Source organism: Gymnoscopelus braueri, assembly GCF_963280865.1.
Source record: "Gymnoscopelus braueri genome assembly, chromosome: 14".
NCBI lineage: Eukaryota > Metazoa > Chordata > Actinopteri > Myctophiformes > Myctophidae > Gymnoscopelus > Gymnoscopelus braueri.
The window spans coordinates 45,172,303-45,439,802 of NC_137619.1; the positions used below are offsets into that span (position 1 = coordinate 45,172,303).

Sequence of the window (267,500 nt, forward strand, 5' to 3'; positions counted from 1 at the left end):
TGGGTCATTTTATCGTCTACTCAGGCTTTTCTGAGCCTCCCAGACGGTTTTTAAGTTGCTTGATTCAGTATTTAGATATTTGATATTCATTTTAACAGACACGCCCCCTTCATAAACAAACAACTTAACAACTCAACTCAAATAACTTCAAACTCAATTTTTTAAATGTTATATTCATCAAAAACTACGGAGCCTCTAAAGTGCCATAGTGCAGATTTTCTTTATGTCGTTCTAACGTCATATATGTCGTTCTAACGTCTTATTAACTTGAGCGCTAGAGATCCTAAGAGTTCCCACATCATAATTAAAGTGAGAGAACGAGATCCTTATGTCGTTCAAACGTCTTAATAAGACGTGCAATCGAGTCGTACACATACACACACGCACACGCAAAGGCGCACATACAAATGCGCACTCACACACACACACACACACACACAGACACACACACACACACACACACACACACACACACACACACACACACACACACACACACACACACATACACACACGTGTGCATGCATGCGTGAACGCAAGCGCATGCGCACATAGGGGCAGGCTTAAGGGGACCGTTTCAACAGATAATGTTCCTCTATGAATGGAATTATAGAGGATGTTTGACAGCTCTACTGGGTAACCACCCGAGAACTTACCGTCATTCTTCTCAACTTCTTTCTTCTTGTCTTCTCCGGGTGTTAAAACCAGGACAAAACAAAGACAGAGAGAAGGAATTGATACAATTAAACAGCTGTAACACAGTGCTTCTCAACCTTTCGACCCCTAAAGAATATTGTCCAAGTTTTTTGACCTCCACCAGTTCTAACATACACAAACTGAACAAACGCGCAACAGGTGTTTTCGTCTTGGAGGTGGACTCAGAGATCATCCTTAAAGGGATATTTCACTTTAAAAACAAGAATTGGGTCATTTTATCGTCTACTCAGGCTTTTCTGAGCCTCCCAGACGGTTTTTAAGTTGCTTGATTCAGTATTTAGATATTTGATATTCATTTTAACAGACACGCCTACGCCTACGAGATCCTAAGACATTCCCACATCATAATTAAAGTGAGAGAACGAGATCCTTATGTCGTTCAAACGTCTTAATAAGACGTGCGATTGAGATCCTTATGTCTTTCAAACGTCTTAATAAGACGTGCGCTCGAGATCCTTATGTCGTTCAAACATCTTAATAAGACGTGCGCTCGAAATCCTTATGTCGTTCAAACGTCTTAATAAAGCGTTCCCACAATGAGATCCTTATGAGAGCCTAGACTCACCTTTACGCACGGTGGACTTACTTGGATTATGCAATACAATAGCCTGTGCATTCATCCTATTCTTTATTATGGTGGAGAAATTGATGCTATTCAAGGATTATTATTAATGTAATAATATTATCATTATTCGTTGTGCACTGGTTGGTCCAATACAATACAAACCAATGCGTTGTTGCGCATAACTAAACACACCCACAGCCTGGCACACAACATTCTATCTTCCAATTCTCCAGGAATGTGTGTGATTATAATGTTCCTATTATCAGCAGATGTGAAAGTGTCAATTCCTTGTGTCAATTGTGTTTATATAAGATGATAGTCTATTCAAAAAAGACAATTTGTGTTGCGCGATGGCATTCGCTCCAAATGACACACTTCAGTTTTATTCATGGATTACACAGGAAATAATGAACTGATTACAATAATATAAAATTATCTCAAATAAGTAACAGGTAGGTGATACATATGTCCATCAAATATGGTTTTATTGAAAGGCAATCCAAGGTTAGAGCTTGGAAACCAACCTTCGGGGAATGTCAGACGGCTTGGCCGCAGAGTTCATCTTGGAATTTGTCATTACAATTTTACTGTAATCCACAAAAGTGTGACTATTAATTCCTTGTGTCAATTCATTGTGTTTTTATCACCGGTGCCAGTATTATTGTTATTATTGTTAATAGACAGGCTACTTTGCAACGTATATGTTAGAGCAACTTAAGTGCTTGCAAAACTTTATAATATAAGCACACTTATTATTATTATTATTATTATTATTATTATTATTATTATTATTATTATTATTATTATTATTATTATTATTATTATTATTATTATTATTATTATTATATACCTTAGCCTACTATTGCAATAATAGACCTTATTATTATTACTGGAGTATTTCCATTTTTCTATACTTTTACTTACTCCACTACATCTCAGAGGCAAATATTGTACTTTTAATCTGCGACAATTATTTGAAAACGTTAATTATGATGTAGATTTAGATTGATATTATAACATCCCCAACCACTTCAGCCCTATTTAAACGTTGGCTATTTGAAAATAGCCGATCTACAAGAACACAACGTTCAATGTAACTCAGACCTTGTATCTGCTATTTTCAAATGATTTTTATACATTTTATTATGATAACGGTAACATGGCAGTGGTTCGACCTCCCGTTAGTCCCGTTAGTCTGTGAGCCTATACCCCATAGCTTCTGACTCACCGAACCCCACATGAGAGTGTCCGTGCATTATTTCGGGAAGATATCAGAACCATTCCCACCAGCAGCTTTTTCACAGCGCATTTGTCACACGCAGAAAGCAGCCCAATAGACAGTGCTTGGGTGAGCTTTATTTCAACACATCCTAGGCCATAGCACCCCCAATTAATATACAGTAGGCTACATGTAGGCTACAGTATGGTGTGTATTGTATGTAATGTTAGCCTACAGCTTGCACTTGAAATCCACTAATGTATCTGTGCGTCATTACGCGCGCTGAGTGGAAACGGATCGCCGGTCATGATATGACAGTCATGTTTCAGGGCTACCGATCATGTATGAGTTTATAGCCCTGAAACATATATACATATACATATATATACATACATATATACATATACATATATATATATATATATATATATATATATATATATATATATATATATATATATATACATATATATATATATATACATATATATATATATATACAGTACATACAAGCTGTCAACGCACTGCGACATGCCCTGTCGATAGCTTATAGATCTGTTCTATTGGGTAGCGTGAGCGGCTGCGCTGCTTCGTCCTCTATGCATGAACCCGAAGTTTACAAATTGTATTGTACTCTCACGGATGATCTCTGATCCGATCATCTGATAAAAATATTAAGCATATGCCATTGCCAAGTTAACTAAAGGTATATAAATGATGCTGAGCTAAACAAGTTTCTTTCATTTCGAAGTTTTAGAGTTAAACGTTATGATGAAAGTCCCCAGTTTCTCTCACAAAGTGACAGCTGTTGCGCTCGCCATGTTTATGAATGGTTAAAACATCTTTTGAAAATAGCAGATCTACAACGCCTCACAAGCTTGTAGATCTGCTATTTGCAAAATATTTGTATACATAGTAGACAAGGTAAATGGGACATACTGCATACTTTTACTTTTGGTATTTTAAGTATATTTAATTGACTTGCACAATGGGGACACTTTAGTGTTTTATTTACCTGGCAGATGTCACCTCACCGCTGTAATTTAATACATAAATGTATTATTCAAACCACATCTGATAGTTGGCTCTATCACGACAGTATTTTTATCAGATGATCGGATTATCCGTGTGAAAGTAGGCTACAATTTATAAACGCCGGGTTCATGCATAGGTAGTGGAAGCAGTGAGCTGGGATTGAACCCGAAATTCCCACTCGCCAGTCCGACGTGTTACCAGTCATGACATTAAGCCTGAGACCGATAGCCAGGTCATTTGCACGCCACTTCTGGCTAATTTGACTGTGGGGGCTACACATAGAACCAGCGCAGCAGTTCCTCCTAACAGCCGCTCGCCCTACCCAAAAGAACAGATCTGCAAGCTATCAACACGGCATGTCGCAGTGTGTTGATAGCTTGTATGTCTATTTTTTTGGATAGGCTCGCACGTTACGCGCCGGCCCGACCGTAATTATATATATATATATATATATATATATATATATATATAGGTGTGTGTGTGGTATTTTTATGATCCATTTCACTGTATATATTCTCAAAGGGTGTTTAAACTGCTGTGTAGCGTAGGACAGCACTACGTAGTTTACGTAGGCTTTACGTAGGCTTTGTCCAGGAGGTCTTTACGTGCATGCTGTTTCCCGAATTTAGTTTAGCACACACATAACGCTGTGCACTTGAGAATTTACGACGATGGTGTCTCCCGAAGCCAGTTTAGATAGCACGTAGGGCACAAACAGCTGCTACTAATGAGGATAGTGCGTAGCGGGGTTGCTACTGCGCAGCTGCGTGGAGGCTCTTACGCAGCTTCTAAGCTACGCACGAGCTGAAATTCGTTTGGGAAACCCGGCCATTCTTTTAATTATGTTGATGGACTGGCGTTATTATCTTAGTAGTTTGATTAAAACACTGGTTGAAACATCACCCCTGCAATTTCAAAGTACCCAAGCTGTGCTCCAGTATTTTATTTATTGTGGGTAATCTATTTGAGAACAGCAAAACCGATCATGAGTGAGTTTATAGCCCTAAAACATGACTGTCATATCGTGACCGGCGATCGGTTTCCAGCGCACGTATTGACGCACAGATACATTAATGGATTTCAAGTGCAAGCTGTAGGCTAACATTACATACAATACACACCATACTGTAGCCTACATGTAGCCTACTGTATATTAATTGGGGGTGCTATGGCCTAGGGTGTGTTGAAATAAAGCTCACCCAAGCACTGTCTATTGGGCCGCTTTCTGTGTGTGACAAATGTGCTGTGAAAAAGCTGCTGGTGGGAATGGTTCTGATATCTCCCCGAAATAATGCACGGACACTCTCATGTGGGGTTCGGTGAGTCAGAAGCTATGGGGTATAGGCTCACAGACTAACGGGACTAACGGGAGGTCGAACCACTGCCATGTTACCGTTATCATAATGTATAAAATGTATAAAAATCATTTGAAAATAGCAGATCTACAAGGTCTGAGTCACATTGGGCGTTGTGTTCTTGTAGATCGGCTAGTTTCAAATAGCCAACGTCTAAATAGGGCTGAAGTGGTTGAGGATGTAATAGTATCAATCTATATCTAAATCATAAGTAACGTTTTCAAATAATTGTCGCAGATTAAAAGTACAATATTTGCCTCTGAGATGTAGTGGAGTAAGTAAAAGTATAGAAAAATGGAAATACTCCAGTAATAATAATAAGGTCTATTACTGCAATAGTAGGCTAAGGTATATAATAGGTGTAATAATAATAATAAGGGTAATAATAATAATAATAATAATAATAATAATAATAATAAGGGTAATAATAATATTAATAATAATAATAAGTGTGCTTATATTATTACGTTCTGCAAGCACTTAAGTTGCTCTAACATTATACGTTGCAAAGTAACCTGTCTATTAACAATAATAATAATACTGGGACCGGTGATAAAAACACAATGTATTGACATAAGGAATTAACAGTCACACTTTTCTGGATTTATTAAGACGTTTGAACGACATAAGGATCTCGAGCGCACGTCTTATTAAGACGTTTGAACGACATAAGGATCTCGATCGCACGACTTATTAAGATGTTTGAACAACATAAGGATCTCGTTCTCTCACTTTAATTATGATGTGGGAACGTTTTAGGATCTCGAGCGCTCAAGTTAATAAGACGTTAGAACGACATATATGACGTTAGCACGACATAAAAAAATAATCCGCACTATGGCACTTTAGGGGCTCCATAAAAAACACCCGTCCTTGGTTCTGGTGACTCAACCTGCCCTCCTAATACGTGAGGGGGCCATGTTTTTTCGATTGCTCTTTATTTTTTTAAATTTTGTATAAGAAGGGGGCATTTCTGATAAAATGAATATCAAATATCTAAACACTGAATCAAAGCAACGTAAAAACTGTCCGGGGTGCTCCCAAAAGCCTGAGTAGACGATAAAATGACTAAAAATTGTTTTGAAAGTGAAATATCCCTTTAACTAATAGCTGTTATCTGTATTTGTTTTTGATAAATGTCAGTGAAGACAAAGTAGAGAGGAAATTGCAAGTAAGTAGCGTAGCAAGTTGGCCCTGCAGGTCCGCCTATTTACAGCAACTCGGAGTGACTATTAGCTCACAGTCACGCAGGTTAGGGACTGAACCTAACAGATGCTGAACCAGTGCAACAGGGCCTGTTGCAATACAATCACCTAATATACTGCACTTGGTCGTTTACATCCTGCCTAACTTTGTAAAATACGTGATATGACAGTTCTCCATGCAGGGACAATCGTTCACACACACACGCGTGTGCACACACACACGCACAGGCGCACGCACGCACGCACACACACACACACACACACACACACACACACACACACACACACACACACCCACACCCACACCCACACCCACACCCACCCACACACACACACACACACACACACACACACACACACACACACACACATACACATACACACACACACACACACACACACACACACACACACACACACACACACACACACACGTGTGCATGCGTGTGTGAACGCAAGCGCATGCGCACATAGGGGCAGGCTTAAGGGGACCGTTTCAACAGCTAATGTTCCTCTATGAATGGAATTATAGAGGAAGTTTTACAGCTCTACTGGGTAACCACCCGAGAACCTACCGTCTTTCTTCTTAACTTCTTTCTTCTTGTCTTCTCCGGGTACTAAAACCAGGACATGGAGATGGCGACAAAACAAAGAGAGAGAGAAGGAATTGATACAATTAAACAGCTGTAACGCAGTGCTTCTCAACCTTTCGACCCCTAAAGAATATTGTCCAAGTCTTGTGACCTCCACCAGTTCTAACATACACGAACTGAACAAACGCGCAAGAGGTGTTTTCTTCTTGTAGTCCATGAGCCAGACAAGATTTCATTATCGAAAGAGTGGGCAAAACCATACCTATATTAAATTGTTCATAGGGTCAATACGAGTAAATAAATATATGATAACCTTTCCACAGGAGCAGCTTTTTCATGGTTATCACACATTTTGTTATTTTCCCCATACGTACATGACAGGTGAAAAAAAATCAAAATTTAAAAAAGAGTTATCATAATGAAACTTCCCCAGTTGATTACTTACATGAAGACAATGATTTATCGTATTACAAGTTTGCTGAAATTGTATATTTAAATATGCAAATTAGGCATTAGGAAAATATGCCCGAACTTTCCAGAATCAACATTGGAACATTGGACAACGCCAGAGTGAACATTCATATTTAATTTTATTAAGATGTTGGAGTCAAAGGTTTTTAACGAGGGAATATTCAATATCTGGCTCAATTTTGGTGCTCTGGCTCATGGACTAAATGCCTAATTTGCATATTTAAATATACAATTTCAGAAAACTTGTAATACGATAAATCATTGTCTTCATGCAAGTAATCAACTCAGGAAGTTTCATTATGATAACTCTTTTTTAAATTTTGTAATTTTTTCACCTGTCATGTACGTATGGGGAAAATAACAAAATGTGTGATAACTATGAAAAAGCTGCTCCTGTGGAAAGGTTATCATATATCTATTTACTCGTATTGACCCTATGAACAATTTAATATAGGTTTGGTTTTGCCCACTCTTTCGATAATCATTGCTCAATTTTGGGGCTCTGGCTCATGGACTATTGGAGGTGGACTCAGAAATCATCCTTAAAGGGATATTTCACTTTTAAAAAAAGAATCGGCTCATTTTATCGTCTACTCAGGCTTCTGAGCCCCCCAGACGGTTTTAAAGTTGCTTGATTCAGTATATAGATATTTGATATTAATTTTAAATGACATGCCCCCTTCCTAAACAAACCCATTATAACTTCAAACTAAATTTTTTAAATGTTATATTCATCAAAAACACCCGTCCTTGGTTCTGGTGACTCATCCTGCCCTCCCAATACGTGTTTTTTCGATTACTCTTTAATGTTTTTGTTTTGTATAAGAAGGGGGCATTTCTGATAAATGAATATCAAATATCTAAATACTGAATCAAAGCGTAAAAACTGTCCTGGGTGCTCCCAAAAGCCTGAGTAGACGATAAAATGACCCAAATTTTTTTTGAAAGTGAAATAGCCCTTTAACTAATAGCTGTGATCTGTATTTGTTTTTGATAAATGTCAGTGAAGAAAAAGTAGAAAGGAAAATGCAAGTAAGTAGCTAGTTGGCCCTGCAGGTCCGCCTCTTTACAGCAACTCGGAGTGAATATTAGCTCACAGTCACGCAGGTTATGGACTGAACCTAACAGATGCTGAACCAGTGCAACAGGGCCTGTTGCAATACAATCACCTAATATACTGCACTTGGTCGTTTACATCCTGCCTAACTTTGTAAAATACGTGATATATGACAGTTCTCCAGGGACAATCATTCACACACACACACACACACACACACACACACACACACACACACACACACACACACACACACACACACACACACACACACACACACACACACACACACACACACACACACACATGCGCACTGCGGCTGGGGGGTATCCCCCTGGGTTGAGATAGAAACAACGATCATTTTGGCAGGCCAACATAGGTAATTGTGTACAATTAGTTTTATATATTGTCTGCTGGTTACTGTATGGGCCTGTACTGTTTGCAAAGTAGAATAGAACAAACCAAAATAGAAATATTAGATACCAGGGGGTAAAAAACAATAATTAGTTTTTTGCCTTTTTTTCTTTTCATTTTTAAAGGGGCCCCTCCAGCAAACTTTGGAAACCAATTGTATCAGAATGGAATATGAAAACTGAAGGATACTTATTCATCAGATGACTCCAGAGATATAGTGTACCGATTTGTGTGAATTTTGGACAAAATCGGTAGGAGTAGGCTAGTAGTAGCAAAAAGTGTGTTTCGAAGAAACCGCAAAATGACAGAAAGTCTAGTTACGTAGAAATGTGCACGGCCTATATGGGGAGTTGGATTATGATCCAAGGAATCCAAGGAAACCATTTTTTATTGTATGACCTACGTTCAAAGTGTAAAGCGGCCTGTTATAGCACCACCATGAGCAGATTTTTCCTGCTTATTGAGAGTGGGGATGCAAACCTTCACACCGATCGGTGCAGCAATGTCCTTAATTTATAGAAGGAACAGTAACGGTATGTATTGCCAAACATCACTTGTGCTGTTTTCTGGTTGTTCTGAACACAAATTAAGCCAAATTGCAGTAGGTGAAAATGTAAAGAGGAAGTGTAATCATTTGACTTTTGTCCAGGACATTGGCTATACATTGTCACTGTATTTGGCAAGTTAACACCCACAAACATTGTGAGTGAGGAAAGCTGAGAGCAGCACTGTGAATAAGGCAGAGCTGCTACATGTGGCCTGGGCAACAGTGTGAACTGTGTGTGTGTGTGTGTGTGTGTGTGTCTGTGTGTGTGTGTGCGTGTGTGTGCGTGCGTGTGCGTGTGCGTGTGTGTGAGAGCGTGCACACATAGGGGCAGGCTTAAAAGGTTAGTTCAGATTTTTTGAGTATTTTCTGTAGGAAATACTTAGCATTAATACAGTGGTTGCAAAGGTATTAATTGATTGCCCGAGTCCTGTGGTCAGAGTGTTTTGTTTTTTGTGTCATATATTTTGTGCGTGAGTATGGCTGCCGCGGCGCAGTGATTCTGGACACAAACATTAGTACCATGTGACAGAGGGGTCAAAATTGAACGAAACCTGCTCTATATGGTAGAAATAGGTCAACAATACAAATGACGCTAGTTTTTTTAATTAATTTATTTTTAATGAGTAGCCCCCACCAAATCTACTAATCTACCGGAACTACTTCATATTTATCAGAAACGGACCATAACTCTGACCACGGGACTCAGGCAATCAATTAATACCTTTGCAACCACTACATTAATGGTAAGTATTTCCTACAGAAAATACTCAAAAAATCTGAACTAACCCTTTAAGGGGACCATTTCAACAGCTAATGTTCCTCTATGAATGGGATTATAGAGGAAGTTTAACAGCTCTACTGGGTATCCACCCAAGAAAGAAGGAAATAACTTTCTTCTATCCTTCTTTCTTCTTGCCTTCTTGCTTCTTTCGTTCAGGGTTCACGTCAGGCTGGGGAGTTTTACCTTGCTTCTTTTCAATCAGCCCTCCAACCAGCCCTCCAACCAGCCCTCCGGGTGCTAAAACCAGGACATGGAGATGACGACAAAAGAGAAGAGAGAAGGAATTGATACAATTAAACAGCTGTAACGCAGTGCTTCTTAACCTTTCGACCCCTAAAGAATATTGTCCAAGTCTTGTGACCTCCACCAGTTCTAACATACACAAACCGAACAAACGCGCAACAGGTGTTTTCATCTTGGAGGTGGACTTAGAGATCATCCTTAAAGGGATATTTCACTTTAAAAAAAGAATTGGGTCATTTTTATCGTCTACTCAGGCTTTTCTGAGCCCCCCCAGATGGTTTTAAAGTTGCTTGATTCAGTATTTGGATATTTGATATTCATTTTATCAGACACGCCCCCTTCCTAAACAAACCCATTATAACTTCAAACTCCATTTTTAACATTGGATTCATCAAAAACACCCGTCCTTGGTTCTGGTGACTCATCCTGCCCTCCTAATACGTGAGGGGCCGTGTTTTTCCGATTAATTTTTTCATTTATTTAATAGATTTTTTTTGTTTGTATAGGAAGGGGTCGTTTCTGATAAAAATTAATATCAAATATCTAAATACTGAATCAAGCAACTTAAAAACTGTCCGGGGTGCTCCCAAAAGCCTGAGTAGACGATAAAATGACAAAACATTTTTAGAAAGTGAAATGTCCCTTTAACTAATAGCTGTGATCTGTATTTGTTTTTGATAAATGTCAGTGAAGTAAAAGTACAGAGGAAAATGCAAGTAGCTAGTTGGCCCTGCAGGTCCGCCTCTTTACAGCAACTCGGAGTGAATATTAGTTCACAGTCACGCAGGTTAGGGACTGAACCTAACAGATGCTGAACCAGTGCAACAGGGCCTGTTGCAATACAATCACCTAATATACTGCACTTGGTCGTTTACATCCTGCCTAACTTTGTAAAATACGTGATATGACAGTTCTCCAGGGACAATCGTTCACACGCACACACACACACACGCACACACACACACACACACACACACACACACACACACACACACACACACACACACACACACACACACACACACACACACACACACACACACACACACACACACACACACACACAGGGTTCACGTCAGGCTGGGGAGTTTTACCTTGCTTCAGCCCACCAACCAGCCCACCAACCAGCCCACCAACCAGCCCTCCAACCAGCCCTCCAACCAGCTCTGCACCAAGTTCATCCAGCTGTTCCTCTCCGGGTGCTAAAACCAGGACATAGAGATGGCGACAAAACAAAGAGAGAGAGAAGGAATTGATACAATTAAACAGCTGTAACGCAGTGCTTCTCAACCTTTCGACCCCTAAAGAATATTGTCCAAGTCTTGTGACCTCCACCAGTTCTAACATACACAAACCGAACAAACGCACAACAGGTGTTTTCGTCTTGGAGGTTGACTTAGAGATCATCCTTACAGGGATATTTCACTTAAAAAAAAATGTGGGTCATTTTATCGTCTATTCAGGCTTTTCTGTAGCCTGGTTCCAGACCATAGACCCGCCCACTCTTTGAGTGGACTGCTCCTCTTGGTCTGGTGTCATAATGTGAGCCTATGGCTTTTCACGGTCGAAGAAAAACCTGTCAAATCAGAGTCGGAGGTGGGAGTGGTCTAACGACAAGCCAATCAGCGAATATCTGCTAAAACAAGCTGTGCGATGACGTCAGATGTAGGCGGATCCGTGGATCTCTTGTAATTGGTTTAGGGAAATTTGAATCCCCTCCCCCTGGTAATCGCGGACACTGCAGCCAATGTCAGACTGAAGCTCCACGCAGCTTCAGGCTGATAATCAGGCTAGCTTTTCTGAGCCCCCCAGACGGTTTTTAAGTTGCTTGATTCAGTATTTAGATATTCGATATTCATTTTATCAGACACGCCCCCTTCCTAAACAAACCCAAACTTAAAACTACATTTTTAACATGTTAGATTCATCAAAAACACCCGTCCTTGGTTCTGGTGACTCATCCTGCCCTCCTAATACATGAGGGGGCCGTGTTTTTTCGATTACTTTTTTCATTTATAAAAAAAAAAAAAGGTTTCTGATTAAATGAATATCAAATATCTAAATACTGAATCAAGCAACTTAAAAACTGTCCGGGGTGCTCCCAAAAGCCTGAGTAGATGATGAAATGACCCAAACATTTTTAGAAAGTGGAATAGCCCTTTAAGTAATAGCTGTGATCTGTATTTGTTTTTGATAAATGTCAGTGAAGAAAAAGTAGAGAGGAAAATGCAAGTAACTAGCCACGTTGGCCCTGCAGGTCAAACGCATGGGCATGCACGCACGCATAGAGGCAGGCTTAAGGGGACCGTTTCAACAGCTAATGTTCCTCTATAAATGGAATTATAGAGGAAGTTTGACAGCTCCACTGGGTATCCACCCGAGAACTTACCTTCTTTTTTCTTTCCTTCTTTCTTCTTCCCTTCTTGCTTCTTCTCGTCTTGCTTCTTCCCTTCTTGCTTCTTCCCTTCTTGCTTCTTTCCTTCTTGCTTCTTTTGTCCAGGGTTCACGCCAGGCTTGGGAGTTTGTTTTTGTGGAGGTTCTTTCTTCTCTCCTTCTTTCTTCTTCCCTTCTTGCTTCTTCCCTTCTTGCTTCTTCCCTTCTTGCTTCTTCCCTTCTTGCTTCTTTCCTTCTTGCTTCTTTTGTCCAGGGTTCACGCCAGGCTTGGGAGTTTGTTTTTGTGGAGGTTCTTTCTTCTTTTCGTCTTTCTTCTTCCCTTCTTGCTTCTTTTGTCCAGGGTTCACGCCAGGCTTGGGAGTTATTTTTGGTGGCATGGTTTTACACCTATTAAAGTATTGCCAAACAGACCATCAGCTATTATAGCAGTTTGTAACATATGTAGAATGGGTTACAGCCATGGGGCCCTATCTCTTTTACTTGATTTTACTATTTGAATTAGGAATAAGACCCAGACTGGATGCACAGATCCAGAGATCTAGATCTTCAAATACTAAAATAAGGAACATTTAAAAACAAATACAAAATTAAAACAAATTCCAAATTCCATTGTGATGTCATACAATGGCAGAAACAGCTTTGTTGGCAGTCATTTATGTGCTAAAAGACTTTGTGAGCTGTTTCGCCGCACAATGTAAGTCAACGAGGAGATGTTTTGAATATTAATTTCTAATCAACTGAACAACTATTGAAGATATCTTGCCAATATTTGGAGTCACACATTAAGAATATCTGCCGGTCCTACATTCAGGCTAGCCTACTGAAACAAATAGCTGTAAGGCGACACTAACTGCATTTTTGACAACTCAACATTTAGCAATTTCTCAAGACAAGGGAACAGGGAAGTTTCTAGTAAAACTTTCATAGCCATGAACGAAACAACCCACATAATATAACATAACATTAGTAGAGTAAAAATATATTACTTGCAGCTCTGTCACTCACTATATGAATAAATGTAAATCATTAATTTAGTTTAGTCACTTACTGTATAGTACTTTTGTCTGTAAAAGGTCTCTTCTTGAAGAACGTATCACTTCTACCAGTGTCAGTGTGTCAATGCACAGTATTTAAATTAGCTGGGTGGGACTCATATTTTTCATGTGCAGGATCCACCCATTAATAAGGGCTAGGGTTAACTACTATGTGGTACAGAAGTCAGATTATGACATGATCATAATCTGACAATATGTGCACAAAGGTTTGTGTACATATATCAGCTTGAGCAGACTGCTGATCAAATAATCACCACCTGTCCCCTGCATAGACCACCATCGGAGGCTGGCCTTTGATATGGGACCTGAGACGAGTTGCCTAAGCTCGATCACCCCAGGTGATGAGGCAACAACCAAGAGAGCCCATATATGAGCATCTACGCTGTGGCTGGACTATGGGATAATCATATCTATGCCTGGCCTCGCAGGGCTTTAAAAGTCATCAGTAAAATTAAAATAATCTGCTGCAATTGTAAATCTCAAGGTCAATGTCAAGGTGGGTATTGTTAAGTCTTAGTCTGTGCATAAAAGTACATTGTCTTTTTATTGGGCTCCTCAGAGGGCAGAGCAGCATTGGTGATAGTAATTTTAAAAAGCAAACGTGGTCTACAGTATATGCACACAACAAGAAGAAGAAATCTTATTACAAAGAGAACAGACCATTGTGGTGCTTGAAGGTGTGCATGTGTGAAGTTCTTACTCCTATTTATCAACAGCTAATGTTCATGAGTGATTAGAAATGGATTTTAAAATGTGAAACGTTAACGTGGAATACATTTTAGTTTCCCAATCGATCATTTAGGCTACTGCACTCTATGCCGACTCTACCGCACTAGGCAGCTCCACAGCTTTTGAAATATAGGCTACCTACCATACTAAAATATGTCCTGTTCAGGTAGTTGCACATAATGTTCCAGAACACATTTTACCAGAGCATTTCAAAATGAAGGCCATTTGTAAATATTAGGTCTCCATAAGAATATATTTCAAGTTGCCCAACTGTTACTTTATCATCCACTTGCTGCTAGCAAACTTTGTTTTACTCTAGGGAACAATTCTCAGTGTATTAATTTCACCCCATTATGAATCATAATTGTGAATGCATGTAGTCATGAATGGGCCATTTCAGTTCAAAACAAAGAGACTGTAACAAAAGATTATTCCTACATCAATTTATGTGAAATCCAGGGACGCACGCCCTCTGCGTCCTTGGTGAAATCAATCAATCCCCCAAAGTGCAAAGTACCAGCTCTCATTCTGAGAGATGATTCCCTATATGAACAAGTCACCACAAGGCCCAATAGGTATCCCAAAGCGTCACGGTGCGATGCGTTGTGAGCTAGTAGAGCTAGTAGCAGCCTGCCCTGCATAAAAGTATCATCATTACTCCTGGCCAGTGGTGGAAAAAGTACTCAAATGTTTTACTTAAGTAAAAGTATCAATACTGCAATGTAGAAGTACTCTGTTACAAGTAAAAGTCCGGAATTCAAAATTGACTTAAGTAATAGTACAAAAGTATTGGTATCAAAATGTACTTAAAGTACCAAAAGTAAAAGTGCTAAAATGTTTGAAAATAGCAGATCTACAAGCTCACAACGCATCGCAATGCGATGCGTTGTGAGCTTGTAGATCGTCCTAGGTAAATCATCCTTGCGTGCACCTAGATTTTTGTAGAACGCTTGGATGAGCTTCACACCATATAGCCCAGAATGAGAGGGCAGCATGTTAACCGTGTGGTGGCTATGGTTGTAAAGAAGTTGTTAAAGTGATTAGCCACATCCAGCTTTTCTGTGATGAGCGTGCCATCCGAATTAATGTTGATGTTTGTAGATCTGGTTTTTGGTTTCTTACTGTAGCCCAACTGTTTAAATACCTTCCAGAGCTCTCGCGGTTTGTTTATGTTTTCATACATTTTGTCATTGACATAATTGCCTCTGGCAGTGTCAATCATGCTTGTTACCTTATTGTGTAGCTTGTTGCTCTGTTCACGAAGCTCAGGAGTAGGGTTTTTATGATTGATTGATTGATTGATTGATTGATTGATGTACTTTATTTAGTGAGACATGAGAAACAGTACATGGAAGTACAATTCACAATACAAGGTCTACTAAACTGGAAAACTCATAAAGCACTAAGCTTGTTTAAAATGAGATCCCCATTACGATACTCATAATACTCATAATATATACATAATATATACTAGATAACATATAACTTAAAAAAATATATAACATGTACTGTTTCTATGTGAAACATAGAAACAGAATTGACAGATAATGATTTGACAACAAATTCCCACTAGGCCGAGGAATAAATGCCACTTGAAAATGTTCAAATCAGCCTCATGGTGGAGCTATAACAGGCCGTTTTGCGTTTTTACCTATAACTCACCGATCTGTGTGAAACTTTGCACACACACTTCCTAGAGGCCAAGGAAAAACCTTTGCCCTGCATTTTTCAGATTTGCCTTTTAGAGCGCCACCAGGGGGCCAATTTGTGCAAAACCCATGTTTTGATATTACTCCTACAGATTCTGTTCAAACATCACACAAATCAGTACACAGTATCTCTATAGTCATGTGATCAACACAGATTTGTCCGATGTTTCATATTCCATCCTAATTGGCTAACATTGGCTTCCAAAATTTGCAGGAGATGTCCGTTTTGAACAAAATGCCTCAAATCATGAACGCTGCGTGCAATTTCCATGAAATTTTGCATGCACATTCCCACTAGGCCGACGAAGAAATGCCACCCTTTTCATATTGGCCTGTTATAGCGCCACCAGCAGGTATCATTTTGCAAAACACATTTTTGGAACAAAATGCCTCAAATCATGAATGCAGTGTCCGATTGCCGTGACAGGCCTAAGAAGAAATGGCACCCTTTTCACATTGGCCTATTATAGCGCCACCAGGAGGCCACAATAACCTACCTGACCTGGCGGAGGAGACCTGTGCTCCAAGGAGCACTTTTTCTAGTCTATACATCAGGTCCACTGGTCATACTTTGACGGGTATTCTGATGCTTCAGTATACCCAGCAAACAGATTTAGCTATTTTTACAATAATGTAAAGTAAGAATTGTCGAGGTCTCAGGCAGTGCTCTCTTTGACTTGGTATCTCTGACCGTGTTCAAAAGTATTGGCATTCAAAAGTATTGGCATCAAAATATATTTGAGTACCAAGTAAATGTACTCAAATATTCCAGAAATTGTCAAGCTTTTAAAAAATGTCAGATCTACAAGCTCATAACTTGTCACATTGAAGATCGGCTTTTTTTTAATAGCCAAAGTATGACATTGGACTTGAGTGGCTTAATCCGCAAAGTACCAAGTAACTAAAGGGAAAGTGCTAACACGGGCAACTACCAGAGGGGACTGCAATGTACCGTTTAAACGTAGTGTGAAAACTGACATGTTGATTAATGTGCACTGTCTGTCCCTGATAGATAAATAAATAAAGCTGTCATTTTACAGTAATTGCAAATTGCTAGAAAGAAAAAAAGAAAGCTTTAGAAGTCATGAAACACAGTGTCACCAGTGCACCAAGCAACAATGAGGTTTCAGTGCCCTCTAGAGACCATATGAATCAACTGGCACAAGTGGCCGTAGTTGACTATGTGATAATCTACCGACAGTAAACATATTGTTATTTATGTACAGCTTTTAAAGCACTGGCTAATACATTGTATGTACTGAGAGAGGTTACAATCCAGAATGTATGTTTATATATTTCTTTATCATTTTTTTATGTCAGGATTATTACAGGGTGGCTTGGCAATGGTGCAGGAGGTAGAGCGGTTGACTGGAAATCATATGGTTCCCAGTCCAATCCTCGTTCCTCCTGGTTTCATGTCTAAGTGTCCCGGAGCAAGACAGTGAAGTTCCAGGGGTGGACTGGGCATCTGGCATACCGGGCATATGGCTTTGGTGGAAGGTATAACTCGCCCCTAGGGCCCACTGCTGCCTACGAAACCTTACCTGTTCACCTGGAGTCTCTAGACTCTAGTTTGCTGCCACGAGGAGGCAAGGTGAGAGGTCTTGGTGAAGGAAAGGGCAACAGAGGCCAACAGAGGCCGTAGGGTGAAAACATGACCAAAGACAAAAAACTCTCATATTGTACCTACTCTGGACCTCTGACATAGACCTACTGCATATATAAACGCTCCGTTTATACTAATACATTTGAAATCTGAGGCTTTTTGTAATCTTAAATAGTTTTGGGCTTTGGCCTTGTCCAAAAAGTGACTGAAAAATCCTGAATGTTTTCTGCTATTTGCTTCAAAAAGCTTTATACCAACCAAGTATGTAACCTTGCCAACATGTATATATATAACTTTCACAGCAAATGAACATTAGTGGTTTTGTAAGCCAGTTTTTCCAAGTTGCAATGTGATATAGCTCTGTTTACACAATGCTGTACCTCATCGAACTGTACATACGTTCCCCATTTTTACAGCTTGGCAAAGCTGTCAATAAACAGACTCTGCAACCAGTCGTCACTTTCTCGTTACTTTCTCCCTTTTCTCCCTATTGGCTAAAGGCCAGCCAATGAGGGGTCGCCAGTGGCTTCCCATACTCTGAACCAAGCCCCCAGAACCGTGGTAGAACAGTGAAGCTGGCTTAGCCTGGTGGTCAAATCTGGGATTGCAAGACTTTGGTAGCCGAGCTGCAAATGATGTCTTGTTTTTTTTCTTCTGAAATTGTATTATGCTTTTGACATTTGCTTTGGCAATAAACATGTTTCCTCATGCCAATAAAGCTCCAGTGAATTGAATTGTGACACACACACACAGCACACTCTCACTCTCAAAGGCGCGCGCGCACGCGCGCACACACACACACACACACACACACACACACACACACACACACACACACACACACACACACACACACACACACACACACACACACACACACACACACACACACACACACACCTCATTCACAGTGCTGCACTCAGCTCTTTTTGCTCCATTTGAAAACAGCTGTCACAGAGTTATAATTTGCGGTTGTTAACTTGCAACAAAATGATGAGTGTGCACAGTTTATGTGAAATGGTTTTGAGTGACAAATATGAGGTGCTTGGTCAAAAATAATTGCACTTCCTCTTTCCATCTCTGACAAATACAAATTAACGAGTTAAGTAAAAAAAACTAAAATTAAGGTTGTATGGAGTAATGTGGGTTGTATATGGAGTACAGGTTTTATTGGAAAAATATCACAAAAAGGTTTGACAACAATAACAACAGCTCAAAATAAAAACGTAGGATTAATTCAAATGTAAAAAAAAATGCTTGAACTCGCTGAAAAATCAATGATCATACATACAGTACATTACTGTACTAACATAAGAAACGCTTAAAACAATGTAATACATTATGACTGTCAAATGCCGAATGTTTCATACATGTATATTTACCTTCTTTTTCAAAAACGTATACGTTTCTGACAAAAAATATATCTAAAACCCACCTGATTTTACATGTGAAAAATAGAAACAGAGTTGGCATATATTGGTTAAAGGCAAAAATTCTGTAACTTACTGATCCTGAAATGGGGTGCTTGGTGGCCCAGCCAGTTAAAGCACAGAAGAAAGAAAACAGCAGAAGATTCAATTAACGTGGACAACAAACTGCAAAATCTTCATCAAATTAAAAACCAGAACAGGTAATTAAGCGCTGGTCATCAGAGAGATGGAGGAAATGGACAAATATAAGTGAACAACATAAGGTAAAGGTACAGACTGTTCAAGTACATACACTACACAAGCATGGATAGACTGTTTATGCAAATTCACTACATATAATCATGACAACTCAGGACAAAAGTTATTTATCTCAGGTTGAAGTTCTTGATCAACTGATAAGGTTAGATGAACGTGAAAAAATGGGTTTGAAAACATTTGAATATACTGAACACAAACTACAAGACATTGAAAAATGTACCCTGAAAATAATTTCTTAAACAATATCAACAACAACTGCTGGCTGCTACTATTCAGATGATCAGTTTAATACAACGGTTAAGGTTAAGCTATAGCACAACCTTTCAATATCCGCTTTAATAGCAGAAACCTTTACGCCAATTTCAAAAGCATTCAAAAATACCTAGAGCAATTCAAGAAACCTTTGAACATAATAGCAATATCAGAGACCTGGATCAAACCTGAAAAGGGGGTTGATGATTTTGAGTTGAATAGCTATGAGTTGAACTATAGTATATGAGCAGGAAAAATAAGACAGGAGGTGGGGTGGCATTATAGGTGGATAATAGACTCAAATATAAAGTGGTGGAATGTATGACAGTAGCCGTTGATGATATGAATGTATTACAGTAGAAATATGTATGGACATTTTTTTAAATATAATTGTTAGTTGTATATACAAAACACCTGGATCAAGCATTGACATATTTAGTGAGTGGATGGAAAAAGTCAAATCAAAAGGTCACAAGACCAAGCAGAATTACTGCACACAGTGCCACGCTAATAGACAATATTGTTTAGTCGATACACTTATTTGTTTTAGCTCATGCTCATTTGATTTAGCTATTTTTGTCTCATCTGTTTAAGGAAATAGGTGGCTGATATATTGCACTTTTACCTTAGCGCTAGGTATACTCTTGGTTGCTTGTTTTTGCAGAAAATGCACTAAAGACTTCTGGTGATTAATAGTTTTCGTTCCCTACCTATGTTGAATACACTTATTGTAAGTCGCTTTGGATAAAAGCGTCTGCTAAATGACTGTAATGTAATGTAATGTAATATACTGACTTATGTGTTGGATGACAATATAGTGAGTGGGCTCCTAGTAAATGACATCAGTGACCACTTGCCAGTATTTGTAGTCTATGACTGCAATTATAGGGAGGACAAGGATGCCAATACATTCATCTATAAACGAGTTGGAAATGAGGAATCCATGACTTTATTTAGAAATGAATTATTAAAACAAAATTGGGATATGGATTATAAAGTAGAAGATATAGATCTAGCATATGAATCATTTCTAAAGATATTCCAATTATTTTATGATCAATATTGTCCTATTTTTTTAAAATAGAAAACAGAAATACAATGATAGTCTGTGGTTAACTAAAGGATTACAAAATGCTTGCAAAAATAAATATACACTATACAGAGATTTCATAGAAATATAGAGAATAAGTTAAAGGGATACTTCACTTCCGGGCCGCCGACACATTTAAAAAAAATATTAAAAATAAATGAAAAAAGTTATGGAAAATTCATGGCCCCCTCACGCATTAGAGTGTCCTACTAATGTGTGAGGGGGCCATGAATTTTCCATAACTTTTTTCATTTATTTTTAATATTTTTTTTAAATGTGTCCCCGGCCCGAAAGTGAAGTATCCCTTTAACTAATATTATGAGAACATGTAAGAAAGATTATTATAATAATTTATTGGATAAATTAATTACATTTCTTGGGGTGATACTAGAACACAAAATCAGTTGGAAACCCCATATTTCATGTATAAGAGCTAAGCTAGCAAGAAGCGTTTCTACTGGGAAAAACGAGATTCATTCTAAATCAAAGGGGATTGTACATTCTGTATTGTTCACTGATTTTGCCGTATCTTAATTATTGTGTGGAGATCTGGGGTAATACCTACAAAAGTAACTTACAACCATTGGTCATACAGCAAAAGAGGGCAATAAGGATTGTGAACAATGTAGGATATCAGGAACACACAAACTCTCTTTTTTTTTTTTTACAGTTAAATGCATTGAATTTCATGGACATGATAAACAGCTCAAATGATGTTTAAAGCAAGAAATAACGTACTACCGACAGAGAGGGGGTTATAATTTAAGAGGGGAGCTTAACCCAAAGCAACTTCTTGTAAACAGTTACTAGCCACTAGGAAGAGTCAGTGTATCAGAATCTTTGGGGTGGAATGGTCTGGATTTGGAACTCAAACAAAGCACTAATATTGTACAGTTTAAGAGGATGTATAAAAAGCACATCCTTAGCTGTTATAGAGTGGAGGAAGGGGTGGGTTGATTGTATTAATTAATTAACTTATTTTTTTTTAGAAATGTTGTGGTCAGATTGGGAGTTTACTGTGACGCTACATTATTTCACAGCAAGCGGGTATATATATATGGGTTATGTATAGAGTTATGTGTATTACAGTAGATATATATTATATAGAGATAAGATATATATATAGATAGAGTATAGGAGTATATGTATACATATATCATAGGATTTATATGATAAATATGTTACATTTGCAATTGTTTATATGGATTATAAATGTTAAATAAGAGGGGGATAGGAGTAAGGAGGAGGAGGAGGAGAGGAAAAAAAAGGAGTTTGCTTCTTCCTACTCCTTTTTGAATATGTTGGGGATTTTTTGTTTACTTAATTTCTATTACGTTTTTATATTGTGGCTTAAAAAAAATAAAGATACATTTTCTTTTCATATATTTACTTAATTACATTAAAAAATATTCTATAAAAAGTTATTTGCATTTTTTATTTATACATTTGCTTATAAGTTAAATGTTTTCAAATAGAAACTTCAATCAAATAAAATACATTTTTGAAGGTGTGACGTGGTGTGAGCTATTCACAATTTTTTTCATGTTTGTAAAATGTTTAGATGTCTGAATATTAATACAGCAATGCATTGATATCCAAAACAAAATTTACTTTGCAATTTTTTTGAATACCTGAGTATTTTCAAAAGCAAAATTTGTCAAAGCAATTTTTAAAAGTACAAATTTGACTTATAGCTGAATCACATTAACCAAGAGTAGCTATACTTTCACTCTCAAGTGCTGGGGTTGAGTACTTTGTCCGTCACTGCCCTATATCGATCAAGCATCATCGTCATCATTACCTACGGGGGCAACTGCAGTGACCACAGAGGTGGTAATTTGCTCAACGGTGGCGGGACTCTCCCTCTTCTCCGCGTCTTCACTCTTCTTCTTCTCCACTTCCCTAGACATCTGGCACCAGGCACACGGGCAACAGAAGAACGTAGTGAAAAGGTCTTCACAGTATGAACCCTGGATGATGGAGAGACGCAGAACGGGAGGGAGGGAAATGGTGCATGCTTTAAATCACCACCATACAAAACCAATACCTAGCCCAAGCACTCCCATTGCATATGAAGTTGAAAGGCAGGAAGGTAGGATCTTGTCTCTCCACATTTAATCCCTGTTCTCTAACTGTCTAAAACATTGCCATGCTTAACTCTCACCATTACAACAAATTTCAGTGTGTGAACAGAAAGGTAGAGGGTACTACCTTGATGTCATAGCGCTCTCTCATGGAAGAACGGAAGCAGCAGGACACCAAGGGGCATCCAATAAACAAACACGAGCAAAAATCCAGTACTGGCATGAGAGGGCACCATTCCAAGGCTTGGACCGTCTTGCACTGCATGCAGGGAAAACAACAGCAGCTATAACAATCTGGAGGGAGGGGAGAACAGCGAGAGAGCAAGGTGGCCAGATTAGATCTCTTTACAGGGTTAGTTAAAACCATAATTACACAGTCTTCTCCAGGTCAACAGCACACATGAATTTGTACATTCATGTGTCATTCATCTGTATGATGATGTCACTGAATGGTTTATGTTTTGTTGTTAACATGGACTGATGACCCAGAAAGGTGTTGTCATGTGACTAATGTAAAAGTAGACGCAGCTGCAGTCTCCAGTTTCCATGCCAATCTAACCTGTTGAACTGACTGATTACATGAACGAGTGATTCTAACTAAAAGACTGATTATACTGATTCTAACACACTGTTTCTCAACTTCAGGTCTGGGGACCACCAGTGGTCCAAATGGACCCTTTGTGGTCTGTAACTCCAAGAGTGTACAACGGGTTATCGTATGGGACCTCAAATCAATCCATCAATGGATCGATCAATCAATCTAGACTGGACAATTTGTATTTATTTGTATATGTATTTTATTTGGAAGAAGCTGAGGGTGTAATGCTAGCCACACAGCCTCCACTTGATGTTTCCTTGAAATGTAGTGAAATCAAGATACCCAACTAGGATACTAGTGCTGGTACACTAGTACACTGCTTCCTACTGAAACATTCGTAAGCTGTGATGTATCTGTTTCCGAGTTCTCTGAAAGGATTTCTAGGCCTTGTTGAAGAAAGGTTGAAGGCACCCTCCTCCCGGGCAGCCTTTCAGCCCCTGGGGAAGTACCGTACCAAGTCACATTTCAGTTTGCTTCTTATACTGTAGCTTCATTCAAAGAGAAAGAGAGGCAGGTCCAGGTGTGTGGGTGTCACCCTGGAAGGTGATCGGATCAACTCTTTGATCAGCTTGCTTATCTACAATTGGGTGGGCCAGGAAGGAAGGCATGGAGACAGTGGCCCTCATTTATCAATGGAGTGTAAAAAACGACTTATATTTTTGCCTATATTTCGCCATACACCAAAATCCAAGTGACATTTATCAAGCGATCTTATACAGCCAATCCTAGCGTACATTTGGTCGGAGCATTGACAAATCTGACGGCTGAAACCTAGTGTCATTTAAATAACACGCCCTTAAATATCCTCGAAACGCCCCGATTTTACAACATGAAGAACCAGAATACGACCAAACAAAGCATTGGAAAGCCAACTAGAAAAAGTGCTCCTCGGAGCACAGGTCTCCGCCAGGTCAGGTAGGTTATTGTGGGCCAACAATGTTCGGAATTTGCCAATCAGGATGGAATATGAAAAATCGGACAGAACCATCTTGATCACTTGACTATAGAGATAATGGGTACCGATTTGCATGATGATTGGACAACATTTGTAGGAGTAATACAACAAAGAAAAGTTTTGAAAAAATCGTCCTCCTGGTGGCGCTATAATAGGGCAATGTTAAAGGGTGGCATTTGTTCTTCAACTTAGTGCGAATGTGCTTGTAAAGTGTCACCTCAATCGGACGCTGCGTTCATGATTTGTGGCATTTTGTTCAAAACGGGCCACTTCTGCAAACTTTAGATGTCATTGTTAGCCAATCAGGATGAAATATGAAAAATCAAACAGTTCCATCTTGGTCACATGACTATAGAGATCATGTGTACCGATTTGTGTGAAATTTGGATAAAATGTGAAGGCTTAATATCCAAAAATGTGTTTTACATAAGTCGGCCTCTTGGTGGCGCTATAAAAGGCAAATGTGAAAAATGCAGGGCGGATGTTTTTCCTTGGCCTCTAGGGAGTGTGCGTGAAAAGTTTCACGCAGATCGGTGCAGTTATAGTTAAAAACACAAATCAGCCTTTTATTGCGCCACCATGAGGCTGATGTGAAAAATGGCAGGTGGCATTTCTTCCTCGGCCTAGTGGAAATGTGTTTGTGAAATTTCACGGAAATCACAAGCTGCGTTCATGATTTGAGGCATTTTGTTCAAAACGGACCAATCCTGCAAATTTTGGAAGGCAACCTTAGCCAATGAGGATGGAATATGGGGAATGGGACAGATCCGTGTTGATCACATGACTATAGAGATACTGTGTACCGATTTGCATGACGTTTGGATAAAATCTGTAGGAGTAATGTAAAAAAATGGGTTTTGAACAAATCGGCCTCCAGGTGGCGCTATAACGGACCCATGTGAGAAATTTGAGGCAGAGGTTCTGAATTGGCATCCAGGGAGTGTGTGTGCACAGTTTCGGAGCGACCAGGCCAACGGTGCCGGAGATTTGGTGCTAACACACAGACAGGACACACGGACGGACACACGGACGGACACACGGACGGACGGACACACGGACGGACGGACGGACGGACGGACGGACGGACAGACAGGGGCGAAAACATACTCTGCCTTTCGGCCTGGCGGAGACAATAAGAAAGGGTTTCCCCCACCCGCCTCGCTGCCTGTCAAGTCACACACACACACGCACCTAACTACTTGCAAGCCGAACTGTCTTTCATGTATTCCATAACGGTACAATCTTTGTCAAGTAGGCTAGTAGCCTACATGAATGACAGATTATGATACCAATCACATCGCCATGAATGGAATACGTTTGTATATTAATTTATTGAACCCATACCGAGCAGTGCGCGTTCGAGTTGCACTAAAATGAAGCAGTCATGTAGGCTTTTCCCCGTGAGACTCGGGCGGGCTGCAGTCAGTCCCGTGGAGCGTCGGGTTTATATACTCAATCCAGATTGTACATAACTACACGCTACTGTATATAGGTTTTGGAGACCTCGCTGTCCATGAAAAGATAACAGCGGCGCCGCCGCACCGGTCAATATATATATATAACGCCTGGCGATGCGACGCATTGTGAGTTTGTAGATCTATGAAGTATCTCTCAGACAGTCATATATGGAAACTAGGATATAAACATTACAGGCCTGTTAAATTCTGCTATGTCCCCCAATTTGGACATGGTAGGAGAGAGCGGGGCCTTTTGGTCTGGAAGGTTGGCAACAGTGACACAGTGGGTGTTCGGGAACTCACAGGACAACTATCTCTTGATTTGATTAAAAGGATTCTAGGCAACTTGAATCCTACATTTTAAAAATATTTATATATATATATTTAGCATTTTTTCCCCTCTATCAGCCACTATATAATGATGCTGGGGTGTTTTCCTGCATTGAAACACAGTCCTCTTTCTGAAATCCGTATTTTCCCTACTATTTATGTTTTGACATCCGGGTATCCGGCTCTGTCCGGGACGTAAATGAAACGCACGCATGTGCGCGTCCGTGCACGTCCGTGTGGCGAGTTCGAGTGAAACCGAATGGAGCCGAGTGCAGCCGACAAAAACGGAACGATCCGCCATCTTGTCTCTCTCTCATCTTTCGGTTTTAAAACTTTAAAACGCTCTCAAACTTGTTTTTGAGGCACGGAATTTACTTTTAAGTTAGCGTTTGGATAGAATTTAGTTGTTTAAATTCATATATGTGGTCAGCTGTGCAGAGATTTAATGTTAGTCGCAGACGTTACTATAGGCCACAAAACGTATCTAATCATTAGGCTTGGACATAGAGGTACTTTCTTATATAGTATCATTTTCTGGTAAAGATGTTTACAGTAGTTACAATAAAACAGGTTTTTAGGGATTAGGTCTTGGGATCCTTTGATTAAGGAGAAAGCCACCACGGATAAAGAACATCCAGATGGAAATTAGTCCTTTGTCCCTTTAAACTATCTTCTGCTAACTTTTGTCTATATATATATATAAATGTATGCATTATTTACACTCCTTTTAAAGCTCAGGACATGCTGAATACGAATTATCAAAGGATATTTCCTTTTAGATTATAGTTTGGCCATAGGAACAAATATTGTATTGTCAGAGTTATTTCCATGCAAATGTATATTCTAAATCGGACAGGACACGCTGACTCCGCTCGGCCACGACGGATCAGCATGTGATTGGTTGAAATTAGGAGTAGGAGGGAAGCTGGGAGCGCTTTTTGAATCTGCAGTATATATGTGTGCACCCTTGTGAATGCAGTGTGGACCCTTGCAGTAACCATTTTTGATGTTCCTGGTCGGCAAATAAATACTCACCTTTGGAGTCTCTTTTTGGCTGTTCCACTCTCACTAAGCCTAGCGTCCTCCACATCCACGGTGTGTCCACGCAGAAAATACTTCATCTGCAATTTTCAAATAACCAATGCGTAGGCTGAAGTCAACGTCAGGATATATTGATAAATGCCGAAAGTTGCGGTGATCTCTCCGTACGCACATTATTTGGTCTACACCGCATTGATAAATGAGGGCCAGTGTCTGTGGCTTTGTTGGACCTTGTGTCTTCTAAATTAAACAATGGACATGTTAATAATAATTCACACCCCTGAGCTCTCGGCTATAGCAGCCACATGATCTTTAGACAACAAATGGTTCTTCATGATTGTAGGCAAATTCAGCTTAATATATGGTTTAGATCTGTATGTAATGTTCATAAAATATAAGCATAATATAAAACAGCTGCATTCGTAAAAAAGCTGGAGGGCTGGATTTTTTTTAGATCACGTGATTTCCGGGTGTATTCTTCTTCGGGAGTCCTAGGATCACTCACAGGTTGCGGAAGATCACTGAAAACACCTAATGAAGTCTATAGACGTCAATGGCACTGAAGCGTTGTATTTTAAATGACGTCACATGACGTCAATGGCACTCAATGAGTTAGGGCAAATACAAGATGTTTCAGACACAACTTACCACAGCCACACTCCCACAGGTCAGAGCCCCAAGAGACTGTACCCTGTTCGGTCATACCGTGTTCAAACAGGTGTTCCGCCACCTTTTTAACCACCTCATCTGCCACCTCATCCGCCACCTTTACCAGCCCTTGAAGTACTAAAACCAGGACATGGAGATGACGACAAAACAAAGAGAGAGAGAGAGAGAAGGAATTGATACAGGTTTTTTTTTTTTGATAACTTTTTTAATTTAATTTTCTTTATTGTATTAATTTTTTTTCATTTTTATATTTCAATTTCATATCAAAATAAATGAAACAAGTAATTGAAAAAACACGGCCTCCTCACATATTAGAAGGACAATATCAGTCACCAGAACCAATGACGGGCGTTTCCGATTAATCTAACATGGTTAAAATGGAGTTTGAAGTTACTATGGGTTTGTATAGGAAAGGGGCGTGTCTGATAACATGAATATCAAATATCTACATACTGAATCAAGCAACTTAAAAACTGTCCGGGGTGCTCCCAAAAGCCTGAGTAGACGATAAAATGACCCAAAAATGGTTTGAAAGTGAAATATCCCTTTAACTAATAGCTGTGATCTGTATTTGTTTTTGATAAATGTCAGTGAAGAAAAAGTAGAGAGGAAAATGCAAGTAACTAGCCACGTTGGCCCTGCAGGTCCGCCTCTTTACTGCAACCCGAAGTGAATATTAGCTCACAGTCACGCAGGTTAGGGACTGAACCTAACAGATGCTGAGTTGCAATACAATCGTCAGGTACCTGATGAAGGCCACATAGGCTGAAACGTTGCTATTTATTGACCGCTCTATTTATTATATTATGTTGGGAGCATTAAGATGGTGTGCGGACCTTCTCCTAACCCTGTCTTCTACCCTGAGCCATCCTAGGCTAGCAAAATGTGTGGGACAAAAGAGGGTCATGGGCCCCAGGCCGAGAAGTAGTCGAATCAGTTTATTTGTTTTGGGAGGTTTGAAGCTTAGTCTTTAGTGACATTAAGATGTTGGAGTACCAGGAGGTGCAAGCATAGTCAAAGTGGCATTGAATGAGAGCTCCGGCAAGAGCCCTGAGAGCACTTTTGTTGACAAAAGAGGAAATTCTGCCCAAAAATCAAAAAAAAAATTTTGATCACCGTTGTTGCCATGCTTTCACCTGTCAGGTTTTTGTCAAGACTACCGTGTCATCAACTCTGATCTTGAAATCATTTACGTTTATGTTACTCAGGGAATGTTTGGACCCAAAAATAATGGATTCTGTTTTACTAAGGTGTAGTGACAGTTTGTTATCGGTAAGCCAAGTACGGATTTTGGTGAGTTCAGAGCTGAGAGCTTCCTCAATCTGCAAAATTGTCCTTGCCCGAGATCAGGAGTGCTGAGTCATCAGCTAACAGGAACAATTTGCAGTTACAGGCAGAATTCATGTCTTTAATTTATAGAAGGAACAGTAACGGTATGTATTGCCAAACATCACTTGTGCTGTTTTCTGGTTGTTCTGAACACAAATTAAGCCAAATTGCAGTAGGTGAAAATTTAAAGAGTAACAGTAAATCATTTGACTTTTGTCCTTCTTCTATAAATGGGATTATAGAGGAAGTTTGACAGCTCTACTGGGTATCCACCTCACACCTGAGAACTTACCTTGCTGTTCAGGGTTCACGTCAGGCTGAGTGGTTTCACTCATGGTTTTACACCTATAAAAGTATTGCCAAACAGACCATCAGCTATTATAGCAGTTATGTAGAATGGGTTACAGCCATCTCTTTAACTTGATTTTACTATTTGATTATAGGAATAAGACCCAGGCTGGATGCATGGATCCAATATTTGGAGTCACACCACAAATTAAGAATATCTGCCGGTCCTAAATTCAGGCTAGCCTACTGAATCAAATAGCTATGTAAGGCGACACTAACTGCATTTTCATTTTTGACAACTCAACATTTTGTAATTTCTCAAGACAAGTGAGAACAGGGAAGTTTCTAGTAAAACGTTCATAGCCATGAACGAAACAACCCACACAATGTAACATAACATTAGTAGAGTAAAAATGTATTACTTGCAGCTCTGTCACTCTGTATGTTAAATGTAAATCATTAATTTAGTTTAGTCACTTACTGTATAGTACTTTTGTCTGTAGAAGGTCTCTTCTTGAAGAACGTATCACTTCTACCAGTGTCAGTGTGTCAATGCACAGTATTTAAATTAGCTGGGTGGGACTCATATTTTTTATGTGCAGGATCCACCCATTAACCCATTTAGACCTGAGGCCGATTCTAAAAACGCCTTCTAAATCCCACACAATTTTCTGATCATTTAGGCTACTGCACTCTATGCCGACTCTACCGCACTTGAAATATAGGCTACCTACCATACTAAAAGGTGTCCTGTTCAGGTAGTTGCACATAATGTTCCAGAACACATTTTACCAGAGCATTTCAAAATGAAGGCCATTTGTAAGAATATATTTCAAGTTGCCCAACTGTTACTTTATCATCCACTTGCTGCTAACAAACTTTGTTTTACTCTAACGAACAATTCTCAGTGTATTAATTTCACCCCATTATGAATCATAATTGTGAATGCATGTAGTCATGAATGGGCCATTTCAGTTCAAAACAAAGAGACTGTAACAAAAGATTATTCCTACATCAATTTATGTGAAATCCAGGGACGCAGAGGGGGGGGGGGGGCAATAGGTATCCCAAAGCGTCACGGTGCGATGCGTTGTGAGCTAGTAGATCTACTGTGCAGGGCAGCCTGCCCTGCATAAAAGTATCATCATTACTCCTGGTCAGTGGTGGAAAAAGTACTCAAATGTTTTACTTAAGTAAAAGTATCAATACTGCAATGAAGAAGTACTCTGTTACAAGTAAAAGTCCGGAATTCAAAATTGACTTAAGTAAAAGTACAAAAGTATTGGTATCAAAATGTACTTAAAGTACCAAAAGTAAAAGTGCTAAAATGTTTGAAAATAGCAGATCTACAAGCTCACAACGCGTTGCAATGCGTTGTGAGCTTGTAGATCGTCCTAGGTAAATCATCCGTGCGTACACCTAGATTTTCGTAGAATGCTTGGATGAGCTTCACACGATATGGTGATTAGCCACATCCAGCTTTTCTGTGATGAGTGTGCCATCTCTTCAGACTCCAACCCGTAGCACTTGACCTTGTTACGACGACCATGCAGACTTGCCTTAGTCATTTGTTCTCACGTTTTTGTTACTTAGGCTTGTTTTTCTTATAATTTAGATAGCAGACTATTTAGACAAATGCTAGGTTCATTGTTTACCTTCTATGTTATAGTTTCAATGTACAGATTATTTTGATGGTAATTGTTTAGACTGACTTGTTATCCTGGTTTACTGAAGCACTATACTGTCTCTCTGATGTGTTTACCTGCCTATTGTAAGTCGCTCTGGTTAAGAGCATCTGCTCAATGCCTAAATTGTACATTGTACCAAGAAATAACTTTGTGATTTTGGTATAATGTACAAAGTTACACACATCGGCATTGCGTTTAGCAACAAAAATAAAACAATATGCATTTTTCCACACTCTCCAGACACACACACACACACACACACACACACACACACACACACACACACACACACACACACACACACACACACACACACACACACACACACACACACACACACACACACACACACACACACACACACGTAAAGGCTCCACCGCATTCACAGTTCCACTTGAAAATAGCTGTCACAGTGCTATAGTTTGCGGGTGTTACAGTATGTGTTAACTTGCTAAAAATTATGAGTGCAGGTTTTGAGCGACAAATATGAGATGCTCTGGACAAAAGTCAAATGTTTGCACTTCCTCTTTCTCTGCCTAATGTGAATTAACAAGTTAAGACGATAATGAAATGGAGGTTCTTTATGGAGTACAGTTTTTATTGGAAAAATATCACAAAAAGGTACATAAGATTGACAGCAATAACAAAACAGCTCAAACTTTGAATACCAAAAAACTATTGGCGACGCCTTAAGGATTATGCATTACTGTACTGTAACATTCGAAAGGTTTAGATCAATAGAATACATTTTGAGTGCCAAATGTCAAATGTTTCAGTACATGTTTACAACATGAACATTGTGTTTGGAATATCAATATTGTTATCTGATCTTTCAGAAACTTGAGTTTTTCCGCTAATTAGTAATTACATATGGTCGCTGTTGGGTGGAAACCTCATTATGTCCAAAACCGTTCCTCTTTATTATAAAAAAAAACCTTTTGTATGATGAAGTAGGGCATTAAGATAAAAAAAAATGAAATATGGAGATACCTGTGATGTGACAATAAAGCTCATTCTGATTCTGTGGTTTCCCCTGTGGATATCTGACGTGATAAATTATGATGTCATATTGATGATCAGACTTGCCCTATAAGTAGTAAGGGTTGGGGGTCATTACTTAGGCAATAAGGGGACAACTTGTGTGGTGTCCACTAAGGTGGTTATTTTCTCATTGTCCCCAGAGCTGTCCGCTTGCTCGCCTCCGCCTCCGTGTTCTTCCTGATCTCTAGCTCCTTGATCATCTGGCACCACAACAATGTTAATAATGAAAGAGTGAGCACCAGCTTAAAAGGATCACTTTTAGTGGCTCAGCTTGTGGGCCGTATGTGACTGGATAGGATATGGACATGTGACCAAACATCTACCTGAACTATTGCAATGCTTCATGTGAGCCTGATTATTACTCTGTTCAAATATAGCCGATCTATATAGATCTTTTTGGAGCTTATAGATATTTCCAGTGCGTGACACCATTCCACCACGGAGCATAGATTAGGCATTCAGGAGCTTTGCTTGCAGTACCTGCAGCTGCATTTCGGAGCAAATATACAGTGAACTCAACTTTTACGATATGTATCTGTGTAGCTGTGGTATCTTTTAAAAGCAGGCTTTTGTGTCTGTCTGTCTGTCTGTCTGTCTGTCTGTCTGTCTGTCTGTCTGTCTGTCTGTCTGTCTGTCTGTCTGTCTGTGTGTGTGTGTGTGTGTGTGTGTGTGTGTGTGTGTGTGTGTGTGTGTGTGTGTGTGTGTGTGTGTGTGTGTGTGTGACAGACTTATTTGCATTATAACTGGCCTTGTGTTTTATGCCTTTAGATCTTGATTTTGTGTGCATGCATGATTTTCTTTATTTAATTTTCAGTTGCAGTGCCTTGGAAGCCAGTCAGTTGTTCAGCATTGATGACTCCCAATTGGGCAAGTGAGTTGAGCTGGTGCAGGCCATGAGCTAACGACTCTGTTGCAGGCTGCATTTGATGCTGGGCTGGAAGGCTCTCCATATTTAAGGGCCACTGCTGGAGAGTTAGGGGAGTTTTTTCCCGGACGCAGAGATGCACAGACCTCCAGCAAGGGCAGAAGAGAAAGGCCTTGGACCCAGTCAGGAACCAATCGGTCCCCCATAGGAAAGGGAAGTAAAACCCCATGCACAAGACACGAGTGAACTTTGCTTTTATCTGGATTTTAAATGCTGGGATCTATGGCATAAATGACTCTGCCTCTTACAGTGCTTTTAATGGCTTTTAACCCTGGACAGCTCTGAAAGGTAACCCCCCCCCCAACCAAAAGAGACATTGGACTGATACATTCCCCTCCTACGCCCCTGCCCCATATTCCACTGCTCTGCTTTTATTTTATTTAGTTAAATAAAAGAACATTGACTTTGGATTACTCTGCCTGATGGTTTTTGTGTGGTGTCTCTGAACTGTGGTCACGTTACTAGAACAGAAGCCTTTGGCTTATTTGGTTATTCACACTACTGTGTAACACGTGCATTCTTGTGGATGTCCTCGCTGTATCTTGTGTGGGTGGGTGTGAATTGTGGGAGGGGTGATGTTTGGTGTCATAAAGGCTAAATTGCATGAACGCTTTAATTTGTGCATGCGTGCGTATTATTGTACTTTGTCAGCTTTTTTGTATTCTCTTAAAGTGAAATTCTTCATTTCAGAAAGTACAATTCTTAACGATATCCTATGCAAACTCTTTTAAGAGTTATCACATGTTTGCAATGCGTACTATGGTGTCAGCTGTATTTCGATAGTTTGACATTGATCTACCAACTGTACAACCACACATCAGCTGTCATTCCTCCGGAACATGCAGTATATAAATCATCCAATTAACCACCAGACCATCGTGTGCACGCTCAATTTACAGGAGAGCAAAAAATGGACTCTGCAAAAACAAATTGGTAAAAGATGACAGATTCATACACTAAAAAGTAATCTCTCATTTTATATATGAGATGTTCTATTTTCACGTGAAATGGTGTTTGTTTAATAATTGTTCCCCATCCTGAAGACAACACCTATGGTCTGCACATACATGTGAGTGCATGAACATGTATGTGCATGGTCATGCGTTCATTTAAGGGTCTCAGTTTGGGGTTTGAAAATATGGCCGACCTACCAAAGTACCCTCACAGCAGGGTGAGGTTATCCCATTCTCTGTGAACGGCAGCTGTGTAAATATAGTAACATGCATGTCTGTCCCTAAATCTCCACCATACAAAACCAATACCTAGCCCACTCCAATTGCATATGAATGCCAGTTGAAAGGCAGAGGTAGGATCTTGGCTTTGCCGTACTTTCTATACCTGTGAGCCTCTCTGTCCACATGTATTCCCTGTTCTCTGTCTAACCTTGCCATGCTTAACGCTCACCAATATAACCTAATTCAGTGTGTAATCAAAGAGGCAGAGAGGGTCTCACAGGGATGCCGTAGCACTGTCTCATTTGATAACGGAAGCAGCAGGACGCCGCACGGCATGTTATGCAATCCAGTACTGGCACGGGACAGCACCAACCGAATTCACGGGCTGTGTCACACTGCAGGAAGGGGAAACAGAAGTAGATGTAACAACCTGGAGGGAGGCGAGAAGAGGGAGAGCAAGGTGGTCAGATGACATCACTGAATATTTTTTTGTTGTTCTTGTTCAAAAGGTAACATGAATTGAGATGATGACTCAGAAAGTTCACGTGACTAACGTAAAACTGGATGCAGCTGTGTCCAGTTTCCATGGCAATCAAACCTGTTGAACTGACTGATCACATGAACTGAGTGATTCTAACAGACATTTATCAATGGACAAGCCGAATGAGCTGCATCAGTTTGTTTGATCGCCGTTGCACCCATTGTCAGTGCACTAAAGTATCATTCATAGTCGGACGTAAGGATACGTAACCAGCGCCAGCGCTCCTTGCGTTGTCGTTTTTGTCTCCCCCTCCGTCACTTACGGCTCCAGGATTTCCGTCCGTGCGATCAACATTCACCGTCAGGCCGACGTACGTTCGTTTGTACGTTGCCTGTAGTACCAGTGGAAACCGTTGGCAGTATATCAGGGAAAAAAAGTTTTCCTTGGGCACTCTTTCTCCACAAAAAGACCCACGTTGGTGGTGGAAGTACTTGAGTAAATGTACTTAATTACTGTGACAAAATGAACCCAGCCAGCCATTCCCTAAACACACACACACACAAATAATATAGCACAGTGCAGTATGGGTCGAAACTCACGTTTTGTAGACAACCATTGTATTTCTCTAGTTTGTGGACTAGTTTGTGTCTTTTATTGCGTTGTTTTGGCGTCCATTTTAGCGCTGTTGCCAGGTTTTGTGAGAGAAATAAGCAACCAGGTCTATGAAAACAAGCCCAAAATAATCGACTAGGCCACATCACATGAAAATAGCAGATCTACAATATCTATTTGAGAATCACTGGTTTAAATAATAATTGGCCCAAATAAGCAACTACACTTTAGAAACAAGCCCAAATAAAACCGCAACCACCAATGTTTGTTTACAAGCAACTTTACAAAAAAATAAGCCCAAAGTCGCTTATAATAAGCGGACATGGCAACACTTTTCACAACATTTAAAACCTCGCAGCTGCCATCTAGTGGATTAATAGGTGTACGACGCCCAACGTTATAATTCCTACGGATTTAACGTCAGCGACTATGCATGCGTCTGTAAAGAACGGACGGAATCCCTCACCCCCTGACGCACGTTTTAGACCCATCTAGGGACTATGAACGGGCCTTTAGAGGCTACTCTATGACATCTACCACATCAGTGCTATGACGTCTATATGACATCGGTATGATGTCAGCACTGCATGTGTGTGTCTGGCCATATACGGTATATCGATACCCAGTGTTGGCCAGGTTATTGTACGATAGTTCAAAGCCAGTTTATCCTTCTATTAATTTACCAAATCTCTGTCTGTCTGTCTGTCTGTTGGAAAGTATCAAACCTGATGTATGTCTCATATGACCCCAAGGTGTGTCCCGTCGAATGGTTTTCCGAGAACTGAAAAACCACATATCTGTATCTGTCTGACTGCGGGTCTGAGGAGGACGCACACATTCTCAATATGTTCGGGAGATTGTATCGGCTTGTCTGATTGGCCAATCTGACCCCCTTATAGACCAATCTGACCTGTTGGCTTAACGTATTGGCCAAACTTATTGTAATGTTTGTGCCACATAACCAATACAACAGAAAATAGGCAGTAGGAGTGATGATGATGTAGTTGATGAAGTCAGATGAAGATATTAGATGATGAAGATGATACAGCGTCCGAGTGTCTCCAATAACACTTTGGCCCTGGCTCTGACCTGAAGCGTTGAAGTGACCCAGTGCTGGAAAGTTCTTTAACAATCCAAGATTGCCTACTTATTGTTATTAACTTCCAGGGACCGACATTTCAAAACAATGTTAGTCAGAGAAATGAAACAGCCAGTTTGACCTTGCATACATACATTTGCAGGATAGAGGAGCACATTTAAACAGCGGGCACAGCAAGGCCCTGACCTCTGGGTGAAACGTGTGACTAGGCTTGACATGGATACATTTCCCAAGAGACCCACAGGGAGGAGAAAATATGTTCTCAAGTTCAAGTTAGACCAAGATGACACTAGACAAAATGATTATTACAAAAACACATCCATCAGAGACATTCAAGAATTCTTCTTTGTACCAGCCGAATCATTTTCAAAGCATGTTTATTTTAATGTTCAATCAATCGATTGTGTTCCGGCTTGAATCAATGGAACTAACCTAGTGTAGTTTAATTTACTTTATCGGTATCGCAATGAAACATTTTTTTTCAAGGTTTTAAAGGTCTGGTGAAATGAAAAATATGTTTTTCACACTTTTAGTGACCTAAAAAGCCAATCTTAATGACTTCCTGTGAACGAAAACGTGCTGCGGGATGATATAGATACACTTTCATGAATATAAATGAATCTTCATTTCGTTCACCTGTGTGATTCCCATAGCTGCATGTTCTTCCAAACACAGCTGATTTACTACTGAGGCTGAGCTACTTTTAATCTCATTCAAGATGACGTCCAGACGGTGTATTACTCATGTTATACTTAATCAGCACACTAATCTCAAAACATTTTAGGTTAGAAATAAACAACTTGGTAACAAACATTCTGCACAGCGGTCGTCTCTCTCTCCCTTGGCCAGCGTGCACCTGCAGGCTACATCAAACAATAACACTGCGCGCACCACGTGAGTGAGATTCTACCCAGCGTGATCTAGTATGAGAGTGACGATACTAGCATAGACTCCCATAGTAAGAATGGAATGCGGAAATGCTCTGTCTATAGGGCATAGCAGTGGCGGCCATTTTCTGGTTCCACTCCAAAATAGTCAATGCATGTTTCCCATTGACATTTCCAAAATTATTTATATCAATTCATTTAAGCCTTGAATCAAGCCATCCAGGGTCCTGGTGAATCATGACCATAAAACATTTTTTTCTGTGATTTTATTTTATATTATATTTAATTATATGATATACTATATTTAATAAATACCCTTTGTTTTGCCGTTTTCAAAAACGTGTTTTCACAGAATCAAACGTTTTATGGTCATGATTCACCAGGACCCTGGATGGCTTGATTCTAGGCTTAAAATAATTGATATAAATATTATTGGAAATGTCAATGGGAAAAATGCATTGATTATTTTGGAGTTGAACCAGAAAATGGCCGCCACTGCTATGCCCTATCTCAATGAGGAAGTTCCAATGTTTGGAACTATACAGTCCATAGCAGCCCGCTTTGCGGCGAGATCAAAGCGTGACGGAACTCTCTCTCTCTCTATAGAGACACACGGCCGGAAGCGGAAGGCCTACAAATCCACGCCCACTTTTGACACTCGGGGTCCGTTAGAACGATGAACTGCAGCTCTCAATGCAATCTCTATGAGAGGCATTGTAAAATACCGTCATTTCACTGGTTAACTACTGAGGCTGTAGCGATTTTTTTTTGTGTTCTAATAATCTGTCCCATTTGTTTAATTTGTCCTTTTTAATGTCCCATATCTTTCATCTCGATATACTACCCACAATATACTATAATATACTCCATCAGTATGTCAAAACCGCTAGCATCGGAGATCCAGAGTTTAAGTGGTCGCAAGGTATACGTCACGGAAGCATCCCTTGAGGTTTTCAATACCCAGAAAACTGGCGAAAGTGGCCGTTTTCAATAGGTTTTGGTCATTATCTCTGGAACAGAAGGTCCAATCTGCTCAGTTCAAAGCTTGTTGGATGCGTGACTTTGAGGACATTAAGCACGCAATGACACATTTTCGGGTTTTTTTTTTTTTTTAGGGGAGGCGAGATCTTAGTTGGGCAGGCGACCGCCTCTCCTGCCTCTACAGTGGGTACGCCACTGGTCGGCGCTCGGCGCTCGGCGCTCGTAAAGACAGTGATGTCACTGAAATGCCCTCTGCTGTGTTAACATTATGGGTAACTCGTTAAAGTGGCAAATTAAATGTGAAACACATCAACTATTAAGAAAACAAGAAGATATGTTGACAAAGACACTCCATACATTTGGAAACATATTTTTATTTAAATCAATATCGTCTTCAGTTAATGCAGGATAATTTTAAAAGTAGGCTAACTTTCATATCCTCTCATAGGGAATGCATTGGCAGCTGCAGTTCATCGTTCTAACGGACCTCGAATAGCGGCGCTGTCTCAAAAGTGGGCGTGAAATTTGTAGTCCCCGTGTGTCTCTATGGGTCTCATTCCACCGTGCCATAGCCTGAAGGGATGGAACCTTCTGATTGGTTGCTAGGCCAAAAAAATGTCATTTCACTGGACCTTTAAAGAAAAAATACAGTCATACAGCTTTTTTAACATTATTTATTTTTATTATGATGTTATATTGTGAATAAGATCTTAAGTGCTCTGGAAAGTTTTTGAGGGGCCCACTTGCAATATACCCACGGCCTACAGGTCCTTACACACCGGCGAATGTGGCGAATATACGCAAAATTCGGACTCGTTCCGAATAATTAAAAGACGCTTTTTCGCTTCGCTTTTCCGCTTTTTCGCGCCATGTACGCTTGCATTGACTTTATAAGGTTTTAAAAAAAAGCGTATTATTCGCACGAAAAAATCGCCCCGGTGTGTAAGGACCTTTCCAGTTGGCCCCAGCCCACAGGTTGAGAATCGCTGTATTAAAGCAAAAAAGGGATTATAAAAATCTAATGATTTACGCCAGACATGACATCAGCACTGTGTATACCTACACAGGTTATATTTTTTAATAAAAATGCCTCATGGGCCCCCGAAAAATAAGCGAAACATGCAGAGTTTCAGAGCAATGATACTAGTAATTAGTTTAGTTGTATTTTAATGATAGAAGGTTCATTATGCTGTACCCGTGTTGTTTCTTGCTATTTAGATACTGTCTAGTATACGTTGGAAATTGTATGAATGTATTTATTATTAATACGATTTTCTGTAGTATGTCTCTCCTACCCCCAACACGTGGCACTCGGTTTACACACAAAGACATTTACAATAGAAATACCACAAAGGAAACTAGAAAAAGTGCGCTTCTCTGAGGGTATTGTGTTTTGTGATACTGTATTGATTATGAAAAAACGCAATTTATTATTTTATTAATAAAACAAATATCTTACTGATAAGGGCAAATGTTAATTCCGTTGCTCAGATTGCACACAAAGGCACTATGATGGACATTATAGGGCTGTGAAAAATACAAATGTACCGTATTGCAATATTTTGCAATACATTAAACTCCAGTATCATTATACTGTAGGCCTATATATTGTATCGGCAGATTTTTGCCAATACACAGCACTGCTATTTTACTTAATGTATAACCAGTCAACTGTAAATAATACCAATACAACATCCCAGTCCTCCGTCCATAGCTAGCCTATTTTAACAATTAAGTATGTTAGACAGAACATAACTGCATTTTCATATTTGAGAAATCAACATTTTATAATCGTGTGAGAGTGAACAGGGAAGTCTCTACTAAAACGTTCATAGCCATGCATTTAACTGCAATATTGGGAACACAGGCCCATGAAGCAACCAACACAATGTAATAGTAGTAATGTGACATCCTGCTTTTATTGCATTCTATTGACTATTATTCCCAAACTGCATTTTATATCATGTTTTCAAGTGTCCACCACTTAAGGTTTGAACTTGGGTGCAAAAAAAAACAAGCTTTTTTTTGCTGCTGGGGGCAGGTTGGCTTTAACCTCTGGTCATAATTGCTCCTGTGTAGTTGAGTGAAGTAGTCCAACCCAGCCTCCCCTCTTAGTCTGGGCTCAGGTTGGTGGCCATACACGTGGTCCTCTGGTCCACAGCTCTTGACCAAACATATGCATCGATTCCTCGACTGCAGCCTGGTATGCCCACAGGACCTGGGGCAAGTGGTGGTATGAGTCCCTCTGCTGGCAGTCAGAGAGAACAGCAAGCTGGGTAGCCAGGGTGATTCTGAGCCTCCGACAGAGCTCCAGTAGCCATGAGCCTCAGAGTTGGAGAGAGCTACTGTACTGTACTACCCTGGGTGCAGCCCTCTATTCTTCCAGACATAGGTTTGTCAACACTTGGTGCCAGCATCATCATGGAGACTGCTGCTGGACCACCATGGCGTGGTCTATCTGGCGCAGTAGCCGTTGGCCGTATGCCCAGGTAGTAAAAGAAAAATGAGGACCGGTTCTCAGGTTACCTTTCTGAGCCATACAGCAAACCTTTTAATTCCTGCAAGTTGATAGTACATTTGTAACAAAGATCTAAGGTGCGTTCTTCAGCCCAAATTGCAATAGTCATGGTATTTTCAAACTGTTTCATCAAACTGTCTACTGTCAAGACCTTGCTGTTCATCACTAAAGGTCAAAGGTTCCTGTATTTGGAACAATGACCACCTAATTTGAGCTCAATGCATTTGATAGGGGCAGAACTGGTTCACACATTAGCGATTTCTTACTGCTGCTACCATGGACAGGGCTCCTTTCATCCCACATTGTATCTCAATGTGGTATTTTACCTGCATAAATAAAGATTTTACCTGCATACTGTAAATAAAGGTAAAATAAAAATGAAGAAATAGTTATTCACTTATACCTACTACTAGACCAAAGTATAACTCACAGGGGAGCCTGTGAGTTCAAAATACAAGTGAGCATAGATAGTTGAACTCCTCCTCCTTGGTAGCATCCTCTGCCCCCCACCCCTCCTTCCTCTGTCAATTGACAGAGTATACCTGTTGATGCTACTGTGTTTTCTACCAATACTGTATTGTATTGTATTGTATTGTATTTTATGTATTGTAACGTTTCACGTCCCAAGCTGGAGACACACCCCAGTCTCCAGATCGGCAGACCGGCAGGTAACAGGCAACGCCAAGAGAGCTAGCTCGCTTGGAGGAGCAAATTACGGCTGGGTCTTTTTGGGGGGTCGCTACAGTATTATGTATTGATGATGAATTGAGTACAAACCCCTGGGGCTTTTTGTGTCATCCTTTTGGCAAAACCTTTGACCATACTACCTGATTGTACTGAATAGTTGTAGAAAATCCCCTCCTGCCCAGTCCTAGGTGGGAGGAGCTCTGGACTGTTAATTTACCCTGACAGCATTTGTTTTGCACCAAAACCACTCCTTGGGCTAAAAACGGCCATAGACAACTTTTTCCAGGTAATTTTTTGTGTAAAAAGCCCATTGAGATTGGGGCGTTTTTAGCCCAAGGAGTGGTTTTGGTGCAACAAAAATGATTGCAATTGATTCAGAATCATAAAAACACCCTAGTTTGACCCCTCACATGCTACTTAAAACAGAATTAAAATTTGATTTTTTTCCCCCGCATTAGGTTATGGTGGGTACCCCAGCTTTCAGCAGCTGTCAAAAATTCCCCTAGGGAAACTGCATTTCAGTCTTTGTGAGATGTGTTACTAGACACCTTTACAAACACATTGGTGAAGACATTTCTTGGTAAGGAATTTATTCCAAGATTTGACATTATTCTGATAATATTCCCTGACTATAAAACAACAGGCACATTATGCAAAAAAAATAGATTTATTTGTATTTATTTATTTTAATTTTTCATACTTTATTTTCAGGGGGTGCTGCAGCCCCCTCAGCACCCCTACTTCCCACGGCTATGCAGAGGAGAGACGGGTGACCAACAAATAATGTAACTTCAGTGTCAATAAATAAACATATAAACATATTTAAAACTTTAAAATGTCATGATGGAAATATGCAACACAATTGAACAGTCACTACCAATCCAACTGGTGTTGTCAATTGATCCTTTTGACGTGTGTGTGTGTGTGTGTGTGTGTGTGTGTGTGTGTGTGTGTGTGTGTGTGTGTGTGTGTGTGTGTGTGTGTGTGTGTGTGTGTGTGTGTGTGTGTGTGTGTGTGTGTGTGTGTGTGTGTGTGTGTGTGTGTGTCAATCACCATCAACTGTTTCATCGTTTCCATCACCTCCATCATGCCATTTACTTGTAACATTTTGCCATAATAAATATCGAAAGACTTTTATCTATACATCTGGTCCACTGGTCATACTTTGACGGGTATTCTGATGCTTCAGTATATTAATACCCAGCAAACAGATATAGCTATCTTTACAATAATGTTAAGTAAGAATTGCCGAGGTCCCAGGCAGTGCTCTCTTTGAGCACTGCACAGTATCTCCAACCGTGTTGTACAGTATGTATGTGTAGACTTGGCTGTGGTTGATCAGATGTTTCCATTCTCCTAATTGTCATCAGTTACATACCTGATTGGTAGGCCGACTTGGTGTATGGGGGGGGGTGTGGGGGGGCATGACATGTTCAAAAGTATTGGCATCAAAATATACTTGAGTACCAAGTAAATGTACTCAAATATTCCAGAAATTGTCAAGCTTTAAAAAAAAATGCAGATCTACAAGCACTTAAGACTTCTGGTGATTAGTAGTTTTGTTCCCTACCTATGTTGAATGCACTTATTGTAAGTCGCTTTGGATAAAAGTGTCTGTTAAATGACTGTAATATGTAATGTAATGTAAAAATGTGTTTGGTGAAACAGTCTTCTGTTAGAGCCTCCCATCACTGGAATAGTCTCCCTACTGAAGTAAGAGAGACCACCGACTATTTTACCTTCAAATTCAACCTTAAGAGATGGCTTAAAGCAACTAAATTTGTAATCATGGGTAATTAGCAGCTCCATTTGTCACTGGTGTCATTTTTCATATTTTACTGTAATTGTCTCTTGTACTATGTCTATTTGTCTTGTATGTATTGATGTCTGTTTTTGTATGGATAGCTATACTACCACTTTTTAACATTCTGCTCAGGTGGAAATTTGCTTTTGGCTAACTCTGGCTCATTTAAATGGATGTGAAATCTGACATGTTGATTAATGTGCACTGTCCCTGATAGATAAATAAATAAAGCTGTCATTTTACAGTAATTACAAATGGCTAGAAAGAAAAAAAAAGAAAGCTTTAGAAGTCATGACACAGTGTCACTAAGCAACAATAAGGTTTCACTGCCCTCTAGAGACCATATGAATCACATATTCAAAGTGGCCGCAGTATCACTAATGTGATAATCTACCGACACTGTCGCTATCACCGACATAATCGGTGTCGGTTATGTCAGTCCAACAGTAAACATTGCCTTTTATGTACAGCTTTTAAAGCACTGGCCAATACATGTCCCAGCAAGCACAGTCAGGACCTGGACGAATCAGTGACGTCTCGATTGGGGCTAGATCCAGTCAAACCAAGACTAGTCAGATCTGGCCCAGAATATCACCTGATTTCAACCAAAATAATTCCTGACCACGAAAATGGACGTCCTGGATGAATCAGAGAGAGTCCGATCGAGGCCAGATCAAGTCAAATAACTAGTCAGATCTGGCCCAGAATATAACTTTATTTCAACTAACATAAATCCCACAGACAGAATACTTTGCCACTGAAAACTACTCATAATGAAATAGTTGTAATTGGTCAAATCACATATTTTTCAATCCTGGTCTGTTATTATTGAAAATCTGATAATTTGACAGTCTTACTAGCCTTACTATCAACTAATTGTGTTGATTTACAAGTTGTTGTCATAGGCATAAAACAACTTTCTGAAATCGCGAGGACAACAATGCATCTGGTGCAGTGGCATAGCCTACCTTCACTTTTCCAGTGGGTTATTTTCGTATCAAAAGGGGCCCGTTTATTATTAAAATATTTAATGTATCTGAATGTGTAACTACCCTAACCAGGGGTCATCAAAATAAATACAAATTATAGTCTATATATTATTTTTTCATGACAATGTAAAAACATACTAAATATTCACAATCTAATCTTTGAATTCAAATTGGTTTGAATAATGATGACATGCTCATTAATATGTTGCAGGAGATTTGTGGTATTGTACAAGGTACTGTACATGATTGCATCAGGTGAGGACAAGACAGTCTAGCTGTCTTACTGTAGTAGTAGTAGTATTTTATTTTGATCTTAGCAGGATACATTCAATATATTCAACATATCATCATATCATATCATGTATGATTAAGACCAAAAAGGAGTAGGCTGAAGCCAATGGCTTATTTTGCCTATCCTTTTTCACACAAAACAAATTGACGTAAAGGAAAAAAGAAAAACTACGAAAACAAGAAAAAAACAAACAAACAAACAAACGAGAAAACAGACAAAAGAGAAGATTAACACAACAGAGAAAAAAAAACAAGACAAACGTGATCACAACAACCAAAAGACAAGACTTACAGAATTCTTGAATTATCATATTACAATATCCGTATATAATACTATAGTAATCAATTTGAATAATACTTTATAATACATACTTAGTATGTAATTACGATATAATTTATAAGATAATCTAGCAAAGCTAACATTCCTTCAAGTATTTATAATTTACATTAATGTTCTATATTTATCTATTATTTTAGATTTATACATTCTTTTAAATGTATTTATGGAACTACATTTTTTTTATTCATCGTCCAGACCATTCCAAAGATTTACCCCTCTGACACTTATGCATCTACCTTTTTTATTGGTTCTTGCCTTAGTCCTCTTAAAGATACCAAATCCCCTTAGGTTATACCTACTCTCTCTTGGCTCAAACAGCTCCTGGATACATCGCGGAAGCAGATGGTTATGTGCTTTGAACATTATGGCTGCAGTATTAAGGTCAACAAGATCATGTAGTTTTAGGGTGTTTGAATGAATAAAAAGTGAATTTGTAGGTGTGTAGTAATCTGCATGATTGACAATTCTGATGGCTTTTTTTTGGAGTAGAAATATTGGATTGATATTTGATTTATAGTTGCTCCCCCATACTTCCACACAATAACTGATGTGTGGAAGTATGAGAGAGCAATACAGCAAGTAGAGTGAGTTCTGGTCCAAGATTGATTTCATTTTATACAGTATAGCAATTGTTTTCGATAATTTAGTTCTTAAGGAGTTTATGTGTGATTTCCAATTTAGTTTGCTGTCAATTGTGATTCCCAGAAATGTATTCTCAACAACTTGATCAATTTCAACATCATCAAATTTGATTTTGATCTGTTTATCTATTTTCCTATTTCCAAAAATGATAAATTTTGTTTTGCTTACGTTTAGTGACAATTTATTGATATCAAACCATTTTTTAAATATACTTAGCTCACTTTCTACTGTATCCAGGAGCTGCTCTAGGTGTTTTCCTGAGCAATACAGGCTAGTGTCATCCGCGAACAGTACACAATTTAGATGTTTCAATACTTCACATATATCATTTATATACATTATGAACAGTTTGGGTCCCAGTACAGAGCCTTGTGGGACTCCGTATGTGATGTTAAGTTTGTCCGAGTCAACACTGTTCATGTGTACATACTGGTTTCTGTTGCTAAGATAACTATTTAACCATGCATTGGCGGTTCCTCTAATACCATATCTTTCCATTTTTTTTAATAGCAAACCATGGTCGATAGTGTCAAATGCTTTTTGTAAATCAATAAAAAAAAAACACTGTATATTCATTATTATCAATTGCTGTCGATATTGATTCTACCAGTTCTGTAACTGCCATCGAGGTGGACCTGTTTGACCTGAACCCATACTGATGATTACTTAGTAAATTGTGTTTTTCTATGAAACTGTCAAGCCTAGTCACAAACAGTTTTTCTAATATTTTTGAGAATTGTGAGAGCAGAGAGATTGGTCTGTAATTAGTGAAGTTATATTTATCCCCGCTCTTGAAGATAGGAACCACTTTGGCGGTCTTCATTTTGCTCGGAAAAATGCCGGTTAAAAAAGATTGGTTACAGATGTATGTATATGGTGTTACTATACAATCTATAATATCCTTGACCAGCATCATATCTATATTAGTGCAGTCCGTTGACTTCTTATTTTTAAAGTGTTGGACAATTTCCAGGATTTCACTTTCGTGAACACTCCTGATGAAAATTTAGTTTTGATTATTTTTTTGATTATCTTTCATTTAGACCATCACAGTCTCTCTGCTCTACAATATCCTTTGCAAGAGTAGGCCCAACATTTACAAAGAAATTATTAAATTCATCAGCTATTTCCTTAGTCTCTTTACACGCATTTTCTAGGCCTTTGGTTATCCATGGCCTATTCTGCCTGGCTTTGTTCTTGAATGTAGACTTTCTCAACGGACAATGTTTATCATAAAGCTTGAGTATAATGGACTGGAAGGCCTCATAGGCCTGTTCAGGGTCATTTGTGGCATAGACCTCATCCCAGGTTTGTATGCTCAGGTCCACCCTAAGGGCAACAACAGATTCAGGTGTTCTACATCTAATCATCTTATGGTTGTGCATTTGGATATTTTTTTCCTTTTTTAGTAGGTGGTGGAAAATACCAAAAACAGGTAGATGGTCACTTATGTCATTTATAAGTAATCCAGCAGTGGCTTGGCATTCTATTGTATTTGTATATTATCAATCAATGTGGCTGTATTTATTGTAATTCTACTGGGTTTAGTGATTAATGGGAACTGACTTCTACTATACATTGTATTGATAAAATCTGCTATTTTTGAATTCCCATGAGGGTTTAGAAGGTCCACATTGAAGTCCCCACATATTATACTGTCTTGTCAGTAATGTTTGATAATAGCTAATAGCAACCTGAAAATAGCAAAATGTGTGTTTAATCCTTTTAAGACAATGGATTAATTCATATGTGGTGTGGTCAGACAATTAAACTATGAAAAGATCAAAAATAGATCTGTTCAGAAGGATCCATTTGCACAAAAGCAAAGGAGGGCAGAACTGGACAAGTAAAGCTTCTTGAAAAAGATTTTCACCATTGAGAGAAAGTGTTTCAAAGTGTCCAAAAATAACAATATTTAACTATAATAACACTCCACAATCATAAGCAGTGGAAACCCTTGATCCACAGCCTCCAGCTTATACATTTGCTCACCTCTGATCAAAGTAAGGAGCCCTTGCATGAACCTAGTTGTGACACTGCATTCTTTAAATCCTGTCATGCCCTTTATCCTTATCTAATCACTCATCATGTACGTACAGTATGATGGTTTTGACTCTGACCTTTCTTTTTCCATTGTTCCACATATCTTACATCACAACTATGCAAGGTCTAAGACTTCCTCATCATGATAGAAGATTTCTCATCAAGATATCACCGTAATGGAAAGAAACCACAACTATCGAAGCTACAGTACCATTGGTATGGTAGAACTGGTAGAACTTGATCTGCAGCTGACCTCAAGTAACACTGTCCTCCGATAATAACCATATGACCCGCACCCAAATGGCCCTTTGCTCATGTAATGTGTGATGGAAGCACTAACTGTACTGATAAGAACCAATTATTGAAATCCCAAATACGGAATAGACCACACTCATTGAGTGCCAGAATTATGTTATCCCAGTGCCAGAGATTTTTCAATTTATCTTAGATTTTCAAGTAGTCACAGAATTTTTATCTCCAGTATAATCGATCCACTGATGGGTGCTAATCACTGAGGGTTGCACTGTGTGGTTTCACAAATGTCAACAAGGTCATCGCGACCTTGTTGACATTAATTGTCTGATGTTGAAAATAGCATGTCTGGGCCAAAAATTCATAGTAAAAAAAATGTGCTTAGGAGCCGAGATACAGCCTTTTTCAGTAATAAGTTAAACAAGGAGTGAATGGAGCAGCAAATCTTCAGATAATGATATCTTGGGTTCTGAACATAAAAAACAAAAATGAATATATATATATATATATATATATATATATATACTGTATATATTTTTTTTTTTAAACACGTCAAACGTCATTGGCACTTTGCGCCATTGCGGTAAAACATGTGAAACACGTCAATGGCACTCAATGAGTTAATACTTGTCTTAGCCTCTTGGCAGTCTTAAGGTTTTCTTCAGAATAGGTAACCTCTTTAACGCTGGCATCCACATTTTGGGTTTTGTGTTGTGAGCTTGTAGATTGGCTTTTAAAACAATGGCTTATATTTCTTTGTTATTCAGTGGTTAATGCAGATATACTATCATTGTAAAATGTCTAGCACATTGGCATAGACAACATGGCACATAGGAGTTCATTATGTATTTCTGGTAAAAAAACAAAACAATATTGATCACTTATTTTGTATGTCTGTGGCAAAAATAGAATATCGATGAAAATGTCCATCACAAGCTTGCATGGTGATGACCCCTGACCCTAACATATTGCTGGCTTACTAACAACATACATGCATGCACACTGATCAACGTGTTTGTGTACTGCACACGTGTGTGCTGCTATAATAATAAATACAATAGCGAAACCAAATAATATTAGTTTTAATTAAGAACGTGTACCATTAAAGCCAGGATTATGTTCTTAATCGGGGTTGATAGCAGGAGTAAAATTACAACTCGCGGACCTTGAGTCCGGGAGGAAAATGCGATCCTCTGTTCTATTCCCACAGCTTGGTCAGTGGCCACCAAGGCTACGTTAAATCACTGCAGTTCAGTCACTTTTACTTTGAAGGGGAAAGAAATCTACTGCTGGTAGCGACAGAGTAACCTAAAAAAGTGTGCTCCTCGGAGCGCAGATCCCAGCCAGGCCGGGTTGCCTAGCCTAGGGTTCTCAAAATTTGGATGACAGTCATAGCCAATTGGAATGAAATCTGCTAACTGAGTGATACATTTTCCTCACATGAATTCAGTGACACGATAGTTCATGTAGACACGGAAGGCAGAATGTTTATGTACTTCATTCACACTCCCCGGACCCCCGCCCCATTCGCTATCAGTTATACAGTCGTACTCCTTTAAGTCAGTACGTTCAACCTCTTGTCATTCTCATTCGCTTCAAGCTAATTACTCACGCCCTCATACCCACAGTGCAACTCGGGCGGTTCTTTTAAGCAGCCTCTGTTCTCTGTTCAGTCTACGTACTTCGCTGTCTAAGCGGTGTGTTCAGCTGCTTGTTTTCAAATTCCCTCCACCTCCCCGGCCTCCTCCCCGTGGCATCTAGTTATTATTGTTATAGGTTGATTCTGTGTTGTACTGTGGTTCTATGATTCTGTGTATTGTACTGTGTTTTTGGATTGTACTATGATTGTGGTTGTTTAATTATGCATTGAAGGTTCAATGTTATGTTAAACTGTATTTTATGTTTCATGCTTTCTGTCTCTCCCTCTCTCTTTTCCCCCGACACGGTCGAGGCAGAAGGCCGCCACCCTAGAGCCTAGGGTCTGCCTGACGTTTTCTCCCAGTTAAGAGGGAGTTTTTCGTTGCCACTGTCGCAAATTGCTTGCTCAGGGTGGGATTGTCGGGTCTCTTCTCTACATGTAAAGTGTTGAGACAACTTGTTGTGATTTGACACTTTAATTGAATTGAATTGAATTGAATGCTCTGCTCTGGGGGTTTGTGATTGAATGATCTGTGACATGTTTGCACAGGAATCTGTAATATCACATGAGCAGAGTCACACCGCCAAACTTGAATGCAATATCATTGCATATATGGGTTATGGTTAATATGGTAATGGTTAATAAATGGTAAATGGTTCATTAACTGTCTGGTTATTTCTGAGCTGAAGTGTCTAAATGAACTGCGATCCATAGATACTATGTATCAATTTGTGTGACTTTTGAACAATATTTGAAAGGAGGACTAGCAAAAAGTGTATTTGGAAGAAAACGTGAAATGGGGAAAATCTAGCCTGGCACAAATGGCCAGGGCCTATATTTGGAGTTGCATCATGATCCAAGGCATCCAGAGATTTTGATTGTATGACCTACGGTTCAAGAGTTATTGATGCCTTTGTGTGTTTTTAAACTTAAAACTTATTAGTTGTGTCCTGGTGGAGGGGGGGGGGGGGTCTCTTAGCATTTCTTTGAATTTGATCATTGTTACCTTTTTCTTGACTTTTTATGCCATGTAGCTCAAGATTTGAAAGAACTGGTGCAGAGTTTCTTCCTTGGCCTACTGAGAGTGTGCATACAGTTTCATGCCGATCAGTCCATCGGTGCCGGAGATTAGCTGTTTACAGACAGACATAACAATGTGTCCTTGCATAGATTGACTTTTCAAAGTTAAGGGGGCAAAATGGAATGAGTCTTTCCCAACAATACATGGACGAACCTGGACCTGTGAGCCAATGAATGGGGTTTGATCAAGTCCTATCATGTCTAGTTAGATCTGGTCCAGAATATCACCTTATTTCAACTAACATACGTAAATCCTATAGAGAAAATATATGTTTCCACTGAAATGTCCTAGACAGAGAACTAAATCGTTGTAATGGTCAAATCACGTATTTTAAAATCCTGGCCTGTTTTTATTCAAAGTCGGATTATGTGTGACATGTGTGACACAATAAAATAATTTGCACAGATGTAGGCAACCAGCTGATTTCATTGGAAGATTTTGTGGACATTCAGGACTAAGATATCACAGCAGATATGGATATGGGGATGACCTTTTTACGGCAGTTTGGGTGATCAAAATGTTGTTTACAATGTCTTTCAGTGATGTTCAGAATTAGGCCAAATCATGGCCGATATGGGGATGATCTTGACGTCATCACTAGGACATAGTATGGACGGCTTTTTAGTGACCTAAAACAGCCTGATATACGGCCAGTTTGGGTGATTAAAGTTGTTTAGATGACGTCTTGGAAATGACGTCAAAATCAAGACGTCATGATGACGCCATGATGACTCAATGATGACTCAATGATGACGCCCTCCGGTGACGTTCAGTACTAGGCCAGATCACAGCCGATATGGGGATGATCTTGAAGTCATCACCAGGACATCATATGGACGGCTTGTCAGTGACCTATAATGGTGGCTAGAGGAAGTCCATTTCCCAGCATGCACTGGGGCACCAAGGACTGTATTGTTCTTATTTGTGTAATTATTTGAATATGGGAATGAGTATTTGGGTTATGTTATGGGTCAAGTGTTTTGTTGTGGTGTTATTTGGTGATTTATGTTTTTATATGTAAATGTGTTAGTAAAACCATGAGTTTAAATGTCTGTTCGTTTAGTCAGTCCCTCTCCCCTTTTCGCATTTATGTATAGTATGTGTTGGTATGGGAATGTTGAAGTTGGTATATCCAATGGAGAGTTGTCATAGCTCTTATAGGGAACCCTACTTCAGGCCTAAACAATACATTGCTCTTCGACACTATGCTGCATGCAATCAAATCAATATCAGCCAGTGTCTTGTGTAAATTAATCTGAGTTCCCAGAAGTTTTTCGCCTCGCATACAAACGGGAGCGGCGAGGAACTTCTGGGCCAAAGCCCTGGTATTTCTGGGCGGGATGTAACTTACGCTCAGAATCTGAGCGGACACGCCTCTTACCGGTCTACTCGTCTAAAAAGTCCGACGAGAGGCAAACAGCAGTACACAACAATGGCGGCCGCAATTTCTCAAGGGGAAATTGCTTCCCGTCGCTCCTATTTACATGTAAGACCCACTGCATGTGGATCCCGCCCCCTTTTCTTCATTGGCTGTTGATTTGAATCAGAAATCAGTGGCCGCGCCCCTGCTGTCCAGGCTTTGAGCCGAAGCCTCCCAGACTATGTGTAAATGAACATGACGACTTGACTCAAAGCCAGGTAACGTTGTGGTGACGTAGAAATAGGCCAGTCACAACCGATATGGTGTTGCTTAAATAACGTAATTTACAGGAAGTAATTTAAGCGACTTTTTAATCACCCAAACTGGATGTCTGTTTTAGGTCACTAAAAAGCTGTCCATACGATGTCCTGATGATAAAGTTCAAATCATTCCCATATCGGTCATGATCTGGCCTTGTCCTGAACGTCACCGAACAACGTCATGACGTTCAGGACAAGGCCAGATCACAGCCGATATCGGATGATTTTGACGTAATTTCTAGGACGTCATCTAAGTGGCTTTTTCATCACCCACACGGGCTGTAATAGCGGCTGTTTGAGGTCACAACAAAGCCGTCCATAAGATGTCCTGGTGATGACGTCCAAATCATCCCTACATGGGACGTGATCTGGCCTAGTTGTGAACGTCACTGAAAGACGTCATGATTACGTGTTGAGCGGGACGTCATCTAAACGGCTTTTTCATCACCCACACTGGCCGTAAGCTAATAAGCGGCTGTTTGAGGTCACAACAAAGCCGTCCATAAGATGTCTTGGTGATGACGTCCAAATCATCCCCACATGGGCCGTGATCTGGCCTAGTTGTGAACGTCACTGAAAGACGTCATGATTACGTGTTGAGCGGGACGTCATCTAAACGGCTTTTTCATCACCCACACTGGCCGTAGGCTAATAAGCGGCTGTTTGAGGTCACAACAAAGCCGTCCATAAGATGTCCTGGTGATGACGTCCAAATCATCCCTGCATGGGCCGTGATCTGACCTAGTCGTGAACTAGGCCAGATCACAGCCCATATGGGGATGATTTTGACGTGTTGAGCGGGACGACATCTAAACGGCTTTTTCATCACCCACACTGGCCGCAAAAGATGAAAGTCGTCAGTGAAAGACGTCATGATGGCGTGTTGAGCGGAACATCATCTAAACGGCTTTCTCATCACCCAAAATGACTGTCAAACAAAAAAAGGCCATATGATGTCCTGGTGATGACGTCCTGGAAATGACGTAAAGATCATCCCCATATGGGCTGTGATCTGGCCTAGTCCTGAACGTCACCGGGGGACGTCATCATAACGTCATTATGCTTGCTGGGGTACTGAGAGAGGTTGCCATCCAGAATGTTTATATATTTCTTTATCATTTTTTAATGTCAGGATTATTACAGGGTGGCTTGGTAATGGTGCAGGAGGTAGAGAGGTTGACTGGAAATCATATGGTTCCCACTCCAATCCTCGTTCCTCCTGGTTTCATGTCTAAGTGTCCCGGAGCAAGACAGTGAAGTTCCAGGGGTGGACTGGGCATCTGGCATACCGGGCATATGCCTGGTGGGTCGACCATTAATGGTTAAATCATTTGCAGTGGTCTGCAAATGATTTTTTAGCATGTGACAGTTTAGCATGTGAAGAAGGTGATGTGGTGACTGGTGAGCACAGGGGTGTGCTGTGTATTTTTGAGCTAGTGGAGCTCTATTGTAATAGCGTCACATGCACACGCACATGCACCCGCACGCATGTGCACAGCCGCTCAGTTCAGTGCTAGTTGAAATACTGTATGCAACATAATATGTGATAGAAAACCAGTCTTTTTGTAATGTATTAATATTTGTTATTATGTAGTTGCATTGTGAATTTGTTGTTTTTATTTTTGTTTCAATTAAGTATTTTCCTTTTAGTTTTATATAAAAGCCCTTTACATAGACTCACCCACACATAAGTAGGCTATAGGCCTACTTAAAATAATCAGACAACTTGTCTTTACTTGAATGACAGGGATAACCTTGTTAGAGTGTCTGTTGCAGCTCTCGTTCTTGGGTCCTCAGCTAAGCGATAGGATCTCAGCCAAGTTATGACGATAATCTGTAGGGTCCCATAGGTGGTCGCCCGCTGCAGTGCAGAGACCAATTGTCTCTCATTGTGAGAGGAATTTAAACACATTAAATTCCATTGCTTTTCTCGAGTTATGCAAAGCAGCCAGATAGAGGGCTATTGTTCTAGGTGTTGACGGCTCTCTCGCGGGCACGCATTTGCACCTTCAAAGCTAGTGGAGCTGCAACTTATTTGCATACACACAGTACGCAAATTCAAAAGTAAAAAGTCTACTGATAATACCAACATTGACATGATAGTCAAAGAAATAATTGACACCATTGTAAAACCATTCAAATGAAAACAGCTAAAGTTATACCTATCTTCAAAAGTGGGGACAAACAACAACTTACCCACTACAGACCAATCTCTCTTCTATCTCAATTCTCCAAAATAATAGAAAAACCTTTTGTGGAATGGCTTGACAGCTTCATTGATAAACATCACCTTAAAGGTGTCATGACATTCATTTTAACTTTTTTTATTTTCAATGTTTTATTTGGGGTTTTATGACCTCAATTACACCCAAAAAAACTGAATTTAAAACATTCAGTGGATTTTCTGTGGTCTGGGGTTTTCTGAATAATTAGGCTGAAAAGTAATCTGAGCTTGGCCCTTCGACAGTGAGGTCACAGTCGATTAATCCCGCCCACTCTCCTCCTCGCCCCTCCCCTCCCCTATCCTTTCCTTTGGGGGGGGGGCGGAGCAGAGGCGATGATTGACAGGCAAAATCCCTCACCAGCGACACCCGCAGGCAAAGATTTCTTTTTTCATTGCAGTTGAAAAGGCTTTAGAAATGTGAGAGAAAAACACCTGCCATTGATCACTGGAATGGAATTTTCACTTAAAACTTTTTGTACACTTTTGAAGGACCAGGACAAAGACTTTGAATGTGGTGTAAAAGTGAATGTCATTAAACCTTTAAAGTAAACATCGGTACGGTTTCAGAACTAATATAGATCCACCTCAATGGCAGTAGTTGAACTGGTTGAGAACATTTCAACATCAATATAAAACAGGGAATACATGGTGGAGGTCTTCATAGACTTACAGAAGGCTTTTGACACCATTAATCATGACATACTGCTTAAGAAACTATACAAATATGGAATCAGAAGTATTGCCCTCACATGGCTCCAAAGCTACCATGCGAAAAGAAAGCCATTTGTTCATTTAAATGGAGTAGAATCTGATAACAGTAACATTTGGAGTTCCTCATTTGGAGTTTCCTGCATGAGCCGTGTGGCTCATGAAAAACGAAAATAGGGAGTGTCAGAAGTGGCAGTGACATGAGTTTCTCAACTCATGTCACTGCCTCCAGTTCCAGAAGCTTGAGTGGAGCTACTGTAATAACCTTTGCCTGCACCACTGGATGCAAGACAGCCTTGTAAGTGCAGAAACTACAATTAACATTGAACATTTTGTATTTTGCTGTTTTCCACTTTGTGTAGCATGTTCTTTTTTATGTGTATAGAAAACAAACACATATGCCTGTGAATGCAGAGTTTTATTTTAATTGGCTCAGTAGCACTTTTTTGTTCTTGATTTTTGTGTACATTTTTTATAAATGTATCAAAACTGTTTAACTGGCTATTATTATTATCATTATCATTATTATTATTATTCATATTATTATTAACAACATTTTTACTCCTCATTATAAAACAGAAATTGATTCAGCACCTAAATATCATACAGAACACTTTTAGTACCCATCACATTTTGTGGAGATATGTCAATTATTGTTTTATTTCCTTCTAAACCATTTATTACAAATTCATGCAAATTAAAAGAAGAAAATATTTGCTTATGACAGAATAATGCCTTAATTTTATAACTTAGACTTACACTATATAAGATCACCTTTATAGTTGTCTAAAAGAAAGAAATGTAGCCATTTCCTGGTTTTACCACACAATTTATGCTAATTATGCTAATAACGAAAGGTGGCATAACTGCACCATGGAATTAGATTATTTCATGGATATCACAAACTTGCTCATTGACACTTACTGTAGATCACCTTCATAAGTTAACTAGAATCAGAATTATAGCCATTTCCAGTTTTTGGCGATTCATTATGCAAATTTTTCAATTTATGACGAAACGGTGACTCGTAGCTCTCGGCATATGGCAGAAATGGATTCAGCACATAACAATCATATAGAAACAACACATTAACTCTTTGACTGCGGACGACGCGATAACGCGTCAAGTGCTACTTTGTCCAGTTGGCCGTCGACGCGTTCGACGCGCTGGACGCGCGTTCATTGTTTAATCTCTGATTGCGCTATGCTGCTTAATATTCAATGTTATTCTCGAGTTCCACTTACTTCACGGACATCTGCATCCGGTTTCATGACCTGGATTCCGTTTCCGGTTTTTGATTCTTTTCCCCAGTCATTTTCGTCTAAAATAGGTAAATAAACGGTCTTTCACACGGTATGACGGACAAACGGACAGTTTCTCTTCTATAATCTATGGTCTGGGTGACGATCAGTCATCGCCGTCGTGTATCACATCGTAATTTTGGCGATCAAAACAATCTGGGAGGACGTCACATCCGTTTTCATGTTTTTCCCTGTCTAATCTATCAAGAAGGACGAGAGAGACCCAACGACCTGATCAAGCAGTCATGTGCTGCACTCTAGTGGCGGATTTGTGCTGGGTCTTTATATTATGTGCCCTTAAATTATTTTCATGAGAAAAATTCAAAATATAAAAATAAAAAAACACGAAAATTGCTGGCACTGGGGGAGTACTTTATGAAAATACTCTGGCAGTCAAAGAGTTAAGTACCTTTCCTCAAAAATGCCTACCATGTCCTTTTCTAAGGTTTTTTTTTCAACGATGTTATGCTTTGGGAAGTGTTGGGTCTTTGACGAAACAATCGAACGTAGCAAGAATAAGAGAGCCTTATTTTCTTCTGGTTCGTGGCCATCTCCATTTTTCACATATTGAAAAAAAAACTGTGGTGGACAAAGTACTCAACCCCAGTACTTGAGTCAAGACATAGATACTAGATATTGTTCCACTTCAAGTGAAAGTTGGACTTGAGTTAAAGTTCTGGAGTAGGCCTACTTCCATTTTAAAATAGCCATAGGGTAAATATGGTTTAAAATATATGATTTAAACTTTATATTTAAACTTCTTATTACACTCCTAGCCACATTTTCAAGATGATTTCCTTTGATGATAGTTATGACAAGGTTGAATTTGAGTGGCAAGGTCTGAATGGAACTTATCAGATAAAATGACCGCAAACAAATCAGCAGCAAGTGCGTAACACTTGCTCATAAGGTACCAGGCCGTAATTAATGCTTAAATTATTAATACTTAATACATTATTTAAGCGTTAATTAAGCGTTAATTAAGCATTAATTAAGCATTAATTAAGCATTAATTAAGCAGGAATTCCTTGTAATTCATGTATTAAGTAACTTTGCTTAACTAATGATTAAATAATGAGGTTAATTAATGATGAATTACTAGGAATTCATGATAAATTAATGCTTAATTCATGCTTAAATAACGCTTAAATCATGTATTAAGTACTTTGCTTAACTAATGATTAACTAATGATGTTAGAATTACGAGGAATGAATGCTTAATTAATGCTTAATTAACGCTTAAATAATGTATTAAGTAATCATAAATTAAGTGTTAATTACGGGTACCTTATGAGCAAGTGTTACCAGTAAGGGCTATATGTATGTTACATTACTTAACATGTTGATCTGAAGAACATATGAAATTTTCTTAGATCATGAGAATAACAGTTATAATATATACATGCACCATTAATTACTTACTGTAGTCTTACCTAATCTATTGCAACATACTACTATATGGACAGATTTTATTTAACTTGTGTGATTTTTGCTATATGTTGGCAAACTGTATTAAAGGGATAGTTCAGTTTTTAATTTTTGGGTTTGATTACACTTACCAAGGAACTGGTCAAAAACATGAAAACCCTTTTAAAATCTGCCCTTCTGTTACTGATATACAGAATGACCACTCTAGATTTGCTAGCATGTTTTAGCAATGCTAATGAAATGAATGGTATCAGCTAGCCAGTATCTGCTTTTGATCAGGCTACTATTTGATACTCATTAGGAGTGCAACAACTTGCTAACAAGCTTCCTGTGGACATTTCTCATTAACCGTAGCACTGATTTTAAAAATATTTTACCTTATGCAGATGAGAGTGAATCAGTATAGATACAGGTCAAACCTACGGTCAAACAGATACAGGTCAAGCCAAAGATATTCATGAATATGAGTCTATCAAGTAGCCTATTCAAAAGTGCATGGCATGCTTTTAAAAATACTCAAGTAGCCTAAGTCAAATGTATTAATTACATTTTGTTTTGAATATCAATGCATATTTTCGAAAATAATTCAAAGATTTTCCAGAAATGTTCAACAAAATATAAATATTAGTGAAATTAGCAGATCTACAAGCTCATAACGCGTCGCAATGTGACACATCATGAGCTTGCAGATCAGCTATTTTCATTTCATTTCAATTCTTTGAAAATTACTTAAGTGCAGTACTCAAGTAAGTGTGCTTGGTTACTTGGTTTCCACCACTGGAAACAATGTACACAAACTTGTCAGCACAATCCTCAAGTTACTTACTAACAATTTGAGTTTGTTGTCTAATTTTAACATGTTCAAAATAAAGCTTTTCATTCATAAATACTTTTTTCTCTATGTTTCATATTCCGATCACTGTGTCCAGGACAACTCAGTAGAACAAAGAGATTGCATAAGTTCAATTTGAGGCAATGGCGTCGTAAGCTGATCCTGGCGGCGTTCCTGGCTTGCACTCTTGTAATCCTGACTTGGATTCTGCTTTTCCCGGCTGCATCTGAACCGGAACTGCACCATGTATACAAGCCGGAACTGCACCATGTATACAAGCCGGAACTGCACCATGTATACAAGCCGGAACTGCACCATGTATACAAGGGCGTCCGCAGGCCTGCCCAGAGCCCAAAGGAGCTACTGTGTGAACTGAAGACCCAGGCAAGGCTGAGGACAGTGGACGGATTGGAGCAGCCCTTCTCCTTGCTTGGCTGGTCCCATCTGGTACCCTCCATTCCTCTGGAGCAGCTCCACAGATGGCAGGAGAACCAAAGCAGCATCAAGACCTGCGCTATGGTGGCCTCCGCTGGGGCGATGCTGCACTCAGGACTAGGCAAGGAGATTGATTCCCATGAAGCGATTATACGGTTCAATAATGCACCAACAGAGGGTTACGAGAAAGATGTGGGAACCAGAACAACTATTCGCCTCTTGAACGAACAGATTCTGTATAAATCTCAATTTCAATTTGACAACAGCTCTCTCTACAAGAATGTCACCCTGGTGACCTGGGAAAGAGCCCCTTATGACCTCAACTTGACACAGTGGTATGCCCATGGAAAACTGTTCAGTCCGTATGTAGAGCGGCGCAGGCTGGACCCTGGTCAGCCCTTCTACGTTCTTCACCCCAGCTACGTCAATCAACTCTGGCAGGTAATTCAGGGAAACACGCAGGTGGACATCAAATCCAACCCGCCTACCTCTGGCTTTATTGGCATTACACTGATGATGGAGCTGTGCGACGAAGTGCACGTGTACGAGTACATTCCCTCTGTGAGGCAGACAGCCCTGTGCCACTACTACGAAGATTACTACGGCTGCGGGCCACAGGACTACAGCTGGCACCCCCTCGAATTTGAGAAGAGGTTTATCCGGCGAATAAATACAGGCCCTGAGACTGACCTCAGAAGAGGCAGGGTGACACTTCCTGGATTCAGCACTGTCAACTGCAGTGACATCTGAGATATCCATACATGTGTATGTATATGTTTTTATAAAGTGCTGACCCTGTAGCCACGGATGTTAACTCGACATTCGGAACCTGTGTGCACCGTATTAGTCCTTATTTTTATGTTTTAATCCCGTCTGTGTTGGATTCTGTCGGAAATCCCCTGCATTATACTAGGGTCAGTCCACTCTAGGTGGACACGCACTGACCTTTTGCACCTTAATCCCTTGTATAACGCACTGACTTTTTTTGGGTCTTTTTATTGTGCTCCTTAAGCACCTTAACGTCCTTGTCTATCATGCACAGTATAAGTATAACATGCACAGTACAATACATTGCTGCTATGCTCAGGCACCTTAGTTTAGTTTTTTTTTTAGTTTTATTTATTATCTCAGGTAATTTGTAAATATGTAGATAACTTGTCTGGCCTTCTGTTGCTCTCTTGTTTTTGATCTCCTTCCCACCTGCCCCCCACCCTCTTCTTCTCCCCCCCCCCTCTTCTTTCTATGGAAACTAACGTTGCGATGGGAACGATGTACAAAAAAGAATTTCACCCACTTTTTTACCTTGTAAACCTGTGATGTGACAATAAAACTGATTCTGATTCTGATTCTGATTCTGATTCATTCCTCAATGGGTAGTGGTGGGGCATCAGGTGAAAGCTGGCATTACCTTGATGGAAACAGGATATAAACGAGAAAATAATACGGCGTTCAGGCACAGACTGGATTAAAACACATATCTATTGAAAAATACGGACTAATACATTGCACACAGGTTCCTAATGTCGAATTAACATCCGTGGCTACAGGGTCAGCACTTGATATGTATGTACATTTATGTAAGTTTCCAGTGACTATAGGGCGATAGAGACCAACACCATCATAGATGTGAAACAAACAAATTATTTCAAAGTAAAAATATCAAGCATGCATGTCTACAGCAAGCAGAATTTGTGTTAAATTGTGAATGCAGTGGTGAAAGTATGAAGTTGTGAGATGTAATATTTCCCCATTGACTTCCATTATACTTTTAAAACTGTTAAAGTGAAATATTTCAAAAACATTTCAAAGTAAAAAATACAAGCATGCTGTCCACAGTAAGCTGATTTTTCTTTTTAAGTCTGAATGGAGTTTCTAGGACTTTAGTGTGCCAAAGTTTTGGGAAGATACTGATTGATTGATTGATTGATTGATTGAATACTTTATTAACAGTTTGCAAATAGTTACGATTATACAATGGTGCTAAAAGGATAACACAAAAAACCCTACGGGCTTGAATCCATTGTGTATTCTGTATCCTGTATATTAAGTTATGGTTAGTTAGCCATTTTCTTTACACAAAGTGTTCATAAAGTTGTCTACTAACACCTCTCAATTTGCTCCACCCCAACTTAGGGAGCCAATCGAAGTTGAGGTACCCGGAGGGCCTGGGCAAAAAACTTAAAAAGTTAAAATTGGCCAATATGAACTTGTGGGATGTTAAATTATGGGTTTTAGGGGGTTCTGAATCCATTCCAACCATTCATTTTTAGTAAAAAATTACTCCTGGCCATAAAATCGATCAAGGCTACTTTATCCATCAAATTGTGGTGGCCGTAATTGTCTCCGCCAGGCCGAAAGGCATGGCGAGAGAGTATTTTTTCCACCCTGTCCGTCCGTCCGTGTGTCCGTCCGTGTGTGTGTCCGTCCGTCCGTCCGTCCGTCCGTCTGTGAGCAGCTAATCTCCGGCACCGTTGGCTTGATCACAGTGACACTGTGCACACACACTCCCTGGATGCCAATTCAGAACCTCTGCCCCACATTTTTCACATGGGCCTGTTATAGCGCCACCAGGAGGCCGCTTTTTGCAAAACACATTTTTTGAGAGTTCTCCTACAGATTTTGTCCAAACGTCACGCAAATCGGTACACAGTATCTCTATAGTCATTACACGAAATGGGTCTTTCAGATTCTTCACATTCCATCCTGATTGGCTAAGAATAGCTTCCAAAGTTTGCAGGAGTGCTCTGTTTTGAACAAAATGCCTCAAATCATGAACACAGCATGCAATTTCCGTGAAATTATGCACGCACATTCCAATTAGGCCAAGGAAGAAATACCATTTGAAATGTTTTAAATCAGCCTCATGGTGGCGCTATAACAGGCCGATTCGTGTTTTTACCTATAACTGCACCGATCTGTGTAAAACTTGCACAAACTGCACACTCCCTAAAGGTCAAGGAAAAACCTTTGCCTTGCATTTTTCACATCTGCCTTTTATAGCGCCACCAGGTGGCCGACTTATGTAAAACACATTATTTTATACTACTCCTTCCAATTTTATCCAAATTTCACGCAAATCGGTACACATGATCTCTATAGTCATGTGATCAAGACGGATGTGTTTGATTTTTAATATTCCATCCTGATTGGCTAAAATTGACATCTAAAGTTTGCATTATTGGCTTGTTTTGAACAACATTCCGCAAATCATGAACGCACCATCTGATTGCGGTCAAACTTTGCACGCACATTCACACTATGTTGAGGAACAAATGCCACCCTTTTAACATTGGCCTGTTATAGCGCCACCAGCAGGTCTAATTTAGCAAAACAAATGTTTTTAACAAAATGCCTCAAATCATGAATACAGTCGGTGTCCGATTGTCATGCAAGGCCCAAGAAGACATGGCACCCTTTTCACATTGGCCTATTATAGCGCCACCAGGAGGCCACAATAGCCTACCTGACCTGGCGGAGACCTGTGCTCCGAGGAGCACTTTTTCTAGTTGTCACTTATTTATCTTTGTTGAGTGGTATGTTTTGATTCTTGGAGTTCTTAGAAAGTCAAATAAAGATATCTCAATTTTCTACTGTTGTGTTTAGTTTGCGTAATTTGCATAATTGGCTAATTATTGGACTTGTGCTTCTAATTAACTTTGAAAGGTGTTGTGAATATTATACAATGTATGCGTGTTGCCCTTTCCTTTACCTAACTTTTCTCATCACATCACTGACATAATGAAAAAGTAATTGGCTTTCTTTATGTTAGGGGTGCAACCTGTCCTGGATGCGAACGGCCTTCTACCATGCGGTTGAAGGCACAAGGGGGCGGGGCTGGCGGGCTAAGTTAGTGCAGTGAGTGGCAGTTGGGGCAAACGCAGTCCCCACAACATCATTTACGATTAGAATGTGACGTCCTAACTCTTCTATTGTAGAGGAAAGAAGTCCCCGCCTGCGCGCCCGCCCAATAGGGGAAGCCTCGCCCCTTCGGGGCGAGCCTCCCCTTGTGCCTTCAACCGCATGGTAGAAGGCTGTTCGTGTCCTGGATGGAAGTGTCGAGGTGCAGTGCCTCTTAACCTATTTCCTGTTCCCTTGTCACTCTGACGTTTCGTGGTTACAGCTAGTCTAGAAAGTCCCCGCCTGCTTTGTTATTTCTTTCCTATACCTCTGGTTACCTACGGTATTCAATGGGCAGCCGTTTGAAGATCGCGCAAGAATTAATAGCTAACCACTGTAGATAGATAGATAGATAGATAGATAGATAGATAGATAGATAGATAGATAGATAGATAGATAGATAGATAGATAGATAGATAGATAGATTGATTGATTGAGGGATTTTAATATAATTTATTATTTCTTAAACTATTATTTATTCACCTTTTCTGAGGAGAACTTTAGCCAAAAATATTTTGGCAATTTTTTGGCAAAGAGCTATCGTTGTAGAGGGAAAAAAGAGCAGACCACGTAAACAAAAAAAGTTGCATCTGAAACACAATTTTTTTTTAAGAAAAAAAATAAAGCTTTAGAAGTCATGAAACACAGTGTCACCAGTGCACCAAGCAACAATGAGGTTTCAGTGCCCTCTAGAGACCATATGAATCAACTGGCACAAGTGGCCGTAGTTGACTAATGTGATAATCTACCGACAGTAAACATATATTGTTATTTATGTACAGCTTTTAAAGCACTGGCCAATACATTATATGTACTGAGAGAGGTTACCATCCAGAATGTATGTTTATATAATATTTCTTTATAATTTTTTTATGTCAGGATAACACTTAAAATGTCCTGATCTCTCCTTTAATGGTTAAATCATTTGCAGTGGTCTGCAAATGATTTTTTTAAATGTGATGGGGCGGCTAGCTGACACTTGTAGAAGGTGATGTGGTGACTGGTGAGCACAGGGGTGTGCTGTGGATTTTTGAGCTAGTGGAGCTCTATTGTAATAGCGTAACGTGCACACGCAAATGCACCCGCACGCATGTGCACAGCCGCTCAGCTCAGTGCTAGTTGAAATACTGTATGCAACATATGTGATAGAAAACCATTTTTTTGTATGTATAAATTTTTCTTATTACGTAGTTTCATTGTGAATTTGTTGTTTTTATTTTTGTAGACTCATCCACACATAAGTAGGCTAAAGGCTCTGAACGTCGTGGTAGATGCGAGTGCTACCGCTTTGGCCTACAGTGCACACAGCTGAGTGCCTGCAAATGTGACGATTACAACAATTTGTGATCCAGACATGGGGGGGGGGGTAAAAACTCATATGTTGATACCAAAATAATCAAAATCCAATCACAATCCAGGTCAAAATACACATACAATTTCTTCCCCAGCAGCAGCCATTTTGGAAAGTGGCAGCCATATTGTTTTTTTTTTTGCGTGGCTAATGGGGGGAGGGGGCGTGGGAAGTCAAAACTATATTCTGATGTCAAAATAAAAAAAAATGGATAATCCAATCACAATCCAGGTCAAAATACACATAAAATGCCTTTTGCCTGAAGCCATTTTGGAAAATGGCAGCCATATTGTTTTTTTTTCCGCGTAGCTAACGGGGGGAGGGGGCGGGGGGAGTCAAAACTATATGTTGATACCAAAATAATCAAAATCCAATCACAATCCAGGTCAAAATACACATAAAATGTCTTTCGCCAGCAGCCATTTTGGAAAATGGCAGCCATATTGGGTTTTTTTGCGTGGCTAATGGGCTTTTCTGCAAAAGTAGGTCCTAGGCATTGTTCATGCCAAATTTGGCGCTTGTATCACAAAGTGAACTATTGTAACATAAACATGGACTGCACTAAGTGGCAGCATCGGATATCAAGGATTTCCACCACAGCTGAGTAGACGGAGATTCATCTCCAACCCACTTTGTCATTATTGATTTCCTAGCTAACATTAGAAGGCAGTTAGAAAGCAATTTGTTCATTTAAATGTAAGTAGAATCTGATACCCTAACAGTAACATTTGGAGTTCCTCATTTGGAGTTTCCTGCATGAGCCACACAGCTCATGAAAAACGAAAATAGGGAGTGTCAGAATTAATATGACACCGAGTTTCTCAACTCATGTCACTGCCTCCAGTTCCAGAAGCTTGTGTGGAGCTACTGTAATAACCTGTGCCTGCACCACTGGATGCAAGACAGCCATGTAAGTGCAGAAACTACAATTAACATTGAACATTTTGTATTTAGCTGTTTTCCACTTTGTGTAGCATGTTCTTTTTTTTATGTGTATAGAAAACAAACACATATGCCTGTGAATGCACAGTTTTGTTTTAATTGGCTCAGTAGCACTTTTTTGTTCTTGATTTTTGTGTACATTTTTAAAAGATGTATCAAAACTTTTTAACTGGCCATTATTATTATCATTATCATTATTATTATTAACTAAACTTTTACTCCTCATTATAAAACAGAAATTGATTCAGCACCTAAATATCATACAGAAACAACACATTTAGTACCCATCACATTTTGTGGAGATATGTCAATTATTGTTATATTTCCTTCTAAACCATTTATTACAAATACATGCAAATTATGCCAAAGAAGAAAATATTTGCTTATGACAGAATAATGCCTTAATTTTATAACCTAGACTTACACTATATAAGATCACCTTTATAGTTGTCTAAAAGAAAGAAATGTAGCCATTTCCTGGTTTTACCACACAATTTATGCTAATTATGCTAATAATGAAAGGTGGCATAACTGCACCATGGAAATAGATGATTTCATGGATATCACAAACTTGCTCATTGACACTTAGATCACCTTCATAAGTTAACTAGAATCAGAATTATAGCCATTTCCAGTTTTCATTAGGCGATTCATTATGCAAATTTTTCAATTTATGACGAAACGGTGACTCGTAGCTCTCGGCATATGGCAGAAATGGATACAGCACATAACAATCATATAGAAACAACACATTAAGTAACTTTCCTCAAAAATGCCTACCATGTCCTTTTCTAAGGTTTTTTTTTCAACAATGTTAAAAACAGTGGTGGACAAAGTACTCAATCCCAGTACTTGAGTCAAGACATAGATACTCCTGGTCAGATATTGCTCCACTTCAAGTGAAAGTTGGACTTGAGTTAAAGTTCTGGAGTAGGCCTACTTAGGGTAAATATGGTTAAGCATATAAACTTCTTATTACACTCCTAGCCTTTTCAAGATGATTTCCTTTGATGAAAGTTGTGACAATGTTTTTACAGTGAATTTGAGAAAGGTCTGAATGGAACTTATCAGATAAAATGACCGCAAACAAATCAGCAGCAAGTGCGTAACACTTGCTCATAAGGTACCCGTAATCAGAGGTGGACAACGTACTCGACCCCAGTACTTGAGTAAGAGTACAGATACTCCTGGTCAAATTTACTCCACTATAAGTAAAAGTAGCTCAGTCAAAATGTTACTCAAGTAAGAGTAAAAAGTCATTGCTTTTAAATATACTTAAGTATTCCAAAGTACATGCTTTGAAAAATACTTAAAGTACAAGTAAAAGTAAAAGTAGAAGTACATTTCTTAATTTTTATATCAATGAATTGCTGTAATGTTTTCACAATGAATTTACAGGACCTTGTAACTCTTGTTTCAGAGAAGTAACTCTCTGAAACCACCTGCACTGTATGCACTGTTGTGCTTGTAGAACCACTACGTTATACAAAGCCTGCAGAAACGCCTATAAAAACTAAAAACTATAAATACTTTTACTCCTATACACCCATACAAGATGTAACAAAGAGGCGAGCGGAGGGGGAATCCAGAAACACGGCTAGTGTGAGAGCAGACGTGTGGCCAATTGCATTTTAGGGAAGAAAACAAATCGCAACTCCTTGCAACAAAACCGTTTTAAGGTCAACCACACCAATGCAACTCCTTGCAACTGATTGATTGATTGATTGAAAATTTTATTAGGCAAAAGAATGTAAAACAACACAGTTACATTTATAATACTTTTGTCTAAAAGGTATGACCAAAAAAGTCCTTGCGGACTTGTTTCCGTTGGGGTCCTTGAATTAATTTCATAGACATATATAGTAGTGTAACCAAATGGACTATTTAGGGGTTACTAAAAAACTACTGACTACGCCAGTTGGAATTGCACCAACAACCATTTAAGGCTTTAACTTTAAAAACACAGGTTCGTAAAACAGAGCTTAAAAAAAACTACTGACTACGCCAGTTGGAATTGCACCAACAACCATTTAAGGCATTAACTTTAAAAACACAGGTTCGTAAAACAAAGCTTAAAAACTGGTTTGGGAGGCTTAGTGAAGACACATTATTGACTAAATATAACATTTATTTCACATTAAATATATATATATATATATATATATATATATATATATATATATATATATATATATATATATATATATATATATATATATATATATATATATATATATATATATATATATATATATGTATATATATGTATATATATACAAATTAGGCCACTGCCAATATGAAACTGGTCCTTTAACACAATCACATTTTTGCCTCCATACGGTGCATCATTAAGAGCAGGTAGAACACACCACACCAAGTCATCAGGTTAATAGTTTCACTGCAAAATAAACACACAATTAGTAGGCTATACTGCACTCAACAATGCCCTGACATGGCATTCAAGGTGAACAGTTCAAGGGACCAATACATCAATACAGTGGGTAACAATAAAATAATTCAATACATACTACATTACGTGCACGTAATAAAATAAAACAGTCTTACCCGGGTGAGCAGAGTGAAGTGCACCTTAATGCCGAAAACTGCCTCACACATGTATGTGCACTGCACACAGGAGTTACACTCCTGTGTGCAGTGCACATACATGTGCAACATCATTACGCAGTGACTTAAAAACATATTGGTGACACTGGAGCACACTCTACTCACCCATTACAAAATCTGTTCTCCACCTGCACTCAATGACACAATAAACCACAATCAAGTGTCAAAGACATACACTAAAACTCCACACGGTTACATCCACCCCAACTTTTCCAGAGCCATGTCCTCATGGCTCACATAAAAAATAAAACAAAGTTACAGGATGGTCCTGCTCTCTGGACGGGCCTCCATTGCTTCTGGTCAGTGACAGTCACATCACACCGACCTACCAGCAATTTACACTCCCACCAGACCACACAACATTTAATTCCTGCCCATATCATTTATATTGCCCAACACCATCCCCTCAGTCATACCACTCACACCATCCGTGGGGAAGCTCCACGCCATCTGGACTCCTACCATGCGTCCCCCCTTTATGGGGTGGCTGCTCCTCATCAGTGGTGGACAGTAACGGAGTAAATGTACTTGAGTACTATTTTTTTATACTTATTACTCTTACTTGAGTACATTTCCGAGACAAATATTTTGCTTTTACTCGAGTACATTTCTAGGAAGGCTGTAAAGTACTGAGTACTTTTAGGTTGGCTGTTTCTTTTTTCCACACTTCTGCTCTCACACTAGCGTGTTTCTGTCTTCCCTCTCCGCTTGCCTCTTTGTTACATCTGTATCGGTGGGTAGGAGTAAAAGTATTTAGTTCTGGTTCCTCAGTCATTTCTATTTTCGTTTTTATATGTGTTTCTGCCGGCTTTGTAGAACTTACAGTGCATGCAGTGCAGGTGGTTTCAGAGAGTTACTTCTCTGAAACAAGAGTTTGTCATTTTGTCCAATCTGTATGGAGAGCATGTTAATACAATATAACTTATACAATTGGGGCGGTTATATTTTGTCTCCCTGCTCTTCTATTGAGACATTTAGATCGTGTCAAAGTTCATGTCTCAACTAGACACAGGATCTGACATGAATTTTGACCAGATGTGTTAGTATAGGAAATCAAAGGTTGTTTGTGTGGAGACATCTTGTTTTGACAAGGTGAAGTTAACGGTTGTGCGTCTGGGTAGATATGAAACATCCTCTGCTCTCATGAGAGCAGAGGATGTGGTCACAAAGAGCAATATGCTTTGCAAACAACACCTGCCTCTCTGCAACCGCCATCTCTGCAGGCATGGATGCCAATTGATGTTGGGTGGGTAGGTTACTCAACAACACACATCAACCAAGTTTTAACCCCTTAATCAGAAATACCTGATGAATGTCATTTGGAAACATTGTACTCGCAATAAAATGCTTTTTTGCTGTAAGTGAAGACAGTGTGCGCGATCACCATTCTTTCCTGTCTCATGCACTGGCTGCCTGCTCCTACGCACCTGTCCCAGTAGGTGTGCAAAAGGACCTTTTTGTTACTACATTTCAAGTCATACAATTTTATTATTGGCTGATGATGAAACCATAACTGGCATAAGGACTTTGCAGATTTCAGGGAGAGAGTTTGAATGACAGAAATCTGTTAACAATAACACACGGTATCAGAGCGGGTACATCATGCATCCTGTGCACGTTACAAAGCATCACACAATAGTCATCTGACCGACACATTCCCTGTGGGTGCTCGGCTTTCTCCTTGGGTGCTCGGGCTCCCCGGCACCCACAGGATTGGTGCCATTGTCTGCAGGTCTCTGCACAAACATACACTGAACAGAGAGAATGTTCTGTTTGTCAACTGTATGCATGCAGCATGAGCATGCAAGGTATTGTGTCATATCACCAGATGTTACTTATAATCTGATGAAATGTGTAATCACGGTAATCAAAATGCCCTTCATGACAGTTACTCTATGCATTTTTTTATATTTTTTTTAGAACAGATGGCCTCAGTTTAAAGTTAGCTCCATGTCCTAATCTTTGAAGCTGAATATTATTGTATCTTGACAAAAAGGTCACAGTTGATGGCCCTGGATCTGAAAATTTGTACCAAATAGATTTTCTTTATCACCAAAGTACATTAAGAACTGGAATATAATTAATGTGATCTGAGTGCAGCTTTGTCAGCGATGTGTCACTCATGTGACTCTTGTTATTTCCTCATGAGAAAATAATAATCTTTTGAGGCACTGGGCAGAGGCGTCCCTAGGTCTCTACTAGGTCGGGGGCTTAGCCCCCCAGGCAACGGACACATGCACGCGCGCGCAGCGTGGATTTCGGCGGATTTGGGTACTTTTCCCCCCGTTTTTTGTTACTTTATTTTGGATTTAGGGTTAGGGGTAGGGTTAGGTTAGGGTTATAGATATATAATTTAAAAAAAATGTATTGGTGGCTTTGGATAAAACATTGGTGGCTATAGCCACCGAAGCCCCCGCGTAACGACGGCACTGGGGTTCACGCTGGTCCCAAGGAAGACTAAGCTGACCTCGCTTTTGTGGTGACGGCCGCAGAGCTGCATGTGGAACAATCTCCCCCCACATCAGATCTGCTAAGTCCATCGAGATGTTTAAGTACTTACAAAAAACTTTTCTCTCTGGCTTTTAACAACATCCATTCCTAAATATTCCTATTTTAACTCCTATCTAACGTTTCCTACCTTCTGTGTACATACTGTAGGTGTAAATGAACAATCTCGCTCTGTGTCTCCTATGCATACATGTTATGTGTTTTATACATGTTGTGTGTTTTTGTTCTTTGATTTGATGTATGCTTTGCTTTTACCTGTGCAGCACTTTGGTCAACTAAGGTTGTGTGAAAATGTGCTCTATAAATACAGTTTGATTGATTGATTGATTGATTGATTGATTGATTAGCTAGTAACTCCCATCATGATTACTGACATCGACTATGCAGATGACATTGCCCGAGTCTCGGACACAGCAGAGAATGTAAGGGAACTATTACTGGCAGTAGAAATGGAGTGCAGGAGGATCTGCCTCAAGCTCTATGCCAAAAAAACAAAAGTATCGGTATTTAACACAGAGGACATCATTGCCACTGTGGACGGGACAGTGCTCGAGGTAGTCGAGGACTTCAAAGGACTTTTACTTTTACTTGCACTTTAAGTATTTTTAAAAGCATGTACTTTTGAATACTTAAGGTAGGGTAAGTGATTTTCTTTGGTTAAAATAAGTGTTAAATAGCTCTATATTCTGATAGTACTCATTGCTATAGAGTGTTTGTTCAGTAAAAGGAGTCTCATTGTCTCTCCACCTCTTTATTAAACAGAAAATGCATTTTTGTTTCAGTTTCATTTCCAATTTTATCCAATCAGAACAGAGAACTCAATCAGGATATAGATTAAACAAGTGAAATTGGAAGTGATGACACTAAGAAATGAGCATGCAAAATTGGAACTGGAACACTACAAATTAAGCTTAAAAATGGGTACTTTCTCCTGATTGGCTGAGATTTTGACACCTACCGGAAAATGTATTTTCTGTTTATTAAAGAGCTGGAGAGACAGGGAGACTCCTGTTACTGAACAAACACTCTATCAATGATTACTATCAGAATATAGTGCTTTAACCTTTTAACAAAATACTTTTTGTTTTAACCAAAAAATATCACTTACCCTACCTTTAAGTATATTTAAAAGCAATACATGTTTTACTCTTACTTGAGTAACAATTTGACTGAGCTTCTTCTACTTGTAGTGGAGTAAATTTGACCAGGAGTATCTGTACTCTTACTCAAGTACTGGGGTTGAGTACTTTGTCCACCTCTGCTCCTCATGGGCGTTTCGACTCAACTTGGGCAGGGACAGGTCCACCGGCCAATTATTTTTTAATAATAAAAAATAAATAAAAAATGTAAACTTTTATTTATTTATTTTTTGGGGGGGGTGCATATGGGGGCCCCATATGCACCCCCCCCGCACATTTTTTTTTTAGATAGATAGGATTTATTTTCGGAATGGCAGGGTTTACTCCAAGTTTTCAAAACCCCCCCACTACACCCCCCCACTCCGAAAAAAAAATCGGAGTGGGGGGGTGTAGAAGTGGGGGGGGGGGGATTTTTCGGAATGGGGGGGTGTAGGAGTGGGGGGGTTTAGGAATGGGGGGGTGCACCCCTGGCAACCAACCCGATCAAGCCTCTTAACGCCCAGTCCCTTGACGGGAAAGCCTGGACCCGCACTGGAGCTGCAGAGGCCAACCGCCTCAATGGCTCTCTCTCCCCCTAGATTACACATCTCACACACACAGGGGTAATGGGGCAAACAATTAATACACAATACTTTGATAAACCAATTAAAACATTGCTGGTCTGGCAAAAGAGCAAATTCCACCTTCAGTCTCACCATGATGTTCCTCACCTAGCTCCCACCCAGTGCTCTAGCTGTCCTGCCGACTTACGCCAAATGTAACCAAATGGACTATTTAGGGGTTACTAAAAAACTACTGACTACGCCAGTTGGAATTGCACCAACAACCATTTAAGGCTTTAACTTTAAAAACACAGGTTCGTAAAACAGAGCTTAAAAACTGGTTTGGGAGGCTTAGTGAAGACACATTATTGACAAAATATAACATTTATTCCACATTAAATATATATATATACAAATTAGGCCACTGCCAATATGAAACTGGTCCTTTAACACAATCACATTTTTGCCTCCATACGGTGCATCATTAAGAGCAGGTAGAACACACCACACCAAGTCATCAGGTTAATAGTTTCACTGCAAAATAAACACTCAATTAGTACTGCACTCAACAATGCCCTGACATGGCATTCAAGGTGAACAGTTCAGGGGACCAATACATCCAGTGGGTAACAATAAAATAATTCAATACATACTACATTACGTGTACGTAATAAAATAAAACAGTCTTACCCGGGTGAGCAGAGTGAAGTGCACCTTAATGCAGAAATCTGCCTCACACAGGAAGTGCACATACATGTGCAACATCATTACGCAGTGACACTCAAATCAGTTAGCCTTACTTCACTTCCGAATTACGATAAGTATTAAAAACATATTGGTGACACTGGAGCACACTCTACTCACCCATTACAAAATCTGTTTCCTACTTGCAAACTTCCTGCTTTTAAAAGCAGGCCCAGATCATGATTGGTTGGCATCATCAGATTGGCTCACAAATCCTGATTCACCAAATCTCCACACATCTCCACCTGCACTCAATGACACAATAAACCACAATCAAGTGTCAAAGACATACACTAAAACTCCACACGGTTACAGTAGCTCAGTCAAAATGTTACTCAAGTAAGAGTAAAAAGTCATTGCTTTTAAATATACTTAAGTATTCCAAAGTACATGCTTTGAAAAATAGTTAAAGTACAATTAAAAGTAAAAGTAGAAGTACATTTCTTAATTTTTATATCAATGAATTGCTGTAATGTTTTCACAATGAATTTACAGGACCTTGTAACTCTTGTTTCAGAGAAGTAACTCTCCGAAACCACCTGCACTGCATGCACTAATGTGCTTGTAGAACCACTACGTTATACAAAGCCTGCAGAAACACCTATAAAAACATAGAAATGACTGTGGAACCAAAACTAAATACTTTTACTCCTATACACCCATACAAGATGTAACAAAGAGGCGAGCGGAGGGTAAATCCAGAAACACGGCTAGTGTGAGAGCAGACGTGTGGCCAATTGCATTTTAGGGAAGAAAACAAATCGCAACTCCTTGCAACAAAACCGTTTAAAAAAATATATATATATATATATATTAAAAAAAAGGGGAGGGGGTCGTCTGTCTACAGGGAAACTGGTACTAGCTCCTCTTTTGACCTCCAGAAAGATGAGTTTTTAGGGCTGTTTTGAATGAGCCCAAAGAACTGAATTTTTTGAGGGATGGGGTTAGACTATTCCAAACCTTGGTGGCTGTGCTGTAGAAGGAGAATTTGCCCATGTTTGTTTTATGGGTGGGTGGTACCAGATTGTTATTTACGCTCCCTCTAGTTTCGTGACTGTGGGTGTCACTCACTTTTTCGAGGTATATACAGTATACAGATATATAGGGGGTATAGGGGGCATTTCGGGCAAATCGGCATTTACAATTTTGAAGACCACTCCCATTTTTTGTTGTTTAACCCTGTCTTCCACCCTGAGCCAGCCTAGGCTGGCAAAGTGAGTGGGAGAGAGGTGGGTCATGGGCCCCAGTCCGAGAAGTATAGTCGAATCAGTTTGTTTTGGGAGGTTTGAAGCTTAGTCTTCAGTGACACTGAGGTGTTGGAGTACCAAGAGGAGCAAGCATAGTCAAAAAGGGGCTGCCAGGTAGTTGCAAGTAGTTCCATGTTCCAAGGAGTTGCATGGCGAATCATTGGTGTGGATGTGGAGTGGGCTCCCTAGAAATGTACTAGAGTAAAAGTAAAATATTTGTCTTGGAAATGTACTCAAGTAATAGTAATAAGTATCAAAAAAATCTAATACTCAAGTAAAGTACAGATCCTCAGAATCTGTACTCAAGTACAGTACTCAAGTACATTTACTCCGTTACTGTCCACCACTGTCCGTAATAAATTCCTTGTAATTCATGTATTAAGTAACTTTGCTTAACTAATGATTAAAAAATTAGGTTAATAAATGATGAATTACAAGGAATTCATGATGAGTTAATGCTTAATTCATGCTTAATTAGCGCTTAAATCATGTATTAAGTAACTTTGCTTAACTAATGATTAACTAATGTTAGAATTACGAGGAATGAATGCTTAATTAATGCTTAATTAACGCTTAAATAATGTATTAAGTAATCATAAATTAAGCGTTAATTACGGGTACCTTATGAGCACGTGTTACCAGTAAGGGCTACATACTGTAAGCATGTTACATTACTTAACATGTTGATCTGAAGAACATATGAAATTGTCTTAGATCATGAAAATAACAGTTATAATATATACATGCACCATTAATTACTTACTGTAGTCTTACCTAATCTATTGCAACATACTACTACTGTATATGGACAGATTTTATTTAACTTGTGTGATTTTTGCTATTTGTTGGCAAACTGTATTAAAGGGATAGTTCAGTTTTTCATTTTTGGGTTTGATTACACTTACCAAGGAACTGGTCAAAAACGTGAAAAGAAAAATCTGACCTTCTGTTACTGATATACAGTATGTCCACTCTAGACTTGTTAGCATGTTTTAGCAATGCTAATGGAATGATTGGTATCAGCTAGCCAGTAGCTTTTGATCAGGCTACTATTTGATACTCATTAGGAGTGCAACAACTTGCTAACAAGCTTCCTGTGGACATTTCTCATTAACCGTAGCACTGATTTTAAAAATATTTTACTGTATGCAGATGAGAGTGAATCAGCACAGATACAGGTCAAACCTACGGTCAAACAGATACAGGTCAAGCCAAAGATATTCATGAATATGAGTCTATTATGTAGCCTATTCAAAAGTGCATGGCATGCTTTTAAAAATACTCAAGTAGCCTAAGTCAAACGTATTAATTAAATTTTGTTTTTAATATCAATGCATTAATGTATTGAAATTAAGATATTTTCGAAGATTTTCCAGACAATTTGAGTTTGTTGTCTAATTTTAACATGTTCAAAATAAAGCTTTTCATTCATAAATACTTTTTTTCTCTATGTTTCCTCTTCCGATCACTGTGTCCAGGACAACTCAGTAGAACAAAAAGATTGCATAAGTTCAATATGAGGCAATGGCGTCGTAAGCTGATCCTGGCGGCGTTCCTGGCTTGCACTCTTGTAATCCTGACTTGGATTCTCCTTTTCCCGGCTGCATCTGAACCGGAACTGCACCATGTATACAAGCCGGAACTGCACCATGTATACAAGGGCGCCCGCAGGCCCGCCCAGAGCCCAAAGGAGCTACTGTGTGAACTGAAGACCCAGGCAAGGCTGAGGACAGTGGACGGATCGGAGCAGCCCTTCTCCTTGCTTGGCTGGTCCCGTCTGGTACCCTCCATTCCTCTGGAGCAGCTCCACAGATGGCAGGAGAGCCAAAGCAGCATCAAGACCTGCGCTATGGTGGCCTCCGCTGGGGCGATGCTGCACTCAGGACTAGGCAAGGAGATTGATTCCCATGAAGCGGTTATAAGGTTCAATCATGCACCAACAGAGGGTTACGAGAAAGACGTGGGAACCAGAACAACTATTCGCCTCTTGAACGAACAGATTCTGTATAAATCTCGATTTCAATTCGACACCAACTCTCTCTACAAGAATGTCACCCTGGTGACCTGGGAAAAAGCCCCTCATGACCTCAACTTGACACAGTGGTATGCCCATGGAAAACTGTTCAGTCCGTATGTAGAGCGCCGCAGGCTGAACCCTGGTCAGCCCTTCTACGTTCTTCACCCCAGCTACGTCGATCAACTCTGGCAGGTGATTCAGGGAAGCACGCAGGTGGACATCCAGCCCAACCCGCCTACCTCTGGCTTTATGGGCATTACACTGATGATGGAGCTGTGCGACGAAGTGCACGTGTACGAGTACATTCCCTCCATGAGGCAGACAGCCCTGTGCCATTACTACGAAGATTACTACGGCTGTGGGGCACAGGGCACATGGTACTCAAGTAATAGTAATAAGTGGCACCCCCTCGAATTTGAGAAGAGGTTTATCCGGCGAATAAATACAGGCCCTGAGACTGACCTCAGAAGAGGCAGGGTGACACTTCCTGGATTCAGCACTGTCAACTGCAGTGACATCTGAGATATCCATACATGTATATGTATATGTTTTTATAAAGTGCTGACCCTGTAGCCACGGATGTTAACTCGACATTCGGAACCTGTGTGCGCACCGTATTAGTCCGTATTTTTAAATAGATATGTTTTAATCCCGTCTGTGTTGGATTCTGTCGGAAATCCCCATGTATTCCTCAATGGGTGGTAGTGGTGGGGCGCATCAGGTGAAAGCTGGCATTACCCTCGATGTAAACAGGATGTAAACGAGGAAATAATATGGCGTTCAGGCACAGACTGGATTAAAACACATATCTATTGAAAACAAGACCAGGAGACCTGGTTCTGCCAGACCCCTAGTGGTTGAAATCTGAATGGCTGGGTAGGAAAAGAGGGACAGACCGACCGACCGACCGACAGACCGACCGACAAAGCCTCCTGTAGGCCGACCCCTGGGTCTGGCAAATACGGACTAATACAGTGCACACAGGTTCCTAATGTCGAATTAACATCCGTGGCTACAGGGTCAGCACTTGATATGTTTTTTTTGTACATGTACATGTATGGAGAGGTTTCCAGTGACTATAGGGCAATAGAGACCAATAGATATGAAGCAAAAGTCAGATTGATTTAAAATTTGCTCTTACAAATTATTTCAAAGTAAAAATCTCAAGCATGCATGTACAGTACAGCAAGCTGAATTGTTGTTAAATTGAGAATGGAGTGGTGAAAGTATGAAGTTGTGAGATGCAACATTTCCACTTCCATTATACTTTTAAAACTATTAAAGTGAAATATTTCAAAAACATTTCAAAGTAAAAAATACAAGCATGCGTGTCCACAGTAAGCTGATTTTTCTTTTTAAGTCTGAATGGAGTTTCTTGGTGAAAGTATATAGGACTTGTAGTGTGCCAAAAATTGGGAAGATACCGATTGATTGATTGATTGATTGATTGATTGAATACTTTATTAACAGTTTGCAAATAGTTACGATTATACAATGGTGCTAAAAGGATTACCCTAAGGGCTTGAATCCATTGTGTATTTTGTATCCTGTATATTTAGTTATGGAAAGTTAGCCTTTTTTTTTACATAAATGTGTTCATAAAGTTGTCTACTAACACCTCTCAATTTGTTCCAACCTTACTCCCATGGGAAACCTCATGGGAGCCAATCGAAGTTGGGGTACCCGGAGGGCCATGGGCAAAAAACTTAAAAAGTTAAAATTGGCCAATATGAACTTGTGGGATGTTAAATTATGGGTTTTTGGGGGTTCTGAATCCATTCCAACCATTCATTTTTAGTAAAAAATTACTCCTGGCCATAGAATCGATCACGCCTACTTTATCCATCAAATTGTGGTGGCCGTAATTGTCACTTATTTATCTTTTTTGAGTGGTATGTTTTGATTCTTGGAGTTCTTAGAAAGTCAAATAGATATCTCAATGTTCTACTGTTGTGTTTAGTTTGCGTAATTTGCATAATTGGCTAATTATTGGACTTGTGCCTCTAATTAACTTTGAAAGGTGTGAATATTATACAATGTATGCGTGTTGCTCTTTCCTCTACCTAACTTTTCTCTACCCAACTCCTCGTATGCATGCAGTTTCACATCACTGACATAATGAAAGAGTAATTGGCTTTCTTTATGTTAGGGGTGCAACCTGTCCTGGATGGAAGTGTCGAGGTGCAGTGCCTCTTAACCTATTTCCTGTTCCCTTGTCACTCTGACGTTTCGTGGTTACAGCTATAGTCTAGAAATGTTTGCAATGTTTGCAGAGGTGACAGTTATTTGCAGGATTCGTGGATGTCTTATCTGGTCATCTCTTAGCCTTCCTTCTACGAGAAGGGCCACATGCACCAGTGGTGGAAAGCCTGTTGATATTGCTCCACTTCGGGTCCTTTGGGGTCACCGCAAAGCTTCACGTCAGCACATCTGTTTGACAAACCAGGATGTGGCAAAGGGGCCCTGTCGATGTCTTCGCTTATCTCATCTGATGAACTTTTCACTTCACTCCACTTACACATATAGGTATAATTTATTATCTGTGTAATAGCTACGCCCATACGAGACCAGACCACTTCGGTGGGCTGTCCAACACAAATTCTGTCAATGTATATACGTGACTGCCTGTCTTTCAATAAATTAGAACATGTTGACTTGGACGCTTGACTCAATGTGTTCCCGATGCATCGCTCTTCTTCTATGCTGCTATAAATGAGACATCATCTTGTGTTCGCCAATGAACTTCTCTCATCCACATCATTGGAGTAGACTTTGAATGACCTAGACTAGAGAATAAAAATCACACCCAGTGTGAAGTGGGCGGTGTGGTCATCACAGTGGTCATCATAGTGATGGAAGCTCACTTCCAAAAAGAAATGATTTTTAGAAGTGCATAATCCTATTTATAGGTTATTAATGTCATCATGTGTCTCGCTAGCCAATCACAGTGCTGAATAGAGTCAGCCAATAGAGTCAGCCAATCACAGTACAGGAAAGTGGGCCAAGTGGGCCAATCACAGTGCAGGAAACTAATACTAATGAGGTCCACTTATAGGGGCGGCTACACCGCCCAAAAATCATTACAAAAGGTAATCCAAGAGTCTAAGTCCATGTTTGTGATGTCAAGAAATGTATCTATTACGATGGTGCAGTCATGCAACCTTTCCTCATAAGCATTGGTATCTTTGCTAATAATTGATATAGGTGGTCAGTTTGGATGTCATAAATTAATCTATTCCAATAACTAAGTTATGCAACTTTTCTTTTTTAGTATCATTTGCAGACATTATGGAAAAATGTATAATTCATGTAAAATAAAGAACATAAAAAATTGTCACAGATTTAGATAGATAGATAGATAGATAGTTTTTATTGTCATTCAACATATACATGTAATGCATAAATGAACGAAATTTCGTTCTACTGGCAATATAATCTAAAAACTACTCCTAGTTAAAAGAATGCTAAAACTACAATACTAAAAACTAAAATACTAAAAAGAGACACCACTAATAAAAAAACAGTCAGTTCATAAGGAGACAGAAATATTGCACACAGGAGTCTTCAGCAGCGTGTAAGGAAGAAGGTTAAGTTACCAAATTAAGTTTATTTTAAACTGCATAGTGCACATAAAAGGTTTGAAAACAAGAAATGATGACCAAGTGTGAATATACAAACAAAATGAACACAAGTCTTGATGGAATCTTCCATTACATCGTTTTGTAACCATGTTATTGAAGGATCTCCATCTGCCACGTCATCATCCATCAATGCCAGGGCTGCCAACATTGGACTGTCAGAATCCAGGGGGGGGGGGTCAAGTAATTAGTCAAAATTTTGCACAGTCAACGCTCTAGAATATGTTTTACAGGATAATATATATTATTATATATATATATATATACATTGCTGTAATGTTTTCACAATGAATTTATAGAACCTTGTAAGTGATGTAGTTTGTCTTCGGTAAACACAGTAAGCATTTGAAAATGTATGTTTTTTATGTCTGCATGTGTGTTTTTCATAACAGACTTCAGATAAGGCCATGGGGTGTTCTTGGAGGTTTGTCAGGCTGATTCAGCTACTGATCAGACTCAGCTTGTTCTTCTCCTGCTGCCGCCATTACCGTGTTTTGTTTTGAGTTGAAATAAGAACTCAAAAAAGTGGTGGATATATGGATAGGTTTGCGCGTCTGGATGATGTATTTCTGCTTTTATGTAGATCAGGGGACATCTGACAATTCAGCACTAATGTCTTTGGAACGTTACTAGTGACTCCCAAGTCCCTGTGTAGCATGCAGTTTAATCTGTGACCTGTGTAGCATGCAGTTTAACCTGTGACCTGTGTAGCATGCAGTTTAACCTGTAACCTGTGTAGCATGCAGTTTAACCTGTGACCTGTGTAGCATGCAGTTTAACCTGTGACCTGTGTAGCATGTAGAGCCTCCATCAGGTGCACACATAGGAGCCAACCAGTGCTTGAGCACCTGCCTGTTTGCTTTCATAGGAGAAATTGCCCTTCTCCTATTTAAATATCGGTCTTGCTGAACCACAGTTGCTCTCCACCCTGCTCTCCTTCAATAGAATGTAGGTTAGGTCACTTTGTATTGTCATTCTGAAAAGTCTGAAAACGTTTTAGTTGAACATGGCAGTCTCCATGTTTCTTGTTAAAACCAGTAGTATAAAAGGCACAAAAATAGCTAAATAAGTTGTCAGCACTCGCTATGCAACACTTTTAAAAACACTCGGCAGAAGAAGGATATATAAACGTTTCTCAGACATATGTGTGTGTGAAGTGTGGTTTACATTATAGGACATTTTGCAAGTAACATTCAAAAGTGTGAACTTGCTACAGTAGGTGCTGTTGACAGGCTTTTTATTAGGGCTTATCTATGAATTATTATCGTTAATATTTGTAATTATATGAAGTATGTACACTTTCACTAGACTTTCACTATATATTGTTTAACTTATCTCCTGTTGCTTAAATTGCGACTGTCCTCCACACAGTGGGGGTTAATAGTTGGGCAGCCTTTCTTACAATTTATATTTGCTAATAGTATGTTGGATTCATGCATATTTTCAGACATTTAAAACAAACCCAAAAAATCAGAAAAACAAATGGGTGGCCCCCCTGCAGTGACTTCACGGACCACCTAGGGGTCACGGACCCCCTGTTGAATACCCACGTAGATCCCACAGTGGAGAGTGTGTACTGTGGTTTCCTTCTTTGAAGAACACAGCCTAGTACTTCACAGCCTTCCTAGACACGTACTTGAGTAAAAGTAAAAGATTTGTCTTGGAGATGTACTTGAGTGAACATAAAAAGTATTAAAACAATCTAATACTTATGTACTTAAGTACAGTACTCAGATTTTTTTCATAGTAGATGTAATTTCCTGTGTTCTGGTGAATTTGGGGAGTTTGATACCAAATCCAGGAGAAATCCAGGAGTACAGTGCCCACCAGCAAAATGTCCTGTCAGCTAGAGAAGGCATGGAACCCTTGTAAGGCTACCGCCATCCCTTTACCAAGTGCATGCCCTACTGATAATCTGTTTCTTGTTCTCGATTATGAAGTACATAGGTGTGCTTGCATAGCTGATGGTACCATCTGGTTGCAAGACAAAAGACATCAGTGTCAGTGAACTCAATCCAGAGATTTGTTGCCACTCTTGCGAGATAGACATCTTTGATGCTGTTTGACAGGAACTGTTTTGCTGATACTTTCCCCAATGGTGTGTCGTCTTCCACATGGTAAGTAGTTGGAGGCTTGCCAGTTGCCACCCTGGAATCTCTTCCATGTGGTGGCTGGCTATATATGGTAGCTATGTCCTGGTTTCAGCTTATTTATTTCAAAATGTATGCCAATTATGCTAATGACAAAGGGTTGCATGATTTAGTTATGGCAAGGTAATAATGTCTGAACATGTAAACATAGACTTAAGAGTCTATGAGAGTCTGAAATCATCTATCTAAGTTGGAAAAGGTGAAAATTGCAGTAATTTCCTGATTTTGATCATTTGCATCATTTATGCAAATTATGCTAATGAGGAGAGGTTGCACGACTGCGCCATGGTAATAGATTAATTTCTGGAGATCGCAAACATGGTCTTAGACTCTTGGGTTACCTTTCTAATTTAATTAGAAACAAAATTATAGCGATTTCCAGTTTTTGGCCAATAATTAGCCAATTACGCAAACTAAACAGTAGAAAATGGAGATACCTTTATTTAACTTTCTAAGAACCCCAATAATCAAAATATACCACTCAACAAAGATAAATAAGTGACAATTACGGCCACCACAATTTGATGGATAGTAATTAGACATCCCATGAGTTCATATTGAACAGAGTTCAGAGTTTTAATTCCACATGGTGTCGCTGTTTGACAACTACAGCTCTTTTCTGTGTGCTGTCGAACGTTTTCCTCCGAGGTGGAAAGTCTGGTGACGCGAGGTTATGGCGAATGTAAACACAACTGTCGGCATGATCATCATCGCCTCCAGACAGTCCACAGAGCAGACAGAAATAATGCCACCATGTTGCAAATGAAAAACCGTATGAAATACTGCTCACTGGCGATCGCTGCCTCCAGGTTGTTTTCTAGAACCCCCACCAAGAACCCAGTTGTGTATTTGGACATCGAAGCTGACAATGAACCTCTTGGGAGGATAATCATTGAGGTACCCTCACGTTTTCGTTGGCTAACATTAGCTTCAGTGGAAGACCTTGGGTCTGTCACATCGAATCTGGTGACTTATCGAATTGTGTGCACGTAGGGAACGCTGTTGTTCAATTGCGACAAACAAGCTGGGATGTTTGCGTGGTAATCACAAAATTCGATAGGTCACCATTTTCTTTCATGCATGCAAGCTATTGCTCGCTTTAATTGTAATGGAAGTGCAACAGTTACACAAGTCAATAGGCTACATTTTGAACTTTGAGGCTTTAATGACATGAAAACATCCATCATTTGGTTTACTTTCATTACAGTTGAATGCAGACGTTGTACCTAAAACTGCAGGTAGGCTATGCTTTACTATTTATATAATAAATATCTCTAATGCTGTTTTAAAATGATGCAGGAAGAGTGGGCACCAAGGAAACAAATTAACAAAAAAAAAAAAAATCTTAAGTAATGTAAAGTACCATACATGATTTGAACACATGCACGGTACATCATTATCAGACTTAAATTCACTCTTCAACTTCTTATTTATGCCCATAATTACTGGATATACTCGTTTTGCAGTAATTTGTAATAATGGTAGAAATAGACCTTCATTTCCAAATGTTCAGGCATTTTCTAATCATAATATGTATACAGCATATTATACTGTATACTTTACCATTTTCTAAATATATATATATATACATTTATTTTAAATATATTTAGGAAAGAATAGCCAATTTAACATCGAGGTGCCCACTCTTCCGGTTACCATTGTTGTTATAATTATTTCTTTACCGTTTTAAAACATTCAGTTGTACACATGAGAGCCACTCTGAAATATTTTTATTGGACTGTTTGTTTTCAACAGAAAACTTCAGAGCACTGTGCACTGGAGAACATGGCTTTGGTTTCAAGAGCTCTGTGTTCCACAGAATTATTCCTGAGTTCATGTGTCAGGTAAGGTGAATATGAGTACTGTATATATATATATATATATATATATATATATATATATATATATATATATATATACTCAACCTGTGGACCGGGGCCCACTGGTGGGCCGTGAGGATATTACAAGTGGGCCCCCAAATATCTGGCAAAAAACTTTGATATTATTGATAATTTAACATAAAGGCATGTAAAAAATGTCATGGTATTTTTTATATTTTTTCAAGAGGACATTTCTTTGTGATGCCGATAAATAGTAACTTTTTATCTTTTTGGGGTCCGCCAGGCTCAGAAATTGAACCGGGGCCTCGCTGTCAGGCATCAGAGCTTCTATCAGGTGGTACGCGCCTTAACCACTCGGCTATCGGCACCCCGATGAATTAGCCCTAGAATGGCTGTGATATTACATATTTTCATTTTCAGAGCATGTTGATTTTGATCGATCAATCTGATTGTATTCCAATCCAGTGGAACTAACGTAGTTACGTAGTATATACTTTTTCTATTCAGCGGTAGCCCTAGAATGGCTGTGATATTACATACATTTCATGTATTCCACATACACAGCCAAAGATCAGCCTGATCTTCGCGGCATAAAACGAGTCGGCGCTGCGTGTGTACTCACCCAATAATTAATTCCTGCGACTTGGAGTCAGATATTGTCCTCTAGTTTCATATCCATTTGAAAGTTTTGGCAGAAAACATGTGTTTAGTAAAATATCTCCACTTTTCTACGAGCTGCACACGGACAACATTCTCAGTCGGCGACCGGGCCAGAACCTGACTGCTGGACTTCACATATGAAAACTTCCTTTGGGAACAATCTGTGTTTGGGAAGCACAAACGTATGGGGCACACAATTGACAAGTGCGTTGCGATTGGTGTGGGGTAATTAATCACACCTGTCAATTGTGTGCCACATACATTTGTGCTTCCCAAAGGAAGTTTTCGTAATGTTCAGTGCAGCAATCATTTCTGGCCCGTCGCCCACAGAGAATGTTGTCCGTGTGCAGCTCGTGGAAAAGTGGAGATATTTAAGACCTGGAACGCGTCTGTGTCACTTTTTGATTGGAGCTAAAAAGCATTATTTTACACCTTGGCTATTCAAAAATAAAATGGCTATAAAATAAAATATGGGCAAATCCTTGAATATATATTGTTTTAAAGCAAACATTTTTAACTCAAATCTTTGCATCTGGGGGGTCTCTGGAACTAAATATTTTGAGATAGGGGTCCGCGGTCAAATACATATAATTATATGTATATTATACAGGTACACAGTGTGCGTGCGTGTGTGCGTGCGTGTGTGTGTGTGTGGTCATTTTGTCTCTTGATAAGACATCTCTTTTGTAGGGAGGGGATTTCACCAATCACAACGGGACGGGAGGAAAATCCATTTATGGAACCACGTTTAGAGATGAGAACTTCAAACTCCAACACACGTGTCCAGGTGAATAAGCAGAGCTCCTCTCAGTTGTGTGTAAAAAGGACCAGGACCCTTTGGTAGAGGTTTGGGTTGTGCAGTTACCATCCATGCCATGATGTAACTCCAAAGGTGGACAAGAAATCAAAAGTAGTTGTTCGGGTGATAATTCAAAATATGCTCCTCATTGACCTACAACATTGTACAGTGAAACAGCTCTCATAGTCACTCCTTTAGCCCTGTAAACGAACGCAAACAAAGCTGATTCTGACAGTATAGAACATCGCACAACCCAGTACTGTTTTTTTTATAAAAATCAAAATGTTGCTATTTGCATTAGGAAGAAAACCCGGACTGCATCCATGGATCTGGATCCACAACTTATATAATATTTAAAAAACACGCTTTATTTGATTAATCGAAAAGAGTAATCGATTAAATAATCGCTAAATATCGTCCGTTGAACTGCAGCCCTAATTGTTTTAACTTTGTTTTGTTGCAGACAGCATTGCATGACAGTCTTCCACAGGATTCTTATCCCACTAGGTGGCACTGCAGGACCTAATCTCACACAACACTAGACCCTTTGCTATATAGATGTTGTAATCCTAAAGTGAATGACCTACTTTCCCAGTGAGTCAACAACATCCACTTATCAAAATACGTTTTTTTTTTTAGTAAAAAGTAAAGTTTTTCCGCATGTTGATCTCATATAGACACACAGTTTAGTGAGTGCTGTTGCATAATCGCAGAATGTGTCGGATTTCAAAAAGGGAAACCAGCCTTACTCAATACAGATGCTGCGTTCGTTGCCCCATGACCATGCCTCTACCTCAGGCTCTAAACCTACTAGAGCCAGACAGATGTATTGGTCTGGCCGATAGCCCGGTACTTTGACTTTTATGGATGACATACAGTACCGGTAGGTATCGGCAATTATGAGCCGATTCCTAATCACTTAAAACCTTGTTTCTCTATTTTGGGGATGTCATTACAGGTGGAAATTTTAAAAAGTCTTCAGACATTTTCAAAGAAATTGCCAGATCTACAAGCTATTCAAAAGTTGCAAGCTTGTAGATAGATCGGCTATTTACTTTGTGACAAAAATATCAGTCAAAACACGGACTAGGACTCTCCAAAATCGGGATCGGAATCGGACGCCGCAATCTGGCTTCGGCCGGTCTCTAAATCTTACTCCTCAGTGGTTGGATGATATTTATGGAGGCCCAGACGTTCCTGATTGATATAACGCATATCTCTGTGTCATATTTATATATCGCACCCAGATGTACGGTAGTTTTATTTGACGTTTTTGACGTTCCGCTTCTTTTAGGAATCTTATCAATGGCAAATTCGGGGCCTCACACCAACGGGTCTCAGTTCTTCATCTGCACGGCTCAAACTGAATGGTAAGCTGTCCAGATGTAAGTAACAAACTGAATGGTAAGCTGTCCAGATGTAAGTAACAAACTGAATGGTAAGCTGTTTAGATGTAAGTAACAAACTGAATGGTAAGCTGTCCAGATGTAAGTAACAAACTGAATGGTAAGCTGTCCAGATGTAAGTAACAAACTGAATGGTAAGCTGTTTAGATGTAAGTAACAAACTGAATGGTAAGCTGTCCAGATGTAAGTAACAAACTGAATGGTAAGCTGTCCAGATGTAAGTAACAAACTGAATGGTAAGCTGTTTAGATGTAAGTAACAAACTGAATGGTAAGCTGTCCAGATGTAAGTAACAAACTGAATGGTAAGCTGTTTAGATGTAAGTAACAAACTGAATGGTAAGCTGTTTAGATGTAAGTAACAAACTGAATGGTAAGCTGTTTAGATGTAAGTAACAAACTGAATGGTAAGCTGTTTAGATGTAAGTAACAAACTGAATGGTAAGCTGTTTAGATGTAAGTAACAAACTGAATGGTAAGCTGTCCAGATGTAAGTAACAAACTGAATGGTAAGCTGTTTAGATGTAAATAACTGAATGTTGAAAATAGCAGATCTAGAAGCTCCACACGTCGCGTTGAGAGCTTGTAGATCTGCGATTTTTGGCAAAGAGATTTCGTGTAGAGGGAAATACTAGCAAGACTAAAGCAGGGGGTCCGGGACCCCTAAGGGGTCCTCAGAGTTACTACAGAGTTACCGCCAAGTCTTTGTGTGATAGGATACCTTTTTTTTTTACATTAACCACTTGAACCCTAGCATCCCTATTCTGAGGAGAACTTTGGCCGAAAATAGCAGATCTACAAGCTCACCACACGTCGCGTTGTGAGCTTGTAGATCGGCTATTTTCGGCAAAGAGGTTTGGTGTAGAGGGGAAAAAGAGCAGACTAAGTACAGAGTGAAAGGTCAAATTTACGAAGTATTGTCAGTTTAAGTGGTTAAATGTCTGAAAATACACATTAACATGAATCCAACACTGATGATATAGTGCTGTTAAACAAGTCAATGAAATCTATTAAAAAGTTTAATCTGCAACACAATTTTATACAATATGTAGTGGGGGTCCCTGCTTCATCTCTCTCAGCTAAGGGGTCCTTGGCCTGAAAAACGTTGAAGACCCCTGGACTAGAGCCGTGCGGGACCCTGGTCAACTGAGTATAATATACTCAGTAATGTATGTTATACACCACAGTAGAGTTTTTAAGTGGTTAAGCCTTATATACTTTGCTGTGCAACAAATAGTGGAAATGGCTGATCTACAAATGCAACGTTGTGGGCTTGTAGATGTGCTATTTTCACAATTTGCTTTTTAAAAACTTGATATAATGATATGCATGATATGTATGGATGGCAAAGGGCTTAAAGGGTTATTTCACTTTAAAACACTTCTGGGGTCATTATAATGTATACTCAGGATTTTGTGAGCACCCCAGACAGTTTTTAAGTTGCTTTACTTAATATTTAGATATTTCATTCGATCAGACACGCCCCCTTCCTATGTGAACTTCTAACTCCATTTTAACCATGTTAGGCTCAATTAAAACACACGTCCTTGGTTCTGGTGCTGTCCTTCCAATGTGTGAGGGGGCCGTGTTTTTTCAATCACTTTTTTCATGGATTTTTATATAATTTGTTTTGAAATGAAAATAAATGAAAAAAGTAATTGGAAAAAACAGCCCGTCACAAGGACCAAGGACGGGTGTTTTCAATGCGTCTAACATGGTTAAAATGGAGTTTGAAGTTACGGGCGTATGTAGGAAGGTACATGGTCTGATAAAATAGATATCAAATGATCTGAAGCAAGCAACTTAAAAACGTTCTGGGCTGCTCACAAAAGCCAGAGCAGACGTTAAAATTATCCCAGAAGTGTTTGAAGGTGAAATATCCCTTTAATGATTCCTTTCCAGTTCTGGGTAAATGATGTGTAGAGTTTAGTGTACACATGCATAGCCTGTCTCACTGGCACCACAAACCAGCCCATAATTGTATGGAAGCTATGGTAGTCAAATTAGAGACATGCCTCTTTCTGTACATTCTGATATTTTAAGAATGATAGCTGTGTACTCATTGCCCATCTTCTCTCTCTCTCTCTCTCTCTCTCTCTCTCTCTCTGTCTCTGTCTCTGTCTCTCTCTCTCTCTCTCTCTCAGGCTGAATGGTAAGCATGTGGTTTTTGGTCAGGTGAAGGACGGCATGGACGTGGTCTCAAAGATGGAGTCCTTTGGTCTGCACGACGGCGGTGTCCTCAAGAAGATTGTCATAACTGATTGCGGGCAGATCAAATAGACATCTGACACACGTCACCCCATAGATGACGTGCCGCTGAGTCATCTGTCGCACGACATCATCGGTCCGATGACTCCTTGTGGGACTTTGAAGGAGGAATTCTCTGATTCTTTGTCTGGTAAAAACCAGAGCCCGATCGATATCGAGATCTGCAGTTATGCAGCCGATGTGTCCCCGGTCTTTAATGTTTTGAAGACAAATTCCAAGGGTTGTTTCGAAACACATTATACAGTCTATCTCTGCTGTCCGGCAGAAACCAGCTAACTCCAAAATGTAAATTTTTCAGGAAATGGAAAAAAACTAAACAAAAGGTGGAGTTAGGTTTTGTTCATCATTGATAAGAACAGCTGAATGGACCTCCAAGCTCACAATGAGGTTGGAGGTCAAAAGGGGGTGGAGCCTGGAGTCAGCTAAACTAGCTAACTCCGGTGGACTTAGCTGGTTTAGCAGAAAGTTTGAGGATCCGATGGAGTTAGCTGTTTTTGTCAGAAGCGCTTTTTGATACTTTTCAATAGTTCAATATTTTTTTTACCAACACACAGACGTAAAGGGTGTTCAATAGCACTGATTTATGGAAAAAAATGCAAAAGCGTCAAAATGGAGTTAGCTGGTTTCTGCCGGACAGCACTTAAACCCCATATGGTTGAGCGGAGTCCCTCAGGGCTCTATACTAGTGTATTTTCTGTTGTTGTGGGGAAAGCCTTAGCTGAAAATAGCCGATCGACAAGCTCACAACGCGTCGCAGCGAGCTTGTCGATCTGCTATTTTCTGCAAAAGCTTTCCCCACAATACGAATGCTGGGGTTTTAGTGGTTAATAAGTAAGGGCTGAAAGCAAGTAAAGAGACTTACTACAATATGTAGTAATGAACTGTGCAGCCGATATGTCCCGATCTTTAACATTTGAAAATAAGAAGGGATGGATGCTATTATAAACTATACCGTAATGTGACATTTTTGCAGTTGTCACAGTTCCCTAAATAACCTCAGTGACTTTTCACAGCCTGTCTTTTGTGTGCACATAGGATTGCAAATTGAATGCCAAAACACTCACTGCAAAAAGCTGCTTTTAATAATTCAGGTGATGTAGATGTATTAGTTACTTTTAATAAATTGATATTTTCAGATGTGATTCTGCCTGCTGCCTGTACAGTATTATATCGTTCCCTTTTGTGTGCCACCATCCCTGCTCCTTTTAAAAGCTTCCTGGGAACAATCCAGCAGCTTTTTTTAGAAACCAGACCTCCTGCACCACTTCCTGTCCATCAGAACAGGATGTGACATCATGCCCTGAGCTTCCATTTATAAAAGAACGTCCATATGCCATTGACTGCTACACCAACCGGTATCATTTTAACCACTTTAAACACGGCATCCCTACTTTGGACATGTCAAAGGCGAAATGATTCACAAATTACCCCCTCAATTTTGGCAAATCGCAGAAATAGCAGTAGCAATGAGCTAGTAGTGGATTGGCTATTTCACTATTTATCCTATGAAGTGTATATAGGGGTTTAAGTGGTTATTAACGTTACTTTATTGATTTCTTAAAGTACTTGATATAGTGTAAATAAATACACTATTATGCTAATTTCCATCTGTAGTCCCCATACATAAAACAAATTAACACCTGTCCCCTGTGTAGACCACCTTCAGAGGAGGGCCTCTTCCTAGTGGGACCAGAGACAAGGGCGTGGCTGCACGACACAGAATTGGACATTTGATGGCGATACACGGAAGAAGAAGAAACGAGCAACATTACAAGAGACACAGTAGAGTACAAAAGGAGAAAAACAAATAGCTGTAAAAATTGTATTAAAGATATAAAATACAAGGAAGGTCAACGGTAAAAAGAGAAAACAAATTGTAGCCTATTTTTTAAATGTTAACAGTTTTTTTGTTGTCCATGATCCAGTTTTTTTGTTTGTTGGATTAACTTGCCTCTTGGCTGGAATTGCAGACATAAGCTACAGTGGAGATCAAATGTCGTGGCTGCTGCCTCCTCGAGCATGTGAGTTCATCCAGCTGTTGTCACGAAGGGACTTAAACGGCCTTCAGCTTGCACTTTGTATGCGTCAATTTCTTACTGTATCTCAGTACCTGCAAGATCTTTATTCTACACACAGCATGTTCCCAGGAGAAAAAGACAATATATGTTGGGCAAAAATAGCCGCTATACAAAATCAGAACGCGGCGAGCTTGCAGATCGGCCGTTTTCACCGCCGTTCGACAAAGCACGAATCATGCTTAAAGGAGCACTTCACCCAGTTTCAACCTCATCTTCATATAATTGGTCCTCGCTAATGCTTATTATTAGATGTCACCATCTCTGTCTACTCGCTGTCTCATTGGTGGGCTATGAACAGTTCAGAAACCTGCCTACAGGGGATTCCAAGCTAATAGAGGATACAGCCCATCTCTTCCTTGACATGCAGAAATAGACACTGTTCTTGCATTAATGAAAAAGAAATAAAAAAGATTGAAATCTTTGTTGAAATGACCAAACCTGCCTACCGATTATGTCGCTGGTAGGCACTGTCCACAGACCTCTTACACAGAGTGAGTAGACAGAAATGGTGCCGTCACAACGCACAACATATTTTCAGATGGAGTTCTGCGGCCAAATATATATATATATCAATTTGGGGATCCTTGACACGAAAAGGTTTTCAGAACCACATAAAGTTGGGTTGAAAAGGGGTGAAGTGGTCCTTTTAGGCCAGGCAGGCTCCAAGCGTGTCTCGGAGCCAGAGACTGGGTGGTGCTGCTTATCAAGCTAATACTTTATGAAAGTAAATAATGAAGCAATGTGAAAATGCGGTCCTTGCTCCTAAATGGAACCACATGCCCGCTGACCTTCCACCGTTTGTTTGAATTCTCCGATTACACCGTTGCCATAGAGACCTCGCAGTTTTCTCACTCTTGTTTGAGTTAGCGAGAAGTTGTAACAAACTTGATATAATTCTCGGCTCCCCCGCCCTCCTCTGGGTGAGTTCTAGTTGTTTGGAAATGCGTGTCCAGTGTTGTGTGCATGGAAACTTGGCGACACACAGGCTGGTGTTGTGGCCAACGTTTTAATACACATGCAAAACAATAACATCTGCAATCGCTGCAGTCTGCCGCCTCATGCTGAGAGAGCCGCGCACAAGTGTTGGGCAACAAGTTACTCAGGACGTGTAATAAGTTACTCTTTACTCCTTCAAAGAGTAAGAACATTACGGAATACTTGGTATCACAAGTAATTAGTTACGTTTCTTGTTGTATTACTAGATTACTTTCACTACTTACAAAGTGATGTTCCTGATGTGATGCTTAGCCTGCTCATTTTAGATCTAAATCCACTTTATTGGAACAGTAATTAATATTAATTAATTGATCTCACAGGGGGAGTCACCAGTCAGGCAAACTGCTCTCACTGCAGCCTCTCAAAGCTGATGGGATATACTATTATGTATACATACTTATGTATGATATGTATATAAAAAAATCACCCAAAAACTAATAGTAATGCAGAGTTACTACAGTACTTGTAACTGGGGAAAGTAGGCTAATATATTACTTTACGTTGCTCCCCATAGTGCCTAACATTGGTCTGCCTGCGCTCGCTGTGTATTGGCCGAAACTATCCGATCCGTCACGTTGTGTGCTCGTAGATCGGATATTTTCTAATAGCTGAAGTATAAAATCGGGCTTAATTGGTTAATGTACAGTATGTTTTGTAGAGATTTGGTTGGGGTTCGAGAGGGAAAAAAGTACAGGGGGCCAAGAACAGGCGTCTGTGGGACGCCGTTCAACTGAAGCATACTGTACATCGTCTCTGTCGCGTGTAAACCTGGTATGTCCAAAACTGTTACTTTTCAGGATTCAAATTCAAAAATAGCAAAAGTAGCAGATCTACAAGCTCAAAACACGTCGCAGATCCACAGATCTAATGGCAAAAGTAGCAGATCGACAAGCTCAAAAGCGGATCTGCTACTTTTGATGCTTTTGTGTGACGCTGTAGTTTGATCAAGTAGGGCAGAATATGGAGATATATAGGGTTTTAAGAGGTTACGTGTTGAAATCAAGTGAGGTCATAATGCATCTGACTTTTCATCAGGAGAACGGATGACATTGGGGGACTGTAGTTCTACGAAGCCCCCCCCCCCCCCCCCTCCGGCTAAAAAGAAAGTTCTCCATTACACAATTGGCATGTTTAAACCATTAAAGTCCTCATCACCATAATCCATATGCCCAGTCTTATGTAATCCATCCATCCTGCACATGTACTCGTGAGACACAGAGTACCACGTCTATATGGAAATGTACACTTTCAGTGTGCACACACACACACACACACACACACACACACACACACACACACACACACACACACACACACACACACACACACGGATCTGGGAAGTATCCAAGCAAAAAAGAAAAAACTGCTTTGCAGTTGGCTGAAATCAGCCTCCTGGAGGGAACGCCTTCCTCTCCCAGTAACCGTTAACCAACGGTGGAAGAAGTACTCAGATTGTTTGTTTTTTAGCAATACCACAATATAGAAATACTCTGTTACAAGTAAAAATCCACTATTGACATCAAAATATACTTAAAGTAGGCTATACCAAAAGTAAAAGCACTCTTTATTTCAAAAATAGCGATCGGTGCGACGCGTTGTGAGCTTGTAAATCGGTTATTTTTTAATAGCTGAAGTATAAAATTGGGCTTAATTGGTTAATGCACAGTATGTTTTGTAATAATCTAAATCTGCAAAGTCACTTGTAACTAAAGCTGTCAAATAAGTGGAGTAAAAAGCACAATATTTGCTTCTGAGATGTAGTGGAGTAGAAGTATAAAGTACTGAAAAATGAACGTACTCAAGTAAAGTAAAAGTACCTCAAAATTGTACTTACGTACAGTACTTGAGTAAATTTACTTAGTTACTTCCCACCAGTAACTGTTAACATAGCCGAGCAGAGAACGCAGTAAGTAAATGAAAACCACAGAAAACAAAAGCAGTTCTAATTCGATATGACTTTTCTTTTTATTCATCAAACTCACCAACGGCACTAAAGCACTAAAATGTTTTCCAAACTAACAAATAAGGCACATTTTGGAATGCCATTTCATGGACGTGAATAAACAGGCCTGGCGGGGCTTTGCTTCCTAAACACGATCTGCTTCCCGAAATCCGTTTCATCCCAACCTCAGGTCTGCATTTCTGTCCAATTCAGATATTACATTGTTGCAATAACGCAATAACAATAAGCTCAAAATGATACAGACATCAAAGAATATAAACATGACTTTCTAATTGACCACATACGCGAGTGTTAACACATTACATTCTGTAACTAGGTATTATTTTGTATGGGTTACACACCATCAATAAATGAAATATTTCATGACCAGCAACAATCAGTTAGAAGTCATTGACAATGTTAAAAAAAACAAAAAACAATACGTAGCCTAACTACGCCACTGTGCAGAATTTAAATAAGTGTACATTGCACAATATAATATTTCATTCAAAACCAAACTCATGCACATGCAAACTCTAAAATAGTCATTTGTCACACATACTTTATGCACAGAAATACACACTTCCTAAACTAGGAATAACACCATAGTCTTTTTTAATATATATATATATATATAATAGTTCCTTGTCATTGCTGCTTTAAGCAAACTACAACTCACAGTTTAACGTGCTTATACAGTGGTGAGTATCGGTCACTAATAAAGAGAGAAGGATTCTGCATGTTAACACAATATTTTTTGCTTATTCATCAACACTTCAATGGTACAAAGAATTTGATAGACAAAACATTTACGTTTCTCTTCATAACATTGTAATAGTTGCATATAAAATGAATAAATGCTACTGTATGGACGCAAAATGGCAGGTCACAGGCATAATTGGTTACACATATAGCACTTGGATATTGTGGGTTATTCAACACCGATAACACCGTAGAACAAAAAACAAAAAAAACACAATGGCTTATAATTGAGAAAGGGTATTAATTATGTACCAGCTTTTTAATAATATTCTATGTAGACAATAATATTTCCTTCTTAGTGTAACTTTGTTGCATATTCTATACAAAAAGTGTTGTAAAAAATCTTTCCATAAATATTTCTGTAGGATAAGCCCTCAGATCATTGTAAAACGTAAAAAAAAGAAAAGAAAAAAAACTCCCAGCTTGTTTATTTCTCAGCAATAGGCCCTTCTTCACATAAAAAAGCTTCAATATTGCATAACACTTCAAAAGAGCTACTATCCTTGAAAATTATGGCCATCGAATATATACATAAAACAGTCACTTGTAAATATCTTTGTCAGGGAAATAACTCTTTGAGTTGTTGCAAATTGCTCAGAAAATTTCAACATCTATTAAGTTTTCCAAAATACACATATTGTTCATAGAAAATAACAACTCAAACTGAAAATGTACTAGAAAAGTCAAGTATACAGTCTGTAATTCAAGACAACATACATCAGATAATAATTGTTTTCAAATTATAGCTTTATCTATCCCTCCCATTGGCTCCTGATCTGCCAGTTCAATGGCTTTTTTTTTTTTATGAATGTCTTGCAACATTCAAGAACCCTACGAGGGGATTTTATAGAACTAATTTTCTCATTCATGTTCTGCCAGAACTCTCTGCAATCCTGAAGTATTGTAACATAGCTGAGTTCACAAGGCGTTACTGGTATTGACTATTTTCACTACCAACACAATTACGACGTAGAACATACTATTACGTTTCAGACTAAATCAAAGTAGATTTAACCACGTGAACCCTACTGTCCTTGTTCTGGGCATGCCATAATAGGTGAACATTTGGTGAAAATTGCCGATCTATTGTGAATGATAGATAGATAGGCAATTTTCAGCAAAGATATTTGGTTTTGAGGGGGAAAAAAGGGAACCAACTACATACTGTTTAGACCCATGGCGGACTGCGGTCAATGAAGGGTTTAGATGGATAATATAATTGAGGCTATATTAGTGTCATCACACAAAGAAACAGAAAGAAGCCATTAAGCTTAATTTATACTCCCGTCACTTGCCGGCAAGAACGACTGACGTTCTAGCCGGCAAGCGGCATGTCGTACTTTGGAGTATAAAGTAGGAGTTTTACAGTACTGAAAATGGATTGTTCCCAACAATGTATGGGTCGAACGAGAAGCCTTCACTCAACCTGCTCAAACCGATTCACTGACATGCAAGAATGTGCATTATTTGCACCGACCATAACTTTCTTTCTAATTCAAACATCAAATGTTGACAATTAAGTCACTTGGTTACATCCACTGGTATCGTTCACATCTACTGTAAGGGGCCATGTCCACTAAGACTTTTATTTTACTGTTTCCTGAGGGCAGCGTAGGTTTTTAATTGTTTACAATTGGAGAGCAGCAGCGTGACATAGCTGTGGGGCGGCCATAGCTGAGTGGTTAGTGAGCCCGCCTAGGGAACCAGCTGGCCCTGGTTGCCTCAGGTTCGATTCCAGGCTATCCCAGCATATGTGCCGATGATATGAAATTTGTCCCTGAGCAAGACTCTTAACCCCAATTGCTCACAGGTTCTCATTGGAAACAAGACCGCAAGGACTTTCATGAACGACCTGTTAAAAGGAATTATCCTTATCCTTACAAGGCGCTGTCTGGCGTTTTCATTTCGGTTTGCCGAGAGTTGAAATATTTTCAACTCAGGCGCTTTGGAAGCGTTGCTAGGCGAGCGCCTTGTGTTTTCAGCTGGGAAGAACCAAGTCTTAACAGTTTTTACCAACCTACAGTCCTACTGTTTTTGTGTAGGTAATAAGGGTTGTGGTTTTCACAAAATCCAACATACAAGATGCAAGGCGTGCAACACACTGTAGTGTGTGCCTCCATTCTGTCTGTAGGACAGACTAAAATAAATTACATGTTTTGGTTTTTTTATATCTATATCTATAATTTTATTTTATGACAACAGACCACAGTGGGATGGTTATTGCCAGCTGGAAATGTTAGTTTAGTTCATGTCTCCAACTCAGCAAAGGCTGTTGAGGTAAATGCCACAATGACAGCGCAGATTCTCAAAGTTAAAAGTGGGAACGATACTGTTCTTTATGACCTGTCTTCACATCTTGAACCTGCATAAAACTTGGCCAAACTTGCTACATATCACCGTTAGCACATGCTCATGTTTCGCTCCATCTCAAAAGCCCTAACCCATGTCTAAATTATTCATAATGTCAAATGTTCACATATACAAAACATTTCTTGGTATTTTAAAGTGATTTACCTTTTTTTGTGTGTGTGTGTTTTGTAAGGCACATACGTTGCATCATATAAAGTGGACCAGATATTATCAGTCTAGAAATACATACCCCAAAAATAAAAATAAATCACCATTCACAAAGTAAGAATTTCCATAAAAGTAAGAACCTTATCTAAGGCAAGATTACATTAATATTATAGACTACACGTCCAGATTTCCCATATAGTACTTTATGAGCTAAAGTAAATATACTACAATGTTTGTAAACAGAGGATAAGATATGTACCTCCCTTCCGTTATAGACATTGGTTTATATTAGTAAGGGGGGGCATGAAAAACAACCACAGAGTGTAAACTTAACCCATCATCACTTTCAGTTATGTCCTCTGATAATCCAAATCTCATCCTATCACAAGTTGACCTGTCTGTATTCCTCAACATCATGAATCATCAACATTCACTCTGTCACAAGACGGTGTCACTTGCCGTCAAGGACCGACCCTTAACCACACGAACCCTATAGCGTCTCCATTCTGGGGAGCGGACATTACTCGATTTTGGTGTATTAAGGAAATACTAGCGAACCTAGTACAGAGCCCTGTGGGATCCCGGTCAACTATTAGGGTTTAAGTGGTTTTAAGCTGATGTTGAGATCAGGTGTCGCCAAGCGACATGGTCTTGCTATAAATCAGGCTTAGACTCTTCCAATGCATCACCTTCCTCTGGACTTTCTTTATAGAGTTCCAATATAAATCAGGGCATTTACCCTTCAGCTTCACTGTAACCTCCCGACTTCTAATATAAGGCATCAATAGGCGCTTGTACTGTACTTGAATGTGTGCTTTTAACAGTCAAACGAAAGACATTATCTCCGGGTGACGCGTTACGTCTAATTAAGGTTTTACGCATGAAACATTCAGCGGTCTGCAACCAGTTTGTGTTTGGTAACGTTCAATTTTGGAAAAAACTAAACAAAACAAAAAACTAAGCGGAAGTTCTCTCATCGATTGCTTTGCATAATCAAAAGTTGGACTATGAATGTGCAAATGACTAGAGCATGCTCTAGTCATCAGCATGGGAAACTACTGTTATTGCACTGATGCCTTTTGGAGAAAGCAAAATAAACGTTTTGTGAAAATGATAGCAACCCAACTTACATGTCATATTGTACATAATCAAGGCTATGCGTGGCAACATAAATAGGGAAGGCAAATGAACCACTAGCTGTTATCTATGCACAAAAACTATGCTTAAACCTACAGTAGTTTCTAAGGACACGTGGACGCAGTAACACAATATTGTGATATAGTACATACTGTAACATAACAAAAGAAAACATTTCTATATGTCCCAGTTAAAATTCAAATTGCACACGTAGACAACAAGAAAAATAAATAGGCCAAATGTAAAGCCGGGGATGAACATTATTATCACATCAATCCCTCAGTTAATTCACAGTTAATACGATGTGCTGCTGACCCCAACGACCCCGACGACCACGCCAAAGGCCTCGTGTACATCAGCGATTCCCAACCTTTGGCCTGGGACCCACCGGTCGGCCGTGAGGATATTGCAAGTGGGGCCCCCAAATAATTGGCAAAACACTGCGATTGTAATGATGATATAACAGTAATATATATATTTTATATTCTTTCAAACCTTGAAAAGTTTGTTTTCATTGTGATGCCGATAAATCGGAACTTAAAAAGTATACTACGTTAGTTCCATTGATCCAAGGCCGGAACACAATCGATTGATTGATCATTAAAATAAACACGCCGTAGCCTGAAAAGGCACGCGGACCGCCCATCCGGCCGCTTTGGGCTGCCGTGTTAAGGGGTCAGATGGGTGGTCGGCGGACGCTTTTTTTTCGAGATTTTCGAGGCCCTGATCCAGAGGAGGTTGGGAACCACTGAGGTGCTTTATAATATACCACCATACGAGGCCCTGACTTAACGCGCAACACATCACCACGCACTTCACTTGGCAGGGAAACGGAAGGCAGATCTCTGTAAACACAAAATCTACAAAAACCCCAAAATGAGGTAATTCATTGTGACCAATAGAGTGCCACAGTTCAATGGAGTCCTAAAACCAGGAAGTCAGTTCGTCATGGGTTCCCCGGACAGATTTCAAAGCTCTTATATCCCATCGTTTTTAATTTTTTTTTGTTAATGCAGAAGATAAGTTCTGTGGTTGATAATTATAAATTGTTATTGTAATTGTAAACCTAAGCCTAAGAGAGGTTTACTTTTTGTTTACTCATTTGTTTTTATGATATGAAATACACCCGTTTACAATACAGGATTTTAAAGCCATTAAGTGCTTTTTGTTTTTAATTATTATTAACCACTTTCAACCTGTCATCCCTATTTTGGGCATGCCATTATAGGGGCGACATTTTATTTATTTATTTTTATTTTTGTTCTCAATTACATTTTCAGAAATTGAAACAAGCACAAGCTCACGACGCATTGGGAGCTTGTACAGTAGATCAGCCATTTCTGAAAATGTAATTGAGAACAAAATGTTTTGGCTATTTTGGCTATTCATCATACAAAGTATGATAGTACAATAGTATACAGTACATCATACTTATAGTACAAGGTATATAGTGCTTAAGTGATTAATCTCCTGCATGGCCCAAAGAAAAAATTGATTTTTCAAGATGACTGTATGTTTTTGGAACAAAGCGTGCGAACAGCCTTGCTACAGAGCTTATTTCCGTCATTTATCCCAAGCGCAATGCAAAACAAATTCCTTTGTCAATGTGCGGCAGGAGCCCATGGCGTAGCTAACGTCCGTGTTGGAAGACGCCATCTCTGTGGCGTCCTATGTCGGTGGCAATACTGTCAGTGACAACGATAAAACGTGCCTATTGCTAGTATTTCAATGCAGTGATCAGTTGTCGGTACACATACTTAAATAAACGGTTAATGTGGTTTCTGGTACATCAGGACCTGCGTTAGCATTGAGAATATTTACACTCCTTGGTTTTGGCAAGTTTCTTTTTTTTCCTTCACTTTTCACAAAAGAGCACTTTGCGGCTACAAATCACACGGGATAGTGATTGATCCTAAGTCTATATAGGGTCTACCCTGTTATGTTTCATTCCTGATCCTAATCTTGGACACCCGATCGCCGGGCAGGAGGGGGGCTGCTGGACTGCTGGAACCCTGCGTTTGTGGTTTTGGTGGAGCGGGGCCTTCGTCTTGTGGTTTCTGCTGAGGAGGGGGGGTGGAGGGCTGGGTGGCAGGTACAAGCAAAGAGGCCAGGTTGGACCAGGGCGGTGCTACACTGCGTACTGATTTCGGTTCTGGAACACGAGAGCGAGGGGAGAGGAGGAGGCGGGGGGGAGGAACGGGACAGAGATGAGGTACACTTAGGACACTGGTTCTCAACATGGGGTCCGCGGACACTCCAGGGGTCCTTGAGGGGGTTCCAGGGGGTCCCCGGGGTAAAGTTATAGGAACCCAACGGGACCCTTAAAGGTCTGTAACTCAGAGAGTGCACAGAGAGTGACGTGTGTGCACTCCCTGAATTAATGTAACACTGAGGAATTTACAATGTTAGACGTGGGGAAAAGAGAAATAGTTTCAAACTGGGGGTCCTTTGAAAGGAAGATGGTTGAGAACCACTGCGCTAGGCCTAGGACACATACAGTATGATGGACGCGGGGGGGGGGGGCAGAAGGAGTTGCTCTGACAGTAGCGGAGAGTGGGGGTGATTATTGCACGCGGCGGCAGTAGTAGCCCAGGACTTTGCATTTCTCACACAGGTGTTGGGGATGCTCCTTGCTCTGGTCAGACACATCCAGACCATCCGGCTTCTCTAAAGGGCGCTGCGGAGAGAGAGAGCGAGAGAGAGAGAGAGAGAGAGAGAGAGAGAGAGAGAGAGAGAGAGAGAGAGAGAGAATCATGAGTCACACAAAAAGCTGTGGAAAAATTACAGAGAAAACATACCGTATCATGTGCTATTTACCCCCAACACCTACACACACACACACACACACACACACACACACACACACACACACACACACACACACACACACACACACACACACACACACACACACACACACACACACACACACAAGCCTACACCAATAAGGTCTCCCTACTTTATAAAGAACCAGACTCCACTGAGCTGTATACCCAGCTGCTTCTTTGACCACAATTCCTTACTCCCAAACAGACCAGACCCATACTTTTTTTTCTCTTCTTTCTTTACAATTGCTTGCAGAGATATGGCAACGTGCCGTCACCATATCAATCATTCCCTTTAACAGCTTGGTATTAGAGAAACAGCTCCAGCAGGCATTTGACAATAAAGGCCTGCGATGATAATACCAGCAAACTACACTTGGAAAGGTTTTTCTTGGACGCAGTGTGAAGGACAGAGTACATCTCTGAGCCAAAAATCCTGGATGTTGTTTTAACAATCCCTCTACAGGATTTTCTCCATCTATTGTTGTAAATTCTTTTTTTTTCTCTTCTTTTTTTTCTTTTTTTTACAACATGGCTATTCCTTCCAAGCAGACCAACTGAAGGAAACCAGGTTACCCTGGGTCATCGCAAGGAATTATTTCTGTCCTCAGTTTGTCTGCCAGGAACTGTGAGGACTTTACCGATAGAAGCGTCACGCACTTCCAAGTTCCTGTGGAAACTTAGTTAAAGAGATCAAATGTATCTGGTGTGGGTGTTAGTTGGCAAGCACAGGATCACGTGATCAAATTTGAAATGTTATGTTATCATTTAGATGTATGGAAAGGGTGGTTGTGTGGTTGCAATGGTGCAATGGCGTTTTTCATTGATTTAATAAAGGTTTGGGGAACGCCCAGATGATCAGTCATTTGCTTGACATGTTGTCATCCAACAATGATGAACCACATGAACACTAGAGTCCCTGTTCTGGACATGTTGTAATAGGCGAACATTCGGCGACGTTCAACAATTATTAATGCAGTCTTTCAGACTTGATTTTAACAGAGAGAGATGTGATAATATCCCTAAATACAGACAAACATACTGTATGCACTGTATGCATTCTAGTTGATCAAATGTATCAAAAAATGCTTTGAAATGTAAGGGTGTTAGTTTTTATACATCTTCTGATCTACTTGTTAAAGGACCACTTCCTCACTAATGCTCATTATAATATGGTACCATTCTTGTGTGTCTCAGAGGAGGGCTGTGGACAGTTCAGAACCTCGCCTACCAGCGACAACAGGTACAACGAGTATTGCGTAACTGGCTGGGAATGCATTCCCAACTTCCATCGTTCATGGCGTCTATGAAACATATCTAATGATGTAAAACCTTAAAAAACTGAGTTGACACTGATGAGAAGAGAGTAAAAGAGAGTGAATAATATTTACCATTTTAATTGTAAAAACAATTATGTATTTCTAAAAAATATGAATTACAAATTTGGGTGTTATCAGGCTTCGTGTGAAATCCCATCGCTGAGGTTGGTTGTGGGATGATTCTGAAGACATTATTGAAGAGATACCACGAAGAGATCAAAAACTTGAGACTTGATTATTTCATTTTAATTCAAGTTGAATGTATGAATCTGGAGTTGGACACAGGCAAAAATGGGTGTGTTGGAGTCAGTTAGTCAATATTTAACATTTTGTAGCAGCTGCAAACAGTGGGCGTTGCTTTGCATTTTCATGTCGCTGGCTTCCGCGGAAAATGTATGGTTACATATAGCTTTGTATCTGCAAATGTGAACGCAGCATTATAATAGCAATATCAGTCTATCAAGTAGTCCGGAGGATTGCCACGCTCTACTCACAAAACTAACGACTAATGCCTGGTGCATATTCTTTAACATACGTACAGTACATAATAACAAAAGGCACATCACCACGTATACGTTTCAAAGCTTCTTCTAATGCAACACAGCAACAATCACAGAAACAAACGCTGACAAAGGCCAGAAGCGCGTTCTCTTTTTCTGTGAATGCTGCTGCCATGCATTAAAAGACACTTTGAAATTTATTTTGAGTGTGGATGGATGTTCCTTTTTTGTCTATGACATATTCTTTCTTTTTTAGTTTTTTCAACTGTTTGTTCTTTTTTTAATGGGAAGCAGCAGAGGCAAACTTTTATGACTACACAGAATCGGTCACTGCATCCATCAGTAAGTGCATTGATGACGTTTGACAGAGGATTTTCATCTCCACGCTAACTTCAACTCAACTCAACTGCAATTTTATTGTCACATCAGAGATTGACGGCTGTAAAAAAGTGAGTTAAATGATTTTACGCACAGGCTCCTGTCATTTAATGTAATTTCCGATCAGGCACTTTCCTGCAGACTAACAGGCCTTTTGTCGGCACTCACTCGCGCAACCCGAAGGCGGACAGAGAGAGAGAGGCAGTGCAGAGGCACGTTTATGTTACTGCACTGCCTATTTATCGCCTCAAATGTTTTCAGATACAAACGAGAGCGATTGTAATGCACCCTCCAGCCGCCACCCTGAATTAGATTCAGAACAGAGTATCAGCCCTGCAGTGTCTCCATAATGACAATCAGCTGCGTGTGGAGGAACATTGCAATGCATTCTCATTCTCAAGACGGCAAACGGGTGACGGCTTGGGACGGATTTGACCGTACGTCAAAGGGTTGACGTGTCGGGGGTACCCGCGACGGCACATGCTGACTGGAGGGGACGATGATTTACGATTATGTCCCTTTCGGGACATAACTCGAACGGCGCTGAGTCGGCTGAAGTGGACATTGCAACGTTTGTCACGGCGGTTCGCTCGGCAGTGCCTCTCGTGGCACAAGTCTGCTTGTGCCAAAAGCTTGTGCACGCCTTTGTAGTTTAACAGTTTATTTAGCGGAGCCGTCACCCTTTTACGTCTTAGGTTTGAGAACGGCATTTCCGCACTCCACGAATGTGGAAGCGACCGGGGCGGCGTGACGTGAAGGAGACCCTCGTCACGCGTTCAAACCATTTTGGTAACATTTGTCCCATGAAGTCACTATAGTACTATTTGGGAGTGAGATTATGTTGAACATTGATCTATAAATCACACAGGTGAATAAAATCATGATACATGATTATTGTGCAAGTGCTTGCTGATGTTATCACACATTATGTGTTTGATGGACAGGAAGTAATTAAGTTGGGACTTTTGACATAAAAAATACACATCAATTGTTTTGGGGTTGTTTTTGTAAAGCATCTGTTTATTATATTATGCATCTGAATTATATCTATTATGACCACATGCAGATATGCTCTAAACATTTCTCATTTCAGCTGGTCTTTAAACATGTAAACCCCAGCATCCGTATTGTGGGGAAAGCTTTCGCTGAAAATAATGTATGTATTTATCTAGTATTGAGCCCTGAGGGACTCCGGTTACCCTTAATGCCAGCATTAGGCCTGTCATAATTTCAATCTGTATTAAAAACTGCTGGAAATGAACTGAAATGTAATATTTCCATAATTAATTCATAAGCTCTAAGCTCACGTGTCATGATGCGTTGTGAGCTTGTAGCTATTTTATTTGCTATTTTGAAAGTACTAGACCTGTCCCCGTCGGGCACCGGCCTACTTGGGAACGATGCAAGTTGGGAACAATGAAAATAGGGAATGAAACTAATCAAATGGCAGGTGTGGGGAATTCGGCACGTGTGGGGAATTTGCCAAATCAGGCTAAGGCTGGGGTTGCCATGGCAATCAATTGGCTCATTTGGGCCACGGCCCAAATGAGCCAATCGGATAGGACAATCGCCTATCCGACCGGCTTGACGCCGGGAACTGCACTCCCTCGACTTGTGTCGAATTTGAAGTTGGTCGGTCAAACGGTTCTGGAGATACGTGGATTACAGACGTACGTACGTACGTACGTACATACATACGTACATAATAGAGATTCTGTGCATTTATTGTAAGATTGTGTGTGTGTGTGTGTGTGTGTGTGTGTGTGTGTGTGTGTGTGTGTGTGTGTGTGTGTGTGTGTGTGTGTGTGTGTGTGTGTGTGTGTGTGTGTGTGTGTGTGTGTGTGCGTGCGTGCGTGCGTGTGTGTGTGTGAGATTGGCAGTGGTGTGGCTGCACCTGGACTTCATTGGTAATCAGTCAGTCTGGGAGAAACTCCACTCCAGGCCTTTTAAGTCGTTGCCATCCTGTACTGAATGTGTTTGCTGTGTCTGTTTAAAGTGTGGATATGGGAAGCTTTTAGTCGGGGGTGCGCTGCCATTTATTTTATTCCCCATTTTCCCCCTGTTTTTGCTGCTAGTCAGGGAAACTACAGTTGTATTGACTTAGTGATCAGTGGTTCTAAAATGTTTTTTATTTCAAGGACACCCCACTTTGGTGTGCATAGTGCATCAGGGCCCCCATGAGTCAGAGTGTTACAAATGTGTAGGCTACCCTCTCGAAGTTACAAAATCTGTTTGTTTCAAATTCGGGTTACACACCCGTAAGGGTCTATGTAACTGCCATAATGGGTTGTAATTTGTTATATTTTTCATTTATCTATTGTAATATAATTTATTTGCCCTAAACTTGGGTTTACCATGTATTTGTTGCACCGGAAGGTGTAATTGTCTTGATCAAGCCGGAACAAGCGTGTTACACTGGTACACTTCCGCTCACTAAGGAGCGTATTGTTTGAGCGTGTGCGGGACGGAATAAGGTACTTGTCTTTGCTTTATAAATGTGTACATTTACCTTCCTATCATGTGTTTTCTTTATGTTGATTTGATGTATTTTGTTCCAGTTGTACGTTGCTGTTGTTGTCGACCATGGATTCCCACTCATTTCCTTTGGTTTATGTGCAGTCAGCGAGGTGTGTTTGTGTTTCAGTCACGTTTTCATTACATTCATGTTGTTTATACTTTAATGTTCCATTATTTATGTGCGTGTATTGTGTATGCTTTGTTTTGTACAGTTTTACGTTGTTGGAGTGCAATAAATCTACCAGTATGAAGAACAACCTGAGTCGTTTATGGGACCAAAGGCAGTGATAGTCTATTTGGTTCCTAACTATCACTGATTTAGCTGGAGACCCCCAGGAACCACCTCAAGGACCCCTGGTCCCCGAACTCAGATGACTTTGTTTCTTTCTGAGGTAGTGTGCTGTCTGGCTCCCTTCAGTTTTTGTAACCTGATTTAGTCCAGTGCTTCTGAAACTTTTTTCATGTCAAGCCCCCCCCCCCCCCCCCCAAATGAATAAGTATTAATAGAGTATAGATGCTAGGGTTTAAATGGTTAAAGAAAAAAAAGTTCCCATCACACAACGATATGGCGGCCCCCCTGTAGTAACTCTGAAGACCCCATAGGGGTCCCGGACCGCCTGTTGAAGACCCCTGCTGTACGTCATAGTTATGTCATAGATGACTGACGTCCCAGGCTGGCCACATTGGTGCCAGGCCATTCCCGCGTGGATCCCAAAGATCCACATGATTCCGTTTTTATTGTCACACTGTTGAGAAGGCTTTGGAGAACCAAGTGTTTCATTGCCTGCAATGTTGCCACAGCTGTACTCTTAAGTGCATGGGACACTTGAGCCTATTTTATCAAGGCATAAGATTGATAACACAAGTAGCCTATTTTTTTTATATACCAGTTACAATATTAAAGTAATGTTACTGAAGTGCTTTATTATCCAGTGATGGAGCCAAATATCTCTCGTTTTGATTTTCTCTTTATGTTTTAATGAGACGAGCTGGATCTCCCCCAATACCATAAGCAACCACACAAACCACTAATGTGACCACATTCCCCTCACAGGGTCTGGGCTCAACTCAATGTTGGCTGAAGGCTCTTTTTTTTCCTCCTTTTTCTTTACCATTTAAAAGTTTTAAAGTTGAAGACTACAGAAACCTCAGGTCTTCGAATGTTACAAACATTAACATGTGAATAGGTGTGCAACACTTTTTTCTTCTCTATAATGCATTACAATGATTTTATACTTATAATGCATTAGCATCTGCTTACAACACCGTATATCTACAGTTTTAGTACTCATACTGTATATATATTAAAGAAAAGTAATGACATTCCTGGAGGTGTATACGTAAATGTTTTGTGGTGTTCATATTTACTTTACAGTCCACCTATACTTTGGCTATTCAAAAAATAGCAGATATACAAACTCATAGCACATCACTTCGTGCCACGCTATGAGCTTGTAGATCTGCTATTTTGTTTTATCGTGAAAATGTGTGCAAGAGGACATTTTTTACTCAAATCTTTGCTTCTGGAGGTCCCTATTTTTGAGATCTTATGTCTTTAAAAAATTAAAAAGCTAAAAAAGATATACAAGATATACAAGATATACATCATAAAAGATAAGAGATGGGGGTCCGCAAAATACATATCAATTTGGGGGTCCTTGACATGAAAAGGTTTGAGAACCACTACTACTTGTGCATACACAATAGAATCCAGTACCTGCTTGTGCGGGTACACGTTGATGTGGCACTTGATACATTCTTGCCCCATGTTGGCCCAGGAGTTTCCACTCATCCACTTCCTCTTGCACTTGGGGCACTTGTACTCGCCAAAGCATCTCTTCTTCCCTTGGTACGGAGTCAGCCCTTCTCCTTTGGGCCGGGCCTGTGAACAACAACAAACACATTCCTTGAGAGCATGATCAGCGGTTCCCAACTAACCTTTTCTGGATCAGGGCCCACAAAGCGTTCGCGGCCCACCCATCTGACCACTTAACATGGATGACCCACATGGCCTTTGAGACCACAGGCTTTCTCAGTCAGTGAGTCAGTTCACACCTCTTTGGTCTTGGTGGGTGAACTACGGAGCAGCGCTGCACCTTATAGACTCTTTGTCTTGTTGGTTAATATAGTGAATTCTGCTGCTAATAGCTGTTGATCACGAAGCAATGACTGGCCTTGAGTATATTATACTCAAGGCCAGTCAGTGTTTCCCAAACAGTGGGTCAGCAGCACCCATTTTTGGGTCGTAGACCCATCTGAATGGGTAAATATCCCTCTTTTTTAAGTTTCTTAGATTTAAAAAAAAAAAAAAAAAAATGAGTTTTTTCAAAGAATTACAGAAATGTTCTCAATTTCAAAATAACTATAACTTAATATTTTTTTCTTTTTTAATAGTGAAAATAGCCGATCTACAAGTTCACAACCCGTCGCTTGACAAGTTGTGAACGTAGATTGCCTATTTACACTCCTTAAAATATGGCTTCATACTGTAATTGTGTACGTTTGCGTCAGACACCAATTTTTTTTTTTGGTTTCGAACTGAAAAGTCTGGGAACAGTCTGCTCAAGACCGTGATGTATTGTAGTACATCAAGGCTACCGGTGTTTTAGGTAGCTGTGATATCATCGCCTCGTGTGTTATCGCCTCATTTTTATACTCTCTTCACCAGATATTCTTTCAGCGTGGTGAAAGAAAACACAGATGATAATGGACGGTGGGTTTTTGACAGGGCGTTGTGTGCTGTAGAACTTTGGTCATGCCAAGTATACATCCAGTTTCATCATCACGGGCCACTCCCTGGTCCTACATGCCATTCAGGACAATATATATACACAATATAGCGTTGCGTCATTGACATTTACTTCCATTACAGCTGTGTGAAATTATTCCTGTGATTCTCAGGAGGGAGATGATTACAAGCCAGTCAGTCAGCCATGAAAAAGCACTCTCACAAGAGGAGCGTGTTATTGGGAGGGGCCGCATCACATCACTGACTTCATGCTGGCAGCTGCATGCAGGCCAATCTAACAGCAAAACGTTACTGTCGGGCAGAAACCTCTTAACTCCATATTCTAACTTTGTGTGTTTTTTTGTAAATTGATGCCCTACTTGATCATACTACAGCGTCACACAAAAGTAGCAGATCCACAAGCTTGTAGATCTACTACTTTTGATACTTTTGAATTTGAATCCTGAAAAGTAACAGTTTTGGACATATGAGGTTTCCACCCGACAGAGACGAAAAGGCAGAACACACACATTTTATATCAATATAGGTTTAAAGTGCCAGCCTAGTCGCTTCATTTGGGTTTGTTTTCATAGACCTGGCTGCTTATTTCTTCCACAAAATCTGGCAACGGTGCCTCTGAGTCTTAAATGTCGCCCGTCGAAATAAAACTTCACGCGGCATCAACAACACGTCCTCTGTGACAGATGACGTAGCGGATATTTGTATTATTCGAGCGAGGAGATAAATGAAGTGGGGAGCAGCAGAGAATGTTCTATTTCATATAAAAAGTATTCATGTTCTGGTGGCAGCTCTCCAATGGGCTGGGGGGAACGCACACACCCCTCCCCAAATGAAAGCACATCTGCCCCATTCCCCATTTCCCTGCAGGACAGGCGATTGTTTTCCTAATCGCCTTAACATCGGCTACACATTTTTAGGGTGGAGGTAAGGGGCCACAGCTTAGGATAGGAGGGAGGGGGTACAATGTGTACCCCTGGCCTTTTCTGACTCGAGCCCATCGAGTCAGAAAACAGCGAGTCAAACACGCTTGCTTGCGTGCGTGTACGTCTATTACTATATTTGTGAGGGCCAAGTGTCTCCACAAGTATAGTACAATTTGAGAAATAGACATTGTGAGGACAATTTTCCTGGTCCTTTACGAGATAAAATATTTGGGGAGTTATATGTTTACAATTAGGAAAAGGTTTGGGTTGGGGTTAGAATTAGGATTAGTCATTTATTATTCAAATATTTGTATTGAATTTTCAAGACACATACACATAACAACATATAACAAACTACAAGACACCACAGACACTAGTGCACAATATCAAATGAAACAAATACTCATATCAACCAGTAATTAATTGACTGAAAATTTTAGTACAATATATTTTAGTACAATATATTTTCATGAGAAACGGTATTAATACCACAAAAATTACAGTCAATAAGAGAGAAGAAAAAGGAAAGAAAGAAAAATCAGTAAAACAGCAAAATCAAATAACTGGGAAGAAAGGGGGAAGGGAAGGATTAGTCATTTAGAGGGGGTTGGTTTAGGGGTTGGGGTTAGAGTTATGCCTGATTTATACTTAGCTTACTGTATACTTAGCAAAATGGCCCATCTGCAAGGGTCACAACGCGTCACGCTGCGATGCGTTTTGAGCTTGTAGATCAGCTATTTTTGGCTTACGGGGTTACCGTTATAGATGGCCAAAAATGGCACAATGGTTCCTAATATTTTGGACGTCCTCACAAGTATAGTAATACAAACATGTATCTGTGTGTGTGTGTGTGTGTGTGTGCGCGTGCGTGCGCGTGCGTGCGTGCGTGCGTGCGTGCGTGCGTGCGTGCGTGCGTGCGTGCGTGCGTGCGTGCGTGCGTGCGTGCGTGCGTGCGTGCGTGCGTGCGTGCGTGCGTGCGTGCGTGCGTGCGTGCGTGTGAGAGAGAGAGAGAGAGTAATACAAACTTAAATCAGCAGCATCTGGCGCTCTCCAAACGCACGCCAGCACTTTGCCTCAGCGGCAGTGAACCCACACTAACTAGGATGGGCTGCGACCCAGCCGCCCCGGCACCTCGACAGCCATGACCTCAACCCCCACCGTCACTATTAGCCCCTCCCACCGCGCATGCAGGCTGGAAACTCTGACATCGGCCGCAGCACGCCATTCCGTACGCACCGAAGGGCTCCTTTGACGCAACCGATAGACAATACCATGACAACGTTTTGTATGGACGCCGGCCCACAGATGATCTAGCAGTGTGTCCCCCAGCATGACACCATTACTGTTGTTGGGAACCAAGCAACATTTTTCTCATTTTCCTTTTTTTCATTGACTACGCCAGTGTTGTAACATACTTGTCGACCTTACTTGGCGCGCTGATGCACTATCTGTTTCTCTCCTCTGACTGTTGTGTTTATACGATGGACGTTGCAGCTGCTGACACTGTTGTTGTGTATATATACACTGTTCATAGTTGTGCTGCATATGCGTTGATTCATTCTCCTCTTATTATATTAGTAGTATAGCGTTTAAAGGGATATTTCACAGTTTTTAAGTTGCTTGATTCAGTATTTAGATATTTGATATTCATTTTATCAGACACGCCCCCTTCCTATACAAACCCATTTTAACTTCAACTTTCATTTTAACCATGTTAGATTCATTAAAAACACGTCCTTGGTTCTAGTGATATTGTCCTACTAATACGTGAGGGGGCCGTGTTTTTCCAATTACTTTTTTCATTTATTCTATTTTATAATAAAAACGTATAACAAATAAATGAAAAAAAAACACGGCCTCCACACATACCAGAACCAAGGATGGGTGTTTTCAGAATCCAACATGGTTAAACATGTCTAAATACTGAATCAAGCAACTTAAAAACTGTCTGGGGTGCTCATAAAAGCCTGAGTAGATATGTTAAATCCCTTTAATTACTATTATTACTTAATATGCTGCTGCAATGTCCATAAGTTTTACTCTTATGTGCTTGTACACAAGATGTAACAGTAAAGAACAACCCGAGCCTTGTCGATATAACCATTACATTGGCATTAACTGTTTTTATGTGATAAAAAACAAAAAACAACAACATGGTGAGTAATGATTTCTCACCACCGGTTCAAAGGTGAGAATTCTCCTGCTGAAGCAAAATGTCCATTTCCATAACCTCCATTCCTCTTCAACTCCACACTGTTCTCTCGATCTGGCTTTGGCCATATAAGATGTACTGTACATCATGTTCTACTCAAAACCTGGCTGAGTGCATTCTCGTCAAACAAGTCCCCTTTACAACAACCAAGACACAGCGGCTTAACCACTTAAACCCCATATGGTTGAGCGGAGTCCCTCAGGGCTCTATGCTAGTGTATTTTCTGTTTTCCGTTATCTGTTATTGTGGGGAGGGCTTTTGCTGAAAATAGCCGATCGACAAGCTCACAACGCGTTGCGCTGCAACGCGTTGTGAGCTTGTCGATCTGCTATTTCCAGCGAAGGCTTTCTCCACAATATATGGACGCTGGAGTTTAAGTGGTTAAAGTCCCTGTCCACATGTTCCATGGTGTGGTTTAAATCCTCAGAACAACCATTTCTGTTCAATTCATTATTTTCCTCCCCCACAAGAAAAACATCCCTGTATGATTTTTTTACACTACAGTATTTTTTCTTTGCCATCCTTTAGTATTCCATATTATTTGTAAAAATAAAAAAATATTTAGAGTAGCCATTAAAAAAAAAAAATACGTTATTCTCCCATTGTGCCAATTAATTCCTCTCCGCACATGTCTGTGTTGCCGCTGTGCTGTTGGCTCACCCGCCAGTGAGGAGCCCCCACCGGGAGGATGTCGTACCTCCATCCCCCCCACTGACAGGTGCCGCCCCAGCCCGTAGATCATTGATTCTCAAAGTGGGGTCCGGGGGGGCCGGGGGTCCCCAGCTCAATTTGTTAATATAGCGTCACAACAATTTTAACCACTTTAACCTTATCTTATACTTTGGCTATTAAAAATAGCAGATATACTGTACAAGCTCATAGCACGTCACTTCTATGAGCTTGTAGATCTGATATTAATGAAAAATCGTGAAACTTTTTAAGCAAACATTGTGTGATCAAATCTTTGCTTCTGGAGGTCCCTGGCACAACATATTTTTGAGATTGTATGTCTTAAAAAAATTATAGATGATACGTTTTGTATATTATATGAACCAATTGGACCCCGGCATCCATATTCGTGCTGCGACGCTTTGTGAGCTTGTAGTTCTGCTATTTTTGGCGACGACAGTTGGTATAGACAGAAAAACGCAATCCAAGTACAGAAACAACTCGGGGTTTACTAAGTCTAGAGGGTTTAAGTGGTTAACAACCTGTATTATAGACAATATGTACACGTATATGAGTTTGAACTTGTAAGATGTGTTATCAGTTCGGTTTCCAATGAGGGACAATTCTGTATTTCAAGGGACGGTTAGCAACGCTAGATGTGGGGTTACATGGGGAATCTTGTTTTGTTTCACACAACGTCCCTGCAAAATTCCTCACTCACTCGAGTTGCTTGCCCTGTGTCATCACCTGTTTTCAGTTTAGTTGCAAAAGCAAATTGCGTGCTTTGGCGATAATGCAGAGTGCAAGAAACTAACAGGATTTTCACAGGTAAGCTTCGAATGATGTATTAACTAAACAAAATAAGATGGGGGGGGTCTTTTACTCTAGTGAAGGCTGCGAGTCGAAGTCTGTCCAATAGAAATTACTCAATAAATTACAACGCAATATTCTATTAGCCACGTAAGGAGCAGTTGTGAGCTTGCAGACTCGCTATTTTCGAAAACGTTTGAAGATTTTTTTGGATTAATGATTTAATACTCCAATTCTGCGTGTCGGAGCAAATTGTGAGGATGAACGGAGCCCGCGGCCAGAATCTCTTTGAACTTTCAGTGAAGGGAGGGGGGGGGTGATAATGTTACTACCACCCGAACACAGTGGGAGGTGAATGTGCGAGGCCATTGCAACATGCTGCTGCCCTGAGATGGCGAGAGGGGATTTTAGATTCCCCAAGTCATAAACTTTATAGGCACACTGTTGGCATTGCACATTCCAGCCGGCGGCCTTCTCAAAACACATGGGAATAAATGAATGAGTGAATGAATGAATGTCACAATAACATCTTGTCTCATCGTGCCACCCATGCCACTTTTGGCAGAGAGCAGAGTAGGGCCGGGGCGATATGACTTTGAATCAATATCATGATCATTTCAAACTTTTGCCTCGATTACGATTAATGAAAGATAATTTATTTATTGTGAAAATAGCTGATCTACAAGCTGACACCGCGCTGTGATGCAACGCGTTGTGAGCTTGTAGATCAGCTATTTTCACTAGTTTTTGCAGGCCACCATTGTACAACAAAGTATGATACAGGGCTTAAGTGGTTCATCACAATAGATTCAGTCGATCCTATATTCACTCTGTCACTCTGACTCAGACATAACCATAAACAAACCCGATACATACAAATATAGGCAGGACCACAGCCATGTCACTCTGATTCAGACATAACCATAAACAAACCCGATACGCTCATATATAGGCAGGACCAGGGCCATGTCACTCTGACTCAGACATAACCATAAACAAATCCGATACACACAAATATAGGCAGGACCAGGGCCATGTCATTCTGACTCAGACATAACCATAAACAAACCCGATACGCCCATATATGGGCATGCCAATATATGGACATATACTGATGACATCAGGGATCTCCATATGGGCATAAAAGGGACAAGGACTGACAGATACAGAGATCTCCATATCATATGGGCATTATAAGGGACACAGGTAGGCAGACAGAAACAGACATCTCCATATATGGGCACAAAAGGGACACAGACAGGGTACAACGTCTACTCTGACAAAACCCCCGACACTATGACTGAGACATATCAGTCAGATTGGCGGTGCAACGTATAGTGTAGCGGCCCGAACTATAGACAAACCTCTAGTTATAAAAAAATCGATTAGAACTTTTTTGTGTTGGTTTGTTGATGTATAAGAATCAAAATAATAATTAATACAAACCTTACTTCTCAATTATTCAATTAACCTATATGACAAGATTAAGTCTCTATCTATATTGGGTCTAAATGTCAGTTTCAATATATTTTCGGTTAATTGCTCAGCCCTTGAGTCTGCTCATGGACTCTGCATGGTCCATGCAGGTTCCAGCAGTCAAGGCAGACTGAAGGCACATTTATGCTCCGCCGTAGGACGGTGTCGCACACCGGAAACAACCGACTTACAAGCTCACACCGTGGCGCGTTGTGAGCTTGTAGGTCGGTTGTTTAGGCCGCGCGAAACCGCTTTGTGACGAACGCAGCGCAAATTCGCCACGACGATGCGAAAGCTGCAACGTTTTCACACAATGCAAACCTCTTTTCAGTTGCTCGTTTGCGTAAAAGGATGGAAACAAATCAAAAGCCACAACACTGTAAACACCGGGATGACTGCAAGTAAATGTTTTATTTAGGCCTGATTTCCGAGAAAAACTTGTGGCCCTCGAGGGCAACCAAGAGAAGGATGATGATGCGTTACGTTTGCAAGCCATTCACAATGCCGGCGGGAAATCAGCACTTTAATGGGACTGTGGCACCACAGACACACAGCGCTTTGGGGCAGTTCTGAAAGAAGATGTTTTTTACTTAAGTACAGTACTATTGTATTATTATTTGTATTATCGTCGCTGTCGGGCAGAAACCTCTTATCCATTTAGGTAAGCTTGTTCCCCACAATACGGATGCTGGGGTTCGAGTGGTTAACCCCCCTTATAAACCCCGTTTTAAGGGGTTCACACCAAGCACTACAGCTACAACGATATCGTTCACCATTGTCTTGGTTGTACTTGTGGTGTGACGCTGCCATTCACTTGAGGACCACTAGGACCCTTTTTTATAACTACATCTTTGTAGACATCGTTATAGTTGTTTAGTGCTTGGTGTGAACTGTGAACTGCCCTTTATACTATTCGAAAATAAATAGCTGATCTACAAGCTCACAACGCGTTGCATCGCGATATGTTGTGAGCCACAAATGTGGAAAATGTTTTGTAATTTCACTTCGGTGCATTATATTATATTTTGATGCCAGTACTTTTGAACTTTTAGTAAAGTAATTTTTTAATCCAGGACTTTTACTTCTAACAGAGCATTTCTACACTGTGGTATTGCTACGCCTACTTCTTCTTACACCACTTGTGAAAGAAAGGCTACATGGACATTATTATCACAAGCAGAAGATTATTCCGGTGCGCTCTGTGGAGTGGAAAACAAAGCAGTGGAAAGAGCTCGCGGAACTGGTCGATGGATGGCGGCGCTCGTGTCGGGAGGCGGGCGGCGAGCGGTGTTTGCCGTGTGTCACCCTCGATAGCGGCGGCTGGAGCAAGAGTCAATGTTTGTCTACCCACCCCCCCCCCCCACTGTAGAGATAAGGGTCAGCAGAGAGCATGTTTGGAGGGGGATGGGGGGGCTGCTGAAGCACAAACCACAGCCAATTGACCACATCCTCATCCTCAAGACTGCAGGCACAGAGCTGTGACTCATCACACACACACACACACACACACACACACACACACACACACACACACACACACACACACACACACACACACACACACACACACACACACACACACACACACGTTTGTATTACTATACTTGTGAGGACACCACCACTTATATTTTAGGAATGTCTTTTCTTTTGCCATTTCAACCCTGATCCTAAAAATGGAAAATAGCTGATCAGTGATTTTCAGTGCACGACATGGGCGCACACACAGTTGTGTATAAACACAGGCGCACAACTAAGTATCCCAAACCCCTAAACCTAACCTCTAAATACCTCCAACATCCCCAACCTGAATCTTTCCCTAATTGTAAGCCTTACTCCCCCACATGTTTCATTAAGCATAAAACAACCATTTCTGAGCGGACCGCAGGAAAATTGTCCTGAAAATGGTCTCAAATTCTGTAGGCCTACTTGTGGGGTCATTTGGACCTCACAAGTATACATACATGTACACACAGACTGCACACGCACACACACACACACACACACACACACACACACAAGCGCGTACGTGCGCGAGTGCACACACACTCACACGTCACACACTCAAAGCGGCGGGTCAGTGCATATTCTCAAAGAACACCCAGTGCACACACATGCAGGAGTACAAACACATTGGCCCAGTGCACACACAGCTCCAACTCTCTCTGTGTGTCTCTCTCTCTCTCTCTCTCTCTCTCTCTCTCTCTCTCTCTCTCTCTCTCTCTCTCTCTCTCTCTCTCTCTCTCTCTCTCCACAACACACATATGGATAAATGTGCACACATGCACACACACACACACACACACACACACACACACACACACACACACACACACACACACACACACACACACACACACACACACACACACACACACACACACAAATACTGTATGTAAATGCATACACAATAAATTCCATAGCCACTGGGTTTTTATGCGGCCCCGGAGACCAAGCCGGAAAGTGTCTCAACGCAACGTTTTCCTGCACAAGACTCCTCCCACTTCCACGTCCACATGTAGACACCAGGACATGTCTCCATGTCCTCCATGTAGACACAAGGACAGCTTGCATTCAGCAGCCTGGACATCACATGATAAATGAGCTCACATATTTGTCGGGCAGAAACCTCAAATCTCCAATTTGGTTTTTTTCCCCTCCATAAATGAAAGCCCTACTTCATCATACAACACCAGCTCAGTGACCTTGTGGTTAGAGTGTTCGCCCTGAGATTGGGAGGTTGGGGTTCGATTCCTTGGCCGGGTTGTATACCAAAGACTATAACAATGAGACCCAATGCCTCCCTGCTTGGCACTCAACATCAAGGGTTTCGGTCTGTGCGACATACATTACTAGCGTCATGTCCAGGGGGTGTACCTGTACAACATGTGACATATACTAGATGTATTTGTACATCAAGCTGCCTCACGCTACAGTAACAGTACATAGGCTCTTGCCCTATTATATGGGCTACACGGCTCGGCACAGTGTACCTACTTGCTCATCATGCTGCAGTGTCACACTAAAGTAGCAACTAATGGTAGATGATGATCTACAAGGGCCGCGTCGCTCACATGCGATGCGTTGAACCTCAGCATCCACATTCTGCGGGAGAACATTAGCGTGTAGACCAGGGGTCTTCAACAGGGGCTCCGGGACCCCTGTCATCAGTATATGCCCAATTGCCCATATATGGGCATGCTGATATAACTATTCATAGGGGTGGGCAATATGGCAAAAATATCATATGACTGAATTCGATAGGTAACCAAATATGGTGTAACTGGGACGCAGTTCCGCCATGTGATCATCTATAGCCAATCATAGAACTGGACAAACATCGCTACAACGGGGGCGTGGAAATAAGCCAATTGTATATATCTATATGTTGTGGGGGAGAGAGGGGGGGGTCCCTGCTTCATCTCTCTCTCAGCTGAGGGGCCCTAGGCCTGAAAAACGTTGCAAACCCCTGGTGTAGACCAAAAAAAATCCATCCATTTAAATAAGTAAGTGAGAGAGACAGACAAGAGAGCAGAAATGAATGAGCTATAAGCCCAACAGAGGAAGCGTCATTAAGAGATGGATGGAATGAGAGCTGCTGGACGTGAAGCAACACTCTCCAGCTGGGACCCCCCCCCCCCCAGGACAGGACAGGCCAGCCAGGCTACGCTACGGGGGTCTCTGGGACCTGCTTCACCAGTATAGGGTTGGGATCCGTAACCGGTGGAACCGAAGGAACCGGATCCAACATTGAGGAAACCGGAATCGGTTCCATCACATTTGGAACGGTTTCCGGGACACTGTCAGAGAGCTGTTTATGTGGACTTCACGTCTGCTGTACAATTACAATACCGGTGGTTCTCAAACCTTTTGCCAGACCCAGAGGGTCGGCCTACATGAGGCTTTGTCCCTATTTCGTCCATATATGGGGATAAATGTCTGTCCATCTTTTGTCCCCCTTTCATCCATACATGGGCACATAGACACAGGCTGACACGTCATGTGAAGTCCGGCTTAGCCGTGACGTAGTGCTCTGATCTTATAAAGTACTTATTCTGGGTCTGGCAGAACCAGGTCTCCTGGTCTTGTTCAATTTCAAGGACCAGCATAACTCTGAGAGTGTACAAATGGAACCAAATGGACCCTTATGGGTCCATTTGGACACTCTCAGAGTTACAGACCTGTTAGGGTCCATTTGGAACCCCCTATAGGAATCGTTAAAGAGGACCGTTAAGGAATCGGACCGTTGAGGGGAAATCGTTAAGGAACCGGAATCGTTAAAATCCTAAAGGACCCAAACCCAACTCACCAGGAGTGTGTGTGTGTGTGTGTGTGTGTGTGTGTGTGTGTGTGTGTGTGTGTGTGTGTGTGTGTGTGTGTGTGTGTGTGTGTGTGTGTGTGTGTGTGTGTATGTGTGTGTGTGCGCGTGTGTGTGCGCGTGTGTGTGTGTGTGCGTGTGTGTGTGTGTGTGTGTGTGTGTGTGTGTGTGTGTGTGTGTGTGTGTGTGTGTGACACCTTGCGAGATTGTAGATCGGCTATTTTCTGTGCAAGACACCGACGCGCAACTTAAGTGTAAATCCGGCATGACTCCAACCCCCTTACCCCCCTAAACCTAACCTCTGATTAATGCCTAGAATCCTGAACCCCAACCTGAATCTTTTCCTAAATTGTAACCATAAAAAAAGACCATTTGTCTTGTGAGGACCAGGGGAAATTGTCCACCCACCACCCAACGTCTTATTTATCAAATTCTACTATACTTGTGGGGACATTTGGCCCCTCACAAGCGTAGTAATACGAGTACCACACACACACGCGCACACACGCACACACACACGCACACACACACACGCACACACACGCACACACACACACACACACACACACACGCACACACACACACGCACGCACGCACACACACACACACACACACACACACACACACACACACACACACACACACACACACACACACACACACACACACACACACACACACACACACACACACACACACGAAGGAAAAGTGGACAAATACCACAGGCCTACAGTCATCAGAGCCAGCTGGGGAGAGACCCTCCAATCAGACCCTCCCGGTCCAAGGTGGGGGGGATGGGGGTGGGGGGGGGATGTAAATCCAAAGCAGATGGCCTCCATAGGGGCAGAACACAAGAGGAACACTGAGGAGGACCGTCGTAAAAAAGAAAAGAAATCACTGCTCTGCTTTCAATTAAGATGTGCGTTTCAGCCGTGCTGGTAAAGTAACTAAGTACATTTACTCAAGTAGCGGTGCTTATACTGTAAGTACAATTTGAAGGTATGTGTACTTGAGTATATATGTCCATGTTTTCAATGCTTTTATTATTTCGTCGCTGTCGGGCAGAAACCTCTTCATCTCCATATTCTATGGAGCATTACTCAAAAGCATCAAAACTAGCAGATCTGCAAGCTCGCAACGTGGAGCGAAGCTTTTAACTTGTAGATCTGCTACTTTTATCTTCACAGTAAAAGTTTTGGACATGGGTTTGCACCCGACAGAGACAATATACTTCTACTCCAGTACCTACGAAGGGCAAATATTGTACTTTTTACTCCATTATTATTAATACAAAATAATCTTTAGCTACTTAAGCCCCATTTAATACTTTGTGGTGAGCTTGCCTTGTACAACAAATGTTTTCGAAAGATTCTGACACATTTTTACCACTTCAAGTGTAATGGGACATTCGGCATTAATTCAATCAGAAACACTCTCGTCTTAGTAGATTAAGAACACCATTTATTGCCACAAATGGAATACAGTTAAGCTTGGCGTTAAAGCTCCGCTTTGGGAGAATATTCACTGAATTTTGTCGAAGCAGCCTGCTAAGCATATATTCAGAGAATGCATAAGCAAATCCCCATAGGGATACAATGTGAACAATAAGCAGTATATTGACATATAGATGATTTAGCAGATATACATGATAATCACCAGTATTGTAGCTTATGCAGACTTAAAACAAGCAGATATACATGATAATCACAAGTATTTGAGCCTATGCCAGACTATAATCAAAAAGGTGGAGGCTGGGGTGGAGGAGGCAGCTTAGTAAAGTGGTCAGGCAGCAAGACCAGGAGAGACCTAGAGAATTCGAACCGTATTTAAAGGAACCTTGTTGCTAATGTGTGAGCTGTGATTGGAGTATGAGTGAGTGACGTAATGACCATCTGACTGTGAATGGGGAATAGAAAGCTGATGTTCACATCAGCTTTGGCGTGCACGACTTCCGTGTCCTGCATGAACTAACGCTATGCTTCATGTGTAGTCAATCACAAAGCAGATTCTGAATACAGGCCTTTAACTCGTACCAGAGTATTTATATTGTGGTATATCACTACTTTGCTTACTCAAGTAAAAGTATCTGAGTACTTTGAGAGAGAGAGAGAGAGCGAGAGAGAGAGAGAGAGAGAGAGAGAGAGAGAGAGAGAGAGAGAGAGAGAGAGAGAGAGAGAGAGAGAGTGGGGGGTTGGAGGACTGTAGCTATGGCCACAACTGCAACGCATTGGACTCATTATCATGAGAAGGAATGTGGAGACATTTCTGTCCTTGTGTTTAGTTTAGTTTTTTTGGAGGGGGGGTAGATTTTAACCACAAGGACCCACGAGCATCCTTATTCTAGGATTAACATTTGGCGAAAATAACAGATCTAAAGTCTATAGATCGGCAATTTTCAGCAAAAAGATTTGGTGTAGAGGGGGGGGGGGAGAGGACCAAGTATAGATCCCTGGGGGACCCCGGTGAGCGATGTATATGCTGTAGGGGTTTACTGTAAGTGGTTAAAGGTACATGCGTTGGGTTGTTAAAGCACAATGAGATTTTCTTCCCTGTTATTAGCAACACGATGCATGCAGGCTTTCTGCAGATAAACGGTTCATTTGCGATGATTCTTATGGTACCATCGTGGTCTAGGGCAGTGGTTCTCAACCTTTTTCATGTCAAGGACTCCCAAATTGATATGTATTTGGCCGCGGACTCCCATCTGCAAAGGTTTTGTACCAGGGACCCCCATAGAGAAGTAAAAAAACAATTTCAAAACATTTCAAAAATAGCAGATATACAAGCTCGCTGTGAGCTTGTAGATCTTCAATTTTCGGGAACCACGGTTCTAAACCTGTGGTTCTGTTTTCTGAAAAACTTATGTTGCTATATGTATATAGCTAAAATCTAAAATGCTTTCCCGGTTTTGATGGGTTAACAAAAACTTACTGCACCTTAAGGTGCTGCAAGTTCCTGCCATAAATTTTACTTTCATTAAGAGGTACGCAGCTCTGGCATTCCACTCCAACTCCAGCACTGCAGCAAATCATATTAGCGTAACATATTAGCGTAACATATAGCGTAATATATTAGCGTGTCGTAACAGCGCTTCTAATTCCATTTTCTCCGAAATTCGGATCCAACGTAAATCATACGAAAGACGGCTATTACTGACCACTGGAAAAAGCCAGCCCAGACCGCTGTTTGAAGCCTTGCAGACGCTCATGCATCCGCGTTGATGTTGCATTCCAGACGGAGAGAGTACATGACCGACAGACTACACGGCCTCAGACTCTAGTACCTAAACCCTGAACCTTAATCCCCAGTCTCCAGGATGAGGTTAAGACAGCCTTGAGTCTCACATTAGATCTCCCTTCCAATCCAAACCTAAAAAATAGCATAATTTTAGAGACCACTGTTTCAAGGTTGTAGGATAGATATCGTTGCTGTCGGGCAGAAACCTCCTATCTCCGTATTCAAACTTTGTGTGTTTTTTCGTAAATGAACTCCCTCCTCGATCATACTACAGCGTCGCACAAAAGCATCAAAAGTAGCAGATCCGCAAGCTCGAAACGCGGCGCGAAGCGACGCGTTTCAAGCTTGTAGATCTGATACTTTTGCTACTTTTGAAGTTGATTCCTGAAAAGTAACAGTTTTGGACATATGAGGTTTCCACCCGACAGAGACGATATGGAATTTCATAGATTTTGGGGGGAATTATTCGTGTATTATGCAAACCTCCAAAGTAACAACCATTGATTTGGGGCCTCAAAACCACAGACTGGGAATACAAGGAGACATATCGCTCACACGTTTCGCAAAGCTTTTGCAACTTAAGCTCATTTTCATGTAAACGTGACACGCCTCTCGTGGTTTCCCCGATTCGAGGAGAAAACAAGATATTTGGTTTGGTAAAAACAACTGTGAGGCTTTTTTGAAACTGGTCGGTAGTAATTGCATGTAACCACTTCTCTGGTCTCAATTTGGGAAGTGGGGTTTTTGCCCAGAAATGGGCAAACTCAGTCATACATAAATAATACAGAACAGGCCACCTAATGTTTGCATTAAACAAAGGGGAGAGAAATAACGATTTGGGAGGGTCTTCGGAAAGACAACATCCTGAACCGCAACTAATGGGAAATGAATGTAATATTGTGAGTTGGTTCATTTGCATGGGGTTTCAAATGGCAGCAGTGACTCAGGGGTTAGTGCAGACGGCTGCTGACCATAATGTTCCTGGTTCAATCCCCAGTTCCTCCTGGCTGCATGTTGAATTGTCCTTGAGCAAGGCACTGAACCCCTAACCGCTCCCAATGAGCAGGCTGGTACTTTTGCATGGCTTCCTCCACTGTCTGTGTGTAGACAGTAGGCACTAAAAACGGTGCAATGTCATTATATTCCGACAGCCCATTATTCCGACGTCCCATTGGTCCGACTGGCCCTATTATAACTAAGCCTATCGGTCGGAATAAGGGGATGTCGGAATTATTGAGCAGTCCCCCTGAAAATACAGACCAGCTCATGACCCTGTCAAGCTCAAACATACCATGTCAGATCAGAGGAATAGGTTTGATTAAAATTATATATTATCATCTGTTGAGATTGTAGTGATGTGAGGCCTCCTTACTGACACACATAAACCTACCTTTTACCAAGAAGATGGGGGGAAAAAAACGTGTATGTTTAGTTTGACAACGCAGGATGTAAAAGAAAGATTGTAGTGTTTTGGTTTGCAAACAGTTTTTTACCCCCAGGCAGAGTAGGCTAACTGGAGTGGCTGGCACAGCTTAGTGGGTAGAGAGGCCGCTCTGGTAATCAGAAGGTCACGGTTCGCCCCCTGACCCGACAGATGTACCAAGTATTATTATTGTCATTTCACAAGATGGGCTGCGGCGGTGCGAATATCATAGAGTCGGACAAATGCTTTAGTTTGCACTTAAAATATTTTTTTCTATACGGCTTGACAATACAAAAAATAGGGGAAAAGGGAGGTGGAACAATATGTTGGCATGTCATGTTCAAACAATTCAAAAGCAGATCTGAAGGCAGGTGTCTCTGTCTGCCTAATAAGCACAGATGAGATCAATCCCACTAATTAGGGATGACGCCAGGGATGACAATGGTCACTGTCCTATTGTCTTAAAGTGTCCTAAACTGCTTTAAACATTACATTTCATTTTCCACATCTTCAACACGGGCTGTCTGAACTACCTGTGTGATGTCATGCTAGTACTGTACATCTGCTATTTTTTAAAATGTTTGCGAAATCTTGAAAGAACGATTGATTTAGAAGGCATTTGTAGAATCGGCCTCAGGTCTTAATGGGTTGAAATCCTCCGGGTCAAATCTGGACTGTCGTTAAGAGGAAGAACACCGATAGCAACGCTGTCGCAAACTGAGAGGCCAGGACTGGCCAGAGCGACGGACTGAGGGTCGTGGGGAGCTGGCCACGAGAGACAGGCGGACGCTGCCGTGGTGAGACGAGTGTCGGAACCTGGGAGTGAAAGCCAAGAGAAGCAGGTAGCTGCTCACCATCTCATTACACCTGTAAGTTGAAATGCCATGTGTTTATATAGGAACAATATACAACTAGCTAGCTGTTTATAGCCAAGGTAGTGATAGCAAATGCACTGGGTTGGCTCGCTTGTGGCACACCTAGAAGTCTAGAGACCAGTGGTGGGGGGGGGGGGGCACAGCAGTATGAGGAACAGTTCACCCACTTAAAGGAGTAGTTCACCCAAAAAATTACTTATTTTCTATCAATCACACACCCCATGAAGCATTGAATTCATGGAGATTTTTTTGTTTTTATCACTCAAGACTCAAAGTAGACTCTTTGTGTCTCCTACCGGAAATACACCCGGTCATCAAATTGTTGGCTCAGGAATGCGTCAAAAACAAAAAAGTCTCCATGAATTCAAGGCTTCATGGGCTGTGTAAATGATAGAAAATAAGTAATTTTTTTGGGTGAACTATTCTTTAAGCACTATTTCAATTTGTACAAGATCACAACAGTGTGAGCTTGTAAATCTGCCATTTTAGCTATTTTTGGAAATGCTTTTCCAAACATACCCAAAATAGGGAGGTTGAAAGTGGTTCATTTCACCATAATATTATCACCAGCCTGAAGGAAATCAAATGAGAGAATGTACTGTATAAGAATGACTATTCACTCAGATCATAGGTTGGCAATCCCCACCTACAATTTGCAATTGCAATTTAGGCATTTAGCAGACACTCTTTATCCAGACTTTAAGCCTTTGCAGACAGGGTGCGATTTTTCGCACGGAAAAAACTGACAATATAATTTTTTAAAAGAACGCATGGTTCTCAATGACCTCATGCACACCGGTTCCCAATTTACCGTGCAGCGATGCGATGCGGCGATGCATTTTTTTTCCCAATCGAACCCAGTTCGATTTGTGCGTCTTTTCGCATGCAGTAAAAACTGATTGACTAATCGCACCCTGTCTGCAAAGGCCTTTACTTACAGTAAGCCAAACGCATACATCAAATGCAGAGAGACAGTGTAGTGCTTCAGTAAACTAGGATCACCGGTAAACCAAGAACCTAGCATCAGTCGAAACAATATAGCCTACTATCAAAATGCTACAGCTACTGTACATCTACAGAATAGAATTCTGTAATCTAATCTAACAACACAAATGTTCTTATGGGGTCACTGGCAACAAATATGTTCAGATGAGGGTCTGTACGTGGGCTAATACATATCAATTCAGGGGCCCTTGACATGAAAATGTTTGAGAATACCACTGACCTAGACGAGAGGTGGGTTATTAAATAACAATATCTGAGTATCACAGTTATGTTACGTAACCCAGGCAGGTAGTATTTCATTGCACTGGAATGCCCTGCTTTTTGAGGCATGTGACAATAAACCAAGTCTAGTGTAAAGTCTAGTCTAGTGTTATATTACCTATATGATAAACATCAGCTAGGAACCGGAGAAGTTTAAATCCAACAAATGCTATCTGATCTATATGTCTGCCACACATTGCACATAACATTTTGACAACTTTAATTTAGTGGCATTATCGACTCCTCTGTCAATATACAGTACTGTGACCTGATGAAGGAATCTCTAAATCTGTGGTTCTTAAAGTGGGGTCCTGGGACCCCCATGGGTCCTTGAGGGAGCTCCAGGGGGTCCGCAGCAAAATGAGCTAATGCAGCATCAAAAGTTTAACCACGGTGTAAACCTATATAATCGTCTATTTTCTAAAAGACGATGTATGTACAGTATTACACTCGTCATCTTTTTGAAAATAGCCGATCTACAAGCTCTGTGAACTTGTAGATCTGCTATTTTCAAAACCTCTTGAAAAGAATGAGAAGAATTTGGAATATCCTTTGGGGGAAACAAATGTAACAACACAAATCTCTTATGGGGGTCCTTCCTTGGCACAACATATTTTCAGATCAAAATAGCAGATGTACGAGCTCATAGCCCGGCACTCGGTGCCGGGCTATGAGCTTGTAGATCTGCTGTTTTTGAAAAATCTTGAAAATGTGTGCATTTGTGCACTGAATATATGTATATTTTTAAAGCGAACATTTTTTACTCAAATCTTCTCTTCTGGGGGGTCCCTGGCACAAAACATTTTCAGATCGGGGTCCGCGGCCAAATGTATATCAATTCAGGGGTCCTTGGCATGAAAAAGGTTGAAAACCACTAGCTTTAAATGCACTTGGTGGCCTTGTTGCATGACATCACAGCACCCACTGAATAAAAGAAGTGCAGATCTGTCCTGGGGGCCGCAGTCATCAGCCAGCTAGCCCACTCAGGGACTGGATCGGGGGCCAACTCGGGGCATGCAGATGGCCACTGCTTTAAGTACCCCCCCCCAACCCCCCCCCCCCCCCCCCCCCTCACAAGAATCATCCTGTCAGCCCCTCAGCTGGGTCCCACTGCCCACCCAAACAAGCATTTTTTGTATTTGACCGTTTCCGCTGTTGGACCGAGCGGCACGATCCCACGCCAGATCCTCAGCCAGGTGCATTATGGGTGGGGGCCTGTTTATCAATCCCACCATGCAACGCAAGATTTAAATAAGTCCACTGTTTCCTGAGCCCCTCTCTCTTTTTCACTCTTACCCTGTGATCTCTCTCTCCCTCAACCCCCCTCTCTCTCTCTCTCTATCTCCCCCTCTCTCTCTCTCTCTCTCTCTCTCTCTCTCTCTCTCTCTCTCTCTCTCTCTATCCCCCTCTCCCCCTCTCTCTCTCTCTCTCTCTCTGGACGGTTCTCTCGGTTGCAGCTGTCTCCTTCTAATGCCTGTGAAGAAAAGTGGCTGCATGGGGCTGAAAGTGACGGGAGCAACAGGTGTGCAGTTAAAGTGATAAATATGCCCTCTCTCTCTCTCTCTCTCACAATGTACCTCTGTCTAGAAAAAACAATCCGTTCCAAATGGAGTTGTGCATGGGGACGGGCTGACCTCCCGCGGACAATACGAATTAAGGCACAAAACCCCCTGTTTTAGCAAACTAATCGTCGATCGATTGTAATTTTTTTGTTATTGTTGATCAAAAATGTTATAACATATTCATATTCGATTATTATATCCCTATTTTGGGCATATCATTATAAACGAAAAGTTAAGAAATGTTAAAAGATCAAAATAGTAAAAATGGTTCATCTACAAGCGACGCATTGTCTATTTTCACAGTTTTTGCACAATAACGCTGTGCGCAGTGCCGGCTTAATGGAAGGGCTTTAGGTGCTGCAGCACAGGGCACCAACCTTGGGGGGGCACCAAATGGTGGGGAGAAAGTGAAAGAAAACTCAATTATGGCCACAAGAGCGCCGACGTATAGATGCAAAGGCTGCAGAAGAAGCGCGAAAACGGTGAAACGCGCCGGTGAAGCGTCAATTTTCCACACTGCATCATCCCCCGCGCCCCGCTGACAAAACGGCCCCGGGGGGCACCGAAACGGGTCGTAGCACCGGGCACTACGAATGGGGTAAATCCGCCCCTGGCTGTACGATAAAGTATAAATACTTGAATGGTTAATCAAATCAATATGTGATATAGATTTTAAAAAATGAAAAAAGCGCTTTGCGATTAATCACAAAAGTAATCAATAAAAGAATCGCTAAGAAAATAAACGATAGTTGCAGCCCTAATTCAAAGCAGATCAAATAAGTTAGTAAAGCACATTAATTACAATCAGAGGCAATCCAAGCCTGCACGTTAGTGAAATAGAGGCTTGAATTTATTAAATGATTGCTTGTCCATGAATTTCACGGTCTTCCGCCACAAAATGTGACACCTCAATGAGCAAGAAGACAGTTCATCGGCCATGTTTTCGTGTGTAAGACCGCAGCATGCGCGCTGATTACTCATAATCACTTTTCCGAAAAAAAATACGCAGCTCTTTGGCTCCTGCATCCTCTTCTCAAGTTATTACAAAGCTAAAAGGCCATGTTTTCCAAGTATCTCAGATAGCAAGCAGCCCTTAATCCTGATTTGCTGGCACCGGGCCCCCGCGATCCGCTGGGGCCGGCGCTCCACGGCGTTCCGCAGCGCTCCGATCACTGGCGAGCATCTGGAAAGCATCAGTGTAAACAAAAGAGTAACGGAGGAGCTCAGGCCCCCTCTCTGCCTCTCCGCATCCCCCAGGACATCACTCACAGAGCAGCACAAGAACACCAAACCAGCCCCTCTGGGCCCGGAGCTCTGTGTGTGTGTGTGTGTGCGTGTGTGCATGTGTGTGTGTGTGTGTGTGTGTGTGTGTGTGTGTGTGTGTGTGTGTGTGTGTGTGTGTGTGTGTGTGTGTGTGTGTGTGTGTGTGTGTGTGTGTGTGTGTGTGTGTGTGTGCGTGCGTGCGTGTGCGTGTGCGTGTGTGTGTCATACACTCATGTGTACCCTCATCTCCAGATCTGTATTTAGTTTGGCCGTGGTCCAGAAAAGGATAGATTTTCAGATTTACAGTACAAAGACACACAGATTGAATTCAGTACACACACTGCTAGCGTTTTAAGTCTATCGGAGCTCGTGTTTGGTTTGCTCATTAGCTGTGGCACTTCTGATAAGGACTCTAATGACTTTAATGTGGTTTTTCAGCTAGCTAGCGTGCTAGTCTTAGCAGCGTGGTTGGTCGACGCTACGAGGCAAAAAGAAAAAAAAGAAAAGAAAAAAGTCAGGAATCTGGATGTGGTTTGAACCTGAGAACTGCATGGTTCTGCTCAGTGAAACATCAGAAAAGATCAAAGCATCAATCACGCTTGATCCTCCTCCAAGACAGGACAGACAAATATTTCCTGCACTTTTCATAATAGCGCTTTAGTAACCATATATCTATTAATCATGTGGACGCGTCTCTCCCGCTCAGCGATGAAAGCTCTGAGACGTGGTCGAGGGACCCTTCAAACGCTGTCAACTGTGAATCTCACACTCCCAGAAAGGCATGTAATCCTGAGGACAGCGCTTGTTTATGTCGATTCTGCCTGCAACCTGTTAACTCCGGCAGAGAACAGTGTTTTCAGTCGAGCTGGATATTCATGAACGAACGGGTTTCAAGATAAACACGGTTTGACTTCTGCAAAAGCATTTTGATTGACTTTTTTCTTTTGCCGTAGCCTATAAATTAAGCATGAGATGATAACGGTTGGCTTGTCTATTATTGTCGGTTTACACAACACCATGTTTAGCGCGGCGTGTTTAGCTAGTGTGACATCACTGGGCATGTTCTGTCCAATGAGACTAACAAATCAAGGGTTTGTTGTCAAACAAAGAGAGGCAAAGAAAAATAAGTACACGGTATAATAGAGTACAGTAGCTTTAGTAATAAAACATGCTTATGGTACTGTACAGATGCAGCCATTAATAAAAATAAAAAGATACAAATTAGTTTTGGCATTTTATACATTGTTTCAAATCGGTCCTTAGAGAGAGACAGGAAACCAAAGGGCAGAGAAACGAGAGACATGTAAGACAAGACGGCGGTCGGATTCAAACCCGTGTCCTCTGCATCACACCGTGGTCTGTGCACTAGCTGGCTGAGCCAACAGACACCCAGGTGCAGCCATTTTAATTGTGCGCCATGTACCGTGGTATACTGAAAGTCACCACACAGTTCCACTCACTGGCACTGTACCACAAATGGCAGCACACAGCAGCACATTGCACTATGCCCTTCCCATTTGATACACATCTTGGTAATATATGTACAGTATAACTATAAAGCACTGGTTTGAAAATTACCATCCCATATCACATCTATTGACTCATTTTGACTACGAAGGATAACCCAGAACCTTCCACAACCTGAAATTCTCCAGAACCTGTGAAGTTATGCGATGGTTTTTTGTTTATGTTTCATTATAACCAGACACACCCCTGAAGGGGAAGGTAGGCTACGTTATAAAAACTATTCATAATAAATAGGGACTAACCCTGAGTTCTGGGACTAACCCTGAGTTCTGGGTTCCCAGAACTCAGGGTTAGTCCCACAACTATCTGAAATCGAGCCGCAGTTTATGGAAACAAATCCAGAAAGAAAGCGTGAAATACGTTTCACAGCACCGCACGGTTCACATAGTTCCTGTCAGAGCTAGCATTGGGAACCGAGGTCCATTTTTAACTCGCTCCAGTGACTATAGCTGGTTCTTCAGGTACCTCGTCGTGCCAGGTCTGGTCTGGGAAAGACTGCTTTTAGCATTTGTGCAGCAGACTCCATTAGCATGACGTGAATACCCTTATACCTCCTGGACCATTTAGGAATGTATAACGGTCCATTATCTGTCTGTAACTGTTTTAACTTACTCTGTTTGTTGATTGTGTAAATGAGGGTCACCCTCGAGGATTTCTCTGACAATCTTAAAGGACCCCTTCACCCATTCTCAACCTATCTTCATATAATTGGTCCTCACAAATGCTCATTATAATGGTACCATTTTTGTCTATTCACTCCGTGTCTAATTTATTTAATTAATGCCAGAACAATAACTTTGCAGGAATAGAAAGCCTCCAGTTTCTATAAGCTTGGATTCCCCATCAACGATGTCACTGGTAGGGTAGGTACCCTCACAAAAAGGGGGGGAAAGGAACTGGTTGGAATAACGTGTTCCTTCCATGTCCTACCGTGGATACTCCCTCCTGTCGGGTGATAAGAAGCGGCCTGCTCACTCCTCGTGCATTGAAGGAAGCATGAGCTCAGTTCGGAGCTCTCCCCAGGCTGGCAGAGGGAGAGTAGCGCCCAAAATTGCAAGCTTAGGCAATTGGCACTGGGTGAAAAAATGGGTTAGAAAAATCGTGGGATAAGAAATATAAATAAATAAAAAGCTTGGATTCCCCATCGACGATGTCACTGGTAGGCGGTTTTCTGAACTGGCACAGCATTAGTGAGAACCTATTACATGAAGATAGGTGAAGTGGTCCTTTAAGTATGTTGAATGAATGAATGAATGAATGAATGGCAGCGTCTGTAGGTCCACTAATTATGCCAGCGTTTTAAAACCATAATTGTGCTGCTGTATTTATGGCCCATATACAGACAGTGGTGGTTGTGAGCTCTGTGGCTTACTGTACTGTATATTCATTTCACTGCTTCACCGCTCCACACAGCCACTACTGCTGAGATAAGCATTCTTATCCTGTATTGTGTCTAAATATAAACTAACATTACACAATGCATAATAGCCTTAATAGTACACACTCTTCAGGTTTGTGCATACACTGATGCTCACATCGACAAAAAGTCTATACATGCATAGATGTTGTCAAACCTTTTTAATATAAAGGACAACTTTGTTTTTTTACAACCAAGGTTTATGTTTTAGCCGCTACTTAAAGGTTCTATGACATTCATTTTCACTTTTTTATTTTTTATGTTTTTTGGGGGGTTTTATGACCTCAATTACACCCAAAAAATCTGAACTTTGAACATTCAGTGGAATTTCTGTGGTCTGAATAATTAGGCTGAAAAGTAATCTGAGCTTGGTCCTTCGGCAGTGAAGTCACAGCCCATTAATCCCGCCCACTCTCCTCCTCGCCCCTCCCCTCCCCTATCCTTTCCTTTGGGGGGGGCGGAGCAGAGGCGATGATTGACAGGCAAAATCCCTCAACAGCGACACCCGCAGGCAAAGATTTCTTTTTTCATTGCAGTTGAAAAGGCTTTAGAAATGTGAGAGAAAAACGCCTGCCTTGGATCAATGGAATGGATTTTTTTGTTAAAACTTTTAATGTGTGGTAAAACTGAACGTCATGAAATCTTTAAAGTAAATAAAAGATGAGTGAGTGTTAAAACATTTTTTCATTTACTGCTTTCTATAGCTTTAGCAATTTTCGCGATCTTTTTTACAGTGGGCGTGGGCATTTGGGCAGGTGGCTAAATGTCTTTTTTTACACAATAAAAAAGGTCCCGTGGTCTTTGATGGCCAGATGTGAGTTATTGGGGGCTAGAGGAGCTACTGTAAATAATAATAAATCGACAGTTATTGTGTACAAAAAAAGACATATTTAGCCACCTGCCCGAATGCCCCGCCCACTGAAAAAAAGATTGCGAAAATTGCTAAAACTATAGAAGGCAGTAAATGAAAAAAAAATTACAATCATCTTTTATTTACTTTAATTACAAGCTAAAATATAAACCGTGGTTGTAAAAAAACAAAGTTGTCCTTTAAAGAACCCCCAGTTTGGTGTGCATTAGCACACATAACTCTGACAGTGTATAAAAGGAACCAAATGGACCCGTAAGGGTCCATTTGGTTCCTTTTATACACTGTCAGAGTTACAGGTCTATAAGAGTCCACCTGGTTCCTAAGTATCAATCATTGTGCTGGGGACCGCTTGGAGCCCCATCAAGGACCCCATGGGGGTCCCCGGGACCCCACATTGCCCCACACTGCTGTACACTTGCAAATGCACTATATATACACACGCGCGCGTGCGCACATGCATGCATGCACGGTCATCAAGTGCGCTTTCCGATTTCCAGAAACTGAACTCATCTACCCAAAAGGGTGTAACTTTGGGTTCATGAATCTTCTCCAAACCCATACTCACTCATACCGTTTAAAGTAATGATCCCATAAAGTTTAAACCATAGCATGTCTAAATAACAATGGGTTGTGGGCCATCGCCGCAGACCTCAATATTTCTTTACACAGCGTGCAGAGGAACCACGCAGGAGGGGAGATCGCCGCAATTGGACCAATTTGCACATACTGTGTATCGGCCGCACAGTGACAGCGACACTTGGGGAGGTTATTTAGATGCAACGAGAAAGTCATTAAAATACTTCCTACGAGCATGCAGTGCTGGGGCAATATATTCATGTTGTTATAGGGTCCAATCAACCAGTGGTGGACTCAAGTACTCCCAGTACTTGAGTCATAGATACCAGTCAGATATTTGTGAAAGTGAAAGTTGCCCGGTCAAATTTGCACTTGAGTTAAAGTACTGGAGTACTTGTTCCTTAAAAATACTTGCACGAAAGTGCAAATTACAAAGAACATTTTATTTTTCATACCAATGCATTGCTGTATTGAAGAAAGAATCCCACAAAAAATCAAAGATTTTCCATAATATTAGCGATAGTGAAAATAGCAGATTTACAAGCTCACAACACGTGAGCAATGCAACGCGTTGTGAGCTTGTAGATCTGCTATTTGAGCACCGATGGGTGTGACCTGCAATGCTTGCTGGGTGAGGACCCTTTCTCCAAGTAACCATATACAATTAAGGTGCCAGTAAAATCATGATGAGCTGAGGTGAGGTACAAGACTCCCTAAACTTTATATCTATGTTTGGAAATGCCGACCTATTGTGTTTGTGTGCAGCAGGATGCAAGAGTAGGTGAGGTTATAACATGAATCAGTTTACGTGTCAATTCCATAATACCAGAAGACCCCCCCCCACACACACACACACACACACACACACACACACACACACACACACACACACACACACACACACACACACACACACACACACACACACACACACACACACACACTAATAAGGTAGGCAAAGCAAATATCAAATGAGATGAGAGACATAAATAATAGTATTAAGCTATGGGTTGACATGTAATGTCATTACTGTATATTGATATTGTGATATGAGACTATATCACCTAGGATGTATTAGATATTGTGGTATGACATAAGAGTTGCCTGTTTTTAAAGGCTGAATTACAGTAAAGTGGTGCGATTTTTGGAACTTATCTGACTGAATAATATATCGTCTCTGTCGGGTGGAAACCTCATTATGTCCAAAACTGTTCAAATTAAAATTCAAAAGTAGCAAAAGTAGCAATCGACAAGCTCAAAACTCAAGCTCTGTTTCAAGCTTGCAGATCTGCTACTTTTGATCCTTTTGTGTGACACTAGAGTGTGATCAAGTAGGCTGTTAATTTACGAAAAAATATGGAGATAAGTGGTTTCTGCCCGACAGCAACGATATGATTATTCTTATTCATTTCAATACCTTTGTTCTGTAATAATCCCAGGCCAGCTGACCAGGGTACAGTACCACTTCAGCTTGGTCAGCTAGTGAGACTGCTAGATATGGCTTCCACTATTAAATTGCCATCATCACTCAACTGGCCCCGGTGATGTGTCTGAACCTGGACCCATCTGGGTCAGAGTGCTATTCTTAAAGAGGTTTCACGTTCAAGAAGCTCTTTATTATAGCTTTCGATATTTGCTCGGCATTTCTTCCCACTATAAAAAGCTGTTAACTCACAATAGCACATCCCAGTTGCTTTCCGCTCTAAATATGCCAAGAGGTATGTGTGCGCTCACGTGTTGCCATGTCTGCTTATTATAAGCGACTTTGGGCTTGTTCTTCTGTAAAGTCTCTTGTAAATATTGGTAGTTTGCGGGTTGCGGTTAGTTTTTTTGGCTTATTTTTTAAGTGCATTGATTGATTAATTGAATACTTTATTAACAGTTTGCAAAACGTACAGAGGTACATTTATACAATAATACTAGAAGGATAACACAAAAAAGCCCTGAGTGCTTGTTGCCATTGTGGTCCTGTCACAGTCTCTGTCAGTGTCTTTGTGTTTGTCTTTGTGTGTGTGTGTGTGTGTGTGTGTGTGTGTGTGTGTGTGTGTGTGTGTGTGTGTGTGTGTGTGTGTGTGTGTGTGTGTGTGTGTGTGTGTGTGTGTGTGTGTGTGTGTGCGTGCGTGCGTGCGTGTGTGTGTCTTTGTCTTTGTGAGTGGGCGTGTGTTTTGGGCGTGGCCTCCAGCTCCCTGCTTGGCACACCTGTTTCCAGTTCCCTCATCTCCCTCACCTGTCTGCCATCAGCTCATCACCTCCAGTCTATAAAGCCATGGTCTTCTCTCCATGCGGTGCCAGATCGTTTCACAAACTTCCAGTGTGTGGTAACGCATTTTGCCAGCTAATTCAGTCCTAGTTGTTTTCTTGTGCTACAGTTTTGAACCTTGTTTCGTGTACTCCTCGTGACTCACTCCTCTCTCCTGTTCTATTACCATACTCACCTGTCCTGCCTGCCTGCCAGCACCCTTCGACCAACACACCAACCTCTCCATTCCTTTGTTTGAATTAACAAAGGAATGGGGAGGAATGGACTTTACATACAAGATTTGTGTAGTAAAAATATTCCAAATATACAAAAAAAAATTGATCGGCTATTTTCAAAAAGCCGCTGCATATAGGTTTAAAGTGCTCATGTGGCCTAATACTCGCCCCTTTTGGGCTTGTCTTCATAGACCTGGTTGCTTGTATCTCTCGCAGAATCTGGCAACGCTGTTTGTGCTTGTCACAGGGTCATTTACTGCAGTGCGCCAGGGAGAATCATTTCCACTGGAGTCGACAGGACGGGACTCAGGCAGGATTAGATATGTGAAAATGTGATATTTAAGAAAGTATTCAAACCCACAGAGACTGCCACATAGCACGACACAATCCGATCCAAAAGGGTATTTAAAAAACCTCAGCCGTGACAACGAAAAGTCAACAGAAGCCTCATAAATCCATGTGGGCTTGCAAAGGTTTAAAAAGCCAACATCGTGCAACAAATTAAAAAAAAGTGGAAAATGATAATGGCTATATAAGATGCGGACAGCATGGGGCCTTTGACCACATGTGTCCCTATTTTTGGGGGCCAGCATTCAGCAAAAATAGCAGATCCACAGTGTAAGCTCACATATACGCTTGTAGATCGCCTATTTTCGGCGAAGAGATTTGGTGTAGTGTGTGGGGGGGGGATAAGGGGAGCCTAGTACAGAGCCCTGGGGGACACCGTTCAACGAAGTGTAGGGTTTAAGCAGTTGTGGAAAAAGTACTCAAATGTGTAAAAGTATTAATACTGCAATGTAGAAGAACTCTGTTACAACTAAAACAAGTATCAAAATGTACTTAAAGTACCAAAAGTAAAAGTACTAAAATGTTTGAAAATAGCAGATCTACAAGTTCACAACGCGTCGCATCGCGACGTGTTGTGAGCTTGTAGATCTGCTATTTTCAAATAGCCTAGGTATAAAATAGGGCTAAAGTGGTTAATGTATGTTTTATAATGTAATAATTAGCAAAGTCTGCAAAGTAACTAGTAACTAAAGTTTTCAAATAATTGTAGTGGAGTAAAAGTACAATATTTGCCTCTGATATGTTAGTGGAGTAGTAAGTAAAAGTACAGTCAAAGTACCTCAACATTGTACTTAAGTAACAGTACTTGAGTAAACTTAGTTACTTTTCACCACTGGGTTTTAAGTGGTTAAGCTTGACCTGAGATTGCAGTCTGTGGTGCTGCGCGTCTTACGGCGAGGTATATAGCCACGCTCAGGGAACTATACAGACTTATGTTCCCCGTGTGGGTTTGAGGGTTTGACCACTGAGGTCACAAAGTCTCTGTAAATGGCTTTGTTATCTCACTGTGACACAGGGGACGGATTTTCAAAACGGATGAAAACCATTCGTTGCCGGTTTCAAAAGAACAACCACAAGACCCATTTCCATCCCCACAGGGATGCCAGAATAGTTCATTCTAGGAAACGGCCATCCCATCCCCCCCCCCTAGACGGGTCCATGTGTGAGGTGTGTGTATGTGCATTGGTGTAAAGTAACTAAGTACATGTACTCAAGTACTGTACTTAAGTACACTTTTCAGGATCTCAGAGGCAAATCGGACAGCGGACCGGAAGGCAGCGGTTCCGGTAGGAGACACGAAGAAGGAGAGTCTTTGTGTCTCCTACCGGAACCGCTGCCGGTCACCAAATTATTGGCTTAGGAATGCGACAAAAACAAAAAAAATATCCATGAATTCAAGTCTCCATGGGGTGACTAATCGATAGGAAAAAAAAGTAATTTGGGGGGTGAACTATCCCTTTAAGTTAAACATCTCAGTGCTTCTTCCACCACTGTGTATGTGTTGGATCAGGGCTTGTTATACTGCACCACAGCACAGGGAAAAAAAGCCTTGCTTTGTGCGATGCCCTCAGAACAGCAACAAGGTGTCTCTGGAATAAACGCCAAGATCCTAGAGAGAAACTATGAATAACAGTCGGTGCTACAGACATCAATTCTGTTTAGTCTGCTCTTAGACGTTCTGAGATATCTCCACAAAGAATGCTACACACTCCCCTTTGCTTTAGTGTAAAGGTCATCCATGGTACCTGTTCTGCAGTACTATAGTTGAAGAAGTACTCACATTTGTTACTTAAGTAAGAGTCCAGTATTAAAAATGCACTTGAGTAAAAGGATAAAAGTAACGGCATCAAAATATACTTAAAGTACCAAAAGTAAAAGTACTCATTGTGCAGAAGGTCCCATTTGACAAGTTTAAAATGCATACAAAATCTTTCGAAAATAGCTGACCTACAAGCTGACAATGCGTCGCATCGCGACGCATTGTGAGCTTGAAGATCTGCTATTTTCAAATGGTCGAAATATACATAGGGCTGAAGTGGTTTGTGTGTTTTGTAATACAAATAAAAATCTACAATAGTAACTAAAGTTCTCAAATAATTGTAGTGGAGTAAAAGTACAATATTTTTGAAGTGGAGTAGAAGCATAAAGTATTGAAAATTGGAAACACTCCAGTAATGTAAAAAAAATCCTCAAAAGTGCACTTAAGTACAGTACGTTGAGGTCTTTGAGGGTGACATGTCCTCTCTGTTCTCCTCTCACTTCTTTCTGCCTCTACACTGCAGAGGGATAATAGGTGAACACATGACAAAAATTGTCGATCAACAACGTGTCGCAACGTGATGCTTTGTGAGTTGTTAGCCGTTAGAGATTTGGGCTGGAAGGAAATAAGGAGTGGGCCAAGCATACAGCCCTGGCAGACCCCGGTCAACAAAGTATACAGTGTTTAAGTCGTTAAAAACTCAAATAAAACAAACATTGCAATACAGGCCTGTCGATACAACACAATACAATATGGGCATCACCGATTCATATTTGGCTATTCAATATTTTGAGCACAACCCTTTTCTGTAGGCAAAACATTTTGTGCCAAGTTTGAGAGATATTCCAAATGTTTACAAAAAATAGCCGATCTACAAGCTTACAACACGTTGTGAGCTTGCAGTATCGGCTATTTTCAAATAGCTGACGTAATAGGTCTAAAGTGGTCAAACTGACTTTGACGTCATACTTCTTTTGCTGGGGACCGCCTGGAACCCCCTCAAGGACCCCTGGGGGTCCCCGGACCCCACTTTTGAGAACCAGTGGCAAAGAAGTTACTTCTTCTTCTTTTTTTTCCCCCATCACAGTATGTCAACAATGAACTGGTGCTGCAAATCATTTGAGCCGCATGCGTGCAGAAGCGCAATGCATCAAGTACAGTAATCATTCGTCATATGGGCTTATAACCTGAAAATAACCCCATTAGAGTAAAGATACACACAGCTGCAGGATTCACAATTATTCCAGAACGCATAATGGTCATGAGGGAGAACATGATGTCAATAGGAAAATAGTCATTTGTTCTCCTGACGTCCATGGATTATCATACAATACAACATCAGGGTCTTGGCGTGACTGCAGTGGTCCCCGAAAGGTGTCGGCTGAGCCTCACTGGTGGCGTGTGCCTTGGGATTTTGTGACAAACATATGTACAAATGTATTTACTGTTTAAATGCTAACTAGCTTTTGTTACAAGTAAATGTCCGGAATTAAAAATGTACTTGAGTAAAATTACAAAAGTTGTGATATCAAAATGAACCTAAAGTACCAGCAAGTACTCATTATGCAGAATGTGCCACTTCACAAGATTTCAAATGTATAAAATGTTTTTTTAAATCTTTTGAAAATAGCAGATCTATAAGCTCATAATACTTCGCATTATGATCATTGTGAGCTTGTAGATCGGCTATTTTCAAATGGCTGAAATGTATATAGGGCTGAACTGGATAATGTGTGTTTTGTAATAATAATCAAAATCTACAAAGTAACTAGTAACTAAAGTTGTCAAATAATTGTAGTGGAGTAAAAGTACAATATTTGCCTCTGAGATGTAGTGGAGTAGAAGTAAAAGTACTGAAAATTGGAATTTTTTTTACTTTACAGTACTTGAGTAAATGCACTTAGTTACTCTCCACCACAGCAATCCACCACAGTGCATCTGGCTTGCAGAGCATCTATACGAACACTACTGCCCGTGTTTCGGAGGGGGGGGGGGGGATATTTGCTGCACAACATACATAAGTTCTCTCGGTCGATGCTCCTTACTGGCAGGTGAGTCAGTAGGACACATACAACAGCAGTGGCAGTTTTGTGTCTGTCTGTCTGTCTGAGTGTTTCTACAGTATGTGCAGGGCGTTGCTGAAAATGAGCACTTGTGCTCAGCTACTACCCTGGGTAAATAAAGAAAAAAATTAAAAAAAGTGGCAGGAGTTCATTGGCATAATGACTAATTTGGGAGAGAAAAGGGTTAAAAATAATTGGCAAAAAAAAAGGAAGCTAATTAGTTTTCATTGTCAGTGCATATCTCTTTCTTCTTAGCTTGATCTCTATCTCACGCACGCACGCACGCACGCACGCACGCACGCACGCACGCACGCACGCACGCACGCACGCACGCACGCACGCACGCACGCACGCACGCACGCACGCACGCTCAAATCCTCAGTATGTATTTATGTATTCATGTACAAATGAAACCCAATGTGTTAAATGATCATGTACCGTGCTTGTTCATGCAAAAACAGAGACATACAGACGAAACAGTAGCGTTTCATTCCATCCGCTGTGGCGAGGTAATTAGATGTGTTTTTTGTTGTGCACCTCTGTCTGTCTGTCCGTCTGCCCCCCACCCTACTCACTCCCCCCCCCCCCCCCTCCCCTCCCCTCCCCAACCTGCTCTTGTCATTCACCATGGCCTGGTAATCCAACGCTGGCCCACAGCTGCACAGCTCATTGGGGTTACTAGGACCAAGGCTACAGCCTTGGGGGGGGGGGGGGCATCACACCCACAGCACCACTGGTCTGTTGTCAGCATTAGCCCATAGTAAATGTGGCGAGTGTGCGTCGGTACACGGTAAGCTGATCCCATGTCTGTGACGAGAAGCAGCAACCACCTTTCTCCGCAGGTGTGTGTGCGATGACGGAACGGTGCGCTGTGGCCGAGTTCAACCGGGACAGACGGACATGGCGGACGGGCTTCCAGCTGGCCTCGAATAGTCCATGGTACTCGTAAATGAGGAATGAAGAGAGGGAGAGAGAGATTCTGTCAAAAATATTAGCGTTTTTTTTTTTAAACGAGAGGGTGTTATGAGTGTGATTCTGAAACACCCAACCGCTTCGTATAACTCTCAGGGGCATAAATCAGTCATCCAACGACATGACATGGAGATCCGTGGCCGATTAGGGAAGCTGGTTAGTGGAAATCTAGGAATCTGGGAATAAGGTTTTGGCAACGAGGGATCTGGCGAAGAGACCGGGGCTCTGCAGCTGTCTTGGACAAGAACGACAGGGGCCTGTTACTAAGGAGAAAGTCTTAGCCTACAGACAAACACACACACACACACACACACACACACACACACACACACACACACACACACACACACACACACACACACACACACACACACACACACACACACACACACACACACACACACACACACACACACACACACACACACACACGCACGTGTATGGGCTGCATACATGAACACAAATCGATGTGTACGTATGTGCATGCATGCACGTCTTGGCGGCATGCATTTTATGGCAACTGTAGAAGTGATTAGTTTGAAGAACTGGGATAATAATTGAGTGGGAGTACGTTTTATCTGTTGGGAGTTCCCGAACGTCTGTGTGTTCATTATTGCATTCTCCTAGACTTTCCTTGTGCAAAACACAGGGAGCCATTTTGTTTGAGGAAACTCAAACAAGTGTATTAATTATCATAACAGGAAATCAGCTGCTTATAAAGCACATAATATGAGACCCCAGCCTCCAGTTTATCAAAACAACCAGAAATTACAGGTCACAAAGTTTCATTGGGGAAACAATAACCTTATTAAACAGGACTTAGATGGGATTTGTTTAAACCTAAATCAACAGATGCGAATGTGAGTGTTCCTTGGAAAACTTTGAAGTCATATTTTGCCATTTTTACTTTTTATTTCCTGCAACAGAGAGCTGACATTTCCCTCAATGTCTAGAAGTGTTTCAGGATAATAGGTCAGCAAAAGCCAAAATCTCTCTGTATCTGTATTCATATGTTTGTGCAAAATAGCCTCCACCACACGTTATTACTTCCAAGCAACAACAAACCCCATTTGAACCTGACCGGACGAGTCACAAATAAAAAAAAGAGAGACACTGTGTGTGTGTGTGTGTGTGTGTGTGTGTGTGTGTGTGTGTGTGTGTGTGTGTGTGTGTGTGTGTGTGTGTGTGTGTGTGTGTGCGTGTGCGTGTGCGTGTGTGCGTGTGTGTGTATGCGGGGGGGTCATCTACTGTACCGCACCACCTCTGCTGTATGTGTATGTGTGTGTGTGTGTGTGTGCAGTGTTAAAATTCATGGCCACATTTGTGCCTAGAGGCTATATCTGAACTGTGGCCTTACATGGCTTCTCATCACTCTTGGAGAAAAGCCTCGTACCTCTGCAGAACCGCTTGAAACGAACGAAAAACTAAAAAACAGCTTCTTGGTGAAAAGGTCAGCGTGGCCGCGGTTGTTTACGGCCAGGCCGCGCGGGTGTACGGCCCCGTCCGTCTGCCTACTGCATTACTTTCAGTTCATTTCATTCTGAATTCAGACACTCTTATCCAGAGCGACTTGCACGTGTTAAATGTAAATAATCACATTCAGAGAGAACCGTACTGTAGGGCAGTAGTTCTCAAACTTTTTTGTGCCAAGGACCCCCAATATAATTTATATATATTTGACCCCCATCTGAAAATGCTTTGTGCCCATTGGAAATTCATGTTAAAAAAAAATATATATATCAAAAAGTACTGCGCAAAGGGTATGAATACTTATCAGCCAATCACAGTACAGCGACCCCAACCCCACTTATAGGAGCGGCTACACCGCTCAAAAACATATAAAAAAGGTGATGAGAAGGGGTACAGGGTGAAGTGAGAGGCTTCTGAAGAGGCGAGTCAGAAAACTGGGAGTGAGTCTGCAGCTCTGACTGCAATGGGGAGTTTGACGAAGAAATGCTGTCTCTTCTCTTCTTGTTGTGTCTCCAGAATGCTTGATGATAAGCCTTATCTGTTTACAATACAGTTTCCTCCCGCAGTGTCTGTCACTGTCACCGATATCCCCCCCCAAGTCTCTGGTTCTGGTAACCCGCCGACTGTGTGTAAAGGCCAATACATGCTCCTTCCCAAGTTCTCGGAAAGGGAGGTGATACAGCCACAATTTGACGTCATTATTCAAGAACTTTTGACGGGAGTTCTCAGAACTTTTTTCTCAGAACTCTTCGAAACTAGTCCGAAGCCCGTCGGAATGTCAAAAGGAGCATGTATTGACCTTAAAGGAGAATTTTGGACTAAAGTTTTCTTACCTTTTCTATGACGTTATGATATCTTAGGATGAATGGTACAGTAGAACATTTTCATAACTCCACCCCTGAGCCGCCACAGCTTAAAAGGTGCGCGGATAGGCCTTAGGTTAGATCACATATTTTAATAGCTTTTTTTTTTTTTTTTTTTTTGAGATCTGACGTTCATAGTGACAGAACACTATGCAACCAAAAAAAAAAAAAAAACAGAAGACTCGCTAGACGAGATTGAAATCTCGAGATTTCAATCTCGTCTAGCGAGACTTCTGTTTTTTTTTTTTTTTTTTTCTTCTTTTTTTTGGGACAGTGTTCTGTCACTATGAACGTCAGATCTCACCAAAAAAAAAAATTCTCCTTTAAGAGCACTGTCTCTTAACGAACGGGTTCGGGTCGGGTTCCACCAAAGGGTCCAAATGTGCAGGTCTGTAACTCTGAGAGTGCACAAAACGGGTCTGTTTGGTTCCATTTGTGCACTCCCAGAGTTTAACTAACACTGCGGGACTTTTACAGTGAAGTTTGGGGGTTCCGGAGATAAAGAATTGCATCAAACGGGGGTCCGTACATGGCCTAATAATAATGCATTATCAAACTGGGGGTCCATGGAATGAAAAAAAATTAAGCACAGACAGACACTGGGCCCTCGGAGCCTTTGCAGTAACTGGAAGGAAGATCAGAGGTCAGCCTGTAAAAACATTCCCATGGTGTTCCTCCACCCGGCCCCCTCCGCCACCCACCCCCCCTCCTCCTCCCAGCCAGAGACTTCTCTCAACACCACCCAAAGACAGAGGAGAGACTTTCTGAAATGAAATGCAGGTTTTTTTTCTCTCTTTTGGGGGGGTGTTGTTGCAATGAGCGAGAAGAAGTAGACGCACCCAAGGAAGAAGAAGGCTCCTATATGGAAATGTGTTTTCAATTTCCATGCTGGAGTTATAATGCTGAACGAACGCAATGCTGGGCTGCAGGACAGAACCAATGAGGCCCGGAATTATGTAATAAGTGGTATTGTCTTCTTGTGAGATGGCTTTCTGAGAACAAACACACACACACACACACAAACACGAACACACACACACACACACACGCATGCAAGCAGCACATATATGCACTCACAGGCACATGGGTGCACACGCAAATATTGAACATGCATGCACGCGTGTGCACGCGTGTGCACGCACATGCACGCGCACACACACACACACACACCCCCACACACACCCCCACACACACCCCCCCCCCCCCCCACACACACACACACACCACACACACACACACACACACACACACACACAGAAGCAGCACACATATGCGCTCACAGGCACATGGGTGCATGCACACATGCGTATGCACATACACACACGCATGCAGGTACGCACGCAAGTACGCACACGCACGCAAGTACGCACGCACACGCACGCAAGTACGCACGCACGCACGCACGCACGCACGCACGCACGCACGCACGCACGCACGCACACACAGGCTCACAGGCTCACAGGCGTACACATACACACACACTCGCGCACACGCACGCACACAACTAGGTCCCCTGTGATTTCACACATCGACCACAAGTGTGTTATAATGTCGTTTAATGATACGGTTAACATACTCCCGAGGGGGGTTTGGTTGGGGGCGGGGCCCCTGGGTGCATGGCTTAGCCAGAGTATGAACTTAATTAGAGCAAAGTTTAAGAAGAAAAAAAAGAAAAGAAAAGCCATTAGAAACTCATAGTAGTGTGCAGACGGTCCTTATGGTGTTTATGTATAACATAAGACTATTAGAGCTGTCACTTTGCCTTTCTGAGATCCTGGGCGCTACCCAAACAAACAAACACACTCTGCACAGTGGTGGAAGAAGTACAAATAAGTTACAAGTTACAAGTAAAAGTCCTGTATTCAAAATTTAAGTACAAAGTATCGGCATCGAAATATACTTGAAGTACTAAAAGTAAAAGTACTTATTAAGGAGACACGTTTATTCGAAGGTTTTCAAAACGTATCCAAATCTTTCGAAAATTGAAGATTCACAACGTGGTACATCGTATGAGGTTGTAGATCTGCTATTTTCAAATAGACTTAAAGCAGCACTATGTGACTTTCCTCTTCTACCCCGGATTTGAACCCGGTTTCCTGCTCAGTGCTGACATTTTTACCATTGAGCTGATAGAGCCTACCTGCTTGCTTGGGGGATAAATTAATCTTGACCATCAGCTCAAAATTCATTAAAAAAAGTTACATAGTGAGGCTTTAAGTATAAAACAGTCAAATAATTGTAAATTGTAAAATGTAGGCTACAAGATTTGCCTTTGAGATAAAGTAGAAGTAGAAGTATAAAACACCAAAAAATGGAAATACCCGAGTAAAGAACCTCAATATTGCATTCAAGTACAGTACTTAAAGCACAGTAAATCGTTTCTGTCGGGTGGAAACCTCATACATTGTGTCCAAAACTGTAACTTTTCAGGATTCAAATTCAAAAGTAGCAGATCTACGAGCTCAAAACGCGTCGCTTCGTGACGCGTTTCGAGCTTGCAGATCTGCTACTTTCGATACTTTTGTGTGACGCTGTAGTATGTATGATCAAGTAGGGCGTTCATTTACGAAAAAAAACGCACAAAAACAATAGAATACAGAGGTTTCTGCCCGACGACAGCGACAACATGTACTTTAGTTCCTCTCCTACCGCTGCACGCCACATAGCGTTGCAGCCAGCGAGCGCCCTACTGCGGGGTGGGAACAATGCAGGGTTGCTTTCCTGTGGCCTTTCTGTCTAGCAGAACCTACAGAGCAGCACAATGGCCCTCCTTAACCCAACAAGGCCGGGAACGCATACTGTGTCATTTTAGATGTTTTTAGACATAACCATTATTTTATACTTTTGGCTATTCAAAAATAGCAGATATACAAGCTCATAGCGCGGCACCGAGTGCCGCGCTACGAGCTTGTAGATCTGCTATTATTTTTTTTATCGTGAAAATGTGTGCAAATCTTTCAATATATTTATTAAAGCGAACATTTGTAATTCGAATCTTTGCCTCTGGGGAATTTTACAAATGTCTTCTAAATCCTAAAAGGTTTTTGAAAAAAATGTTGCTATATCACTGGTTCTCAAACTTTTTTCATGTCAAGGACCCCCAAAATGATATGTATTTGGCCGTGGACCCCCATCTCATGTTGTTCCAGGGACCCCCCAGAAGCAAAGATTTGAGCTATAAATGTTCGCTTTAAGAAATATATACATTCAAAGATTTGCACAAACTTTCAAGTTTTTTCAAAAATAGCAGATCTACAAGCTCGTAGTTCTGCTACTTTTGAATAGCAGAAGAAATCTTAAAAATGACACACAGCTGCGTTCCCCGGTCTTAACGGGTTAATTAGCAGCCACCATTCCCACCAGCAGGGTTATATTCCCCCAATGGTGGCCATTCACCACGGCCTGGCCTAGGCTCTCCCTAAGGTGTCCATTCAAGGCGGACACAAAGCCGGCCAGTGTCAGTCCCCTGATCTCTTGACACCAGCCCCCGGGTTCCTCCGTGCCAAGCTCTCTGTCTGTCTGTCTGTCTGTCTGTCTGTCTGTCTGTCTGTCTGTCTGTCTGTCTGTCTGTCTGTCTGTCTGTCAGTCAGTCTGCACGGTGTCCATCAGTACGTCTATTAGTTCAGTGGTTCTCAAAGTGGGGTCCGGTCCCCAGCAAAAGTATAGTTAACATAGCTTCACAATCGCCTTAACCGCTTTATCCGTTTATACGTTGGCTATATTTAAAAAATAGCAGATATACAAGCTCACAGCGCAACACTTGGTTCCGCGCAGCGAGCTTGTATATCTACTATTTAAAAAAATATGAATTAAGTATTCAAAAGTACAAAAAAGGATCTTTTGTTTTTGAAAGCAATGCATTGCTGTATTCAAATTTAGATATTTTCCCCCCAAAAGTGCAAAGATTTTCCAGAAATGTTCCCAAAAATGTTCAATAATACTGAAAATAGCAGATCTACGCGTCGCAATCTGCTATTTTCACTATATTTGAAATAGGGATTTAAGTGGTTAATTCATAATGTACCTTTTCCCTTCCTAGATGTACAGTATAGTGGAGTCAAAAGTACAATATGGAGTGAAAGTCAGAAGTATCAAAAACTAGTCAAGTAAAGTACAGATAATCAGAAAATGTTACTTTAGTACAGTACTCAAGTAAATGTACTCTGTTACTGACCGCCACAGTCTGTCTGTCTGTCTGTCTGTCTGTCTGTCTGTCTGTCTGTCTGTCTGTCTGTCTGTCTGTCTGTCTGTCTGTCTGTCTGTCTGTCAGTCCGTCTAGTATCAGTGAGAAATCTCTGCCATCCGCGTGCCCGAGATTAATGCTGGTGAGAACCAGTGTCGCTATGAGGAGCAGGCAGGTCAGCCGCATAGCATTTCAACCCCACACAGGGCGAGCGAGAGAGAGAGAGAGAGGGCTGCCAGTCAGATGCCAGTCAGACGTGGTTATTGCCAGAAAGAGAAAGGCACGAGAGAGAAAGTGGAACCCTGAACCCTTCCTCTTGTCCTCACAGAGTAGCTGGTCTACTCGCCTCCATTTTACGACTTTCTTTTTTAACCGCAATATTTACAACAAAAGAGTGACAGGTTTATGTCTGTATAATGTTGAGCTAGAAGGCAAACTCGTGTCACTTACTACTAGTGTAACTGTACATGGAGGCAGTGGTGGAAAAAGTACTCACATTTGTTACTTAAGTAAAAGTATCGATACTGTGTGCGATGTAGAAATACTCTGTTACAAGTAAAAGTCCGGAATTCAAAATATACTTGAGTAAAAGTACAAAAGTATTGGCATCAAAATGTACTCAAAGAACCAAAAGTAGAAAGTACTCATTGTGTAGAATGTCCCATTTCACGAGTTTTCAAATGTATACAAATCTTGATGCGACGCATTGTGAGCTTGTAGATCTGCTATTTTCAAATGGCCGAGATGTATATAGGGCTGAAGTGGTTAATGAATGTTTTGTAATAATAATCAAAATCTACAAAGTAACTAGTAACTAAAGTTTTCAAATAATTGTAGTGGAGTAAAAGTACAATATTTGCTTCTGAGATGTGGTGGAGTATAGAAGTAAAAGTACAGAAAATTGGAAATACTCCAGTAAAGTAAAAAATACCTCAAAATTGTACTTAAGTACAGTACTTGAGTATATGCACTTAGTTACTTCACACCACTGCATGGAGGCAACATTAGCAGACTACATAAACGCATGTGGTTGCAGTTTTTGATAATTCTACTTCAACACAACTTGGCTGCGATAATTCGAGTGAAAGTATAGATTAGCGCAATGATCTGAGGTTTGAGGAATGCGTGGCTTGTAAGCTGACAGCTAGGGCCATATGGGTTAGCGAGCTGAGTGTTTACTTTGAGCAGTGCAGGGGTTAGCTAGGAGACACACTATGCTACAGTTAAAGTCAGACATCTGCCCTGCTGAAAACCTAGTTTATGCTTTGACAGAAAAAGAGCAACAAAGTGTTACAACACCAGCATTAATTATCCATACGCCTCTCTGACCCCTGACCTCTCCCTCTGCTGATGTCTGGTCGTGTGTGCGTGTGTGTGTGTGTGTGTGTGTGTGTGTGTGTGTGTGTGTGTGTGTGTGTGTGTGTGTGTGTGTGTGTGTGTGTGTGTGTGTGTGTGTGTGTGTGTGTGTGTGTGTGTGTGTGTGTGTGTGTGACTGTGTGTAATATGTACACAATGAGCACAGATCCATCCTGTGTGGCGCACAGCTGACCCCAACAAACTCTATACCAGTGGTGCAAAGTAACTAAGTACGTTTACTTAAGTACTGTAATTAGTGGAGTAGAAGTAAAAGTATTGAAAATTGCAAATACTCCAGTAAAGTAAAATAAATACCTAAAAAAGTACAGTACTTAAGTAAATGTACTTAGTTACTTTGCACCACTGGTATAGAGTTTGTTGGGGTCAGCTGTGCGCCACACAGGATGGATCTGTGCTCATTGTGTACACAAACACACATGCACGCACGCACGCACGCACACGCACACACACACACACACACACACACACACACACACACACACACACACACACACACACACACACACACACACACACACACACACACACACACACACACACACACACACACACATTTTCAATACTTTGACTTCTACTCCACTACATCTCAGAGGCAAATGTTGTACTTACTAGTTACTTTGCAGATATAGATTTGTTATATTATAAACATACATTAACCACTTCAGCCCTATTTTATACACAGGCTATTTGAAAATAGCCGATCTATAAGCTCACAACGCGTCTCGATGAGAGGCATTCTAACTTACATTAGAACATAAAGTCTGCAAAGGGACCAGCTCTGCATTCATTGCTGCTTGTTTTCCCTTCTATGCAACTCCTGCATTACTGTCCAAAACTTTTCAGGATTCAAAATTCAAAAACAGCCAAAGCAGCCGATCAACAAGCTTTTTGAGCTTGTTGATCAGGTACTTTTGATGCTTTTCTGTGACGCTGTAATATGATCAAGTAGGGCGTTAATTTACGAAAAAACACAAAAAGTTAAAACATGGAGATAAGAGGTTTCTGCCCCGACAGCAACGATATTTAAACTCTTTCTTCAAATAAAGCTAAATGGAAAAACAATAATTGTCCGGGGTTAAAACACATAATTGCCATAGAGGTTTTTCTTCTTGTTTCCCCCTAGCTGTTTCAGTGGAGGCTGTGTCAGAGAGGAACATGTGGTTAGAGCAGTATGTTTGCCACACACTGAGTACTACACCGTAAAATCCACAGTGTTCATTTTACATCGGAGCGTGTAAAAATAGGACCCTGATGACGGGGCCGGGGTCCATGTGGGTCCGTTTGTATACGCGGGGATTCGCTGTGTGGAGGTTGATGTGGCATATAGAGCAGCAGATGAGTGCATGCTGCTGAGTTCAGTTTAAGGGACGATTTCACCCATTGTCAACCTATCTTCATATAATTGGTCCTCACTAATGCTCATGATAATATGGCACCATTTTGGTGTGCCATATTTCTGTGTCTCAGGGGAGGGCTGTGGATAGTTCAGAAAAAACCTGCCTACCAGTGACATCATCGTTAGGAATGTTTTTTTTTTCTTCAAATGATTTCAACATTTTTATTAAATATTATTTTAATGCGAGAACAATGACTTCCATTATAGCACGCTAACTTTCCAGGAAGAGCAAGCCTTCAGTTTAGATTCCCCATCGATGAGGTCACTGGTAGGCGGGTCTCTGAACTGTCCACACAGCCCTCCTCTGAGACACAGAAATATGGCACACAAAAATTGTGCCATATTATAATGAGCATTAGTGGGGACCTATGAAGAGGAGGTTGAAAATGGGTGAAGTTGTCCTTTAAGTTTAAAGTGGTGGAAGTAAGTAGGCTACTCGGATAATTTCTACTTAAGTAAAAGTAGCAATACCACAATGAGAATACTGTGTTATAAGTAAAAGGCCTTCGTTCAAAATGTTGACTTGAGTCACAAGTACACAAGTATTGGCATCAATATATACAGTACCAAAGCAAAAGTACTCAAAAAACATTCAGAGATAGCTGAAAATAGCAGACCTACAAGCTCACCACGTGTCGCTTTGCGAAGCGACGCGTGGTGAGCTACTGAGCTTGTAGATCTGCTATTTTCGAATAGCCAAAGTATAAAATAGGGATTCACATGTTTTGTCATAATAATCAAAATCTACAAAGTAACTTGTAACTAAACTAAGTACTGTCAAAAAATTTACAAAAGAAACTAAAATCAGGTCACACTACGACCTCAGTTTACCTGTCTAGTGTCTGTATTGCAACCGTTTGGTGACAGAAGACTTCTGCCCCACAGAGACGAGGTCGAAGTGTCATGGTTACCAAAACAGGAAACCGAGAGACTGTTGTCAGCAGAAAAAAGAAAAAGGAAAAAAAAAGAAAGAAAGAAAATAGACACAGAGGAAGAATGAGATTCCTGTACAGAACACAAACCAGCTGACAGGAAACCCCACTTTTATCAATCTTTTAACTTTGATTTCCTTTCTGGGTGGAAGTGTTTTCAATGTGTTTTCTCTCATGGCTCCTATAGTCTGCACTCTGCACCCATCTCATGCCTCTCATGGTTCCCAAACTGTTTTAGCCTCGAGTGAAAATAGCTGATCTAACAAGCTCACAGCAAGCTTGTAGATCTGCTATTTTCACAACTTATTAACCCCCCACACACACACACAAACACACACACACACACACACACACCCCATTCATGGAATCTCTTTGATTTTAAGTAAAGTAAAGGGGTATTTACCCACGACCCATCAAAATCGGGTCCCGACCCAGTTTTTGGGAACCACTGCCCTATATACACTGTTAATTCCTAATTATTTTGCTGCTGTCGGGCACAAACCTCTTATCTCCATATTCTAACTTTTCTGTGTTTTTTCGTAAAATTAACGCCCTACTTGATCATACTACAGCGTCACACAAATGCATCAAAAGTAGCAGATTGACAAGCTCAAAGAGCGGCGCGAAGCGACGCGTTTTGAGCTTGTCGATCTGCTACTTTTGCCGCTTTTGAATTTGAATCCTGAAAAGCAACAGTTTTGGAGATATGAGGTTTCCACCCGACAGAGACGATTTAATTCTGACTGAGAATGTACGAACGGACCCACAGGGTGTAAGCTATACACCCCCCCCCACACTCGTCAGAGAGACACACACACACAGCCAGGGCCGACTTGGTTGGTGTTGCTCCACAATGGCAGCTATATATGTAGAAAATATATTGGCCACAGGGCACACAGTCAGAGATCGTGGGATTAAAATGTGTTGCATTCCATGATGGCAAATGATGAAGTGTTGGAGGGGTGTTGAAAGATTGTTTATCAGCCATGTAAAGAAAGAGAGTGGTGCACGCTGAGATAGAAGGGGGAGTGAGGGAGAGAGGTAGAGAGAGAGAGAGGGGGGAGGTTTATATGTATATATGCATTCCAAGAGCAAAAGCACACTTTTTCGGTTTGTATTATGTTTATTATATGCTAGTTTTTAGGTTTTGTACCTAATATATTTGATGTTACACAACTCGCATCTCTTTCTAGTAGGGATATATCTTTACTTGTACTGTACATACATTTCTTATTTTTGTTTGTTTGTGTTTCACACATGTTTTGGCAAAGTGTAAACGTATGTTTCCCCTGCAAAAGAAGCCCCTTTGAATTGAAGAGAGAGCGAGAGAGAGACACTCAGAGAGAGAGAGACTCAGAAAGAAAGGGAGAAACACAAAACAGCTGCTAGTAGGTACAGGGGAATGTAAACAGTTGATTATGGTGCATTATATTTAGATAGCTTCGGTGAATGCACAGGGAAGTTTAAAATGAGATGAGTACGGCTGCAGCTGAAGCTGTAATCATATATAGCTGCAGTACAGACGTACACACTGTATATGTTCCCTCTCTGTGTTCCAGGAACATTAGTCTCTGGGGACAGCTAACATCTCCTGCTACGTTAAATCCACATAATGCTCAAATGTTGTCTAACCAAAAGGAGGGGGGGGGGGGGTCGGGCGAAGAAACCCACAAACCTGCTTTGGCCAACTTAACGTGTTTTTCTTTCCCAAAACAAGAGTTGTGAAACATTCTGGTCATCTTGAAAGCGGTTCTCACTCTGAGCATGCGGTTAAGGTTGGAATGCAGGAACATTACAATAGGGTTTCTTTGAGAAGAATTATATATATTATATATATTTTTCTCTTCGTATGAAGCTACTAATTTATGCCGCTGCAGCATTCTTACATTCCTGCAACGTAAGCGAAAATGACACTATAAGTAATCAGTTTGAATGTGGGCCAGTTTGGGAAATAATGTGAATTGAGAATGTGAGGAAGAATGCTCAATCCTTACTCAACTGTAGCCTCCCAGAGAGCTGCCTGGAGGAGAGACAGTGAACCACACTGTTAAGCAACACTCCCATGTTGTGAAGATGTTTGGAGAAAAAAAACGTTTGGAAAAGAAATAAGGAAGAACATAATCGTCTCTGTCGGGTGGAAACCTCATATCTCTAAAACTGTTACTTTTGCAGGATCCAAATTCAAAAGTAGCATATTGTAGCAGACAGTGGTGGGAAAAGTACTCATTTTTTTTTACTTAAGTAAAAGTATCAATACTGCAAAATAGCAATGCTCTGTTACAAGTAAAAGTCTGGAATTCAAAATGTGCTTGAGTAAAAGTATAAAATATTGGCATCAAAATGTACTTAAAGTACCAAAAGTAAAAGTGCTCATTATGCAGAATGTCCCATTTCAAGTTTTCAAATGTAAAAACATCTTTTGAAAATAGCAGATCTACAAGCTCACAATGCGTCGCATTTTCAAATGGCCAAAATGTATTGTTAATGAAGTGGTTAATGTATGTTTTGTAATAATAATCAAAATCTACAAAGTAACTAGTAACTTATAAAGATTTCAAATAATTGTAGTGGAGTAAAAGTACAAAATGAGCCTCTGAGATGTGGTGGAGTAGAAGTAAAAGTATTGGAAATTGGAAATACTCAAGTAAAGTACAAATACCTAAAAATTGTACTTAAGTACAGTACTTGAGTAAATGTACTTAGTTTACTTTCCACCACTGGTAGCAGATATACAAGCTCAAAACACGTTTCGAGCTTGCGGATCTGCTACTTCTGATGATTTTGTGTGACGCTGTAGTATGATCAAGTAGGGCGTTAATTTACGGGAACAAAAACTAAAAGTTAAAATATGGAGATAAGAGGTTTTCTGCCCGACAACAACGATGTGAAAGTATGAAAAGTAGGGCCTAAACTATTCTAGGTCATATAACTGAGGTGACCTGAACAACCACCACAATTTTGGGGGGATTATTATTGGAGCTGCTTGCACACACTCCAGGAAGTAGGGTGCGCCCACACTGGGCCCGTCTAATTGTTTTCCAACTGTGAAGTGCACAGTCAGCAGTCAATGTACCATAACAGTAAAATATTGTTGCTGTCGGGCGGAAACCTTGTATCTCCATATTTCATCTTTGTATGGGTTTTTCTTTTTTTCATAAATGAATGCCCTATTTTTTGTGGTGTCATTAAGTGGAAGTGACACCAACTTTCCCTAAAGCCTCACTATGTCACTTTTTTTTTATAAATAAAATGTCATTTTGCCTCCCTGCTCTTCTATTGAGACATTTAGATCGTGTCAAAGGTCATGTCTCACCTAGACACAGGATCTGACCCGAATTTTTACCTGATGGTCAAGATTCAATTCATCCCCTGAGCAAGCAGGTGAGGCTCTATTAGCTCAATGGTAAAAAAAAAAAAAATAATCTGCACTTAAGCAGGAAACCAGGTTCAAATCCGGGGTAGAAGAGGAAAGTTACATAGTGCTGCTTTAAGTAGCGATAACAGGCAATATACATGCAGTGGATGAAAAAATACTCAAATTCTTTACTTAAGTAAAAGTACCAATACTAAAAGTACAAAAGTATTGGCATCAAAATATACTTACAGTACCAAAAGTAAAAGTACTAAAATATTTGAAAATAGCCTAGGTAGAAAATAGGGCTTAAGTGGTTAAAGGGTAAGACCACTTTGGTAGAGGTTTGGGTTGTGTAGTTACATTGCCATGATGTAACTCCAAAGGTGGGCAAGAAATAAAAAATAATTGCTCCATTGATTAGAAATTTATAATTCAAAACATGCTCCTCATTGACTTACATTGTATGGTAAAACAGCTCTCAAAGTCACTCTTTTAGCACATAAATGAACCCAAACATAGCTGATTCGGACAATATATAACATCACCAAACCCAGTACTGTTTGTCTTTTTAATAAAAATGTCAACTTCCTGTTGACTTTACTATTTGAAGATCTGGATCCGGATCCGCGGATCCAGTCCGGGTTTTCTACTTATTAAAAATGGCAAAATCAACAGGAAGTTGAGTTATTTTTATTTTTTTAAACAGTACTGGGTTTGGTGATGTTCTAAATTGTCTGAATCAACTTTGTTTGCGTTCGTTTTTGTGCTAAAAGAGTGACTTTGAGAGCTGTTTCACCGTACAATGTAAGTCAATGAGGAGCATATTTAGAATTATCAATTTCTAATCAACGGAGCAATTCTTTTTGATTTCTTGCCCACCTTTGGAGTTACATCATGGCAAGGTAACTACACAACCCAAACCTCTACCAAAGTGGTCTTGCCCTTTAATGTATGTTTTATAATATCATAGTTTATATCTGAAAAGTTTTCAGATTTTCAAATAATTGTAGTGGGGTAAAAGTACAATATTTGCCTATGAGATGTAGTGGAGTAGAAGTAAAAGTATTGTAAATTGTAAATACAATATATAAGTAAAGTACAAATATCTCAAAACGTTACTTGAGTACAGTACTTAAGTAAATGTACTTAGTTACTTTCCACCACTGTATACATGTGTTTTATTATTCTGAAAATCTTTGTCAATTGGAACACAGGTTTTTTTTTTTTTTCATTTCCTGAAATGTAACAGCGTCGTACATACAAGGTTTCCCGTCCGACAGCCGCGATATAAACCTGATATGCAATGGCATGCCATGTGTATTTGACAAGGCAGTCTAGACCAACCCCTATCCTCCAATACAACAATAAACTGAGCAATTAAAACAAAGTGGTTGCACAGTTATCCCAGCGTGACCACGCCAACCAATCTGGCACTGGGATCCTTTGCTTTGTCAAAATGTGCACATTGAAAAACTGGGAAAATTTTTTTTTAAATTGACACGTTTTTCGGGGCTACACACACAGCGGACGCTTGTGTTTCGCTACGAGGGGGGGGAGTGCAGCAGCATTAAATGACGGCATTAAGTCGTTAAGTTTATCACCACAAACAAAGAAAAGGCAAACATTTTGTTAAGTAACTCATTACTGAGCTCAAAGCTCCATTTGCCTGTGGCGTAATAATGAGCGCCTCTCACTCCCCCGGCCATCGTCTGGGGTCAGCGTGTTGACACTGTTATGGGAGATTATGGCCGCCTTTTGTCACAATGGATGGAGATGGCTGCTGAGTTTACCACCTTTTTACACGCACCCCGTGCACGAGAACCTATACCAGAGCTGCATGCAGTGGTGGAAGAATTAAGTACTCAGATGCAGTGGTGGAAAAAGTACTCAAATTCTTTACATAAGTAAACGTACCAATACTGCAATATAGAAATACTCTGTTACAAGTAAAAGTCTAGAGTTCAAAATTTACTTGAATAAAAGTACAACAGTATTGGCATCAAAATGTACTTAAAGGGATACTTCACTTTCGGGCCGGGCCCACATTTAAAAAAAATATTAAAAATAAATGAAAAAAGTTATGGAAAATTCATGGCCCCCTCACGCATTAGTAGGACACTCTAATGCGTGAGGGGGCCATGAATTTTCCATAACTTTTTTTCATTTATTTTTAATATTTTTTTTAAATGCGGGCCCGGCCCTAAAGTGAAGTATCCCTTTAAAGTACCACAAGTAAAAGTACAAAAATGTTTGAAAATAGCAGATCTAGAACAGATCGGCTATTTTCAAATAGCCTGTGTATAAAATATACTAAATGTTATACTAAAGTAATATGCTAAAGTTGTTAATGTATTTTTCATAATATCATCATTTATATTTGAAAAGTAACAAGTAGCTAAAGTTTTCAAATAATTGTAATGGAGTAAAAGTACAATATTTCTTTCTGAGATGTAGTGGAGTAGAAGTAAAAGTATTGGAAATTGGAAATACTCAAGTAAAGTACAAATACCTCAATAATTTACTTAAGTACAGTACTTAAGTAAATGAACTTAGTTACTTTCCACCACTGCTCAGATGTTTTTACTTAGTAAAAAAAAGTTTTTTCAACAGTTTTGAAAATGTGTCCAGTCTTTTGAAAATAGCAGAGCTTGTAGATCAGCAATTGTAGTTATTAAAATAAAAATATATTTTTTAATCAAAATTGATTATATATTGGGGGGTTTTATTCAATTACATGGATTATGTGTACACCCCTACTGCCAAATCACCTGAGTGATGCTGTCTATTTCCTGTCTGGGAAGGAGGAGGCGAGAGAGGAGATGTCAGAGCTTGTTTGCATTACTGTAAGTCAAATGTCAAATGGCAGCCTTTCCAAATGACAGCTAGCTGTGTGCTTTCATTATTAGTCCAAAGCAGTGCAGTGTCTATACTGTCTAGACAGATATAGTTGCATTACAAGTTAGAGAAACATTTCCTCTGGGGAAGGGGGCATGTTGTCAACAGTGTCCACACAGCTACAGATACAGAGATATACACAGTGTAAACAAGAGCTATCAGCCGCCACTGTTCCCCTAAAGCAGGGGTCTTCAACAGGGGGGCCGGGACCCCTAGGGGGTCCTCAGAGTTAGTCTTTGTGTGATATGATTTTTTCTTTTTTTACCATAACCACTTGAACCCTAGCATCCCTTTTCTGAGGAGAACAAATAGCAGATCTACAAGCTCACAACGCCCTACGCCTCGCCTCGTTGTGAGCTTGTAGATCGGCTATTTTTGGCAAAGAGTTTTAGGAGTAGAGGGAAAAAAAGAGCAGACCAAGTAAACAAAAAAAGTTTAATCTGAAACACAATTTTATACAATATAGAGGGGGTCCCTGCTTCATCTCTCTCTCGGCTAGGGGGTCCTTGGCCTGAAAAGGTTGAAGACCCCTGCCCTAAAGGGCATGCAGGCAGAACTATGGAAAGAAAGATCTACAGGAGAACTAAAGTTGGAATCAGAGGCTATATATATATACACACACACACACACACACACACACACACACACACACACACACACACACATGCATTCCACTGCCATGATAAGTATTTGAACAAAAGGCGTATTATCCTAGAGGGATAAAGAAGGCTCTGTGTGCTGATCAATGGGCTTCATGTGTTTCTGATCAACAGTCAGTGTGATGCACGTCTTGGCCTGGCTGGGCTCCTCTCTCTCTCTCTTGACTTCTACTGTCCAGCCATCTGCTGCGTCTCACTGACAGATACGTACAGTTACATTTCATGCAGTGAATTGCCAGATTTTTGCGAGGGAAATGGAGCAACCGGGTCTATGAAAATACGCCCAAAAGAAGCGTCTATTAGGCCCCATGAGCACTTTTTAAACCTACATGCATATATATGCATACCTATATATTTGAAAATAGCCGATCTACAAGCAAATCATTAACCACTTAAGCCCCGTTCAATACTTAGGTGGTTCGAAAGTAGACGATCTACAAGCCTACAACATGTCGCAGCACAGAGTGTTTTTACATTGTGGTATTGCTACTTCTACTCGAGTAAAAACTAAATCGGAGTACTTCTTCCACCGCTGCTTTGCAGACATGATGGGATTACTGTATAACTTGCATCATATGTTTCATCAACCTCCAAAGAGGACCATGAGCTGGGTCAGATTTGCAGTGGTGTAAAGTAACGAAGTACATTTACTCAAGTACTGTACTTAAGTACAATGTTTCTTACTTTTACTACTTCTACTCCACTACATCTCAGAGGCAAATATTGTACTTTTACTCCACTACAATTATTTTTAAACTTTAGTTACTAGTTACTTTGCAGATATAAATTATTACGTTATCATTAGTCCTATTTTATACCTAGGCTATTTGAAAATAGCCGATCTACAAGCTCACAACGCGTCGGGTGTGTGCTTGTAGATCGTCTGTTTTCAAACATTTTTGTACTTTTACTTTTGGTACTTTAAGTACATTTTCTTACTCAAGTACATTTTGAATTCCGGACTTTTACTTGTAACAGAGTACTTCTACATTGCAGTATTGATACTTCTACTTAAAGGGATACTTCACTTTCACATAAAATAAACATTAAAAATATATATTAAAAAAATGAAAGAAGTTATGGCAAAATAAAGGCCCCCTCACACATTAGTAGGACACTCTAATGCGTGAGGGGGCCATGAATTTTCCATTACTTTTTTCATTTATTTTTAATATATTTTTTAAATGTTTCCCCCCGCCGAAAGTGAAGTATCCCTTTAAGTAAAACATTTGAGTACTTTTTCCACCACTGCTGATTTGTACGTCAACGTTGAGGGTCTGATCGGAATCGAATGGCATCATCCAAAAGGTGCAGTTCTGAAAATTGAAATCAGATTTTCAGAACTATTTGCACCCAGATATTTATAGCAACACATGCTTTATGCACCCGAGTGTATGGTATAGGAACTTCAGATATTTACGCCCTGGTGTGCACATACTGTAGCAATGTAGCCTAAGCCTAACCCATTTAACCCTAACTAACCTAAATGTAACTCCAACCTTGACCTTAACCCACTTAACCCCAACTCTACTGTAACACTGAAGGGTGCATTTATATAGCACCTTTTATCCTAAGCGCTTTGCAATGTGCGTTACATGAACCCATTAAGACCGGGAACGCATCTGTGTCATTTTATGATTTCTTTGGCTATTCAAAAAATAGCAGATCTACAAGCTCATAGCGGCACCTATGAGCTTGTCGATCTGCTATTTTTTGAACAATCGTGGAATATTTGGGCAAATCTTTGAATATGTTTTAAAGCGAACATTTTTAACTCATATTTTGAGATGGGGTCCACGGCGAAATGGATATAACTTTTCTGATGCACGTCTATGAAGCTTTCATAGATACAGTAGCTTCAAGTGTCTGACAGCACTATCATCAGTGTTGGATTCATGTTAATGTGTATTTTCAGACATTTAACCACTTAAACCCACGATACTTAGTAAACTTGACCTTCGGCGCTGTACTTGGTCTGCTCTTTTTTCCCCCTGTACGCCAGGGGTCTTAGAGTTACTACAGGGGGTCCGCCAAATCTTTCTGTGATAGGATCTTTTTTTTTTTACATTGACCACTTGAACCCATAGCATCCCTATTCTGAAGTGAACATTATCCAAAAATAGCAGATCTACCAGCTCACAACGCCTCGCAGTGTGAGGCGTTGTAGATCTTGTAGCTTGTAGATCGGCTATTTTCGGCAAAGAGGTTTGGTGTAGAGGGAATAAAGAGCATGAATCCAACTCAACGCTACACATTGATAGTGCTGTCAAAAGACGTTGAAGACCCCTGCTCTGCACCAAACCTCTTTGCCGAAAATACAGCGCGAGGCGCTGTGAGCTTGTAGATCAGCTATTTTAGTCTAAAGTTCTCCTCAGAATAGGGATGCTAGGGTTCAAGTGGTTAATGTTAATAAAAAGTTCCTATCACACAAAGATTTGCCCCCCCCCCCCTGTAGTAACAAGGCACCAACCTGCTCATCGGGAGCAGTTAAGGTTTCCGTTCAGTGTCTTGCTCAAGGACACACTTTGACAGTAACAGAGTGGCAGCGGCACTCAGCCGCTTAACCCCCAGCCGGTTAACCCACCTAACCACTACCTCACCTAATAATGTATATATACATTGACAATATCAATAAAGTTATTTGAAGCAAGATCGCTCACTGTATTGGACCCTAGACGCTCCGCCATCTTTATTGCGGTTCGGACATTGTTGCAATTATTGGGAGAGAGGGGAGACAACAGAGATGAATTGTAAGGGTTGTTCCTTTAAAAAATGTCAAATTTCTGTGAAGCAAAATGTTGGTCATGGAAATAGAAGTGAGGCTGAAGGGCTGACTGAGAGCTGCTGCCAAGTTGTGGTTCACTTCTTCCTGTGGTGACAAGTTTAGAGAATGTAATGTAACCACCAACGGGTCAGGGTGAGAGTGTAGCTTACACACGCGCGCACACACACACACACACACACACACACACACACACACACACACACACACACACACACACACACACACACACACACACACACACAGGCACACACAGGCACACACACAGGATATCCCTAAATCAGTGGTTCTCAAACATTTTCATGTCAAGAACCCCCAAATTTATCATGTATTTAACCGTGGACCCTTGTCTGAAAGAATGTTGTGCCCGCGACCCCGATAGGCAATTATTTGCGTTGAAAAGTCTCAGGGTTTTTCAAAAGTGCATAAAATAGAGCTTGTAGATCGTTTTAAGAATAGCCAAAGTGATTTATTTTTAATGCTATATAACTAATTTAACTGGGGACCCCCTGGAAGCCTCTCAAGGACCCCTCGGGGTCCCCGAAAACCCACTTTCAGAACCACTGCCCTAAATCACCACGGACCTGCATTCAGGAGAAGAAAAAAAAATCCCTGTGAGCTAAACCTTTTCTTTGGGAATCATACATAGCAAGGACATGTCAATCAATGCATGTCAATCAATGCATCACTTTGATTACTGAATATAGTTGTTGACGGATGCATCAGAGCAGGGACGGCGGGAGGCACATACATAGTGTCAAAGTGTCCTTGCAAGACACTGAAACCTTAAATGATACGTAGCCTTCGAGGTTAGTTTAGGCAGTATACACTCGAGAGGTTACATGCATGCTCATTACTATGTGGCTGTATCCAGCGTCATGCAAGACCCATACGTCATACACTGACGTGGCAATCAGCTGTCCAATTGGGCGGGTTGTTTAAGATCACCTAAATCTGCGTTCCTTCCGCTTTGTGTCTTCTGGTTTGGTGTTATGTGGCTGTTTGCTCCCACCGCCACCCCAGCACCACCAGTGGGCTCTGCTATTAGTTCTGTTCTCCATGGGGGGGTTGTTATTATATATCTATCTCCCTGCTCTTAATGGTTAATGATGGTTGTCTAATTGTGCTGAGCAGGGACAAAAAAATGTAGCAGAGCCTGAACGCCAAGATAAAATATTAGATCCACACTTGTATTCTCTTTCTATAATATTGGTTCAATCTATTCGTTCTATCATATTGGTTCAATCTGTATTCGTGAGTTATCTGACTGAACTGCTCCCGATGAGCAGGTCGGTGCCTTGCATGGTTTCCTCTGCTTGACTGATGATTGAACACTTTATTAACAGTTTGCAAATACGCAAGTGCAGGGAAGTCCAGTTCAATACAAGGTCTGCTGTCATGCGTGTGAATGCTGGGTGAATGCAATGCCCACTGCAAAGCGCTATGGAGAAAGGTTCTATATAAATGCACCGTTTACCATTTATTTTTGACCAGTCCATACAGCATTGGTTCTCAAAGTGGGGTCCGGGGACCCCCAGGGGTCCTTGGGGGGTTCCAGGGGGTCCCCAGCAAAATGTGTTCATTTAGCATCACAATAAGTTTAACCTTTTATACTTCGGCTATTCAAAAATAGCAGATATACAAGCTCATAGCGCGGCACCGAGTGCCGCGCTATGAGCTTGTAGATCTGCTATTTTTGGGGAAATCGTGAAAATGTCTGCAAATCTTTGAATATATATATATTTTTAAAGCGAACATTTGTAACTCAAATCTTTGCTTACGGGGGTCCCTGGAACAAATTATTTTGAGATGGGGGTCTGTCGGCCAAATACATATCATTTTGGGGGTCCTTGACATGAAGAAGTTTGAGAACCACACATGCCACACAGCACAGAACCAGCTCATGATGGCACCTGGAAGACATCTTGGCAGGGGGCCAAAGGGTGACAGCGAGGGGTATAACCGGGGGAAGCGACCTCATTTTCCAAATAAAAGGCTGGTTTACATAACACCTCTGTCCCCCTGACACCCAGATTTGGGCAGCTGCTACTGCTGGGGCCTGTGTGGCCTTCACATACTGTACCCGTCTCTGTCCGGCCAGGAACATTGTATCTCCATATGTTTCAAGATTTGTTTTAATGTTTGTTTTTTCTTTTCATAAATTAATTGAACTGTTGTGTTGTGTGTGTGTGGTAGAAAAAGTACTCAAATTCTTTACGTAAGTAAAAGTATCAATACTGCAATATAGAAATATACTCTGTTACAAGTAAAAGTCCAGAATGTACTTAAAGTACCAAAAGTAAAAGTACTAAATAGCCAAAGTATAAAATAGGGCTAAATGGGTTAATGTATGTTTCATAATATCATAACTTATATCTGAAAAGTAACTAGTAACTAACGTTTTCAAATCATTGTAGTGGAGTAAAAGTACAATATTTGCCTCTGAGATGTAGAGTAGAAGTAAAAGTATAGACAATTGGAAATACTCCAGTAAAGTAAAAAGTACCTCAAAATTGTACAGTACTTGAGTAAATGTACTTAGTTACTTTACACCATCGTCCATAATGACATGCTCAAATTAGGGAATTCCAGGTTACAAGTGGTTAAGTCTGTCTGTCTGTCTATGCAATGAAAAGCACTAAAAAAGAGCCGTGTGACTAAATAAGAACATACATTGGATCCGCTGGAACACATTTCCTGGAAAGTTTCATTTTTTTTGGATATACAAGGTTTCCACACGACGGCGACGACAAGACTAACGAGAGAGATCCCTGAGGAATCCACTTTCCCAACGCCAGGCAGCAACCAACCTCTCTCATCTTGTCTCTCTCATCAGGGGATGGAGGTGGGGAGGTGGGGAGGGGGAGGGGGCGGGGGGAGCCACTTTTCCATGGGTGCTTCCAAAATAAAAGACAAAGGCAAAGGAAAAGTCCTCCCAAAGCCAAATCTAATAAATGTACAAACACACTGAGATCGGCGCAACAATGTAATTGTCATTAACTCACAGCCACAGAAAGAGAAAACAAAGCAATTACACCGAGAGAATAGAGAGATACAGCGCTGAGATGTTCCCTTCACCTTCAAAGCAGACTGGACTATAGTGATGTCCCAGAATGTATGACATGAGGCGGAAAGTACATTTACTTAAGTACGGCACTTATAAGTACAAGTCTGAGGTGCTTTTACTTTACTTTCCTCTGCATGCTGCGAAGACAAATGTTGTACTTTTTACTCTGCTACAATTATTTGAAAAGTTGCTTTGTAGATTTTTATTATCATCACAAAACAACCACTTCAGTCGTATTTTATTGTTTGGGTATTCTTCAAAAATAGCCGATGTACAAGCTGAGGCTGAGCTTGCATTTTTGAAAGACTTTGACACATTTTGAGAACTTCTGAAAAAAACGTGTGAGATGGGACATTCTGCATAAAGAGTTATTTTACCTTAGGTACTTTAAGCACATATTGAAGGCGATACTTTTGTACTTTAACTCAAGTAAATATTTTTAAAACAGGCCTTTCACTTGTAACAGAGTACTTCTACACTGTGGTATCGCTACTTTTACATAAGTAAAACAAACACTTCTTCCACCAACGATTTATGATAAACGCTGAGAAGAACGAAGCCAACGGCTTTCTTTTATAAAAAAATGAAGTGAGGTGAGAGAGGAGAGAATATTGTAAATGTCACGCCAGTGTGACACTCCGTGCTGCTGGACTGGGATCACAAAAATCCGCAGCGCGCTGTGAAGTCAGAGAGCGCGCTCTGTTTTCATTGGCATGCGTTCGCCCGCCCAGACCTCCTGACGGGACAGACCCATAGCGGGAACCAGCTTATCCCCAAATGGATTTCCTTTCCAGGGCCTGCAGAAAGCCGAGACTCCCATCATGGCATGTAAATGGATTCCTCCGTGTTATGGATTAACGTGTCTCCCAATGATAATGTTTTGGGAAACATCGCTCAGAGAAGCGAGAGAGTGACACAGGCCTTCACGGCCACAATGGAAACAACTCTCCGTTAAGCTTTATATTGATTACAATGCAACACGTCAGGTTTATTATTTGGACCTTGAACGGGTCACAGGCATGTCTACACTAGGCTCGCTTAGGAATACGTCAGTCACTGGCTCTCAAAGTGGGGTCCGGGGACCCCCAGGGGTCCTTGAGGGGGGTTCCAAGGGGTCCACAGCTAAATTAGTCAATCGAAATGCTGTATCCGCTTTAACCCTATTTCATACTTTGGCTATTTGGTGAAAATAGCCGTTCACAACGCGTCGTATTCGCGTATTCACGTTGTGAGCTTGTAGATCTGCTATTCGGAATAATGTTTAAACATTTAAAAATGTTCTCCTTAGGACTCCTTGACGCTAAGCGGTTTGAGACGCCGTTGAACTGCGTAGGCGGAGGAGGCAGTTTCGAGGAGTGCTGCTCTTTGCGTTGTTTCCGCTTGGCACTTTAACGAACAGCTGAAATATAAACCAGGAGAGAGGCCTGAGTGTGTGTGTGATTTGAGTTACGCCCCTGCATGCTCACACACACACAGCTTTGCTGCATGCGGGGAGATTGATTTTCATGGCTCACATTGTCCAGGGGGGTTTGGTCTTAATAAAAACAAAAAAAGGCTCGCGTTTTGCACCGACTTTGCCGTGAAATGTCGCCCCCCCCCCCCCCCCCCCCCCCCCGAAGATGATGGCGAGTTCAGAAGTTCACGACTACGACCGATAACTAAACGGGACGCAGTGGGTGTAGAACTCAAAGATAACAAACATTTACAAACATTTAGCTTATGTATGAATCAACTTGCGTATCCTAACCACTTTAAACCCTATTGTATATACTTAGTTGACTGGGGTCCCCCAGGGCTCTATAGTTGGCCTACTAGTATTTCCCTCTACACACAATTTCTTCACCGAAAATAGCAGATCTACAAGCTCACAACACGTCGCAACGCCACGTGTTGTGAGCTTGTAGATCTGCTACTTTCACTGAATGTTTGCCGCCGGAATCAAGTGGTTAAGTTGAACGTATTATTGAAGCAAGGTCAAGTCTAAATCCACACAAACACTTAAGATGTATATATAAAAACACAAGAGTTACATGGCACACATAATATACCACCCCAAAAAAAGTCCCTTTTGAGTTATCAATCAATGATCTAATTCCCACACGTTGAGGGTTGGGGGAGCCAGGGAGGAGATATTTCATCAGTGGACCGGTCTTTTTTAGAGACCTCCCGAGACCAGGCATCATCTGTCATAAAGGGAGGCAAAGCGTTTTAATCTCACATCTGCTCCTCGTTACCGCTCCAATGCAATAGAGTGAGAGGAGAGGAGAGGAGAGGACAAGAGGCAGTGGTGTAAAGTAACTAAGTACATTTACTCAAGTACTGTACTTAAGTACGATTTTGAGGGGCTTTTACTTTACCGGAGTATTTCCAATTGTCTATACTTTTACTTCTACTCCACTACATCTCAGAGGCAGATATTGTACTTTTACTCCACTACAATTATTTGAAAACTTTAGTTACTTGTTACATTGTAGATATACATTATTACATTATAAAACATACATTAACCTCTTTAGCCCTATTTTATACCTAGGCTTATATCTAAGCTCACAACGCGTCGCGAAGCGACGCGTTGTGAGCTTGTAGATCTGCTATTTTCAAATATTTTAGTACTTTTACTTTTGTTACTTTAAGTACATTTTGATGCCAATAATTTTGTACTTTTACTCAAGTAAATTTTGAATTCTGGACTTTTACTTGTAACAGAGTATTTCTATATTGCAGTATTGATACTTTTACTTAAGTAAAGAATTTGAGTACTTTTTCCACCACTGCCATTCCATGCAATAGAGTGAGAGGAGAGGAGAGGACAAAAGGAGAGAGAAGAGGAGAGAAGAGGAGTGGGAGAGCATATCCATTAGGGCCAGCTAGCATAAACAAAAACAACTCCGGTGCTAAGAATCCCAGAATTGAAGTGACACTGTGTTCCTCTTGTGAAATCAGATAATTATCAGACCTCCATCCTGACCAAGATGTCTGTCTTCACCATGAGCATTAAAATTACTTCTTGCACATCATCAATCATGAAGCGAGAGAGCCACTGCAGTCATTTTGTGGTGCTGCTCCCTCCTCAAACATCTCTCGCACACCAAATCTAAATGTTATTTCACTCCTGCTGCTGCGATTACTACAAACATTAACACAATGTCCCTGTCATTATCTCATGGCGTACACCTATACATAAATGTTTGTGGCTGTTTTATAACTATATCCAGACTCCAGAATTGTATTATTAGAGAAGAATTTACACAAGTTTAGTCGAGTCAACGCGTGGTTATAGAATATTATTTATTTACTTTCTTTAAGTGAGCACACTATTCTTATCGTACGATGAAAGATTGTGAGGAATCTATAAGCTCACGACGACGCGCCACAACGATGCAACGCGTGGCTAGCTTGTAGATCTGCTATTTGTGCAATTTTTTACAACTCCCCCGTTAGGCTGTGATCTTTCGTGACATCGAGGGCCTGGGACCTGGGCCGCTACTTTTGTGCGACACTCTTAGACAGTGGTGGGAAAAGTACTCAAATATTTCACTTAAGTAAACGTGTCAATACTGCAATATAGAAATACTCTGTTACAAGTACAAGTCCGGAATTCAAAATGTACTTGAGTAAAAGTAAAAAAGTATTGGTATCAAAATGTACTAAAAGTACATAAAGTAAGAAAGTACACATTATGCAGAAGGTCCCATTTCACACGTTTTCAGGAGTATATAAAATGTACAAAAAAATCGTTTGAAAATAGCAGATCTACAAGCTCACAACACGTTGCGATGCGACACGTTGTGAGCTTGTAGATCGGCTATTTTCAAATAGCCAAAGTATAAGGGCTGAAGTTGTGTGTATGTTTTGTAAGCTAAATCTACACTAGTAACTAAAGTTTTCAAATAATTGTAGTGGAGTAAAAGTACAATCTTTGCCTCTAAGATGTAGTGGAGTAGAAGTAAAAGTATTGGAAATTGGAAATACTCAAGTAAAGTACAAATACCTCAGAATTGTACTTAAGTACAGTACTTGAGTGCATGTACTTAGTTACTTTACACCACTGCTCTTAGATGATGAAGTAGGGCATTAATTTACAACAAAAAGAAAACAAACATTTGAAACATGGAGATGCAAGGTTTCTGCCCAACAGCAACAAAATCATCCTTGTGTAGAAATGTATTTCAACCAATAATGGAAAGTACATGTATTGTCATTTGGATCCAGGCACACCCATAATTGAGCTGCTCCTCCATCTACCAACCTGGACCTAGATCCTGAGTCTAAGCATGCAGTTAGATCACGTCTGTTCCCAAAGTACGTCAGTACTACTGTAGGCTGTGCTGGAATTAGCACTGAGAGCTTTTGGGAGAGCAGACTGCGGGTACAGTACATGACTTGTTCAGATTCCTTCATCAGGACGCACAGCTGGAGCCCACAGCTGATGCGCCACGGTTAAAGGAGCACTTCGTCCATTTTCAACCTTATCAATCGTATAATTGGTCGTCACTAATGCTCATCATAACGATGGCACCACTTCCGTTTACACACCGTGAAACTACTGTACAGCCTTTCTCTTCCTGGAAAGTTTTTCCAGGATTATTTTTAAAAATCTTGTTTGAAATGACCAAACCAGCCTACCGATGATGTCACTGGTAGGCCGGTTTCCGGACGGTCCAGCCCTCCTCTGAGACACAGACTGAATTGACAGAAATGGTGACATCTTATAATGAGCATTAGTGAGGACCAATTATAATTATGAAGTTAAGGTTGAAAATGGGTGAAGTGCTCCTTTAACTGTTGTACTCCTAATCCTCGCTCATCAATGCACCAATTTGTGGAAATCAGGTGAAGCGAGGACCACTGCTCACGCTGTTACATTCAAACATGTTATTATTGTAACTGGGTGACATGGCCATTTAAAGCAATCTCATCTCTTAAGGCGGTTACACACCGGCGAATATGCGAATATACGCAAAATTCGGACTCGTTCCGAATAATTAAAAGACGCTTTTTCGCTTCGCTTTTCCGCTTTTTCGCGCCATGTACGCTTGCATTGACTTTATAAGGTTTTTTTAAAAAGCGTATTATTCGCACGAAAAGATCGCCCCGGTGTGTAAGGACCTTTACTCTTGAAGTCAATGAAATAAGAGTAGCTTATTTAAGTAAACAGGGATGCAGTAATGAATACACACACCCACACCCACACATACTGTATATATATGAACATATGCATCCTTGTTTACATGCACACGCCGCGGCGCGCGCACACACTCACACGCACACGCACACGCACACACACACACACACACACACACACACACACACACACACACACACACACACACACACACACGCACACACACACACACACACACGCTACACGACTACAGAAGACAGAGGCCTGCCTGTTTAACAAGTAGGTCAGTCCAGAGCCAGAGAGAGAGAGTGAGAGAGAGAGAGAGAGAGAGAGAGAGAGAGAGAGAGAGAGAGAGAGAGAGAGAGAGAGAGAGAGAATGACTAGCCAGCATCATAGTCTCTTGCATGACACAAAGCAATGACACTGAATAATTCTGTAATCCAACAGTGGTATTGGTATCAATTCATTGTGTTTTATATTCTATATTCCATGGTACTAATAACACCAAGGAGGACTGGTTATGTGACTACAAGTACAAGTGTTCATTTGACTCTGACGTTGAGAGTAAGTACTCTCAATTCTTAAATGAACACCCAGCATTTTTTCTGCGTACACACAGACTATATATTATGTCAGTGGTTCTCAAAGTGTGGTCCAGGGACCCACATGGGGTTCTTGGGGGGGTTCCAGAGGGTCCCCAGCATCACAATGTTTTCAGATGGGGGTCCGTGGCCAAATAAATATTAATTTGGGGGTCCTTTTGACATGATTTCTTTTTCAGAACCACTGCATTGCATGATTTCGGGGACGGCGGTCTCACCTGGGGGCAGTCTTTGATGTAATGGCCCTTGTTGAAGCACAGGTGGCACAGGTAGTTGGGCGGGGGTCTCTTGCTGGGCTTCCTCGGCTCCGAGGAGAGGGAAAGGTCCGAGAAGTGGTCCGTCAGGGAGTTGAGGCCGTCCACGATGTTGTTGAGCGAGCCGTACGGTGACACATTCTTATACACATTGTTGTTTAACACCTGCAAGGGAGACACATAACGGAGGAGTTGAACTCGTGTTCTTTGTCGAACATATATAGGCTTTGTACTGCATACTAGACATGGAACAAAGAACCTGTTGCAATGGATCCAATGCAGTGAGGGAAGAAGTACTCTCATGTTTTACTTAAGTAAAAGTATCAATACTGCAAAGTAGATACACTCCGTTACAAGTAGAGGTCCCGTATTCAAAATGTACTTGAGTAAAAGTACAAAAGTATTGGCATCAAAATATACTTAAAGTACCAAAGTAAAAGTGCTCATTGTGCTGAATGTCCCATTTCACGGGTTAAAAATGTATGAAAGAAAATAGCCGATCTACAAGCTCACAATGCGTCGCATCGCGACGCATTGTGAGCTTGTAGATCTGCTATTTTCAAATGGCCAAAATATAGGGCTGACGTGGTTAGTGTTTTGTAATAACGTAATAATCCAAACTACTAAACTAAAGTACAATATTTCCCTTTGTAGTGGAGTAGACGTAAAAGTATTGAAAATTGTAAATACTGAAGAAAGTAAAAAAATACCTCAACATTTTACTTAAGTACAGAACTTGAGTAAATGTACTTAGTTACTTCACACCACTGATCCAATGTAGTTCTTATTTAGTCACAGGCTCTTGTTAATACTTTTCATATTGGTTCAGTGTTCATAAAACCCGCAGACACACTTAAACACTTTCACTAAATCATTTTTTTTTGTAATAGAAAAAATCACACCCAGTGTGAAGAGAGTGGTGCCTTTGAATTAGTGTAACTGGTTGCATCCTTGTGTTGCAATCAGCTGCAGCTGTTGAGGCCGTGCTCAAAACATACGGACGGACGGACGGACACACACACACACACACACACACACACACACACACACACACACACACACACACACACACACACACACACACACACACGGTCAAATGTAGGAGTGGTTGGCACCACTCAAAAATAATAGAAAAACTTTTGTATGATACTCTTGTGCAACAAAGTAGGGCATTAATTTACAGGGGCCGGGGGGGGGGGGTGATATATGGAGATACAAGGTTTCTGTCTGACAGTGACGATGTATAGAATCCATGCATTCATTCAGTAGATTGGAGAGGCCTTATACAAACAGCACACAGGCAACTATATCACTCTGAGCTTCAGGGGGGGGAAAATCATTTTGTTGACAGTTGACAGTCCCATTGAGCTTCACGATAACATCACACACAAATCATTGCATTTCTGGTCGAGTGTTTGACAACATTGCAAAATCGTTTCAAAACCATCCTTCGCCGTGCTCTCTGTCCTATTTTCTCTCTCGTAGAAAAAAGGAAGAAGAGAAGAGAAAGAAAAAAAAGAAACAAAAAAAGAAGATCATTCCTCTCATTAAATTCAGAACATCTGGCGCGAGGCCCAGATGTGCTTATGAGCTGGAAAAGTACTGAGCATGTCCACAGAGAGAGACACAGGACTTTACAGAGGATGAGTCACCGTACACAAAGAAGAGAGGCTACAGGCTACACACAGGCTTCTTCACCAGCCTGTTGAATATCAGCACTCCCGTCCCCAACAGGCAGCCACTGCTGGAGGTTCTACTATAGACATGGGTATTGTTTGTACCGTAGACCCTTGATTCCCAGCCTTGTTTTAATTTCAAGGACTCACAGTTTGTTATGCATTAGGCCAATGGTTCTCAAAGTGGGGTCCGGGCACCCCAAGGGGGGATTCAGGGGGTCCCAAACAAAATGTGTTAATATAGCATCAAAATTAAGGGTTAACCACTTTAACCCTCAGCTGTTAAAAAAATCTTGACAATTTTGGGATAATCTTGAAAAATGTTAGCAACACAAATCTTACGGAGGTCCTTGTCTGGCACAAAATCATTTCAAATGGGGGTCCGCAGCCAAATACACATCAATTTGGCGGGTCTTTGACATGAAAATGTTTGAGAGCCCCTTCATTAGGCCATGTACCCACTTACATGGGTCCATTCAGTTCCTAACTATATCAATCATTTAGTGGCGGACCCCCTGGAATCCCCCCAAAGACCACGGGGGGTCCCCGGACCACACTTTGAGAACCACTGCTGTTGTCTGCCCTGAATTGCGCTAAGCAGTGTTGCGTGCCATTGGCCCAAAGATGCCCTCAGAAGGGATATGATAAACGGAATGGAGAGAATGTGGCTTCTTTTTTCCCTTGTCATTCATGTCTTACATTCATTCAAGTAAATTAATATAAACATATAAAGGACTTAAGTGACTAATATGACATGTGAATAAATCTACAAATATTCAAATGACCCACTACTTAATTAAACATGTTATGATGGTGATATATACTTAGAAACTGAACAATATATCCATCACACCACATTCAATCTTTGCCAAAGTACTGTCAAATAAAAATGTTGTCAAATAAAAATGTTGTCAAATAAAAATGCTGTCAAATAAAAATGTATGTTGCTAAGAAAAGACACTGTGAATTTACAGCTAATGTCTGAGAGTCTATCAGTGACAGTAACGGCTCTCCCTAGGTGATAGTCATGATTCGGTAAGCAATGTTATTGCTGATTTTCTACTGTTGCATAGCACAGAAAGTTTGCTCTTGGCAACCTGGCCGCCATTGAAGTCCAAGTCTTTATCTAACCAGGCTGTGAGGTTTCTTTTCCTAACGAGTTCCAGCTCCAAGACTCATGTTCATTTATTGGATCTGCCTAGGCTAAATCAAATATTACTGCTCTTTTGTTTGTGATGTTTTCCATATGCCATTAATTTCACATCTTGGCTCGTGCACCGACACTCTGCTAATGCTCCACCACCCTTTGTGGAAATGTATTTAGTGGAGTGTTGTTGTTTTTTCTTCTTCTCTAAAATACCCATACAAATCTGAAGTAGAAATTAAACATTGTTCCTTTATTAGCCTTGTTAGGCTACGTTATTTTGTACATTGTTGAGACGGAGACCACCTAGTGTCGACCCAAAGGAAACAGATTTCACATACACACATCTGCAAATAGTATGCAAGCCTAATGTTTATTTATTTTGCGTGTGCGTGTGAGTGTGCGTGTGCGTGTGCGTGTGCGTGTGCGTGTGCGTGTGCGTGTGCGTGTGTGTGTGTGTGTGTGTGTGTGTTTGTATTACCCACAAGTATAGTAGAATTTAAGAAATAGACATTGTGAGGACCATTTTCCTGGTCCTCACAAGAAAACTGGTTGATTTATGGTTAAAAACATAGTTTTTAGAGATATGTTTACAATTAGAAAAGGATTCAGGTTGTGGTTAGAGTTAGGATTAGACATTTAGAGGTTAGGTTTAGGGTTTAGGGTTGGAATTCTGCCTGATTTAGCATATACTTAGTTGTCCTGCCATTGCACCGGAAAATAGCCGATCTACAAGCTGTAGATCTGCTACTTTTTCGGATTTAGGCCTACGGTTAAAAATTGCAAGAAATGTAAAAATGGCATTCATAAAATCACCGTCCTAATATGTTGATGTCCTCACAAGTATGGTAATACAAACTCACGCGCAATTGTGTGTGTGTGTGTGTGTGCGTGCTTGCGTGCGTGCTTGCGTGCGTGCGTGCGTGCGTGTGTGCGTGTGTGTGTGTTGTGTGCGCGCGCTGACACTCTGGGAACCAAACTGGTCCAGACCTCTACCCAGGTCGTCTCATCTCTCTCAGCTCCAGAGATGAGAGGTGTCGCACACCAGGGGGTAAACACACTCGTGTTGTCATTAACCACTTCAAACCCCATTCCATCACTATGCTAGAGTCTTTTCTCTTTTCTGTTATTGTGGGGAAAGCTTTCGCAGAAAATAGCCGATCGACAAGCTCACAATGCGCCGCAACGCAACGCATTGTGAGCTTGTCGGCCTGCTATTTTCTGCGAAAGCTTTCCCCACAATACAGATGCTGGGGTTTAAGTGGTAGTGGGTTTAAAGGGCAAGACCACTTTGGTAGAGGTTTGGGTTGTGTAGTTACCTTGCCATGGTGTAACTCCAAAGGTGGACAAGAAGTCTAAAGTATTTGCTCCATTGATTAGAAATTGATATTTCAAAATATGCTCCTCATTGACTTACATTGTACGGTAAAACAGCTCTAAAACAGTCACTCTTTTAGCACGTAATTGAACACAAGCCAAGCTGATTCAGACAATATAGAACATCACACCAACCCAGTACTGTTTGTTTTTTAAATACAAATGTCAACTTCCTGTTCATTTTACTATTTGAAGATCCGGGTCCGTGGATCCAGTCCGGGTTTTCTTCCTAATAGAAATAGTAAAATCAACAGGAAGTTGACATTTTTATTTAAAAAACAAACAGTACAGGGTTTGGTGATGTTCTATATTGTCTGAATCAGCTTTGTGTTTGTCTATGTGCTAAAAGAGTGACTTTGAGAGCTGTTGTACCGTACAGTGTAAGTCAATGAGGAGCATATTTTGAATCATCAATTTCCTATCAATGGAGAAAATATTTTAGATTTCTTGTCCACCTTTGGAGTTACAACATGGCAAGGAAACTACACAACCCAAACCTCTACCAAAGTGGTCTTGCCCTTTAAATGATGTGTGTGAGGCCAGGGTGCGTGCCACCTTGAAGGTGTCGCTGCTCGGCTGTTCAGAGCAGTGGTTCTCAAACATTTTCATGTCAAGGACCCCCAAATTGATATGTATTCGGGCCGCGGACCCTCATCTGAAAAGGTTTTGTTCCAGGGCCCGGATTTGTTTTCATTTTTCCTGGATTTGCTATTTTCGAATTGACAAAGAAGAAAATAGGATTTAAGTGATTAAATTGATTTTGATGTTACATTTACACATTTTGCTGACGACCCCCTGAAACCCCCTCAAAGACCCCTGGGGGTCCCCGGGCCACATGGTTCTTTATCTGAACCACTGGTTCAGATAAAGTGTATGGAAAAGCTAAAGTGAAAACATAATACTGTGAAAACACGTTGCCTCATATCACGAATTACGATTATTCTTTGAAAATCGGCCCTATGTGAAACACAAGAACACATAGTAGTGAAAGCATTCATCATGTTCTGGGACAGAGTGAAGAAAGAGTTAAATCATAAGGCAAACTGCCTGGTGCTGAATACCATCTTTTTGAAATCCAGCCTAATAATGGAAATACATTACGTTTGGGGAACTACTACTGTATATGAATCATGATCGTGTCGTCTTGGGAGTTCACATGAAACACGTTCATTCATATATCCTTTACTTTGAACAAATTGTTGCAAAAAAAACAGCACATTACTCATCTCCTGATCAAATCACCACAGTGGTTTATTTTACTTGCCCTTGATCTTAGGTTGCAAAAGAAGAAAAGAAGAAAAGAAAAAAAATCCCCAACTGTTTCCAGAATGTGAATGTGTGTTCTTTTGGTTTGAATCACTTTAGACTGCAGAGGATCGTATGGCATTACACACAATGACCCTTAATGTATAACCAACTTCTACACCAGACTCTTTCATGTTAAAAAAAAACACTTTGAAAGGCCTCTATAATTACCTCGTAATGTAAGTACACTAGATAGAAATGCTGAATATCGCTGCTCGTAAACCACTTGGTTGGCAACGTTGGGTCCGCGGACCACCAAGGGTCCGAATGGGTCCTCTTACCGGTCTGTACCTCTGAGAGTACAGACCGGTACCCTTACGGGTCCATTTGGCTCCATCTGTACACTCTCAGAGTTAAATTAACACTGAAGATTTTACAGTATATTGGGGTTCCAGAGATTTCCAGAACTGTTATCAAAATAATGCATATCATGCAGGGGGTCCATGAAATTCAAAAGGCTGAGAATGGCTGTCTTATAAACAATAGCTAACAGTTCTACACACAGGCCATCCGGCACACATAAAATCAAGTAGACAATTAGCAGTTTAATCAAAAAGCTGCTATTTCAGACACTATTTCTCTGATTCCCTGCTGGGGAGGATACAGTAGAAGCCTAGCCACTAGTGTCAGGTTTGTTGCCTACTTCCCTTGCATACATTATTGACATATTTGTCTCTAAAATTAAAAGTAGCGATTGAAAATAGAACGTATGTAAACAAGCGTTGGTTGTGTGTTTGCTCAAGCCTGACTCTATTTGAAGAATCTCTGAAAGTGTATATGTCAGCAATAATAATAACACAGCCTGTTTCATACAGGGGAGAAGTAATATGCATGCATGCAGCAGCCAGGCCAATCTCAAACTCACTGTCTGTCTGTCTGTCTGTCTGTCTGTCTGTCTGTCTGTCTGTCTGTCTGTCTGTCTGTCTGTCTGTCTGTCTGTCTGTCTCTCATTAAACAACGCCTATTCACTGCATATTTCACGTTTTAAGACTCATAGACCTCATCACTATGCTGACCACAGACAGACGGTCAGACCCAGACGCGTCACGCTCCTAGTCCTACGTGTGGCACGCTCAAGTCTGGATCCAGACACATTCGTTCACTGTCCATGCAGTTTATCATCAGTTAGAACAGAACAAGGACACAGAATGGAATCATATCAACACAGACATGTGTATAACAGACTACCATGCCATTATAAGCTATGAGGGTTGTTGTATTAAATGAATTAGGGAAATTAGCCTTTAATGTATAGGCTGTATTATCCTTGAGAACTGTACAAATACAAATACTCTAAACTAATCTGAATAGCCATAGCAGATGGACCAGTATGAATACATTCTGGACGTGATGGATACAATGACTTCCTTTTCCACATAAGAAATATCATGGCGGTTATGTGTAGCCTACCCAGAATTGGCCCATGTTGTAGTACAGTGTAAAACATCTCTCAGAACAAGCACTCTACACACACAGGACATGCAAGCAACACACAGCAATGACAGGTTTTCTTCAACCAGAATCTAGGAAAATCCCCCCCAGAAATGACACAGCCATGCACTGTCTGTCTGATCTGCAAGCCCCTTTCACCTCACCTCGTTCCAGTGGTGTAAAGTAACTAAAAACATTTACTTAAGTACTGTACTTAAGTACAATTTTGAGGTACTTTTACTTTACTGGAGTATTTCCAATTTGTTATACTTTTACTTGTACTCCACAATATCTCAGAGTCAAAAATGTTACTTTTACTCCACTACAATTATTTGATAACTTTAGTAACTATACTTTGTAGACGTTGATTATTATTATAAACATACATTGCCCACTTCAGCCCTATATACTTTTGGGCCATTTGAAAATAGCCGATCTACAAGCTCACAATGCATAGCATCATGGCACACATTGTGAGCTTGTAGATCTGCTATTTGTCTAAAGATTTTCATACATTTGAAAACTTGTGAAATGGGACATTCTGCATAATGAGTAGCCTACTTTTACTTTTGTACTTTAAGTATATTTTGATACCAATACTTTTGTACTTTTACTCAAGTAACATTTTGAATTCCGGACTTTTACTTGTAACTGAGTATTTCTACATTGTATTGATACTTTTACTTAAGCAAAAAATCTGAGTAGACTTTTTCCACCACTGCAAGCAACACATAGCAATCTAAAAATCCCCCCCTACAAAAATAACACAGCCATGCACTGATGTCTGTCTGTCTGCAAGATCCCTTCTCTCACTTCACCTCGTTCCGCTGGAGCTGGAAGAAGTTGTTGAGATAGTTGGAGTTCAGAGAGGAGCTCAGGTCCTGGGTCTTGGTGACATTGAGATCCGGGTGGTGCTGCTGGTGCTGTTGGTGCTGCTGGGAAGAAGAAGAGTTGTTGGGAAGCTCGGGTCTGAAGGCGTCGAAGGCGCTGGTCTGATGCTGGGTGTCTTGCAGGGAGAGATAGACCCAGTTGAGGAGCTGGTGTGCGGGCTGGTGGTACACAGAGGCCGACGTGTCTATGGCAGACAACAAGCTCATCTTGATCAAACGGGGCTAAAGATCGTGGCTATTCCACAGATTTCCCTTGGATCGGTCTCAACTCCACTCTCCAGCCGATTTTGTGCCGTTCTTTTTGCTGTTCTTTCCCCCCCTTCTTCCCCTCTCTATACCCGCGCCTATGGAAATGAAATCACTGCTTTTCGTCCCGTAAAGACCCTAAAAAAAAGACCCGTAAAGACCCCCCTATCCTTCCGATCGGAGCTGGGAACCTACTAGTCCCCAGTTAGAAAACTGTTACGCAAAAGTCATTGCTCTAAAACATGTCAGTATATATATAAAAAACGTTGATCACCCGCTCCCACCATGGTCCGTTATCTGCCTTTATTGCGGCGGAGCAGCGGAGAGACTCATTGGATATGCAATTGGGACGGTTGGTGCGCGTCACGGGGGGACACGCGCGAATGAGCGCTGGCTTTCAAAGTTTTTTTGTAAAGTAATACTCAAGTACTGTACTTAAGTACAATTTGGAGGAATTTTTAATTTACTGGAGTATTTACGATTTTCTATACTTTTACTTCTACTTCTACATGCATCTCAGAGGCAAATATTATACTTTTCACTCCACTACGATTATTTGGAAACTTTAGTTACTTGTTACTTTGTATATTTTTATTATTATTACAGAACCACTTCAGACCTATATATAGGCTATACTTTGGTCATTTGAAAATAGCAGATCTACAAGCTCACAACACATCGCAAAGCAAGGTGCTGCTGGTGTTGTGAGCTTGTCGATCTGCTATTTAAAAAAAGAAAGTAAACATTTTATACATTTGAAAACTTGTGAAATAGGAACTTCTGCATAATGAGTACTTTTACTTTTGGCACTTTAAGTATATTTTGATGCCAATACTTTTATACTTTGTCTCTGAATATAGAACTTGTAGTACTTGATTTTACACTGTAATCCACTCTACGCCATATATCCATATCCCCATGTGCGTCTGTGCGTATATGAAAGGAGGGGGTTTGTTTTTTAAAGCATGTAGAGGTAATTTATTGTCAGCATTAACATCATACGTATTCATCTGAGTTTTCATATAGGCCTAGGCTAATTACTCTTAAAGTTGTTGTTATTATTATTATTATTATTATTATTATTATTATTATTATTATTATTATTATTATTATTATTATGATGTTATAATAAGTGTTAATTAGCTATATATTCCGATAGTAATCATCATTGTTATACAGTGTTTATTCAGTAACAGGGGTCTCCCCGTCTCTCCAGCTCTTTAGAAAACAAAATAGCCTACGTTTTAAGGTCAGGATACCAATTTTATCCAATCGGGAGAGAGAACTCATACAGGGAGCAGGATAAACAGATTGGAAGCATGAGCAGACAAAAATAAATGGGTCCTCTCTTATGATTTTCTAAAAGCATGTATTTTCTGTTCACTAAAGAGCTGGAAGAGACCCCTGTTACTGAAAAAGTCTATAGTCAATAATACCTATTATTATTACTATCAGAATATTGAGCTTTAACTTTTAAACAAAAAAGAAATAAACATATAACTTCTTTTTTTTGGTGGTCTTTAAATCCGATGTGTAGCAGAAGTGTGTACTACAGCAGGAATTTGACAAAGTGTGGCCATCACCAAGCAGTCATTTTTAAGGAACACATCCATTCTGTTCCAGCCTCAAAGCATCTGACAGGCATGGAAGCTCTGAATGCTGTCAATAGGGCTCCCTCTTGTGGTGAATAGACAGCATTGTCACTCGTCAAAATAGTCTGCTGGCCTGGCAGTGGTGGAAAAAGTAATCAATCGTTTTACTTAAGTAAAAGTATCAATACTGCAATGTAGAAATACTCTGTTACAAGTAAAAGTCCAGAATTCAAAAAGTATCAAAGTATAGGCTACTTAAAGTACCAAAAGTAGAAAGTAGGCTACTCATTTATGCAGAATCCAGAATGTCCCGTTTCACAAGTTTTCAAATGTATAAAAAGTATTAAAACAACTTTTGAAAATAGCAGATCTACAAGCTCACAATACCTTGCGATGCGAGGCATTGTGAGCTTAGATGGCCCATTTGGCCGAAATGTATAGGGCTGAAATGGTTAATGTATGTTTTGTATTAATAATCCAAATCTATAAAGTAACTAGTAACTAAAGTTTTCAAATAATTGTAGTGGAGTAAAAGTACAATATTTGCCTCTGAGATGTGGTGGAGTAGAAGTAAAAGTACTGAAAATTGGAAATACTCCAACATATATACTTTAGGCTACAGTACTTCAGTAAATGTACTTAGTTACTTTACACCACTGTCTGCTGGCATTGTGTGATTCATAATGATTTGATAAAGTTTAGGACGCTCTAGTACTCAAGCTTCAATACTATATTTTATTTTTTCTATTTAAAAAACTGTTTGGGAAAAACGTAACAAGTGCGACATGAAGACATACATGTCAGACAGGATTTCTCTTGTGAAATGTTTATCATGGGAGTTGTCAGTCTTGTCACATTTTCCACCATACTTCATCAAATGTCATTGTTGTATAGGCCTACACTTTGTGTCACATGATAAATAGTGTGGAGTCCCTATAACTCTATGGTGGTGTCCCCTCTGTGGCAAATACATAAAACTGTCGCTCTCAAAATAGTCTGGCATTTAGTGATTAATAACTTACCTGACTGCAGTTAGGAGCTCTAGTGCCCATTTTTTGTTGTAATTTATTTAAAAAATATATATTTTAATGTTTTATTCCCCCCCCCAGGTATTGTGTGTGTGTGTGTGTGTGTGTGTGTGTGTGTGTGTGTGTGTGTGTGTGTGTGTGTGTGTGTGTGTGTGTGTGTGTGTGTGTGTGTGTGTGTGTGTGTGTATATATATATGTATGTGTGTGTGTTGTGTGTGTGTGTGTGTATATATATATATACATATACATTTGAATGTATTATTGTATTATATATATATATATATATATATATATATATATATATATATATATATATATATATATATATATATATATATATATAATACAATAATACATAAAAATGTTATATATAGATATATATTTTTATACTATATAAATACAGTTTTGGAAAATAATAAGTGGTCAATTGCATAACTCAGGGTTTCTCTTATGACATGTGCATGTGTATCCATAGAGCTATAAATAGGCATGTGTTTAACATGGGAGGGAGTTGTCTTGTCACATTTTCCATACCTCACCATCACCATGTCATTGTCACTCAGACCTTACACACTGTGAGTGACTCTCCACCAGGTTGATGCGTCACAAGGTAAATACTTCAGGTCATGATGATTACGATCATGGGCGGATCCCGAGAAGAAATAGCCGAGCTACAAGCTCACAGTGCGTCGCGGACGCGACGTACTGTGAGCTTGTAGCTTGGCTATTTCCTTCGGCACGTGACACTGATGCATAAATGGCCCCGCCCACCTCCACTCTGGAACTCACAGCCTGACGTTGATTTCTCTGTCTGAACTGAAGCCCATTGGTAAAGACGGACGGCGGTGTGGAAGGAGTTCTCTTTAGCAAGACGAAAAGTAAGTGACGAAAACGACAACTTACACGTTGACATTTATCATTTTAGCGTCAGCCAGAGCCGTAATAAATACATTTGACATTGTATTTCGGTCCTATGTTCCGTTATGTGCTTGTTTTCGTGCTGTAGTAGTCTTACGTTTTGCAGCTAAACCCCCACCACGGCTACTAACGTCTACAAGAATCCTTCCCTCCCTCCCTTCCCCTCCTTTTCCTCGTTCTGAGACGTTTCTTACGCAATGCATGTCGATTTCTCAACGCGGAAAATGCAGTTTATTGTTGTTTAGTTGTTCTAAACATAAGTATTTGTTTCAGTAGGTTAGCCACGAACGTCTATTTTTAACTTCCTCCTCACTGCCCTGTGTTGTGGAGATTACAGTAACGTCAAACACGGGCCTGTTGTGGGGGATTAAGGAAGTTAGCACTCAAGAGCAGTGGTTCTCGAACTTTTTCATGCCAGGGACCCCCAAATTGACACTTATTAGCCCGCGGACCCCCATTTGAAAAGATAAGCCAGGGACCCCCCATAAGAAAATATTTTTTACGGCTCTAGCAGTGATAATCAACCATTTTAATTTCAAGGACCCCCAGTTTGACATGCATTAGGGCTACGGACCCCCATGTAATGGCATTTATATCTCTGGGACCCCAATTCATATTGTAAAATCAATGTTAATTTAACTCTGAGAGTGTACAAATGGAACCAAATGGACCCGTCTGAGTTACAGACCCATAAGGTCCATTTGGTTCCTGTCCATCATTTAGGTGGGGACCCCCTGGGGGTCCCCGGACCCCACTTTGAGAACCACTGCTCTAGAGGGGCACACGGGGATAATGTACTGTTTACTATAGGCAGTGGTGGAAGTACTCGCATGTTTTACTTAGGTAAAAAGTATCAATAATGCAATGTAGAAATACTCTGTTACAAGTAATAGTCCGGAATTCAAAATGTACTTGAGTAAAGGTACTAAAGTATTGGCATCAAAATGTACTCAAAGTAAAAGTACTCATTATGCAGAATGTCCCATTTCACACGTTTTCAAATCTTTGAATGAGCTTGTAGATCGGCTATTTTCAAACAGCCAAAGTTTAAATAGTGTTGAAGTGGTTAATGCATGTTTTGTAATGATGATCAAAATCTACAAAGTAACTTGTAACTAAAGTTTTCAAATACATGTAGAGTAAAAGTACAATATTTGGATCCGAGATGTAGTGGAGTAAAAGTATTGGAAATTGGAAATACTTAAGTAAAGTACAAATGCCTCAAAATTGTGCTTAAGTACAATATTTAAGTAAATGTACTTAGTTACATTCCACCTAGCCTCCTTAGAACCAAGATGGGTGTATTGACATGACACTAGTATGTTTTACTGCCTGGCCTGCTCTCTCAGTCAGAATGAAACTATGCTTTATTGTGCCACTCTAAATGATCAATGTAAGTTACTGTGGCTGTTAAATATAAACCTTTATTGATCCCCCCTGCCCTGGCCCATAGTGTTCAGGTTGTGGGTCAGATGCCCATGCCAACTGGCCTATTCTAACGTCATACTTCCATTGGTTTATATTTTAGAATTGGTTTATATTTTAGAAGTAGCCTAACAAAAACGTGTAGCCTAATTATAGCCTCAACTGACACTTTTTATTTTTGGGCTTAAATAGTTGGGGTCACATAGTTCGGGGGTGGGGAAGTGGGTCCCACCACCTACTCCATTCACATCCTCCTTTGAAAATGTCACCCTTTACTAGTGGTGGGAACTAAGTAAGTACATTTACGTAAGTACAATTTTGAGGTATTTGTACTAGTACTTTACTTGAGTATTTCCAATTTCCAATACTTTTACTTCTACTCCACTACATATCAGAGGCAAATAGTGTACTTTTACTCCAGTACAATTACTTGAAAACTTTAGTCACTTTTCAGATGAAACATACATTAACCATTTTGGCCCTATTTTATACATAGGCTATTTGAGAATAGCTGATCTACAAGCTTGTAGGTCTGCTATTTTCAAAAGATGTTGTACTTTTACTTTTGGTACTTTTTTAATTCTGGACTTGTAACAGAGTATTTCTATACTGCAGTATTGGTACTTTTACTTAAGTAAAGAATTTGAGTATTTTTCCACCACTCCCCTTGAGTATTTTTCCACCACTCCCCTTTACTGTGAAGAAGTGTGTCACACCTTTTTGGGTCAAACATATAATTCCCAGTGCCTGTGTGCATTTACTCTAAACTCCTGTGTGTTGGTCATAGCTGTGCTCGGGCTGGATTACAAACATCATCTGTCGCTTTAATTACAATGTCACAGTTTGTCAGACATTCTTGTTGTGAATGGCCTCTGTGTCATCTGAAGTGAACTTTGTGTTTGGTCAGGAAACTTTTTTTTCCTAGCACAGTGTTCTAATTCAAATTCGGTGGCGTTGGTAATTTTTTCCATTGTCCATAAAATGCAAAGCAGAAACAGGAGAAGTCTGTTCCATTTAAAACCGCTGATGTAGGGTTGACCATGGAACAAGTGGGCCTGTTGCAACCACGGCAATACACTGAGTTTCCTCGGCATCCTGTGCTGTCACCCGTTTTAAAAAATGTTGTCTTAAAGGGATACTTCACTTTCGGGCCGGGGACACATTTAAAAAAAATATTAAAAATAAATGAAAAAAGTTATGGAAAATTCATGGCCCCCTCACACATTAGTAGGACACTCTAATGCGTGAGGGGGCCATGAATTTTCCATAACTTTTTTCATTTATTTTTAATTTTTAAATGTGTCCCCGGCCCTAAAGTGAAGTATCCCTTTAACTCTCTGCAAGCATGAGTTTAGCCTTTTCATACAAGACTATGCCACTACAGTTGCTGTAGTTAAAACCCATGCATGTGATGGGTGGATAATTGGATAGTATCAAAGCTTAGGTTAGACCTATGTCTAGTGCAGTGGTTACCACACTTATTTCACTTTATTTTTAATGAAAAATTAATGATATATCATCAATACAATCTGAGTGTTTTGCCAATTATTTGGGGCTCACTTGTAATATCCTCACAGCCCACTCAGGTTGGGAATCACTGGTCGAGTGGAATAATAACAATACAGTGCCTCTATGTCATATACTGTATTGACACTACTTTAGTTCAATTCATGTTCCTAAAATAGACAAACCATAGTGGTGAAATATTTGATGACAGCCTAGTTTCACAATACCACTTGTCTTGAATATCTCTGTACTTGATCTGAACTGCATGTCCAGACGGAGGAAGGTTAAGCACAATGACTGAATGGACGACATCCTCTTTTTCTTTGCTTATATTGTCATAGAAACGGAAAGATCCGCCCACCAACTAGCTGCTGTTCAAAGGATTTTTAATTTGCAAAAGTGGTGACGTTTCGAGAAAAGCAGGCTCTTCCTCAGACAGAAGGCTGCTTGGCTCAGAGTCAGAAGAATGTTACCACTTTGGCAAATGAAAAATCTTTTGAGTGCAGATCTTGGTTTCTATGTCACTAGCTCTTTTTTTGGATCCAGTACCCTTCCAATCTGGTTTTGGGATGTTTGTTTTAATTTTTGGGTCTGATCCCGATTTTGGAGAGTCCGTCTAGCTAGAACACAGATTTAAAGTTTTGACCAATGCAAAGTTTCCATTTAATTTGAAAAACACACATTTGATTAAAGTTTCTACTTTAGAACATTTAACTAATAAAACAAACATTTTGGTAGATACAAAATAAACACATGAACTGAACTTTTATTTTATTAAAGCCCTATAAAAATAAATTAACCTACAAGCGCACAATCGCAATGTGATGTGTTGTGAGCTTGTAGATCGGCTGTTTAAAAAAGAGAAGAGAGAATTTGTAATGCAGACATGCTCAAATTATGGACACCAGGTTTTCATACATTCTAATAAAGTATGAACACACAAACACAAACACACACACACACACACGTACAGCACTGCTAATGCTAAATGCCTCCCTCCTGGAACCTTAGATTCCTATTGTCTTATTAGCTAGATAGTTGGCTGTTTATTGCTCCCGCGGGGGAATGAGAATACTAAGCTAGGAAATGGGCGGAGGGGTTTGTGTGTGACTTGGTGTGTGTGTGTACTGTTTTCAACTCTTTCATCGCTATGGCAACATGTTCAACTTGTGTTAAAGGTGCCGTCGCCCACTTACTGTATCATCAGTAAGCTGAGGAAACTACTGTTTTCTCTGTGAATCCGTTTCTGGCAACAACAAAAAAAAATTATGCTTGGATTACGTACAGGTGCACTTCCTCACCTGAGCCCTTTTTTCTAGCTGGATGCTTTGCTTAATGTTTACATAATGACTTCCCTCAGAACTGAGTAGTGGTAAAAGCCGATAACAATGGGTAACTTTTTGGCAATACTCTTACAGGTTTAAAGCCATGAGTTACCCTGGATACCCTCAGCAAGGAGGATACCCTCCTCAGCAAGGCGGATACCCTCCTCAGCAAGGCGGATATCCTCCGCAACAAGGAGGCTATCCACCCCAGCCCGGAGCATATCCTCCCCAGGCGGGAGGCTACCCCCCTCAGGCCGGGGGCTACCCTCCTCAGGCTCAGTCTGGCTACCCTCCACAGGCTGGAGGATACCCACCCATGCCACCAGCAGGTAAAGCAGAGTTCAGTGGAAAAAACAAAACAAATGACAGTGTGTTAACCCATTAAGACCTGGAACGCATCTGTGTCACTTTAGATTTCTTTGGCTATTTTTGAAAAATCGTTAGGATTTAGATTTTTTTTAAATCGGCCTCAGGTCTTAACTCATTGAGTGCCAATGACGTCGCAGACGTCACGTTTTTCATAAGCCCAGAGTGCCAATGACGTCTGAGACGTCATGGAGGAGAAAAAAAAAAAAAAAAAAAAAAAACTCAAAAAAGAATCTTTTTTTTTTTTTTTTTTTTTTTGAAAAAAAAGGTTCAGAACCCAAGATATGATGATTTGAAGATTTGCTGCTCCATTCACTTCTTGTTTAACTTTTTACTGAAAAAGGCTGCATCTCGGCTCCTAAGCACTTTTTCTTTACAATGTATTTTGGCCTTGGCACAGGGGTGATATAGCCAGAAATATTTTTGGCACTGAATGAGTTAATGGGTTAAGGATACAGAGGTCAGATGGACACTGAGTCAGTGAGTCATGTCCTCAGTGTACGCAACAGGCATCACAGGGTTTAGATTTAAGTGAGAGAATGCTTGTGTTTTCGGCTGTTGCTAAGAGAAGCAGCTCTCACACTGTGCTCATTCATGTGTTTAACTTTGGAGCCTCTTATTCTACCTGTTAACTGGTAGAGGAGTGAGAAACTGGGCAGTGAGCAGTAAGGATGGCTCATTCCTATCTCAATCCAATATTGGCAAGATTCCACCACTTTTTTGCACTTGTCGGAAACTTGGTGAGAGTTCACTCCTATGTTGTAATGGCTTTGTGAGAGTTCACTACACTTCCATGTTGTAATGGCTTTGTGAGAGTTCCCTTCCATGTTGTAATGACGTTGGTGGTTTCGGTTTGTCTGTTATTTGCTGCAGGCAGCTGGGGTGGCGGGCAGCCTGGCGGTTATCCCTCCATAAGTCTGAACAACTTGCCCAACCCAGGATTCACTGCAGCCAATCTCCCTGCCATGGTAAGCGTTGCATGGAAAACACCATTACCCTCACCACAGAAAATTCCCTTAAATGTCTGCATTTCAGCATAATCACATGATTGTGTTGAATGTTCCAGTTAGCATGAATTAAACATCCAAAATTGGAAAAATCACATCCAATTTATGTGATACGGTAAGGTTTTTTTAAGTCCCATCTTTATAACCCTCTGTGTTGTACTGTAGCTTTCTTCGTCAGTTTTCCTTTCCACTTCTCTCGCATGATTAAAATAATCATGTACTGCATTAGCCACTCGAGCCAGTGCTTTTAAAACCTGACAATCTGCCGCAACCTTTCTCTCTTTTACTTTTTTAAATTCTGTATCTGTGTAATTTATGTTGCATTCAAATGTCTGTAACAAATATCTGATAATTCAGAAGCTGATGGCACATTTTATAATTTAGCATTGTCACACTTTGTTTTGGATGTTAACTTTTATAGCGGGTACAGAATCAAGATGTGGGATAGAAGTACTAGAACATTAGTCAAATATTTACATGGGTAGTGGGATATCAATTTATTGACCATCCATTAAATAAAGTGTGACCTTGGCTTGCATATAATTGCAGAAAATCAGGGTTCTTCTGTGCACCTTTTACTGCATGCTAATCTTTCTCAATCACAGGGCAACCAGTTCTCTGCTGCTATGGGGGGATTCACTCCAAACCCGTCCATGTTCCCCCAAGCCCCTGGGGGTTACCCACAAGCCCCCCAGCCTGCGGGGTTTGGTAATCCCCCCCCTAACCAACATGGCATGTACCCGCAGCCAGGAGGGATGCCCCAGCCACAAGGCCAAGGAATGGGCTACCCTGGACAGCCAGGCCAGGCCCCGGGTGGATACCCTCGCGCGCCATCACCCAACCCTTCCATGCCCGGTTATGGAGGAGCCCCATCGCCTGGGGCAGGGTACCCGAGGGCCCCCTCACCAAACCCGTCCATGCCAGCCTATGGTGGAAACTATGGTGGAGCCATGCCAGTAGCGCCTGCCATGAATGTAAGACACGTTTGAAAGGGCGTAAGGACTCGTAATGACTCGTTGCCTAGAACTATTGGCCGAAGCTCAGTTTAAAATCTTTGAAGTCTGTGGTTTCAAATAAGGGAAGTCACTGTTGTTCTTAGGCCTGTCACAATTATTAAATCGCCTAATCACCATTATTTTGCATAATAGCAATTATTTTGCATAATCGTCATAATCGTTTCCATGTTGAAAAATGTTCATACATTTTCCAAAAATAGCAGAAATGGCTGATCTACAAGCTTACACCACGTCACGAATTGCACATGAGCCATTTCCGCTATTCTTAAATATTTTTTAAAGTATATTATGATATTTGTCATATCTGCCCTGTGCAATTTGTGATTATGAAGCCTAAAAACCCAAACAGAAAGAAACATTTTATTCACTATGTTCTAATGTTCAATGCCAAAAACACCATTACATCGTTAATCGTGTGACAATTGATCGCCAACTAATGTAATCCTGACAGCCCTAGTTGTTGTTTCAGAGAGGATTCAGGGGTACAATCAAGGACTTTCCTGGAGCTGACCCACTGAGGGATGTGGAGGTTCTGAGGAAGGCCATGAAGGGCTTCGGTGAGTTCCTTAGATCCTTCCTGAAATGTACATGAGTACCAAAAGGTTTTGTCATTATGAGGTCATTGAATGCACATAATATGCAGTGTTGGACATTTTATAAGAAGGGTAACTTGCAACAAAGTCTGGTCTGTGTAAATTTAAGTGAACTACTTGAAAAGGAATGGACCCTTCGCTAAACCCCACCCCAAAAGCGATTGTCCAATGCCAGCTTAGCAACCGTTGTCAGCCTGGCATAGGTCTGGCAAGCTTTCGTCGCCTGTCAATGTTATTTCGCCCGCACACACACATTCATTTGCAACATAATAGCAAGAATACCACGATAACGCAATGGTGACTATATGAACCAGCAACAGATTCCACGTACCCAAAACCGTTGGAGGGTTCTTTTCCCAAGCTGAAATCTGCACTTAAACTGCAAGGCTGGCTGTGTTGTTGAACACATACACAGCTTAACGTCAGGAAAGTTACACGACTCACTCGCCCAGGTGGTGTCTATAATACTAATCACCGTAATCGTAACAAAATTCAGAATCACAGCGCTGCCTGTTTCGGATTCCGCACTTGAAAGTATATTCATTCATTTGTTCGTCTAATTTATTAACTGCTACTGTAGTCTGAAATGAATGAAAACTCCTGTTACAGTCATGGATCAACTTCAACCTGGTGTTTGCACTTTGTCTATTTACGGTCCGTCCATCTATATAAACGTTCAGATTTCAAATATAAAGTGCTTACCTTATGGCCACGGATGTTACAATTGTGCACGGGACTCTCAAAAGTACCCGTATATTCTGTATTGTTCAATAAAAAGCATTTAAATCCAATCGGTGGCCATTTTCTCATGGAGTTATAACGTATCAGAGTGCAATACACTTACCAACCGATAGGGTCATGCAGTTGAAAGCATATGGAGAAAATGGCCACCGATCAGATTAAAATGCTTTTTATTGAACTATACGGATGATACGGTTACTTTTGAGAGCCCGTACATAAATTTAACATCCGTGGCCATGGGATAAGCACTTTATATTTGAAATATGAACGTTTCTGTAGATGTACGGGCCGTAAATGGAGAAAGTGCAAACACCAGGTTGAAGTTTATCCATGATGGTCGAGACAGACGACCGTCGTGTATCCATGGCTATTACTCCCTCTAACATTTCCCGTGTTTTTAGCTTATTGAAATAATGTCATGCACATTTTTCCAGTCCATAGCCTACAGCAGGCCTTGTTGACTAGATTTAGAAGAGATTTTGAAGCTCTTGCTGCTGAAATGATCGATTATTTTTAAGGGGAAAAGCCGTCATTTAACATGAAAGTCAATGGGTGAGAAGCAGATTGTGCCAGGCCTGGGTGTGACTAACTCGCACCACCAGTCACAGAGTGGGGTGGGTGGGGCTTAGCGAAGGGTCCATTGGCTGTACTGTGTTTTTCTTTGTGAATAGCATTCATTTTGACATTGTGGGCTTGTCTGTGCAGGAACTGATGAGAATGCCATTATCGAATTGCTGGGAAGCCGCTCCAACAGACAACGTGTGCCTATGTGCAAGTCCTTCAAAACCGCCTATGGAAAGGTACCTTTCATGACGATGATGATACAGAACTTCTTTATTTATAAAGCGATTTTAAAACGGGGTTACAAAGTGCTTTACAATAAGAAAAAAACAATAGTAGAGCATGTGGCTAATGTTATGTGATGAGGCCGTTATGTCAGAGTTGTCTGGTTGGTTATCTGAAAATAATGCACGCCCCTGTGGTAGAATCACACATTTTACTTGGCTATGGTATAAATGTGTGTGTATTACATGGGTATTGGAACTAATTAGCCCTACAAATGGCCATATTCTCATCTAGAAGACTAAATACTAACATGATACTTTATTTTGGACTCTCTGAAGTAAAAAATGGCAGACAACCAGTTGCAAATAAAACATAACTGCATGACTTAGATTGCATTACTAAGACCGTGATCATGACATCCAGACAACAGGTGCTGATGCTGCCAGTGAAATGGGACAGGGGGTTGGATGTCCTCACAGCTCATTATAGCTGGACCACAGAGCATTTCCCCCACAGCAGATTATTCATAACGCCATTAGAGCACGCTATTGAATCATTCCAAGCATGTGTCTCTTTCCTCTATCAGGATCTCATCAAGGACCTGAAATCAGAACTGTCTGGAAACTTTGAGAATCTCGTTTTGGCCATGCTGAAGACCCCAGCTGAGTTCGATGCCTATGAGCTCTACCATGCCATCAAGGTTTGTGCTACAAAAATAATCTACAAATACAAAAATCAAATCATGTAGATCTCAGAATTCACATGGAAACACGGCGTGGCTCCTACTGTACGTGAATTTGTGATTCCATGTTGCCAGCCTGCGACATCCATGATGTATTAACTCCAAATGTGCACGGTTTTAGCTTGATCAGAGCCCCATTTCAAAAAGTATTAAACACATTTGAAAGAGATGGTGGTAATAAGTTAGCCTACTGGCAGTTTGCACACACAAAAATTGGCACTGATCAGTCCAATTGTGCGAGATTAGCTCCAGACGCACTGACTGAGAGACAGATAGACAGACATCTTATAGATGCCTACAAAGCTACACTATAACATTATTTGCTGTACTTTATTGTGTTCCCTGACATAATCAGAAGTGGGTTTCATTGTACTGTTTTTCGGCCTGAGAAGTTTTTATTATTTGGACAAATATGTATTGTTTTGGTAAAGAAGTAAAAAATTTTAGACAACATTTGTCTTTCTAAATTTGATAGAAACATGACAGAAACTGATAACTGTTTGACATGATCCTAACAGGGAGCTGGAACTGATGAAGCCTGCTTGATAGAGATCCTGTCATCTCGCTCCAATGCCGAAATCAAGGAGATCAACGAGGTTTTCAAAAGAGGTAAACCTGCTTCACTCACTAGCCTACCATCAAGTCAACTGCACACATTGGGCCTCATTCAGACGTAAAGTTCTCAGTCGCCGCAACTGATTTCAGTCATTTTTGTAAATGTAAAGTACAATGGGTCAGCAAGAACACAGGTTTAGAATGATTATACCTTAACATTATAATTCAACATATTGTTGTTTAGGACACACAGCGCTAGTGTTGGGGCTCCTTTCACACTTGCTAACAAAAATGTTCCGTATTAGAGTTTTGCTTTTGCTTTAATCCCAGCAGATGTGATACTAAAAGCGCTCATGTGAGGGCATCTACAAGTGATTCATCAATCCCTTTATTAGCTGAATTTGTTCATTGGAAATATGCATAAAGGCACTTATAATTACTTATTCTTTAACAAAATGTTTCAGTGGCCAACATTTAGAGAAATTAAAAACAAAAAGAGGCCTGTTCAACTTCGCCAATAGCTATTGTTGCTGGTTTTTGAAGTAAGACTGCATGGGCTCATAGATATCCTGCAGATTTTTATGATATTTTTTTTTTAGTTGAAGCATTAAGTGCTGAACATAAGTATGTTCTACCAGTGTGGCCACAATTTGGAGAAGTGTTAAGCTGCGTACACCAAAAAACCCTAAACACAAAGAAAAGCAGAAGTACAGTAGTAGTAGCTTTTTTTAAAATCAATAATGTGTGTGTACCTGTGACTCAAATCTCAGCTGGTGTGCCTGTTTGGCCGTGACAAAAAACAGGCCGTTTGAACTAGCCTCGCGTGGCCAGACAATATCACACGACACACTGCGTGGATATTAGTCTGGTCCCTATCAACGATAGATTTTTTCCCAAGGGGCGGTTACAAAAAGGTCCAAACGGACTCTATTGGTTAGACCTAAACCAATCAGAGCAGTGCTTCCTTGTTCACGAACCAATCAGCAGTGCTTCCTTGTACGTCATTGCTCCAAATAAGGTGATAAGCCCGCCCACATTTGGATACTGGGCCCTGGTTGGTTCCGCACAACTGCGGAGGGAGAGAAATGGAATCTCTATGGAGGGGGGCCAGACCTAATCTGCCGAGGGCTAAAGTGCGATGCAATTTTGCAAAGGCAGATTCGTCTGGAACCAGGCTACGTTTGAACAGGAGCGCATTTTGAAATCTAAAATGTAAAATAGCAGCTGTAGATGAGAAATAAGTATATTTAGTTACTACATAACCTATTTATAGATAAGAAATTAATATTATTGCTGTTTGGTCAAGCCACAGATTCACACCCGTACTTGCGCTCCGTCGTGCATAAGCATTTCACTGCTGTATTGGCTACAAAGTCATGCTACCAACAACAAGTTGACTGGAGAAGCACTATGTTCTTATACAAACTAATCATGTCACAAAGAAAACGCACACCGACATCACATGCTTGGCATCGCACTATAGCCACAGAAACATCACGGTCATTACAGTATGTCAACATTGTACATGTGTGTGTGTTTGCACGCGCAGATCCGTGCGCGCGCACACACACACACACACACACACACACACACACACACACACACACACACACACACACAAGCCGATCGTATTGGAGCACAAGTGTGCTCCAATATGACAATATTTGCATAGAGATTACATTGAAATAAAAGCTGATTAATTTATTAGCTTTTCTTGGTGTGTAGGGGGCTTTAGCCATACAGTATCATATCTGAACTTTGAAGTACAGCAGCAGACTCCACTTCCACTCATGGTTGCGGTTATGCAGCTACGTTGTTAAACTCTTAATAGCAGTTATCCAACTTGTTGACAACATGGACACAATACAAATGCAATTCATAGTCTTACCATCTGATGAAGTTGCAGCCTAGATAATATCTGTGTCTATCCATTATTGATGCAGGACAGCAGATGGAATAGTTAAGATGGTTAAAGCCTGTCATGTTATATTGGTTAGTTCCTCTACTTTCTTCTTTTGATTTTATTGTCAAATTTGTTCCGGGTTTGTCTGGTTCCACAGGTCTATATGTTTTACTTTGTTGTGCCACCATAACCTCAGTATGTAACTGAGGTAGTTTAATTAATAAATTAATAAAGACTTTTGGTGGTTTTCCAGTTTTCACAGCCATTGAGCCATTTGAACAAAAATTATGATTTTTGAGGTTTCGGAGAACTGTGACGAGAGCCATACAGTTGGGAGTATTGTGAAGGCATGTCTTGCTTTGCTAATGTCAGCTCCTCCATCAGTGATGCTGTTGCTTCCCACGTAGACAAACTCGTCCACATTTCTAAGGGTTGATCCTTGCTGTTTATTGTATGGTCAGATCTGGTGTTGACCCTCATGACCTTGGTCTTTCCGATGTTGATCGTGAGGCTCAGTTGTTTACTGTGTTGTGTAAATTGTTATGTGTGTGTTCCCGAGATCAATGTCGTCTGCAAAATTAAGGTCCTCTCAACTGTTGGAAGGGAGTCCACTATAACCCTGTTCTTTGACCACCCACTGCTTTTTTCATGGTCCAGTCAATGGCGACAAGGAAAAGCGGGGGAGATGGTAGACAGACATGGGGTTTTTATGTTTACTTTATTTGGTGACTATGAATTTGTCTTTAGCCTTCCTTGTGTCTGGGTAGCTCAGTCGATAGAGCACTCTCCTTTGGACCAGTTATTCATGATCAGTTGTGTTTTCGTACAGAGCACAAGAAGACACTGGAGGACTTCATCAGTGGGGATACCTCAGGTCACTTCCGCAGGCTCCTGATCTCACTGGCCCAGGTACAGATCAACCCCCATCACTCCATATACAACCCTCATTGGCCCATACACAGTATATGTGTGCATCAGTAGTTGTGTTTATGACTATGATCGTCTCTGTGCTTTTAGGGTAATCGTGATGAACGTGAAACTGTGGACATTTCTATGGCCAAACAAGATGCTCAGGTAAAATTATTTTCCAGGTTTGACAGATTACCTGTATATCAGTCATCTTTCCACTGTGTTGCTAATAAATACCTTGTGCATGTCAATATGCTTCTTATAGTCCCTCTACGCTGCTGGAGAGAACAAACTGGGAACTGATGAGTCTAAATTCAATGCCATTCTGTGTGCCAGGAGCAAACCCCATCTCAGAGCAGGTATGTAATGTAGTATACCAGCACAGCACACTGTTCAAAAGTAAATTACGAATCGCAGTGTAATTTCTTGGTAGAGAGAGACATCACAAAGTAATTTCTTCGTGCAAACCTAATACTCAAAGAAGAACTGAGAATATCAACTGAAATTCTGATTGTGTGTGTGTGTGTGTGTGTGTGTGTGTGTGTAGTGTTCCAAGAGTACCAAAAGATGTGTGGCAGGGATATTGAGAAGAGCATTGACAGAGAAATGTCCGGAGACCTTGAGACTGGCATGGTGGCAGTGGGTAAGTCTGGCAAAGGTCCACCTTTTGTGTTGTTTAAGGGATGTGCGGTGCTAGTCCACTATAAACAGTGCTGTTCCTGCTAATCGTCATGGAATTATTAGTTGGTTAGAAAACACGCAAAAATCCCATGCCCTCAACTTCCTTACAGCTCAAGGTTTTTTATTTCCCTGAGTCATGTCTTTAAGGCAACAATCATGCAGTCTGCAGCTTAACGCGACGGCTAACCTCTGCAGGTTTAGGGGGGAAAAAGTACCTTCCCTGATAAATTGTGCACATCCATTAAACCTAATTTGTATTTTGTTGCACGCTAGTGGCACTCGCTAGTAATTGTTAATTTTCGGTGAGTGACACCATCATGCGACCAAGGTGAATATGGGCTTTGTGACATTTCAGTAGAAAATAAATGTACTTTAATTTAAAGCATAAATTATCTTTTACTTGCTCACATTTGTACTGAGTAGCACGTTGTAACTGGCCCTTTAAAAGATCGATAGAAATGCTTTGCATGCCTGTTGTATGTGACAAATGACATAATGAAATATTGGTTTGGATGATGCAAGTATTGCTGGTGTGACCTATGGGGCAACTGTGTAATCATTTGCTGTTGTATTTTCCCTACTTTGCTGTCTTTGCTCAGGGTTATGGTACAGTAACCTGCTTTTTTTTTTTAATGAATTACCCTCCCTTGGTTACTCTTGGTTTTACACGTTTTTATTATAATATTTTGTGTGAACAGTGCAGTGTGGAATGTTTGTTTGATTCATTTACAAAAGTTTTTAGTTGACTTCATCTGCTCCACCTCACCTATACAGTACATTTACTCCCCTTAATTTCTTTACAGTGTGCCGTGCTTTGTTTATTTTATTAAGAATTTCACACGACAACCTTTACAAAGAGGGCCGTCCACACCAAGCACTATAACTATATCGTTCACCATTGTAATCATTACAATTTAGGCATTTAGCAGATGCTCTGTATCCAGTGCGACTTACAGTAGGCAAGGTAAACATACATCAAATGCAGAGAGACAGTGTAGTGCCTCAGTAATCTAGGATCATGGACAAACCAATAACCTAGCATCAGTCTAAACAACATAATACCAAAAGATACTAATCTGTACATTGAAACTACAGAAACTATAGGATGCTAGGTAAACAGATTAGCCTAGCATCTGTCTAAATAACATGCTATCTAAATTACATTTTAACCTTTGCATAAGACGTCATGGTCGTCAAGGCTACACATTATAGTTGTCGTGGTGTGGATACTTCTATCCAACTGAACACATGTTTATCTTTATAGTTCTAGTGCTTGCTGTGGACGGCCCATTACTGTCTTATCATCATCTTGTTCTTTCCCATTATGACTTTCTACCTGCTATGCACGGGTAGTACATTAGAGAGTAAAGTACCGTGGTCTGTATTGAGTAATTGCACGTCTTTGGTAATAAATCATTGTTTTGTGTGTTTCAGTGAAGTGTATTAAAAACACACCCGTCTACTTTGCTGAACGGCTCTACAAGGCCATGAAGGTGAGACACACCAGATCATCTTCCATACAGTACCAGATGAGAGAGTCTGTCGTACTGTATACTGCATAATATATGGATTTAACTGATTTAACTGAACTATTACTATAGTTGTGAGGGCCAAATATCCCCACAAGTAAGTAGAATTTGAGAAATAGACAATGTGAGGACAACTTTCCTGGTCTTCACAAGATAAATGTTTTATGTTAAAAGATTTTTTACAATTGGGAAATGATTCGGGTTAGGATTAAGCATTTAGATGTTTGAAGGTAAAAAGAAAGGTAAAAAGGGGCATTTATAAAATTGCCGTCCTAAAATGTTGATGTCCTCAAAAGTACAGTAATACTAACGTGTGTGTGTGTGTGTGTGTGTGTGTGTGTGTGTGTGTGTGTGTGTGTGTGTGTGTGTGTGTGTTTTCTCAGGGTGCCGGGACCAAGGACAGAACTCTGATCAGAGTCATGGTCACCCGCTCTGAGGTCGACATGTTGGATATCCGTCAGGAATACGTGAAGAAATATGGAAAGTCACTGTACACACACATCTCTGTAAGTATCACAATACTACCATGACTGTACACACACATCTCTGTACGTATCTAATCACAACTAATAGTCACACATTTAACCACACGAACCCTAGCGGTCTTATTCTGGGGAGAACACTCAGCGAAAATAGCCGATCTACATGTTCACAGCTTGTAGATAGGCTTTGTCTGGCCTGGGGTCAGTATATAGTATATAGGGTTCAATGGTTAAACTACTCACACTTAAAGCTGCACTCTGTAACTTTGACGTCCTATCCGAGATTGGAACCAGCCGGGTCCCCTGAGCAAGTGTTGACATTTGTACTACGGAGCTAATAGGCACGCCTTCTCGCTCAGGGGAGAAACTGAATTTGGACCTTTCAGGCAATACCACTTGCCAACCAGTGGTCCTACCAGACCATAGCATATACATTTCTCAGTAGAAGTGCAGGGAGACCAAATACAACCACTGCATTTGTTAGTAATATTGTATTAACATTAACTCAACCATGCAGATTGGTCTACATAACATTTTATTCACTAAGATAAGTTGCTTAGTGTAGCTTTAAATCAACTTGGATGATTTACGCAGCCCAGATTACCTTGTCGTGAGACAACTGAAGCTACTTTCAATAAGTACATTAGAAGGATCTGTTTGCTAATTATAGCTTTTTGTGTCTTTTCCGGCAGGGAGACACATCAGGAGACTATAAGAAACTGCTACTGAAGCTCTGTGGAGGGAGTGACTGAGAAGGAGGTCTTATAAAATAAGACAGTTTACTGGCTGAACCTACAGTATATTGCTTGCACGATAATCTGCAATAACGCATGCCATGCCAATCACACTGTTCTCAAAGCAATGTTTATCTTGCTAAACGAATGTCGTATATATCAGAACCGTCTCTTTTTTCTATAATATATGCCAGAAGTTTTTATATTTTTTTCACTTGTATATTTGCGCTGGATATTTCAGGTTTAATGGAAATGGCCAAGTAAGTTTAGAGTTGTAAAGAATTGATTTGATTGGAATTTAAATGATAAAATTTAAATGTTATGGTATTAGGAGCTTTTTTTTTCTTGCCAATATTATATATCTTTAATATTACAGAGAAAGATGTATTAATAAACTAATTGTTTAATATCAGCAAAGCTGTATTATCAAACCAATTGTTTCATAACAGCAAAGCTGTATTTAGTTAGACACAATACTTAGCAGCTAAGTACCAAAGTGCTCCGTTAATGTTTGCAGTCATTTAACGCCTTTTGTATTTTATGCCTACGTTCATTAGGCTATTTTTGTTTTTTATTCTTTATTCTATTACCTGGACTTTCTTCACAGACCACTTCTGTTCCATAGTCATACGTTTGTGTCTGTGAGTGTAATTACATGTTCAAACCTCAGAGCATCCTATTTGGAGGTCCAGATGCTTTGATGAATATCTCAAACAATAAACAGCCAATAATCCACTTTGGAAATGTAACCGTTTCATCAATGTCTCATTCTGTTTTTGACATCAAGTACCTGTTGATTTATTGATATGGTAAATGTGATGTTAAATTGTCCACATTTATAAAGCACCTTTATCTAAAGTGCTTTTACATGTGCATAACTTCACCCATTCTCATACACACAGGACAGCAGTGGTAGCAGGTAGCCATGCAAGACCTGATTTTCGGGAGCAGTTAGGGGATTGAACTGGGCCAGATGATTATCAGACATTCCAGACAACCTCTATACCCCCTGAGCCATTGCCAAGCCTGTAATAATAGTGATGTGAATCCTCCCTCAGTAGCGGAGTAAGCTACACACAAATACATTTTAAATGTATGTCTGTAGGATATATAGTGGACGACCACCACTTTGAAATGTGAGGTCCATGCCAGTGGATTGATATTGCCACTAGATGGCAGTGAAGTTAGTGTTTAATAATCTCTCAAGACGGATTCAGCATAACAAAAAACAAATCTCTTTTTTTTGCCGATGGGTTCCCATATTATTGTGTTTAACTGCTTTCAACCAAATATTCAACTCGTATTAAAGTTACAGTCCTCAATTCTGAGTAAAGGTTGTTGCTCAACAGCCAATTAGGCCTACACCACTCCCTTCTGATGGCTGGACCAGTTTGTCTTGGTCTGAGCTAAGTTTTCCCCTAAGGCAACTGAAAATATTGTGAGATCGTTTAGAGGAGGCCCTTTGGCCTTTGATTAGGTGCTAGCCCTTTTCTGTATAATCTACTTTTCATGACGTCGTTTTATGTCTTCTGAATGTCCGATGTTGACATCCGCCCAGGACCTGCAGGCTACATCCTCTGCCATCTGTGTGTGTGTGTGTGTGTGTGTGTGTGTGTGTGTGTATGGTATATCCAGGACTAAAGTATCGTTTCAAGCATATTTCTATGATTTTCCATTTAATTGGTAAAACACTTGAAGGTTTGTATTTAGGACTGAGTTTGACCTTTGGTCAAATAATGTAAGCCAGAGAGAGATTTCACCCAACTTAGTGTGGGCTCAGCTGTAATGCAATCAGTTCAGAGTTCCTGGCCTTTGTAGAGCACAACAGTCGTTTTGATAAACCTTTTGTTTCATGGTTCAGAGGCATTGACACCCTCTGTCTTGTTTTGATTATCAGAAGAAGTCTTTTGTATTCATTTAAACTAATCAGAGTAATCATTGTTCCTTCCTGGGCCGATCAGATACAGAAAGGATATGTGTAGTGAATGGTTGGAAGCCAGGTCAAGATGACAGTAAAATATATACACTTTTATTATTCTTCAGTCTTAGGTCTGCAGTGTGTAGTTAAAATGATTAAAGTCTTGACAACTATGACTTGTGGTGTTAACAAAGAGAAATGTAATTTAAGGAAAATATTCAGTCTTGAAGTAACTGTTGTCTTTGTTAATTCATTGTATTTCTAACTGCTGTTTGCAATTGTGAATGTATAATGTGTGTGGACTTAATTTGAAGCTAATAAGATGTTAAACAAAGATTTCATAATATGAGCTTGTGTAAAAGTATAGTTTTATAGATTAGGGTTAAAGTAAATTGTCACATGTTTAAAACTAGGCGGATGCTGCTAATTCCTTGTGATGACAGAGAGGCTGGCCAAGAAGCCTTTTGTTTCTAAAAGCTTGTTTGTGAGTGGTCAAGACGGAGGACAGAGAGGAGGTCCTATTTCAAATGTCTGTCTGTATAAAGTATGATGTTTGGTGATTTGAGTTACACTCTGTGATTGGCAATGCAGATGTCAACGTCTATGGAAATAAATACATTTCTGTGGACAAACCCTCTTTCAAACTGGATTCTTGTGTATTCTTGCACTTAGGGAATAGTGATTTTCCTGTCTGATCATGGCCAATTTACGACATGTGTGTGTGTGTGTGAATGTAATGCACAATCATTGTACAGCGCCATCCAAGGCGCTATATAAATGCACCATTTGCCATTTACATGTAAATCGGAAATGGTGACTCATTTTAAACCACAGTGGAAACAAGCCCCCAGGGCTTTTTGTGTTATCCTTTTAACAATCTTTGTAAACTGTACCTCTGTACAATCTGCAAACGGTTAATAAAGTATTCAATCAATCAATACCTACCCAGTGGGCACATGTCAGTTGAAAATACATCAAATTGACTTTCAATTCAAATTAATGATCAATGGCTCTTGACACTATCCTGTGTTTCGTTCTTACTGGCTACTGTTACTGTTGTGACACCTGAATCTCTGCATGGGAATTAAATTATGCTTGTTAAGTGACCTCAGCGCTTTATAATGACCATTGATCATTCATTTGAATCAGCTGCGTGGAGGGAGATCCTGTAGGATAAGCAGGCAGACTAATATGACCCTTTTTGATTTCTGTGAAGTTGTTTTCCCACATTATTGTTGACTGACACGGATCACTCAAATAACTGACGACAGGAACCCCCTTTTCCCCAGTAAGCTCCATAGGAAACTTGTGGTTAAAATATTCGGTAAATTGCGACCTCTAGTGGCATATTGCTTTATTCTACATTGTGACTGTGGTACTCAAAGTGACCACATGAGGGCACCATCTATCTATGTATTAGCCTGACTGTGTTGACATGACTGGTATTCATTCTGTAAAGTTCTGTGTGGAAAAGCCTGGTGACTCTAGTGAGTAGGTTGTAGGGCAAGGAAAGGTACGTTTGTTTGTTTGTATAGCACGTTTTAACAAGTCAATTCAATGTGCTTTACATAAGCAGAGGGAACACATAATGAAAGGACATTTGAATTCACAATATAGAAATACTCCTGTTACAAGTAAAAGATTAGTATTCAAAGTTTAATTGAGTGAAAGTACAAAGTAGTGGCATACAAATTTACTTGAAGAGTTGAAGTAAAAGTAGTCATTATGCAGAATGTCCCACTTGAAATTTTCAAAATCATCGCAACTTGTAGATCTGCTATTTTCAAATAGCCGAGGTATACACGCTGCTGTAGCCTAACTCCTGTCCTGTGTTTCATTCTGACTGACTGTGACTGCTGTTACTGTTGTGACTCCTGAACCTCTGCATGGGAATTAGATGATGCTTGTGACCTCAGCACTTGATAATGAGCATTGATCATTAATTTGAATCAGCTGTGTGGAGGGAGATCTCAGATCTTGTAGGGTAAGTAGGCAGACTAATATGACCTTTTTAAAAAAAAAATCTGTCAGGTTGTTTTCCCACATTATTGTTGACTGACACGGATCACTCAAATGAATGTAATGATTGACAACAGGAAGTGATGTCCATAATAATTCACACACTCCCTTTTCTCCAGTAAGCTCCCTAGGAAACTTGTAACTTCGACCTCTAGTGGCTTATTGCTTTATTCTACATTGTGACTGTAGTACTCAAAGTGGCCACATGAGGGCTCCCTCTATCTATCTATGTATCATCTTGACTGTGTTGACGTTCCCATATTCCTGGTATTCATTTTGGTTGTAAACGTTCTGCGCCATGTGGAAAAGCCCTGGTGACTATGGTATGTGATTAGGTAAGGTTAGGTTGTAGCAGGGCAAGGAAAGGTGCGTTTGAACAACAAGTCAATTCAATGTGCTTTACATAAGCTGAGGAAACACATTATTAAAGAAAGGACAATTTGCATTCATCAAATTAAAAAGGAAGGAAGGGGAGGTCTGAATGATTACTGGACAGCTGAGCTCCCAGGTGTGTGACATTGTGACGTCTCAATTAGCGTTAGGCCGTTGCAGGCGGATGGAGTGATCAGTTGTTAAGAGGTCGTGGTGGAACACAGTAAGTACATTTACTTAAGTACTGTAATTACATTATTACATAATTACATTATTGGAATTATTGGTTATTTTGATTTCCAATACTGTTACTTCTACTCCACATCTCAGAGGCAAATATTGTACCTTTACTCCACAATTATTTGAAATAGTTACTAGTTACTTTGAAGATTTTCATTATTATTACAAAATATACGTTAACCACCAACTTAGGCCTGAAACATGACTGTCATCATGACTGTCATATCATGTCATGACAAGCTTCATGTGAACAATGGCTACCACCAACTCTGCATAATGAGTACTTACTACTTTTGGAACTTTAAGTACATTTTGATGCCAATAATCTTGTACTTTAACTCAAGTAAGTTTTGAATTCTGGGCTTTTATACTTGTAACAGAGTAGGCTATTTCTAAATTGCAGTATTGATACTTTTACTTAAGTAGGCCAAAGAAATGAGTACTTTTCCCACCAGTGTTAAGAGGGCAGGTAAAGGTTAGAGAACTATCTGTATATCCCCCCCCCAAAAAAGAATAATCATATTTGAACTGGGGACCCCCCAGATAAATATTGTGGAAAATAGCAGATCTACAAGCTCACAACGCCTCCTGTTGTGAGCTTGTAGATTGGCTATTTTCAAATGTTTTGCCTCTTTCTTATATTATTTGACAATTCGGCCAATGTTTGACCAGTTTTTATAGTATAGTGTGTCGATTACTTTTGATTCTGTAATGGTAATTCTTTTTAGGTATTAAAAAGGTCTTAAAAGTCATCTGAGCACCCCCCAAAAAAATAAAAAATAAAAATAAAAATCATGTGGGTCCCTCCTGGGGATCACGACCCACAGGTTGAGAACCACTGCATTAGAGCTGTAAACATTGGCTTTTCTCAATGTGACTCATGTTTACTAGTGCTGCTAGTATTCTAGACTGAGGGGCTGAAATCATTACTGAGGTCATTTACACATCTACTTTGATAGAGCCGCTTTTGTAAGGTGGCTTCATGTTGTTGCTTCTTGGAATGTAATAGTAGATGAGTCTGTAATGTGTATCTAGACGTTTACCTGTTGTTACCTTGTTTATAAACACCACTTGGAACCAAATAGATCTCCTGCTTTGCGGTGTGACCTTTTAAGATGAGAGAGAGAGAGAGAGAGAGAGAGAGAGAGAGAGAGAGAGAGAGAGAGAGAGAGAGAGAGAGAGAGAGAGAGAGAGAGAGAGAGAGAGAGAGAGAGAGAGAGAGAGAGAGAGAGAGAGAGAGAGAGAGAGAGAGAGAGAGAGAGAGAGAGAGAGAGAGAGAGAGAGAGAGAGGTGATTAAAATGCTAGAGAATATAGTCTGGCCTCAGGGTACCTGCCTCTATAGATATAAAAGTATATTTCTTACTAAACTACTGCTGCTACAATCTTAGGTCTGTGCATTAAAAAGGTTAAAACATAGGTCAAAAATAGGTAAAGTATTACACAATGGAAATACTCAAGTAAAGTAAAAGTATAACTATTGACTAAATGTGTCAAATAATTATAATGGTGTAACAAGTACAATATTTGCCTTTGAGATGTACTGGAGTAGAAGTATAAAAACATGGTAATACTCAAGTAGTACCTCAAAACTGTGCTTAAGTACAGTACTTGAGTAAATGTACTTAGGTACTTTCCACCACTGCATGACTACACCCCATGATGTAGAGTAGACGGTTCACTATTATTGTCACATTGTGGGATAGGTTAATTGGCTGGAAGATTATGTACAAAGTACTCAGTTCTATTTGCATTGACAAAATACTATTTTAAAAAATCCCATTTTAATTATTGTTGGGGTATTTGCTACAAACATGCAGAATGTGTCCTCTGCATTTACCCATCCTATCTATTTGGAGCAGTGGCTGCCATTAACCAAATCAAGCCGGGAACGCATCTGTGTAACCACTTTATCCATATTTTATACTTTGGCTATTGAAAAATAGCAGATCTACAAGCTCATAGCGCGGCACCGAGTGCCGCGCTATGAGCTTGTAGATCTGCTATTTTAGAAAAATCTTGACCATTTGTGCAAATTTTTCGATTTATATCTTTTTTTAAAGGGAACATTTGTAACTCAAATCTTTGCTTCTGGGGGGTCCCTGGAACAAAATATTTGAGATGGGGGGTCGGCGGATAAATGCATTTAATTTTCGGTGGTCCTTGACGTGAAAAAGTTTGAGAACCACTGATATTAAAGCAGCATAGGTTTTTCAGAAACTGTTAAGATTTAGAAGACGTTTGTGTGGAATCCCCCAGAAGCAAAAATCTTAGTTAAAAATGTTATATGTTCAAAGATTTGCACACATTTTCACGTTTTTTTGGTTTTTTTTTAATAGCCAAAGAAATCAAAAAATGACATAGATGCGTCCCCGGATTGAATGGCTTAACAAATACTCAATCTTTTTATTTTCCAGGAACATCCAGTGTCCGACAACAAGCCGTGTTGGCGCTCAGCTATATAGTTCCTGGGTACAGCGAGGATTCAGAACAAAGCCGCTGACCTTCACTCGTCATGCAGGTAACCGCCCCAAGAGCAACACCTTGCCCGGCCCGCTCGCAGGCTTTTGACAAGACCTGCATCTCGGGGACTTAACACTCCAGCACAATGTTATATTTTTGGTCTTGAACCCTGGGATTTGACACATTTCGGCGCCTATACAAACTGGAATGTAGGCCACACACAACTCTCACTGTACGTGGCAGAGAGGCCTGGCGTGCGTCGTGCCCCACTAAGAAATAAAGAGGGGAAAACAGTGGCTTGGAGGCAGTTCCATTGACATATTTTACAGTCGCGTATAGCAACTAAGTACGTGTACTCAAGTACTGTAATTTTGAGGTATTTCTTCAGTACTTACAATTTTCAATGCTTTTACTTCTACCCCACTACATCTCAGAGGAAGATGTACTTTTTACTCCACTATGATTATATCAAAACTTTAGCTACTAGTTACTTTGTAGATATTGATTGTTATTACAAAACACACTAACCACCTCCGCCGTATATATTTTGGCCATTTGAAAATAGCAGATCGGCTATTTTCAGAAGATTTTTGAATACTTTTTGAACTTGTGAAATGGGACATTCTGCACAATGCATGAGTACTTTTACTTTTGGTACTTGGTACTGTTGATGCCGATACTTTTGTACTTTTACTCAAGTACATTTTGAGCACGGGACTTCAACTTGTAACTTAGTATATCTACATTTCAGTATTGATACTTTTACTTAAGTAAAACATGTGAGTACTTCTTCCATCACCGATATTTTATGAGTTCTTGGTTGATACTTTTTTGTTTTTCTAAGCCAATAATTTGATGACCAACGGACCGGTAGGGAGTGATTCCGGTAGGAGACACAAAGGAGACTCTTTGTGTCTCCTACCGGAACCGCTGCCGGACTTTTTTTTCGATAGAAAAAAAGTAATTTTGGGGATGAACTATCCCTTTAACCCATTAAGACCGGAATGCGTCTGTGTCATTTTTAGATTTCTTTGGCTATTCAAAAATAGCAGATATACAAGCTCATTGCGCGGCACCGAGTGCAACACAGCAAATTGTAATCAAATGCAAAAAAAATTGTGAATAAAACAACACTTTATACCGTGTGGAAGAAACGGCACTTTGATGCCCACGTTTTGCAACATTCTGTATTTGTTCACCAAAAAAAAAACGAGGCTTTCATGACCCAGAAAATAGCAGGCAGATTCATTTATCTCAGCTTGTACAGGTACAGCGGTATGGGGTTAGAGAGAGCCACCGTACACATGAGCGTGGGTGGTGAGTCTGTGAATCACTTTAGCTGGGGGTGCTAGCGAACGAATAAGTATGGCGACGACAGAACAGGCAAACTATGGTAAGGGTCTTGTCTTTTCCAGGCGCTGCAGCATGATGGCGGTGGGAGGTTTGACATAAGTGGAGCTTTCAACCCAGGGACCGGTAACAGATGGTGTTGGGAAATTAAGCTCCTCCACGCAACCCTGTCGGTCTGTCCCAGGAGGTGCCCCTCTTTTCCTCCTCTCTTTTTCCTCCTTTCTTCCCTTCTCCCCATGGTCCATGCCTATTCCATTCCAGTTGTCTTTCATTTTTTCCCCCCTGCTCCCTCGGTCTTGTTCTCTCGCCCCCGTATAGCTTCATTATTATACCTCTTGCCTTTTTTTAGTTACTGCGTGATGGAAAGAATTCCATCCGGTTGCCCTGAAAGGCACTTGTTTTGGTTTTTTTCTGACGCATGAGTGGTGGAAAAAGTACAACATTTTTTTACTTAAGTAAAAGTATCAATACTGCAATGTAGAAGTACTCTGTTACAAGTAAAAGTCTGGTGTTCAAAATTGACCTGAGTAAAAGTACAAAAGTATTGGTATCAAAATGTACTTAAAGTACCAAAAGTAAATACTGAAAAGTTTGAAAATAGCAGATCTACAAGCTCACAACGTGTCGCATCGCGACGCGCTGTGAGCTTGTATATCGGCTATTTTCAAATAGCCTAGGTATAAAATAAACTAAAGTGGTTAATGTATGTTTTATAATTTAATCATTTATATCTGCAAAGTAACTAGTAACTAAACTTTTCAAATAATTGTAGTGGAGTATAAGTACAATATTTGCCTCTGAGATGTAGTGGAGTAGAAGTAAAAGTATTGGAAATTGGAAATACTCAAGTAAAGTACAAATACCTCACGCAGTCATTGTACTTGAGTACATGTACTTAGTTACTTTACACCACTGCGCATGACAAGGATCATTACGGAACGTTGGTTGTTGAAAGTGGGAATACACACCAAAACAAAAGCCTAGTGGAGGGTGGAGAGAGATTCCTTGTCGGGGGGGCGGTGTGTGTAGTTTGTGTCTGTAACACAGAGAGAGAGGGTCAGGGTGGAGACGCGGCTGGCAGACTGGAAGGACACCAGAGAGAGATTTGTTGAGATTTCAGGCACCACCAGAGCAAATGACAGAGAACAGGACCATACAAGAGACTGCTCTGAGACTGTCTGTCTGAAAGCAGTAACCCCCCCCCAGTGTCAGATGATGGGGAGGGGGGGGGGGCAGTGGAGTAAAGTAACTAAGTACATGTACTCGAGTACTGTACTTAAGTACAATTTTGAGGTATTTTCACTTCACTGGAGTATTTCCAATTTTCGGTACTTTTACTTCTACAACTACATCTCAGAGGCAAATATTATACTTTTACTCCACTACAATTATTTGAAAACTTGAGTTACTCGTTACTTTTGATTATCATTACAAAACATACATTATTCACTTCAGCCCTACATACATTTTGGCCATTTGAAAACAGACGATCTACAAGCTCGCAATGCGTCGCGATGCGACGCATTGTGAGCTTGTAGATCTGCTATTTTCAAAGGATTTTTATACATTTTATATATTTGAAAACTTGTGAAATGGGACATTCTGCACAATGAGTACTTTCTACTTTTGGTACTTTAAGTACATTTTGATACCAATGCTTTTATACTTTTACTCAAGTAAAATTTTAATTCCGGACTTTTACTTGTAACTAAGTATTTCTACATTTCAGTAGTGTTACTTTTACTTAAGTAATAAAAATAGACTAGGAGGACTATATATAACACGTTTCCCCGTTGAGGTAGGAAGGACCTTTGGTAGCTTAATTAATTGAGCATATTCCTCTGTTTTGTACAGCGAAAGGGTATTGTGATCAAAGTTTATGACGGTACGCGGTGAAGGTATAGGCTATATGTTTATACCTCCACAACGGGTGTAGTTTGAGTTCTGTGTCTCTCAACATGCAGCGAGTTGAGTTACTGAGTTAACCTTTTCAACGTAACAACCGTTTAGCCGCTCACATTTACAGTATGATAGTCAAATTGGCCAGCGTTATCAGTGCCAACGACAACAAGCTATCTGTGTAGCAGTCTCTCTCTGCGGCAGTGTGATTTCATTTTTGGTCGTTGCAAAGGGCAACTTAACCCATTAAGACCGGGAACGCATCTGTGTCATTTTTAGATTTCTTTGGCTATTAAAAAAATAGCAGATCTGCTGTTTTTGGAAGAATTGTGAAAATGTGTGCAAATATTTTTTTAAAGCGAACATTTGTAACTCAAATCTTTGCTTCTGGGGGGGTCCCTGGAACAAAATATTTTGAGATGTGGGTCCATATTATGTCCATATATAAATATGCATCCACATATCATTTTGGGTGGTCCTTGACATGAAAAAAATTGAGAACCACTGATATTATTATTATTATTATAGCAACATTCAACAACATTTTCAAAAAAGCTGTTAGGATTTAGAAGACATTTGTAGAATCCCCACAAGATTTGAGTTAAAAATGTTCCCTTTAAAAAAATATATATATATATTGAAAGATTTGCAGAAGATATATTTTAAAAAAAGCAGATCTACAAGCTCATAGCACTCGGTGCCGTGCTATGAGCTTGTAGATCTGCTGTTTTTGGAAGAATCATGAAATTCAAAATATTTTTGAATAGCCAAACACATCTTAAAATGACACACAGATGTGTTCCCGGTCTTAACGGGTTAATAGTGCTGTAAAGTGTGGGGTTTGCGCATTTGAGGACGCCATGCATCTTAATGAGGTTTGTCTCCCTGGCTGGCCTCCTGCAGGAGAATCATGGCAGCTAATTGTGCAGTCCTGCAGTGTCCTCTCCTATCGGCAGTGGCAGCCAGCAGTAAGTTCACTCCATCTGTCAGTTGCTAGGCTGCATGATATGTAAAATGATCTGTGTGTGCCGCGCCGGCAGAGCCCCCCCTTAGTACCGAGGTGAGTTGCTCTTTTTTTTTTGTGGCAAAACTGGGTTTCACAAATCCCAATTATCCTCTTTGCAACACCGGCCTGACACGGCTTGCTTTGGTCGTTTTACACTTTCTCTTCATCCCCGCTGAAAGTGTGACAGACGCCTGCGGTCGCAGACTTCAGCAATGATTTATATGTACAAGGGTGTCGCCACGCTGAAAACGGCAGATCTGCGAGCTCACGGCGCGTTGCATCCGCGACGTGTTGTTGTGAGCTTGTAGATCGAGCATGATGAGGACGATGTGATGGATGCATGAATTAGGCATCGCTCGGGCTTTGCTCTCCGCGCGCGTACAGACAGAAAAGGTGCTTGTGTAGAAACGCAGTCATTGGAAAACAACAATGGTGTTTTACATCATTGCAATGCCCACAGGTTGAGGGACAGCTGAGAAAGAAAGACAAAGATATCCACTGTCTCATACTGGTACGGTACCAGCGCCATGTACGTAGGGTGCACGCGCGCGCGCGCACACACACACACACAAACAGGGGAAAATTCACTCCTCAGTTTCAATCATATAACCTTTTAAATAGCTTTAGGGGAGGTTGGAGCACTGTGGACCACTAGACATAAAGCCACATGAACACAACGTGAGCTTGTAGCTTTCTATTTCCGGTGCGATACATGAACTAAAATCAGGCATAACTCGAACCCTTAACCCCTAAACCTTAACCTCCACCTAAATGCCTAATCCTAACCATAACTCCAGCATGCATTTTTAAACCCAATGCCAATGTCTATTTCTCAAACTCTACTACTATACGTGTGGGGACATTTAGACCTCACAAATATAGACACACACACACACACACACACACACACACACACACACACACACACACACACACACACACACACACACACACACACACACACACACACACACACACACACACACACACACACACACACACACACACACACACACACACACACACACACACACACACACACACACACACACACACACCACCAGCCCACTACCATCCACCTGTCTCAAATGAACGTCGTTCATTTGTGTTGGCATGGACAGACATTCAGCTGGTTAGGAAGAAGATATGGAGGAGGATGGAAGGAAGAATAATGGAGGAGGATGAGAGAGAGAGAGAGAGAGAGGGAGAGAGAGAGAGAGAGGACGCTGGTGAAAAGAGAGAATTGGGGAGAGAGTGATAATGGGGGGAGGGGGGTGGGGGGGGGGGGCAGCAGCAGATGTGAGTGACAGTATGATGGAATGCTCTGTGTGATGGCCGATGCTGGAGCTATACTCCCCCGACAGGGACGTGTGTGTTGTTGGCAGGCATTTTGGAACCGTGCGTGCGTGCGTGCGTGCGTGCGTGCGTGCGTGCGTGCGTGCGTGCGTGCGTGCGTGCGTGCGTGCGTGCGTGCGTGCGTGCGTGCGTGTGTGCGCTCGTGTGCCTGTATTTAGGTATGCATACTATACTATACTATATATAGGATAAACAAAAACATCACAGGATATGCCAGTTATGCCACTATAGTGCAGTGGTTCTCAAACCTTGTAACCCATTAAGACCTGAGGCCGAATCTACAAATGCCTTCCAAACCAGTAGTTCACAAACATTTTCCTAATTAAAAAATGTTCAACACTTTTTCAAACGCTTTCAAGATTTTTCTAAAAATGTTCAAAAACAGCAAATTTACAAGCTCGCTTGCGAGCTTGTACGTTTGCTGTTTTTGAATAGCCAACGCAAAAAACAGACACTTTCCCGGTTTTAACACTCTCAGAGTCACAGACCTGTAAGGGGTTGGAACCCCCCCCCCCCCCCCCAACGCCAAGGAACCCTGACCCCACCTTGGTCCTTAAAATATGGAGTGTGTACTTTGTACATAATCGTCCGTTCAGTTCAACTTGGTCTCGACGATGTGACAGTAATGGTGAACTGTCTTGATCGTGTGATGTGGTCGTGCTATCCTGCAGTTGTATTAAAGGAGTAGTTCACCCAAAAAATTACTTATTTTCTATCAATTGCACACCCCATGAAGCCTTGATTATTTAATTTTTTTGTCGCATTCCTAAGCTAATAATTTGATTACCGGCGGAAAGATGCTAATGTATCCGGTAGGACACACAAAGCTGACTCTTTGTGTCTCCTACCGGAAATACTCCCGGTCCTCAAATTATTGGCTCAGGAATGCGACAAAAACTTTAAAAAAAACATGAATTCAAGGCTTTCATGGGGTGTGCAATTGATAGAAAATAATTCATTTTTTGGGTGAACTACTCCTGAACTACTCCTACTCCACAAGCTTGTAGACCTGCTTTTTGAGCGTGCGATTCTGTCGTCCAATGTACCCATGGCCTTCACTACTGAGACATCCTGTTCCTAGTAGCACGTATGGTTCCAATTAGAGCCGTTAAGGACATGAATTTATCAACAACTACAGAACAGAGAGAAAGAGAGAAGCAGAGTAAAAAATGTTGCACAATCTTTCCGGCGTCATTAACCACTTAAACCCTGTACTTAGCTGACCGGGGTCCCCCAGGGCTCTGTGCTAGGTCCAACTTCATCTTTATTGTCACATCACAGGTTAAAAAGTGTCTGTGTGGTGGGGGGGGGGGGGGGGGGGATTCTTTGTCAAACAAGCTCCATTTGCAGTTTGTAGACATGGTAAAAGAATAGGGAGGAAGAAAACGGGTCAGAAATGTTTAATGTTCCTAATGTGAGAAGTTGAAGTAAACATCTTTTGAAATAGCAGATCTACTTGTAGATCGGCTACTTTCAAATGGCCAAAACGTAGACTATATAGGGCTGAAGTGGGTAATGTATGTGTTGTAATAATAATCAAAATCTACAAAGTAACTAGTATAAAGTTTCCAAATTATTGTAGTGGAGTAAAAGTATAATATTTTCCTCTGAGATGTAGTGGAGTAGAAGTAAAAGTACTGATAATTGGAAATACTCCAGTAAAGTAAAAAATACCTCAAAATTGTACTTAAGTACAGTACTTGAGTAAATGTACTTAGTTACTTTCCACCACTGGTTGTGACCTTGTAGATCTGCTATTTTCACCAGAATGGGGACACTAGGGTTCGTTTTGGTTAAAGGGACATCATTTGCCCCGGGTGAGGGGAGTGACCGAAAAGGGGCAGATATAAACCGTATGAGCCCTAGGGCTGATAACGGCTAGCTGACCATTTAGCGCAAGCTAAAGTTGACACCGTGTGATGAACTGTGACTGAGAGCAGCCTCACTGCGGAAGGAACGGGGACTAAAATTGGCCGACAACCACGGCTGCAGAGGATGGTTTTGGTAGAATTCACGGCTGAGGAGACTCTGGAGTTTGTCCAGAGGCAAAGCAACCAAAACAGAGCAGAAAAACAGCAGAACGTAGCAACCTTCCATTGTTCACAGAAAACAACAAGGGCAAAATACTGGAGAAAAACGTTGTACTTTTCAAAATTCCTTTCTTCCTTACATTGTTTGTTACTTTATTTCACCTTTATTTTACCGGGGGACGGGGATAGTCCCACAGAGATTCAAAATCTCTTTTACCAGCAAGTCCTGGCCAAGACAGCAGCACAACAAATAAACGTAAAATCCATAAGAAAAGAAAGAAAACAGTACAGATTAGCAGCGTTCAGTACCAGGACGTGTGTCGACAGTGGTCAAATAGTTTGTTTTCCTATTTTCAAAGATATGAGTTGAATATATGTGCATGTATATGAATGTATTATGCAAGAATGTATGTGAAATATCTCAGTATAAACAACAAAAGCTTTTTCAACAACTCAATATTTTTGTTTTGATTCAGACAACCCTCTGTGGTGCCCTGGCCTACGACCTGGTTCGGTTCTTCCCTGGACAGAATGTTGTCCCTGCTGAATAATTTCACTTCATCAGCGAGGTAAGCGATGCTGCCAATGCGTATACGTTTGCAATAGTCCGTTCTTTCAATCTTTTTGGCGCGTCCCCCCGAGCTCGGTGCCCTGGTCTGAAGCCCTAAAGCCTGTCCATTAAGCTGGACCTGCTAGTACAACGGTGGGGCATGCATCCCCATGCTTGCATTGTTCGCAACCGGCATTGTTCGCCAGTTCGTCGGTTTCCGTGGGTACCATACTGGGTACTCTAACAACGGGTATACAGCGAGTACTCTGACAACGGGTACAATGGGTATCACATAAGTATAGGGCAGGGGTCATCAACGTTTTCAGGCCAAGGACCCCCTAGCTGAGAGAGAGATGAAATTGTGTTTCAGATGAAACTTTTTTTGTTTACTTGGTCTGCTCTTTATCCCCTCTACACATATACCTCTTTGCCAAAAATAGCCGATCTACAAGCTCACAACGCCTCGCAGCGCGAGGCGTTGTGAGCTTGTAGATCTGCTATTTTTGGCTAAAGTTCTCCTCTGAAAAAGGGATGCTAGGGTTCAAGTGGTTAAGGTAAGAACAAAAAATCATATCACACCAATATTTGGCGGACCCCCTGTAGTAACTCTGAGGACCCCCTAGGGGTCCCAGACCCTGTGTTGAAGACCCCTGGTATAGGGCATAAATTCCTGGGCATTACGTTCCCGAATTTACATCGTTCAAGATTTGCCTGGTCCCCGACTCCGAGTAGGCCGGGACACCCCGTCTAGTATTATGCACGCACGCACGCATGTCGCACGCGAGTATGCACATATATTGTACACAGTACACACAGACCATACTACTAGCTTTTACAACTTCATCCTTCCAGTGACATACAGTATGTGGGAGGACATTCATTACATATAGTGATAAATACAGCTCAGTGAAATGCCAAGGATAATGCATATCATTTCATAACGTCTCATTGAGGGACGCTTCTTTGAACATACACATTTTCTACTGAGTAATAGTCATTTGGGCTTTTTAGGAATATCTTTTGAACTACAGTCTGAGGTGAAAATAACCCTGGGATGGGACAAAATACAGGGCAAGCACGCGGCGTTATGGGCAAAGTGCTCTTTTAACAACACATCATCCACTGTCGGGAGGAATCCTTTGAATGTCCAAAACCGGTTACTTTTCAGGAAAAGGAAAAAAAGAACCGGTTTTCCAATGAATCCATTGTAGTTATTATTCAGTCACAGGATCTTGTTAATACATTTCATTGGTTAAATATAAATAATCATAAAAGCCGCAGACTTAACTACTTTCACTTTATAAATCTTTCAAAACTAGCGATAATAGTCGCATCACAATGCTTATAAATCGTCTGTTTTCACTAGTTTTGCACGACAATGTTGTTCGACGAAGTAGGACATTCATTTTACAAACCAAAAAAAAATGTGGGCCCATATTGCAGGTGGCAGCTCGCCAAATTACAATGACAAATACCTCTTCAATTACAGACTAAAACCGGATTGTCATGTTCTCTCATGGTTTACTGTGGTCTGAGGATGAAATCGGAATGGATTCCACGAGTGTTACAGAGAACGTTAGTATCAAAGACGGCTCGCGATAACCACTCTCAACCTGGTGTCCCTATTTTGGGTTTTTTATTGTAGGCGAAAAAGATTTGTGTATTTTTTTTTCCTCAAAAATAGCAGATTAAAGTCCAGCTCACAGTACAGGAGGATAATCGGGGAGATTTGTGGTTCGGGAACGGCCCTCCGGACTGTCATGAGGGGCGTTCCTGGTTCGAGCCTGATTAGGAGCGATTATCCTGTATTGTGAGGGGTTCAAAAGATTCCAATCTTAAGCCTCCCGATTGGCTCACAGACGCCTGGGCCGCCCTGATAATTTTCAAATGTGTTTGAATGGCACGCGACCGAGAGCAGCCACCACAAGGAGAGTGATGTGAATGTGGGAACTTTTGACACGGCGACTGCTCAAAAACAACCTGTGGTGCGTTTGAACACCACTCTGTCTATATCGGTGGTTCTCAAACTTTTTCATGTCAAGGACCTCTAAATTGACACATATTAATAATAATATAATAATAATATCTCAAATGTATACAGCGCTATGTACCCAAAGACGCTTTACATGGGGGGGGGGAGGAGAAAACAACAAAGGACTCTACTGCTGTACATTTAAATATGTGTCAATAACATATTCAATCAATCAATCAATCTGTTTAAAGTAACAGATCTATACAAGCTCACAACGCATCACGTTGATCTACAGGAGTTTCAAAATGTTAAAGCATTAGGAAATCTGGATGCGTCACAGACTACAGAATAATCTTATCCCCACCCATTTGAAAAGATATGCCAGGGACCCCCATAAGAGAACATTGTTTACAGCTATAGAAGTGATTATCAACCATTTTAATTTCAAGGAAACCCCCCCCCCACCCCCCAGTTTCATATGCTTTAGGCCGCAGACCTTCATTTGATACCATTTTGATCTCTGGGACCCCCAATCTACACTGTAGTACTGGGGTCTTCAACAGGGGGTCCGGGACCCCTAGGGGGTCCTCAGAGTTAGTACAGGGGGTCCGCCAAATCTTTGTGTGATATGATTTTATATATTTTTTACCATAACCACTTGAACCCTAGCATCCCTTTTCTGAGGAGAACTTTAGCCAAAAATAGCAGATCTACAAGTTGTGAGCTTGTAGATCGGCTATTTTTGGCAAAGAGTTTTAGGAGTAGAGGGAAAAAAGAGCAGACTAATTTGATCTGAAACACAATTTTATCCAATATAGAGGGGGTCCCTGCTTCATCTCTCTCTCATCTAGGGGTCCTTGGGCTGAAAACGTTGAAGACCCCTGCTGTAGTATCATCAGTGAGAGTGTACAAATGGACCCGTTCCATTTGTACGCTCTCGGAGTTACAGACACTTAAGGGTCCATTTGGTTCCTATAACTATCAATCATTTGGCTGGGGACCCCCTGGAACCCCCATCTTTAGAGAAAAAGAAGCCGACATGGCAACACTGATTACAGGGGCCAGGGAAGGGGCAACAACCGTTTCTCTACTCGTGCTTTGATTCATTTCACTACCCCACGGATATCAACGGCTCTATCGGTCGAGACCCAACCGAACCTGCTCTGTCGATGATCGACGGTAGTCTAGAAGTCCCGACCTGAAGACACGGCGCTATATCTCCAAACAGGTCGTCGGCAGGCGACGCTTTCCAACGCCTTCCGCGGCCGAGTCGGGGCCGATATCGGTGCGGTGGAGAGCTGCCTTTAACCACTTGGCACAGTGGTTAATTCATAATATACTTTTCCCCTTCCTAGTAATGTAGTGCAGAACCAAAAGCACAATATTTGACTTTGAAGTGCAGTTGGAGCGAAAGTCATAAGTATCCAAAAACACAAATACAGATAACAATAACGGAAAACAGAAAAGACACTAGCACAGAGCCCTGAGGGACTCCGCTCAACCATACAGGGTTTAAGTGGTACAGTACTCGAGTAAATGTACTTGGTTACCGTCCGCCACTGGCGGGGTTGTACATTCCTGCACTCATTGGTATTCGTGTTCATATTACCCTCTTCAATCAGCGAGCAGAGCAGCCCTGATTAATGGCGACAGTGAGAGCAATCTCTCAGTGATTCATTAAACAGGACTGGCATGAATAAAAAGGGAGATTTGCTCATATTGCCGCTCAGATCCCATAATATGCTCCGTCTCCGGAGAAATGTATAATTCATAATGTTGTCAGTGGCGGTGAGCATGTCCACACATGCATAGTGTAGTGGCATGCAAAAATGGCAGCTTACAATTGGAATATACCCCCTAATCACACATCATGTTATTAGGTTATGTGGAAATAATTGATGTGTTAGCCGTGCACGTTTGGAAACGCTGTTTTGCTCACTAGACTTTTAACTCCGGCTATAGGTAATTCAATTATAATAGAATGTTATTATTGCTGTGTGAGTGATCACCCAATCAATGATGCATTAAGTGGTACATGATTGGGCCGGGCAATTAGCCTAAAAAATATATCAAAACCAATATTTAGAACCAATAACCGGGAAATGGCGACCTTCACACAGTAGCTGTGTGATGGCAAGGTCGTCTGCCAGCAGCACCTGCCGTGTTTTCAGCCAACTCCTTCCCCACACTGTGGGGAAATCCCGGCACGAATACTCTTTGTTCACTGGGGCTGTTCCACGTTGTAATTTAAATCTATTTATTCAATTAAAGTGCTGATGAAAGCTGGCATTTGTTGTTTCCCTTGTTATGGGCAACGAAGGATAACCAGGTTATAATCCATAATTTTTTCATGTTTGCATTCCTAATTTTAGGGTCATGTATAATTCAAAAAGGCTTGAGGAATTGAGTGGAGCAAGGCCAGTGGTTCTCAAAGTGGTGTGTGGGGTCCCTTAGGGCTTCTTGAGGGGGTTCAAAGGGTCGGATCCCCATCAAAGTGAGGAACAGTTTAGGTACTTTAAAGGTAGAGTAAGTGATATTTTTTGGTGAAAAGGTTAAAGCACTATATTATAATAGTAATCGTTGCTACAGTGTGTTTGTTCAGTGACATGGGTCTCCCTGTCTCTCCAGCTCTTTAATATACAGAAAACTGATTTTCAGGTGGGTTGCAAATTTTCAGCCAATCAGGAGAGAGTACCCATTTATCAGCTTACATTTTATAGTGTTCCAGTTCCATTTTGTTCTGCTCATTTCTTTGTCATCACTTCCAAATTCACTTGTTCATCCTGTGTCCTGTGTGAGTTCTCTCTCCTGATGGGATGAAATTGGTATCCTGACCTGAAAATGTGTTTTCTGTTTACCAAAGAGCTGGGGTGAGAGGGAGACTCCTGTTACTGAACAAACACTCTATAGCAATGAGTACTATCAGAATATAGAGCTATTTAACATGTAAATACTCTTCAATGCAATAAAATCATGACGATATATAAACATAATAATAAGGGCAAAATGCAAGATAAAAAAACATGTAAGGTTGGAGCTTCACGAAAAACTGTCCGTGGGGAAGAAAAAGGGAACAGTTTAAAAAATGTAGAAATATTTTTAAAAGACAGCCAAAAAATATTAGGAACCAGCACAAGAAAAATAAACTATATATACTACAGTATATTTAGCAGTCTGAAGGATAAACCATGGGTCTTCAACAGGGGGTCCGGGACCCCTAGGGGGTCCTCAGAGCTACTATAGGGGGTCCGCCAAATCTTTGTGTGATAGGATTTAGTTTTTTTACATGAACCACTTGAACCCTAGAATTCCTTTTCTGAGGGGAACATTAGCCGAAAATAGCAGATCTACAAACTCTCAACGCCTCGCGCTGCGAGGCGTTGAGAGCTTGTAGATCGGCTATTTTTGGCAAAGAGGCTATAGGTGTAGAGGGGAAAAAGAGCAGACTAAGTAAAAAAAAAAAACTTTAATCTGAAACACAATTTTATACAATATAGAGTAAGGGGGTCCCTGCTTCATCTCTCTCTCAGCTAGGGGGTCCTTGGCCTGAAAACATTGAAGACCCCTGGGATAAACAATACAGGAACGATTCTTAAGCTATAAAAACAATAAACAATCTACAAAGCGTTGTGAGCTTGTAGATCAGAAATTTTAAAAATATATATTTTTTCCTGAGCTAAGCTGCGCGAGCTGCTTTGAAAGCCAAAGGGCGTCCTGAACGATCCTGAACGATCCTCCTGCCACCAGACCCAAAAAACTCCCGTCCTATAAGATAATCACCTCAGCGCTGCCATCCTTCCACCATATTATACCGTGGATTGATTTCTATCAAACACTACCCCTGCAAATGTGTCTGAGCGCGGGGGCCATCAGGCGGGCGTCATTACCGCCGCTCATTTGTGAGGTAAGTGACGATGGGATGTGACAGCGGCGGAATTAGCTTGGCGGCGGCGGCGGCTCTCTGTCACTCTTGACGCCAGAACGCTGCTGGGGGGGGCTTGATTAAAAGGATATATAATTCCACCTTACACATTTAAACCACCCGCCCTGACCCACTTTTCCCTCGCACCTAGCCTACTGTACACTACCGCACAGAACACACAAAGGCCACAGGCTGCATCCACAACTGTACACACAGACAAAATAATCGCTCTTAAATGGTTCTGTAAAAGGCTGTACTATAGCTATGGTTCAATGAATCACAGTCACATCACCAACTTAAAGAACCATTTTATTTAGGCTAGTGAATGGCTCTTCATGTTCCTCATATGGTTCTAGAGAACCTTTCTTGTCAAAGTTCTTTGAGGACCCACAAATGGTTCGTCAACGAGCCATCTTGATGATTTTTTGAGGCATCAAAATAGCAGATCTACAAGCTGACAACACGTTGCAACGTGAGCTTGTAGATCGGCTGTTCAACGAAGGGATTTGGTGTAAAGGGAAAAGAGGAGTGGACCAAGTACAGATCCCCAAGGGGATACTAGTCGATGTGGTATCACTCACTGGGAGGGCCGTGGCTGAGTGGGTAGAGACTGAGGTCCCTGGTTTGTGTCCCGGGCCCCGGCCTATGTGTTGAAGTGTCCATGAGCAAGACACTTACTTGCTCATGGCCTATACTGTAACTGCTCCCTGAGGTGTTGTCCCAGTAGCGTCCTGATACCTAGGATGGGTTAAATGCAGATACCACATTTGTTACTGCATATGCAAATATACAGTGACAAATACCGCAAAGGAATGTGCACCAAATTATCATTATTATTATTACTATTACTATTACTATTACTATTACTATTACTATTACTATTATTATTATCACTCTAAAGCAGTGGTTCCCAAACTTTTTAGTTCAAGACCCAAAAGAGAAATTAGACGTTTGCCCGGGACCCAAACTACTGTTCGTGCCGTGTTGTAGATCTGCTATTTTCACTACTTCTCAAACTTCTTTTTTTTAATCTATTTTGTAAATTAGATTTTTTCATTTGATTTATGAAATACTTTTGACAAATGTTGGAATTGTTTTGAATTGATGTAAAGTCTTTTTATTTTGTATTTTTTGTAATCTTTTGAAATATATATTTTTTGTTTTATGTATGAAACGTTTACGAGACATTTACTCGCGACCCATAAAAATTGGTCCGTGACCCAAACATGGCTCCCGACCCACTGATTGGGAAACTCATGAAGAACCAGTTTCGGTTCCAGTTGACACCTTTTTATTTCTCTGTGTGTGTGTGTAGCCTATACCCCCTGGAAACACACAAAGGGCACATTGCAGGCTTCCTCCATCCATGCACCACTACTAGTACAACCACTGGTGAACGCAGCCCCCTCCATTCCTGCAGCCCTTTTTCTCGCTCAAGGTGATTGCTGATCTAAGATAGAAACGGATGAAAGCATCCAGGTGGAACGGCCTTCATATAGAAGGTGCCACCATATTGCTTTTTTCATTATATAGCAGCACCACCTCCTCCATGAAAAGGAACCATACAGTATAGAGAGAGGCTGTTACCAAGCTTTATTTTTTTCCTTTTCCTTTTTTTACTATCCTGTCCTTTGCACCGAGAGGCCTGCTGCTGTGCTGCCTTATTGAGTGGTGTTAAAAATCAATAGGCGCTGACCTTACCTCTGTCGGAGGCTGTGTCGCTGACCACATCAGGACGGCATGCAGCGTGTTCCGTTGCTGTCTTAGCACTCGATAAGTGCCTCAGATCCTGACCCATGAGCCCCGTCTGTCTGTCTGTCTGTCTGTCTGTCTGTCTGTCTGTCCAGCCCTAGTCTGAACCGGAGGGGGGGGGGGGGTGCGTTTGATAGATGGACAGATAGCTCAGTGTTTCCCAACACTGGTCACGGAGCCATTTTTATGGGTACATTTATTTTTCCAGAATTTAAAACAAATACGAAGTGTTCCATAAATAAAATGAAAAAGAACCTTTATCAGATGCTCACAAACGACGCATTGTCGTGTCGTGAGCTTGTAGATCGGCTATTTTCACGTATCTTTTTTCTAATGGGGCATTATTAAAGGATAAGTGATATATATATATATATATATTTTTTTTTTTAATTAAAAAGGTTAAAGTACTATATTCTGATAGTAATCATTGCTACAGAGCGTTTGTTCGGTCACAGGGGTCTCTCCAGCTCTCAACAGAATATAGTACATTTTCAGGTAGGTGACAAAATGTAAGCCAATCAGGAGAGAGCACTGAAAATGCATTTTCTGTTTAATAAAGAGCTGGAGAGACATGGGAGACTCCTTTTACTGAACAAACACTCTATAGCAATGAGTACTATCACAATATAGAGCTATTTAACTCTTATTTTTACCAAAGTAAATCACTTACCCTGACTTTAATTCATAATATACTGTATTTGTGTACGTTTGAGTCCCGGGGGAGAGACAAAATGTATCTTTTGGGGCTTGTATCTCTGGGAACCCAGGCTGTGATAGACGATAATGCGGCATGTAGCCTATGTGTGTTTTACATCTCCAAGGTAAGATGCTGAGAGTGATGGAGTTGCTGCCACTACTGGAAGAGTGATGAGGACGCAGGGGGAGGAGAGGCTCTCTCTGGTTTCCTCAAGTGCATTTAACCCGTCAAGACCTGAGGCCCATTCTACAAATGCCTTCTAAATCAGTGGTTCTCAAACTTTTTCGTGCCAAAAAAGACCATCAAATTGATATATATTTGGCCACGGACCCCCCATCTGAAAATGTTTTGTGCCAGGGACCCCCAGAAGAGAAGATTTGTGTTACTTAAATTAAAATATTCATTCTAATTCAAACACTTTCAAGATTTTTCAATTTTTTTCACAAATAGCAGATGTACAAGCTCGCAGCACGGCACAAAGCTGTGAGCTTGTAGATCTGCTATTTTTTAATAGCCAATGTATAAAATAGGGATAAAGGGGTTCAAATGATTGATGATGATGATGATAAAGTGATGCTGTATTAACATATTTTGCTGGGGGACCCCCTGGAACCCGCCCCCAAGGACCCCTGGGGGTCCCCATACTACCCTTTGAGAACCACTGTATCTAAATCCTAACAGTTTTCTGAAAAACGTATGTTGCTATACTGTATATAAATACATACAAATCTAAAATGACACAGATGCTTTCCCGGTTTCAACGGGTTAACCTTGCAGTAAGCATTTAACAGCTTCCTCATAAGACGGGATAGGTTTGGCAGAAAACGATGTGTCCACGGGGACACATCTATGTGTCTAAAAAAATGGTGAAACCGGGTCAGCCTCTCAAAGCTATAGGAGGAGGGAATGACTTCTCCTTGTGTCAGTATTTCAACTTTAGATTTAGATCAGGGGTCTACGACCCCGTAGCTGAGAGAGAGATGAAGCAGGGACCCCCACTACACATTGTATACAATTGTGTTGCAGTTAACTTTTTCATAGTTTTCATAGATAGTTGAATACATGCATACATTATTTTATATTAATGATATATTCGCTTTAAAAATAAATTTAGAGTAGCCAATAACTTTTTTCACCCCTTTTTCTCCCCGTTATGCCAATTAATTCCTCCCCACACACATGTCTGTGCCGTCACTGCAATGCTGTTGTATCCTACTGACTCACCTGCCAGTGAGGAGCCCCCACCGGGAGGACGTAGAGCCTTCGTCCTACTCCTCCCGCCCAACACTCCCCGCTGACAGGTGCCGCCCCCCAGCCCGTAGGAGTACGAGCAATGACCGATATCACCCTCTTCCCCGCCCGGCTTCCCTCGCCCGAACACGGGCCAATTGTGTTCGTGTAGACGCTCGACAAAGCCGGATGCACCGCGGTGGATTCGAACCCATGCACAACCTCCGTGGTGGTGGCTTAATGATATATTATCAATAAAATCAGTGTTTTGCCAATTATTTTGGCGGCCCACTTGCAATATCCTTGCGGCCCACCTGTGGGCCCCGTCCCACAGGTTGAGAACCCCTGGTCTAGAGGCTTTAAGTGGTTAACCCATTAAGACCCGAGGCGATTCTTAAAAAAATCTAAATCCTAACAGTTTTTGGAAAAAAATCGAAAGCTTTTTTTTTCAAGATTTTTCAAAAATAGCAGATCTACAAGCTCGTAGCGCGGCACTCGGTGCCGCGCTATGAGCTTGTAGATCTGCTATTTTTGAATAGCCTAAAGAAATCTAAAAGTGACACGTTCCCGGTCTTAATGGGTTAATAATGGCAGGCAGAATATAAAGCTGCTCCCTGTTGTGCAGTCAACTACACCAGCATGAAAATGAGGAGTGAATTGAGGAGAGGGGATGAATGGCGAGAAGAGAGCTTATGAAATATGGATATCAGGAAAAAGGCAAAGTGGTCTGAGAAAATTAATTAATCATTTGTCAGTTTGATCACAACTCTAAAAGCTACTTGGAAGAATAATCTGGCCTGCTGTCAGGAGTCAGCGATACCTTTTTAGGTCACAGACTGTGTGAGTATGGTGGATTAGATATATATCGGCTTGTAGTAGACATTTCATTCTTGCATTTCCAATAATTGTCACTGTTGTTGACAAATTGATGGTTGCATCTAGCCTGGTAAACCCTCCCTCCGGAAATCTCATTTCTATTTGATTCCTGGAGTGAGTCTGGCCTGATCCGCCTTTCTGCAATATTGGCTGTGTATGCCAAACGGCCGAGCCTATCAGCGTCGTCGCTCATTGTTCTGTGATTGACAGCTTACGTTGGCCAATCAGGTGGCGAGTTCGAGTGAGCCCAAAACACGAACGGCAGCCATCTTTTTCTTGTGCGGCCAATTCTCCGCTATTTTTTTACTTCAAAAAGCTCTCTAACTTCTATTTTGAGGCACGGAATTTACTTATAAGATATCGTTTGGATAGAATTTAGTTGTTTAACTTCATATATGTGGTCAATTAATCATGACAAAGCCTATTTAAAAATAAAAATTTAGAGAACCGGTAGGGGCGGGCAGTGACACCATTGTGTCCGAATAAGGCAACCCATTTTGGGTATGGCTGTCTCAAAAGTCCCGTCGCGTCACATTAAGACTGGTGAACTGCTGATTGGCTGAAGGGGAAAAATTATCATTGGCTGAAGGGGTTGTCAGTCAACGGTATTACTCCCGCCCAACTCCAGCACAGCCAATATTGCAGAAAGGCGGATCAGGCCAGACTCACTCCTGAAATCAAATGGAAATGAGATTTCCGGAGGGAGGGTTTACCAGGCTAGGTTGCATCTGATTAAGCTAGTAGTATGTCATACTTATCTGCCGTATAAACGAATGTATGAAAAATGTTCACTAGACAGGTGTTTCACTGAAAAATAGAACCAAATATAGGCAACGACTAGCTTTGTAAAAGAGCACATTTATCGTCAAAGAAAGGCACAGCCACGAAATCTTTAATGATTTTGTTTCATAGTTTATATTTTTATAGTTAGTTAATGCCCTTAGTTTACCTTTTCCCTTTTTTTCCCTGACGGGGATAACAAATATAGGTTAGGCCTATATGTAGCTTGTATTATAATGTAAAACATACAGCCTCATTCAGTTATAGTTATGTCAATTTGCTTCTTCTCTTTAACTCAAATAGCTCTGATATGTTTTTGTGTTCAAAAGTTAAAATTACAATTGAAAATACTCCAGTAAAGTAAAAAAAATCACTCCCTGTGTGAAGTGGGCGGTGTCTTGCTAGCTAATCACAATACTGGATGGAGTCAACCAATCATGTACAAAAAATAAATACATTTATTGAAACACTCTTTATGATGGAAGAAACCATAACTTAAAAAAAACAAATTTATGGTTTTTTTAAAGTTATGGTTTCTTATATAGGGCTATGCACATGTGTCATGTGACACTGGCCAATCACAGTCCTGAATAGACTGTGATTGGCCAATCATGGTGCAGGGTTAGGCGGGGTACATTTTTGGCCAATCACAGCGCAGGATTTGTTGTACAAATATCCAAACCTCACTTATAGGGGCGGTTTCACCGCCCAAAAATCCCTCAAATTTGTACTTGAGTACATGTACTTACTTAGTTACTTTCCACCACTGTCTTGTGCTACGTCTCTCGATTGTGACCTTGACATTTGACCTTTTTGACCCAAAAGTTGACATAATCTCTTTGGGACAGGCTACCGAATACCCATCACTCCAAGCTACTTTACAAAAGTATATAAAAAAAAGAAAAGAAGTGTTCTGGGAACTTTGAAGATGATATTTCTCCTGTTGCTCTACTTGTCCTTCTTATCCAGCACCTGTCGACATTATTTTTGGATGTGCCGCCATGCACCTCTGGTACTGCATTCTATATGCTAATTCCCCCCATGGGTGTAGTATAGTCCCTGTCACTGCCAAGCCCTACTTTGGGTCTTGGGGAGGATGTAGTGGTTCTCAGACATTTTCATGTCAGGGACCCCCAAATGAATGTGTATTTGGCCGTAGACCCCTCATCTGAAAAGATGTTGTGCCAGGATGGATCCCTATGAAAGAAGATTTGTGTAAAAAAGTTGTAGAACATTTTTCCAGATCTTTAAAAAATGTTCCTATTTTTGAATAGTGGAAAAATAAAATAGGGCTTAGGTCTTTAAACCTTTCCTCATTTTGCTGGGGGGACCCCCTGGAACCCCCCTCCCCCCAAGGACCCCTGGGGGTCCCCAGACCACACTTGGACAACCACCACTGGTGTAGACAACCACATGTCGTCTCCGACACACGTGACGTCGTCACCGGCTGCTTCTCTTCACCTGACGAGCGAGGAGGTTTGCTGGGACGTGCAGAGGAACATGCTATCCCTCCATGTTCCGCTCCCTGCTGAGCAGGCACCCTGACCACCAGTGTGTATGTCCCACTAGTGCAGTGACAGGTCAGGTCAGAGGTCAACCTCCCACGGCCCACTGTGTTCATTGGACGCACCGCAAGGGATTTAATCCGGGATTGAAGGGGTCCGGTCATTTTAGATTTCTTTGGCTATTCAAAAATAGCAGATGTGAGCTTGTAGATCTGCTATTTTTGAAAATTTGTGAAAATGTGTGAAAATCTTTGAATGTATATATTTTTTAAAGCAAACATTTGTAACTCCGATTTTTGCTTTGCTCCCTGGAACAAAATATTTTGAGATGGGGGTCCGCGGCCAAATATATCTAGAAATGTTTTCTAAATCCTAACAGCATGTTGCTATATCAGCGGTGCTCAAACCTTTTCATGTCAAGGACCCCCAAAATTATATGTATTTGGCTGCGGACCCCCATCTAAAAAATATTTAGTTGCAGGGACCTCCCCAGAAGCAAAGATTTGCAAATGTTTGCTTTAAAATAAATATATATATTCAAAGATTTGCACATCTTTTCAAGATTTTTCAAATAGCAGATATACAAGCTCATAGCACGGCACTGAGTGCTATTTTTGAATAGCCAAAGAAATATTAAATGATTTCCCGGACTTAATGGCTTAAACCCCTACTCTCTGCGGTGGTGGCGTCTTTGCAGGTCAGCCAGCTTGCTAGCCAGCCTGATGGGGACTATTATCATTATGGTGTTAAAGGCAGAGCTGTAATCAATAAATAACAGCCTGACATAGTATCCCCCCTCTTTGTTGTTAAAGGAGTAGTTCACCCCCCCAAAAATACTTATTTTCTATCAATTACAGTCTTCAATTCATGGAGATGTTTTGGTTTTTGCATTCCTATGCTGCTCAGTAGGAGACTCTGGAGACTCGATCATCAAATGATTGGCTCAGGAATGCGAGACATAAAAAAAAGAAAAAAGAATGCAAGGCTTCATGGGGTGTGTAATTGCTAAAAAGTAAGTAATTTTTTGAGTGAACTACTCCTTTAAGGTGGGTGGCCTGCAGAACCTCTGAAATGGTGTGGTCGGTGGATCTGTTACGCCTACTAGGAGCATACGACCTGTAAGCCCATAATAAGTAACATAGCCTTGCATGTGGCCTATACAAAGCCAAAGTGCAGTATATCTAACTGATACAAAATTGGCCAGCCAAAAAACAGGTTATATCACTAAATACTGTAGGTGATATTGTACTAATTGTACTGTATAGCTGTTTATAATTGTTGTTTTTTTGTTAAAAAGGTTAAAGTACTATATTATGATAGTAACCATTGCTACAGAGGGTTTGTTCGGTCACAGGGGTCTCTCCAGCTCTTTAGTAAACAGAATATACGTACATTTTCAGGTAGGTGACACAATTTAAGCCAATCAAGAGAGAGCACTGAAAATGCATTTTCTGTTAAATAAAGTTCTGGAGAGACATAGGAGACTCCTTTTACTGAATAAACACTATATAGCAATGAGTACTATCAGAAAATAGAGCTATTTAACACTTATTTTAACAAAAGTAAATCACTTACCCTACCTTTAAGTACAGTACTTACTACTAAGTAAATGTACTTAGTTACTTTCCACCACCGATGTCTCTGTGTAAAAGTATGACAGTGCAACACAGTGCCAGTGTGTCCCAACTGATTGAGCAGGAATAATTATTTACACAGACGGTTGTCTGCCTGCCTTGTATTGTCTAATACTGGGGTCATTGTCATTCATAAGAGAAAGGGTCGATTTCAGGGAGAAAGTTCCCTGTCAAAGAAGTGTGCGCGTCGAAGTGGTAGCATAAAGGGAACACGTAGAGAGAATCCCTAATGGCTCCTCTAACGTATGCATGATTTCACGCCTGCAGGCATAGAGCTATTCCAGGAGCAACATTGCTATGATTAGAGTCCCAGGGGTGATGTTTGTTCCCAACGAGATTCAACCCAGAATCTCAAGACATCTGATGCAGAAACTTTACATAAAGCCAGATCAAATGAAATACAAAAAAAGAACGTTGTGCTGTGAATGCAGTAGTTCCCGACTTCTTAAAGAAGTCTGAAGAATCTGTAGAGTCGTTTTTTATGTACCGGGGACAACACAGTCTGCTGAACATTGTAATTGCTTTGGCAGAAGTGATTGTGTGAACAAACCATTCTGTTCTCTTTTTTTTTACTCTTCCCGACAGCACAGTGAAGACACGTGACAACCCAAGTGACGTGAAGCAGCAAGAGATGAGATGTGGACAGCGCATGAATATGAGGTACGCATGCAAGCAAACGTATAGGCACCGCGACACCACCGGACTTTAAAAGCATAAAATGTGTATACACATTTGCATTGCAAGTCACTTAATTTATTCAGACTTACCTATTGCCAGAGGCCATCTGCTCGGTTCGAGTAAATAACTGCATGTACACTTTTCACCAGTCTCTCTCTCTCAAAAGCCTAGACTGCAATATTAAGATTTAACATCGCTGTTGACACGGGTAGGAGGGAAAAAAGCTGTTTTGTATTCCCCGAGCCCAGCTGAGGACCAGCATCATCCCAGCTAATGGGGACAGTTGCATGTTATCAATGGGCCGGCTGGCTCTGCCTGTTCAGCTTCAAAGAGTATACGCCCGCAGGCATCGTTTCTAATATCGTCTCGGAGTCCCGTGTTTTTCGCAAAACTACTGATGCATAAGCAGCCTGGAAAAACAGAGGGCGAGCATCAAACAGGCTTTTGAAGTACAGGACCGTCGAAACCACGACTAAACGTTTCCACCTGACGTGCCGATTGGTGCAGAGAGTCGACCTGCTGCTTGTCTGCTCCTGAGGTGATCTGGCCTTTTCATTTATATGTACTCGCTGCAGAGCAAAGGCATCTATCTGACATTACACCCTGGCCTATACACACAGTAAAAGTGCTAATTTAACCCATTAAAGACCAGAGGCCGAATCGACTGTACAAATGCCTTCTAAATCAGTAGTTCTCAAACTCCTTTGTGCCAAGGACCCCCAAAATGATATGTATTTGGCTGCGGACCCCCCCCCCCCCCATCTGAAAATGTTTTGTGCCAGGGACCTCCTGAAGAGAAGATTTGTGTTAAAAGAATTCAAAACGATTCAACATTTTTCAAACTCTTTCAAGATTTAAATGTTTTTTCTTCAAAAATAACAGACGTACAAGCTGCACGAAGAGCTTGTACATCTGCTATTTTTGAATAGCCAACGCTAAAATCAAAAATGACAAAAAAAACTCAGAGAGTGTACAGATGGAACCAAATATTTGGTTCCATTTGTACACTCTCCGAGTTAATTTATGTTTTTTTTTTACTGTGTAGGCCTATTAATATAGGCTTCCCCAGACTGATTCAGAAAGCAGACACAAGCGGATATATAGTCGCTGAAGGGACGACGAACATCTGTGTTAGTAACTGAAGGGATGATGAACAGCTGTGTTTGCACATGCATGGCTCGTGTGTCGGCATGTTAATCCACAACCAAAACAACAGTGTCACAGCAAAAGATATGTCTCGTTGTATCAGCAGACTGGGTGAGCACACGGCTTGAGCAGTGTGTACATTGCTCTCTCTCTCTCTCTCTCTCTTACACACGCACGCACGAACGCACGCACGCACACTCACACACAGAGGTTATGTAACGTACAAGGGTCTGGATGTTGCAGTGTGAGTGGTGCTCAGTAGAGGGAAGTGTAAACAGCTGCAGTGTCAGTGCAGGGGCCAGTGAACAGCTACCGGTGAACAGTTCCGGGGGAACAGTGTTGAACAGTACCGGGGGAACAGTTACCGGTGAACAGTACCGGTGAACAGTTACCGGGGGACTAGTACCGGGGGCATAGTACCGGGGGAACAGTTACCGGGGGACTAGTACCGGGGGCATAGTACCGGGGGAACAGTTACCGGGGGAATAGTACCGGGGGAACAGTTACCGGGGGAATAGTTACCCGTGAACAGTTCCGGGAAAACAGTTACCGGTGAACAGTACCTGTGAACAGTACCGGGGGAACTGTGTGTGTGTGTGTGTGTGTGTGTGTGTGTGTGTGTGTGTGTGTGTGTGTGTGTGTGTGTGTGTGTGTGTGTGTGTGTGTGTGTGTGTGTGTGTGTGCGTGCGTGCGTGCGTGCGTGCGTGCGTGCGTGCGTGCGCGCGCGTGCGTGCGTGTCTGCACACAGGGTTTTCAAGGCTAATTACAATGAAAGGATCATTTTGGCTACTTGAGTTGAGGGTGATGTGTAATGTTTGCAGCCTGATACAATTCCCTGACACAGAGATCCTGACTTGCAAACTGCAAAGCTGCGTCCAAATACAGTTATTATCTGCCTGGCAATGGAATGAAAAATAATAACTGCCAACAAAACTACTTCATTTTATTTTGTCAGTCTGACAGTCTCGGGGGGGGGGGGGGGGGGGGGGAGAGAGAGAGAGAGAGAGAGAGAGAGAGAGAGAGAGAGAGAGAGAGAGAGAGAGAGAGAGAGAGAGAGAGAGAGAGAGAGAGAGAGAGAGAGAGAGAGAGAGAGAGAGAGAGAGAGAGAGAGAGAGAGAGAGAGAGAGAGCGCGCTGAAAGTCACTGCTGTACTCTGGGTAATGACTGGTCTGTCACGCTCCGCTTGACTATTCCATCCCCTCAGTCGCCGCCATGTTGTTTTCAGACTGTCACTTTAGATGACACGACACTAAAGCTTGAGTTACATACTTGGTTGAGTGCACGGGTGTCGCGCACCGAAAATAGCAGATCTATAAAGCCTTTTGAGCTTGTAGATCAGCAATTTGCCGTGCGCAACACTCGCATGCAACTATAAATGAGTGTGCCTCTGCTCATATCTAACGGGCTAATTGGAACGACGGGAGAGGAGCCCACACTCTTGAGCCCTGCACGGAGTCTCAGAATTTGGCTCCATCGAGTGCTTAGAAAATCATTTGACATGGCAACGATTTGATCCACAACACACTGTGTGCTCTGGCTCTCACCGAGGCTTTCCAATGCAAAGTATCACATTCTGGAAGCCGGTGGTGCATCTTCCTCCTCCTCCTCCTTATCATCATCATCATCATCATTGCTGTGGTTGAAACAAGCTACTGTGACTGATGAGTGAAATTGCAGGTCTACTGTTTCGCTTGGCGTTAGCGAGGGTCATTTTCAGCGCGTTTCTGTCCAAACGCGCTTTCAACGAGTCAAATATCAGCTACTTGAAGCCCGACCACAGTGTGTCTGTATGATCATCAGTGAAAAAATAAACAAAATAACTCCGATTTATACAGCACTTTCATTTCATTTATTTATTTAGTTATTTTTGTGGGCTTTTCTGAGCCTTTATTTGACTGGCACAGTGGAGAGGGAGATGGGGAAACGTGGAGAGAGAGTGTAGGGGAGAGACAGGCAGTGGTGTAAACAAAGTAACTAAGTACTTAAGTACAATTTTGAGGTGTTTTTACTATGTTCCCATTTCCAATAATTTTACTTCTACTCCACTACATCTCAAAGGCAAATATTGTACTTTTACTCCACTATAATTATTTGAAAACTTTAGTTACTAGTTACTTTGTAGATTTTGTTATTATTACAAAACCCCTTCAGACCTAAGTACTTTGGCAATTTGAAAATTGCCGATCTACAAGCTCACAACAACGTAAGCGACGTGTTGTGAGCTTGTAGATCAGCTATGTTCAAAAGATTTTTATAGATTCTATACATTATACAATATTTTGTACTTTTACTAAAGTACATTTTTTAATACGGAACTTGTACTTGTTGTAACAGGCTATTTTTACAATAGGGTATTGATACTTAAAATGTGAGTACTTCTTCCATCACTGGAGACAGGCAGCAAACTCTCCCTCCCTCTGGCAGGGAATCGAACCTGGAGTCTCTGTCAGCCATTAGATTATAGGGAGACATTGGCTCCCGAGCCATGTGGCCCATAGGTCTATATCCACCTGTTTCCGCGGGAATTTACTGGAGCAAAAATCCTGTGTGGGAAACATCCTGCGGGGGGACCGGAAGTAGGAAATAGCGGCTCAGTGTGTTTACATTTGCCAGCAGAACGTAGCTCGTTCGCAGCTGGGCCTTTTGCATGTAGTTGAAGCGCAAGGGGGCGGGGGGGGCGGTGCATGGGGAGAGAGTCAGCGCACTGAAGTCAAGGCACACTACAGACTACTGTGTTGTTGACAGACAACGGATGCACGCTTATTATGAGAAACAACACAAATAAAACATGGCAAAACAGTTGCGTGCATTAGTGCAAGATGAGGGTAAAGGAAACATTCAGTCTAAATGTCCAGTAATTCGCACGCGAAAAGGAAACATTAATGTCCAGTTTGCTAATCCACAACTACTGTGCCAGATAATCACCAAGAGAGTTAAAAAAGAAAAAACGTTTCAGTCATTCAGTCCGACTTCACTGTATATTTGTATTAGGCTGTCCTAAGAGTTTATAATATTTAGAGAAATGTAAGGTTTCAAATACAAAAGTATTGGTAGTAGTTGCTGGACATTTAGACTGAATGTTTCATTTATCCTCATCTTGCGCTAATGCACGCAACTGTTTTGCCAGGTTTTATTTGTGTTGTTTCTCATAAGCGTGCATCCGTTGTCCGTCAACAACACAGTAGTCTGTGCCTTGACTTCAGTGCGCTGACTCTCTCCCCCCCCGCCCCCCCGCCCCCTTGCGCTTCAACTACATGCAAAAGGCCCGTTCGCAGTACAGCTACGTTCTGCTGGCAAATGTAAACACACTGAGCCGCTATTTCCTACTTCCGGTCCCCCCGCAGGATGTTTCCCACACAGGATTTTTGCTCCAGTAAATTCCCGCGGAAACAGGTGGATAGCCTATCTCCTGTTTCTGTAACGTAAGATAGCTTGACGTACAAGTACACCCCCTGGACATGATGGTAGTATGTCACTGTGAATCACTGGTTTCTTTCAAAACGGGCCTGAAAAACCATCTGTCAGGAGACCACAAGGGGAGGTAAATGTAATTTCCCAACAAAAGTTGGGAAATCACTGCCGTCGTTTTTCCTTTTTCTTCTTTGTACATGTATTATTGTGTTAATTCTTTATGCTATGTTGATTAATTGAATACATAGGACCACAATGGTGTTTTAGCCTTAATGTCTGACTCTACCTTGCGCTGTTTACATTTCTGATTAATAAAGTATTCAATCAATCAAAAAAACATGATGTACAAGTACACCCCCTGCATGATGCTAGTGTAGTATGTTACAAGGACTTACCCCCAATCTAACCCTTGATGCTGAGGGCTCTATTCAGGGCCAGATTTGAACAAACCACTAATTACGGATTTCGGACTAGGCAAGAGGCGTTTCCCCGCAAAATTCGGTATTCTATGGCACCCCCCTCACCCGCCAAACACCTGAGCTACCCGTTACATTATGCATAGGTGTGGTTTGGGCGTTACAATGATAAAACCAATCACCGTGCCAGAAGCCATTGCCTTTAAGAGAAGACTGCGCTAGCCGTCATCCCGATCCAATATATGCTCTAGCCTATCTACCTGTCTGCACTGTTGCCTGGTCTGATTATTATAAGCCACATTGGGCTTGTTTTCCTTCTTTTTTTTTATTTTATCCAAATACATTTTTATATTAATTTGTAGCCTATTGTGTTCACAATAAGCTTGTCATATTAGTCAGATCCGGAATAGTATATGAAAGCCATTTAAAATATGTATACTATTGGTACACACCGTCTGCTCCCAAATAATTAATTACATCATGTTGCGACAACGCTCCTACTGTACGTGGTACACAGACAAACAGTAGCACATGGGTATAATAAATTGGACAGTTTTAGGAAAGGTCTATAGCCTATGTACTCACGTTGGCTGTATTGTTCTATTTCCACCATTCTAATGGATTCCAGGGGTGTGTAAACATCTCTGTAGTAGCTCCATAGTTTCCTCTGAAGTGACGCAGTTAAAGTTAAAGGAGAATTCCGGACAAATTAAGTGTTATCTTTGATGTCTCGTTACTCACCTACCGATGTGAAAAGTAGCGTTCTTTTTTTTCATATATTCCCCTGTCGTCATTTTTTAAACACCCTCCGTTGTTATAATGGGAGCGTGAGGGTTAGTGAAATTCGTCTATTATAACCGACGCAAAGTTGTTTTTTTCACTACTAGTATTCATAGTAGAGTCTCATGATAGTCAAACATGCGTTGAAACTATCTGCGAGGCTGCCGTCAATGGCGAACGATTTAACACTGGTTGCTTGTTTCTTCCAGAACCTGGCAACTCGTGTTGCCAGATTCTGGAAACAAGCAACCAGTGTTAAATCGTTCGCCATTAACGGCAGGCTCGCAGGAATTTTCAGCGCATGTTTGACTATCATGAGACTCTACAATGAATCGTAGTAGAGAAAAAAATAACATTGCGTCGGTTATAATAGACGAACTTCACTAACCCTCACGCTCCCATTATAACAACGGAGGGTGTTTAAAAAATGACGACAGGGGAATATATGAAAAAAAAAAACGCTACTTTTCACATCGGTAGGTGAGTAACGAGACATCAAAGATAACACTTAATTTGTCCGGAATTCTCCTTTAACTTACATCCATATTGTCCCCGTTATCTTTCATCATCCACCTTTGTTCAGTAATCCCGAACAGAGCTAAACTTTAAGTTTACATCAATCAAAGCCTCTCAAACCCAGACACATTGCTGCGATGCGTATGTGCGTCGCCTACCTACCCAAAATAACAGACATACAAGCTATCAACGGCGCTGCGTCATGTCGTGTCGACAGCTTACAGATCTGTTATTTTGGACAGCATACAATGAGGCGCGCGCGCGCCACGGAGTAGCCTATCACTAAACCAAAAACATTACATTACGTGGTCAACAACATACTAGACATGTAACTTGCTTGGAGCTTTTAATGCAGTGGTTCTCAACCTGTGGGTCGAGACCACAATGGAGCACCCAACGCCTGGCGAGCTTGTAGATCTGCTATTTTCACAATATTTATCTGTGGAACCGAGTCAAACAAAATGGGGGGGGGGGTCCCCAGTTCAAATATGGTTATTTTGGGGGTCATGAACGTAGCGTTTACGCGGGGAATATAATAATAATATAGGCTAATATATATAATATAGGCTATAATATAATATTCACCCGCAGCATGGGTTTAATGAGACAGCAGCCAAAATGAAAATCACACTATGATCCGATCATCTTATAAAAAATGTAAGTGCTTAAGATTTTAGCCCAAACCCAACGGGACCCGACCCGGCCCGTCGGCACCGGCTGAGCCGGGTCTACGTTTTTTTTACATCCAAATAAATTCACATATTAATTAATTTGTAGCGTAGGCTATTGTGTTCACAATAAGCAACTTGTCATATTAGTCAGATCCCCAAGAGTATATGAAAGCCATTTAAAATAGTTATATATTCTTACACAGCTGATGCCAAATAATTAATCAACAGGGCAGCGCAACGCAATATAGGTCAAATCACTCAGCTGTCTTGTCATGACGCAGCAGCAGATCGAGCCCCCTTCAAAGTTTAAACCATAACATGACATCTTCAGACTATTGAGCTTTCTTCATGTCTTTTTCACCTCAAAGTAAATGTTGGATTATTTCTTCAAATGAGACACTATGAGAGCACAGGCAGCGGTCAGTAGATGGTAACATTGGATGTGATTTCTCCATCGCAAAAATGATTACGGTTATTCTATGAAACATATATTTCATAGAATAACCATAATCATTTTTAAAATGGTTATGGGGCAGTGTATATATTTATATAGCCCTATTTGCTCCAAGCTGTTTTTTGAATAAAATATAGACTGTTGGAAGAATTAACGAATTACCAAGATTTAATGAGAAATAAGGCTTCTTTAGAAAAATGACTGACGGGCTGGGCTGGGTCTAATTTGTCAATTATTAGTCGAGCCGGGCTGAAATATTTAGGGGATATGAAAGCTCTAGTTAGTAGTTTGAAGTGCTCATGTGGCCTTATAGTTGCTTCTTTTTGTTTTCATAGACCTGCGGACTGCGGTTGCTGATTTCTCGCCAAGGCTGGCAACACGGCTCATGGTCCAACGCACAAAGCCATTGTAGTGTCTGTGTGCACTTGACGGGTGATTTTATAAACCAGCGGGTGGTATTAGATTCCACTATCCCCCCCCCGAAACCCGTACCCATATGTGTCTGTAGAATTGCAATGTGGGGGATATAGCAACAACACGCCCACGGGCACACCTCCATGCGCAAATAACGGTGTCGGCATAATGGTGACGGGTAGAGCAGGTGCTAGAATAACCTATTGGGGCGGCGCAGCTCCATTATCCGGATTTAACGTGGTTTAGAGGGGGAGAAAACTGCCACAGAATAGAGCGGTGAGTGCCAAGCAGGGAGGCATTGGGTTAAATTTTTAGGGTGGATACTCTAACCACAAGGCCACTGAGCTGGTTCATTGGGTCAAATAAGTAGTTTGAAGAGTGCGTTTCACAAGCAGGTAGCAGCGACTGAAAAGGCCATATCATCCCTTGTCATTCAATCCTGTAATCATGACTACAGAATCTTCCTCAGTGAAGTGGACATCAGCATGTGTGTGTGATCTCAAAACGCCACAATTAGATTCACAATCATCTTTATTGTCACGTCACAGGTGTAAATAATTGGGTGACATTGTAGTTTTTGTGATAGAGGTAGGGTGGAGCAGGAGAGGTACTGTAAGAAGAAAAGAACACAGAATACAACTTGGCCAAATAACCATTACATCATTATATGCAGGTAGAGTGTGTAGTAGCATGTATGTACACAATAATAGCACTTTTCTAGACACTCAGAGTTGCTTAACAAAACAAACAACAAACAACTTTATTGAGGGAAAACTAGTTAAAAGGGTAAAAACTAAGCAAAACTAAATTGTTAAAATTGAAAGGTAAAAAAGAGATTTGAGTTAGGTGGAGGAATGCAAGTCTGAAGAGTTTTTTTTTTTGGGTGGTTTTGAGGGTGGTTTTAAACTAGGCGAGAATGGGGGCAGCTTAACAGCTTTGATGTGAGCTGGTATAGTGAGTTCCATATAGGGAGGGCGCTGCAACTGAGGGGACCCCGTCACCCCAGGTTCGTCGCTTTTTTTGGGGACCACCAGGAGGTCGGCATCGCCAGACCTGAGGCAGCGGGAGGGGTGCGGTGCGCCGGTGAAGGAGGTCAGAGAGGTAGCGGGGAGCCTTGTTGTTGAGGTCCTTGTAGGTGGTGAGCAGTATTTTTTAAAATCTATTCTGCGTTTGACCGGGAGCCAGTGAAGGTCACGGAGGACTGGCGTGATGATGTGGTCTCTGGGATCGGGTTCTGGTGAGCAGGCGGGCAGCAGCAGAGTTTTGTACATACTGGAGTTTCTTGAGAACTTTTGTGCTGGCACCGTATAGGAGGCTGTTGCAGTAGTCGAGTCGGGATGTGATGAAGGCATGAATGAGTGTCTCTCCAGCAGTGTGTAACAGATAGGGACGAAGGCGTGCAATGTTGCGGAAAATGATATTTAGAATTTCATCATCATCATCGCATGCAGGTCTGTACATGATCTTTTAGGGACTTTTAGCATCATAATATCGTCTCTGTCGGGTGGAAACCTCACAGTGTATGTCCAAAACTGTTACTTTTCAGGATTCAAATTCAGAAATATCAAAAGTAGCAGATCAACAAGCTGAGGCCGACCTCGCTTTTGTTGTTCCCCCCCACATAGCAACCAGGAAGCTACGCTGGGGGAACGCTGAACACGCGTTCACACGCACACGTGATAATAGTTATTGTCCATGACGGAGGCGCGCCGACTCAGCAGAGCTTGAGGCCGAGGAGGCGCGCCCTCGCGCCCCCAGGCGCGAGTGCCCGCGCCGACCGGCCGAAGGTCTGCTATTCGAATCAGCGCCGTCCGAGTTGTGAACCGATAGGGGGAGAATAGATCTTTTCATGGGCTACAGTCTATTTTTACTATCCAGTGTCCACGACGACACACATGTGTGCGTGTGTGCGTGTGCATGTGTGCGCATGCACAGCCATGTATGAGAGGGTTTCACAGAGACGCACGCGGTCCTCGTTCACCCACAGTACCCGGTGTGGTTCACTACACTTCACACTGGCGTTGTGACCAGTGGTGGGAAAAAGTACTCACATTTCTTACTTAAGTAAAAGTATCAATACTGCAATGTAGAAATACTCTGTTACAAGTAAAAGTCTAGAATAAAAAAAAAACTTGAATAAAATTACAAAAGTATTGGTATCAAAATGTACTTAAAGTACCAAAAGTAAAAGTACTAAAATGTTTGAAAATAGCAGATCTACAAGCTCACAACGCATATTTTCAGGTATAAAATAGGGCTAAAGGGGTTAGGCTAATGCATGTTTTATAATATAATGTATATCTGCAAAGTAACTAGTAACTAAAGTTTTCAAATAATTGAAGTGGAGTTAAAGTACAATATTTGCCTCTGAGATGTAGTGGAGTAGAAGTAAAAGTACTGCAAACTGGAAATACTCCACTGGTTGTGACAACTCTCCATAGCGGGCATGATGGTATACGGACGGTTACGATGTTATCACGCAGCTCTGAGAACTCTTTGTTTAATCTCGGTGTGTTTATTATCCGTCTGTTTTTTTGTCGTCGTTCCTCAGAGAACCAAGACGGCGGGGCGCCTTATAGAAGAAATAATAGAAACATTCTTTGTCATCTTCCCTTGTTTTGAGCCCTCGAGCACCGTCTCCCCTTTGTTTGTCTTGTCATGCAGGGCCGCACACACAGACACACGTGGGTATGGATGCGCCAACATGTGCACGCACACGCACGCACACACATGTTTGTATTACTATACTTGTGAGTACAAGATAAAATATTTTAGGATGAAGTTTTTATTTACGCAATTTTTGCTATTTTTAACCCTAACCATAAAGCCTTAAATAGCAGATCAATTAGCTCGCAACGATTCGTGCTGCGTCACCTTCTGAGCTTTTAGATTTGTTATTTTCGATGCGTGACACTGGTGTGCAATTAAGTATAAGTCAGGCACAACCCCTAAACCTAACCTCTAAATCAATGGTTCTCAAAGTGGGGTCCGGGGACCCCCAGGGGTCCTTGAGGGAGTTCCAGGGGGTACCCAGCTAAATGATGGATAGTTAGGAACCAAATGGACCCTTATGGGTCCGTAACTCTGAGAGTGTACAAAGGGAACCAAATGGACCCTAACGGGTCCATTTGGTTCCCTTTGTACACTCTCAGAGTTAAATTAACATTGATTTTACAATATAAATTGGGGTCCCAGAGATAGAAATGCCGTTAAATGGGGGGTCCATAGCCTAATGCATGTCAAACTGGGGGTCCTTGAAATTAAAATGGTTGAGAATCACTGCTAGAGCCATAAAAATCTTCTCTTATGGGGGTCCCTGGCATATCTTTTCAAATGGGGGTCCGCGGGCTAATAAGTGTCAATTTGGGGGTCCTTGACATGAAAAAGTTTGAGACCCACTGCTCTAAATACCTAATCCTCACCTGAATCTTTTCCTAATTGTAATAGCCTCCCCAAAATATTGTATTTTTCTTTTTTTTATACCATACAACAACCATTTCTCTTGTGAGGAGGACCAGGAAAATGGTCTTCTCACAATGTCTATTTTCTCAAATGTCTAATATACTAGTGGGAACATTTGGCCCTCACAAGTATAGTAACGTAACGTAAGTACACACACACACACGCACACACACGCACACGCACACAGGAGGAGGCCGTTAGAGTGAGCTCCGGACACATTTGTCACCGTGGCAGGCAGGCAGGCCTCTCCTTCTCTGGGTTGGTGGCCTGGTTTCTGCACGCGGGGGCTGGGCATCTTTTCCGCCCGCGCTGCCTAGTAACTGTCACATCTAGACAGTGATTTATGCAAATTGGCAGCCAAGGGCTTGTGGGTCAGCAGCGATACGCGGTGACACTCACTATCACAGGCAAGCGTTTGCGAAAGCGAAGTCAACAGACAGAGGAGGCGAGCAAAAATATTGAATCGGCAGCACTGTAAACATGGTCGTGCCGTGACTCGGCGTGCATGATGATTTAAACATTGCTCCGTTATATTCAGCGTTGACCACTTTAAGCCCTATTTTATGCTTTAGGGGCTATTTGAAAATAGCTACTCTACAAGCTCACAACGAGTCGCGTTACTATGCGTTGTGAGTTTGTAGATCTGCGATTTTCTTTTAATTGTTGCCCCAAAATAGGGATGCCAGGGTTATAACTATTCAGTTGTTTTGTATTAATCATGTAGTAGACAAAACATATAAATATAGATATTGCAAGGCATTTCCAAAAAATATTTTACTCTTTAATTTAGCTTGGATCCGGGACATCCAGGTGGTCTTAGGGGGGGGGGGAACAGAAATTTGACATTGTCTTGCTCTGATACAAACAGTTGGTGCGTTCCCTTTTAACTGCCGGGTGCTCGAGGAGGCGTCCTGCTGGCACAGTTTAATTAGTGTGAATACATTAGGCCTGTGTGTGTGAGCTCGCTACCTGGCAGGGGTTAGAGCCGGGCAGGGACTAGCGGAGGGGAGAGGGGAGGACCAGCCTGTATACACCATCGGCACTCCCGGGCCCCCACCGTAATGACCCTGCCAGGCTGACACAGTGCTCCCTACCTGGGGGACCCACTGCGGCTTTCCAGTGACAGATGGAAGTCTGGCTGAAATGGGGGAGCTGGGCCCTGTGCTGTGTGTTACTGCAGGATATAGCAGAGCACCACGGTTGCCATGTCCGCTTATTATAAGCAGTGGTGGAAAAAGCACTCAAATTTTTTTACTTAAGTAAAAGTATCAATACTGCAATGTAGAAATACTCTGTTACAAGTGAAAGTCCGGAATTCAAAATTTACTTGAGTGAAAGTACAAAAGTATTGGTATCAAAATGTACTTGTATGTACAAAATGTACCAAAAGTAGAAAGTACCCATTATGCAGAATGTCCCGTTTCACAAGTTTTCAAATTAAAAAAATGTATATATATTTTTTGAAAATAGCAGATCTACAAGTTCACAATGCGTCGCATCGCAACGCGTCAGGCGAGGGAGTCGCCGTGCCGAGCGTTGCAAAGTCCGCTTCAGCCCACTCAGCGCCGTTCGAGTTAATGTCCCATTCGTGGGAGTGAGAATGCGTTGACTTTGGCCTTGTTTTACTGTAAAGTTGCTTGTAAATATTGGTAGTCTAAAGTGTAGTTGCTTATTTGCGACTTGCTTCCTAATGTTGTTTAAACCAGTGGTTCTCAAAAATGTTCATGTCAAGGACCCCCCTAATTTATATGTATTTGTCCGCAAACGACCCCCCCATCTGAAGATTTGTGTTGTTAAAATATTTCAAAAAACATTCCACATTTGTCACTTTTTATTCAAGATTTCTTTGAAAATAGCGGATCTACAAGCTCACAGCGTGTCGCGACGCGTTGTGAGCTTGTAGATCCGCTATTTTCAAATAGCCGATGCATATACCGGTAGGTTTGAAGTGCTCATGTGGCCTCCTATATGATCGATCTTTTGGGCTCGTTTTCATAGACCTGGTTGCTTATTTCTCTCGCAGAATCTGGCAACACTGCAGAGCAGCCATTAGGACAGCAGATAGTCTGCCAGCCACACTGATCTGTTGTACCCATTAGCCAACATGTCTTTGTGTTGGCTCTACCTACTAGTATGCCTGGCAAAATGAAGTAATGCTGTTGCCGATCGCGGGCTGCCAAAGACCTTCATGGATATTCCGTGTTCTTTTGTTTGTGTGCGTGTGTGTGTGTCTGTGTTTTTTTTTCATTAGCTAGTATTTATATCATCATTGTGTATCTGTGATTATGTTTTGGAATTAGTTTGGTGGGGAGCTGTGTAACACTCATAGTTTCTGTGCGTGCCATGCAGCCTCTTACTGATTGAATCCAGATGTGCACTGTTCCAGAAACAAGCCCGTTGAAAAACGAGGCCTCCCTCTCTGTAAAATGTAACACTTTAGTACTGGTGGTGACAAAGAAAATATTTGAGGATCGTGTTCGGAACCAAAGTCAACCTCTCACAAATTGATTCATTTGGTGGCATTCATGATCTTTAAAACATCTAAATCACCCTTTTATCACCAATATGGAGATCCCTGATGTCATCAGTATATATGCCCATATGAGCATATGCTGATATGCCCAATGCCCATATATGGAGATCTCTGCATCTGTCAGTCCTCGTCCCTTTTATGCCCATGTATGGAGATATCTGTATTTGTCAATCCTTATAGGGTGTCAATTTAACATGTGGCTTTTGACTTTTTCTTGGTGTTTTTTCTGTTTACAGGTGGAAACTATCAATTATGTTCTCAGCGATTATTCTGTCGATTACTTTTTTGATTAATCAAATAATCGAGAAGCATGTTTAAAACGTTTTAGAATTTTGTGATATATATCACAAAATATATTTTATGCGCCGTGCATAAACAGTGAAAATAGCTTATCTACAAGCTCACAGCTTGTAGGGAGCCTGTAAGATGGGTTATTCGGACTACTTTTGAACATTTTTGAAACTTATAATGACATGCCCAAGACAGGGATCGATTATTAATCGATTTTTAAAATTAAATTATCGATATTTTTTCTAAATTGACTGGAACGATTAGTTTGAATAACTGGTGCACCCTTCCATACAGGCATGTGTGGCGGAGGATGTTGTCTCTTTTCTTCTGGTCTGACGTGGTGATCAGAGGCGTTCTTCTGATCCTTTACCATGCGGTGGGGGACTTCCCGTCCCTCTGGTGACCAGCCCACCATGGTTTCTTCCAGTGTTGCCATGAACGCTTATTATAAGCGACTTTGGGCTTGTTTTTCGGTGCAGTCGCTCGTAAATATTTCCCTTTTTTTGGGGCTTACAAGCTCATAACCGCGACGCGTTGTGAGCTTGTAGATCTGCTATTTTCCAATAAATAGTGTGGCCCACGAAGTCGCTTCTTTTGGCCTTGTTTTCATAGACTGGTATGCTTGGTTCCCTCGCAAAATCTGGCAACGCTGGTTTCTTCATGTTCAGCCAGCAGAGCAGAGAACCGACGGGTCGGGGTCTGCTGCTCTTTGGTGTCTGGTTGGCGTTATAGTGATATAATCATTAATAAATGAAAGCTGCTTCATCATACAGCCTGCGGCACAGAGAGACCACATGGGCTGGGACTGCACATTGCAGCGGCACTATAGGACAGCACAGGGAATGTGACAGCTCTCATAAAAGACAGAGAAGGATGAGGAGATAGGAGAGAGAGAGAGATGAGGAGTGTGTGGTGGAGGTGGGGTGTGGGATGAAGGAAGGAGGGACGGAGGCGCTCGGGTGGCGCAGAGGTAAAGTGCCTGCCCACCAGCACGGAGGTTGTGGGTTCGAATCCACCGTGGTGCATCCGGCTTTGTCGCGCGTCTATATGCGAACAGAATTAGCCCGTGTTTGGGAAAGGGAAACTGGGTGGGGAGGGTGATAGTTGTCACTGCACGTACTCCTACGGGCTGGGGTGGCACCTGTCATCAGGTGTTGTACACAGAATTGTACTTTAAAGGAAGACTTCACCCATTTTTCAACCTCTCTTCAATTGGTCCTCACTAATGCTCATTACATTTCTGTTTACTCACTCTGTGTCTCAGAGGAGAGCTGTGGACCGTTCAGAAACCTGTCTACCAGTGACATCATTGATGGGGAATCCAAGCTAATAGAAACGGCAGGCTTTCTATTTCTGGAAAGTTAGCATGCTATTATGGAAGCCATTGTTCTCGCATTAATACAAATGAGAATAATTAAATCCTGTTTGAAAAACAAACAAACTCCAAAACCAATTATATAGAGATAGGTTGAAAATGGGTGAAGTCGTCCTTTAAGTACAGTATTTGTATTTCCATTACATTGTGTTCGGCGGCGGTGTGGGTGGGTGGGTGGGCGATGGTGTTCCTCCTCCCCGTCAAGGGAGGAGACACTGCCCTCGACATGCAGCGTCTATGGCTCTATGCGGCCGGACAGAAATGCTTACAGTGACTGTAATGGGGGGACAAGCATGCGCGACCTCATGAAGGTTGTACAAGTAATTATGCCACTTAGGACTCTTTGACAGGCAAGGTTGTATCGACAAACAGACACGCGGAGCATTATAATAGCGGCTTCTGTATTCCGGCCGTCGCCAGAGCCCCCATTCCATCCCAGACAATATCAATCTGCTGAGTGCCTCTCGCCGCCCCTGTGTCCACACCGTGACCTAAAATTATCTTTTATCTCCAGATTCAACCTCTTAAATTCAACACGGGGGTTAGGTGGCAGCCGCAGCAGTCATATTTCTCACTCGAACAAGGTTGTTAAATACAACTAATAGACGTGGAATAAACTAATAGAACGTTTTATTATATACCTTCAAACTGGCGTCGCAGGCAAACATTTTCAAAAACTTTAAGATAACATTTTTAAAAAAGCATAAATTGTAGAGCTACAAACTCAAAGCTTGTAGAGGGACAATTTTAGCGATTTGACGTACGCAGTGTAAAGGACTTGGTTAATGATGTAGACCTTATTAATCCCACAGGGGAAATTCTGTTTCAGCCTCAACTAGCTGATGTCTGCTCAGACGGTCATATTGAGCACTCAGGGCAGGACAGGGCAGGGGCTAAGTTTCTTGCTCACGGACACCTCGACACATACTGTAGCCGGGGCTGGGAATTGAACGTGGGGCCTTCTGTTTCCCAGGTGGCCTCTCAACCCATTCAGGTATGCCCTAATTCTACAGACAGAACTGATAAACTATGTGTAATTATATAATCTTAATTTATGATTTCCACAGTGATTTGTCATTATACTATGATGGTAGTAGCGGCAAGGGATGTACCATCATCATCACCACTATCAGAATGTTCACTCACTCTTACCTGCATGCATTTGTCCTCGGGGAAGGGGCTGGTGAGCAGCGTTGCCAGACTTTGGGAGAGAAACAAGCAACCAGGTCTATGAGAACAAGCCCAAAAGAAGCAATTAGGCCACATGCAGCACTTTAAACCTTTAAACATTATCTGTTTGAAAATAGGCAATCTACAAGCGTTGAGCTTGTAGATCTGCTATTTATTTATTTTCATCTAGATTTTTTTTTTTAATATCTGGAATAGTTTTGAAACATTTTACCAACATAAACCTTATATTGGGGTCCCTAGCCTGGGATCAATTAACCTCACTCCGTCAAATGGAAGAAGCTTGCGACACACATTTTGTTTCACAGCGTACTTGCATCTGAGACTCCGGGCGCAGAATCGATGACAGACGGAGTTTCATTTTTTCAAGCTACTAGGCAGGTGATTGGATGATCCCGCCCCTAGCAGCCGCTGATTGGTTCGTATGCGCAGTGGTTCGGGCAGCTTTACTCTGTGAGCAATCCCAGACCCTCCTTCCTGAAACCAAATGCAAATGAGATTTCCGGAGGGAGGGGGGGTTTACCAGGCTAGGGATCAATACCATTTTCGGGTTTCTGATCCGGTTGGAACGTTACGTCATCAGGTGGCCGGAACCAACGACCGGAACCACCGGCGCCTTGCATCTCCGAAATGATTCCCCTAGTTTAAAACTTGTTTAGTTTGGTGTAATTGTTTAGTTTCTTTTGGTATAATAATCGGTTCGTATGTCCATTTTCTATTCTAACTCGTGGCGCGACTAGCGACACTAAACTAATTGATTCGCAATACGTGGGGAACAAAAACAATGCGGCGACCAACCACCGGAACCACGATTATTTTTTTCCTTTGTTCTTAACCGAATCACACGGCTAGTTTTAGAACGAATACCGGGCTTTTCTCCAGAGGTGGAAAGTCTGGTGACGCGAGGTTAGGGGTCCCTGGCTCCAAACATTTTCAGATGGGGGATCGGCGGACAAATACACATTAATTTGGGGGTCCCCTGTTATGAAAATGTTTCAGAACCACCACAACATTAGGAAGCAAGCCGCGAATAAGTAACTATAGAAAAAAGCCCAACTTAGAAAATGCAACCCGCAACTGTATACCTTTACAGAAAAACAAGCCCAGAGTCGCTTATAATAAGCGGACCTGGCAACGCTGGTGGTGAGAGAGGGAGATGACGAGAGAGGAGGAGAAGAGGCAGAAAGGTTTCAGCTGGCCAGCAGCAGGGCGCTCTTCCAGGCTTTAATAAGAGAAGCAGATGTGGTGCATGATGGGAGAGCGTTGCCAGATAGGGTCGATGTAAGGTGTTTCTGCTCTTCATTTCACTCACTCCATGCAAGCTGTGCTCTACTATTGTCTGGGGAGCCGTTAACTCACTGCGTGTGTGTGTGCGTGCGCGTGTGCGTGTGCATGTGTGTGTGTGTGTGTGTGTGTGTGTGTGTGTGTACTTGTATGACTACACTTGTGAGGGCCATTTTCCTGGTCCTCACAAGAGAAATGTTTGTTTAATGGTTAAAAATTTACGAAATTGGGAAAAGGTTGGGTTTAGGATGAGACATTCAGAGGTTAGGTTTAAGGGTTAGGTGTAGAGTTATACCCGATGTATACTCAGGTATAGTAGATCCTCAAACTCCCTAACGCGCTGCGACGCGAAAATCGGCATCCTAAAACCTTTTATGTCTATATTCCCACACAAAAGCGTCAAATGTAGCTACGTGTTTCGAGCTTGTAGATCTGCTTCTTTTGATGCTTTTGAATCCTGAAAAGTAACAGTTTTGGTTTTTGGACATAATGAGGTTTCCACCCCGACAGAGACGATATCCTCACAAATGTGTATGTGCGTGCGTGTGCGTGCATGTGTGCGTGCGTGCGCAATGTCAGGAGGGATGTGCACATCTGGATCTACAGCTGTGTGTGTGTGTGTGTGTGTGTGTGTGTGTGTGTGTGTGTGTGTGTGTGTGTGTGTGTGTGTGTGTGTGTGTGTGTGTGTGTGTGTGTGTGTGTGTGTGTGTGTGTGTGTGTGTGTGTGTGTGTGTATATATATATATATATATATATATACACACACATATATATACACATATATATGTACATGGTTGCCATGGACTCTTATTATTATACTCTTATTAGGATGTATATAATGTTGAAAACATCTAAATTAAGGTGGCTGAAAGAATTACCCTAAACAATCTTATGTCCTAAACAATAATACGTACCTGCTTAAAGGTACAACCAGGGACTTATTTCAATGAATACCATGTCATTTAACCACATGCATATGTATGGTAGAGTAGTACATCTGCAGTGCTTTGAGGTGGTCTCAATAATATACTCCTCCATTGAGACATTTCAACTATTGTAATAGTATGCAAAATACAGCCGTTTGATAGCATGTGGCAAATTGTGATGTTCACTGGAACGCAGCCAGCTTACTGACAAGTGCAGCTGGTTAGCTCAATTCTATTTACCCTTGAAGAACATGTTACAACTTTGTGTGTGTGGGGGGGGACAAGCTCACAGTAAGCTGGCCGCATGTCGACTTTTGCGTCAAAGAGCAGTTAATGTGCAACAAGGTTCACACAGGTCAAATTCATGGTAAGGTAAATCCACATAAAGAAATATGAATGTAATTTACGTGAGGGAAGGTATTAAGTAATCCAGCATAAGGAGACTAGACCGACGTAACGGATGGTGTTCCTGTGCGGCAAGTCGAGCCTGGCGACAGGCAGGGCTCAGGCGTTAATGTTCAACAGTCTTGTTGGTAGTGAGTAAAAAAGTGAGTAAAACTCAGTGCAACAAGAGGCTTCTCCCGGCCAACAGAGGGCGCCACTGCGTGATGCGCGTGGAGCGAAATCCAGGTCAACTGCATTCTGGAAGGGTTGTGGGATGCACAGACGGGATGATTATGTCTAATTAAGTTCAATGTCATCTTCGGCTGTTGCCTCCTCCTCCTCCTCCTCCACACTCCAGCGATGACAACTACTGCACCAGGCGCTGAACAGGAAGAATGGGAGGGAGTGGGGGGGGGGGGGGGACATTAGGAACCACCGAGACAAAAGAACACACGGAACGAGATTTTCTCCGAGACGACTTGATCGCCTGGAAGACGACATCGTTGCATCGATTTCCATTTGGTTTTCCGGCTGTTTGGCTGTGACTGTGTTTTGTTTTCTGTTTCAGATAAGAGAGGAATTGTTCCCCAGGTTTGATATGAGGAGAAGATGCCGTTGGGCAGAAACCTCTTATCTCCATGTTTTAACTTGTTGTGTTTTTTCATAAATTAACGCCCTACTCGATCATCCTACAGCGTCACACAAAAGCATCAAAAGTAGCAGATCCACAAGCTCAAAACGCGGTGCGACGCGTTTTGAGCTTGTAGATCTGCTACTTTCGCTATTTTTGAATTTGAATCCTGAAAAGTAACAGTTTTGGACATACGAGGTTTCCACCCGACAGAGACGATATACAGTAGGCTACTGTAGGGCTGCAAACTATTGATTATTTTCTTAGTGATTATTCTATTGATAACTTTTTTGATTAATACAATAATCAAGATGTGCGTTTTATATTTATTTTTATTCATCAACAACAAAACGATTAACCACTTAAACCTGTTTTATACGCACGATGGTGTCGTACAGAAATATAGTGAAAATAGCCATGCTACAAATGGAATTAAAAAAAAGAAAATTCACCTATAATGACATGCCTAAAATAGAGTAGTCAATAGAATTGATTATTCAGTTATTTTATTAAATTATAGATTATCATTTATATTTGTAAAATAGATTAGGGTAGCCCTAATGCGCGATGCGTTGTTGTGAGCTTGTAGGTCTGCTATTTCCGGCCAACAAAGTATGGGTCGGGTGTTCATTCTGATCCACCTCCAGCCTGTCTGTCAGTCAGTCCACTCCATCTTCAGCTCCTGGTGGTCACTCCGATAACCTTCCTCCCGTTCACCCTCTGTCCCCTCATCCATCTCCCGTCCTCATCCCTCCATCTCCACCTTTATGCCTTCTTCTTCATCCTCTTCCCCTCTTCATCGACACTCTCTCTTTCTCCCTCTCTGTTTGTCGGTGGCCAAGGTGTCATTGTGATTGATGGGAGAGCGCTCGAATCAAACCATTCGATACCTGCCCCCTTACTCTACCTCCGTTCTTTCCCTCCATCACTCGTTCTTTCTTTCTTTCTTTCTTTCTGGCTTTCTGGCTTTTTTCTGTCTTTCTGTCCGTCTCTTTCTTTCAAGCAGTTGATTTCAAACACTGCTTTCACACACAATGCACAATGAGACGGAACACGTGCACACAGCGCTTCAGACATGAGCTATTTTGTGATTCCACAGATAGAAAGCCCATACATTTTTTCCCAAAGATTTCGGAATTTTAAGCCTGGAACCAAGCCATACAGGCTCCTGGTGAATCATGACCATAAAACATTGTATTCTGTGTAAAAAAAACAATTGAATATTAAATCATATTAAATACTAGATTTAATAAATACCCAAATACAATTTTCAAGTATTGTTTGACACAGAATCAAATGTTTTATGGCCATGATTCACCAGGAGCCTGGATGGCTTGTTCCAGGTTTTAAAAAAAATATATATTTTTTAAACCTGGAACAATATTTTTTAAACCTGGAACAAGCCATCCAGGCTCCTGGTGTATTCTGAATTCTCTATGGGGGAAATGATTGTTTGTTCCTGAGAGGCCACTTTTTCAGTTTCTATTTTGTTTTTGTAGCACCTCGAAGCACTCTTGACTATGACACTATAATTCGCCATACAATGAGAGTGTATGGAATCAGAACTCCCAGTTGCTTGCTCACGGGAGCACAACAGCAACAGCTAAAGATGATGGACCATACTTGGACTGATATCACGCCAAAGTAACTACTGTATACAAGCCAAGGTTCCAACAACCAATTCAACATTGTTTTAATATCTTAGTGAGGCTTACACTCCCCACTTGGGTCTCACTACACTGTTTATTATTTATTCCTGTGTCACAAATCATAAAAATGGCCTCACGTAGGTAGTAAAAAGAACAAACGCACAGAAAGAGAAAGAGCCAAAAACCACAGCACTACACAAAACAACAGTAATGTGTATTATATGAGCCTGGACAGACATGGATGTACTGTATAAATGGCATAAAACAACCTCCATGCAGTATTTCTGGTGCTTTGGGGGAATTATTTGGCGACAGAATAATCTTTCCTCCGTGTAAGTATTGTCTAAACGCGGGTTAGACAAAGACATTGCCATATCAGCCGGCATGGATAAAAGTTTTCAGTCATTAGGATTCTATACAAGCCAGCATGTCTTCCTCGAAAGCATTGTCGCGCACCGAAAATAGCCGATCTACAAGCTCACAACACGTCTCAGCGCGACGTGTTGTAAGGTTGTAGATCCGCTATTTTCGGCTATTAGTTAGTTTAAGATGAAAGAATATTTGAAATAGTCAAACTAGCAATAGAATACATGCTTAGAGGCATCTTCCATAAACCCGAACGGGTCTCGGAAATTAAACAAAAGGAAAGGCTAAAGCCCCCAATCTGTTGATTTCTTCAACTGGTTGGCCGTATTGCAGAACACCAAGAAACATAGGTTTTACAAAGATAAAAACCTAAACATAACCATTTTCAGTCATGCGGTTTTATTTTTGCTTTATTCCATATTGACTCCATGGCCCATTAGTGTTTTTTTAACCTGAAATCTGATGGAAAGTTCATGTACAAAATTCCTACATCTAATACAGGCTTTGGTGAAACTGCTTTGTAAGCTCTACAGACGCATCTTAAACTGGGCTCTCATGTCAGCATGGCTGTTTTTAAAAATAGGATAAAGGACTACTTGACAACTGACGTTTAAATGCTCATGTCCTGGCATTTAGACGTCGCGTGCTGCTGTTTTGGCCAGGACTCCCTTACAAAAGAGACGTTTAATCTATTCCTGGTTAAATACAGGTGAAATAAATATATATATATATGTAAATTATATATTAGCCGACATGCCTGTCTGTCTTTATCTGTGGCTCCGTGGAGTATACTGTGTGTGTGGATGGATGCTGCTTTGCGTGCCTGTCCTGTTGTGTCCCTGCCCTCGAGACGTCCTTGGCCAGGCCTGTGTCTGTGTGTCTGCTCTTGTGTGATTGTAATCCTGGTGATACATGGTAAACTCCTGACCCGGTGCTGCTCTGGGGCCCTCTGTTAGACGCTATTACCCAGCCCTCTAATTGCTGCTGACATTCATTTACCCACGAAGGGCTATCGCCTTCCCTCCATTACAGTGGTGCATGGCTTCTGAGTCTGGGGCTGTGTGTAGCCTGTGCACACCACACACACACACACACACACACACACACGGATGTGTGTGTGCGCGTGTGAGTGCCTGTGCGTGCGTGTGCATCACGGGCATGTGTACAGTATGTGTGTGGAGTGGACACATGCGAGTGTGTGTGTGTGTGTGTGTGTGTGTGTGTGTGTGTGTGTGTGTGTGTGTGTGTGTGTGTGTGTGTGTGTGTGTGTGTGTGTGTGTGTGTGTGTGTGTGTGTGTGTGTGTGTGTGTGTGTGTGTGTGTGTGTGTGTGTGTGTGTGTGTGTGCGCGCGCATGCCTGTTTGTGCCAGAGAACATGCATGTGCATGAGCATGTGTGTGCTGTGCAGACTGTGCACACGTGTGTGTGTGTGTGTGTGTGTGTGTGTGTGCGCGCGCGCATACTGTATGTGTGTGGACACACGTGTGTGTGTGTGTGTGTGTGTGTGTGTGTGTGTGTGTGTGTGTGTGTGTGTGTGTGTGTGTGTGTGTGTGTGTGTGTGTGTGTGTGTGTGTGTGTGTGTGTGTGTGTGTGTGTGTGTGTGTGTGTGTGTGTGTGGGCTTGTGTGTGTGTGGGCTTGTGTACCTGCCTGCACCCCCATTTCATTTCCACCCAGGGTAAAGTAACAGTGGAGGTAACTACCAGGCCACTACAGTAACCACAGAGATTTACTGTAGCCTACATTGCAGGGCAGACACAGTAAACCCACAGGTTTGCAATTCCCTTCCACCTCGCTCATGACAGGTATATATATATATATATATATATATATATATATATATATATATATATATATATATATATAGCGATCGTTGCTGTCGGGCAGAAACCTTGTATATCCTCATTTCAACTTTTTGAAAACGTTTTTTTCCCCGCAAATTAATGCTCTACTAAAGTACCAAAAATTGCCGATCTACAAATTCACAACGCGTCGCATCGTGACACATTGTGTGCTTGTAGAACGGCTTTTTCTGCTACTTTTGAATTTTGATTCCAGAAAAGTAACAGTTTTTGACATATTAGGTTTCCACCCGACAGAGACGATATATTGTCCCCTAGCCCCCCCGTCCCCTGTGCTCTGTAAAGGTATAGCATCTCCTTATCAGCTGCACGACAGCACTCACTATATATATTGTCGCTCTCGGGCGTAAACCTTACTATGTCCAAAAAAAAACGCTCCTTTTCAGCAAATGGGGGGGGGGGGATAACCTTTTTTCCAATGTAGTTATTATTTATTCACAAGCTATTGTTAATGCTTTTCATTGGTTAAATATTTATACAACCGGCACAGAACGGACATGATCATTTTCAACCTGGCATCCTTATTTTGGGTACTGTGTGTATGTGTATGTTTCTACATTGTCAAATAAAAATACAGCTATAGTAGCCGCGTTTGTGAGCTTGTAAATTGACACATTTTCACTACTTTTATGCAACACTATCATAATCGTCTCTGTCGGGTGGAAACCGCATATATCCAAAACCGTTACTTTTCAGGATACAAATCCCAAAATAGCAAAAGTAGCAGATCTACAAGCTCAAAACGTGTCGCTTCGCGCTGCGTTTCGAGCTTGCGGATCAAGTAGGGCAGGGGTCTTCAACGTTTTCAGGCCAAGGACCCCCTAGCTGAGAGAGAGATGAAGCAGGGACCCCCCCTCTATAACGTATAACGTTTTGTTTCAGATTAAACTCTTTTTGTTTACTTGGTCTGCTCTTTTTTTCCCTGTACACCTCTTTGCCAAAAATAGGCAATTTATTTTGGCTAAAGTTCTCCCCAGGAAAAGGGATGCTAGGGTTCCAAGTGGTTAAGGTAATTTTTTAAAATCATATCACACAAAGATTTGGCAGACCCCCTGTTGTAACTCTGAGGACCCCCTAGGGGTCCCGGATCCCCTGTTGAAGACCCCTGAAGTAGGTTAATTTACGGAAATATAACACAACATTTTAGAATATGGCGATAAGAGGTTTTCTGACAGACAGCGGTGGTATATGGTCCTACTCCTCCAGCCCCCTCGGCCCATTGTGCGGTGTGTAGAGGTATACAGCGCGTCTTCCTTATCAGCCGGATGACAGCGCTCACTACAGTAATGTAATGTATGCACCTGTACCTCCGTCTGATTACACTGGGACTTATCATCCCACAGCACGCCACATCCCACCGGCACGCTTCTGCTCTGGAAATGCATTGATTTCTACCTTTTTCATCTGAAAGCCGTTGTGTTGGCGGTGTTGTGTGTGTGTGTGTGTGTGTGTGTGTAGGAAGCAACACGCTTATCATCCTCCGTCGGGTGGAAAACCTCACATGTCCCAAAACTGTTGCTTTGTGGGAAAAAGTGGTGGGAAAAAGTACTCACATTTTTTACTGAAGTACAAGTATCAATACTGCAATGTAGAAATACTCTGTTACAAGTAAAAGTCCGGAATTCAAAATTTACTTGAGTAAAAGTACAGAAGTATTGGTATCAAAATGTACTTAAAGTATCAAAAGTAAAAGCACTACAATGTTTGAAAATAGCAGAGCTTAAAGATCGGCTGTTTTCAAATAGCCTAGGTATAAAATATGGCTAAAGTGGTTAATGTATGTTTTATAATGTAATCATTTATATCTGCAAAGTAAATAGTAACTAAAGTGTTCAAATAATTGTAGTGGAGTAAAAATACAACATGTGCCTCTGAGATGTAGTGGAGTAGAAGTAAAAGTATAGACAATTGGAAATACCTAATACCGAAAGTACAGTACTTGAGTAAAATGTACTTAGTTACTTTACACCACTGCTTTTCGGGATAAAAATTCAAAAATAGCAAAAGTAGCAGATCCGCAAGGTCGAAACGCGTCGCTTCGTGCTGCGTTTCGAGCTTGTAACGGGTGTTAATTCACAAAAAAACACAACAAGTTTGAATATGGAGATAAGAGGTTTCTGCCCCTGACAGCAACGTTATATTGGACGTGGCTTGTTGATTCTCGGCGTGGGGGACACACAGATGTATTCCAAACACATTGTTTGCAGTGTTTGGCGGTAAGGTTTTTTTCCCACACATGTGTGTGACATGTCGATTGTTGTGATAGCGTTGTTGAAATGCTATGGGCCCCAGCGGGCGGCCCCCCACTGTGCTTCTTGCAGGTTGGTGGTGGGAATACCAGTGGTGGAAAAAGTACTCGCATTGTTCTACTTATGTAAAAGTAGCAATACTGCTATGTGGAAATACTCTTTACTTGAGGTCAGGTACAAAAGTATTGATATAAAAATGTACTAAAAGGTTGAAAATATTGATTATGCTAAATGTCCCATTTCACACGTTTCAAATGTATGAAACTGCTACGCGGCCCGAACCTGTAGTGGTGAACCTCGGAGACAGAGACAGTAGAGCGTGTAGACGTTCATTGCAACTCCGGTGCTTGTTTCCCACACATGATTTGGCAACACCAGAGGCCATGATGGTCCGCTAGTTTTTTTCATGGATGTGGCAACACCCGGAGCTAAAACCGTAAGCGAAACCTAACTTTTGGAGACCCAGACAAACAAACAGACAAACACACAGCCACCCTCACCACTTGCCAATTGTATATATAGATATATAGATGTATAAAAAATCTTTTGAAAATAACAGATCTACAAGCTCACAATGCATCGCAACGCATTGTGAGCTTGTAGATCAGCTATTTTCAAATGGCCGAAATGCATATAGGGCTGAAGTGGTTAATGTATGTTTTGTAAGAATAATCAAAATCTACAAAGTAACTAGTAACTAAAGTTTTCAAATAATTGTAGTGGTGTAAAAGTATAATATTTGTCTTTGAGATGTTGTGGAGTAGAAGGAAGTAAAAGTGAAAATTGGAAATACTCCAGCATAGTAAATATACCTCTAAATGGTATTTAAGTACAGTACTTTACTTTCCACCACTGGAAAATACAAGCCCTGATGAAGAGCTAGAGTTGACACGCGTCGTCAGGGCAATTTGTTTTATCTTGCTCAAAAGAATAAATACATAATTTGTTGTATACCTGAAGACGGAGTGCCTTACTGTGTTTCTTATTTTTTCATGGTTGTCTGCACGCACCAACCGGGGGAGTTAGAGATCAAACAAGACTTTCTGGACTTTGTTTTACAGCCCGGGTGTCTGTTGGATATTAGAAAATATAGAATACAAGGGATGCTGTGCTCCTCCACGGGGTCACTTTGTGCTTATCTGTTTTTGATTAAGAAAGAGGAGGATCTGCGAGGCCTCCTCGATGCGTTGATAATAGAGCGTGACGCACAGACTGAGAGTTTACTGCAGCAGTAGCAAGAGAGAGAGAGAGAGAGAGAGAGAGACAGAGACAGAGAAATAGAATAATTGACAGGGTCTGAATTAGATGCTTCTGGCAATGGTAACACTGGAGGTGGCATAAACACACAGCAATCTTCATATCGTCGGGCAGAAACCTTGTACTGTATGTCCATATTCTAACTTTTTGTGTTTTTCCGTAAATTAATGCCCTACTTAGCATCACATAAAAAAAACATCAAAATAATTTGAATTTGAATCCTGAGGTGTCTACCCGACAGAGACGATTTGTATTTTGTATCTAAAAACCTTCTTTCCATCCTTCCCTCCTCTCTTTTGACTGCCATTCCTTGCTTCCTCTCTCATCTCGGTCAAGTGATGGGTCGTTAGAACACACACATGTGCACGCACGCACACGCACGCACACGCATTTAAATGTTCAACACATTTGTGCGTGCGTGCGTGCACGTGTTTAGGGTGTCAGCTTTGTCAGATGTAAGAAGCGGGGCTCCAAGAAAAAAAAGGTTGGCCTAATGGCCACGGCACTGGCCTCGTGATGGTAAGTAAATGCTGGTTCGAATCCCCCACCCCCCCCCCCCCCATACCCACAGGGAAACGTTGGCCGCGCTCCATCCAACAACATCTACTGGGGCGCGCCTTGCCTTTGAGCAAGACCCAAGCGGACGTTAAGTAGCATTTGTGCTCAAACAAAAACCTTCCCTTGATAAACGGAGAGGAAAAAAACTGAAACTACCTTCGTTCGGCGCAAGTGGGCGAGGATCTCCTCCGTTTGATATGATGCAAGACATCATGGTGCTTTAGCTGTGCAAACAAAGGCGCCGAGAACGGACTCTGGACCCCGATGACCGGTGAACTGTAAACCTTTCCGAACCGCCACCACCCACCCACGTGTGGCGACACACAGAGCCTTTACAACAGCGCGCGCGCGCGTACACACACACACACACACACACACACACACACACACACACACACACACACACACACACACAGCACAATGAGTCATCCGCACAGCACAGGAGAGACACCACCCAGGTTTACACAGCGGTGGAAGAAGTACTCACCCGAGTAAATGTACTTTAGTTACTTGAAACCACCCAGGTTTTCACACTGACTGAGCCATCATCAGCTCAGCCATGGGCAGTGGTGGAAGAAGTAATACTCTGTTACAAGTAAAAGGCCCAAAACAAAGGCTATAGCCTCAGTACAAGGCGATAGAGTTCGCACCCTGTAGCTCCCTTCTATCAATTTATTGCAATATCCACCAATGCGTAACGTTTCGAGCAATAATGCTCTTCTACATACTCGTACACGTAAAAGGCCTGTAAGATTTTACTTGAGTAAAAAGTACACTAGTATTGGCATTAAAAACATACTTTCAGTACCAAAGTAGATGTAATATTTTTTTATATTATTTATATATAAGTACAGTAGGGCCCTATACAACAGTCCCATTTAAAATATTTCCTACCTATTGCTCTTCTAACCAATAGTTTTGTAAAGTAATCTTTACAGTTTGTAAAATTTTCTTGCGTTCTGTGTTTGTGTTATTATTCATTTGACAACCTGTTTGGGGGAAAACCTTATCCTTTGTGTTTATTGAGTTCACTTTAAAAATCAGTTCAATTCAAGGGTGGTATATAGTCTAGCGTAGGAACTCAGTGTGTCCCATTACATTCAAGCAAAGGCGGGGCCATGTACTGTATGCACGCATGCAGCAGGTGACCCCAGTCTCACCTCTCCCCAGCGCTCCCAGTTCCTCTACAACCTAACCCTGTTTGTTTGGAATGCGTCGCCATGGCGACATGGGCCCCGTAAAAACACGGCACCTGGCAGCTCTGGCAGGAAACAACCGTACTCTTATTGGCTCTATGGAAAACACACACACACACACACACACACACACACACACACACACACACACACACACACACACACACACACACACACACACACACACACACACACACACACACACACACACACACACACACACATTGTTGTATTACTATACTTGTGAGGACATCAACCTTTTGTAGGATTTTATGAATGCCATTAAAAAAAATGAGAAATTGGCATGTTTTAACCTTGAGTCTAAAGCCGAAAAAAAATGCAGATCTACAAACTGACATCGCGTCGTCGGCTTAGTTGTAATCCGCAATTTTGCACGGTGCAACGACATGCACCAGCGCGAAAATGGCGCGCATAGCCTGCGAGCTATAGTTCAGGCACTCGAGAGGCTCACACGCATCACGTGCGTCTCTATGTGGGCGGATGTACTGTACAGTGTGTGAAGTGTCGAGCAGCTGTTCAAATTGCCGGTCTTCTTAAGCTCACCTGATTCTTTGTTCTTCCTCTTGCTGTCAGCGCTGCCGCTGAATGTTGTATGTGCACTTAGTTTGCTCCCACCGCCACCCCAGCACCACCAGTATAGGCTCTGCTTTCCCTAAGGGTTCTGTTTTCCCCTGAGCGGGGGGGGGGGGGGGTGTTATAGATATATATCTCCCTGCTCTTAAATGGTTGTCTGCTAATGTGCTGAGCAGGGAGTAATGTATTAGCAGAGCCTGAACGCCAAGATCCGATATAATATTCACACTTGTATCAAGCTATTATTGGTCTCAATCTATTCGTGAGTTATCTGACTGAACTAGGCATAATCTATAGCATAATTCCAACTCTAACCCCTAAACATAACCTCTAAATGTCCAAACCTAACCCTAACCCCAACCGTAATCTTTTTCTAATTGTAAACTCTCTAAAATCTCTAAAATCCTTTTTAAATAAAACAACCATTTTTCTTGTGAGGTGTACAATGTCCAATTCTCAAATTCTATACTTATGGGGACATTTGGTCCACACAAGTATAGTAACACACACACACACACACACACACACACACACACACACACACACACACACACACACACACACACACACACACACACACACACACACACACACACACACACACACACACACACACACACACACACACACACACACACACACACACAAGCTATAAGTGTGTGTGTGTGTGTGTGTGTGTGTGTGTGTGTGTGTGTGTGTGTGGGTTTTATAAATATTGAACCAATGAAAAGTAATAAGCTTGTGACTAAATGATAAATTGGTTCCGTCATTGGAACACAGGTTCTACACAGGAGATCAGGAGATCTACAATACACAGCAGATCTACAAGCTCGAAACACGGCGCTTCACGCCGTGTTTCAAGCTTGTGGATCTGCTACTTTTGTTGCTTTTGTGTCACGCTATGATCAAGTAGGGCGTTAATTTACGAAAAAACACAGCAACAAAAAAACACAAAAAGTTAAATGAGATGAGAGGTTTCTGCCCCCAACAGCGACGTTATGCATAGTGTGTGGGATGCTGTCATGCAGTGGTTTTCAAACTCTTTCACGTCAAGGAACCCCCAAAATGATACGTATTTGGCTGCGGACCCCCCCTCTCAAAAACATTTTGTGCCAGGGATTTTTCAAAAATAGAAGATATACAAACTCAGAGCGCATGAGCTTGTATATCTGCTATTTTTGAAAAGCCAAAGTATGAAATATGGTTAAAGTGGTTAAAATGGGGACCCCCCCTGGTACCCCCCCCCCCCCCAAGGACCCCTGGGGGGGTCACTTTGAGAACCAATGCTGTAATGACACTGAGATTGGGTGTATTTTGTTTCTGCATAGTGCAGGCTACTGTATTGGTGTATATGCTGTTGAACACTATCGTTCGTTGTTGGTGTTTTTTTTAGAAGATGTTCTTCCTTGCTTCCTTGCTGTACCTTACAGTATACTCCTCTTACTCTGCATCTGTACTTTAACTGCTGTGCTGCCTCTGGTGACTGAATTTCCCCCGGGCCACGTGATCAATAAAGGTCCATCTATTTGTGTCTGAGTAGCTTGGTCGGTAGAGCACTCGCCTTTTGGACCAAGAGGTCACAGGTTCGCCTCTCCGACCCTGCTTGCTTATTATTGGGCTAAGATTAAAGGGACTACACCATGAATTTAACTTTTTTTTTTTTAACACTCAATCTTTCATCTTCATTTCATGGATTTTCTGAATGGGCTTGTCTGAACAGGCCATTTCACATTTTCCCCATGGTGATGTCACCATGGGGACCTCATTATAATAGTCCCGCCACCTCATTTTCAGTCTCCACCGGCACCTCCCTTATTGTTTACAACTGGCGCCATTGGCCGTATTCTAATGAGGGCGGGGAAAAGCGTTAAGGAGGGCGGGGGGAGGTGATGATTGACAGACAAACTTCCTCAATAGCGCCCCTCTGCCCAAAAAGGACATTTTGGTATTGCAGCTGAAAAGGCTTGGAATGACAGACAGATTATGAAAAAAAATATCTGGGTGGTTGTTTGGCTTAAACCTGCATAAAACGTATTAAGGGACAATATTTATATAAAATAAAAAAAATAAAAAATCATGGTGTGTAGTCCCTTTAAGTAAAAAAAAAGACACATGCAAACACAAGAATGCATGTAGCAGTGATCATTTTGTAATGTACAACCGAAGCAATCTTCCAATGCGCTCTATGCACAGCAGCTATATTGGAAAGAAATTGGGCCCCTTCCTTACTTCCTTCACAGGTGTTACCAATGATTCTAATGAAGGCTCTGTTCCATTTAGTGTAGCACATTGGTATTGGTTCTCAAACTTGTTTTTATGTCAAGAACCCACATAACTCTGGGAGTGTACAAATGGAACCAAGAGTTACTCACCCGTAAGGGGCCATTTTGGAACCACCTCAAGCAACCATGAGGGTCCCTGCACCACACTTTGAAACCCACTGGTGTAGCAAGAGTGTTTCCAGTGAGCCAACACGCACAATATCAGCACCCTGACTCTTGTTTAACCAGAATGGAACACAACCTTAATAAGAATCATTGGTAGCACCTGTGAAGGAAGTAAGGAAGCAGCCCAATTTCTTTCCAACATGGCTGCTGTGCATACTGGTCGAGGGGTCTAATCGGCGTCTGTTGGTTCATGAACTCGCAGCCCCCCTCCCCCCATTCCTTCTCATTACCATGAGCAGTCTTTCACCAATTAACTCCATCAGTGATTTGCGTCACGCAGGCAAAGCCAAGAAAGTGCCATTACTGGTCTCTCTCCACACTGCTTACTGTGTCCCATCAATTTCCTGTTATTGTTGGCAGTTGAGCTGAAGGCCCCGTATTGATCCCCTCACCCCGGGAGAAGATAAGGTGGGGAGTCGAGATGGATTCCATATCTATTATCTAATGGAATTCCTCCTCCCCAGAAAGGGCTATGGATTTTCTGCCATTGAACCTGCGTGTGTGCGTGTGTGTGTGTGTGTGTGTGTGTGTGTGTCTGTGTGCGTGTGTGTGTGTGTGTGTGTGTGTGTGTGTGTGACTATACCTTTGAGGGCCGAATGTCCCCACAAGTATAGTAGAATTTGATAAATATACTAGAATTGACTTACAATTAGGGAAACATTCAGGTTGGGGTTTAGGGATAGACATTAAGGGGTTTGGTTTACGGGTTATGGGGATGGAGTTATGCCTAATTTAAATTTAGTTGCGCGCCATTGTCGTGCACCACAAACAGCTGATCTACAAGCTCACAACTGCGGCGCGCTGTGAGCTTATAGATCGGCAGTTTTTGGCTTCAGGGCTAGTTAAAAATAGCCAGTTAAAAATAGCCAATCATGAAAGAAATGGCATTCATGAAACCGCCTTTCCATAATCTTGAAGTCCTCACAAGTATAGTAATACAAACGTGTGTGTGTGTGTGCGTGTGTGCGTGTGTGTGTGTCCTCTCTCTGCGCACACAGAATGGCGCTTTTGTAGGATGGATTAATGCGGCAAAGCACAATATGGTGGAAAGTGGCACTGAAGGCTTTACCGCGCGTTGAGGCGTTCAGGAAAATGCACTCTGTGTGAATGTGTATTGACCTGCTGCTCTCTCAAATCGTCGGGCAGAAACCTCCCATCTCCATATTCTAACTTTAGTGTTTTTTCGCAAATTAACGCCCTATACTCGATCAAACGTAGCAGAGCCGCAAGCTCAAAACGTGGCGCGAATTCTAGCTCGTCGATCTAATACTTTTGCTACTTTTGAATTTTAACCCTGAAAAGTAACAGTTTTGGACATATGAGGTTTCCACCCGACAAAGACGAAATGGGTATTCTCACACAAGCACATACACACACACAACATGCACACACACACAGTCTCATGTGAAGACTATTGCATCAAATAGTGACACGCACACAAAGCAACGCGGCGCTGCTGTCTGTGACGTTCTTTAGTCTGACGATCAATCACTTGACCGAAGACGAGAGAGGAAGCAAAACATGGCCGTCAAGAGGAAAGGAGGAAGGGTGGGAGGACGGAAGGGATGAAGGACAAGGAATAACAAAAAACAAATAGTAGAATTTGAGAAATTGTGAGGCCGATTGTCCTGGTCCTCATCAGAGAAATGGTACATTTTTTAGAACTAGACGTTCGGGCCATACTGATGTCATCAATATTATGGACACATATTGGAATGCCCATATATGGGCATATTGGTTGGATCGGCCGTTACGGAGAACTAGATATCCAAATTACTCGACAGCTGGCACCGCACTCTCTTGAGTCCTTGCCGCTGTGCGCGGCGAGTTTGAAGTCGGTTGGTCCCATATATGCACATGACCATATATGGGCATGATGGCAGATCTGTGGCTCTGGACACCATGATCTCTTTATCTGTCAGTCCTTAAATTGTCCCTTTTATGCCCATATATGGAGATCGCTGATGTCATCAGTATATGCCCATATATGGGCATTCCCCCTTTTGTGCCCATATATGGAGCTGACTGATTTGTTTGCGGCTGATGCCATGACGACACATTGAGGTTAGACAAGACACTCTATATTTGGGCGTAGCTGCATTGGGAACTCCTTATATGGTTATGGCTGAGTCAGATTGACTCCGCCCTCCCATTAGCCAATTTTAATATAGGATTAGATTTACAATTAGGAAAAGTTTCAGATTAGTATTAGACATGTAGAGGTTAGGGTTAACGTTGGGGTTGGAGTGTGGCAATTCATACTTGGTGTCGTACCCTGGAATATAGCCGATCTACAAGCTCACAATGCATCACAGCGTCATGCGTTGTGAGCTTGTAGATCTGCTATTTTTTTTTTGTGTGTGTGTGTGTGTGTGTGTGTGTGTGTGCGCGCGTGCGTGTGCATGTAGGTGTGTGTGTCCGCATGCGTGCAGACAGTACTGCTATACAACATCTGGATGTGATTGTCATGGATGTGCCCGGTTGGTGTTCCATAACTAATGCAGTTATGTGGTGTCTATGTAGTGTATGGATAACCTCCCACCCCTGACCCCCCCACCATGACATTGGCCCCACACCACCAGCAGGTGGTGCTGTTCCCTGTGGTATTACCACATCACATTGTGTCTTCAAAAACATTTTGGGGTTGTCTGTTTCATTGCTGTTTTATCCACTAGAACAGTAGTCCCCCCCCCATTCTTACATTTGACAAAAGCTGAGACCCCCCCCCCCACACACACACGCACACGCACACGCACACACACACACATTATATTTCTCGTATGAGAAATGGTGGTGGGATGGCTCAGGATAGAGGACAGAGTACAGCAACGTGCAATGGGCCTGCTGGTCTACAAGATACACTGCACCACAAACACACCCATGCACCTGTCAAACTACTTCAAAAACGTCAAAGACGTCCACAATCATAGAGCTCCACAAATCATTTTTCATGTCAAGGACCCCCCAAATGTATATTATTTGGCTGCGAACTCCCATCTGAAAATGTTTTGTGCCAGGGACCCCCCAGAAGAGAATATTTATGTTAAGAAAATTCAAAATGATTCAAAAGTTTCCAAACATTTTCGCTGTGTGCTTGTAAATCGGCTATTTTTGAATAGCCAACATATAAATGGAAAAAGGGGTTAAAATGATTGAACTACTTTTGCTGGGGACCCCCTGGAACCCCCCCCCCCCCTATTAAGGACCCCCTGGGGCATCTCACACACATAGTTCACATGCTCTCCCCCCTCCCAGTCAGTCAGTGCAAATGAATGAAATGCATGCATGAGTTTTTTTTATATCGAGGTCGGATCATGACGCAACAAGCTGTGTGTGAGCGACAACTACATTTCTGTGATCTGTGAAGGCTGTCTACTACTGGTAGTATTATCTTCCTGGTAATGGAGTCAGATCTTCATGGACAAATCCCCCTTTAATGTCATCCGCCATCCGCCCAGGGGAGAGACCACCCTCAATGGGGAGCGGGAGTGGAGGGAGCTAATTTCAAGCCCGCACAATAGACTTATATCCTAAAGGCTTCTTCCTCGGCCCGATTCGTCTTTCTTCTCGCACACACTCGGCCCCTAAAGGACTGCGTGTGTGTGTGTGTGTGTGTGTGTGTGTGTGTGTGTGTGTGTGTGTGTGTGTGTGTGTGTGTGTGTGTGTGTGTGTGTGTGTGTGTGTGTGTGTGTGTGTGTGTGTGTGTGTGTGTGTGTGTGTGTGTGTGTGTGTGTGTGTGCGCGCGCATGTGCGTGCGTGCGTGTGCCTGATTTACTATACTTGTGGGGGGCTAAATGTCCCCACAAGTATAGTAGAATTTGAAAAATGCGGTTTCCTGGTCCTCATTGAGTAATGGTTGATTTATGGTATTTAAAAAAAGGAAAAGAAAAGATTAGGACGATTAGGGATAGATTCAGGTTGGGCGGTTAGGGTTGAGCAGTAGACATTTATCTTGCGTGTCGCCTCACCCCTTATGCCTAAACTTACTATTTTGAAAAACATTTTAAAATAGGGAAAATAGCCGAGCTACATCGACACGTTGTGAGCTTGTAGATCGGCTATTTGAACTATTTTACGATGAAAAAAATGCCCAAAAAGTTTAGGCATAAGGGGTAAGGCAAGATAGGGATTGGGGGTTGGAGTTACGGCGATTTACACTTAGTTGCCCGCTTGTGTCACGCACTGAAAATGGCAGATCTACAAACTCACAAGACGTCACGCATGCATGTGTTGAATGAACACCGGCTTCGAATGCTATCAATGCATTGAATGGGAGATTATCACGTTTTATCAGACCATTGAATGGGCGAGTAGGCAACGAGTGGGCGATATACTGACCTACCCGCGATTTGTCAGACCATTCATTGGGCGTAATCAGGAGCTACTGACCTACTTGGAGGCGGAGCAGTCCCCACAACATTATTTACGATTCTGTGCCTATCGGTACATAACTCCAACGGCGCTGAGTAGGCTCAGGCGAACGTCACACTGTTCAGGACGGCAACTCGGTCGCTTTAGCTCCCTCGGTGGTCCTTCACGGGTTCCAGTTCGCCTGAGACTGCGCGCCTCCGTCATGGTCCGAAACCAAAACCAAAAGGTCAGTATGTCTTGATAACACCCAATAAATGGTCTGATAAATCGCGGGTAGGTCAGTATGTCGCCTACTTCGCCCATTCAATGGTCTAATAAAAGGTGATAATGTCACATTCAATGCATTGATAGCATCCGAATGGGGTGGAATGAAGGGGCGACCATAACGGAATGGATAGAGAGGCTGCATGGGGAAACAGATGGTCCCAGGTTCGATTCCCATTCGAACCCTGAGTGCTCGATATGACCACCTGAGCAGTCAACAGCTAGCCTGGTAAACCCCCCTCCCTCCGGAAATCTCATTTGCATTTGATTTCTGAAACAAAATGTGTGTCGCAAGCTTCTTCCATTTGACGGAGCCAGGTTAGTCAACAGCTGGGTGAAGCTGAAACCGAATCCCCCCCCCACAGGATTAATACCATGTATCTGTCTTAATCTCTTTATGAAGAACTCTACGTACTGTGTACTCAAAGTTAGGAAACAAAAGATTTTTCTTAATACATACATTTTCTCTTCTGGGGTCCCTGGCACAAATCATTTTCAAAGGGGGGGTCCGTGGCCAAATACATATCAATTTGGGGGTCCTTGGCACAAAAAAGTTTGAGAACTACTGGTCTATAAGCATTGCCACCCTCTAAGGGCTGAAGGCCATGTTTCCATCTCTCACATGTTAATAACTGAAGATTGAAGTGTTCCCTATCACATAGTAAAAGCACACGTCAGCCATCGAAGGGCCTTGGCCTCTAGTCAGAGACGGACAAACACGCTGAGAGAGAGAGAGAGAGAGAGAGAAAGGGAGAGAGAGGGAGAGAGAGGACAAAATGTTCCCCTTATATTACATCATTCAACAACAAAATTTGTGCGAGGGGGGAAAAAGATCACAACATGACCTTAATAGTTGTTTTTGTTCCCCCGACTGAATATCATGAAGCCTTTTTTGCGGCTGCCGCCCCTTTTAATGGCTCCGTGTGTGACTGTGTGTGTGACTGTGTGTGCGCACGTATGTGTGTGTCTGTGTGTTCTTTCGTTCCCCCTGCTACAAAAAAAATGATGTCATCTGTGGAAGAAGGAAGGTATTTCTCTCAGACACAACCTGTCTACTCCTGTCAAGGGGCCACAGTAACACGAGACGCCTTGAAAGTCTGGGGAGTGAAGCGCCGGTCACTTGCAGACAAGGACGTTATTTATTTTCTCTGGAGGAGATTCAATACCCTCCTCCTCCTCCTCCTCCTCCTCCTCCTCCTCCTTCTCCTCGCTGTTCTGCGTTGCTGTGCTCTGTCCTGAACTGTGGAAGCACACTCACAACACTTACCCTCCAGACACCGCAGGCAGTGGTGCTGGACAAATTACTCAAACCAACAGTACTCGGGGCAAAGTATACTGTAGATCAGTTAGTTCTCAAACCTTTTTCTTATCAAGGACCCTCAAATTGATATGTATTTTGCCCCCCCCCAATCTGAAAATGTTTTGTGCCAGGGACCAAAAGTACAAATTCCATTTTCTGATTTAATATCAATGCATTGCTGTATTGAAGTATACATTTTCCCCAAAAAATTTAAAGATTTTCCAGAAATTGTCAAAAAATATCAAAAATAGTGCACAACGTGTTGTGAGCTTGTAGATCTGCTATTTTCACTACATTTGAAACAGTTCAAAAGTAATGACATATGTATATATATATATATTGCCTTTCAAATGTAGTAACCAAAAATACAAATAAAGAACTGATACTCCAAAAAAGTTCAGTAACCTTAAAAGTACAGTAAACTTAAACACTTTAACCCCCATGCAGCATCGTATTGTGGGTAAAGATTTCACTGAAAATAGCCGATCGACCAGCTCCCAACGCGATCGGCTGTTTTCAGCGAAAGCTTTCCTCACAATAGCAGAAAACAGAAAAGACACTAGCATAGAGCCCTGAGGGACTCCACTCAACCATAATATGGGGTTTAAGTGGTTATAGCCCTGGAGACAGCAGAGGTTGTGCACTGCAGCCAGAGAGGGATTTAGCGGATAGAGTACACTCTGTAATGTGATTAGCCAGGGAGGGTGTGTGATTGTTACAGTTGGTTTTAAAGGGATAGTTGATAGCCGAGTTTTGAGATTTAGCGTGAACTCAAAACACACACTGCTACTCAAGCAGGGAACGAGGTAAAAAAAAAACGACGCAAGTTGGGAATGCATGCCCCACCCGGTTATTCAATACCAATTATACCTGTAGTCAGAGTACTCACTGTACCTGTCAAGAGCAGAGGTTCCCAAACTGTGGGACCCTAACTAGTGAAAATAGCAGATCCACAAGCTCGGAGCTTGTGGATCTGCTATTTTCACAAATTCTTAAACGTTTTTTTTTAAATCATTATTTGTGGAAATTATTTTATTTTTTATTGTGACTTTTTTTGTGAAAACGTTTTTTTTATATTTTGAAATATGTACATATATATTTTTCTTAATGTAGGGAAAGGAGAAAAAAAGGAGATATTTACTCGGGACCCATAAAAATTGGTCCGCTGCCCAAACATGGGTCCCGACCCACTGTTTGGGAAGCAGTGGTCAGGAGTGTCCAGTGTGGTACCCCATTACCGAGGCTGTAAACAGGCACCGGCCTACTCAGGTTGTGTTGATGACGTACACGGTACATTCACCAATGGAATTCTATTGTACACGCCACCACAAAAGAGGTGCAAATCTCGTCCAATCTGTGAAGCCGATGTGGTCGGGTTGGCCAATCAGGGAAAGCCGGTGACTCCACCCACCACAAACGCACAGAGATTTGGAGCGTCCTCCACAGACCCACAGACAGATACAGATAATCTTGGGCGGGGGGTTCGTTTATCGGCAACCGTTGGTCCGATACTTTCCCATTCGGCACTAAACACCCCCAGGTCATCGCCGGCACACACGCCAAGTTTGAGGTAGACGGTCCCCGAGTTATGCCCGAGAAAGTC

General features: G+C 41.2%; 7 protein-coding genes across 9 annotated transcripts in view; 4 read left to right on the forward strand and 3 right to left on the reverse strand.

Annotated features, from left to right (window-relative positions):
- LOC308100664 (uncharacterized protein) overlaps window positions 1-12,973 on the reverse strand; it is a gene marked incomplete at its 5' end in the record, with an annotated part of 31,749 nt that extends 18,776 nt beyond the window's left edge. Inside the window, 4 exons of the mRNA XM_080449730.1 lie at window positions 657-686; window positions 10,095-10,196; window positions 11,297-11,404; window positions 12,592-12,973. Of these exons, the coding sequence (XP_080305856.1) occupies window positions 657-686; window positions 10,095-10,196; window positions 11,297-11,404; window positions 12,592-12,973 (622 nt within the window). The remainder of the gene's footprint in view (window positions 1-656; window positions 687-10,094; window positions 10,197-11,296; window positions 11,405-12,591) is intronic.
- A 9,271-nt stretch (window positions 12,974-22,244) lies between these two features.
- Window positions 22,245-29,527, reverse strand: LOC308100355 (cornifelin homolog A-like). Its single transcript, XM_080449376.1, has 4 exons — window positions 29,481-29,527; window positions 27,839-27,976; window positions 22,937-23,103; window positions 22,245-22,695 (listed from the first exon to the last, which is right to left on the reverse strand). Exons 1-4 carry the CDS (start codon window positions 29,521-29,523, stop codon window positions 22,504-22,506), a joined length of 540 nt encoding a protein of 179 aa, XP_080305502.1. The 5' UTR covers window positions 29,524-29,527; the 3' UTR covers window positions 22,245-22,503.
- Window positions 29,528-57,353: 27,826 nt separating this feature from the next.
- Window positions 57,354-60,311, forward strand: LOC308100665 (beta-galactoside alpha-2,6-sialyltransferase 2-like; the record flags this gene model as incomplete). Its single annotated transcript, XM_080449731.1, has 2 exons — window positions 57,354-57,402; window positions 58,922-60,311. The coding sequence occupies 2 exons, from the start codon at window positions 57,354-57,356 to the stop codon at window positions 60,007-60,009; spliced, it is 1,137 nt and encodes a 378-aa protein (XP_080305857.1). The 3' UTR covers window positions 60,010-60,311.
- LOC308100216 (beta-galactoside alpha-2,6-sialyltransferase 2-like) lies at window positions 59,970-78,914 on the forward strand. 2 transcript variants are annotated; one of them, XM_080449181.1, is made up of 2 exons: window positions 59,970-60,024; window positions 75,733-78,914. In XM_080449181.1, the coding sequence occupies exon 2, from the start codon at window positions 75,771-75,773 to the stop codon at window positions 76,791-76,793; it is 1,023 nt and encodes a 340-aa protein (XP_080305307.1). In that variant the 5' UTR covers window positions 59,970-60,024; window positions 75,733-75,770; the 3' UTR covers window positions 76,794-78,914. The 2 variants fall into 2 exon arrangements, with proteins under 2 accessions (XP_080305307.1, XP_080305306.1); XM_080449180.1 differs by lacking the exon at window positions 59,970-60,024 and adding an exon at window positions 65,356-65,417.
- Window positions 78,915-82,779: 3,865 nt separating this feature from the next.
- ppifa (peptidylprolyl isomerase Fa) lies at window positions 82,780-90,174 on the forward strand. Its single transcript, XM_080448972.1, has 6 exons — window positions 82,780-82,956; window positions 83,267-83,297; window positions 83,815-83,903; window positions 85,251-85,347; window positions 86,654-86,729; window positions 88,909-90,174. Exons 1-6 carry the CDS (start codon window positions 82,813-82,815, stop codon window positions 89,042-89,044), a joined length of 573 nt encoding a protein of 190 aa, XP_080305098.1. The 5' UTR covers window positions 82,780-82,812; the 3' UTR covers window positions 89,045-90,174.
- A 3,884-nt stretch (window positions 90,175-94,058) lies between these two features.
- zcchc24 (zinc finger, CCHC domain containing 24) lies at window positions 94,059-178,082 on the reverse strand. Its single transcript, XM_080450134.1, has 4 exons — window positions 177,503-178,082; window positions 169,716-169,916; window positions 107,721-107,885; window positions 94,059-101,141 (listed from the first exon to the last, which is right to left on the reverse strand). Exons 1-4 carry the CDS (start codon window positions 177,779-177,781, stop codon window positions 101,028-101,030), a joined length of 759 nt encoding a protein of 252 aa, XP_080306260.1. The 5' UTR covers window positions 177,782-178,082; the 3' UTR covers window positions 94,059-101,027.
- A 3,129-nt stretch (window positions 178,083-181,211) lies between these two features.
- On the forward strand, window positions 181,212-198,393 carry LOC308100969 (annexin A5-like). 2 transcript variants are annotated; one of them, XM_080450188.1, is made up of 15 exons: window positions 181,212-181,318; window positions 185,708-185,943; window positions 186,854-186,948; window positions 187,593-187,961; window positions 188,473-188,560; window positions 190,043-190,137; window positions 190,710-190,823; window positions 191,384-191,474; window positions 194,153-194,232; window positions 194,341-194,397; window positions 194,498-194,591; window positions 194,780-194,875; window positions 196,348-196,406; window positions 196,826-196,948; window positions 197,617-198,393. In XM_080450188.1, the coding sequence occupies exons 2-15, from the start codon at window positions 185,718-185,720 to the stop codon at window positions 197,674-197,676; spliced, it is 1,647 nt and encodes a 548-aa protein (XP_080306314.1). In that variant the 5' UTR covers window positions 181,212-181,318; window positions 185,708-185,717; the 3' UTR covers window positions 197,677-198,393. The 2 variants fall into 2 exon arrangements, with proteins under 2 accessions (XP_080306314.1, XP_080306315.1); XM_080450189.1 differs by having other exon boundaries at window positions 187,734-187,961.
- The last annotated feature ends 69,107 nt before the right edge of the window (window positions 198,394-267,500 follow it).

Coding starts and splice junctions, on each gene's coding strand:
- LOC308100355 (XM_080449376.1), bottom strand. CDS start 29,523: ATGAGTGAAACCACTCAGCCTGACGTGAACCCTGAACAGCAAG. Junction 27,977..29,480: donor CGTGAACCCTGAACAGCAAG/GTAAGTTCTCAG, acceptor TCCTGGTTTTAG/TACTTCAAGGGCTGGTAAAG. Junction 23,104..27,838: donor CCTGTGGGAGTGTGGCTGTG/GTAAGTTGTGTC, acceptor CCCTCCCTCCAG/ATTGTTATAGCTGCTGTTGT.
- LOC308100216 (XM_080449181.1), top strand. CDS start 75,771: ATGAGGCAATGGCGTCGTAAGCTGATCCTGGCGGCGTTCCTGGCTTGC.
- ppifa (XM_080448972.1), top strand. CDS start 82,813: ATGTTGCAAATGAAAAACCGTATGAAATACTGCTCACTGGCGATCGCT. Junction 83,298..83,814: donor CGTTGTACCTAAAACTGCAG/GTAGGCTATGCT, acceptor TGTTTTCAACAG/AAAACTTCAGAGCACTGTGC. Junction 83,904..85,250: donor TTCCTGAGTTCATGTGTCAG/GTAAGGTGAATA, acceptor TCTCTTTTGTAG/GGAGGGGATTTCACCAATCA.
- zcchc24 (XM_080450134.1), bottom strand. CDS start 177,781: ATGAGCTTGTTGTCTGCCATAGACACGTCGGCCTCTGTGTACCACCAG. Junction 107,886..169,715: donor ACATCAAAGACTGCCCCCAG/GTGAGACCGCCG, acceptor TGTTGTTCACAG/GCCCGGCCCAAAGGAGAAGG. Junction 101,142..107,720: donor ACGTGTACCCGCACAAGCAG/GTACTGGATTCT, acceptor CTCTCTCCGCAG/CGCCCTTTAGAGAAGCCGGA.
- LOC308100969 (XM_080450188.1), top strand. CDS start 185,718: ATGAGTTACCCTGGATACCCTCAGCAAGGAGGATACCCTCCTCAGCAA. Junction 188,561..190,042: donor GAAGGCCATGAAGGGCTTCG/GTGAGTTCCTTA, acceptor TTGTCTGTGCAG/GAACTGATGAGAATGCCATT. Junction 196,407..196,825: donor GGCTCTACAAGGCCATGAAG/GTGAGACACACC, acceptor GTGTTTTCTCAG/GGTGCCGGGACCAAGGACAG.